The 236293-nt window shown below is 58.6% G+C and overlaps 15 protein-coding genes, 3 long non-coding RNA genes and 3 other non-coding genes across 36 annotated transcripts in view; 13 read left to right on the forward strand and 8 right to left on the reverse strand.

Moving 5' to 3' along the window:
- Positions 1-1535: 1535 nt before the first annotated feature.
- On the reverse strand, positions 1536-7150 carry Surf6 (surfeit 6). Its single transcript, XM_027942361.2, has 5 exons — positions 6730-7150; positions 5292-5495; positions 4740-4828; positions 3700-3909; positions 1536-3552 (listed from the first exon to the last, which is right to left on the reverse strand). The coding sequence occupies exons 1-5, from the start codon at positions 6821-6823 to the stop codon at positions 3073-3075; spliced, it is 1077 nt and encodes a 358-aa protein (XP_027798162.2). The 5' UTR covers positions 6824-7150; the 3' UTR covers positions 1536-3072.
- A 1400-nt stretch (positions 7151-8550) lies between these two features.
- On the reverse strand, positions 8551-15091 carry Med22 (mediator complex subunit 22). 3 transcript variants are annotated; one of them, XM_027942348.3, is made up of 5 exons: positions 14830-15091; positions 14409-14557; positions 12556-12636; positions 11568-11776; positions 8551-9484 (listed from the first exon to the last, which is right to left on the reverse strand). In XM_027942348.3, exons 2-5 carry the CDS (start codon positions 14529-14531, stop codon positions 9295-9297), a joined length of 603 nt encoding a protein of 200 aa, XP_027798149.1. In that variant the 5' UTR covers positions 14532-14557; positions 14830-15091; the 3' UTR covers positions 8551-9294. The 3 variants fall into 3 exon arrangements, with proteins under 3 accessions (XP_027798149.1, XP_027798132.1, XP_027798141.1); XM_027942331.3 differs by lacking the exon at positions 8551-9484 and having other exon boundaries at positions 10399-11776; positions 14830-15089; XM_027942340.2 differs by lacking the exons at positions 8551-9484; positions 12556-12636 and having other exon boundaries at positions 10399-11776.
- Positions 15092-15162: 71 nt separating this feature from the next.
- Positions 15163-18004, forward strand: Rpl7a (ribosomal protein L7a). Its single transcript, XM_027942302.2, has 8 exons — positions 15163-15239; positions 15614-15734; positions 16008-16157; positions 16321-16461; positions 16647-16726; positions 17003-17133; positions 17590-17659; positions 17820-18004. Exons 1-8 carry the CDS (start codon positions 15237-15239, stop codon positions 17922-17924), a joined length of 801 nt encoding a protein of 266 aa, XP_027798103.1. The 5' UTR covers positions 15163-15236; the 3' UTR covers positions 17925-18004.
- Positions 15863-15936, forward strand: LOC114101095 (small nucleolar RNA SNORD24). The gene has a single exon (XR_003584228.1). It is a non-coding gene; the product is annotated as a small nucleolar RNA SNORD24 (small nucleolar RNA).
- LOC114101087 (small nucleolar RNA SNORD36) lies at positions 16506-16578 on the forward strand. The gene has a single exon (XR_003584221.1). It is a non-coding gene; the product is annotated as a small nucleolar RNA SNORD36 (small nucleolar RNA).
- On the forward strand, positions 17445-17511 carry LOC114101094 (small nucleolar RNA SNORD36). Its single transcript, XR_003584223.1, has one exon. It is a non-coding gene; the product is annotated as a small nucleolar RNA SNORD36 (small nucleolar RNA).
- Positions 18005-18161: 157 nt separating the features above from the next.
- On the reverse strand, positions 18162-22525 carry Surf1 (SURF1 cytochrome c oxidase assembly factor). 4 transcript variants are annotated; one of them, XM_027942321.3, is made up of 8 exons: positions 22323-22520; positions 21190-21323; positions 21026-21108; positions 20121-20312; positions 18975-19047; positions 18735-18897; positions 18425-18510; positions 18162-18352 (listed from the first exon to the last, which is right to left on the reverse strand). In XM_027942321.3, exons 1-8 carry the CDS (start codon positions 22495-22497, stop codon positions 18314-18316), a joined length of 945 nt encoding a protein of 314 aa, XP_027798122.2. In that variant the 5' UTR covers positions 22498-22520; the 3' UTR covers positions 18162-18313. The 4 variants fall into 4 exon arrangements, with proteins under 4 accessions (XP_027798122.2, XP_027798112.2, XP_071457226.1 ...); XM_027942311.3 differs by having other exon boundaries at positions 18429-18510; positions 22323-22518; XM_071601125.1 differs by lacking the exon at positions 18735-18897 and having other exon boundaries at positions 22323-22525.
- A 49-nt stretch (positions 22526-22574) lies between these two features.
- Surf2 (surfeit 2) lies at positions 22575-26224 on the forward strand. The gene is made up of 6 exons (XM_027942290.2): positions 22575-22691; positions 22777-22931; positions 23305-23408; positions 25147-25329; positions 25502-25668; positions 26100-26224. The coding sequence occupies exons 1-6, from the start codon at positions 22614-22616 to the stop codon at positions 26181-26183; spliced, it is 771 nt and encodes a 256-aa protein (XP_027798091.1). The 5' UTR covers positions 22575-22613; the 3' UTR covers positions 26184-26224.
- Positions 26225-26472: 248 nt separating this feature from the next.
- Positions 26473-38639, reverse strand: Surf4 (surfeit 4). Of its 2 annotated transcripts, XM_027942271.2 has the most exons (6): positions 38476-38636; positions 31546-31732; positions 30556-30632; positions 29758-29801; positions 29109-29295; positions 26473-28479 (listed from the first exon to the last, which is right to left on the reverse strand). In XM_027942271.2, the coding sequence occupies exons 1-6, from the start codon at positions 38521-38523 to the stop codon at positions 28213-28215; spliced, it is 810 nt and encodes a 269-aa protein (XP_027798072.1). In that variant the 5' UTR covers positions 38524-38636; the 3' UTR covers positions 26473-28212. The 2 variants fall into 2 exon arrangements, with proteins under 2 accessions (XP_027798072.1, XP_027798079.1); XM_027942278.3 differs by lacking the exon at positions 31546-31732 and having other exon boundaries at positions 38476-38639.
- A 527-nt stretch (positions 38640-39166) lies between these two features.
- Stkld1 (serine/threonine kinase like domain containing 1) lies at positions 39167-63599 on the forward strand. 5 transcript variants are annotated; one of them, XM_027935411.2, is made up of 19 exons: positions 39173-39476; positions 40966-41052; positions 42844-42888; positions 44158-44232; positions 45363-45464; positions 47151-47221; positions 47929-48044; positions 49117-49235; positions 50198-50361; positions 50993-51123; positions 51683-51766; positions 53143-53259; positions 54242-54382; positions 55154-55282; positions 55773-55901; positions 55980-56108; positions 57267-57407; positions 57647-57726; positions 57983-58273. In XM_027935411.2, exons 1-19 carry the CDS (start codon positions 39462-39464, stop codon positions 58133-58135), a joined length of 2028 nt encoding a protein of 675 aa, XP_027791212.2. In that variant the 5' UTR covers positions 39173-39461; the 3' UTR covers positions 58136-58273. The 5 variants fall into 5 exon arrangements, with proteins under 5 accessions (XP_071457230.1, XP_027791212.2, XP_071457228.1 ...); XM_071601127.1 differs by lacking the exon at positions 57983-58273 and adding an exon at positions 62962-63599 and having other exon boundaries at positions 39174-39476; XM_071601128.1 differs by lacking the exon at positions 55773-55901 and having other exon boundaries at positions 39174-39476.
- Positions 45616-69983, reverse strand: Rexo4 (REX4 homolog, 3'-5' exonuclease). 3 transcript variants are annotated; one of them, XM_071601130.1, is made up of 8 exons: positions 69311-69983; positions 67402-67751; positions 65957-66094; positions 65515-65708; positions 64156-64244; positions 62021-62095; positions 60754-60828; positions 45616-47678 (listed from the first exon to the last, which is right to left on the reverse strand). In XM_071601130.1, the coding sequence occupies exons 1-8, from the start codon at positions 69533-69535 to the stop codon at positions 47463-47465; spliced, it is 1362 nt and encodes a 453-aa protein (XP_071457231.1). In that variant the 5' UTR covers positions 69536-69983; the 3' UTR covers positions 45616-47462. The 3 variants fall into 3 exon arrangements, with proteins under 3 accessions (XP_071457231.1, XP_027798068.2, XP_071457232.1); XM_027942267.3 differs by lacking the exon at positions 45616-47678 and adding an exon at positions 58352-59413 and having other exon boundaries at positions 69311-69924; XM_071601131.1 differs by lacking the exon at positions 45616-47678 and adding an exon at positions 59359-59441 and having other exon boundaries at positions 69311-69933.
- On the forward strand, positions 69542-102174 carry Adamts13 (ADAM metallopeptidase with thrombospondin type 1 motif 13). Its single transcript, XM_071600416.1, has 30 exons — positions 69542-69716; positions 72762-72892; positions 75362-75497; positions 76190-76386; positions 78329-78412; positions 78702-78826; positions 78942-79088; positions 80592-80732; positions 81285-81447; positions 82432-82536; positions 83223-83374; positions 83463-83526; positions 85956-86133; positions 86641-86789; positions 87115-87235; positions 87732-87812; positions 88713-88894; positions 90081-90216; positions 90295-90424; positions 90963-91148; positions 92068-92257; positions 92858-92978; positions 94535-94664; positions 94745-94924; positions 97712-97916; positions 98657-98909; positions 99351-99497; positions 99807-99983; positions 100963-101147; positions 101744-102174. The coding sequence occupies exons 1-30, from the start codon at positions 69542-69544 to the stop codon at positions 101987-101989; spliced, it is 4617 nt and encodes a 1538-aa protein (XP_071456517.1). The 3' UTR covers positions 101990-102174.
- A 704-nt stretch (positions 102175-102878) lies between these two features.
- Positions 102879-111041, forward strand: Cacfd1 (calcium channel flower domain containing 1). Its single transcript, XM_027942244.3, has 5 exons — positions 102879-102996; positions 105938-106010; positions 107442-107567; positions 109704-109811; positions 110256-111041. Exons 1-5 carry the CDS (start codon positions 102879-102881, stop codon positions 110344-110346), a joined length of 516 nt encoding a protein of 171 aa, XP_027798045.1. The 3' UTR covers positions 110347-111041.
- A 1523-nt stretch (positions 111042-112564) lies between these two features.
- Positions 112565-119185, reverse strand: Slc2a6 (solute carrier family 2 member 6). Of its 2 annotated transcripts, XM_027942227.3 has the most exons (10): positions 119007-119175; positions 118370-118532; positions 117076-117282; positions 116388-116487; positions 115658-115869; positions 115297-115449; positions 114559-114667; positions 114045-114230; positions 113735-113880; positions 112565-113198 (listed from the first exon to the last, which is right to left on the reverse strand). In XM_027942227.3, the coding sequence occupies exons 1-10, from the start codon at positions 119096-119098 to the stop codon at positions 113046-113048; spliced, it is 1521 nt and encodes a 506-aa protein (XP_027798028.2). In that variant the 5' UTR covers positions 119099-119175; the 3' UTR covers positions 112565-113045. The 2 variants fall into 2 exon arrangements, 1 of the variants encoding a protein (XP_027798028.2); XR_011704186.1 differs by lacking the exons at positions 112565-113198; positions 113735-113880; positions 114045-114230; positions 114559-114667 and having other exon boundaries at positions 115356-115444; positions 115658-116487; positions 119007-119185.
- Positions 119186-120460: 1275 nt separating this feature from the next.
- On the forward strand, positions 120461-123937 carry LOC114094344 (uncharacterized). Of its 2 annotated transcripts, none has more exons than XR_003583012.2 (4): positions 120461-120586; positions 122147-122234; positions 122496-122721; positions 123743-123937. It is a non-coding gene; the product is annotated as an uncharacterized lncRNA (long non-coding RNA). The 2 variants fall into 2 exon arrangements; XR_003583014.2 differs by lacking the exon at positions 120461-120586 and adding an exon at positions 121158-121719.
- A 2102-nt stretch (positions 123938-126039) lies between these two features.
- Positions 126040-133897, forward strand: LOC114094519 (uncharacterized). 2 transcript variants are annotated; one of them, XR_011704062.1, is made up of 3 exons: positions 126040-126394; positions 132916-133006; positions 133723-133897. It is a non-coding gene; the product is annotated as an uncharacterized lncRNA (long non-coding RNA). The 2 variants fall into 2 exon arrangements; XR_003583046.2 differs by lacking the exon at positions 126040-126394 and adding an exon at positions 132246-132789.
- Positions 133898-139868: 5971 nt separating this feature from the next.
- Mymk (myomaker, myoblast fusion factor) lies at positions 139869-148139 on the reverse strand. The gene is made up of 5 exons (XM_027935775.3): positions 148005-148139; positions 144227-144341; positions 143284-143432; positions 140926-141042; positions 139869-140428 (listed from the first exon to the last, which is right to left on the reverse strand). The coding sequence occupies exons 1-5, from the start codon at positions 148137-148139 to the stop codon at positions 140279-140281; spliced, it is 666 nt and encodes a 221-aa protein (XP_027791576.2). The 3' UTR covers positions 139869-140278.
- A 7932-nt stretch (positions 148140-156071) lies between these two features.
- On the forward strand, positions 156072-188183 carry Adamtsl2 (ADAMTS like 2). The gene is made up of 19 exons (XM_027942134.2): positions 156072-156172; positions 157796-157886; positions 158410-158537; positions 159325-159400; positions 160515-160617; positions 161285-161430; positions 161539-161662; positions 163872-163952; positions 166201-166376; positions 172408-172753; positions 173580-173952; positions 178448-178545; positions 181060-181186; positions 182188-182401; positions 182481-182636; positions 183303-183473; positions 184130-184306; positions 186720-186864; positions 187428-188183. Exons 2-19 carry the CDS (start codon positions 157797-157799, stop codon positions 187565-187567), a joined length of 2871 nt encoding a protein of 956 aa, XP_027797935.1. The 5' UTR covers positions 156072-156172; position 157796; the 3' UTR covers positions 187568-188183.
- Positions 188184-189086: 903 nt separating this feature from the next.
- Fam163b (family with sequence similarity 163 member B) lies at positions 189087-214465 on the reverse strand. Its single transcript, XM_027942194.3, has 3 exons — positions 214192-214465; positions 191836-191951; positions 189087-191218 (listed from the first exon to the last, which is right to left on the reverse strand). Exons 2-3 carry the CDS (start codon positions 191926-191928, stop codon positions 190811-190813), a joined length of 501 nt encoding a protein of 166 aa, XP_027797995.1. The 5' UTR covers positions 191929-191951; positions 214192-214465; the 3' UTR covers positions 189087-190810.
- Positions 208429-210113, forward strand: LOC139701540 (uncharacterized). The gene is made up of 3 exons (XR_011704063.1): positions 208429-208568; positions 208939-209033; positions 209464-210113. It is a non-coding gene; the product is annotated as an uncharacterized lncRNA (long non-coding RNA).
- A 19927-nt stretch (positions 214466-234392) lies between the features above and the next one.
- The window catches only part of Dbh (dopamine beta-hydroxylase), a 14449-nt gene continuing 12548 nt past the window's right edge, over positions 234393-236293 (forward strand). The window contains exon 1 of the mRNA XM_027942180.2: positions 234393-234724. Coding sequence (XP_027797981.2) covers positions 234467-234724 — 258 coding nt within the window. The 5' untranslated portion in view covers positions 234393-234466. The remainder of the gene's footprint in view (positions 234725-236293) is intronic.

Below are 236293 nucleotides of genomic sequence, written 5' to 3' on the forward strand. Positions count from 1 at the left end.
CAAGAGCAACATGCCTGATTCTAGCTCAAGCTCAGAGGATGAGGTGCCAAAGAACAAGAAGCCAGGCAGCATCCTGTGGCAGTGAAAGCTCAGGCAAAGGCCCCAGCCAAACCAGGCTGGTCAAGAAGACTGGACCTGGAAGCAAGTCATGGGCCAAGTCCCAGGGAAAGCTGCTGCTGTCCTGCACCGAAGAGCTCCAGCAGTGCAGACTGCCCCAGTGAGGAGGAGAGAAAAACCCACAAAGAATGCACCAGGTCCCTGCAGTTCAGTCCCCCGCCTCCTGCACTGCCACTGAAGACGTCCCTGGGAACCCAGCCCCCCAGAAAGCGGAGATGGAGGCAGAGTCTGTGGAAAGCAGTGTGGACAGTAGCGATGGGTCTGAGTCAAGCTCTGAGGAAGAGAAGACACCCGGCTAAGGCAGCCATCCCCAGAGCAAGCACAAGACCAGACAAAGCAAAGGTGGCAGAAGCACTTCAGGGAGCTCCGCCCCGACAGCCCTGAGGATGAAGCTCCAGCCCAGGCAGCACCACCAAGAATTCCACCTCTGAGCCACCCAAGCCCTGAGCAGCCTGCAGGCAGCAGCCAGAAGCCTGGCCAGAAAGGCTGATAGCAGCTCCAGTGAGGAGGACAAGACCAAGAAGACCAGGCCGGGCACCCCGCACTGGCTGCCCAGAATGGTAATGCAGGCAGGGACAGCGAGGACGAGGACGGAGGGCAGATCCAGGCAGGAGCGGCGGTTTCCAAACCGGGGTCAGCAAAGAAACAGAAGCAGATGAGGCGGCCAAGGAGGCAAATTCCTTGAGCAAAGATTAAGCTCCAGACTCCCAACACATTTATAAAAGGGAAGAAAAGAGAGCAAAGGACCTTCCCCATTCTGAAGGCACAGAGAGGAGGAGACTGGGTGCCAAGCAAGGGTCCCCTGGAGAGGGGGAGCGAGCTGGTCAGGTTCTGAAGTTCACCAAAGGCAAGTCCCTCCCATCCAAGAAAACCAGGAAGAAATGGGCAGCTGCAGGGAGGCACTGTCACTGCCCTGGTTAACTTCATCAAGGTTGTCAAAGCAGGGGTGGTGACCGGAAGCCACCGCCTTCTCAGTGGACCAGGACCACCCAGCTCTGTTGGGGAGGGCTTGGCAAAGGCAGAAGTTTAGAGTAGGTCCTAGGACTTGGCAACACGGTGTCCTCTCTTATCCTTTACTGTTTTACTAATTTTGTAGATTTTTGAGTGTTGAGTGTCAGGAACAAGGTAAGAAGAATGCTTTTTAAGATCTGTTTTAGCTGGGCATAGTGGCGCTCGCCTGTAATCCCAGTGGCTCAGGAGGCCGAGACAGGAGGATTGCGAGTTCAAAGCCAGCCTCAGCAATGGTTAAACAACTGAGTGAGACCCTGTCTCTAAATAAAATACAAAATAGAGCTGGGGATGAGGCTCAGTGGTTAAGTGACCTGGGTTCAATCCCTAGCACCAAAAAACAAACAAAAAACTTACTTGGCATTGTACTGGGAGCTGTGTGTCCCTCCAGAAAACAGACAGAGACCAAATTAGGAATGCAAGAGGTTTATTGGATATAGCCTGTGGTGACCAAATGCAGGAAGCAGGATGGGGCAGAGTTATCAGATCAGCACACAGCTGCTGGGGCCTCAGCCAGCCAGCAGGAGTCGTGGGCAGCCACTTGAACAGGAGCCCTGCTAGGAGCAGAACCTCAGGCCCCAGTGCCCCTCACTGGGCTTAACTTTGGTGGAGGCCACCCAGAAGAGCAGGGCCTGAGTGCAGTGACCACGCAGATACCAAGGGCGATGGGGGCTGCCAACCAGCTGAACTCCCCCAGCCCACTCCTTTACAAGAAAATAACCGTATGGGACATTTCAACTGGGCCACAGCAAAGGCCTTAAGAGTACAGAAACCTACCCCATCCAAGGCCTGTTCACTCCTGGACCTTTCCACTGTGTGCATAGGTGTACTCTGCCTGTTTTATTAAATAGTAGCCTTTGGTGTGTGTGTGGGGGGGGGCGCTCATCCCCCCCCCCCAGGGTCTGGTACTATGGATTGAACTAGCTGCTCTGCCACTGAGCTGCAGCCCCAGCTTCTCATTTGTTTCATTTATTCTGAAGCAGGGTCTTGCTAATTGCCTAGGCTGGTCTCTAAGTTTTGATCCTCCAGCTCCTGCCTCAGTTTCCTGAGTGCTGGGATCACCAGTGTGGGCCACCAAATCAACACAAGCAGCTCATTTCTAAAGAGCTGTTCAGGCAGTGGGGGATGCTCCCCCAAGACACTAGGGAAATGCCCAACCGCGCTCCCCCGTCTGCGTCCAGGCTCTCACTTGAGGTCCCTGTCCCCATCTCCTACCCACTCATCTGGTGAAAGCAGGCTTCCCTCAGCCCTGTACCCATAGGGAGTCCTCTGCCCTGACTCCAGGAGGGTGCCGAGGCACGCTGACCACTACACAGCCCTCAAGCCAGCAAATGCCCAGAGGTGACTGCGCAGCCTGAGTCACACCCCATGGGCCTGGGAAGGAGCAGCTCCCTTCCCCTCTTTGGATTTTGAGCTGGGAAAACATTGTCCTAGGACTACTGAGGAACAGGAGAGGATGAGACTACCACAGGGAAGAGCAAGGCATCCCCAGAAGGGCCGTACTTGGCTGGCCCTGGTTCTCCCAGCTATGGGAGCCAGTCAGTCCCCTGGGCTCGCATCCCTTCCTGTTGAGCCCTGGACTAATGGGACAGTTGACCAAGGCCCTTTTCTTCCTGCCCAGGACCCCTGGGAACCCAGGAAAGGCAGGAGGGCCTAGAGGAGGGCTCCCCAGCAACCTGCAGACTTCAGGGAAGCTCTCCCACCCTACAAGGACTCTGGGATTGGGTCTAGTTCTCCACTCCCGTGGGTCTGCAGGCCTTGGCCCTGCTCACCGACAACAGAGACACCCCACTCTCCTCAGCATGTGATCCGAGCCTCAGGCAGCTCTGGGAGAGGAGGATGGCATCTGCTGCCCTCGGGCCCAGTGTCATGTATCACCTGGGAGCTCTGAAGCCTCAGAGACAGCAGCCAGGGTGGGGAGGGTTCGCGGTGGGAGGGTCGGGGTGCTCAGGCGAGGCCCGCCCGCTCCAGGTCCTGGGGCAGCACGCGGCCCTTCCTGCGGGCCTTCTGCAGGCGCCGCTCAGCCTTGGCCGCCTTCTTCCTGCGCAGGTTCTGCCGCCGCCGGTCCTGCCGCTGCTGCATTTTCTCCACGACGTGGGCCGAGCGCTTCTCCCACTGGCGCTGCCGCTGAGCCCGGCGCTTCTCCTTGCGCTTCAGGGCCTCCTGCAGCAGCCGCTCGTTGTCGCGGATCTTGACCCCCTCGGCCTTGTACAGTAGGTTGGTCCACTTCATCTTGGCCTCCAGCTCCCGGGCCTTCCCCGCGTCCTGCTCCCGCAGCTCCTCCAGCCGGCCTTGCCGCGCCTGCAGGCGCTCCAGCAGCTGCCGGTAGTTCTTGCCCGTCAGAGGGGTCAGGTTCCCCTTCACCTTCTGCCGCTTCTCCTTCCGCCGCTGGGCCTTGGTGGCCGACTCCTCCTCACTGACCTCCACCTAGGGACGAGCAGCACGTCGGTGACCACGCAGAATCGGCACCCGCCTCACGAGCACCCAGACCACGCGGCTGCTGCCACCCAAGAGGGAGTTGAGGCCACAGAGCCAATCAGGGGACAGGCCTGGGCCCGGAGCCTGCTGGTTCACCTTATTGAAGATGAGCGCTGGCTCGTGCGGCCCTGCGCAGACCGCCGCAGGGGGAGCCGTCACCGCTGCAGTGCCTCCGGCCTGTGCCGCCGCCGCCTTCTCCTTCTCCTTCTCCTTCGCTAGCAGCTCCCTCCGCTTCCTCTTCTTCCGCTCTCGCTCCTGCTTTCTCCGCTGCCTTTTCTCCAGACTGGCAGCAGAGAGCGTGCCATCCTGGGGAGAGCAGGGTCTGCTCAGAGTCCTCCCAGTCTCAGGGCCCCGCCCTGACACAGGGCGGAGATGGAATTAGGGCTGGAAGGTGCAAGAGGAGCTCCTCAACAGGACTGCTGCCCAAGGCGCCAGTGGCTCCAGGGTGAGGGACAAGAGGGTGGCTTCCAGCTTCAGGCCAACCGCAGTTTCACCCACTGCCACGCCTCACTCCAGTTCTGAGCCGGGCCTGGTTCTCATGAGCAGGCCCGTCCTGTGCACTAGGGCTCTGCACTGCGGCCCCATCCCCCAACGGCCTTTCAGTTCCACAGCCAAGAGTGCCCTGCAGCAGACCTACCCAGCCCTGTGCTGCAGGAATGAGGGCCCAGGACCTTGACGGCCTCTTAGGAACCAGGGAAGGGCCAGTGGTCATGACCCAGGAGGCTGAGAAGCTGAAGCCGTCTGCAGAGCAGAGGCGGGCGGGAGGGGTCCCAGGGAAAGGTGGGTGCCCAGGTCAGAGAGTAAACAGCACTACTGAGCACAAAAATGGAGGCTGGCCAGTCTGTGTGCCAGGCAGTCACCTCATCTCATGGTGACCTTTAGAAGAACAGATGGGCCATGCTAGCCGTTGTGGCGCCAACAAAGGTGGCTTCCCAGAGGAGAAGGCTGGGCTTCTGAGACCCATGGGAGAGAGGAGCAAGCAAAAGGCCAGGGACCCCGGGACTGAGGTTCTCCAGGAAGCAGGGAAAGGCACCTGCTCCCCCAGGGCAGACCCTGCTCCCACCTCGAGCATGGAGCTGGGTGGGGAGGCCACTCCAAAGACATACTGATGAGTGCTCCACAGGTGGCCCACCTACCTGGCCTCGAGCCTGCTGGATCTTCTCATGCAGCCGCTGGCGCAGGACATCCAGGGCAAAGACAGAATCAGGTGCTGTAGCCTGGCCACCTGCAGGGAGGGAGACAGGGCTAAAAGGAGGCCCCTCTTGATGTCCTTCCCCAGGGCCCAATACCTAAGCCTCAGCCTGTACTCACTGCCCTCCTGTCCCCAGTGGCCACTTGCGGATCTGCAGGCCAATCCATTAAATTCCACTCCATCCACCTCTTCAATGTGGATTGGCCCCTACAGCCTCCTGGATTGGATGGTTATATCTGGTCACTGTGGTACAAAAAAAATTCTTCCTACCAGTCTCACTGCTCCAGATGCTGAGAAACTCATAGCCATGTCCTCCATGGTCTTGGTCCACATAGCCCAGATCACCATGCTCTTCCCATAGTCTACTACCCATTGCATTCCTGTGATTTTCACTCTCTGGGAAGCTCTGAATACCCAGTGCCCTCCATGGTGACTTAAGAGCAGAGGAGGCCACATTTGCATCTAAGCCCCACCCCATTGCCCTGGAGCCCCTTACCTGCAGGGGCCCCTGTGGAGATGGAAGGCTCCTCTTTGTGTGCTGTTGGCTTCTTGGTCCCAGGAGCCACTGGAGACTTCTTCTCCCCAAGGGTCTTGGCTTTATGCTCTGAAGCCTTCTGTTCCTGTTCCCGGAATTTTTTTGGTGTTTTCTTTCTTTTCTTTTTTCGGAGTCCAGAAGCTTCTGAGCCTTGAATTTTACTAACTGAGATATAAAGTGTCAAAAAGCTGCTATTCCAATCTCTATGCCCCACACAGCAACAAGAAGGTCTCACAAAGGCTTTGATCCCACAAGGACTTTGATCCCATGAAGGAAATCAGGACAGAGGGGCCAGCAACACTAGGCCACAGTGCTCAGAAACAAAAGCTCCAAAAACAGCAGCCACACACCGAAACCTAGCACACAACCACGTGCAGGACCCAGCACAAAGGGTTCTCCTGCACAAAGCCCAGGATGTGCACCAGCTCAGCACCTGAGCTAGGGAGACTCACACATCCATGTCCAGCAGCAAGTTATGGCACCTCTGCCCAACAAAATCCTGTGTGCTGACTTGAGTGGGAATCAAGCCCCTGTCCATTCCTACTTTTTTTTTTTTTTTTTTTAAGTACTGTGGATTGAACTCAGGGGTACTCAACCACTGAGCCACATCCCCAGCCCTATTTTGTATTTTATTTAGAGAGAGGGTCTCACTGAGTTGCTTAGCACCTGGCCATTGCTGAGGCTGGCTTTGAGCTTGCGATTCTCCTGCCGCATGTCAGGAGCCCTCTTCCTCCCTCCCTCCACCTCTGACTACCATCTCTGCCTGACTGCTCACTGCTCCCTATAGTCTACTCCAGGTGGAGAGCTGGAGATGCACCAGGCCAGCCCCAGCAGTTCCAGGGGAGGAGCGGTCCTCCTTGGCAGGAGGGAGCTTGCTGAAAGCAGGGGTGCTCCCTTCACCCCGGGGCCACGCGTCAGGATAATGCCTAAGAGTAAGGTAGATTACACTTTGTTCGGCATTTCACAGACTCTCTGGTCCACTTGAGGGCTAACTGGGGTCAGATGGCTGCCCCAGCCCCTGCCTGGAGTGGGGCTCCCTGCGAAGCCCCTGGTCCTGACTCCAGCGGACCCTCTCCTGGACTGGATCCAGCCCCTAATCTAGACCCTTAAAACAGAGCTCTTGATCTTCCTCTCGCTGAAGACAGGCCAAGGAAATCAAGACCGACGCGTTCTCCGGCCAAGGACTTCTGCCTCCTGCCTTGGCCCCTGCTCCTAGGGCAGCTTTCGCACCCACGAGCACCCCAGGAGCGGGGCGGGACGCGAGCTCTCCTGCCCTCCTCCGAGCCTCCGCGGAGCTGTGAGACCCCGACAGCACCCCGCCAGGCCCCGGGCCACCTCGATCCCAGCCAGACCTCGACTTCGGACCCGACCCGATCCCGGCCCAGCCCGGCCCGCCTACCCCGCGCGCGCCGCGGTGGCTCGGGGCCGTGCGGGGCGCAGATCTTCCTGGCCAGGTCCTGCAAGTAGGCGTCCTTGGCTTGCAGGGAGGCCATGGCGGTGCACTCGTGGGCCCGGCAAGGCGGCTCGGCGCTCGTCTGGCGGTGCCTGCCTCCGCGCCCGCGCTCGCCTGGTCGGGCCTGGCCGCGCCGGAAGGGGTGTGGCCTGCGCGGTGCCCCCGGCTCAGTGCTGAGCGCCCCCGCGTCCCGGACGAGTGCCCCGGCTCCTGCTCGCGCACGTCCGCGCACGTCCGCGCCCGTGCGTCGGGGCGCTGGCCTGTCCGCTCTGAGGACCAAGGAACCTCCCGCTAATGCAAAACGGAGCCTGGGGTCGCGGGGCCACCGCTCGCCTCAGTTCCGACGGGCGCTCCTCACTCCGCCCAGCCCCTGCCGCGCGGTGGAGCCCGGCGTTGAGCGGGGCTGGTCACGTGGCGGCCACCGACTACCCTAACACGCTTTAGGCGTGTTAGGCGACAACCCCTCCCACACAGGCTCGAGAGACTGCGGGATGTGGAGGCAGAAGAAACCCCTCCGCTTTTGAACGGGAAACGGTGTTGAAGCAGCACATTAAATTCATGATTGGAAAGATGTTTCTAGGTTATTCAAGACCCTCATCGGGGCCAGTTCTTTCCAGTCCCCTTCCCCCAACTCTCAGCTTCCAGGTGTAGGGGACTCCTTTTCTCCTTAGCGGCTCCGTAGTAGAAACTTCCGACAGTTAAAATGCTGGAGACCACCCCACATCTTATCAATAAAAACTCCCTCGGAGCAAGTTTCTGACCCCCCCCCCCCTTTCCCACTTGCCAGCTCCTGAGGTCTGGGGCTCCCTGGTGACAGGCTGCAGTTCCTCAAAGCTGGATCCTGGGCTGCCAATATCAGGAACAGTGATCTTCCTCATGGGAAGGTGAAGCAGGTGGATAGCCACTGGATGCAGCCCTAGTCTTTGGTCTACCACCACTGCAGCCACCTTAGCACTGTAGTCTCTGCATGTCAAAGGTAGGCCTGGTACCAAAAAGGTACTAGGTCTTGAAAGTGACCACAACACTGGGAGAGACCAAGAGATCTTTATTGCAGCAGTGAGAAAGAGAAAAGAGAGAAAGAGCGGGGAAAGACAAGAAGTGGGGGAGCAAAGAGAGAAAAAAGAGCAAGAGGGGGAGCCCAGCAGGAGTTTTTGTAGTCCAAATCTAATGGGGTCTCTTGGTGTGCAAGCTGCCTTGTTGGCTTACAAAATTGGATCACAGTAGTTGCTACAGGTGTCATCTGCCTTCAGGCAGATGCGACAGGGGTCAAATGTGGGTTTCTGTCGCATCAGATGGGTGGGGGGTCGACTTTTGAGCCTTGACACAAACAGGTGATAAAGGACCAGACAGAGCGGAGTTAGAATTCCCCAGGTTATCCTGCAGCTGACATTCAGCCTGCCCTGCACCTAACAGGTCTGGCTCCTAAGAGTTCAAATCCTGTTTGTCACTTCACTTCCCAACTCTGTGGCCATAGGCACAGCTCACCTCTTGCAAGCTTGTGTCCTCTTTCTCTCTGAAATGCAGGTGTAGCAGCACAGACTCAGTGGCATTAAGAAGTACATGACATCCAAGTACTGATTCCCGAACCATGTGATGTGCAACAGCAAGTTTTCCATTCATTCACCAAACATCCAAGACCTAACTGGGAGCACCCAGGAGGCTGGAGCCCAAAGCCATCCAGGCAGAGCAAGGAGTTATGCAGAAGCTGCTAGGAGCCCAAGGGCAGTATTAGACTGACCAGAAGTGAGAAAGAGAGGAACCAACACACAAGGTGGTATTTTTATTTTAAGTTTCATTACAAAAGTAGCAAAACAGACATAACAGAATTCAGGAAGAAGCCCTGGCAGGTGCCTTGTGAGTGGGCCATCTGCTCACACAGCCTTCCGGAGGCAGGCAGTCTACATACAGCAGGTACATCTGTGCTCGGGGAAAGATGCAGTAAGCAGGTCTCTGCACAGGAGCCAAGGCTTAAGGGCTTGGCTACTGCTCTCCACTAAGCATCCCCCTCCCTTTTTTTTCTGTGTGTGTTGGGGGATTACTGAGGATTGAACCCAGGGGTGCTTTACCACTGAGCTAAGCTACATCCCCATTTTTTTGCCAGGCTGGCCTTGAACTCGCAATCCTGCTGCTTCAAGGCTCCTGAGTTGCTGGGGTTACAGATGTGCATACCATACCTAGCTCCCCTCCCAATTTTAAATACATTCACAGGTTGTCTTCCTGGTATCCTGCATCATCACTGCCCCACAGTCCAGGTCCTCAACAAGACCAACTTTCTCTGACCTGGTCAGTCAGGAAGGTAGCAGCTAGACATGGTGGGCCACCCTGAACAACTTTCCCCAACTGTCCTGGGGGTGACCCTGGCCTGGCCAGTTAAAGGAGGCCACAGGGGGTCCTAGAGTACTCAACTGGAAGTGGAGGCTGAGAGAAACAAGGCTGTGGTGAACATCCAGGGCAGAACCCTGGATTTGTTCCTGATGAACTAGGGATCTGGGGAGAGTGGCCCTGAGAAGTTCAGGCATGCTCTGTGGGGCCAGAGCCACCAGTGTGTGAGTGGGCAGGGGCTGCAGCCTGCAGAGGGCCAACACCGGGCTCCGGGGACGCCAGCAGAGGGGCAGAGAGACCATCAGCGGAGTCTGTGTCGAGGTCCAGCCTCCAGTAAGCTTCGCACAGAGGCAGGTCATTAGCTTCGCAAAGACTTGAGCTTTTCCACCACCAGAAACCCCAGGGAGGGACAGGAGCAGGCAAGAGGAAAGCCAGGGGAGGGGAAAGCAAGATAGAAGCAGAGTTAAGAAAACATGAACACCACCCCAACTTGCCTTCCCTTCTATCTGTGGTTGCCCCTCTGCAGCAGGCCTGGCTGAGAGAGGGGCCACAGGGACCACCCTTGCATCCGGAGAGGCTCAGCAGGACCTCCAACTTTCAACTTGCTGAGCAATTCCACATGGGCCTCTCTGAAGGTCCCCTCCCAGCCTGGCTGCCCATCCCCTCCCTGGCTAGGGAGGTCATCAGACTGTAAAGAGCCTTGACAGCAGAGACCCTGCCTACGACTTGACCTAAACGGGATGATTATCGGGAAAACAGGCCCTGCACATCCCCACACTGCTGCTCCGGCCTTAGGACTTGCTGGGTTCTCTGTGGTTTCCCACCTCGCAGGGAATACTTGAGGCAAGGAGTGGCTCATCAGTCCTGGCAGGAACCACTCAGAGCAAGGTCGTGCCCACAGCTGTCTAAAATGCAGCGGCTCTGGCCTCTGCATCTGCCCTCAGCATTCAGGCTCAGAACCACCCGGGCACTGAGTGGCATCCCCAGGAGTGGAAAAGGAAGCAGAGCCAGAAAGAGCAAGCAGTGAGCAGACAGAGTATAGGCAGGAGCAGCCCACGCAGAGGGAGGCCAGAGTGGCCAGCAGGTCACTAGGCACAGAGGAAGGAGAGGGGAGGATGAAACCCCCTGGCCCCGGCATGGCGAAGCCCAGATTGCTGAAGTGAACACCTAAGCAGAGGCCAGAGCTTCACCACAGGGACATGGGAAGGGCAGGCTGGCTGGAGAAGACAGGTTTCCTGTGGGAGAGACATAGACTGGCCGCACGGGCCATTTGACTCCGTAGCAAGGCCTCCGTGGGTCAGAAAGGAACATTTTATTTTTTTATTTATTTTTTCATTGTACTGGGGGGTGGAACCCAGGGATGCTCTACCACTTAACTATAGCCCCAGTCCTTTTTTTTAAATCTTTGGATTTTTTTTCCTTAATATTTTATTAGTTGTTGATGGACATTTATTTATTTATTTGTTGTGCTGAGAATCAAACACAGTGCCTCACACATGCCAAGCAACTGCTTTACCACTGAGCCACAACCCCATCCCCCCAGTTCTTTTTGAGAGAGTCTCACTGAATTGCCAACACAGGCCTTGAACTTCCGGTTCTCCTGACTCAGCCTCCCAAGTTGTGGGGATTACAGAAGTGTACCACTCACTATGCCATTACATTTTAAATTCATGAGCAGGGAGGGAGGAGATTTAGTGGATAGTTTTTGAAACTGCTGGACTGAATCTTGACTTCCAAGCTAGTGGGACAGAGCTGCAAGGCCCCTGTGTCTAGCCTGAGCTTCCCCCCATATACATCACACTGGACTCTGATTTCTGTGGGACCCCTCAGGCTCACAGACTCAGGTGTTAGGATTCTGAGTGGCCCCATGCTGGCTAGGTTGATGGGTCCTGCTACTGCTGAGGCTGGCATGCAGGAGTCTCCAGCTCCATGAATAAGACTGAGCAGACCAGATACCAGGCACCCAAGCATGAGGCCCTGGCTGCTAAGGAAGTCTGCTGGCTCCTTCCTCCTCCCTGCCATGGTTGCCCCACCTCCACACCACGGGATTCAACAGCATACACCTGTAGCTGCATCCTAAGGCAAATAGTGGCATCCTGGACATGGGTGTGGGCCTGTGGGACGCTGAGGGGCCAGCCCAGGCTTGGCTGCCACATCTACATATGGATTCAAGAACCAAGAGCCACTAGGCCCAGCCCCTAGAACACTGTTCTCCAGACTCAACCTCCCCAACACCAGATGTCCTGTGATTCTCATCCCACTGCACTGAGGGAGAGACCAGGGCCCCGGCAGTGGCTGTGAACTGTCTGTTGATTGATCATGCTGGCCAGGGACTCTGCTTTGGAACATGGGCAGCAGAGCCAAGACCAGGCACGTTTGTGAAAAAACAGAGAGACTTTCCAGGCCGGGCCAGGCCCAAGTAGGCAGGCTCCTTCCTGCACGAAGTCCAGCCCTATTTGTACCTGGACGAATAATACTCCTCCTCCAGCTCGTATAGGTCGATGGAGACCTCGTCCCTCAGGGTGATGAGCTTGCGGTCACACTCTTCCTGCAGAGCGCGCAGCTGCTGGTTTCGCTGGTCAATGGCCTCATTCACCGATGGGAAGTCGTTGAGGATCAGGAATTGCTTGAGATCAGACACCAGCTTCATCAGGGATTCTCCAGCCCGTACCTGCAGCATAGAATCAGGGTAGTCACAGGTTGAGGGAATGGGGGTCTTGTGGTTGACCCTGGACCAGTAGTGCCTCCCTGGGAGACTCAGCTTCTTTGTTTGCAAGGTGGGGACGACAGACCCAACCGCACAGGGTCATCTGTGAAGCTGACCCGCCTTGAACAGCACATGAGATAAGCTTTCTCCCCAAACCTTCCCATCAACCTCTGTTTCTACCCCCACAGGACCCATCTCCAATCTGACCAGTCAGGCACAAGCACATCCTGCTTATCCAACTCAACCCCATAGAGAAGCCTATATCCTGTTTTGCCTCCTGCCCTACTCTTCCCTGAGAAGCACAGCTGCCAGTTGGGCAGGATTCCTAGGGGGCCTTTTCCCACACTCATCCATGGGCACACCTGCAGAAACTCTGGCTAGCTGGGTTTCCCCATGACTCCAGGAGGATCACATTGCACAGACAGCTGGTTCACTCGGCAATGTGCCTTTTCAATCTGGACTCAGGCAACTTTCACATCAGCAGCATCTCTATCTTCCTGGCACCCAAAGTCACAGAATGGACTTAGCAGACTACCCGCCTTGCCCCTTCCCAGCAGCTCTCTTGGGGACAATCTCCTGAGAAGTGATTTGCCCCGACCCCATTCTCAAAAGCTGCCAACAGATGAGACCCAGCACCCCTGCATTGTCCTTCTGTTGCAGGTAGAAAGAGGGCAGAAGACCTATACTCCAACCACAAACCCATGACCCTCTGGAGTCCCAGTCGTGCTCTCCACATAACTCACGATGTTGGCAGCCCGCACGTGCATCTCGTAATTGTCCTGTTCACCCTGAGTAGCCCGAGACACCTGCGTCTCATCCTCAATCTGGGGGCAAACAAAAAAGAATCAGCCCAGTTGGCAGTTATGGAGTCCCCACTGCTGGCCTGACTTGGCTTCCCATACCCACATTGCTATAGTGTATCCTGCCTTCTACCACCTGGCGCTGGTGCTCTAATCACGAGATTCAGTGAACTCTGTTCTTTTCTATGGAAGACAACTAGCACTTTCTCCAAGACAAACGGACACTGCCAGATGTAGAGAGGTGTCTTAACTAACTTGGCCAAGACTTTTTCCCCCTCCCCCTGTACTGGGAACTACCACTGAGCTATATCCCCAGCACCCTGCGCCCTTTAACTATTTTAGTTGTCAATGGACCTTTATTTTATTCATTTACATACGGTGCTGAGAAATTAACCCAGTGCCTCACACATGCTAGGCAAGTGCTCCACCATTGAGCCACAATCCCAGCCCTTTTTATTTTATGTTTTGAGACACAGTCCTGCTAAGTTGCTCAGGCTGGCCTCAAACTTGCAATCCTCCTACCTCAGCTTCCCAAGTATCTGGGATTACAGGCATGCACTATTATGCGCAGCCTTGGCCAGAACTTTTTTGGGGGTGTAAAACCCTGTTTGCCAGAGATTAGTGTCACTTGATGGCACTAAGCAAACTGTTGGAACTACAGAATAAAGGATGAAGAATGTTTTAAGTGTCCATTTCCTGAATGTTAGGCCTCACATTAAGCACCACTGGTTGACCATTTTCTCTCACGAAATTTCACAGGAGCTGTGCTGCTGTTCCTGCTTACAGACAGGTTACCTTGATGCTGGGATAGACCTCACTGAGCCCAAGCTGTCTCAGAAATAAACTGAGGAGCCAGGAGGCCAGCTCAGCATTGCTGGCTCTAAAGTCCTGGCTGTCAACCTGGGCATGGCTTCTGACAAGCCTTGTGAGGGACAGGGCAGGGCAAGGGTGTTAGGACACCCTCAACAATAAGAGCCAGACCTCCTGAGACAATCCTGGCTCTGCTATTATTGGCCAAATGATTGGGCAAATTGCTGAGAACTCTGGATGTTAGTTTCCTCCTCTGAATGTGGAAAGGACAAGGGCCCTTGCCTCAAAGTCCTTACAAAGATTGCACAGGACAGCATAGAGCCCTCAGCACAACCTGACATGGTGCTAAATCAACAGGAACTCCCATCATTACTATTACTGACTAAGCCAGCCACGTCTGCAGAGGTCTGGAAAGATCCCGCTCCATGTGGTGTTACTGCAGCAGTCAGTGGACTTACCTGACCCTGGCAAGTCACTGACTGCTTTGCCTGCCTGGAGAGGTGCCCCGCCCCGCTTCTTGCCTGCCCGCCACCTGTTCACACTCATTAGCAACAGCTACAGGGTCTGGGTCACTTGCTCTGTGCCAGGCCCTGTGATAACTACTTTACACAGATAAATTAATCTAATCTCAAGGACCCACACCACAGAGGAAACTGAGGCACAGAGGCATGGGGTCTCCATCAAACCCACATGGCTAGTAAGCACTGGCCTTGGAAGCTCAGCAACTAGGCCAAAATTCCCTATTACTCTACCAAGGCTTTTAAGTATTTGGCTCATTTATTTATCTGTTGACATGTTTGTTACTACAGCATGCCACTCCAGCCCAAAACGTTTTCTCCACGGGGACAAAAACCTGTTTCCCGCAGCATCCCCACCGGTCACAGAGTGCAGCCCCCACAGACACGGGTGCTGGTCAAAAACCATTAAGCAGAGCGGCTCAGTCCCTGCTCTCCCTCGTTCTCTGGAGGCCAGGGCAGCATCCCCACCTTGGCGGTCTTGATGATCTCGGTGAAGTTGTCCATGATGGACTTGACATCATCCTTGAGCCGCTTGTTGTAAGACTGCAGCAGCGTCTCCTTGCTCTGGGGCAGGGCTCTCTGCTGGGCCATGGTCGGCCTCGGACGCGTAGCGGGGCCTGTCACCAGAGAGTACAGGACTGAACTTAGCCACCCTCGCCCAGCAGACACGGATCCATCTCCGCAGGCGGGCGCCGCCGGGGCCGCGGCGCTCCTCGGGTGCACCTCTCTTCGCCCCAGCACCCGAGGCACCCACTGCCTGCCCCGGACCGCGCGGACCACGCCGTTCGGGGCTGGCACATGCGCCCCGCCCGGCGGCGGCCGGGCTCCTTCTCGGGCCCCCACCCGGGTCCCTCTGACCCTGCGCCCCTCTTCCGCTCGCCGCGCTCACCACGGGCGTCAGCCGGCGAAGGCCTGCGTGGCCTGGCCCGCAGCTCTGGTCACGCCGCCCAGCTCGGGCACACACCGCAGACTCGGGCCTGGGCCGCGGGGCGCGGGCCGCGAAGGAGCGGAGTCTCTGTGCGGGAGGGAAGGAAAGTCGGCCCGGCAACACAGGCGCCCACGCCTGCAAGAGCAACTCCGAGCGAGCTCTCAACGGTCGCCCGGCCTCTGGCCGAGAGCGTCACCAGCCGCGCACGCGCCGCGCTAGGCCCTCCCCCCCCAACACACGGTAGGCTTTAAGGAGTCCTGTCGCTTTAAGTTCGAAATCCCGCGAACGCGCCGGCTATCGCGATATCCGAGGCCGCTTACTTATTACCCACAATCCCGTCTTCTTTCTCTCTCCTCCTGCCTACCAAGATGGTGAGTCGTGGTGCAACGTCTGGCCCCGGATCTGGGTCCGGGTTTCATCCGCCGTCATCCGCTTCGGGACACGGCAGCGCGGGTCCGCGGCTCCGCTCGGCGCTAGTGGATCCCTACTGGAGCCCTACTGGGCTTGGCACAGAGGAGTTGGGCCAGCGGGGAGCATAGCGCCGCAGTGCGGGACTTGGGCGGGCCGAGGCTTAGGCGGCTACGGTTGCTGCCTCGGACTCCGCCTCCGAGCCACGCCGCGGAGCAGCCCGACCGTGCGGGTGCCCCGGGCCGATGCGCACGTGGGGGAACGGGGGCGCGAGCAGTGCCGTGTGGGCCTGGGGGCGCGAGAGCGGCGCCGACTAACTGGCTCTTCCCCTGCGCAGCCGAAGGGAAAGAAGGCCAAGGGCAAGAAGGTGGCCCCGGCCCCCGCCGTGGTCAAGAAGCAGGAGGCTAAGAAGGTAGTGAACCCGCTCTTCGAGAAGAGGCCGAAGAACTTCGGCATCGGTGAGCGCAGACGGCCCCGAGGGTGGGGCCCCCGCCGCCCCCAGGGAGCGGGCTGGCCAGCCGTGTGGTGCTGGGGGAGCTCCCGCTGTAGAGGGAAGGGGTGCTGTCTCCGGTCCGAGGCGTGTGCGTGCAGATGATGTGAAAGAATATTTGCTATCTGAGAGATGGTGATGACATTTAGACCACCAAGATCGCTGATGCACAGCACCCAGACCCGAGGCGGAAACCTGACACCAGTCAGCCTTACTGAAAGTGTTGCCCTTTACTTCCCAGGACAGGACATCCAGCCCAAAAGGGACCTTACCCGCTTTGTAAAATGGCCCCGCTACATCCGGCTGCAGCGGCAAAGGGCTATTCTCTATAAGCGGCTGAAAGTGCCTCCTGCGATTAACCAGTTCACCCAGGCCTTGGACCGCCAAACAGGTGGGACTCTGGGATGTACCAGCGTCACTCCCAACAAGGAGCTGGCCTAACTGAAAAGATGTGACATGTGGCTCTAGAGTTTTTTCTACTCGGTTCTTATGTAGTACCATCATTAAGGCATTTATGTTGTGTTACTGAGCCTAACTGAAGAATGCTTTCCCAGCCACCCAGCTGCTTAAGCTTGCCCACAAGTACAGACCTGAGACCAAGCAGGAAAAGAAGCAGAGGCTGTTGGCCCGGGCTGAGAAGAAGGCTGCTGGCAAAGGGGATGTTCCCACAAAGAGACCACCTGTCCTTCGAGCAGGTGAATGGGCCTTTCTGTAGAGGGGGCAAAAAGTGGGGTAGGCTGTGCTATGATGCATCAGTTTCACCCGAAATCACTGTGAGGGTTGAAATCCGAGCTTTTTAACACTGAGTCACAGCTCATTACAATTGTTTTCTGTCACCAGAGCCATGTCTGACTGCTCACAGAGTGTTTGCGTTTTGCAGGGGTCAATACTGTCACCACCTTGGTGGAGAACAAGAAGGCTCAGCTGGTAGTGATCGCACATGATGTGGATCCCATCGAGGTGGGTTGGGCATATTTTTAAACACTGATTACTGAAACCAGGGTGGAACAGACTTAATGATGAGTCTGGCATAATAAGACCAAAGTGGGTGACAAGGATAGTCCCCTTAATTGAGGACAGCACTGACAAGTGATCCAGATCATGCCTGGCTCTTGCAATGAGGCAAGCCTTTTGCTGAATTAGACCTTGAAGTGCATATACTTGAGCAATGGCCAACCTAGATCTCTTGAGGGACTGCTTTGGTCAAAACACTTTCCAGCCAGTGCTTTCTTCCAGCTGGTTGTCTTCCTGCCTGCCCTGTGTCGCAAGATGGGAGTCCCTTACTGCATCATCAAGGGGAAGGCTAGGCTGGGACGTCTGGTTCACAGGAAGACATGCACCACTGTTGCCTTCACACAGGTTAACTCGTAAGTGTGTAGCCCCAATCCCCAGTCCATTTGCTCCCTTAAGACATTTTGAGACCAATGTTTGCCTGGCGAGGTGGCGCACGCCTGTAATCCCAGCAGCTCGCGAGGCTGAGGCAGGAGGATCATGAATTCAAAGTCTGCCTCAGCAATGGTGAGGTGCTAAGTGACTCAAGTGAGACCCTGTCTAAATAAAATACAAAATAGGGCTTAAGGTGTGGCTCAGTGATAGTGTCCCTGAGTTCAATCCCCAGTAACCCTCTTCCATTAAAAAGACCAATGTTCTAGCTTAATGAACATACATATTTCACCTTTTGCCTATGATGGTTAAGAATTTCTTCACCTGAATGAATCGTGTGGTCATGTTATATCTGAGGCAAAAGGGCTTATTTGGAACTAAAAATGGAATTTCCTAAAAGGTAACTAAAACTGAAAGCCCACCTTTTCTCCCCCACCCAGGGAAGACAAAGGAGCTCTGGCTAAGTTGGTGGAAGCTATCAGAACCAACTACAATGACAGATATGATGAGGTAAGAAACTACCCAAGTACTCTTCTTGGGTGAATCGAGCTTTCAAGGGACTGGCTGACTCAACTCTGTGTGCTTGAAATGACCAAGGCAAACCAAAACTCCCAAGTGTTAATCCTTGGGAGATGGCAGGCCAAGCTGACTGCTTCTCTTTTCATTTCAGATCCGTCGCCACTGGGGAGGCAACGTCCTGGGTCCAAAATCTGTGGCTCGCATTGCCAAGCTGGAAAAGGCAAAGGCTAAAGAACTCGCCACTAAACTGGGATAAATGTATGCTGTTGCATTTCTGTACATAAAAATAATAAATTGTCCTTCATCCAGTGTCTTGGACTGAAGGCAATAAATGTGTTTCAGGCAGTAGCAAGGGCATGCCCCGTAACATGAGAGCTTTAGAAACTCTTTGTGTAACTTGCATGAAAAGGCTGTATATAGCAGTAAAATGCTCAGAAACCAAGCCAGGGTTTTGTGATTGACCAGTCACTGTCTTATTTAAGGTAGCAATGAATGTGAGTCTATAAAGCATTTATTTATACTGATAATACATGATCCAGTAAAATCAAGTCTCTTGAAATGCCATCTATGCAGGGACCTTCTGATTATTTAGGGACCATTCTGTACTGACTTCTTCACATGCCAGGTGTCCGGCGCAGGAATTTCTTAAACCACAGGTATGATGTAGCTGCACATAGTCCATACCTTAGGTTGAAAGAAAATTAAGCTGTTAGGCTGTGAAGTGCACTAAAAAGAGGGGACCAGGGGCAGTACAACTGACCAGGTAATGATGTACTGCATGTGTTCATTCCGCAGAGTGACTCTGGTTTGCCCTCCGATGGGTCCTCCAGGGACTGTGCTCTCTGCAAAGACAGTGGGCCCCTGTCCTCACCTCTGCTGCTGCTTCCCAACAGCTAGCTGCCTTGGCACAGCCATCCTCAGGTTGTTACTTGACCCATAACCCATCGCCCTTCAAGTGTTTCTTGGTGTCTTGCCCCACCCCTTAACACATACCCTAGAATACAGCACAGCTGGGCCAAGAAAAGGCAGGGATACTTATTCTGGGGGAGGGCTGGTTTCAACATACGGAAGTCGGCATCAATAAAAATAGGGTCTGCGCCTGTGACCCTAGCCATGGCCTCCAGGTCCCGGTAATGCCAATGGTTCCTTTCTGGATTATTCTCGGGAACAAAGGGCTTCCTGGTTTCTGTAAGCCTCACCATCCCGACTAGGTCCACTTCTCCCTCAACCTAAAAAGGAAGATGAGGTTCCTCTTCACAGAGGCTTGCAACAGGGAAATGACCAAAGACCCATATCCATCCCTTACCTGGCCTTTCTGCCGAGTTTCAGGATTCACTTTCTTCCTTGGGACAAACCCTCGGTTTACCAGAATAGTGACTCTAGGGTAATAAAAAGCACTTTCAAACACAGAAAAGTTTTTGCATAGAATTGTCGCTTGGGCACCTACAGCATAGCTTTAGGACCAAGGAAGAATCCTGCATGTCTTTTGGGGGGTTTTGTAGTACTGGGGATCTGGTTGAGGACTATCCATAGAGTTACACTCCAGCAACCCCTTGTGCCCCTTCCTTGTGGGGTGGGTGATAACCAGGGATTGAACTCTGGCATTTGACCACTGAGCCACATCCCCAGCCCTATTGTGTATTATACAATCCAGAGTCTCAGTGAGGTGCTTAGTGCCTCGCCTTGCTGAGACTGGCTTTGGTCCTGGGATAACAAATCTGGCCCTAGTGCCTTTCTTGATGGGAAAATCTCCCCTCCACCAACCACCACTCTCTAGCCCTATTTGCAGTTTGTGGTGCACAGCCTGCTCTGTTGCTTTCCTTCCTCGTGCTCCACTCCAGCAGTATGCAACTGGTGACCCACATTACCATGGCCAGAGCTCAGGGACCATCTCTCCCGCTGCAGCCCCCTCCTAACCAGGGTGGCCACTGAAGCAGCCCTGGCACACAACCTGCTGGTCACGCAGCTTTTGGGCACCACCCCAGAACTGGAACATGGACTGAACAGGAGCCCCAGGTATCTTAACGTGCACTCCTCTTTTTCTGGAAGTTCGTCCCATTTGCTACCTCGAGTGTTAACCTTCCCCGCCTCAGCTCCCACTAAGCATTTGGGGGATTTTAACTGCCCTTCCTGTTGTGCTATCCTACACCACAGTGTGTTGGCTGCTGTTTGATTCTGCAGAGCTCATCTCGACGACAACCTCCCCTTCCGAGCTTAACATACAGAACCTATTCAGTAATAAAATGAATTGACTAAGGATGTTCGTATTCTGACATGGCTTATTTCACATCAGAATAAGGGATTTCAAACTTAGCAGGGCACTGACACTTTCTGAGCATCTAGGATTTCAAGGTCTTACCAAGAGTGGGGGGCTGGAAGGACATGGTGATGAAAACTGATCTGCTCTGACTGCACCCACCAGGCCAGTCAGCACCCCACATGGCCTACTCACCCCAGGTCGGTGCAGAGGAAGGGGGTGACTACATAGGCCCCACTCTCAGTTGAGGAGGAGATCCGACCAGCTTCCCGGGCCTCCCGGGCAGGATCCACCATGGTCCGGGGCATCATGTACAGCTCTTTGGAGTGATCAAAGCGCCCCCTGACCTTAACTGGTCTATACTCCAGATTTTGCAGTTCTATTGGGCTACAGAAAGGGGAAGAGAGCTGTAGTCAAGGTTTCGCATAAAAATAAATCCTCTTAGAGTGGGTTGCAAACTACCACCCCACCAGGGCCAGACAGTGAAGACTGCCTGGTCTTGCCCTCTACAGGGCCAGGTCCTCAGTTCTAGCCCTTTGGTGCCATGTGAGAATGTGAATCTGTGCCACCAGAGTAAAAGTTTTTACAAGAAGATAAAAGTGTTAATTCCTGTGTGAATATTTTATGTAAAATTAATAAAATATGATGTGGGACCCATGTCATCTGCAAGTCAAATACAGCACACTGTATCCACTTCAAATTCAACTTTGCTGCATATATCCATCTCTCCAGGAGAGTGTTTTAAAATGATGGGGAAAGGGCAGTAGAATCCTTCAGGCACTTTTCAAAATACTATCCTCATGGTGAGGCCTACATTATTCAACTAAGAATCATTGCTAAAGGCGGCTGGCTGTCAGCACTGTGGGGAATCCCTCAAGTCCTAAAAAATAGTGAAACCCAGCATCAAAAATAAGACTTTTCTATGTCTGGTGGCCTCAGATGGCTTCACAGGGATGGTCTATTGTTAACAGCAAGCCAAGCAGTACAGCTGATTTTGAGAACTCCTGTCTGAGGTCAGGGAAGTGATTGATAGCACAGGAAGGAGAAGTCTGAGCCCCACAGCTGATCTCAGTGATCACCCCATGGGCTGTCACACTCACTCTGCTGGCAGAGGGACGGGATCAGCCATAACTCTAGACTCTAATTCTGCAATCAATTTCAGCTTCCATTTCCGACGCTGGACCTACAGAAAGAGGGCATAAGCCAAGCAGATGGCAGCACCGTCAAAGGCTCAGGGCCATTCTAACTAGATGCCAGTCTTTACCTGCCAAGTCCCCAGGCCAAAGGCAGTCACAGGGATGAGAAGCAGAAACCACTGGAGAAAGGAGTCATCTTCCGTTTTTGTGGCAGGTGCTTCTGCCATAGAACTGCCACACCTGCTCGGCCCCCAGGCCACCCCTGGAGGGAGTTTTACAACACTGGCATGGGGTCAAAGCCTTAAAACAAATAGATCTGAGGCAGCCAATTCTTCAAGACTCCCAGTACCACCAGGAGGCGTGGCACAGGAGTAAACAAACTGCTGTAAGAAGCCAACAAGCAGCACCTTGTCCAGTCCAGCTCCTAACCCACAGCACACACTTGAGATGTCTGTTGACCAAATAAACGTGGTCTAGGGATCGATACTGGTTCTGCCACCAATTGTGACCATGTAACCATCCCACGTTTTAAAGGAGGGAACCAAGGAGTGCTCTACCACTAAGCTACATCTCTTGTCCTTTTTATTCATTTATATATTTTTTAGTTAATTATTTACTGGTACTGGGGATTGAACTCAGGGGGCACTCGACCACTGAGCCACATCCCCAGCCCTATTTTGTATTTTAGAGACAGGGTCTCACTGAGTTACTTAGTGCCTCACTTTTGCTGAGGCTGGCTTTGAACTCGCGATCCTCCTACCTCCGCCTCCGGAGCAGCTGGGATTACAGGCGTGAGCCACTGCGCCTGGCTCATTTATACTTTTATTTTGAAGCAGTTTCCTTAAATTGCTGAGGCTGGCCTCGAACTTACAATCTTCGCTGGGATCACACGTGTGCGCCGCTGCACCCAGCTTACCTAGTGCCTTTATATTCAGTATTGTGTTAGGACATATTCTGTGGCACTAACTTGCACTAGTCACATTAGTTCAAAATGTATTTAAAAGGCAGTTAATAAGCAGCTTGGCCAGGCGCTGTTGGCTTTGTGCTACAAAGAGAAACGCGGCATAATCTTAGGACAGTTGTTCACAGTGCGTCCTAGCTGCGTTTCGCCTGCACTGCCCATCATAAATCTAAAGACGGAACTACGTGCACGGAAGGCAAGGTGCTTGAAGGTAAGCCTTCAAGCTGGGAGACCGTGGAAGCCCGAGGTGCTGTCCGCGCCGCCCGCAGCCCCGTTGCAGCCCACCGCGCCCCTGCTCACCCGCGCGCGAGGCGACTGCGACGCGCGTCCAGGCAGCGCGGGCCGGGGCCTGCGGGAATAGCACGCTCGGAACGGCGAGGCTTCGCGCCCACCCCGCGCGGCCCTCCGCGCCCGTGCGACCCGGCCCCACGCACACCGCGCGCAGCCCCAGCCACCGCGCCGCTGCCGCCGCCATCGCTCAAGCCGCCGCGGGCGCTTCCGGATCGGGAGCGTCTGCTTCCGGGGCGGCAGCGATCGCTTCCGGAGCGTCTCCACGTTCTCGCCCAAGTGGTGCCTGCTGCCTTTCCGGCCATGGGCGAGCCGTCTGCAGATGTGCGAGCTTTCCTGCTTCAGCACCCAAGCCTGCGGCTGCTGCCCGGCACAGACAGGGTCCGCGGGGAAGGAGGTACTGGGGGAAGGAGGGAGGGCCGGCGCGAAGGGAGCCCATCTCGCTGATTCCGCAGCCCACCCGCAGGTGCGCTGCGCCCTGACGGGCCACGAGCTGCCCTGCCGCCTGCCCGAGCTGCAGGTCTACACCCGCGGCAAGAAGTACCAGCGTCTGGCGCGCGCTCCCGCGGACTTCGACTACGCCGAGTTCGAGCCGCACGTCGTTCCTAGCAGCAAGCACCCGTAGGTGGCGGCCCAGAGCTCGCGCGCGCGGCCCCCGACGGGGCTGACCCGGCAGCCCTGCCCTTTCCGTGCGGGAAACCTAGATGCTGCTGCACTGTGTGATTGAGACAGTCGTCACGGGAGGGTCCCGCTTTCGCTTCCGCTCCGGGAGCACCTTACCAGGCAGTCTCCAGCTGCACCCCGCGCTGGAGCAGGGGTGCAGCCGGGCCTCTCTCTGCTCTGCGCTGGAGCAGGCTGCTGGGCCTCCCTCTGGTGAAAGAAGAGGTCACAGTCAGTGGGTTAGCGGCAGTTCCTGTATGTGGCCACAGTGGAGCAGCGTGGGTCTCAGTCTTTACTGTGAACTGCCCCCGCAAATTTTTCTTCTTGCCCATAGGCACCAGTTGTTCTGCAAACTCACCCTGCGCCACATCAACAAGTCCCCTGCGCACGTGCTGAGGCATACCCAAGGCCAGAGGTACCAGAGAGCCCTAAGGAGATGTAAGTCACCAGGTGTTTGCAGCACAAGCTCAGTCTTTGGATGCGTGCCTGCCTCCCCTGGGACAGAGTGCTCCTTCTGGGCAGAAGCAGTGCTGTCAGTCACCTTTCAGTGATCCTTAGGTGAGGCTCCTGCCTGGTCCTGGCACAGTGAGGAGAGGGACAGTGGCCCCTGATCTCATGGACTCCCAGGGTAGACCTATGCAAAGCCAGGAGGAGGCTAGGGAAAAAATTCAGAGTATGTGAAGAAAAATACTGAGGCCTGACGGCCCTCTGGGTTACTTTCCCAGCTGAGGCTGGATCAGTGTTCCAGGCACAGCTCCAGAGTTGGCAGAGGCACTGGGAGGCTCTGATGGCCTCAGACCAGTGTGTGAGTAGGTTAGGCCACAGAGTCTTGGTGCCTTGGTCAGTATGGGAAGCTGGCACTAGTACCGGCAGTTGTGTGACCTGCAAAAATAGAGGGGCATGAGGTGACTGTAGCAAGCTGGTGAAGAGGATGGTGGCTTGGAGAAAGAAAAGGTATGGACCAGCCTCCTCTGTTTGGGGGACAGAGCCAGGTTAGGGAAGTGAGGGCACAAGAGGAAATCACAGCATCCTTAAGGCAGGAAATGTCTAAGCACTAGATTTCCCCAGGGGCTGGAGAGCTCCTTTGCCTGTTTTGAATTCAGGGTGGCTTAAGGAAGGAGGGTGCCAGCCCTGGAGCTGGAGGTACTCACCTGGCCAGGGATTGCTGGCTTGAGCACCAGGGAGCCCCAGAGAGGAGGTCAAGGTAAGGGAACAAAAGTAGCCACAGGGTTTGATAGTCTAGAGGATTCTGGCAATCTTGATTAGGGCAGCTGAGGCTTGATGGGGGTAGAGCCAGGCTGGAGTGCTGTAGGGCAGGAGACAGGTGCAGGTGGGCCTCTGAAGCATGGCTGTAGAGCAGCGAGGGGGACGAGGTTTCAGGGGACCACGCCACCTCTTTCATGCTGGGGGTGGAATGGGAAGTTGAGGAAGCAGAGCCCACAAGTTTCTTGGAGCAGGCACTTTATAGAAGCCAGGCCCAGAGAGGCCGCCAGCCAGGTCCTGGACTTTGTCTAGTCAGCTGTGCTAGCTACTGGGATGTGGGGGTTCCTGTGAGAGCAAGTGGTTGAAGGGATGGATGATGGAGCTGAGATGGGACTAGGATACAATGCAGCCACTTCAGGGCAGTCGTTTTGGAACCTGACCTGAGGCACTTGGGAGGAGATGCCACAGGCAGGTGCTCATGGTGATAAGGCCACTGTGGCCACAGGAAATGGTAGCAGAGAGGACGTAGAGAAAGAGCTCTGGAGATGGCAGAAGCAAGCAGTGACGTTGCAGGCAGGGGACAGTGGGTGCTTGGTCCTCTCCATACACAGGATCAGTTGGGGCAATCCCTGAACAGGGTTCATCCACAGGACCTCATCCTATCACCTAAGCTGGCCCAGGGCAGCAAGGGCCAGGTCCTTCAGGCCCCACCAGGGTGGGGCCCATGTGATACCAAGAGGGAGGACTTTAGTGCTGGTAATAGACTAGGTTGCTGCTGTGGCAGCCTCACTGGGGCTCACCTTGGGCCTGCAGGATAAGTGCCAAGGCCTGTTAGACCTGTACAACCTTCTAGTCTTTGGGCCACTCCTCCTCCACACCTGGTCAGGCCTGAGCTGGGGTACACATGGGTTAGCCTTGTGCCCAGAGGACTGGGGCTGGGGAGGGTACCCGAGTAAGCTGGCTTGTGTCCCAGATGAGGACTGTCAGAAGCAAGGTGTGGAATATGTCCCTGCCTGCCTGCTGCACAAGAAGAGGAGGGTGGAAAGCCAGGTGGACCGGAACCAGCCACCGGGCCTGAGAGAAGCCTTCTGGGAGCCTCTTTCCAGTGATGAGAGTGGAGCCCTGAGTGATGACAGCATGACAGACCTGTATCCACGTAAGTGGCACAGCCGTCCTTCACTCTGGCCTTGCAGCTCCATGACTTCCTGGCTCATTCCCCCCACCCCAAGTAGGCATCCTCCATGATCCTGGCCACCGCTCCCACCCTCACCCCCTAGAAGGTAGAGCTCCATTTGCAGTGGGCTCAGCCAAGTGCCTGTCCATCCCAGCGGAGCTCTTCACCAGAAAGGACCCAGGAGGACCTGAGGACCTGGATGGTGCTGATGCCTTTCTGACTGACCAAGAGAATGAGGAGCTGAAATCCCCAAGAATGAAGGGCACAGGGGACAGAAGAGAAGCTAAAGTGGACTTGAAGCAGGTCCATAAGCGCAGAAAGGTAAGCCGTTACTTCTGGCTGCACTGCCAGTTTGTGCCAGAAGCAGCTTTCTCTAGTTGTGGTTTTGGTTTGTTTGAAATCTCAAGCTAATAATGTTATAAATGGGAGCCAGAGCCACTCTGGGGGGCAGGAGGGAGGGCAGCTGGCCCTCAGCCTGAATCTCTGGAAGTTCTGCCCATGTGCTGCAGCACAGAAACCTGGGAGAAGGGGCTCAGCTTTCACGTGCCCCTTCTTCTGCTATGAGGCAAGAGCCACAAGGGTGGAACTGCATGTGCTTCCCTTTCCCTGGCTCCATGCAGTGCTGCCTGACCATCAGTATAGGGCAACCAATGCAGAAAGGCTGGCTGCTCAGGCTAGTGGGGGCCAGGGTGGTACGGAGCCTCCCTGGGGGATCAGAAGCATCCATAACCAAATGCTCTGCTGTACCACAGAAGCACCTGCACTCACTGACGAAGAAGCTCAAGAACCATCACCACAAGCGCAAGAGCTTTGGCTCCTTCAAGCAGTCGGGTTAATAAAGGTTGTGGGGACAGCTTTTGGTGTCCTTGGAACTCTAGGTCTAGTCTCCAGCATCTTCCCTCCATTCATCCTGGTCTCCTGGCTTTGCTACCCCTGAAGCAGGGCTGAGGAACCTGCTCAGCACTGGGTGGGGTCCCATAGCCAGGAGGCAGCAGGGACTCTGAGGGCAACTGCTCCCTGAGTGTGGTCTGCCAGTATCCTTGGCAAAGCCTGGGGTTCCCAGCTCACTGCAGCATCCTGAGGGCCCTGGCCAGCCTGCAGACACCGCCACGGGATCACAGTGCATACCACAAATGCCATTGTTTATTTGATGTGTTTCCAAAATCAAAACGTTTTCAAACACAACTAAGATATAAAATACAGCATAAAAATGAGATTTATACCTATTCCCATATAAAGCAGAAGCATTTTCAGAGACTGTCTTGCTGAAATCCATGGGTAAGCCGTGTTTCCTCTCCTCCCCCATCCTGGCCCAGCTCACTCAGGCAGCAGGGTGGAGGCTGGAGGCCACCCCTGCTGACCATGCACTTGGCTTCCTAGGTCTGCCCTATTCCACAAACCAGTGGCACCACAGGAACTGGTGTGGCCAAGTGTCACCTAATGGGGCTATTACACTGTATTAATCAGGAGGGATGCATGCTGAGGTAGCCCTGCAGCTGAAGCCATCACTGGATCTTCAACACACCGGGGAGCAGGCCCCAGGCAGAGCCTCAGTGGCAGGTGGCACACAGGCCAGGGTGTAGAGAAGGTGTGCCAGGATGCCCTTGTAGTAGGTAGGGGCAGGAGGCTCAGCTGGCCTGCAGCAGCCCCAGGACACTTCAGTCCTGCACTCCCAGGATGGGCTCCAGGAGCTACACCCAGCAGAGTGAGTGGCCATCTTCCCTCCTAATCAGGCACCTTGGTACCTGGGATCTGGCAGGAGTAGGTGTTTTTCTGACTACCCTTCTGGCACTCACTGTCATAGTGTCAGAACCCCACCTCACCAAAAAGAGGAACACGGTATAAGGCAATGTTAGAAAACTTTAAATACAGGATCAAGATCAAATTGGTAAGGCATCACAAATTGTAGAAAGTAATCTTGGCTGCATTGGCATAGCAAATGGACAAAATCTGAGCAAGCGATAACCTTGGGGCCACCCACAGGGCAGGTGCAGTCTGGAACAGGTGCTGCCACGCTGGGATGGAGCACAGCCTAGGGTATCCAGGCCTTGCTCTGTGAAGGTCGAGTTGAGGTAACTGGGTTGAGCCTGTGGGTCTCTGATACTGGGAGCTCCTGACATTGCTGGGCCCCTTGCTGCTGCTCCTCCCCAAGCCATTCAAGGAGGAGGGGGTGGCCATCCTGTGTGCAGCTTCCCCTGGGTCCCTGCCTTGAGCCACTAAAGCTCTGAGAGGGTCTCTATCTCCCAGTGACTGATCCGAGCTGGTGGTGTTGGTGAATTCTCCCTCCAGCCGCAGCCCTGGTCACCCTCCAGTACTGCAGCACTGTGGGGCTGGGGCTCTTCTGAATAGCCTCACTGATTATAAGGTATTACAATGCAGGGGCAGAAACAATGTTGAAGCCACTGATTCGCGTTTCAACCAGGGAGCTTCGGGGTGTGAAGTCTGGCTGCAGCATCCAAAACCATTTAGTAGTTTGAGCTAAGAATGTAAACTTAAAAAACAAGAGGGAGGCTGCTCTGAATGATACAGATGTCTGCTCACAGTACAGCTTGAAGTCCCTCACCCCAAAAAAGACTCGAAAACAGGACTGAGGCCACAACCCACTGAGCTGCTCATGTCAGGGGCTGGCCAGGTGACTGGCCATGCAGCTGGGCAGCACTCAGCGGTCAGATACCAGCCTGTGGTTCCAGAGCAGATTTTGCCCCCAATTTTCAGGTGTCTGCAAGTAAAGTTCTCAAACATCGGTGCCTTTACCAAGGGGGGGGGGAGGGAAGAGGACACGGAACTGCTGGCAGTTTGTTGACTCCACCCTGAACCAGTCCACAAGGGCACAGGTCTTGGCCAGGTAGGGTAGGGATCTGCCTGTTACCACTCTTTCTTCTTTTCATCCATGGAAACACCCCCAGGGCCCAGAGCCACCACCAGGAGCAAGCCTCCAATCACCGACATGGTCTGGAAGAAGTCGTACTTCAGGAAGTCATGCATGGGCTTATAGACTGGAATGGTCCAGAAGGCGTTGAAATACACATTGATAGCAAACAGCCAAACAACAAGAGTCAAAGCCGCCAGCTTGGTTTTAAAGCCAACAGCCACCAAGATCATCAGAGCTGTGCCCACGATGTTCTGGATGATCTGCACAGGGTGAGAGGGACAACATTCAAAGTCAACACCAGGAACAGCTGTTCTGTGTTCTACAAACAAACCAAGCTGCCTGTGTCATTCAAGTACCTGTGCCAGGCTGGCACAGCTACTGAGACAGCAGGAAATTGGAAGTCACTACCAGGGAAACTGGATAAAGCAACGTCATTATAGTGTGAGGCTCAGGGATTTAAAGAAAGCTTCTGGGTAACAGCAGGCTGTGATTTACCATGAGCTCCAGTGCTGGCCAGCTGGATCTCTATCCCCAGGGTACCCCCAACTCACCCAGATATCCAGGCTGGGAACTCCGTCCCCTTCCCATAGTGCCAGCACCCTTCCTTGTACCTGTACCTTCTAGTCAGCTGTGCCCCCGACACCCCACATGCAAACCATACTCAGCAAAATGTGAACTTTGAGAAAGAGAAGTCAGAAGAGCCTGCAGAGAAAGCACTGGTCCACTCCAGCAAGGTCAGGAGACCTGGACTGGATCTTCCAGGCAGTTCCCTGACACACAGGAGATGGATGGGTTCATTTGTCAGAATGGGACCACAAGATCTGTTTCTTGTCTTCCCATACTACACTCACACAACCCGGGCAGGCCCTCCAAGCAGCTGGATACTCACAGAAAAGAAGCTGGCATCAAAGTGAAGGAGGGTCATGAACATCAGGACCAGCAAGACCCTGCCTCCGAGCTGCATGTACTGCTTGGGAGAGCTCTCACGCATGGTGGGGACACCTGCAAACATGCTCTTCCCTTCCGAACGGGACTCTGCTAAGAGCAGCAACAAACCTCCTCCCAGGGCCAGGTTCCTGAGGAACAGAAATGCTGGCTGAAAGCTGACACTCATTGGCATCTGATCTGTTCCCAGACCAGAGGAAGAGAGATCTTGATGTGAGCACAGCAAAGCTCTTCCTTCCCGTCCTTCAGGCAGAGATTGTACAGCAAGGCCAGGCAGGCCTGAGTGCATGGGACCAGCCTCTGGAATGGAACTAACAGCAAGGCTGCCTGGACATGCTGGGAACTCAGGCCTGGGAACCCTGGTCTCATCCTGCAAGGTGTCCTTCAGACCTTCAGTCCACATGCCTGTGAATATGGCAGTGAGTGAGAGGACCTGGTTCTGTTTGCCATGCTGAGGGAAGCTCTGAACAGCTACCACAATATCTGCTTCTAGGAGCACAGGGCAGACCTAGACAAGCTCACCCCCCACCCACAGCACACAGGTGGGAGAAATGAGCAGAGAACACCCAGCTTAGCACCCAGCATGCACCTACCTCATCAAAAACTTCAAGTCCCACAGAATGCTGTAGGCGATCGTCTGTGGGGAACAGGCAGACAGAAACTTCAGTCAGCATTGTAAATATCTATAGATTCAATAATAGCACCCAGCAACTTATCCATCAGAGCGAGAATACAAAAGGCACAAAACTACTTCAGGACACCAAGGGCATAGTCAAGTATAACAGTTTTTTTTTTTTTTTTTTTGGGGGGGGGGGGAGGTCAGTGTTTCTCAAAAACCATGGCCCTTGGGCCTGTTCAGTTTCAGGGCTGTGCCCATGATGTCTGAAACCCCTGGTCTAGACTGAAACACCCCTCTTGATGCATTGCACCCTGGACACCAGGTTTTCCTGCTGAGGAGTCACATCAGTACCAGTTAGCATCTAGCTGCTGCCAATCATGTGCCCTATCCCTGTCACAGCACACTCAGAAAAGTGGCAAAAGACAGCCCAGTGCCCAGAGCTGACACCTAATCCAAGAACCAGCCTCTGAAGCTTGTTGTGGCACTTAGCAGCCAGGTGCTCCTAAGCTGGTCCTTAAGAGGCAATGCCACCACTTCCCCATAGAGAAAAGCAGCTCTGGGCAGCCAGACATGAGGGTTAACAAGGAGGGATGCTGGATCCAACACCAGTTCCACCAGAGCAAGGAAAAGTGAGATCCCGCCACGTACCCCATGTACCTACAGCACTGATTCCCAAGTAAGACCCTGCTATGTGCCCCATGTACCTGTAGTGCTGATTCTAAAGAGCCCAAAGCTGATTCCCAAGTGAGACGCTGTCACATGCCCCATGTACCTGCAGTGCTATGATTCCGAAGAGCCCAAAGCAGGCATACTGCACGAAGTTCCTGCTCAACACCAAGACACAGCCAGCTGGAAAGACAACAGTAAGGTTGGTTTAGGGGGACCTCAGCTGGGTCCTGGGTGAGACACTGTCATGGTACACTGTACCCACCAAACTTTGGATCAGCTGCAGCTCAACTACCTCCCCAAGCCAAAAGCAACTTCTGGGAGAGTTAATGATGACAAGCCAGGCCCAAACTCACGGACATCACTCCCCTAGAATATGGATCCCTTGCTGTACCAGAGAACGTTTTCCAGTATGAATGTCCCATTAAAGACACATCTTTCTTTCTCCTCCTCAGTACTGGGATTGAATCTGGGATGTTACACATGCTAGGTAAGCACTCTACCACTGACCTACATCCCAGCCCTATTTCCTTTATTTTGAGACAGGGCCTTGGTATGTTGCCCAGGCTGCCATGAAACTTGTAATCCTCTTGCCTCAACCTCCTGAGTAGCTGGGAGCACAAGTGTGGCCACCACCCTGCAGAGACAGATCTTGACATCTTTACTGTGGAAGAGCTTCAAACGGGCTAGAAAGCACAAGTCCTTTAATGAGCCCATAATGTGCCAAGGAGTGAGGGCTGACACCAGAAGACAGTCCATCAAGAGCGGAAAGAAGACCTGGGGCCCCACCCCAGCGCCCTCCTGTACTGACCTAGATCCTCCTATCCATCCTAGATGCTTCCTTGACTGCCTCAGCCACCTAGTCTCCTGTGCCTCCTGCTTGAGGCACTTAAAAACAAACAGGGACTGAGTCCAATGCCTTTAGCAAGCCCCAAAGCGGTGAGTCTAGGACTGAGTAGAGAGCATCCACCCCAACACTCACAGAACCAAACCTGGCAGGCCTATGCTGGAGCCCCTGGGTTTACACAACCTCCCAAGTGCCACGACAAGCTTCAGGTGTGCTATCAGTGAGGGAACAGCCTCCAGAGCCACTCACTCAACTGTCCCAGCAAGTTGAGGAACACGAAGGATGAGGCCAGCAGGTAGCCACAGCCCCAGGTAGTGTCGATGTAGTCACGCTGCTCGCTCCACTGGAACCACATGCGGATGCCATCCTCCAGGAAGGTGCTGATCAGGCAGAGGCGGGCCACGTGAGGGAGGTACTGCTTGGTGACTCGCAGGAACTGTGGGCACAGAGGCCTTCAGGTGAAGTGGCTGTAGCCTGGAGCACCAGGCCACCGCCAGGCACTTCCTGAGGCAGGGTGTGTGAACAGAAGGTCAGGGACAGCAGCCAACATGGTACAAGGCAGAGCTCTCAGCCCCTGTACCTCTCAGGGCAGATTGGGGGACTTGGCCACCGCTCCAAGCACGCCTCATAAGTCTAGATCCACGTGACCACAAGCCTTAATCTCAGAGAGAAAAGGCTCCACACCAGGTATGTGGGCAAGAACCCATGGGTCAAGGTCCCCAGCACTCTTCTACTATGACTCTCCTTATCTCTTCCACAGCCACATTCAGGTGGCAACTCTTATTAACAGAGGGATATCCATAAGAAGCATTGCTTCCATGCCCAGTCAAGGGCATTAAAAAGGGAGTCAAAGAACATCTAAAAAGGCCCTGAGGGCTTCCTGGACCCTCAGAGCTGTCCAGGGCACTTCGTGAACTTGAGCAGCACAGAATCCCTGACTTCCCTCTGCTATATGCCATTAGCAGCACCCCTGACTGGTACACTAAAAAGCCCTCTTTACTGCCTGCCTCATGTCCAGCCCCTCATGTTACAGATAAGCAAATTGAAACCCAGAGGGGAAAAGGGTTTCCTAGAGCCGTGTGGACTCACACTGCAATGCTGGGACTTGTGACACTCAGCCAAGTGCTAAGGCCTGGGCTTGCCAGCCTCCCTATTTTTTTTTTTTTAAATGTTTATTTTTTAGTTATTGGCGGACATAACATCTTTGTATGTGGTGCTGAGGATCGAACCCGGGCCGCACGCATGCTAGGCGAGCGAGCTACCGTTTGAGCCACATCCCCAGCCCCCAGCCTCCCTATTGATGCTCAGAGTCCCTTCAGAAAGGACAAGGGTCCACTGAGGAGACAGCCACGGTCCCAGGCCTGGAAGCCACACAATCAGCCAGACCATAGCTCCAATATCTATAGCAAAACCAGCAAGAGGAAGGCCACACAGGGACAGCACTGTGCGTGGTTACAGGGAAGGCTGGCCTTCCCCACCCAAAAAGCTCCCTCCACAGAGTTCAGGACCAGGAGCACGTGGACAACAACTGTGAGCAGGACCAGGGCTGCTGAGGCTGGTGGGGAGCCACTCACTCAACTATCTGAGCTGGAAGTTTTTTTTTAAGCCTGTGTAACCCAAAGCAAACTCAACACAGTCTAAATGAGATTGACAACTGTCTGGACAAAATTGAAATACAAGTGTGTAAGATCACTGGCAAATATCAAAGGAAACACAAAGCTTCCTTCTGTCCCTTGTGAGCAAAGTCACTCATGACGGCTGGAGCCAGAGGCCAGTATGCCCTTTGCAAGCCAGGTGCAAATGTCATGCAGGTATATGCCACGCACTTTTCTCTTACTGCCCTTCAAAGCTGAGGCACAAGATGAAAAGAAATCCAATGATAACATGGCAGGTGTCAGGAGAAAGATCAGGGGACTCACCCATAGGAGTGATGTGTACAAAGAGTCTAAAGGGCAGAGTCTGACCCCTCCAGGGGCAGCTGAGGGAGTGCTGGCTGCACAGGCCCTCTTAGGGCTGACTACGCCTATTGCTGGAATAATGAGGATGCACATAAGAGTGCTCAAGAATTCTCAGCAGTTTTTAAAATAGTTTTCTAGTATAGATGGACACAATACCTTTATTTTATTTATTTATTTTTATGTGGAGCTGAGGACTTAACCTAGTGCTTCACACATGCTAGGCAAGTGCTCTATCACTGAACCACAACCACAGCCCATTTTTTGGCATTTTTAAAGTTGCTCCAAAGCCTAAAATGCCGCTAAAGCTGCCATCTGGACTGTGGAGTACCTGGGTTCTTGGAGCAACCTTCAGCCCAAGAGGGGACACCCTGGCTTGGGGCAGGGGATATGGGGGGTTGTTGGCACAGGTAGCAGTTCTCCCCAGATGGACTGAGCCTGAGCCCGGGATGTGGATCTGAGCTAGCCTGCTCAGCCCATGAAGAGATAGCAGAAATCTCAGTGACAGATACCCAGAGACAGCAGCCAAGCAGGTTTGGGAGATGCAGTACAGGTAGACCCCATTCTCTAATCCTGTCCTGACAAATGACCAGGGCAGATTGGGGGACTCAGCCACTGCTCCAGGCACGCTGGCCAAATTACTTTGGTGGGGGGATGATCTCTACTCCCCTTGCACAAAGTGTGGCTACTAAGATTCTTCCAACTTAGTCTAAAAATCTATACAGAAAAAAGGAGAAGGCCGTGTTTAAAAACAAAACCAAAAATATAGCCAGGCTTGGGCCTGCAATCCCAGCTACTGGGGAGTCTGAGGCAGGAGGATCACTTGACACCAGCCTGAACAACATAGCAAGACCCCATCCCAAAAATAAATAAAAGGAAAAAAAAGATCCCAAATACACCTAGCCAAGTTTTAGGGCCCTCGAAGAATGGCAACACACTATCTCCCACCAGATGTTCAAGACAGCATAAGCCATACACATCCTCCTAGCTTCTGCCCTGTGGCCCTAATGCTCACAAAACACACAGCCACAGTGTGATCACCCACACTCTGTGGAAACGATGGAGACCATCACTGTGGTTCCCAACTTAGCATTGCTGAGGAGTGACCTTTACATTGTGGCACCACTGAATGGCCCTGGAAATGACAGGGGTCTGCACCTCATCTATACCTGGGGAAAAGCAACTACCAGGAAAGAAGCACTTGAAGAGGCAGGGTAGATGTTAACAGGACTGAGGGGGATGTGCAGCCCCAAGACCTGGGAGGCAGACCATAGAGGTGTCTGAACTTGCTTCCAAATGAGTGGCCAGCTGCCCCTAAGCATGATTACCTGGGCCTGCACCCTCCAGAGATGAATAGAACTGCCTGCCCATGGCTGTGGTCAGACCCTCCCCAGGCTCAAGGATCTTCACAGAGCTGCTTATTTGCCACCAGCACTGAGCCTGAGACTGAGGCTGTGCTTAAAACCTCCTGATGTGTCTGCTGCTCTTAATTGAAGTGTCTGGTTCAAGAGGATTAAAGAGCAGAAGAGCGAAAATTGGGGGGGCAGGTCGTGCCTCACCACAGTGCTTTGCTTTGGGGAGAAAGTGCAACGCCCAGGTGGTGCACTGAGCTATGCCTGGCTGCTGATGGGCTCAGGGCAAGCTGGTCTGACTTTTGTTCCCAGGAGGGTGGGCACATCTGAGTATGGAAGAAAGGCTGAGGCAGACCCTACCTTACATGCCTGTGGACCACAGCCATTCAGGCTGGTCCCTGAGCCCCTGTTGTGCTGCTCTAGAAAGCATGGAGTCCACCACCCTTCAGTACAGCAGAGAGGAACCCTGACTCGGGCAGGATGGCACAGCGGGACGAGAGCTGCTGTCACCACGGCATCCCACACACCTGTCAAGGCCCAAGCTGATGAGAGAACTGCAAGCCCACAAAGCCCACGGCTGGAGCCTCAGCACAGAACCAGGGCAGGAGAGCCAACAAGGAACCCTGAGCAGGCAACCTGCAGGAAGAGCAGAGGATGGTCAGCCTACCATGACGGGCAGGCTTCCATGAAAGTCCCTCAGTCAAGCAGGTTGGGGCTCCCAGGTGGCAGCAGCATGCCGAGACTTAAAAAATTAGCTTAGCTGGGCACAGTGGCACAGGCCTCCCCATGCAGAAGACTGAGGAAGGAGGATGGCAAGTTTGATAGCAACTCAGCAAAACCCTGTTTCAAAATAAGTTTTTTTAAATGGCTGGGGATATAGCTCAGTGGTAAGCACCCCTGGGTTCAATCCCCAGTACTACAAAAACAAAAGAAGGAAGCTGAGGTCTGTCTGCAGGGTTACTGTTTGAGAGGACTCGCAGGGGGCTTAGGAATATAATCGTGCTCCATCTGCAACAGGATCTGGGGAACACAGGGATCATGATCACACAGACATCAACCCTACTTCATGTTCAGAACAGAAAGGGACTGAGGATAGCAGCCCCCAGTCCTTATTCATGAGAAATGAGGGAAAGGCAGATCAGATTTTCTTGATCACCATGCATGGGGCCCCTTCCCAGGAACCACAAGCCCATGCATCCCCAGAAACGAGGGCTCATGGCTCAATGACTGTCCCTGCATCAGGCTGAGCCAGCTCTGGCCTGCAAGCGGGTCTGCCCAGTAAATGTCCCAGTGAGTCGTTCTGAAGCTTCCCACTGTATCTCAATGTAGTGCCAAGGGCCCACCTGTTTGCCTTCACTGAAAACCTGTGCTTACCTGTGTGGTAAGAAGTAGCCCCTGCCACCCCCACCCCTCCCTCACCCCCACTACAAACAGCAAGCAGGAAAGTGAGCCAGTTTCCCAGCTTCAGTATAGAGGGAATGATGGAGCACAAGAACAGAAGGGCAATGCTGAGAGAGCCACCACTACCACCAGGACCTACCCACGCCAGATTGCCACAGACACAATGTTATCACAGGCCAACTAATGCTACGTGTGGGGTCCAGGCACCCCTCACTTCAACAAAGGCCCAGGCCACCTCCTAGCTCCCAGGATTAGCTCTTGACACCCTTAAGGAACACCAAAGGCCACAATGGATGGTAGGCCCCCCTGTAACTTTCCTGTCACCCAGGTAACGGCCATCAGGCAGAACCCATTAAGTGCTAATGTTCTGGTGGCTGTTGTACAAGTGCTCAGAAGCAACACTGTCACCTGTCCAGAAGGCAGTGAGGAGTGGCTGCAGTGCACGGACATTATTTTGGATTGCTGAGTTCACGAATTTCTGGTCCCTTCTGACCTGGGCTTTCAAATGCCCAGCTCGCTCACAGAGCCCGTCTCAGCACTTTCTCCAGAGCCTGGCTTCCTGGGAGCAAGGGGACACTGTCCCTGGCTGCCAAGGGCAAGGAGCCTGATGATGCAGCTTTCACAAGTTGCCAGCCCAGATCAAGCAGCGCATTTCTCCCAGACAGGCCTCCACAGACCAGAAGGAAGGAGGCAGTTCCACCAAGCCAGAAGGACGCTGGCCCTGGAGTAATAGGATGACAACAGGGCAGACTCCAGCAAACCTCCTTCTGGGAGGATGGAGGCCAGTTAAAGGCTCAGCATTACCATTATCAAGGTCTCAATCTCAGCAGCCCCAGACTTCCTGGGCAAATCCCATCTCTTCAGTTTTGCTTTTGTTTTCTGAAGACAAGGTTAGACTAGAGAAGTACCTACAATACCTAACAGTGACCTCAGTGAGACTTCCTTACCGTCTACAAATTAGATACTTCTCATTTAGAAGCCTGGGGTCTCAGCACCTTCCTTATTGTCAGCTTTATTTTAACTATTACAGATGAATATTCAAAACACAGCCCCCTTCCTGCACACACCTGCCCTCTGTCAAATTTTGGCGATAGGAAGCCATCTTCATGGCTTTGTACCCCCTTCCCTGCCTGTAGCACAGAGTATCCTGACCCTGGTTCAGGTGGGCAGGAGTACACCAGTACACCGGCTGGTAGCCACACAGGCGCTTCAACATCTCCCATCACGACCCAGAAGACTCCAATGCCAATGGCTGACTGTGGGAGGCTTTCTGCACTTGGGATTCTTCTTAAGCAGCAGGTTTTTTTATTGTGCCAGAAGATAACTCCCGGGCCTGTAAGCATACTGCCTAGGGGCTGGAAACCTGGGTTTTGTTCTTGGGCTGTGATTACTGGCAAGTCCTGGAGCCTGAGCAGGCCTGGCCTTCTCCTTGGCAACTCTGAGACGGACTGTGTGCACCCAACGAGAGCCTTTCCAGTCCCAAGATTCAGCTTCGTTCACTTAAAGCAAAATAAAATGCATAGAGAAAAAAGAGAGAGGACTACAAAAGAAATTTGAGCTTTTCTTTAGTTGGAAATTTGTCATTTGGTAGTTGGCAGCAGCTCGACTGGAGGCTTTTTATCTGGGTTTGGTTATGAAATTCACTTGCAAAACCCAGGGTTTTCCAGCCTAAGAGCGAGTATGGAGCTGTCGTATTTCCTGGGCTAAAGGAGCCATCTTCTTAGAGAGTTGTTACTTAAGGAAGCAAAACTGGGTCACTAAAAAGCATGTCAATGCAGACTGACAAGTGAAAATGCCTACTTCATTCTTGAGAAGTTTGTTTGAATTGGTTTTGTAACGGTCACAATTTTTAACCTGGGTCTCTAAACACAAAACCACGACCAGGGAGAAGGTACTTGGAGTGGCTACACCCACCCCCACCGCGGTTCCAGACCAGCTCCCGGGGAAGCGGCTCCACGGGCCGGGCCGGGGGCGCCGGGGAAGCGCCGCCGTTGGGGACGCGCCAGCTCACGCGCCCGCCGCCGGCACACCCCGGCCCTCGGACACCGGCCCGCGCCCCCGGCCCGCCGCCGACAGCGCCGCGCGGGCTCGCCGGGCTGCCCACGCCGCCGGCCGGACCTAACGGGACGCTCCTCCCGGGACGCGCCCGCCGCGCAGGCCTTGGGCCTCGGACGCCCCCCACTCGCCGCCCGCCCGCCCTCCCGCCCCCGGGCCGGGGCAGAGTCCGCGGCGGCGAGGGCGCTGGCAGCAGCCCGAGGGCACGACGCCGGGCGGGGCGCGGCTCTCCCGGGGTTCGCCCGGCCCATCGCCGGGACGCCCGCCGAGGCGCCGTGGGGGCCGCCTCGCCGCCCGCGCCCCCTCGGGTCGGACCCCGGGCGCTGGGCGGCGGGGAGGCCGGGCCGCGCCGGGCGGGGAGGGAGGCGGCGGAGGGGCCGGGGCCGGGGCCGGGGCCGCGGGTCGGCGGGCCGCACCTGGTCGGCGAAGTCCTCGGCCGTGCCCATCAGGTCGTTCTGGCCCATGGCGGCGGCAGGCTCGGCTGGCTGCAGCTCGGCGCTCGCGCTCGGCCCGCTGCGGCCTCCACAGGAAGTGCCCGGCGGCCGGCCTCGCTGCGCGGCGCGGCTCCAGCGGCTGCCACGTAGGCCAAGCCTTAAAGGGGCCGCGTGCGCGCCGCCGCCCCTCCTCCGCGCCCCGCCCGCCGCGCGCCCTCGCCGTCCGCCCCACCCACCGCGCGCCCTCACGCTCTGGCTCCGCCTCTCGCGCTCCACGTCCCTCCTGGCGCTCCACAGGCACCACCCGCCGCGCGCCACCGCCCCGTCCTTCTCATTCGAGGTCCCGCCCACCATGAACTACTGCCCCGCCCCGCTTTTCGAGGTCGCGCCCTCCGCTAGCCCTCCTACACCCTGAAGACCCCGTCCATCACTCGCTGTCACTCTCTCGTCATTCTCCAGGCCCCGCCCTCCGCCCGCATCTCCCCCCACCGCGCTTGAGGCTTCCCCCATTTAGTGCACCGCCCACTGCCCTTCAGGCCCCAGGCCCCGCCCCCTCTCTCTCGCCTCTCCCGCCTACCACTGCCTCCTCGCCCTCTAAGCTCGAGGCCCCGCCCCTTGTCCCGATCAAGCTCACCGTCCGCAGCCTCTACCCACCTCTCTCTGGATCCGCCCTCATGCTCGAGGCCCCGCCCCGCTCTCTGGGCCTCAGCTCCTTTAAGGCACCGGTAGCCGAGGGCGCGCGGGTGGGGGACGCTCGTTTGTCCAGAGTCAGGCAGACACACCCCGGTTGAGGGTCGCCCCTGGGCGAGGGCACGAGGTGCGGGGGGGGGCGGGGGGGTGATGGGCACCGGAGCCAACACTGCAGAGCACGCTCAGTCCAGGGTCCGGCCGCCCGCTCCGGCTCCAGGCGAGGACATACAGTGGCCTCCGGAGGGAGAGTGAGCCGAAGTTCTTCTGCTCGAGCTACCATGGAAAAATACCAGGTGCCGTGATGTCCCCTTGCGGGGACAGGCTGCCCGAGCCCAAAGTCTGCGCGCCGCGGGGCAACGGTCACAGCCCACCCAGCACCAGGTCCGCCTAGGGAGGCGGAGCCCATGTCCCAGTAGGGTCAGCCTCCAGCTAGAAGGCCACAACCTCTCTGGGTCTCTGTCCCCCTTTAAAATGATGAACAGTAAGGGCTTCCAGCACTGACCTTTTGAGGTTGTGGGTAGCTCCTCCGACCTCCTAGCCATGGGGGCCTCTAGAGGCAAAAGCAAGCCCAGAGCACACGGCAGGAGCCCCGTCTAAGTCTGCTAAAAAACACCCCTCAGCCTAGGTCTGCTAAAATGAACCATACCAGAGCAGTTTCTTTTTTATTTTTTTTATTTTTATATTGGTCATATTTTTTTTTACCAGAGCAGTTTCAAAACAGAGGAAAGCCGTTAATGGACATTTAATTAAATGCTTCTATACTTACCATATCATTTTCATTAAATATTAGATTCAGTATTTGTAAAAATTTCACTAATTTGAAAATCACTTACAATTAGATTTTCCTACTGTTGGGAGATTCTGTTTATGAGGGGGAACTACCCGGGGTAAAGCATAAGCATTTTTAGTGGTCAGAGAATTTTTAAGGTTACTTTTCAGGGGGGAGAAGAAGTCTTAATTGAGATGTGGGTGTATTTTACTGTCTAATGCACTGTATTTTACTGAGAATTCTTGCACCTGACCTCTGGCCCTGTTGATTTATGCTTCTTGGAACATTATTCCCTGAGCAGAGTCCAGGCCACACAGAGGCTGGATTACAGAATCCTGACTTTACACCCCAAAATCTGATTCAGTGTCTCATCCTATATCACCTCTTCTGAGTCCTGCTTTCCATTCCCACTAGGGTGGTTAAGAAGTATCCACATAACCCTGGGATGGCCATGACTGGTAGTAGCAGTCACAGGGACAAGTTGCCTTCTTTAGATGCTCAGTTTGGAGGTAGATGCTGGAAGTTGGGGTCATGGGGGCCTAAAAGAGTGAATAATCTGGGGCTGGGGATGTGGCTCAAACGGTAGTGCGCTCACCTGGCGTGCGTGCGGCCCGGGTTCGATCCTCAGCACCACATACAAAGATGTTGTGTCTGCCGAAAACAAAAAAAATAAATAAATATTAAAAATTCTCTCCCTCCCCCTCTCCCCCCCCCTCACAAACTCAAAAAAAAAAAGAGTGAATAAGCCCCCTGCCCCAGATCAGTTCTTGCTCTTAGACTCCCAAAGGCCCTCCCTATAGGTTGGAGAAGGAGTATGGAGTCATAGAAACTTCAAAATTGGCCTTGGAGAGAGAGAAATAGACTCCCTGGGCCATATCCTCTATTGCAAAATAGGAGGAGATGGTGCCAGCCCCCAGGGGCTGTGGGAAGCACCAGCCAAGGTATGGGAGTTGGGTTTGTACTGGGAAGTGCAAGGTGGTTTCCTCTTCAAAGTTTCTCTCCCTTGCTGCTAGATTTTGTACCAGCTGAGTCCTGGGGCCTTAGGGGTGAACCTGGTGGTGAAGGAACTGGCCACTGAAGCCAAGCTCGTGATAAAGCAGGTAAGAAGCAGAGCCCAATGAACCAGGAAGAGCACATCATCCCTCAGAGGAGGCTTCCAGGACCCCTGTTGGCAGCAGGCAGCAAACCTAGCTGGGGAAGATGTGGGGGGTGGCATGGGGCTCCCCAGACTTGGAGCCTCTGCCCTCTACCTTGACAGGAAAGAAATGCTGATTTTTACTCCACCACCTACATCTACCATTCACTCATCCATACTGGGTGCCAGGCATCAATCCACTGAATATCCCTGATCCTGTCAAACAGGAACCGTGACCCCATTTTACAGAGATTGGCTTGGGGCCATCCCATCCTAATCAGATCACACAGGATCCATGAGGATTTGACTTCTGTGGGCACAATGCTACTCTTTACAGTTTGCCAGTCTTACCAAAAGGGAACCAGACCCAGAGAGCAGGGACTAGCCCAGGGTCACACAAGGCTAAGGACAGGACCTGGAATCTCTTCACCAGGGCTAAGGCAGCAGGGTGGAGGTGCATCCCTTCCTGTGCTCAACAGAAGGTCCAGGGGAAGAGAGCTGCTATAAGAGTGGCTGGCACACCCTTCTCTCTCAAGTGGGGACAGGTACACGGGGGAGCAGGAACTAACCCTGCAGATAAAGGAACCTCATTAGCAGCCGCAGATCCGCCAGGCCTGTGTCTATGCAACCCAGCAAGCAGCCTCATCCCTAGGTAGCTGGTCCTGGAGTCCTTGTCCACCTCCTGTTCTGTTGCTGGCTGGCCCAGGGGTCAGCCCTCTCATCTCACAGATCAATGAGCCAGGAGACCTTTTTAAAAGCCCAGCCAGTGGGCTAGGGATGTGGCTCAGGGGTAGAGCACTTGCCTAGCGTGCATCACGCCTGGGTTCTGCCCCCAGTACTGCAAATCAATCTATAAATAATTAGCAAATAAGGCATTTTTTCCATATATATATATATATATATATATATATATATATATATATATATATATATAAAGAGAGAGAGGGTGGGGGGAATATATGGGAGGGAGTGTGTGTGTTCCTCTAGTCTTTTTCCTAAGCATTTATAAACTTTGTTTTTATAAGAGTGGTATATTGCTGAAGCTGATGGTATCCTTTGTCCACCTAATAGATTGCGGAAACTGCCCCATTTCAGCACCACAGCTTCCTCCTCCCCTGATCTGGTGGCCGTGTGGCCACCTCTCTTGCTTGATGTGCTGTGGTTGACCCAACTGTCAACTCATGTGGGACGAGTGGTCTGCCCATTCTCAGTTCCTCACTGGTATAAATAGGGCTGATGGACATCCTCACAAATGTTTTCTTCTTGAGCATCGTGGTCTCCTCAGGGAGGAGCTCCAGGAGAGGGATTTCTGGGCCTTTTCAAGGCTTTCAGAGTATCCTGGCTGACTATCCTACTCATGATGGCAGTGGTGGCCGTGATGATCACCGTGCATATGGTGGGGTGATGGGGGGGTCACGGCAGTGATGACAGTCATGTGTGGGGGTGGGCTGGGATAGTGGGGTGGTAGTGACGGTGATGACAGTGGTGCTAATGATGGTGGAGGTTTTAGTGATACTGATAGTGGGGGTGGGAGTGGGATGATGGGGGGGTCATGGTGTCCGTGGTGATGGCAGAGGTGGGGGTGGGGTCATGGGGGTGGTGATGATGGGCAGGTCACAGGGTTGGGGATGGGGATGGCAGTGGAGGTGATGGAGGAGGGGTTGATGAGGATGGCAGTAGTGATGAGAGTGAGGCCATAGTGAGGGTGATGGTAGTTGAAGAGGCTCACTGACCCGGTGCCCCTGTGTCCCTCCAGGTGGAATGCCTTGATGAGCATCATACCAATGAGGCCCTGGAGGAGGTGACTCTCTGGACAGTGTTCTCTCTAGAGGAACAGGATGCAGCATACTTATAGAGACTGTTCTGCACCCCCTTGTTGAGTGACAGGATGAAGGAAAGTCATAATTAGTTCTTGGCCAGGTCCTCAAGGGAGTCCATACCCCAAACACCCACTTCTAAATGCAGGAACTGCCCATTTAGAACACACCTTCCCAAAGGAGATGAAGCTTAACTGTTGGCTCAGTCCCTAGGCTAATCCACCAATAACCATCTCTCAAAAAGATGATTTTGTTTAGGGCTGAGGTGCAGTTCAGTCCAGAGTGCTTGACTGGAAAGGCCCTGGGTTCACCCCCAGCACTGTAAAAGAGAAACTTTTTTTTCCTTCAACTATGAAGTATTAGTTACAGTGCAAATTTTGGGAAATGCAGAATTATTTAATAATGAAAATGTAATTCTACCATCTGGAATGGACCAGTGGCAGCAGCCTGATTTACAATATTGGCAATTTATCAAATCGATAAATAGAGGCTGTGAGTAGCTTTTCTTTGCCTTTCTAGAATTTTATATGGGGTGAAATGTATCTTCTCCCTTATGGTCACTGTTTGGTCCTCTTTCTGGAATTGCCCACCCTGTGCCTTGCTGGCTAGGCACCTCTTGGGTCCACAGTGTGACTGAAGCACAGGGTGGGCCTGGGCATGTTCTGATGTGGGGAACACTTACACTGCCGTCAAGCAAGCTGCTCACGCCTGGCCAGCATCTGAGCAGTCCATCAGCCCATTTTCTCCAGGTTAATTGTTCCTGATGCCCACCTTGGTTTGTTTTCAAAGCACTCTGCTGGGTCAAGGGAACTTCAGGTGGGCTCACCTGCCCCAGCCAGCCCCAAAGGTGACATATCCTGCACACCATCACTTGACCTGCATCACCTCCCCGTGAGGCAGGTTCCACGGGAACCACCATTTTAATTTTCAGTTTTATTTTTTGCAGAGCTGGGAAGGGAATTCAGGGCCATGTGCATGCTAAACAAGAACTCTGCCACTGAGCCACACCCCAGCCCACTGCTGTTTTCAGATGAACACATGAGGCTCAGAGATGCTGACGGTCTGTCTCCGTCACACAGCACAGCAGTGCATGCTGGGACTGGCCTCATACCAGACCTTCCGGCAGTTAGCCATAAGGCTCCCCTGCCTTGCCAGAGCCAGCAGCTTGCCTTTCTGTTGGGATATGTGACAGAGGAGCACCAGCTGCACACTGTGCTTCCCTGACCACGGTTTCCTCCCTCTCATCCCCACAGCTCAGGCCTCTGCTAAAGCTTCAGCACGCCCACATCTCCCTGTACCAGGAGCTGTTCATCACGTGGAACAGTGAGGTGGGTCAGGTGGCACCTGCAGCTGGGCTGCAGCACCAAGCCCACTGAGCGTGCCCCGCCCACAAGGCGCTGCCGGGCTGAGTGTGGCAGCCCCCACTCAACAGCTGTGGGGGTGGGAACCACCTGGGGGCTTACTGTGCGCAATTCCAGGTGAGCCCTCAAGGACCTCCTCCTAGGAGGGCTGCCAACGAGTGCCACATTCCTTTAGGCTTCCTGGCTCACATGTGGCATGCAGGGGACCCAGCCTGGTGGCCCCACTCCAGCTCCCCACCTGCAGCCCCAGCCGAGCAAGTCTGCATGGCTGACAGGAGCCTGCATTCCAGGGGGAAGAGGCTGGTCCTAGGGAGCTGCTGCTCTGCCTCCCACTGCCATTTGCCACCCAGTTATCCCGGCCCCCAGGCCCCTCACTCCCACAGGTCCTGCACAGTTTACTAACTGGCTCCATGTCTGCTCACATCCTGGGAGATCCACAGGGCTGGAAGTACTGTCCTCATTTTCCTAATGGGGCTCAGAGAGGTCATGGAGCTCCCCAAAGCCACACAGCTAGTAAAGAGTTGAGTGGGGTTCAAATCCAGGTTTCTTGCCCATGCCCTGGGTCCCTTCAGGTATGACTTCTTATCGCTTCAAGGAGCTGGAGCTTTCCAGAAACTCCAGGCTGGCAGGCCTTGGCCACCTCTCCACATATCCATGTCAGTGTCCCACTGGACCAGGGGGTCCTACCCAGCAGCCAGGCCCGGGGAAGCCAGGGGAAAGGCCCCCCTGCATGCTCCCACACATATTGTGAAGTACCCCCTGACGCTGTCAGGGAAGGGGCAAAAAAGCCAAGAAGACAGGTCACTATGAAGGGAGCAAGACAGGCTCCTCAGAGGAAGTGCATCTCAGCTGACACCCAGGGAAGCTGCCACCTGTGAAGGGTGAGGGTAATCCCAGCAGAGGGGTCCCCACTTCCAGTGGCTGCAGCTGTCGGGAAAGGCCAAGCAACTGGGAGCAGATAGAACCTGGGGTGGCGGTGCCTGGGAATGGGGAGACAAGAGGCAGGGCCTCCAGCCAGCAGTGTGACCAAAGCAGTGACGCCACAGAGTATCTGGGCCTGGCTGGGGCAGCTGGTGAAGGGCCTTGTGTCCCCACAGGTCTCCTCTCTGTCCCTCTGTCTGGTGATGGAGTACAGCCAGGGTAGCCTCCAGATGGTCATTCAGAGTAAGAGGGAAGAGAAGGCAGAGATGGATCCAAAGGTAACACAGACCCAGCCCGGGGCCTGCGGCCCCACGGGGCAGCCTAGGCAGAGGGGAGGGTAGTTGCCCAGCGTGTGAGGGGTGCGTTAAGTCCACCTCAAGTCCACAATTTTTTTTTCTTAGAGAGAGAGAGAATTTTTAATATTTATTTTTTAGTTTTCAGCAGACACAACATCTTTGTTTGTATGTGGTACTGAGGATCGAACCCGGGCTGCACACATGCCACGCGAGTGCGCTACCGCTTGAGCCACATCCCCAGCCCCTCAAGTCCACATCTTGACACTTTACACACACCTGCCTCTAGCCTCCAGAGGAGGCCAGAGCTGTTCCCAAAACCAGAGGTCCACAGCCACCACCTGCCTCCAGAGACTGTCATCATGCAACTCCTGAAGTTCACTCCAAAGGGCTTGGCTGGGGAGCCAACCTTGCTCATCCCTCCTCCTCGGGCCCACCAGATCCCTCTGCGCCCTCCGGTGCTCCTCTGGTCACCTTTGAGGCAGTGATGGGCCTTTGGTGGCTTCTGGCTTGGGCCATTTTAAGTCAGGCTGCTGTGGAGGAGTGGAATTGTCTGAAAAGCTGGTGTGAGCCCTGGGAGGGTGGTGCAGGTGGTTCCCAGGGTGAGGCTGCTCTACTGCACCGCGAGGTTCCAGTCGGCTCGGGGTTGCTGTGGAGGCTGGGAGTGAGTTTCCATTATGGCTGGCCTGCAGAGTGATTGTGGTGAGGACAGTCTGGGCATGGAATCTCTTCAAGTACTTTTGTTCATTTCAACACTTACAGGGTCTTTTTCCTAATGATTTGTAGTTTGTTTATTTTTTAATCTGGACAGGGTATCCAGAGATCTCCTCCCAGTCCATGGCTTGCCAGTTCCCCTTCTTAGCAGTGTCTTGCGGCCAGCAAAGGTCCTCATCATAATGAAGTCTGGTGCATCAGTGTCATCCCTTCTGGCCAGTGTCTCTTGAGCCCTGGCTTAGGCAGCCTTCCTCCCACCTCCTGTTTCCTTCTCGAAGCTTGCTCACTTCTCACTTTCACCTTTGGGTCTGGGCCAGCCTAGATGCATTCTGCTTTTCTCAAAGTATTCCTCTGCTTGGTGCCATCTCTCCACGGGGCTCAGGGGTACCCAGCTCCTCTGGTGACCTGGCCTCTGAGGCACACTCCATGGTGGCTTTGTACATGTGTGCAGTGGGGCCCTTTGGAACATAGATGTTGCCGCTCTTCCAGGGCTAGGAGGAAGCTAGGGCCCTGCAGCCCAGCCCCTGACACCCTGGGGTGGCCTAAGGCACCAGTGTGGAAGCCAGGGGTCCTAGGAACACAGTTTGAAAAATCACTGCCCTGGACACTAGATGCAGCTTGTTTCTTACACAGAATGCTTCTAGAATGTTCTCTTTCAGGGCTCTTTTCACTCTAATGGAACATGAAGGGGCAAGGCCCAAGCAGGCATTGCAGGCTTTAACATGTCAGATACCCACAAGGGCCGCATGCCAAGAGCTCGAGCAGGCGTGGGGCAACGGGCCACAGGTGGCTGCTGGAGGCAGGGCGTAGGGTCAAAGCCCCTGGGCACTGGGGTCTGCAGTGTACCCCTGTCCTGCTGACTGCTGAGCTGGCGCCTGCCTAACAGTAGCTGCATGGAATCCCACTCAGGAAGTTCCAGGCCCCTCCCCTTGCTGGCATCTCTTGCTTTTTCCCCAGTGGATGCAGGAGATCCTGGGTCAGATGTTGGACGCTCTGGAGTACTTGCACCAGCTGAGCATCATCCACAGGTGACAGTCCTCTTCCTAGGGGTGGCCAGCTGCCCGGGTACCAGCACCCTTGGGCAAGATCTGGACCCAGTAGGATGGCACCTTCCCTGGCTGAGGGAGGGGAGCAGGGCCCTTCCCTGCCACCTTGAGTGACTCACCCCACAATGCACAGCTGCATGATATGCTATGGCCTGGGCAGGGTGGCTCTAAAGTGCAACAGAAGAAGCAGATAAGACACCTGGAGGACGGGTGAGGCTGCCTGTCATGGCATAGCCTCTGGATGGCCAGCATGGGCTGCTGCACCATAGGTCCAGCCTTCAAGCTGCCAGTGGTACGGCTTCAGGCTCCAAGGCCCCTGTGGGAGGGGCTGGGGAGAGAAGCACATGGGCTGTGTGTATGAAGTGAACACGAGTGAGGCCTCACTGTGGGTCTTACAGAATGGTGGACAATCAGTTCTCAGACCAGTGGGAGCCAGGACCTGTGGGAAGGGACACCAGGTTAACTGGGGCCTCCATAGCTGGGTGTGCCCACTGTACTAGGGCTCTTCCCCAATTTAAAACAACTGATAAGATCTTATGTGAATGAGAAATAATCATTTGCCAAGCAGGAGGAGAAGGAATTTTCTAGTGGGGGGGGGGGGTGGGACACTTAGGCTCAGGGCAGGTGCTGTCCCAGGGGAAGGTCCCCTGGCAGCCCAGAAGCGCCAGACCCCCATCTCTTGTTCACAGGAATCTCAAGCCTTCTAACATCAGCCTGGTCAGTAAAAACCACTGCAAACTCCAGGACCTGAGCTCCAACGCACTGATGACCCACAGAGCCAAGTGGAATGTCCGTGCGGAGGAAGGTGGTTGGGGTCCTCCCAGGAGGCAGGAGAGGGTGGCTGGAGACAGGCAGGGATGGGCAGCGAGAAAGGCAGGGCTGAGCTCGTTGCTTAGAAGGTCCCCACAGAGCTCCCTTTGGCTGGTTGTGCCTGAGCAAGAGTCCCTCATGGGGAACGGACACAAGGTCAAAAGACAGGGCCATTGGAGAAAACAGCCCCAAGGAAAGAGCAGTCACCTGGGTACCCCTGAAAACGTAAACCTCGTCGAGGAGAAAGCCCCCAAAGGAAGATTAGAATGGGGAGTGGGGAGGGCCTGCTGACTCAAGTGCTGTCCTCAGATGGCCCAGGAGATAGTGGAGGGCTGCAGGGAGCAAGTTCTCTTAATTCAAAAGGGGAACAGTGTGAAGGGAGGCAGGCCTCAAGCCTGTAACAGCACGTGCAGAACCCGAGTCCTGGGTGGCAGTGGTTGGTGGCACTCTGCCCTTGGATTGGGTGGACAGATGATGGACGGATGATGGAGGTGAGCGTGTGGAGGGGTGGACTGGTGGGAGGTGATCCTGGCGTGGGTTTTAGAGTCCAGACCTTTGTTGTGTGGCTGGGAAATGGGGTGCAGAGAAGGAAGGGCTGCTGGAGGCCGACAAACCAGCCTGAGGACCCTGCTCTTTTTGTCTCCTCTGGGGTTCACTGGGACTCTGCCCCAGGGTCCTGACGTGTGGAGGGAAGGATGTTGAAAGAGGTATACATCCTAGTTGCTTGGCATATGCTTGGCAGCTCCTCTACAGCGGTTGTGGGCACAGACATGCCCACAGGTGGGCCAGCCTGCCAGACACCTGTCAGTATGGATGGCTTCCTGTCAGTATGGATGGCTTCCCTGGCTCAAGGTCAAGGTGAAGGTCTAACTGAGCAAGGAGGGACCCCTCACTGCCCACAGCTATACTTCTTGCTTCACCCAAGAAGGGCCACTGAAGGGCTCATATTTCTAGCTGCTTGCAAGTGGAAACCAAAAAGGAGACAGTGTTGGGCAGGGTGGCTCTGCTCTTCTGCCCCTTCAGGGGACATAGGACTCAATGGATCCCTGCCTTGTTCCTGCCAACAGACCCCTTTCAAAAGTCCTGGATGGCCCCTGAAGCCCTGGACTTCACCTTCAGCCAGATGTCTGACGTCTGGTCCCTGGGCTGCATCATGCTCGACATGGCCAGCTGCTCCTTCCTGAATGTAAGCTGCCTTCCAGGGAGAGGCGGGCCCTCGCCCTGCTTCCCGTCAGCACCCACACTCTGCTCCATGCAGGCACAGGGAGCCCTTGAGAGGAGACAGGCAGCAGGGTTTCGTGCTCACTTGGTGGCTGTGGGCCCTCAGCCCTGCCCCTGGCAGCAAGGAAACCCTGGTCCAGGCACCCTAGAGTCGGGGGTGCCTGTGGCTGCAGCTCAGGAGACTGGGCAGGAACACTCGGGGCTGTGTGTCACACAAGCTTGCACGTGTGTGGCGCTTCTCTGTTCTGCAAGTCCTAGCGTGTGGCTCCTGCTCTCATCTGTGCTAGGCCTGCCTGCGGACAGGAAGGAGGGGCAAGGAAGGGCCAGGGCACCTTGTATGGCCCCTTGGCCACCCTGACTTAGGGAGGCTGGGGAGCTGAGCCTTGCCACATCGTATCTACACACTAAAGAGAAGTCCAGTGTCTGCTGCACCCTGAGAACAAGGACATACCACTGGCCACCTAGGTCCATCACCAGTCACAGGGAATCCAGAGAGCACAGGTGGCTGGCTGGGCCTCAGCATCCCCACTATCTCCCAGATGGCCCAGTTCAGCTTGAGAGCACCTTGCTGCTCCCTTCCTACAGGGACTCCAGGGGAGTGAGGGCCCTTCTGCTCCAGGCTGTGTGCTGTGTTGAAGGGTCTGGGCTCCAGTGCTTCCCTGGCACTGGGTGACCTTGGGCCCTTGCTTCTGTTAATGGGCACGAAGAGCGTTTTTGTCAGCTGGGTCCAGATAAGGGCCTCTGGGCAGAAATGGACAAGGCACATGGTCCCCTGCCTGCCTCTCCACTCAATGAGATGGCTCTCTTGCTTCTCTGAACCTCCGTTTCTTCTTCACGGAGGAGCTCTAAGGCTCCTGTGGCCTCTGCCTGTGGTCTTACTCTGGCTTTCACTTAGTTGCAGAAACTCTGTGTCCTCTCTTCTGGTAGGCTACAGAAGCCATGTACCTGCGGAAGTCCCTCCGCCAGAACTCTGGCAGCCTGAAAGCCATCCTGAAGACCATGGAGGAGAAACACATCCCAGATGTAGAAACCTTCTCTTCCCTCCTGCCCTTAATGTTGCAGATCAACCCCTTGGATCGAATAACAATCAAGTGAGCTCAGGGTTGGGTTTTATTTCAACCTAGCAGCCTCGTTCAGCATCTCTCCACCCGACACAGACGTGGCTGCTGGCTCCACCCTATTTCCCCCTGCATAACTGGGTTTTTCCCAGCATTGTGGCTGTCCCAAACCACTTGGCAGCCAGCCACCTGGACTGCACATCTCTGCACACTGGCACAGTGGGCCTGGCTCCAACAGGCACAGGTGGTTCAGCCCCAGGACCCTTGGTATTTCTCAGGCTCCAGGAAAAAAATGTCCATTCTAATTCAAAATCAGAAGGAAAAGGTGAACCCTGCATGGGTTGTATTGACCTCTAAACCAGCATAGTCATCAAATCTGATGCTATGTCTCCGTGAAGGGGCCCAGAAGGCAAAAGCACAAGGATCAGGACTCCTCTGAGGCCCTGAGCCTTAGCAGGGAAGGTCCTTGGAAGTGGGATTGCCAGGGCACTGGCTGGACACATAGCACATCAGAAGAGATTTGGCCAAGCAGATCTGAAAGGGAAGGCCAGTGTCCAGGGCTGGTCCACTGACAAGCAGCCTTCAGCCCAAGGCAGAGGGGCAGTGCATGGGACACCATGGGGGAGGCAGCTGGTGCAGCTGGCTCTCCCTGCTCCTCTGCCAGGGCTGTGGTTCGTATGACCTTTGTGAGTGGCTCATTCAAGTCCTCATGTGTGGCCATGACCCTGCACCAGCAGGTGGTGCCCGAGATCATCACCAACATACTATTAGAAGGCAACGTCACCAGCATCTTAGGTGATGGTGGGGACATGGGGTGTGTTGGGAGCTGTCCTTGGCCTTGGCAGCCCATTGTTTGGCTGGTGCCTCCCCACTACCCAGTCCAGTAGACCCCCTCCTCATTCATGGCCAGGGTGCAGGAACATTCCAAGCTCTCCACCTCCACTCCATCCCAAGACTGCCCTGCTTAAATACCCTCCATAGCCCCCGTCACCTATAGCACAAAGTCCATTTCCTCAGTCTGGCCCCACGTGCCTACCATCATTTGCTACACAAATCCTCTGCAAGGCTACACGGGCTCCTTGCTGCCCACCCCCCTAGAGCCCCTGCCTTTGTGGGTCCACACCCTGGCACACAGTGGTCCCTGAGTGTCCCCACTTAGCCAGTGTGCATCCTGCGAGCCAGGGTGAGGGCAGCACACACTGAGACTCGGGATGGTTCCCAGAGACTTGGCTCGATTCTGGATCAACCACTTGGTCCTAGTGGCCTCATCTGTGAAGTAGGGATAAGAACGCTACCTCATGGCCAGGAGACCTGGGCCCCAGCAGGGTCCCTATGTCCTCCCTATTCCCTACAGAGGCCATGGAGAACTTCCCCAGCCGTCCTGAAGTTCAGATCAAGGCCATGAAGAGGCTTTTGCAGATACCTGAGGACCAGCTAGGTACAGCCCTGCCTCTCCCCTCCCCGGCTGCCAGCAGTGCTGCTTACACCTTGGAGGCCTGTTCACGTTCCCAGGGGGGTCCTGTGCCTTATTATCTGCCTGGACAGGAAGCAGTCTGGAATTCTTCCCATGCCTCTTCTGCCAGGCAGAGAAGGGTGGGGATGGGTGGCCTCACCTGATTTTTAAGGGGTCCATAATAAGGTACCCATCTGTCCAGCCACCCTATGGTGGGCATTGGAGTTTTCTTAGATTCCACTCCATGAACGGCACCCAACAGACCACTGCCTGTGCACATGTGCCCCCAAGAGCTCCTATAGGGTGAGCTCTGGTGTCAGGATGAGTCCTAGTGATGGCCAACCATGGACACACTGACATTCTGCCTGTTGTGTACCAGAGAACACAACACCCCTGTATCCATGATTTTGTAAAACATGCTTTTATAGAATCTCTCTGCCTAACCTATCTCTCCTGCTTGAATATGACACGTCCATGCATCCCCCTTTCATCCAGCCATTCATCCATCTTCCCTCCACCCACCTGTCCATTGTCCATCTGTCCATTCTCCTTCCATCCCCCTCTCCCTCTGTCCACTAACACACCCACCTCTCCATCCATCCACCTTATATCCACTAGACATATACTAAGACTCCTCTGAGGACTGTCCCAGTGGCTGAGGCTTTGGGGATTATGGAGGCAAACTGTGGCCTCCTAGCAAGGCAGTAGGCGACTCATACTGGCCATTGCCCCCAAAGCCGGATCCCACGTGCTGCTAGGCTATAACCAGGATAAAGCTCAGAGGGAGATTTTGCCTTCCTGTAAAATGGAGACAGCTGGGCCCTTTAGCCAAGATTGGGCTCTTCCCACCACCTGGAGCCATGCCTGCCTCAGCGAGCTTCTGGAAGGGTTCACCATGGCTTCGTGTCCTGGGTGCCTCATCTGTCCTTGCACCCTCACCAAAGTCACCTATGCTCTTCTGACAAGGAAAGGGCTGGGAGGGCCTCGTGGTGCCAGAAGTTCAAGATAGCGTGCCCCTGTGGTGCTGGCGCTTGGAGGCTGAGGCAGGAGGATCTATTGAACCCAGGAGTTTGATACCAGCCTGGGTATCATACTGAGACCCCACCTCAAACAAAACAAAACAAAAAAACACTGAGAGGATGAAGCTCCGAGGTGGAGACGGGATACAGCATGCACGCCCTGGGCTTGGTTCCCAGCAGGGTCCCCTGGCAGGCCTTGAGCACTCCATGCACGTGTGGACAGATCATCTTTGCTCTCCTCTTCACCTACCTGGGGCCCCTCTGATGTCTTGTAGAATCCCAGTGGTCTCTTGGTCTCAGGTCTACTCCCACATGCCTCACCTGTGCCTCCTACCTCACCAGGGCTGCTGTGGCCCATGGGGCTGGTGGAGGTGGTGGTCACCGCTATGAAGCTGCATGAGAGGATCCTCGACCTGCAGCTTTGTGCCTGCTCCCTGCTACTGCGCATCCTGAGCCATGGTGGGTGCAGGGCAGGCTGGGGACACTCCTGGTGCTTCCAGCCCACACTAGTTACCCTGGGTGTGTGGCCCTCTCAATAGCTCAAACCCTTGGGCAGCAAGTCAGTGCCGTCCCCTGCTGCCCATGCCACCACCTCTGCTACCCTCTTACAAGCCTCTCCTGGGGGCACAACCCACCCTCCTGGGGCAGCTCAGAGGACCCCATCCTGTCATCTGACCCCTTGCTCATCTGACCCCTTCCTGGGACAACAGGCCTCAGGCCAGGAGTCTGGAGATGTGGGCTACACTTGGACTGTTGTGCCCCTGGGCAAGCACCTGTCCCCCTTGCTGCTTTCCCAGCTATGCAAGAAGGTGTTGGACAGGATGGGGTCCTCTGAGCTGCCCCAGGAGGGTGGGTTGTGCCCCCAGGAGAGGCTTGTAAGAGGGCAGCAGAGGTGGTGGCATGGGCAGCAGGGGACGGCACTGACCTGCTGCCCAAGTAGGAGCAGGGGGAGCTGACTGCTCAGCCTCCCCCCAATTCTCTGGATCATGAATAACAGGTTCAACTGACTTCAGTTCTTACAACTACCTATCTACCTACCTCTCTGGTTTTAATATTGAGGGTTTCACTCCCATGAACCATTCATTCAGACTGTGACCTTTTGTTTGCCTTTGTGGTGCTGGAAGCCAAGCCCTTGCTCATGGTGGCAAGCGTTCTACCCCTGAGCTGAGCCCCAGCCCTGAATTGTGTTGTTTACTCTGCCCCTTCGCCACAGACTCAGCAAGCTCTTGGAAGCCAGCACCAGCCTGAGGTGCCACAGACTGGCAGTGCAAGGGCCTTAGGTTTATGGACACCTGCTCCATGCTGGAGAACAAGGCAGACCTGTTTCCTTAAAAAAAAAAAAGTGCTGTCCCCAAGCCAGGCAGGGAGGATATGTGTGCCTTGCTGTCCCCCCCATCCTCAGTTGTGGGGTTAACCCAGGTTCCTTTTGTGGCCTGTACAGTGCTGGTGCAGGACGCAGAAGCCCAGGTGCCATGGGATATCTCCATCATCTGCTCCCTGCTGAGCATCATGAGGAGCCACTCAGACTCGGAGCAGCTCATCACCCAGGGCTACAGCCTGCTCACCATAATCTCTAGCCAGGGTGGGTGTGCCGGCCCTTCCTGCCTTGCCTCCTGCACACTCTAGGAAGCCGGGCTGCAGAGCACAAGCTGGGGAGGGCCAGCTTGGACACAAGCAGAGGTGGCACAGGGCCTGCTGCTGAGATAGCACGCCACATGGTCGGCAGAGGCTCTGGTCCCATGCTGGTGGTTTTTCTGTGCTCTGGAGGCCAGGCTCCACTTTCACAGGCAGACTACATGCCAGGTTTGGCCACAGGCCTTGCACGTATGCATTTCACATTCACATGCTCTGTGCCCATGGTCAGGGGGGCAGCAGGCAACCAGGCTGTGCCCCAGTGGACGAGAGGTCCTCACCAGGCTCCCCTGGGACCAGGTAACACCCTTTCCTTCCTCCTAGCCCGCTCACAGGTGGGCATTGTCCTCCCAGAGGAAGCCAGGGCTCCTGAGAGCCCAAGGACACCCGTCAGGTTCTATGGTGGGGCAGGGCTGAGACCCAGTATGTGCCCACCACTCCAGACCTGATGACCTGTCATCCTTCACTGATCCACTCTTGTGACGTGAGAGGCCCAGGAATAGGCATCACACAATGACCAGGCAGGCTGTGTGCTGGGAAAGGCCACAGCTGACCTAGGAAGGCAGGCTGGGCTCTGGGCTGAGGAGTTACAGCCGTGGGACTCAGCCTAGTCATAGGTGGGAGGTGCTGAGTGGCGGCCCAGGAAATGCACAGCACCTGGGAACCCAGGGCAGCGGTGCTCTGGGAAGGCCTGCTGGAAGGGCCCCCCTCTCTCCCACAGTGCAGGTCTCTGAGGAACTGCAGAAGGCAGGGCTGTTTGAGCTCATCCTGGAGCACCTGTACAGATTCTCCAAGGACAGGGACATCTGCTTCAGTGCCTTGGGCCTGCTCTGGTCCCTCCTGGTGGATGGTGAGGCCCTCCTTCCCAGGCTCCCACTGCCTGACTCCCAGGAGGGACTCTGCCTTCTGTCTCTTGAACATGTGAGAGTGACCTTGGCCACTAAAGGGAGACTGGCAAGAAGAGTGGGAGGGGAAGGAGCCCAGTGTGTCCTGTCCAGTGGGCAGTCCCTGGCACCAGAGGTCAGCCAGAGAGTTGGATGCCTTATCCTGATTTTCAATGCAGAATAGGGGCCCCTAGGCCTGCACTGCCCCCTCTCCTAGGCCCCACCTTGGTACTCCAGAAAACAGCGCTCCAAGCTCAGGGAAACCTGAGACCCCACTGTCCCCAAGGTGCCAGAGTCCCCTCCAGACTCATCGGCAAGGATGCCCCCACCCTCCATCTGTCCTCTTACGTTTCTGCCCTGCTTGGTGGGTGGGAGCAGCAGGTGGGGCATGTATACAGTAGGCCCTCATGCACACACCCAATGCCTGGGTGTCCTCCATCCCTGTCTTGGATCCAGCTGTCATTGTGAACAAAGACCCTGTGGTGAAGATCCCAGCCCTGGTCATCCAGGTGCTGGACACCCACCCCACAGATGCAGAAATAGCTGAGGCAGGCTGTGCGGTGTTCTGGCTGCTGTCCTTGCTGGGTGAGGAGCTCAGGCCCTTGAGAGTGAGTGGGGAGGGCAGCCCTGGACACAGGGCAACCAGGTCCCTGTCCTCTGCAGGCTGTATGAGTGAGTGGCAATTTGAGAAGGTGGTGGAGCTGCTTTTGCAAAGCATCCGGCTGAGCCAGGAAAGAGTCCTGCTGGTGAATAATGCCTACCGAGGGCTGGCCAGCCTCGCCAAGGTGTCAGGTGAGCCCAGTGTTAGGGTAGAAATCAGCCCTGGTCAGTAATGTCTACAGCTGCCCACAAACCAAAACAGGAGGAACAAAATGACTCAGTCACATCATTGAGGAGGTGCCACCGAGGCTGCACACAACAGGCAGCCTCTGCCTTTTGCTTAATGCTGCCTGTTATCTCCCTTCCCTGTCCACCCCCTGTGGGTCCATGCAGGCTCTCAGCATACAGGTCTGTCTCCAATTCCTAAGCACAAACCCTGGCTCTTATTTAGTGCCTTGCGCCAGGCCCCATGCTGAGACCGGCAGTTATCCCTCACAGAGGGCACTTGGGGTCTGGGGACTGGCCAGTCACCAGAGGCGCATGGTGGGGCTGAGGCCTCTGCTCATGATCTTGACCTCTGTGCTGTGTGGCCTTCCTTAGAGCAGTAACTACGCTCTTGGGGAGGACTTCCGGCTCCTCACCTGGCTCTTCTGGCCATGCCAGTCTACTGGGCTGCCCAAGATGATGGGGTCTCCTAGGGGGAGCGGGGGCTGTCTCCTCCTGTCCTGGAAACCCCATGCTCAGCAACCCATGTGGGAAAGGCTCAGCCCTTCTGAGGTCCCATGCCAACTCTAGCAGGATGGGTGGGCCACCTGGATGGGGAGCAGAGCTGGTCAGACTCCTGTATGCCTCTCAGCTGGGGTCTGGAGGTAAAGTGGCCTTTCCTCCTGGTCAGAGCAATGCTTGGGCCTCAGGTCCCACCAGCAGCCTACCACAGATTAGCTGTCAACTCCTTCTAGGGACAGCTGGGGAGGTCAAGGCCCTGGGGGGAAAAGGGACATGGTCTCCACCAAGGGAGCAGGACCTGAGCCAGGCCGGGTGAGTTGCAGCCCCACCACCTAGCCTGGTGAAACTTGCACCAGCATATGCCTCTGGGCCTGCCTCCCTAGGGAAGGGAGTACATGGGCCAGCAGGAGCAGAGCTTTTGCTGTGGGTGCAAAGCCGCACTGTGGGAAAATGGAGCCAGCAGAGCCCAGAGCTTGGGCCCAATGCTGAGTTTTCCCAGCAACCCATGAAACCAGTATCATCACTACCCATCTCTCAGGGGAACCTTGGGCTGAGGAACTGGCCCAAGACCAAACGCACAGTGCCAGCACTAGATTGGGAACCCTGTTACCTCCTCTTCCCCAGAGCTGGCAGCCTTCCGGGTGGTGATGCCACAGGATGGTGGCAGTGGCCTCACCCTCCTGCAGGAGACCTATCAGCTGTACAAGGATGACCCTGAGGTGGTGGAGAACCTCTGCATGCTGCTGGCCCACCTTTCCTCCTACAGTGAGGACCCCCTTGCCCTACCTGGGAGCAGTGGTCAGGGGGGAAGGAAGGAGCCCCACAGAGATGGCCCCAAACTTTCCACTCACCTGGCACCCCTGCATAGGGCATAGCTACAGCCCAGGACAATGTATGAACTATGGAACCCAGGGTGGCACTCTGCCCATGCCCTAAGTGGCCCTGGGACCCTGCCTTGCCCTCTGGCTGGGCTCTGGGTTTCAGTACCCTTTCTGTTCCACCAGAGGAAATCCTGCCAGAGCTGGAGTCCAGTGGCATCAGGGCTTTGGTCAGAGAGATCCAGGGGCGCTTCACCTCCAGCCTGGTGAGTGACAGGAGGGCCTTCAGCAAACTAGGCCAAGCCCCTACACGTGGGGACATGGGCTGGGCACGTTTACTTGGAGCAGGCTCTGAGTGCTGTGGGCAGACTTCAGCGACACTTCCCTATTACTCCATTTCTGGGACTGGGCCAGTCAATCCTGGGGGGAGGGGTGACCAGAGGGTTTCACAAATTGGTAGATTTCATCAGTTAATGGCTCCGACCCCAGACCCTCCAAGAGGAACCTGCCTATCCCTTCCAGGAGCTGGTCTCTTATGCAGAGAAAGCGTCCCTGAGTCTGGAGGCTGCACTGCACAGCTCCCAGGAAAGGAAGCTGTGTGGAGCTGCTGTCAGGGAGGAAGCAGCTGCTCCTAAGGTCCCCTTTCTCCCGGAAGGCCGCCCCCACCTGCCCTGAAGCACCTGCCTTCCTGTCCTAGGTGTAAGTGGGGACTAGGACGTTAGGGACCAGTATGCACGCCCCGCTATGCCCAGTAACTAATAAAGAGGCCCAAGGCTGGTTCCAGTTATGTCCGAGTCACTGCTGGTGTAGAAGTGGCAGGTCATGGTGGCGCTTGGTGGCACAGTCTGCAGGACTTGAGGGTTCTAGCTGAGGGGAAGGAACTACCCTCCACAAGCTTCATTTGTTTATTGTTACATGGTGCTGGGGCAGGCCTGGCCCACGCAGGGGAGGTGAGTGCCCACCACTGAGCCAACCCAGCCCCACAAGCTCCATGTGAGGTGAGCATCTGTCTCTGTGCCAGGGATGTCCTCTGTGGGTGCACACTGTCCACACAGCTATCAGATGGCCTGATGAAGCCCTGGGCTTGGTGCACTCCACTCCTGATCAGTTCCCAGAGAGATCCTCAGACCCGAGCCTGGCCTGAAGACCGCAGGCTGCCCATAGGTGCTCACAGACTGGCCAGCTTGGCTGCCCAAGGTTGGCAGGGAGCTTCAGGAATAGAAAAGTGTGTCCCGAGTCTCACATGACTGGCTGTGGGGAGAAGCCTCTGCTGGTCTGCTGGATGCTGGCCAACTGAGGTAAACAGGTGAGAAACAGGACCCCACCCCCAGGAAGCCCTTCTCCATGTCCAACGGCCTCAGGCAAGTCCTGGTGGGGCAGCTGCTGTGCTATTCAGCTGCAGTCAGCAGCCACCTGCAGACAGGGTTTGAACTGGGGCCAACAAAGCCTATATCCATCACCCGCAACGATGGAGAGGCAGTGGCCTCCTCAGAGGAAGGAGCTGAGCACCCAGGGCAGTCAGGTCTTCAGGGACAGCCCAGACATCCCATTCTTCCTCTGGAGGTCAGCAGCAGACAGTGGAGCCACTAGGCAACCCCAACCCGCTACCACTTCCTGGCTGTGCCTAGGACACACCCCTGCTCATCCTGCCCTAAACACCCAGATGCAGCAGAGGCCACAGGGAGAAGGAAGCCCCATGGTTCTGGCTTTGAACACAATTCACCCCTGTCCCACTTTGGAGCGACTCCACTGGTCCCAGGATCTGGTCCCCACTGCCACTGGACGGAGGTGCTTGACAGGATGGAGGGTGGGGCAGCGGGAGCAGGCAGCAGGCTAGGAGTTCTCATTGCAGCTGTCTGGGGCAGAGGCCGGGGGGCGCCTGTCTCCTGCAGTGTTCTCCCACTCCCTCTTCACCATGACATAGAGCCTCATTGCTGCCTGGGCATCCTGGATCTGGAAGGAGCACTCATGCCAGTGGTGACTGTGTGACACACAGAGCCACCCACCATCAGTGAACCCCTCACAACAATGGAGAGGCAGTGGCCTCCTCAGAGGAAGGAGCTGAGCACCCAGGCCAGTCAGGTCTTCAGCCCAGATGTCCCATCCTTCCTCTGGAGGTCAGCAGACAGTGGAGCCACCAGGCACCCCCAACCTGCCATCCCCTCCTGGCTGTGCCTAGGACACACCCTGACTTCCTGCCCTTGCACACCCCTGCTCATCCTGAGCCCTTCAGGCCAGCCACTGTGCTGGGGATGTGCAGCCGAGTGAAGCACACACTTGGCAGGAGACCTCTGCAAGATGGGGAAGAAGACGTGGAGTGGTCACCCACCCACCACCCACCCTGCAGTTCTGTGACCTATCTACAGAAAGAAAGGAAACTCAGAGGGATGAAGGGGTGAGCACTGCCCTTTAAGGTTCAGCAGACATCAGGGATACAGAGTAACAAACAGTGGGCTGGGGTCTCTGCCCTGCAGCACAAGGGCCCAGAGAGCTGCATGCCACACTGCAGGCAAGAGACCGTCCTGGTCAGGAGGGCAGGGGGCCTGGGCCACTGACTATGGTTTGGATGTACCTTGCCCCCAAGGTCCTCCATGAGGCAGCATGCAGGTAGCAGACCCGTGAGAGTGGGCCAGTGGGGTCACTAGGGAGAGCTCTTGGGAGGCCTGAAGCAGTTCTTGGGCCTCAGTTAACTGTTGTCAAAGTGTTGCTATAAAAAGATCCCCTCCAGGGCTGGGGCTGTAGCTCAATGGGAAAGCACTTGCCTTGCATGTATGAGACACTGGGTTCAATCCTCAGCACCACATAAAAATAAAGATACTCTATGTTCATCTACAGCTAAAAAAATAAATAAATAAAAGACACCCCCACCCCCCTTTCCTGTACTGGATGTGACTCTCCCATAGGCTCCTGCCATTGCACTACATCTGCCATGAGATGAGGCCTTTGCCAGAGCTGATGCCAGTGCCATGACCTTGAGCTCTAGAACCATGAGTTATTAGCTTTGGGAATTCCATCTCAATAACAGAAAATGGGTCAACACCACCTGATAAGATTGCTGAACTTTTTTCCAAGTGTTTACATTCAGTATTTTTTGAGTGTTAACTGGATATAAACGCTGAAGACTTAACACATCATAAGCATGCTTTGCTGTTTCATTTGTTTTAAATTAACAGCCTCCTAAGGAAGCTGTCCAGGCCCCATCTCTCTCGTGTCTGCTGTCAGGTGACATGTGCTTGAGTTTCAAGATCAGGGACAGCTCCCAAACCCAAGGACTGTCACCTAGGGACACTTACCGAACAGTGCTCTGCCTGCTGGACCCTGATGCCCAGGATTTTCTCAGAAAGTAGTTTCAGAGATGGCCTCCCACTCTGCAAAGGGAAAGGAGAGAGCACAGTGTGCAGGGTGGCTGCCTCTGTTCAGGAGGGTGCCTCCCCAGTAGGGAGGAGATGGCTTCCGAGTCCACCCTTCACTGGGAGTGCCAGAGGCATTGAGGGCAGCAGCCACCAGCCAGGACAGGCTGGTGACCCCACCCCACCCCCCCACCACACACAAGGCAATCTTAAAGGCAATGCCAGGCTGGCTCAGTGGCAGAGCACTTTCCTAGCATGTGAAGGTTCCATGGTTCCATCCCCAGCACTGGGGGAAGAAAGGGGCCAACATCTCTTTCCATCCTCGGCCCCTGATGCTTCCCAGGGGCACCATCTCTCCCTTGGCACCCTATAGGGCAGTGAGCACCTACCCAGGGGCCTGCCTTGGGACGAGTGTGTGGAGGACTCGCCCCCTCACACTTGTTTTCAAGGTTGGCAATGAACAGATTCTACCTTTTCTTTGAGTGCTGGGGAAGGAACACAGGGCCTTGTACTTTAGGCAGGCTCCACCCTGACCACGTCCCCAGCCCCAGCTTGTTCTTTTTTTTGGAGGCTGGTACAGTGGATTGAACCCAGGTGTGCTTAATCACTGAAGTACACCCACAGCCCTTTTAATTTTTTATTTAGAGACAGGGTCTCACTAAGTTAGTTAGGGCCTCACTAAGTTGCTGAGGCTGACCTTGAACTTACTATTTTCCTGCCTCAGCCTCCTGAGCTGCTGGGATTACAGGCGTGTACCTCCATGTCCGGCCCTACTTTTTTTTTTTTTTTTGTAGTTGTAGATGGACAGAATGCCTTTATTTTGTTTATTTTTATGTGGTGCTGAGGATTGAACCAGTACTTCATGCATGCTAGGCAAGCACTCTGCTGCTGAGCTACAGCTCCAGCCCCCTACTTGTTCTTTTTAAGAATCTTTTCAAAGGTTAAAAGTAAAAACAAACCTTAAATCTGTGAAATCATAAGTCTTAAAGGCTAATTTTATTTTTCTTAATACAATTTGTAAATGTTTATCTGTGAACCACCTAAAATCATTAGAGGTATGTACATCTCACTTTGGGGAATATACAATAAAGATATAAAAACAGAAAGAAAAAAAAAAGTAAAAACAAAACAAAAACCATTTTAACCAGTAAGTCAGCTACCAGGGAGCAGAGTGAAAACATCTGACAGAAGCCACACTCATTTTAAGTACCTTTACTTGACTCTTGAAAGGTTTGTATTTCTGGGTGTCCCGGATTTTCTTTTTTGGATGATCAAGAAACAGCACCTAGAAGAAAACAGGGACAAGCAGTTTCAAGGTGTACTAATGGAACCTCTTTTTCCCACCACCTTAACAAAAATCCTGAAATCAAGGAAGCAGAGGAAAGAGAGTCATTAGGAAACAGCATTTTGAGCTGGTTCTACATACCAGGAAACTAAAAAGATTTCAATAGCTCATCCTGTGACTTCAGCCCAGTTCCCCGAATCAGTGGCCCTCCCATCACCTGTGGCAGTCTCTGAAGGTGATTCCACACACAAGTGGGAAAATGACTTTTTTTTGATGCTGGGGATGTTCAAGTACTCAACCACTGAGCTACATCACCAGCCCTTTTATTTATCTATTTATTTGCTTCTTCGTCTTTTTAAAATTTATTATTTTTTTTAGTTGTATATGGACACAATATCTTTGTTTTTACGTGGTGCTGAGGATGGAACCCAGGGCCTCACATGTGCGAGGCAAGGGCTCTACCACTGAGCTACAACTTCAGCCCTATTTATTTGTTTCATGGGAAAAGGCCTCATTAAGTTGCTGGGGCTGGCTTCCAACCTGCAATCCTCCTGCTTCAGCCTCCCAAGTCACTGGGATTACAGGGTGCGCCACTGCACCCAGGTCTTTGGTTAGCTCCCAACAGTTGAACATTTATTTTATTTATTTATTTTTTACCATTTTGGTGCTGGGGATTGAACGCAGTCCTTGTATTGCTAAGCATGTGGTCTGCCACTAATCTCTCTCTGAGCCCCAAACATTTAAGAGGAAACTTTAAACCACCACCAAGGTTCCTGAAAAGCCTGAGGCTGCTAGATATCCATGGGACATTGATCAGCTGCAGCAACACACCCAGGAAGGATAATGTCCATTCTGTCTGCCCACAGGGTTCTAATCTGCAGGACCCTAAGGAACAGAGACCGAGGCCACAAGCCCTAAGGAACCACCCACTCCCACCAAGTTGGCCCCACACTGGCCACCTGGGAAGGAGGTGAATCCAGCTGGAATGACTGCCAGAGGAAGCCCTCATCCCTTCCCCGCCTACAGGGCAGCTGAAGAGGCAGCAGAAAGGGGCAGGGCACCTGGGTCTGCAACAGGTGTCACACCTGGGAATGTTCTCAAGCTCACTGAAGCTCAGCAGCACAAGCCTCCACTGTTCTGTAAAGGGTTAATTGAGACCTCCCCCCCCACCCCACCCCACTCACAGAGTGTAGGGATGGCACAGGAGGCTGCTGCCTGGACCTCAGAACACTACACTGGAAGCCTGTGCTGGTGGCCATGGCAAGAGTCCACAGGCATCTCTCCTGCTGGCAGCCCAGGCTCTTGCTTTCCTTTGGCTTCCGTTTTCTTTTTGGTACTGGGGATTGAATCCAGGGGCGCTTAACCACAAAGCTGTATCCCCAACCCTTTTTATCTTTTGAAACAGGGTCTCGCTAAGTTGTTGAGGCTGGTTTTGAACTTGTGATCCTCCTGCCTGCTTCTCAAGCCCCTGGGAATATAGGCATGTGCCACTGTACCCAGCTCCCTCTGCTTCCTTTGAACCATTCAAGCATTTGCTCACCAACTGAAAGTGACCCATGCCCTATGCCCAGCTGGGCTTTCCCCAGGATGCTGGGGAAAACACAAGGCCAGGCTCCTAGCATCAGAGATGCTCAGTACCCACCACAAAGTCAGATGAGGGCCAAGGGTGTCTGCTGCATAAACAAGTTTCTGTGCAAGGGACCCTGGTCACAGGTGGACAACCAGTCATCAGGCCTTCCCCCAGCTCAGTCAGGTATCCCACGAAAGGTACCCTGTGTGTCCTGTGGCCACAGCCCCTTCTTTTCCTTAGGGCAGGATATCAGCCCCTCAGGCACTGGAGTCCCACTGTAGCTTGTGGTTCTCAAAACAAGTGCTACACACCTCCTGACATCCTGAGAACCAAATAAGCAGCATCCAAGTATTCCCAATGTGGGGTCATGGGACAAATTCAAAAATAACAAGTCCCATAACAATACTTCTAGAGACAGACATGAGAAGGTAAGTGCTGCACACATGAGAGAGAGTGGGCCCTATGTCCCCAGGAGGTCAGAACCCAGCACCTTTAAATCATTGTGAAGCGCGTGCCCCACCAGGATTCTGCCCTTGAGCATTTCTGCCACTTCCCTCTGCACAACCTCAAGCTCTTCTCCTGAAAATCAAAACAGAGAAGTGAGTTTTGGCAACATAAACCACTGCCAGGGGTGCTCCATGCTACCCCTGACCAGACCAAAGCTAACAGGCCAAGTCCCCAATGCCATGCAACTGGAAGCCTCAGAGGTTCTGGTGGACCTGGGCGTGGGGAAGCCATGAAGGACCCACGGGCGTAGTTGTCTTGGGCTCCCTCCCACTACCTGCTCCCATCTCGGCCCACAGGAGAATTCATAAGCACCAAGACTCTCAGAGGCATCTGACAGTGCAGTCAGCTTCCTGCAGTAACCAATTGTCAGGCTCAAGCGCTGTGGTTTTCCAGGTAGAAATAAAAGGAAGACTGTACCATGGACAGCAGAAGCTTTGCTGCCCTAGATCCTGGGCTCGGGAGGCAGCTCCATCTGCTCCCTCGTCGCAGGCACCCTTCAAGGACCACCTTACCCCCACGCCACCCAGGAGAGCCCTCTCCCACCCTTACCCCCAATCCCACCAGAAGTCTCACAGAACCATGCTTGCACCATCTGCCTGCCCAGTCCCGGCCAGAGCTGATCAGACCAGCTTCCCTCCAGGAACTGAAATCAGGAGATGCTGGTCAGTCTAGGGTTCTGAGTAATGGCAGGGCCATCTTGATGGCCATATGCCTAGGAGAAGCAGACAGGCAGTGTGCAGAAAGGCCACATGGCCCAGGACCCTGATGATGACCACTAGGTTTCTTCAGGTGGCAAGTATCAGAACCTCCCAGGTGATGCCCGCTATCACATCACATGCAGACTTGGCCTCTGCTATATCCAGGGTTGGAGTGCTTCTGGTCACCTTACAGTCATCTCCCCTCTGCTCACCACCAGCTGACAACCCTTCCTATTTCTACCCCATTCTGAATGTCACCCATAGGAGGCCTATTAGAATAGAGGCTAGACCAGGCTTCTCACTGCCTTCCCAAGGCTTCCCAAAGGGACCTGTGATCTGTCCCCGAGATCCTATCCCCAAAGCTCCCAATGGCCTCTTTCCTGATCCCCAACACACTCAGTCCCCACTGCACATAGCACAAAGCAATTCTAGAACCACCCTGTTTTTTAATAGGTGTGGGGGACACCAAAGCAAAGGAAGAAAGGGCAGGGAAGCCACGGGAACACACTGTTCCTCCTGGAAGGCAACCACCCCCGGGCACAGCACACAGGATGCCGAGTGACCCTGAACAAACTAGGGCAGCAGGGGCAGAGAAGAGAACATAGGTGCTGCTCCCCAGAGCTCCTGCACTGTGGGTGCCATACCCTGCTTGAGCTTCTCGGGCCGAATCCCACTGACCGCTGTCCTGTAGTCTGTCACGGGCTCGGTGGGCTTCACGTACTTGTCATAAACGCACTTCCCATACTGGTTCACGAGGGACACGCGGGCCACGATGCTCTCCTCCCCCTTGGGGCCCACGCCCACCATCTCACAATCCAGGGCCAAGGCTCTTGTCAGGCTGAGGGAACCAGAGGCTCAAGTGTAACAGGCCCTGCAGCCCAGGATGCAGGCCAGACCCTGAGGGAGCCTGGGTGAGGCCCTGCATCAATGCTGCGCACCCGTGACATGCTGTGCCACACCAGTTCTCAGCAGGGTCCTGGGTTGTGCTTGCTCCATTCAACCAGAGGAAGGGACCCTCTGCCCTGAAGAGCTTACACCCCAGAAGTCTGGAAATCCCCAGCTGCCCCAGCCCCCAGCCACGCATACCCGTGGAAGGCCTGCTCCTTCACCAGGGTGGTGCTGCTCTCCCTCTGGCCCAGCTGCCTCCTTGCTATCCTGGCTGCCTCTGGGCCTATAGCAGCTTCGATATCTGCTGGATCAACATCATCAAACCAGATGTCTTCCCTAAAAGACAAAGACAAAAGCAGCTGACCACCAGAAAGGTCTGGCTGTTGGGGAGAGACTTGGGGTACAGGTGGGCTCAAGTATGGTGGAGACTGCTCCTCCCACAAACATTGGCCTGGCTGTGGCTACTGTTTGAATCATTGTGACACTTTCCTTCCAACTCCTTTCTTTTATCTTTATTTTATTTACTTATATGTGGTGCTGAGGATTGAACTCAGGGGCTCATACATGCTAGGCAAGCACTCTACCACTGAGCCACAACTCCAGCTCCACCTTTCTTTTAATTAGCAAATATGCTCATACTCAAGATCCACAAAGCAAAAAAACCCAAAGAACATCAAACAGAAACAGATAGTTCCCTGTCAGCAGGACGATGGCTGCTGTTTTCTTTCTAATTACACAAGTAACAGGCTCACCATCCAGTGACCAGGATACACAGACGGGCACCAGGGCAGAGTACACACAGACCCCCACCATGGTCTGCCCGTTTGCCTGCCTGCTGCACTCCAGTCCTCAGGCTCTGCTTCAACGCCATCCCTTAGAAAGGTTCCTCCTGACTCCACTGGATGTCCTTCCCTCTTGTTGTGTGCCTATCCCCTTCTCCCTCACTTGGTCCACCCTGAGCATACTCCAGTTACTAAACAGCTTGTGTCCCTTGCTTACTATCAACCTCCAGAGGGAAGGACCTTGACGACAGCTCCACTGCAAGTAGCCTGCCTGGCACAGCACAGGAGGTGCCCACACGCTGCTTCCCTCTGACCTTCAGCACCCAGGCAACACCAAGTCAGCCTCTGGCTCACAAGCATGTCTCCCCTCCAGGTGATCACCACAGTGCTTACTGAGTGGTCACCAGCAATGAGCCAAACATGCTGTACCTAGGTCTCCTTGGACTCCACAGATGGCCACACAGAGGGAAGGGGATGCCAGGAGTCCATCCACACTGTCCTACTGGTGAGAAGCAGAAATGGGCCTTGCATACAGGTCTTCCTGGCTCCACGCTTGCTTACGCTACAGGGCTTTGTTGGTGCTCACTAAGCACAGAGCTCTGTGCTAGACCCTGGAGACATGGTGGCGACCCTGAAACAAGCTCTGCCTTCATCATACCTACACTCTGGGGAAGAGGCAAGAAGCAGGCAAGCAGGAAACAAGCATCAGGCTATGGTGTTGGAGGTACCTGGCCAGTGGCCTCTGTCCCTAGGGAGACAGGCCTCAGCACCTCTGTCCTCAGTGGTGAGGACGGGGCCAGGCGTGGATGCAGAAAGGGGGCAGAAGGCCTGCACCACCACAGCACAGCCACCAGTACTTACTCAGTGGGCAGGGCTGGAGCTGAGGCCACGGCTGCTTCCTTAGCTTTCCGCTTCTTATGCTTGATGTTCCCTTGTTTCAAAGAAACATCACCATTTGTCCTTTTCTTGGCTCCTTTCTTATGCTCTGCTCCCTTGGCCTCTGCGGGAGGTACTGGCACGATCCTTTCCTTCCTAGATCCAGAGGGAACAGAGCCCCCTGTGGCCTCCTGGTCTTTTTTTGTTGGCATCTCCTCTCCCTTGACTTTAGCTGAGGTCTCTTTTCTGTTCTGTTGGTTAAGGTGAGGCTGCTTTTTTGGATCCGTCTGAGAGACAACAGGCTTTTCTGGGGTTTGTGATGTTTGCTTCAGCAGCTAATAGGACCCAAAATAAAATACAAGCCACATTTTAATTTGGAATGACATACCCATGTTGAAAAACATGTATGCACATATGTACAAATGCACGTCCATCACATCTACACATGTTGTGGTCAGCACCACTGATCTGGCTCTGAATAGTTTGGAAAATCCTTTTTCCATTCTTACCTAAGTCACTAGTGGAGAGGTGCCTTTTTTTGCTTCTCTCATATAATGCATAATTTTACACCCACTTTTCTAGTCCTACAAAACTTCAAGCTAACATTCTATACTTTAAAAATCTGTTGAGCAACTAAACTTCACAGAGCACTTTACCAAGTGCCTGGGAAGAGGAGACAGGCAGCTTTTTTCACTTGAATAAATTTGGAATTGATTTTAGGGTTAATTCCCTTGTGACTCAGATCAACATTTCCCTCACACCATCTCTGGGCTTGCTACTGTTCAGGGCCTCAGGAAGACAGAGGGCCATGTTCAATGGAAAGAAAAGCTGCTATCAAATGGGTGGCAGGAGGTGCTCCAAGGTCTTGGAGCCCAATTTCCTCTTTGTGCTCAAATCCCTTCTGGGCTGTTGTCCTCAGTTAAGACATGTGGCAGCCAGTTGACAGCGATGAGGTAGGTTTCTACTTTATTATTTCTATAACAGTTAAAGACCAAACGATTTACTTCCTTGCAGAAATCACAGAAAAACCAGTTTTCCCTATAGTGAACAGCCCTTCTATGCATTTGATTACTTTCCTGTAAGAAAGAGAACAAACCTGTACTTAGGAAATCATACAGAACCCTGGGGTTGCCCATAGGCCTGTAACAGGTTCTTAGTGTCAAAAGAGAAAAATGATTTGGAACATCCACATTAAGATATACAAAGCAGAGTGTCGGGGTTCAAGAAGTTCTTTATCCTCTCCCTCTTTTTCACCAAGGCTCCATGAAATACAAGCCAGAAAACTGTCTGAAGGTTGGTCATAGTGAAGAGCACAAACTCAAGTAAGAATGTTGTAAATCTGGCTCTCAGCTCTGCCATTTACTAGCTGTGTGACCTCAGGCCAAGTCCCTTAAGCTCTGTGTGCCTCAATTTCCCCATGAGCGAAACAGGGACAGTAACAGCAGCTAACTCTAAGTGACTAAGGACTTGAAAGAGGAGCACAGGGCAACCTCTACAGTCCTTCCGGGCTGGCCTGCTGGGTGAGGCCCTGTGCCCAGCAGCAAACCTGGGTCGTTTACTGCAGCTGTAAGGAGACAAGCCTCTCGGGTGTTAGCTGGGTAGGTAGGAACACAGCCCAGATCCTGTGGCAGGTGTCAGTACGTCTCAGGAGCTTAACAGCGGCGGCAGCTGTCATCGACGACCAGCTCCTTCAAAGCCCGCGTTGCGGAATCCTCTATACCTCGTGTCTGCCACCGGCACCGGCTAGCCACAGGGTCTCTCGGTCCCCCCGATGGCCTCTCCTGCCAACGGTTCTCTCTGTAAGGATGCTTTTTTGCGGCCACTCCGTTCTGCGCTCTGCGACGCCCCAACCAAAAGCCTTGGGGTGCCTGCGTTGGCCCCCGCCCCGACTCACCTCCCTCAGCGCCTTCCAGTTTTGAGAAAAGTCTTCGGGTGCCTTGGGAGGCCGCCCCACGGCCACTCTGGGGACGCTTCCCGGCGTGCTGCTTCCTTCTCGCGCTTTGCTCTTCCAGAACCTCTTCTTGCTTCTCTTCCGCGCGAGCTTCCCGACAGCCCCCGGCTGAGCGGCGAGGATGCTCGCGGCGCGCTCGGAGGCCGGCGCCTTCGCCTTCGCCTTCATCCCAGTATGTCCCGCGCGCCGCTGCAGCTGCGCAGCGAGCTCCAGGCCACGGGGTGCGGGCCCCGCCCCGGAAGAGGACGGCGAACGACTCCGAAAGCGGCAGCACACGACCGGCGGGCCTCCGCAGCGCGCTCCAGCGCCTGGAAGTGCTCTTCCCTTAGCGACTCGCTGGAAACCGGGTGTACGCCTTTGGTTCCGCACGGCCGGGAGCGGGGAGGGACCATTCTCTTGCTCGGAAATAGGGCCGGCGCCCTGGCGAGCGGCGCCGGGGATCAGCCACCCAGGGTCGGGTTGGAGCCTGGGGTCCCACTGAGATCCGGGGTGGAGTTGAGAAACGCGAACACCGGAAGGGATGGGAGGGCCCGTCCTCGCGCAGCACCGCGCCGGAGCGGCCGGAAGGGGGCGGGCGAGCGTTGCACAGGACGCGGGGAAGCCCGAGCGGGTCCGCGCTCACGGGTCCCCTGCCCTGGGGCTGCGAGGCGGCCCGCAGGTTCTGATGTTCTTATCAGAGAGCGATGTCACCAGCACGCCAGCTCGGCTCCGGGGTTCGGGGGTGCCCCGCCGAGCTGCAGCCGCCCCCGAGGAGTCGGGCGGGCGCTGCGAGGGTCCGGGCCCTGCCCCGGCGGTGCCGGAAGCCTGCCCTCTCCCCAACCCGAGCCAATCACCAGGACGCGGTTTCGAGGAAGAGGAAAAAGAAGTTATATTGTTTTGCCAGCAAAAGAGAACGGGACTCTTGGCCCAGAGGCTGTGGTTCTGCCCGTCACGGGAAGGGGTTAGAGGTGATTCCCAGGCTGCGTGGCCCGGTTCTCTGTTGGAGTTGGAAGTCACGTGTTCACTTGGGAGCCAGTGGTTTCTGAGAACTCCTGGGCCGTCCCCAGGTCTGAAGGGCTTCGTTCCTGTGGTGGGTTTGTACTCAAGAACTGGAAGTCTGCCTGGAATGGGGAAGAAGGGTGACCCCGCTCCCCCCACGACCCGAGTTTGGGGAGCGGGGAGAAACACGTTCATTTAAAAAATAAGTGGCGGTGGCAGAGAGCAGGGTCTGTATTCAAAGCATAAAGAGGACGGTGCTGTTTCGGGAGGACCCCCCAGAGGGAGGCAGGCCCCATCCCAGGAGTGGTGTCCCCACAGGGAAGTGGACTCCAACTTAGGCCATGCGGGTCCTTGACATTTTTCCAGAAAGGGATTTAAGAACAGGTCAAAGTGAGGCATACATTGATTTTTATCTGGAGAAGGCAAGAAGTACACAGAGATGGTAGAGTGCCGGCATTGAAGAGGAGAGAGCTGACTTCACCTGGGCCAGTGGTGTTTATATACGTAAAGTCCATACAGACACGATCTAGGAGGTTATTTGCAGTCCCCCTTTGTGTGGGTATATTAAGTATTACTGTTATCAGGTGGCTCTAATACCACCCAGAAGGAAAGAGGAGAGGCCATACTGCTTTCTGCTCTAGAAGTATTTGGAGTCAATTTGACAGGAAAATAGGTTTTATTCAGAGCCATCTTTGAAGAAAGATAGAACATTTGAAACTAAGTTTCTTCTATCTCCGAAATCCCTGATATTATAACTTTTAAGGGAGAAGAGACAGGGAAGTGCCAAAAGGCAGCACATGTATGCAGATTAGGTGGCCCTTTCTGCTCCCATCTTTGGCACCTGTCAGGACTGGGGTGGGGATGCACCCTCCACTCTCAGCATGCGGAAGCCATTCTCCATTTCAGATGAGGGCCCTGAATTCAGTTTCATTCTCTACTAGGGATTGTTTTTTGATGTTTTTGATGAAAAATCTGTGCTGATTTCCCTTGGGGGGTGTTCATTGTTCTGCGTTGTGAATTTAAACAGTACTGCGTTGGTGTAACATTGAGAACTACTTGAGAGTATGACGTGTGAATGAAGACATCGGATTCTCGTGGTATAAATCAGAAATATCTATTTGCTGAGCAGTATTCTGGGACCTGTTTTTCTTTCTCCTCCCTTTACTAATTGGCACATTATTATCATACATAATAATAGATTCATTGTGACATACTCATATTTGTATGTAATATAGGATCTGTTTTTCTTTAGGTCCAGGTAAGGAGAGAGGTTACTAAAGGACCTATGGATAAGGATAAGGGTTGCCAATCAATTTATTTTTGTATTTATTTTTTAATATTTTATTAGTTATTGATGGACCTTTATTTATTTGTTTATATGTGGTGCTGAGAATTGAACCCAGTGCCTCACACATGCGAGGCAAGCTCTGTAGCCACAACCCCAGCCCCTGACGATCAATTTAATAGTATTATTTGTGATCAAAGTATGTGGAAGGAGCACTTAAATCTACCTTTTAAAACACCGGCAGAAGACAGGAGTGCATGGTACAGGGAGGGGCAGCTTACCTGGTGGTGACTGAGCAGGAAAGAGAGAGGGGAAGGGACCCCAGGACCCCCATACTCCCTTCAGGGGCACACCTCCAGTGACCTAATTTCTCCCCACTAGACTGTACCTCCTAAGGGTTCCTCCACCTCCCAATATTGCCACAGGCTGGGAACCATACCTTTCATATATCAACCATAATGGGGAGCGGGAGGGGTGGGGAGCACAAAGAGTGTTTTGGAGCATGTTAAAGACCTTCCCAGGAGATGCATTGGGGTTGCTAGGTGGGTTTGCAAGGGTGAGTGTAGAGATGTGGGGCTATGTACCTGCTCTGTGACTCTCCCCATGGGGTATGGGTGCAGACTGGGCAGGTAGTTGTGGGGGCATAAGGGTGTAGATGTCCAAAAAAGAGCAGCACAGGGAGGGCCACAGTCTTCTGGGTGAAGAGGACAGGTGCAAGGGAGGGAGTGTGGGAAATTGGTGTGGGGTGGGGAGGCCAGCTGCCAGGGCAGAGCTCTGATGCCTTTTATGCAGCCTCTGGTCAGCCAGGGTGGAGACCTCCAGGGTACTATCTAAGGCCTGGCATTCCACGCAAGCCTCTGTCTCCAGTGCCCTGGTTCAGAGCTCCCTCTTCTTCAGACTGGAAGAGGCCAGGTGTGCATGGCTGGGGGGCTCTCCTGGTGCAGGTCCAGGTTGGGGTCTGCCCCAGAGCAAGGCCAGGTTGCAGCAGGAGGAGCTGCCGACTGCCCATCCCACTGCCTTGCCTGGGAGGAAGCTCCCTAGAGTCCCGCCCAGCCCGCCCAGCCCACCACAAGAACTTGACATTCCATCCTGACCAGATTCTGTGTCACCAGGGCCCCTCTCCTGCCACAGGGGCTTTCCTGAGGATGAGCCAGCTTCACCCCTGGGTGAGATGCCAGCTTCTGTCCGTGGCTGGCGTCAGGGGAGTCCTTGCTGGTGCCTTCTTTGTCCTGGGCTGCTTGGCACTCTCCGATTTCCAGCAGGTGGGCTCATAGCAGGAGCTAGCTGTTCAGTCTTGGGGGGCGGGGGGCGGGGCTGCCAAACAGCTCTGAGGATGTGTAGACCTGGTCTTTCAGCTGACTGTATCAGCTTCAGGCATACTGGGTGGAGGAACCCGAGTTTGGTGTTTGGGGGGAGAAAGGGGCTCACTGAAGAGGGAATTGGTTTCTCCCTGTGAAGGTGACAGACACGTTTTTCCCAGACTGTGAAAGTCACCCTTCTTTGCCTCTCCCCGCCTAGCCAGCCCCTGCTCTCCCTCTCCCTGCCTCTGACTTCCTCTCCTTGATCTTGCCTCCTGCCCCTTCTTCCTCCTCCTTTCTGTCTTGCAGAACTTTCTTCAGGCCCTGGAGCCCAAGGACCTGGCTTCTTACTTTGGCCCCAATGCTACCTTTGAAGGTACTTGCCCTGGTGTTCTCTTAGCCAGGGGAGTTTTTCAGGACTTGGGTGGGGTACCTCCCCACTGAACCAGTTCCAGGGTTTTTGATGGCTCTGGAGGGAGGAGGTCGGAGAAGTTGTTTCACCCCTGTTAATTAGCTCTGTTACTTCCTGCCAACTTGATAAAGCTGCTCTGGGTATTCTGGCTGGGCTGGGGTTCTGACCCTAGGCTTCTGTTAAACATCCCACAGGAATGGTCATTAATGGGCCAGTCCCTTCCACATGGCCCCTGCTGGGCTGGCGCATTTTCAGGAACTTTGTGGTTTCTGGCCATGGATGTAAATATTTATTTCATTTGTGGGAAACAAGACAGGCGCTGAACCGGCTTCCTCCAGAGCCTGGCTGCCATCTTCTCAGGCTGAGCTCTCTCCCCTGTCTAGCAGGCTCATATCTCGGGGTGCCAGTCCCCTTTCCCAGTAGGACCCTGATGACTTCAATTGAAAGGCTGGTGGGGGCCAGACGTGGTGGGCTAGTGGTCAGGGGGAGCGATTAGGGCCAATCTGCTTGTGCCCTGGCTTCCTTGTGGTTTGCCTGGGGCCTGGCTGGAGGACTGCTGGGGCAAGGGGGCTGCTCCACATCTGCCCCTACCTGGGCCAGGATACTGTTGCCTGGGGTCTGAGTCTTCTGGGCTACCTTGGTGTGAGACAGTGAGGCTGTCCTGGGCTCCTGCTTTTCAGGGAGGCTGGAGGCTCCATGAGGAGTCTCTTCCCTCTCGGTAGGGCTCATGACATTGCTACTGAAACATCTGTTTCAAGGCCAAGTCCATTTTGCTGAGCACGGGTTCAGCCCCAGGCGAGCCCTGGGGAGGAGAGGCAACTTGTCCACCAGTCCTCTAGATGGGGAGGGCAGGACTCACACCCAGGCCCTGCTTCCAGGCCTGTGCACCTACCCACTCTCCTTTGTCAAAGTAGGAGGACTTGGGTGGGCGAGCAGGAATTGGTGAAGTGGCTCCTGTCTCCACAGTGCCCTAGTTCATGGTGGCCCCACTTACCTGCAGCTGTGCGGATGGGCTGGGGGGCTGCACTGCAGGGTTATGTTCTGCTCTCTGAGGGTCCTTCTCCTTCTACCATGAGCTGGGCCTCCTGGCCCCCTCCTTTACCAGTGAGGGGGTGGTAAACACCTCCTTGAGGCTACTGAGGGGGCCCCCCACCACTGCTTCATGAGAGGCTGTGCCCTGGGGCAGCAGGGCACAGTGGCCAGGGTCACATACAGTTCTTCCCACTTGGTGAGTGGGAGCTTGGGACAGCAACAGGGATAGGGTGCTGAGGGTGTGGCTGGTGGGCCCCAGGGTGCAAATTCCCTAAATTCCTTGCCTCAAGGCTGAATGTTCTGACCTGACACTGCATCCCATCTTTGCCTAATATCAAACCCCAGGGAGGGAGATGGAGGCTCAGAAAAACAGGCCACCCATTTAGCTGGTGGCAGAGCCAGATACAAACCCAGCTTTGTGGACCCCAGGTTACTGGGAAAGATGAGAACCTGGGCTCTGAGTGCAGCTGGAAGCCCTGCCACTCCTTACTCCCTGCAGCTGGGCCTCTGCATCTCCACCTGGGTTGTTACAAGGAAAACACTGTGTCCCATGTTACAGCACAACAATCTTTCCACAAACAGAGCTGTTTTGTACTGTTTTGCACCCTGGTCCCTGAGTTGGGAGCCCCAGCCAGAGCCAGGAAAGATGCCATTCAGGCTCAACCTGTTGACATGGGCTCTGCTGGTCCCTTGAGATGCTTCTGTCCTCATGCCTGGGATCCCATGTGGGTTTATTACAGGGCCGTGTGCATGAGCAGAGGTTGAAGTGTGGGCAGGGGCTATTGGCAGCATGTGGTGGGCAGCAAGCCCAGTCCAGGAGGACCTGGCTTCCTGCCTTCCATGAAGATGAGTTTTGGATGTGGACTCAGAGAGGGCTCAGGCAAGGCCTGCCCAGTGCTGATAGCCCAGAGGGCCTCTCCTGCAGGGGATATGGTGATCCTCCAAGGAGAGTGGGTGCTGTGTGCTGGAGGCTGCTTTTTCTTCTGTAGGAAGGTGACATCTTGGTGGGTGCCGGGAGGCTGTATGTCCAGCCAGTGAAGAGGCATCACTGGGAGCTGGTGTCTCACTGGAGCAGTGCCCAGCCGCACCTGATCCACAGGCCCACAGTCCCAGAGTCTGTACAAGGTACAACTGGGAAAGAGAGGGTAGGACACCATAAAGAGCTCAGCAGAGGGACTGACTCTTCCAACACCAAGGAGGCTCTGCAAAATGTCCCGCCATCACAGAGGCATCTTTAGGATGCAGGGGAGTGCCCAGTGTAGGAGATGGTGCCGGGGCTCATGTGGCCAACAGCTGTCTATTTAGTAGACTGCCCACCTTGAGCAGCCCCTCCCTGTTTACAAGGCACATTCCCAGGCATGCACCTTTGTAGTCCCCACCCAGGACTGCAGGACTGAGGTTCCCTTGTTGCAAATGGGGACCTGGTGGTTCAGAGGTGGAATGTGGCTACTTAGGCCCACACAGTGGCCCCAGGACAGCCAGGGTCTGCTACCCACCAGTCCAGGATGGTGTAGTCTGTATCTGGGTGCAAGAAGAGTGGTGTCTTGAGCTTTTTCCATCTTGGGGGTGAACCTTTTTTCTAACCTGTGCCCTGAGTGAGGTACACGAGGCAGAGGAGGGTATTGGGCTTTGGATAGACCCCGAGGGAGTGGGAGGGTGCCTGGATTGGTGACCCAGTGGACAAGACAGCCTTTGGCATTTCCTCCTTGGCCCCACCCTCCTGTGTGTCCCAGAAGGCCTGGTCCCAGTGGGGGTGTGAAATGGGTTTCTGGCTCCTGAGAGCTAGCTTTTCAAGCTGCCAGCCTCTCTTCTTTTAGCTCCCCAGCACCTGCTTTCCAGAAGCTTCACCCTCGGCCTTCCGTCCACTCCAGGCCGTCCCTCCCCTCGCCTCCAGAGACGGAGACGGGCTGCAGGGGGCACCCTGCACCTGGAGCTGCTGGTGGCTGTGGGCCCCGATGTCCACCAGGCTCACCAGGAGGATACAGAACGCTACGTACTCACCAACCTCAACATTGTGAGTCCTGGATGGAGGCGCTGGCCCTTGTGGGATATGGCTTAGGCCTCTGGTGGGGCTCTGTGCTGTCCTTGGGAGCCTCTGGACACAGTGCCCTAGAGCTGGGCTCAGTGGATGGAATACAGATTTGGAGCTCAGGCTGGGGCCAGCTGGGGGCCTGGAGCAGGGAGAGGCCTGGCTGCTGTCTTCTTCCTCCTCCCTCCTCCTCCCCCCCCTCTCCAGCAGCAGAGGTGGAGGAGGTCTGAGAACCTCTCAGCTCCGACAACAGCCTCTTGCCATTAGGACCGTTTGCCTCTGGCTGCCCTCGAGTCTGCTCCTCCCGGGGTCCATCCTCCTAACACTACTCTGGAGGTGCAGGCTGCTCACAAGCCTCTGCTCCCACACTCAGTTCCCGCCTCCTGCTCAGGAACAAGCAGGGCAGATCAACAGTCTGAAGTCTAAACAGACAGTCTGTCAGTGGAGAGGCCCCTTTCCATTTCTTACAGGGATGAGGGAGGGCAGGGGACACCACTCCACAAACCGTCATCTCAGAACAGCCAGTCAGGCAAAGATGATCTCACCCACTTAGTTATCAAGTCTAACCCAACAGACCTGTGGAAGGAAGTGCCAGCCACTAGAGAGCCACATGGAACAGGCATTGAGAACACCCACTCCAGGCTAGGGGCCAGTCCCTGCAAACCTCAGGGTTCAATCTGGCGCATGATGTTTACCCACCAGGGTGCAGTGACAGCATACCACCTGGTAGATTCAGCTACTAAGAACTGGTCTTAGGAATTTGACTAACTGGACTTTAGGAACATCTAGGAAATGAGCTTCAGATGGTGAGTGGAAACTGGTCTCCTTCTGTCCCTGGTCTGCTCCAGAGGTGGGCTAGAGGAGGTTCATCTGGTCCCAGCCTCAGGTTTATCACCTATTTTGGACAAAAGGGGAAGTCCCCCTCTGCATCTAGTCATTTTACCCAAAGCCCATTCCCAAGCCCGCTCTGACCCAGGTGGTATCTGTGCACCCCTCATCCTGCAGGGGGCTTGGGTGCAGCCACCCACACCTGTTGGTCACTCCCTTTATAGGCATGGTCAAATCTAGAACAAGCTGTATAGGCCTAAGCCCTGACAGTGATGTTTTCTCAGTGAAAAGTCTTTCCTATAAATTGTTTGAAACAGTTGCTTTCAGATTTTGATCCCTTTCTCCAGTTCTCATATACTGAAATCCAGTCACCCAGCACAGGCTCCTTCTGGTCCTTTATGTTTCTTGAGGACAGCTAGGTGGTGAGGTGGGACTTGCCCATGCCCAGATGCTGCCCAGGGTGGTAGTGGCTGTTGTCAGCACAGGGCACCCACTTTTGCCAAGTACTTCGTAGCTACCTGTCTCTGAGTCTGCCAACAACCAGGGAAGGCTTTATGTCCATTTTACAGATGCGGAAACTCAGTGGTTAGTGAACAGGATCCTGAACACAAGCCTAGGAAGCAGCAGAGGTTGGATTCAAGCTCAGGACAGTGATAAGCCCATCGCTGTTTTGGGGACTGTGTCCTTTAAAAGACAAGCTGGCATGAACAACAGCAGTGTGTGGACCTCGAGCTGCACCTGACTCAGGGACCCCCAGCAGGAGCAGGAGAGGGAGTGTGGCTGGGGAGGGCTCCGGGGGAGGAGGGGCCTCAAGCAGGAAGGACAGGTATTGCTGGCAGGTGGATGTAGAAAGGGCAGGATGAAGAGTCTGAGAGAAGCTGTGTGTGCGGAACAGTCCAGGCTAAGGGCAGTTTGCTTCCCCCAGCATGTGGGTTTCTTTATGTTGACTGGCCTTCCTAGAAGGGCATCTGCCCAACTGTTACTGGACTGGCTCCTCATGCTGATGGAGCACCCTTGCCTGCCCTCTCTCTACAGGGCCCCTAGAGCAAAGCCTACTCTTCCCACCCCTGTGTTCCCTCTCCTGTTTGTCCTCCAACAGGGATCAGAACTGCTGAGGGACCCGTCCCTGGGGGCTCAGTTCCGTGTGCACCTGGTGAAGCTGATCATTCTCACAGAGACCAAGGTAGGCACCAAGGTGGATTTCTACTGAGTTGAGCCTGACGTGCTTTCAGCACTCCCTATCCTCTTGACCTTCCTGTGGATGCTCTAGACCAGGTGCAGGCTGTCAGCCAGGCAGACCTGCTCCCTTTCTGGATGTCCTGGCTCTCAGGTGTGGTGAGCGGCTGTGCTTCTTGGAACCTCAGCTTCTCACCTGTAATGTGGGGCAATGCCAGGTCGTTAGGAAGACCAAGTGGGAGACATACCCACAGCCTGCACCATCCTTAAAAAGCGGGTTGTGTTATTGATCCCAGGATGCTCCCAACATCACAGCCAACATCACCTCGTCCCTGTTGAACGTTTGTGAGTGGAGCCAGACCATCAACCCTGTGGATGCCACAGACCCTGGGCATGCCGACCTGGTCCTCTACATCACCAGGTAGCTGGGCTCCTCAGGGCCAGGCCTTCTGCCTACCATTGACCTTCCTGCCCTCTTCACATGTGGCCTGGCTGCAGTGAGCACCAGTGCCCACCTGGACTCTTCTCTTGCCAAGGTTCGACTTGGAGTTGCCTGATGGCAACCGACAAGTTCGGGGGGTCACCCAGCTGGGGGGTGTCTGTTCCCCCTCCTGGAGCTGCCTCATCACAGAGGACACTGGCTTCGATTTGGGGGTCACCATTGCCCATGAGATTGGGCACAGGTATGTGCCCCACCAGCTGGCCAGGGAGCTGATTTGGGTCCCTAGGATGGAAGGGTGTGGTCTTGAGGGCAGTGGGCATGGCAGAACCTGCCAATAGGAGCCTGCTCCTCTGACCCACTGGAATAGGAAGGGTAGGAGCGAGATAGGGACATCTGACACTTCTTGATTACTGAATGATTAAAAGAACCCACCAAAAGCAAAACAACTTAGCAATTAAACTAAGTTTTGTAGAAAATTCAGGTTTTAAAAAAGCAGGCTGTAGGGCTGGGGCTGGGGCTCAGTGGTAGAGCACTTGCCTAGCATGTGTGAGGCACTGGGTTTGATTCTTATCACCACATATAAATAAATAAAATAAAGGTCCATTGACAGTTTTAAAATATTTTTAAAAAACAAGCTGTAAAAATTATTACAAGTCCCTCACTTAGAGAGGGACTTAAGCCCAGGGCCTCACACAGGGTAGGCAAAATAATTTGTATTTGCTGCATTGGGATCATGACATACATTGCTTTGTTACCCTGCCTTTCAATTTAAAATACATCTCAAACGTTTCTCCTAGGTTTCTAACATTTTTGTATGCACCACAATTATTTAAGGAATCCCCTCTTGTTGGATATTTAGGATGTTTCCAAATTTTTCCAGTTAGGCACATTATACATTCTTGTAAAAAATTTTTTTTTAGTTGTAGATGGACACAGTACCTTTATTTTATTTTTATGTGGTGCTGAGGATTGAACCCAGTGCCTTCCACATGTGAGGCGAGCCCTCTACCACTAAGCTACAACCCCAGCCCACATTATACATTCTTGTGGGTAGGTCTTTGTTCCTATCTATTAGCGTTTACCTGGGTAGTAAGTTTCTTTTCTTTTTGATTTTTTTTAAAAAAATATATGGAGAGCACTAAAAAAATAAAAAAACTAAAAAAATATATATATATGGAACTGATACCTGATTGTTGTAAAAAGTCCAATAGCACAGAGACATCTAAAGTGCTGTGGTTAGAAGCCAACTGCCTAGAAAGGGAAGGGACAGTCATGTCTTCTTGAACTTTTAGTTCTACTGTATATGCACACTATGCATTTCTACACACTGAACACTCATGCAGCCAGCCCCAAGGAAGGAAGCCTCATTGGCAGCTCCCAAGGCCCCCTAGCCCCCGCCCCCACAATTCCCATCTGCTCCCTGCAGATCTGTAACACCGTGGATCAGCTTGCCTGCATGTGGTGATAGCCTTTTGATATCTATTAGCCAAAAAAGGTGCAAGACACCCTTCTGGGCCAGCATCTCCCCACTGCCCAGGCAGGCAACTGAGGCAGGGCAAGACTCATTCAGCCATGCCCAGCTATCAGGTGGCAGGACCAAAGGTCAACCCAGGTTCAAAAGCTCCCTAGGCTGGGAGGAGAGAGACGGCCTGGGGCTTACCTCAAGCCCCAAGGCCAGAAACTCCCCTGCTGTCCCCAATGCCATGTCAACGCCCCCTATTCCCACCGCCTGCTTGTCCCCCAGCTTTGGCCTTGACCATGATGGTGCACCAGGCAGTGAATGTGAGCCCAGTGGCCATGTGATGGCATCTGATGGTGTGGTGCCAGTGCATGGGGGCCTGGAGTGGTCCACGTGCAGCCGCCGGCAGCTGAAGCACCTGCTTAGGTACAGCCTCCTCACCCCCACACAAACTCCCCACCTCGAGGCTCCACCCTCCACCTGTCAGGGTTGAACTGCCCTGCCTATCAGACAGGCCTCATCCGCACAGTGAGCACCCCTACTTCCTGTCCTGGGACTGCTCCAGCCTTCCTGGCCCCTGCATTCATCCCTTCCTGCACCCACCCCTTCTACTCCTAAGCAGGCCCCACTCCCTCATTCTCTCCTGCTTCTCTGTACCCACTCATCCATCCCACCCCATTCCTGCACCCACTCCTCAGTGTGCCTTCTTCATCTGCCTCCATCTCCTCCCATCCTCCCCTCCCTCCAGCCTCCCCAACAGCCTGTATCTCCCCCTCCATCCACTGTGCTGGTCCATCTGTCACATTGCCCCCTCTTCCATCCTCCAAAGCACCTCCATCTGCTCCACACCCACCTCCACCTGGTGCCTGCCGGCCCAAGCCAACTGGCCACACCCCAGCCAAAGCCCCTGTTCCCACCTTCTCCATCCAGCCCCACCTGGTGTCCACCCTGGGGCTAAGCCAGGGCCTGTTACAGCAGCTTGGGACGGGTGCCCTGCGCATGGGACCCACCACAGTCACCATCTGGATCCAAGGACCACCTGCTGGATGCACAGCCAGGCCTCTACTATGGCGCAGATGAGCAGTGCCAGGTGGCCTTTGGCCCAGGGGCTTTTGCCTGCACCTTCACCAGGGAGGGCCTGGTGAGTCCAACTGGCCAGGGCCGGGCCCCTCCCAGCTCACCTCTGCCTGGTGGCATCACACAGGGACCATTCCACAGTCCCCTTGGTTTAATGCTGTCAGGTGCCTCTTGAAATCCTTAAAATTTTTTGAACAAAAGCCCCTACCCATGTGTTTGGATGGGCCCCCAAATTATGTAGCTGGTCCTGGCATTGCCCCAGACGGCCACCAAGGGCTTTCAACCTGCTGCTAAGCACAGAGGTCTTCTTGGAGGGAGTGGCCTTCTATCAGAAGCCTCTGCACATGTCCCAGACAGGGGGTGGGGAGATGAAGGGGATAGACACCCCCAAAGATGAACATCCTCCCCAGGCTGCCTAGGACACTCAGGGACCCCAGGCCCTTTTGCCCTGGTGAGCCCTTTTCTTCATAAAATAATTAAAAACTGTTTTTTTGTAGTTGTAGATGGACAGCATGCCTTTAGTTTATTTTTATGTGGCACTGAGGATTGAACCCTGTGCCTCACACATGTGAGGCAAGTGCTCTGCCACTGAGCTTCAGCCCCAGCCCTTATTTTTTTTAATATGTATATTTTTAGTGTAGATGGACGAATACCTTTATTTTGTTTGTTTATTTTTGTGTGGTGTTGAGGATTGAACCCAGGGCCTCGCACATACTAGGCAAGTGCTCTATTGCTGGGCCACAACCTCAGCCCCATAAAATAATATTAAAAAATATGTTCTAGTATTTTTATGAAATGCATGAACTTTTGTTATTTTAAGTACAAATATATTAAAATTATTAAACCATTTATTTTTAATCTGATTTTAAAATAAATTAAAACATTTTTGTGGGCCTCAAGAGACATGGTTGGCCCGGCCAGGTTCCCTTGTCCTCCTAGGCCACCCACCAGTAGCCATGGAGCAGTACCGGTTGTGTCAGTGTGCCCTATGGTCTGGGAGGGACGATGACGGGGCAGTCCCTGAGCTGGCCACCTGACTCCCTGTTAGGACATGTGCCAGGCTCTCTCCTGCCACACAGACCCTCGGGACCAAGGTAGCTGCAGCCGCCGCCTCATTCCCCTGCTTGATGGGACAGAATGTGGTACGGAGAAGGTCAGAGCAAGGAGTGAAAGTTCCAGCTCTGTGTGTGTGTGTGTGTGTGTGTGTGTGTGCTCGCAGGGCATCTCCTGGAGTAGGGGTAGGAGCTCATTAAGGGAGGGGGCAGGCAGAGAGCCTGGAGCTATCCCTGGTGGCCACCTTGTCACGTCAGGAGGTATGCCTCATGGGCACCATAGGTGTCACCTGTCTGTGACTCACCCCAGCCTTCTGTGGGCCTGGAAGGTGGGTGGGTTTCTAGGTTTGTGGGGTCAACACCCTAGAGGGAGGTTGCTCTGTGTCTGCTGAGGTGGTGGGATCTATTGAGTCTGGAGCCTTGCCCTGGCCACATCTGTCTGGAATGTGGGGTTTACTGGGTCCCTGATCCCAGGCATCATGCCACAGCCCACCTTCTCCTCCAGCTCTGGGCGTGGGCATCGCGTTTTACTCCACTGGACAGAGAAGGTTTGCCGGCTGATGGTGCAGCCTGCACTTTCTGCCCTGACGCCCTTTTATTGCCATGCCATCTCCCCCAGGGCTCCCCGAGCCACCTCACTGGGTGTCTAGACCCATCCTCTGTCCTTGGGCTGCTGGCCTGACCTGTCACTTTAGCATTTATTCCCAAGTAGTGTGAGGTGTGTGTGTGGTTCCTGGGGTCTGGGGCCCCCATGTAAGGGTGGAGAGGCAGCTGCCCTGTCTTGCAGTGGTGTTCCAAGGGTCACTGCCGCTCATTGGCAGAGCTGACCCCCGTGGCAGCAGTGCATGGACAGTGGTCCAGCTGGGGTCCCCGCAGCCCTTGCTCCCGCTCCTGTGGAGGAGGTGTGGTCACCAGGAGGCGGCGCTGCAGTAACCCCAGGTACTGTGAGGAGGGGTGCTCTTCCCTGCATTCCATTCCCTGCTTGGGGCAGTGGTCACTTCTCACCCTGTCTCTTGGGCACTTTCAGACCTGCCTTTGGAGGGCGTGCGTGTGTCGGGGCTGACCTCCAGGCCGAGATGTGCAACACCCAGGTAGGCCAGCTGGCTGGGGCCAGGAGGGCAGGGTGGGAGACGGCGGGCCTCGGGGAGCCAAAGGGCTGCCCTGGCTGACCTAGGCTCGCACCTCACTCTGGAGAGGGACACTGGGAGCACAGTGCGAGACACAGGACAGTCCTGCTAGTGACCAGCAGGGACTTGAACGGTCGCCCTCCCTCTGCAGAGCACACCCCTGCAGGAGGGCTGCCCCTAAGAATATGCCACCACCAGCATGAGGCCCTTCCATGTCTGTGTGGTGGTGAATTGCATCACACAGTCAGCAGTGCTACGGTGCATGACATGGCGTCCCGCACACTCGTGCCAGGGGCCACTCCCTCTGTCAAGTTCCAAGCATTTCCATCACTCAGAGCTCACTCTGCTCAGTGAGCGGCCTCTGGCCTCCTCCCTGCCTGGCAACCCCTGGTCTACTCTCTGCCTCTGCAGCTCCATCTGTTCTGGGTCCGGGCAGGGGCCACCAAAGCTGTGTGGTCTTTGGTGCCTGGCCTTCTCTGCTGAGCGCTTTTCAGGGCTCACCTGCGTCACAGCGCATGTCAGTGCTTCTTTCCCTTCTGAGGCTGGGTGGCATCCCCTAAGATGGAACACCTTTTGTTCACCGATGCCTACTGAAGGACACTGGGGTTGGTTCCACCTTCTGACTGCTGGGGGTCTTCCCCATATGAGTGAGCTTGCACACGTGCTTGTTGGAGTCTCTGTGGTCTGTTCTCTTGACTATATTTACCTGTCTTAGTCAATGTGTGCTTCTATAACAAATACCCAGACTGGGTAGTTTATGCAGAACAGAAGTTTATTTCTCATGGTCTTGGAGGCTGGGAGTCTTAAGATCAAGGCCCAGCTGTTTGGTGTCTGGTGAGAGCTGCCCTCTACATCTTACAGATGGTGCCTTGTTGCTGCATCCTCCAGAGGGAGTCACTGGGCCCTCACATGGCAGAAGGGAAGGAAGGGGAAAAGGGCCTACATGGTTCACCTGGTCCATTCACAGGGGTGCCACCCCATTCACAAGGCCAAGCCCTATGATCCTATCACCTCTTTAATACTGGTGCTTTGGGGATTCAGTTTCAAGATGAATTTTGGAGGGGGACATGATCACCAAACCATAGCAATACTATCATTTAGTTTTTTTTTTAATTATTATTAACCATTTTACTACTTACATGTATTTCATGACGTCAGGGGATACCCATTAACATTTATTTATTTAATATTTTCAGTTGTATTTGCACACAATACCTTTATTTTATTTATTTATCTTTATATGGTGCTGAGGATCGATCCCAGTGCCTCACACATGCAAGGCAAGTGCTCTACCACTGAGCCACAACCCCAGCCCTGGCTGTCATTTAGTTTTCTATTGCTGTACCAAAACACCCGAGATAGAGGTTTCAGTCCACAGTCACTTGACCTTGTCTTTGGACCAGGGTCAAGGCAGACCATCATGGTGGGGAGCATGCAGCAGAGCAAAGCTGTGGCTTCATGGCACCAGGAAGTAAAGATAGCCAGAGGAAGGGGCTGGGTCTCAATATCTCCTTCTGTGCCGTGCCCCACTGACCTAGGCGCTTCCCACCTCTCCTAGCACCACCTGGGCACCAAGCCTCCAGCCCCTGGCCTTTGGGGGAAACTCAACATTCAGACTAGCAAATACCTAAAAGGGAATCGTTGTGTGACTGTGTGATCTTCTAAAAGTGCCACAGTGCCCAGTCCCTTTTGCATCCTATCACTCAGAGACAGCAGTGTCTCAGTGAGGGCTCCAGTTGCCTCACACCCCCTCCAGCAGCACGTGCTCTGCTCTGTGTGTGTTTGCTCTTTTATTCTCGCCATCCTAGTTGGTGGGAATGGTAGCATGATTCTTTTCACATTGCTTAAAACCTACCTGCTGCTTTGGGTGGCCTGGGTTTGGGTTTGGCCCTGGCTTTGTGGTGACAGCTCCCTCCCCGCCTTCTCAGGCAGACACCCCAGGCCTCCCCAGGCCTCCCCAGGCCTCCCCAGGCTTTGAGAGGAGGGTCTCTGCAGGGCAGCTACCGGGAGGGCAGCACCTCAGTGTCTCTGCCCAGGGGGTCCACTCCAGTCCTTCTCTCTCCAGTGTGGAAGTGGCCAGGTTGCCTGCCTGGGCACTGGGGCTCGGTGCTGGGGCCTCTGTTCCTGAGCATTCAGTTTTTCTGGGACCCGCTCCTGATGCACCTGGTAGGCAAGGAACACCACAAGCCCTGTTTTCTCAGGCTAGGCCTTGGGAGTGGTCCCAAGAGCACTACTGTCCCCTGCCCTCTTCTTGTTGCTGCCCTATATCTCTTACAGATTCTCTAGAATTTTCTCATCAGCAGAGAGGCAGGTGCTCTGGTTGCCCCCACTCTTCAGAGAAGGGAGTCAAGGCACAATGGGGCTGGGTTGCCCCACGTCTTCCCCCCATGCAGGTGGTTGCTGGCTCCTGTGACCAGAGCCTGTCCTCTGCCTCCTCTGACCAGGCCTGCGAGAAGACTCAGCTGGAGTTCATGTCGGAGCAGTGTGCCCAGACAGATGGCCAGCCGCTGTACCTCTCTCCAGGCATACCCTCCTTCTACCACTGGGGTGCCGCAGCACAGTACAGTCAAGGTGGGCTGTGGAGCACAGGGGTGCTAGGCCTGGAGACCCCCTATCAGGTAGCAGAGTTGACCATAATCACACTGCTGGTTGGAGCAGGATCCAGGGTGAGCCTCTGGCATGCTGCAGACCAGGGATTCCATTGTGGCCTAGCCTGGCCTCGCCAGCAGATGAGCAGTGAGGTCTCATCTCCAAGTCTTGGTTATCCTATCTGTAAAATGGAGACCATAGCAGCATCTCCCTCTGTGGACAGATTCAGGGAGGTCATGCAGGGAAATGCCAAGTGTGCTCTGGGTTTATAATTCAGAAACAGCAGTAATCAGATGATGATCATCGTTGCTTCAGAAGACGGGACAGAGACAGGATAGAAACCTGGAGCCCAGATGTGAGGATGTAGCTAGCTAGACAGGGCTGGCAGGTGGGAGCCTGCAGCATGGTCCCCATGGGGCTTCCTGGCCTAGCTCACTGCCCTCCCTCCCACCTCTTTCATCAGGGTTTCTTGTCACTCTGTCCTCCCAGGGGATGCTCTGTGCAGACACATGTGCCGGGCCATTGGCAAGAGCTTCATTGTGAGGCGTGGAGACCGTTTCCTGGATGGGACTCGGTGTGTGCCGAGCGGCCCTCGGGAGGACGGGGCCCTGAGCCTGTGTGTGTCTGGCAGCTGCAGGGTGGGTGTGTGTGGACAGCTCAAGTGCCCTGTGTCCCCTGTGGCCTACGGCCTACCTCTGCCTGTGGGAGGACTCCAGGGGCAGCCTGTGGGTGCTGGCTGCAGTGGAGCTGCCTTGTGGTCTGTAGGGGAGGGGTGCTGGAGATAGGGGGCTTGGGGTCAGCCTGGGCAGGGCCATGCCGGGGCTTTGAGCCAGTTGCTTGACCCTCTAAGCCCTGTTCCTGTGTTGACTTGAGGGTTGTATGAGTCCCCGGTCCTGGAGCCACAGGGCTGTCTGGGAGAACAGCACCTCCCATGACACCCCCCTTCCGCTGGTCCCTTTACAGACATTTGGCTGCGATGGCAGGATGGACTCCCGGCTGGTGTGGGATGCATGTCATGTGTGTGGAGGGGACAATAGCACGTGCAGCCCACAAAAGGGCTCCTTCACGGCTGGTAGAGCTCAAGGTAGGGCCGCCTCAGGGAGGGTTGCTCAGCCCCCAGCCTCCCCAGGTCCCAGCTTGCCTCCCCCACTTTGCCATTCTCCCATGGTGATGATATGGCCACCGGGATTGCTGCGCCTTAGTAACAGTGGCTCATGAGCTGTGATGTGGAGAAATAGGTCATTGTGCAGCCTGTGGTGGGCCAGCCTTTTCCTCCCACTCAGGAAACACCATCAAGGCGAGGGAATAGGAGGGGTGTTAGTGTTGAGTGGTCCCTGGAGGACTTGAGCCCTGCCTCCCCTGGTGTGTCCCCCAGGGCTGGAGGACCTAGGATCCTGCACCCGGCTGGGGCAGCACCAGCCCTCCAGCCTGGTGTTCATGGCCCTGAGGACATGAGGAGGCCTTACTGCCTCTGGAAGCAGCCTGGGGCATTGTTAGAATTTCTCAGTCTGGCTGTGGAGGCTCCTGTAGTAAGGTAGGTGACACGAGGCCCACACAGACCTTGCTCTGCTTCTCTCTAGAGTATGCCACCTTCCTGACGGTCACACCCAACATGACCAACGTGCACATAGTCAACCACAGGCCACTCTTCACGCACCTGGGTGAGTCGAGAGAGGAGGCCCACTGCATTTGAACAATCATCTCAGTCCCAAGGCCCTCACTTCTGACACCAGTCTCAGGTGCAGGGGTTCCCTAAGCCACTGGGGTTTGCTAGTTCACTGGGAGGGCTCCCAGAACTCCCTGAGTTCCCAGCCACAGCTGCTCTCACTCTGGGGAAGGGGCTTCATTTCACAGGTGTGATTGTTCAGTGAATGAGTGACGGCTGTCCTGGATGATGAACCTCCAGGGGACCCAAAGCCCCTCCCTAATCATTTGGCTGCTCTTTCTGCGCAGCCAGCCCTGGCTTATGCCTGCCAGGTGTGTCAGCCCCACCCTGAGCTCTGGCAAGGCCAGCCCATGCCAGAAACAGACATCTTCTCTCCAGGTCAGGGCAAAGGCCAGCTCTGGGCAAGGCCACCTGTGTACTCTTCAGGGCTATGGTGGGCCTTTGTTTTCTGAGTGTGCCTCCTCCTGACCTTTGAGCCCTTGAAAGGGGGTGCTTGTCTTGGGGTCCTTGAGCTCCGAACCATGTGTGTTCTGTTCGTGGGGGCACCTGGTGGGGCAGAGGTTGAGGCCCTAACCAGCTTCTGGGACGAGGTGCAGAGCCAGTGCTGTGGGGCAGCCTTAAGCAGGATGCATGTGCCCATGGCAGAGGGGTGCACACCGAGAGTCTCACCCGACTAGACACCAAGAGGACCAGCTCCTTAGGCGAGGGTGGTGGACAGGGCCATGGAGATTGCGTCCTGTTGGCAGAACGCCCCTCCTGCCCACTTGCCCTGCTGTCACCTCCACCCTTCCCTAGCCCAGATCCCCCACTGTGCAGGGAGGCATCCTCTTGGTGAGCAGCTCCACCTGTGAGGGGCGGCACCTGCTCTGCAGTGCCAACCACCTTCTGTTCACAGCCATGAGGATCCGAGGGCGCTACATTGTGGCTGGGAATGGCAGCATCTCCCCCAGCACCACCTACCCCTCCCTACTGGAGGACAGCCGTGTGGAGTACAGAGTAACCCTCACAGAGGACCAGCTGCCCTACCTGGAGGAAATCCGCATCTGGGGACCAGCCCAGGAGGACATGGAGATTCAGGTCCCCAGGAGGGCTGAGGGAGGCCAGTGGGGCTTCTCTCAGTGGCTCCAGCTGGGTTCATTTCTCCATCTGTTCCCTCTCACTCAGTGGCCCCTCGGGGGCCTACCAGGGGGTGGGCCCTGTGGTGGGCCAAACGAAAGCACAACAGCCCCAGGCTTAGCGTCTCAGACAACTCGAGTTGCCTGTGCCTGGTGCCCAGGGAGGGCCTGGAGCTCTGGGAGTGGTGAGAGGGCTCTGCAGGGAGCATATGAAGTGAAGGGCTAGCTTTCCACTCCTCCTGGGGTGTGGGCAGCGGAGTGGTCCTTGGTGTGGAGGGAGCACAGGGGCATTGCATCCTACTAGTTCTTTGGTGTCGACTGGAGTTAGTGTAGTGGAACCCACCCTGGAGGGTTTCAGAGAGGGGCAGAGTCTCAGCAGCTCCTTCTGGGGAGTCAGCAGGGTTCCCTCAGGGCCCAGGCCAGAGCAGGTCCCCATGACCTTTCCTGCCTCCCCACATGGCTCAGCTTGCCTACCTTCCCTTGCCTAGGAGCACTGACCCCATCATTGGCTACAGGTAGTTCTGCCAGCAGCCTGGGCCCCCCTCCAGGTGCAACAGGTCAGGACTTACTCAGGTGGGCTGTGATAGGCAGCCAAACAGGGCAGATACTGCATGTCACCTCCCACTGTGTGACCTCCTCTGGGCCCTGGATTCCTGCCTGGCCCCTTTCTTGGGCACAGCCACTTCCTGAAGTGCAAACAGCCCAGGAACCCTGCTGAAGCCTTTCCCAGCTCTGAGGGTCAAGCTAGGCCACTGGGCAGCCACAAAGCCCCTGGGACCCTGGCCCTTCCTGCTGGCCATGGGCCTCAGCTCCCACTCTGGAGGCACATGCTGGTCTGGTCTGTGTGACCCTTGCCTGGGCCCTCTGCTGAAGTGCCCCTTGCCTTGCTGTGGCTCCTGAGTAACACTGCAGTCTGCCCCCGTCAACTTGGGACTCCCCGCTCCATGTTCCCGTAACTCCCTGCCCCAGTCCTCCTAGTTCCCTTGGTAAATAACCCCCACCCCCAAAGCTACCTGAAGCTCCTATCTGCTGTGCTGTCCTGCCTGGGGCTGGGGGACTGGAGTGTGGAGAGGCTTTCCCACTCAGGTGACCATGATGGTGACTCCGGAGCCCACTGGACAGTCCCTGGGCTCCCCTCTCTGACACAGGTGTATCGGCGGCACAGCGAGGAGCACGGCAAGCTCACCCTCCCCAACGTCACTTTCACCTACTTCCAGCCTAGGCAGCAGGCAGCCTGGGCGTGGGCCCCCATGCGCGGGCCCTGCTCGGTGAGCTGTGGGGCAGGTGAGGCCCAGGCTGGGGCTCGCCTCTGCCTTGCTGTCCCTACGTGGAGGTGGTCGAGCCCTTGCTCTGCTTTTGCAGGACTGCGCTGGGTGTCCTATGGCTGCCTGGACCAGGCCCGGGGGCAGTGGGTGGAGACTGCCCAGTGCCAAGAAAGCCCCCAGCCTCCCTCATGGCCAGAGTCCTGCAACCCTGCACCGTGCCCCCCATAGTAAGTGCTGTGCTGGGCCATCCCCCTGGCTGCTGGGGCCCAGGTGGCCTGGGCTGGGCAGCTTCTATGCCTGTTCTTGTGTAGTACTGATGTCAGCCCTGTGGGGCAGATTCTGTTGGTGACTCCTATTTGCAGATGGGGACACTGAGACTCGGGACAGATAGGGAGGTAGTGTCAGCCTTGTCTGAGTCTGCTATGAGCTGAGATGCTCATTGTAAGGTGGTGGGGACCTGGGAGAATGGTGGGTGGCTCAGGGGTGCTGGTGGAGCAGTGCTCCTCCTGGCCCAGCAGGAGCATTTGGCTGCAATATACTGTTAGGAATGAGGCCACCATTGCTAGGTGGAGCACTGAGGCAGCTGCCTGCCTGCACCACTGTGCATCTGTCCTCTAGCTTGGTGTGCAGGGCAACCCTGCAGACCTGGCCTCTGGAGGACAGCTCAGGACATCTGGAGTTAGAGGGAGAAGCATGTTGGCCAGGGCCTGCTGCTCTTCCCCGTTGCCCCCTGATCCAGCCTGGACACTTCCTCCTGCTCCTCAGCTGGCTGGCTGGAGACTTCGGCCCATGCAGTGCCTCCTGTGGGGGAGGCCTCCGTGAGCGGCTGGTACGCTGTGTGGAGGCACAGGGGGGCCTCCTGAGGACGTTGTCCCCGGCCCAGTGCAGAGCGGTGGCCCAGCAGCCAGCAGTGGAGGTGGAAACCTGCAACTCCCAGCCCTGCCCAGCCAGGCAAGCATGCAGTGGGAGGGCCCCCACAGGGTTCATCCATGTGTGGAGCCCACCCTCCCAAGTTCCGTCTTCCCGAGGCCTTTGGTTAGGCCCCATCCTGGTAATGCCTGGTGACAGGTGGTGACACCTGGTGCCTAAGCATGCCCCTTCAGAGTTCTCCCGGCCCTGGAGCCCCTGGCCACTAACTTCACTGGCTGAACTTTCAGCCCCTGCTGTGGAGTAGCCGAGGCCCTGCTTGTGGAGGGGCAGTGAGGCGGGTGGACCCTAAGTGAGAAGCCGAGGACATCACCTTTTCCTCACCATTGTCTCGCCCACACAGCCTGCACTGCCTCTTTTCCCACTGGGCAGCCGGGATGAGTCCCCTCCCTCTCTGGACCCCTGTCTCCTCTGTCCAGTGCTGGCCCGCCCACGGCCCTGGCTCTTTCCCCTTGTGCTTGGCAGAGTGTAGTCAGCCACTGCTCTTGCTCAGCCAGCCCTGATCCAGCCTCAGCATCCTTCTGACCACAGCACCTGGGCAGCTCTGCCCAGGCATGCAGCTGAAACCCACTTGTCCCCCAAACCTGGTGCTGTGACCCCATTTGGTACCCATTTTTCAGCCCCTGCAGTGGGGCATGGAGCATCTCACTGTTGGGTAGCTCCTGGAGGGCAGGAGGGGTGGCTCTGTCTCCCCACACCTGGTACCAGGTGGGGTGCCTGGTCACCATGTAGGAGGTCTTCTTCGGGGAAACTCGGAAGTGCCTTGAAGGTCACTTGGTCTGGAGCTGCAGGGAATGACTTCTGAACTTTGCTTCTTTGTGGGGCATATTCTAGGTTCTTGATGTTGTGGGGGGTAGCTTTACTGCTTTCCTGCCCTCAAGCTGGACCATGCCTATAGTGAGGTGGCAGAGCAGGGCCTGATGAGGGTCTCATGCTGTCTCAGGTGGAAGGTATCAGACACTGGCCCCTGCACAGTGGCCTGTGGAACAAGTGTGGCCTTTTGGAATATAACACCTGTGCAGGGGTCAGATGGCCTGCAGGCACCAGCAACTACAGGGCCCTGCTGCACGGATGAGAGGTCACCTGCTCTCAAGCCCTGTACCAGGATGGCGTGTCCTCCAGGCTGGAGTCAGGTAAGTGACCAGGGCAGGAGGTGGCTGAGGCTTCTGGTTCTTACCTGGCTAGGAGAAGAGCAATGAGTGCTGGTCAGCAGTGCTTTGCAGGCCACGGCAAGAGCACCATCCCTCTGCTGGGTGCTGTGAGGGCTACCCTGTCCAGAGGACAGACTCGGAGCGCCCCGGTAGGGGCAAGCCAGGCTCGGAGGATAGAGACCTGTTGGGAGCATCCAAGGAGGGTTGGACTTGGCTGCTGCCCCACCTGGCATCCAGGGGGTCTGGGCTTAGTGGCCTTGCTCTCAGAAACTGACCAGACCAGCCCCTCCCAGCTGGGGGTTGCAGGCCAGGCATGCCTACAGACCCCACTGCTAATCCCCAGCTCATAGCCCCACCCAGTGAACACCTCCACGATGGGACACAAAGGCTGAAGTGGGGTACACAGAGTACTATAGGGGATGAGAGGCAGCAGGAGGAGCAGCAGGGGGAGCCCCATGTGTGCAGCCACTTCCTGCTCTCCCTGATCTCTCCTCAGGAGGTCAGGATGGGGGCCAGGGAGCTGGGCACCCAGGGTGGAGGTGGGAATGCCAGATCCACTCACCAGATGCTCTCGTCCTGCAGCCGGACACCACGTCTCTTGGGGAAGAGGCCCCCTTGCCACTGGGCAGTGCCAGGCTGGAGGCTCAGGCCGCACACACGTGGACTCCCCTGACAGGGCCATGCTCTGTATCCTGTGGGCGAGGTGAGGCCCCAGAGCGTGCCTGAGGACCAGCACTGGTCACAAGCTCTCTTCCCTTCCTGCATTGTAGTGCCAAGGAGCAGGCTCACAGGAGACCTGAGCCAAGTGCCTGCTGCCTGCTCTACCTGTGTTCCCTGAGTGGCTGAAAAACAGGGAGGTTGATAGCACCCAGCAAGGTTGGCACCGAGAGCCTGTCTCTCAGTTCCGCAGAGCTGCGAGAGGTGGGCCCAAAGTGACCAAAGCAGAGAAGCAAAGTTACTCTTAAGAAACACAATGTTGTTTTGTTTTTCCAATTTTTTATTGTAAACTGCTCCCTGTCATAAAACCATTTTGTAGTGTCTGGTTCAGGGCATTAATGAGTGCACACTGCCCTGCGCCAGGGTCACTGTCCTCCTCTAGGGCCTCTCCATCAGTACTGCCCTCCCCGCCCAACACCAGCTCCCCGCTGCTGCCTGCAGTCTCCCAACTGTCTCTGTGGTTTCACTCCTCTGGGGACCCCAGATCTGTGTGGTCCCACAGGGTTCGTCCTTTGTAACTGGCCTCATTGACTTAGCATAATGTCCCCAAGTTTCTTCCATGTGGTAGCAGGTGTCACACTCTCTTCTTTCTTAAGTCTAAAAAGTTTTCTGTGTAGACGTGAGGACGGCCCCTGGCTTGTCTCCAAGTTAGCTTCAGCAAGTGCTGCTGCGCCGAGCGTGGGGTGCTGAGGCTCGGCCTTCGGTATTTCAGTGACACCCAGAGTGGAACTGCTAGGTCACAGGGGCATTCTAGGTTTAATTTTTGGAGGAAGCACTGTACTGTTTTCCACAGCGGAACCCTGCATTCCCACTGACTGAGCACATGGGTTCAGTTTCTCCATATGCTCATCAATATGATCTTCTGGTTTTAAAAGAATTTAATTTCTACCCTAATGGCTGTGGGAAGAAGCCAGTCACAGTGGTGCACATCCGTAATCTTGGTGACTCAGGAGGCTGAGGCAGGAGGATGGAAGCCAGCCTCAGCAACTTACTGAGACCCTGTCTTAAAATAAAAATAAAAAGGGCTATGGATGAGACTCAGTAGTTAAGCGCCCCTGGGTTCAATGCCTGGTGCCAATAAATAAATGGATGGATAGATAGATGACAGATAGATAGATGTGATATGCAGTGTTTCTATACACAAGTCCTAACCACACACTCAGTCCAACATCAGTGTGCTTAGAGCTGAGGCCAGCAAGCAACTGCTTTTGGGGATCCCAAAGAAGTGATGGCCTTGATAGTTCACTGACAGTGAGCACCATGGGAGGTGCCCTGACCTGGCACTAACCCTGCCTCTTGGTGAACAGCAGCCACTCCCACTTAAGTGCACCAGGCACTTCACGGCTGTCCTTCCACATCTTTATAAATGTCTCTGCAAGGTAGATGCCATTATATTATATGAACATGAGGCTCAGAGAGATAAAGTCATTTGTCCAAGTCACACAGATGGTAAGTGGGCCTCATCTACTAGAGCTGCCCTGTGATCCAGGTCCTTGCTGAACCTGCCTCTCAGGGTGAGGGGGACCCTGCTTCCTGCTGCAGGCCTGATGGAGCTGCGTTTCCTGTGCATGGACTCTGCCCTGGGGACACCTGTCCAGGAAGAGCTGTGTGGTGTGGATGACAAGCCTGGGAGCCGGCAGGAAGTCTGTCGGGCTGGCCCGTGCCCCGCTCGGTGAGTTGGGGAGGGGAGCTGCAGGGAAGGCATCTGACTTGGGAGTAGTCTCCTATGGAGTGCCGGCTTTCCTCCTGCAGGTGGGAGGTCCGAGCCTTGGCACCGTGCCCAGTGACCTGTGGAGGGGGTCAGGTGCCCCTGGCTGTGCGCTGCATAAGGTTGGACCACGGCCGCCCTGTCCCTTTGCCCCACTCCAAGTGCTGGCCAGTGCCCCGACCTGGCCCCTTTGAGGACTGCAGCCCAGAACCTTGTCCAGCCAGGTGAGCCTGCCTCTTCCCAGAAGACTGGAAGCTCTTGGTGCCCTCCCAAGGCTGTGGGGGGATCTGAGGCCATCCTGCATGGACAGTGCGTTGCTCAGGACCCAGATGCTGTGGGAGCACTCTGCTTTTCTAGTTAGAACCTGCTCTCTCTTCTCTCTCTTTTTTTTTTTTAAATATTTTTATTTGTGGTGCTGGGGATTGAACCCAGTGTCTCACGTGTGCTAGGCAAGCGCTCTACTACTGAGCCACACCCTAGCCCCGGCTAGCACCTGCTCTTTACTGAGCTCTTACTGTGCCCATGTGCTATTCTGGAGCCAGGGACACAGCAGTGAAAAAGCAGATGAGTTTCCCTGCTCTCCTGGATCTGACATAGGACAAGGAGTGATGGACAGTGAGACCTACAGTCTGATTGGCAGCATTGGGTGTGACACGGCAACATGGAGGGAAGGAAGGTGGCAGGGCTGGTGGGCAGGCTCAGGGTGGATTGGTGCTGGGACATGTGTTAGAGTCGACACCTTTGCCCTGTGGGGACCCCACGTCCTCATGGACACAGCTGTTGTTCACCCTCAGCTTCCCCTTCTGTGAAGAGGGTTGATTTGAATGCTCTGTCCTTGGTGCTGAGCTTTTTGGTGGGGACCTCGGTGCAGAGAACCTTATCCCCAGTAGGGAGAAAATCTCTACAGGTCCTCCCAGCCTCCTGTCTCTAGCCAGTCTGGAGGGATGAGGGGGACACCTTGAGTTCCTGGCCATAGGGAGCTTTGGCTCCCTTATTCAGTGTGTCGCAGGTGGCACCACCAGCTAGTGGCTTGCAGCGTGAGCTTTTTTTTTCGCGTGCAGGATGGGGGTGGGGGTGGGGGGTTATGCAGAGGGTCCATGGGAGATAATGACAAGGAGATACTGCCTGACAGCCAGTGCCAGGGACTGCCTGGCCTAGAGTCTTGAGCCCTGTCTACCCAGGTGAGGGGACAGGACAGACTAGGGCGTGTCTGTTGGGCTTCTGGTGTGTGCAGACACCAGGCAGGCACCCTGGGGATTCCAGGGCAGCACAGTGGCACATGGACAGTCCTGAGGAAACAGGGCTGCCTGGCCGGCTGTGCTGGAGGTGGAGGTGTGGTTCAAGTGCAGAGAGGCAGGTGGTCGTCCTGTGTTCAGCTGTGGGAAGGTCCTGGGGGTGGTGTTTGCAGGACCCTGAGGGTGTGACACCATCCATGGATGGGGAGGCCCAGATGGGACCACAAAGCCACCACTGTAGATGTTTTCCCCACATGGCACATCCCTTAGCCTGAATTCTTATGTGGTAGAGTCTATGTCTGGGCTTTCTACCAGGTTTGGTTTGATTTTTCCTAGCTTTTTCCTAAACCATATCACATTGTTTTATGTTTTGTAGCTTTAAATTCCATTTAGAAGGAGGGTACAGTGGCACATGCCTATAATCTCAGTGACTCAGGAGGCTGAGGCAAGAGAATTGCAAGTCCAAGGCCAGCCTCAGCAACATAGTGAGACCCCATCACAAAATAAAAAAGATGTGGGGTATAACTCAGTGGTGGAATGCTTGCCTAGCATGCACCAGTCCTGGCTTCAATCCCCTACCTGCCAGGGAAAAAAGACAAAACCAGAATCTATGTAGCACCCACGGTGCAAGTGTCTTGCTTTCTTTGCTCATGCTGAAGTCCCGTTTTATTTTTTTACATCACATTTAGAAATGGTATGGGGTTTTGATGGGAATTACGTGCACACACAAGCTCTGGCTTCCGTGGAATGTTGCTGTAGCCAGTCTGGCCTCCTCACTGTTCCAGAGTGTTCCAGGGCTCCTCCTGACTCCTAGCTCTTCTCTGACTCCTAGTTCTTCTCTGGATCTGTGGGGTCCTGGCTGCCCGGGCTCTGCTGACAGCAGGGGTATTCTCCCAGACATATCCAGACGGCTCGCCCAGACACCCACACTGTGCCCTGTTGCTCCTCAGCAACCCACCATCTAGCGCTTGTGCTCTGCTCACAGTTCTGCTCATGGTCTCCCTTCCAGGGCAGGGGCATCTCAGCTGCACAGTTCTGCCCCCCAGGTTATCCTGACAATTTTTGGGATATTTTAGTGGTCACAGTTGGGGAGGGGGATTTGCTACTATCTCTGTGGGCAGAGGGAGGAGCAAAGTTACCTGTTCTGCCATGCACAGGACTGTCCTCCAGACCAGGTCACATAGCCCCAGTGCCAGTGGTGCTAAGGTGAAGATTGTACACCCAAGAGGTGTGTCTCAGTGTGGCTTGTGCCATCACCCTGTGTCTGATCCCACATAAGGCAGAGTGACAGGTCATGAGGGCAGTGGTGTGTAGCATTTAGGACCCCAGGCCCCAGTACAGGCATCCTGGGTTCACGTTCCAGTTCTGAAAAATGCGGCCGTTCTTACTTGTTGAGTGGTTCTAATTAACACAGCAGGATGGTGTGGATCTCTGACACCTCATCTCTCCTCACAGGAGGTGGCACATTGAGATCTGTTTTCCATTATCCTGGGCATCACTTCCTGTGCTGGCACTTGGCCAGCCAGCAGCTCTGTGGGTTTGGGGTATTATGTGATAAAGGGGACAAGAGGGCTCTTTTCTCAGAGCCCTTCAGAACCTTTCCTGCTCCAGGGAGTCCTGCTTCTACTATGCAGAAGACTTAGCAGCTGCACTGCCCTCACTTGGCCCTGGAATCTGTGCAAGAGAATGTCCTAAGACACAGAGGTGGAGCAGAGCCCCTATGGGCAGTGCCATCTTTTCAGGAGCCAGCTCTCTCTGGGTTTTCTCTTCCTGTAGGTGGAAGGTCACATCCCTCGGTCCGTGCTCAGCCAGTTGTGGTCTTGGCACTGCTGTCCGCACAGTGGCCTGCATGCAACTTGAAGGAGGCCAGGACACTGAGGTGGATGAGGTGTCCTGTGCAGCTCTGGTGCGGCCACAAGCCAGTGTCCCCTGCCTCCCCACTGACTGTACCTACCTGTGGCACGTTGGCACCTGGACAGAGGTCAGGGCTGCAGCCCATCAGACTTCCCAGTGGGACTGGGGTGGCATGAGCTGTGAGTCCTCACACACAAGGAGCCCTGCAGGCACTGATTCACTGTGGCCTCCTAAAGGAGGAGGGGGATCTCCTGGGGAAGGGGCTCCTAGAGACAGAAGGCACCACAGGCCCAATCGTGAGGCAGCTGGGCCTTCGGAGGCCAAGAGTGGAGACACTGGGGCACAAGGGCAGATAGTTCAGTCCTACGGAGAGCCACGGCCACCCTGTGCCAAGCACCAGAAAGACAAAGGCAAAGAGGACTCAGAATGCCCAGGAGGGCCTGGTTCAGTGGGGGTACAGGGGTGTACAGGGGTAGAACAGATGAGACGATCCACAGCCCCAGAGGCCTCCTCCAGGGCCACTTCCCACCTTGATCAGCAGGATCCTGGGCATCTGGGCTGGGCAGAGGTGAGGGCCAGAGTTGGGCAGGGTCTGATGGAATGTGGAGGAGGACACCCCAAGGGTGTCCTCATGGACTCATAGACTTTGGGGGGTAAAGGCTGTGAGGGTGATGGGGTGAGATGGGTTTGAATCCTAATTCTTGCTACATACATGACTGACTCCAGGGCCCTCACTGGACCTCAGTCTCCCAGCACATAGCATGGAGATACTTGTCACTCCCAGGTTGTGCGAGGACAATATCAGATACATCTGGCTGTGGCACTGCTGTCCTCATGGCCAGCGTGACTCCTGCCTCCTCTTTGCAGTGCTCTGTCTCCTGTGGGGATGGCATCCAGCGCCGGCATGCCACCTGCCATGGAGCCCAGGCACCTGTGCCAGCCAGCTTCTGCCAGCACTCACCCAAGCCAGCAACAGTGCGCAGCTGCCAAGCTGGGCCCTGTGAGGAGCAGGGGACCTTCCGCTCAGTGCCCCACAAAGAAGCCACTGACCCCAGCCAGACCACAGCTGCTGTTGCTGGTGCTTCTCTGGAGTGGCCCCAGGAAAGCCTGGTGGAGTCCAGTTAGGTTCCTTCCTCCTTTCTCTGTGGGAGGCTGGCTGCAGGGTGGGCAAAGCCACCTCTACCTGGGAAAGCCAAGACAAGCCCTCTGTCCTCTGGACCATATACTACTGGGCTCAGGGTAGACTCCCTTCCTGCTTGGCCAAGGGAAACCACACTTTTATTCATAACTGTCACCATCTAGTGACTTGCTGGGTGCAGCCTAGAGCCCAGGTCCCTGTGGTACAACGCCAGTGCCCTGCACTGCCTCCTTCTCCCTGGAGCAGCTGGAAGCGGCTCTGCCTTAGATCACAATACTCTGATCCATGCAGTCCCATTCCTGACTTGAGATGACTTCTTGCTGGGCCACCCTGTCCTGGCTCCTTGCACAGCAGGGAGAGCTGGGCCCTGTGCTGCTGGGACCCCCAGTGGCTATGCTCACCATGCTCCTCCTCCCTCTGTAGGTGCCTGTGGCAGGCAGCACCTGGAGCCCACAGGAACCATTGACATGCGAGGCCCAGGGCAGGCGGACTGTGTGGTGGCCATCGGGCGGCCCCTGGGTGAGGTGGTAATACTCCAAGTCCTTGAGAGCACCCTCAACTGCAGTGCAGGTACATCTGGGTTGTGTGGGCAGTTGCTGGCAGTTACAGGCCTGCCAGGGGCCGGCATGACTCTAGCGCTCTTGCTGTTGGTGGGGTGCTCCACCTGCATGCCTGCTTTTCATGCTCGGGGTCATCTAATGACCGCGGGGTGAGTACTCATTTTGCAGAGGAGGAGCCTGAGGCTAGGAGAGATTGAATAACATGCCCCACTTGTCACACAGTAAGAAAGTGGTGGCTTGAACTCAACTCAGCCCACCAGGAGCACAGCGGCCAACCTGGAGTAGGAGTGCTGGGCCCTCACTGCCTGCTACTTTCCAGGAGAGAAGTTGCTGCTTTGGGGCCGGTTCATGTGGAAGAAGTTGTGTGGGAAGCTGTCTGGCCTGACTTTCAGCTCCAGGACCAACATTCTGGTGGCTAAGCTGCACCTTGTGTGGCCCGGAAGTGGAGTGCTGCTGGGGTACAGGAGCCAGCCTGCCCCTGGAACTTTCTACAGAGGTATAGCAAGGTGCTACCTCCTCAGAGGGCGACTGGGCCTGTGCTGCTGGCCAGGAATGGGGCTAGTTCCAGTGGGGCAGTGAGCAAGATGGGGAGCCAGCCACGAAGGAACCCGGGTATTCAGTGTTGCTCTGCATGTGCACAGTGTGGGTTCCGGAGGGGGCTGCAGCCCTTTTTCTCTGGGCCATGCAGCTGGACGGGGAGACATGGGACTTGGTCCACATCCTTGCCCAGTTCCTCAGGCCGTTGCCCTTGCCTTTCACTGGACATTCAGCTTCTTCAAGGTCCTTTTGTGAGCTGCTTTCCCTCAGTCCTCTTCTCATACACCTGCTTGTGCAAAAATGCACACTACCACACACCTCTCAGACAGAGGATGGCATCGCAGGGACTCCTGCCTTACCCGTGGTCCTACTGCAATGGTCTGCTAATGACCTTGGTTGCCTCAGGGACTTGCTGTCTTCCAGCAGCCCAAGGTGGCTCCAGAGATTGCTGGTCCCCCCATCGAATGTGAAAGTGTTGTGGGGAGTTCAAGCCCCTCCCTGCCCCTCAGCAGTGAGCTTGCTTGGGTCAAGGTCTCACTGCTCACTTCCTGCCCTCCCCCCTACATAAGCATCTGAGCCTTAGGGAGGCTCCAGAGGGGCAGCAGTTGGGGCACAAGTGGCTGCCATATTGGGCCCTGTTTTGTGCCAGTTTCACTGGTGAGTACTTGTGTAGCATAAGTGCATCAAGCCCTCCTGACAAATGCCTTCCACTGTAAAGGAGGGATGGAAGCTGGGAGCATTGAAAGCATTTGCTAAAGTCGCTCAGCTAGGATTGGTGGAGGGGGTTCCATGGGGGCTTTTCCTGGAAGCCTGACCTTAAGCCAGTGCTGCAAATCCCTCCACTGCTCCCAACTGTGACCTGCCCGACATCAGCAGCCTGTCTGGCTCCTGAGTCCCTGAGACCCACACTTGGTCTACCCACCTGCTCTCCCCTGCAGAATGTGACTTACAGCTCTTTGGACCCCAGGGTGAAATCGTGAGCCCCCTACTGAGTTCAGAGATGATGGGTGTAGGGGGCTGCCGGGTCTTCATCAGTGTGGCTCCACAGGCCCGGATTGCTATCCATGCTCTGGTCACCCACATGGACCCTAGAACTAAGGGAACCAACGCCAGCTATGTCTCAGTGAGTCCATGTGGGAATTTGCTGATTCTGGACAGCTGTCCTTTGGGTTGAGGATGGGGTTGCTGAGCTTAGGGGACCCCTTTCATTTACTTCAGATCAAAACCTCAGAATCATTAGTGAAAGAATGGGAGGAATTTCTTCCATTTATTCACCAAGAAGTGTTTATTGCACTACCTGCAAAAGGGAAGTAGGAAGGATCCCTTCTGTGTAGACAGCCAGTTAACCTGGAGTGGAAGCATGGGTTCCCGTTTCCCAGCCTGATGTAATTTGCCAGGAGAGCACAGGTGGGGGGGAGGCTTTTTGTCTTTGGGAGAACAGTGCTGTGCAAGGCCTCAGCTCCCACAGAGGAGGCAGCCTGGCTTCTGAATCAGGCCTGGTCCCATCCCAGCTCTGGCACTCTGGCTGTGTGTTCTGGGGAATGGTGTAACATCCCTGAGTCTCATTCTCCTGAGTAGAACAGGAGTGGCCACCTGACAGGGCTCTTGTGAGGATTAGATGTGATCCTGTATGTGTGGTAATTTGCATACACAGGCCTGTAGAAACACTGGCTAGTCATCCCTCAGGGCTGTTCCTTTTGCTTGTCCTCTTTCCTGCAGATCCGGGATGCCCACAGCCTGAGGACCACAACATTCCATGGGCAGCAGGCGCTCTACTGGGAGTCGGAGGGCAGTGAGGCTGAGGTGGAGTTTAGCCAGGGCTTCCTGGAGGCACATGCCAGCCTGCAGGGTCAGTACTGGACCCTCAATCCCAGAATGCCAGAAGAGCCCGGAGCACAGCCAGGCCCTGCCCTAGATTTCTCTCCAAGCTTTGGAAGGAAAGAGAACGAACCCAACACCTACTGAACACTAGTAGATGTCTGGGCAACCTGTAGGGTTTAACTCTGGTCTCAGAGTGCCTTCCAACTAGGACTTCCATCAATCTTAGGGATTCTTCTTTGGGGTCTTGGCTTTAGGTGTAGGAGGTGGAGACTCTTTGGGAAAGCAGTTCCCAGCCCTTCAGATGTCAATAAAGGAAATGGGAGGCCTGACCTGATGTTTTCTTCATGTAATCTGTCTAAACCTGGTTTGAAAACCCCCAAGGTGGGGATTCATTCGCCACCTTCAGTTGTCTTCCTCCTACTCAGGGAACAGGAAAGGCCAGGGAGAGTGGAGTCTGGACTGGGTCCTGAGGCTGGCGCACTCCCAACTCTCCGCAAAGACCCACTCCTCCCTCCTAGGTCAGTCCAGGTGGGAGGATTTGGTACGTATAGGTGCAGCTGCCGCCAGGCTCGCCCCCACGTAATGAATACCCAGCCCTTCGTGCGTACCTGCGAGCCCCGCCCTCTATGCTAATGTCCGTCAACTGCCAACCTCTTCTGCGGGACCGCCCCTTATGCTAATATCCATCAATCTCCACTACCCTGTATTGCTGGAAGGCCCCGCCCTCTATGCTAATGTCCGTCAACTGCCAACCTCTTCTGCGGGACCGCCCCTTATGCTAATATCCATCAATCTCCACTACCCTGTATTGCTGGAAGGCCCCGCCCACCTTGTAAAGAGCAACCATCCCTCTCCCCGCCCTCAATGCCAGTGTTCACCTGTCTGGCAGGCTCCGCCCCTATGCTAATATCCACCAACCCTCTACCTCGCCGGCGGGCCCGCCTCCTATGCTAATGACCCTCTCCCACAAGGCAGCGCGCGGGCGGACCGGTCTTTGTGCCGGTCCGGGGCTCCACCGAGGCGCGGCGGCAGCATGAGCGGCTCAGGCGCTGCGGGGGCGTCGGCCAGCCCCGCTCCGCCCGCGCAGGAGGAGGGCATGACTTGGTGGTACCGTTGGCTGTGTCGCCTGTCAGGCGTGCTGGGGGCCATCTGTGAGTACCCGGCCGGGGGAGGAACCCGCGCGGGTCAGGTTTTCGCCAGACGTGGCGAAGCCGCTGGGAGCCGGCGCCCTCGGGGTTGCGGTGGTTCCCGGCCTCGGGCCTGGGCTTGGCCCCGAGACTGAGTTGGCTGTTCTGGGGCCATCAAAAGGGGAGCAGAGTCTCCCTGAAGTCGCCCTGCCCTTTCCCACCTGGGCGAGGTGGGACACCTGTTCCCAACCTTTGAGCAAAGCTTGTTCCTAAGTGGGGCGGGTGCAGATCTGGTCAGACTGTGGCAGGAAGGCACTGGCTGGGAAGTTTGCTGAGGGTCAGGTTGTGCAGGGGACAGGTGTTCCCTGAGGGCGGCTGGACAGTGGGCAGAAGGAGGCAACCTCTCCTTTGGATCCTCACTCTCCATTCTCTCTGCGGTCCACTCTGTTCATGCTGTCCTCCCTGCCTCTCGGTGGCCCTCCTTCTACCCTCCAGACCTGCCAGGCACACACCCCAACCTCAGGTTACCAGGAGAATGGGCTGTCTTAGCACAGGCTCAGAGAAGACAAAAGGAGCGAAGATCCGCCACACAGGTGAAGATCATGTTGCCAGCCTTCCAAAGCAAATAGGAGTCCATTGGCATGTCTGCTATCAACACTGTCACTTCCTGGAGCTTCAGGGCTGGGCTGGTCTTCGGAGTTGCTGGGATTCCAGTGTCTGCTTGGCACAGGGGGCTGGAGGCTTACAGGGGCAAACTCTTTTGCTCTCCTGCCAGAAGGAGCACCTGGGCATCTGCAAGCCCCAGCCTTGTGGTGAGCGAGGTGGAAGTTCTGGCAGGATGAGGCAGGGTTAGGAGCCTGCTGCAGGCAAGGTAGTTCCTATCCAAAGGCATAGCTCCTGTCCATTTGGGAGAGGTTGGTGGGGTGGAGGTCACATTCTCTCAAGGATAGTTAGCTGTTTCCTGGCAGATCAGGTGGGCGTTACTGAGGGTGGCAGTGGTCAGTGGTGGAGAAAGGAAAGGTCCTGATCATGGCTTGCAGGTTGCCATCCTCCCTCCATCTTGGTCACCGTGGCCTACCTGACTCCCAGGTTGACCCTGGAGTCCCATCCAATCCTGTTCTTCTCAAAGTGGGGTTGCCCCAAGAGTACTGGTGCTGTGTTGGGGCCACAAGTAAACTTCAGGAGACCTGTGCCACACCCTGAAGGGTCTGCTGCACCTGTGTATTTTGAGGGGGACATTGTCTTATGAGTACCAAATAGTATACCACAGGGCAGAATGCACACATGTAGGTGTTCTAGAGTGGCAGTGTTGCACACCTGTGCTCCCAGCTACTCAGTGCACTGAGGCAGGAGGATCACAAGTTTGGGACCAACCTCTGCAACGTTGGAGACCCTGTCTTAGAATTAAGAAAGGAATGGGGATGTGGCTTAGTGGTAGAGCACCCCTGGGTTCAATCCCCCCGTTACCCCCATCTCACACACACACCCGAGAGGGAGTGGGGAAGGAGAGATACAACATGGATTGTTTTAGAGATGTAACGGGTTTCCACAAGGGCTGTGCACCTGGCTGGTCACTTTGGGGTAGGGTTGCCCTCCCTGAGTTGAGAGGCCTTGGGGAGTTGGAGGGGCCTTAACCCCGGTCCTAAGGCCATCTGGAGGGATTAGCCAGGAGGAGAGAGGGTTGCGTGGCAACATCCCCTTAACACGGAAGACGTGGGCATTGGCAATCCTGGATGGACACCCATTAACTGCACATTGTCAAGGACTCCTGACTGGAGCCGTCTGTCTGTCTTGGACCTGGTCCTCCCCAAAGCCTGTGTTGTAAGGGCAGTGGGGGCAGCATCAGGCTGCAGGCGGGGATGCTGACTGCAGCAGGCTGCTCAGGTGAGACCAAGCCCAGCTACTCCTGGGCAGAAGCCATGCCATCCTTTGGCTCTCTGAAGGGGCAGTCAGTCCCCTGCATCTGTGACCTAGGGGAACCTTGCTGCTTGAGGCACGTTGATAAGAATGCCAAGGGCCACTTTTGAGTGCGTGGCACAGGAGGCAGTCCCACTCAGTTCCGGTCACTTATCCGGTTTCTTCCTGCATCGCCTACCGTCTGCATAGGGTTACACGGGAAAATGGAAAACGGCAGAATTCCAGGGCCAGGTGGAGGGATCAGGTGCAGAGGAGCTGCTGCAAGTTTAATGAGCTGGTTGCTGATTGCTGTGTCAGAGGGCTAGTGTCCCTTCCTGCCCTTTCCTGACCACCACTTGGGCTTGCTTCCCACCCAGCTCCCAGCTCCCTGGAATGGCCTGGCAGCTCCTGAAGCTCCTACTGCAGCTGGGCCGTGGTAGAGGAGCGAGTGGGTGCAACAGCCTCTGCTCTGAGGTGCAGATGGGAAGAGAGGGGCATCAGGGATCCACATTCGGGGCAGGGGAGGACACGCCATCCCCTCTGGCCCTGTGGTGTTCTCACATCGGGTAGGTCGGCTACATACAGGGAAGGCCACTCAGCTGCTAGAGAGAGCTGAGCCGACTTCTGTCTCTCTGGTCCTGATGGCTGTTACACAGGAGAAGGAGCCTCTTGTCCCAAAGTCCCAGCCAAGGACTCCAAGTCTGAGGACTCCTTATATGGCCAGCCCATGAGTGGAGACAGGTGGCCCTCACTCAGGCTCTGTCCTGAGCCTTTGAGTGACTTTATTCTTTAATCCTAACCACCCGTGAGGTGGCTGGATTCAGAGGACAGGTCCCTCCGGGCCTCAGAATGAAGGTGGGGGACGTTCTCTCGAGTGCCGGGAGCTGGCCAGCTCCGAGGTCCTGGACGAGCTGCTTCACCTCTCCAGCCTCCTGGCTTAGAGGGAGCCTCGAGCTGAGTGGCGGCTGAGCTCTAGCCGAGTTCTCAGGGCCGCCCCGCGCCTCCCAGGCAGCCCTTCCATCAGCTCTGCCACCTCCCTGCTGACTCCTGCTGTGCTGCTTCTTTCAAGCTTGTGCCATCTCCGGACTCTTCAGCTGCATCACTATCTACCCTCTGAAAATTGCCGCTGGCGTGTGGATGATGTGAGTAGCACGTGGCTGTCCTGCCTGGCGGGGATTGGGGCCTGCGGACTTCAGGTACTGCGCGGGCCTTGTCCTCCTTCCCACTCACCCTCGTTCAGGTTTCTTAATGAGGAGTCGGGGGATGCCTGCCTGTGCCTTTCCTGGGTGCAGAATTGAGATGGTAAACAGTCCTTGAGCGTCCGTTGAGTCGGGCTCTTCAGACCCCTCTTCCAGCGTGATGTTCCTGCCCCCTGGGAGCTCCTGGGCTATAGTATGGAAGGGCTGTGGTCAGGGTGGCCAGGAGGGAGCTGGCCTGAGCTGGGAGAGGGCGGCGCTGCTGGGAGGTGGTGAGCAGTGCCAGAGGCGGTCCGGCGGGAGAAGCAGCCCTGTGCTGTGCAGGAGCCGGGGCTGCCACGCCACGGGCGAGCCCCTGCCCACGGACAGGCACAGGCAGGGCGGGGACTGGCGCAGTGCAGCTCTGGCACATGGTGTGGCACTGTGCTGTGTACTTGCTGGTATCCACGAGGGGCTGCAAGGGGCACTCGGGACGAGAGGCAGGCCCTGCCCTCAGACCTCAGGCCTGGGGGAGACTCGGGCAGGTGGGGGGGGACAGAGGCCTGTGCTGGCCTGAAGCAGCAGGGGTGGAGGCTGGTGAGTGGGGCATGGGAGGGTCCACTGGGCACAGAGGCCTGGGCGGATGCGGGGCTGTCTTGGAGGCCAGGGCAGCGACTAAGAGTTAAAAGAAAATTCCTGCCCGGGATTCCGGTCCTGAGGCTGCATCTCTGTAAAAGAGGTATTGATGGCACTTTCCTTTCAGGCTTGGGCAGACAGCCTGGCACACAGGGCTCAGTGCCTGGTAGCCGGCCATTACCCACGGGACAGGGCAGAAGCCCCAGGGGTCAGCTGCTCCCAGTGAGCGTGCTGGGGTAGAAGGCCTTTGAGCACCTTCCTCCCAGTGTGGGCTCCCACGGCCCTGCGTCTGCCTAGCCTACCTGTCCCTGGGCTCAGGACTCCATGGGGTCGGGCACCCATCATCACGCCTGCCTGACTGTGGGTGGCCTGGTGTCTGTCCTCCCTGGGGTGGTGATGTAGGTGATGGTGGCGATAGTGCTGCCAGCTGGTGGAGCTGTGGGTACTCTGCATGGCTGAGCTTGCTATGGGCTCAGTGCCACTTGAGAGGGTCTTGTTCCTCTGTCACAGCCAAGAAGGACGACGGAGCCAGATGGCCAGCCTCTTCCGTCATGAGTGCTCAGTTCAGACAGGGGCGTGGGTGTGCGGGCACAGCTGGGGGTGAAGTGCTTGGAAGAGGCTCCCTGGGGATAGCTGCTCCCTGCCCTGGAGTAGCTGGGCACTTCCTGGGTTGGGTGGGAAGGGTGGTCTTCCTCATGGTGCTGGTTTGCCCCTGGCTGCGGGTTGTCACCCAGCTGTCCCTCTCTCCCGCCCTTGCCCTAGCATGAACGCCTTCGTGCTGTTGCTGTGTGAGGCGCCCTTCTGCTGCCAGTTCGTGGAGTTTGCAAACACAGTGGCTGAGAGGGTGGACCGGCTGCGCTCCTGGCAGAAGGCTCTCTTCTACTGTGGGTGAGGGACTGCTGGGCAGAGCCCCTGACACGGCTCCCCAAAACCCTGCTGGCAACAGGACCAGAAGGGCCGCTGGTGAGGGTGGATGGGGCAGGTGCTGGTGCATGGGCTTCCTCTCTGGAGTGGGACTTGGTGGCCTCGGGTGGAATGACTACATGATGGCTGCTGAAGAGTGTGGCCTAGCAGTCCCACATCTGGGCATCCAGTCTGTGAGGGTCAAAGATGGATGGGATTGAAGTGCCTGCAGCTTTGTGTGCAGTGAGACAGTAGCAGGCTCTGGGGGTTCGGTCCCTTGGTGGGGAGTTAGCAGATGTGGATCTGAAGGGGCCTTGCTGTGTGGCCTTTCACAGCAGCTTGGTTGGCCTAGGCGTCCTGATGAGAGCTGGAAACGCAGGATGGGGCTTGGAAATCATCATGGCCTCTAAATGTGCTTTGCTTCTACTTTCCTGTTTCCCACAAGTTCAGTATGTGGCTCTTCACATCAGAGTCACCAGACAGAACTGCCTGCAAGTAACTCATTAGGCGGGAGCTCTGAGAGCAGGCCCTTTGCACGGGAGGCTGGTTATTGTTCCTGATTATCTTTAAGATAAGTGCAGACTAGTGCTGCCTGGCAGCCTGCCCCTGAGAGCACAAACGCTGGTTTCTGCAGGCCCTCCTGTGTCTGAATGGTGAAGGATGACAGGATCAGAGACCCCACCCCTTTTTTTTTTTTTTTTCTTTTTTTGGTATTAGGGATTGAACCCAGAGGCGGTTAACCACTGAGCCATGTCCCTGGCCTTTTTTTTTTTCTTTTTTTTGAGACAGGGTCTCACTAGGTTATTAACAGCTTTGCTAGGTGGCTGAGGCTGGCCTCGAACCTGCAATCCTCCTGCCTTAGCCTCCTGAGCCATTGGGGTTACATGCGTGCACCACTGTGCCCAGCTGCATTTTCTTATTTGAGGACTTTCTGGTTACTTCACAGCCTGTTAGTGAATCACTTAGCAGGTTATGTGTGTTTCTTTATTAAAGATCCCATACCTCCTTACATTTCCTGCACATATTTTCTGGCCTGTTTGCCTTGAGTTTTATTTTGAAGGTCTCCCCTGGGCTGTCCCTTCCTGTGGTTTCCGTTGCTACTTTATTGCAGAGGTGCCTGGACTTACGATGGGGTCTTGGCCCACACATCCACTGCACGTCAGGTGTGCATGCACTGTTCTGCACCCAGGTGCCACCACTCAGCTCAGTGACGTCATGTGTGTGCAGAGCCTTGCGGCCATCCATGTGAACATTATGAGATGATGCCCTGACATGTGTCCAGAGCCTAGGAAGGATCAAAACCCAGATTCTAAGCACAGTTTCCACTGAGCCTGCAACCCTTTTGCACCATCGTAAAATTAAAAAAAAAAAAAACACCCTAAGTTGAACCATCGCAAGCCAAGGTCAGACAGTCTGTAACTTTAAATGTGCAGCTGCAGTAACATCTAGAATGGAAACTCAGGTGGCATGCAGCTGGTGGAGTCTGATCTCCTCTCAGGAAGGTGGGACAGCTATTTTCCTGGCTGACCCAGGAGTCACTGCTGCTCTGGTGGCCAGGATCAAGAATCAGCTGCTGGGATTTTAAAGCCAGAGCAGACCACAGGCCAGGTGGCACCCAGCTGGGTGGGAACTGGCCTGGGCTGGGCCTTGCCCAGGTCTGCACTGAGGAGCCTGAGGCCAGGGGTCTGAGGTGGGGACCCTACCTGTCAAGCTTTGGCTGGCTTTGCTTGCTCAGTGCCTATGGTTTCCAGGCCCCAGGTCAGCTGAGGCCTGACCTTATGTCACAGCAAAGGACTGAGCCTTAGAACTAAGCAACTTGGTCACAGGGATTTTTGTGAACAGATTCTCTGGGCACAGCCTCTCTCTATGAACAGGGAGGGCTTTGGACTCTTTGTAGGTCACAGACCTTGCTGAGAATCTGATGAGAGCTTTGGCTCCTCACCCCAGTAAGGCACAGGTGTTGGCAGCCTGTTGGGGCTACCCCATGGCTTCAGAAGCCCCACCTGAATGTGTGTCCCTGTTGGTTTCTGAGGATCCTTCTCCCCATCCCCCCACCAGAAGTCTGGAGGGATGGTGGTGGCACAGAGTGGCAGTGCCCCTTGACCTCTGTCTCTCCCCTAGGATGGCCGTCGTCCCCATCATCATGAGCCTGAGCCTGACCACACTGCTGGGCAATGCCATCGCCTTTGCCACAGGGGTGCTGTATGGACTCTCTGCCTTGGGCAAAAAGTGCGTCTGGGTGGGCCTCCTGCCTCCTGCTGTCCAGGGGGGAGGGCTGAGGGTGGACTCTGTTGTTCAGCTGTGGGAGTTGAGGCAAAGGGGTTGCCAGTGGCTCATCAGTTCTCTAGGGAATGCAGGCGAGACCACTGGGTGGCCTTTGGGTGGCCCGTGTCACTCTGCTTGGCCTCTGTCCATCCAGAGTGTATAGACCCCTCATAGCCCGTTGCCACCCTCCCCCTGCTGAGCCCAGACTGAATAGATTTTCTCAACTCAACATCCAGGTAGCCTGTGCCAGTTTCAGAAGTGACCAGCCCTTTGTCCCCTAGCAGTAGCCTCTGTCTGGGGAACCAGAGGCCCAGTAGGCTCTGCCTGCAGTCATGCCTGGATTGGGTGGTAGCCAGGAGGGCTGGGCCTGAGGCTGGGCCCTGCAGGACACCCCCGCTCTCTCCCCAGGGGTGATGCCATCTCCTATGCCCGGATCCAGCAGCAGAGGCAGCAGGCAGACGAAGAGAAGCTGGCAGAGACCCTGGAGGGGGAGCTGTGACGAGTCCACAGTGGGGTCCATGAGCTTCTATGGAGGAGGCAGAGCACCAGCCCTATGGGACAGCCTGGGAGAGGACCCCCCGCTGCCTGACCCTCTTCTGCCAGCCTGTTCTCCAAGCCTGGAGCCTGACTTGGCTGGTGCTCAGGGCCTGGGCTGTATGGCCCATCTCAGTGCAGTGGGGGTGGCCACCTGGCCTGATCCTGCCAGCCTGGCTTAGTGGACTGGGCTTCTGGTGGGTCTGCAGGCCTCACGTGATAGGGTCCACCCCAGGCCTAGGAGCAGCTTCCCCCAGACACACTGGCCCTGGCTGGGAGTTGAGGGGCGTGTCACCTGGGCTCTGGACTCCCCAACCAGGTCCCTGAGGCCTGAGCACTGAAGCATAGGGAAAGTCTCCCAGCTCTCCTGGCAGGTGGAGTTCCAATCCTGCCCAGTTTCCCTGTCCTCAGGGCAGAGGTTGGGGAGAACAATGTCTCCAAGCTGACTGCTGCTGCCCAGGGACATGGCCAGTCCTCTGGGAGGGAGCCCATAGTGCTCCCAAGATGCACCCCTGCCCCCACAGCAGGCCTGGCAGTGGCTGGCTGGTCAGGTGGACCCACTCCCAGTCCCTGGCATGTTGGACAGGCTCCTCCAGGTACCCTAGCTGCTCTGCCTTCTCAGCTGACCCAGGCTGCTGGCTTCTGCCTCTCACTCCACCTCAGGCCCTGGTGCTAAGGGGGTGGGGAGGGGTGCTTATAGGGTCCCACCCGCTCCTCTGCTGTGGTCCTGTTGGTGGTAGCAGCTGCAGCAGCCTGTAGTAGGGACTGAGCTTGGTCCACCTCAGGTATGCTTGCCAGCCTGCCCCTGGGGAGCTTCCTGCCTTTGCAGAGCTGGGCAGAAGCCAGAGCCCATCTCCCCCACAGAGCTGTATCCCCTGTCCCAGTGCCAGGCCACCAGGCACAAGCCCCTATGCAGGCGCATGGGGAAGCCGGGACCCCTCCTGGATGTATCCGTTCATGGCCCTCATCCTCCTGCCACACTGCTGACTCTTCCTCCTGCCCTGTGGCCTTGACCCTGGTTTGATTAGCAGATTGGCTCTTGGCCACTAAGCATATGTCTGACAAGGTCTGGCCACGCCTGGGCAGAATAGGCTGCTGTGGAAAACGCTGCTTCTGGGCCCAGCTCCCTGTCTCCCTCCCTCCCAAACCCCCAGGTGGGCCTGCAGTGGACCCCCAGAACTCAGGGACTGGCTCTTGCTCCCAGGAAAGCAGCCCCAGGTCTGTTTCCCAGGGGGAACATGCAGGCCTGCAGAGTTTGGGGCTGGGAGCAGGGCCTCTGCCCAGCACTGCCCCAGGACACGTCAGTGGGGTCTGGAGTGGGCCTCGGCCCTCCAGGATCCTGGCCAGGCTCAGTCCTAGGTTGGTGGGACACGTGCCTTCAGGGTTCCTTAAGGGCTACCATCCTCAGGCCCATGCTGGGCTCAAAGGGCTATGCGTGTGTGTGCAGTGGTAAGACCCGTCTACCTCCCGGGAGGAGCAGCCCTGTCTGCCCCCCTGCTCACTTGTCTTGGTGTGGGGCTTGAGTCACTCCTGCCAGGCCCCAACCCTTTCAGAGGGACCTTGCTGCAGGTGCAGGGAGAGGAGGTGCTGGCTGTGCTGTTAAGGAAGGTGACATCCACCTCGAGGGGAAACCCAGTGCTGGGCTGGGCAGGCCACAGGGTGGGTCGGAGGCAGGAGGGCCTTGGTCACAGGCCAGAGTGGGGTGTTGCTTGCCAGGAGATTCCCAGGTGGCCTGCAGTCAGCTCTGGAGGCCCGCATCGGGGGCGGGGGACATCACTGGGACTCCAGCCCCACACCTCCTCTGTGCCCGTTCCTGGTGGGCTCCTCCACGCGGCTGCATTTTGAGCAGTAAAGCAGGGCTGCAGTTCCTCCGCTTGCTCTCTGCTGTTACCTTCTGTCTCTGGCGTCTGTCAGCAGTAGGGATACCCGTGTCCATGACGGCGGAGCAGGAGCTGCTGGCCCAGGAGTAACTGAAGGCCCTGTCAGCCTGCTTAGACGGGGAAAGGGGCTCCAAGGTGACACACCATACTGCCCCTCCTGCCTCTCTGCTGCACTGAGCTCAAGTCCAGAGTGACCATGAATTTAGGGCCCTACTGGGCCAGCAGGCTCTGAAGCCGTGGCCGGTGTCTGGTCTGGCCTGCCTGCAGAGGTGGGGAGCCTCCTCCAGCTAAAGACCCCACTCCTTCCTCCATAGGGCTGCAGGCCCAACTTATTTATTTTTGTAAATAGGGTGAACACAGTTTGCAGATGGTTGCCCCTATCCCTGAGGTGGGGCTGATGTGGGGCAAGTGGCTGTCCTGTGCCCTGGCCTCTGGAAGTAGGGCATGTGTTGCTGCATGATGTCCACAGACCCTCCTGTCCACAGCAAGACGCCTGGAGGAGGCTAAGTGACGATGTTCCTGTACTGAGCCAATGCCACCTCCAGTGCTGCTCTGTCCTCCACACGGCCTGGCACACTCCAAGGGCCAGCCTGAGAGCCAGCAGGTCTGTGCCACCTCCTGCAGGCCGCCTGAGCCGGAGCGTGCTGCCTGTCCAGTCAGAAGCAGGTCCTGGTTGGCCCTGTGCTGCGGCTCATAGGAGTGACGGCTGCGCCGCGTCCCGGCTGCAGGGCATGGGTTTGTGGCCACCAAGGAGGCCTGGCCACCTGGCAGGTAGATCCCTGGCCTAGTGCAGGAAGGACCTCCTCCTGCTGAAGAAGGACTCGATCTGCTCCAGGGAGCGGCCCTTGGTCTCAGGCACACAACAGCCCGTGAACACTAGGCTCACCAGGCAGATGGCCGCGAAGAAGAAGAAGGGCACCTGGAGGCTGAAGGCTTTCTGAGGGGGGGAGCAGAAGGTGGGTCACACAGGAGGCCTGTGGGGCCTCTCCCAGGACCTGCCTCCCTGGGGGTCCCCTTGGGGCTGGTCTAGGTGTTCCTGGAGGCTCCGCTCTGCACCCTCTAGCAGCAGTGTGCACCCAGCTCTGTGCTCCGCCCTGGCCCAGGCCGCTCCAGTCAGCTGCTCGTGGGATTTTAGAGCAGGGCTGGTTCTGGTGCCACCAGGGCCTGCTGGCTGCAGCAGGAGGTGGGCTGGTGAGTGGGCAGCGCCTGGGATGGCAAGCCTGAGTGTGGATGTTGCGCTCTCGGCTGCTGGCAGAGCTCCAGGCTGTGTCCTGGCCTGGAGGGGACCTGACTTCTCAGGACAGTTCCCCAACTCATTCTCATATCTTAAAACGCAGGGGCCTTGGTGTGCTGCGCCCTGACCATCCTCAGCCTTCTAGTAAGGGGCACGTGCTCTTCTCCCTTGAACACTGTGGGGTTGGGTCCCTTCGCAGAAGGCCTGGCACCACATAGGGGCCCATGGCAAACACTTACCACCACCAGCAGGAAGGACTTGGTGAGGACGAAGGCGGTGAGCCAGCTGACCAGCACACAGAGCCCTGAGGCTACGCCACGGGCACGCAAGGGCAGGATCTCTGACATGAGCAGCCAAGTGATGGGCCCCCAGCCCATGGCATAGCCTGCCAGGAGAGGGGAGAGTGGCGGGGGGGCACACCGGGTCTGTCCCCACCTCTCCAGCCTCCCCCCTCAGCAGACAAACAGGACAGCAGTACGGCCCCTGCCTCACCCGTGAGACAGCCCCTCACCCAGGCCATCACCCCACCCCCAGGAACCCCAGTCCTACCCATGATGAAGAACATGGTGGCCAGGAGGGGCACCAGAGTGAGGTAGCTGGTGGGTGTGGCCGGGGGCTGCTCTGTGCCCGCCAAGGACAGGGTCTCGAGGCTCACAGTGCTGTTGGGGGCCAGAGGCCTTGGACCAAATTGGACATACAGCCCCAGCGTCAGGTTGGCAGCAAACATGATGGTTGCTGTGGACACAGGTGGCCCTCGGGGGCCAGGACCCTCTGAGCCATGGCTCTCCTGGGGGAGCTGTCATGCTCTGTGGCACCCTGAGCCGGGCAGCATGGCTGGCTTGGGACAGGCCTCCCACAGGGTAGCACACGCACTGCCAGCCCTGGTCTGGGCTCCCCTCACCCCCGGTGCATTGCTCACCCGAGCTCCAGCAGGCTTTTCGGAGCAGCTGGCTGGTGCCAGGTGCTGGGGAGGCCCCAGGTGGCTGTGCCCTAGCTCTGGCACAAGTGGCAATGGGTAGAGACGCTGTGGGTGGGAGGGGAGGAGTGGGGCAGAGAGCCTCACCTGACACGAAGAGCAGGACCTTGCGGCCAGCCAGGTCCATGGTGAAGGCTGCGATCAGCACGGACAGAAGCCTCACGGCTCCCACAATGGCTGCATCATCTTTGGGGGGCTGTGGGGAGGAGACCCCTGAGGCTGAGAGGACTGGCCTGCTGCTCCTGTCCCTGCTTCTCATCCCACCTGATTGCCTAAGGCCCTGCAGGGTGCTCAGACCCAAGGCCACAGTCACAGCTACCCTGGAGTGCCAAGTGCCTGCTGTGTGCCAGGCGCTTCCTCTGCACACCACCCTGGGGTTCCCAGCAGGGCACATCTGCCATGCTCACCACTGAGCCCACTGCCCCAGGAAACCTGCTGTTCTCAAATCCTCTCCACTGCGTCTGGACAGGGGTCTTGGCAACCTTGCTGCTATCTCCCTCCCACAGGGGCAGCTGGCGTCCCAGGAAAGTGGCAGCCTCCCTGAGGAGCCAGCAGGGCTCTGAGCAGAATCCTGGTATGGGGGTGGTGGTGCTGCGTTTCTATTAAATCAGTTTCCTCCATCATCTTGCATAATTTATTTAAAACCATTTAAACTTTACTTAAAAACAAATTCTGAGAGCAGGTGCGTGGCCCAGAGACAGGAAGAACCCTTTGGCCTCCACACATGAGGGTGTGCATGCCCGAACTCTGGCACAGCAGGGCCTGGGGCTGGGGATCGGGGCTGAGCCGGTCCGCCAGCCCACCTGGACTCAGGCAGGCGCTCACCAGCAGCACGGCTGTGCTGTCGAAGATGGGCTGCAGGTAGACCAGTATGGGCGTGATGCCTGTCAGCTGCTGCAGGAAACGCATGAGCAGGGCAATGAGCACCGGACGGTATATGTGGGGGTCCCGGGCCTCCGCCCACGACACTCGGCTGCTCTGGAACACAAGGCCGTTGCTGAGGGAGCTGCACTGGCCACTCTTGGGGCTGGGGAGACCCCGCTGATGGAGACAGCCCCAGCTCTGGGTCAGCTGTAACCACCTTATTCCAAGAAAAGCAACCTGGGAGAGGCCTAGTAACTAGTTCAGGCCACATGGAACCACAGGTGCCTGGGGTGGGTCCACCAGACCCAGCCCCCAAACACACCTGTCTCCGGACATTGTCCTGGATCTGCTCGAACTCCCAGTGGACGTCTGCATCTGCTGGGCGCAGCCAGGTCAGTGCCTGCAGTGCCTCCTCGTCCCTGCCGCGGGAGAGCAGGAACCGCGGCGAGTTGGGCATGAAGCTGAGCAGCAGGACCATGATGAGCACAGGCCCCTCCCCGGCCACGGCCAGCCAACGCCAGGGCAGCAGGAGGCCTGGAGGAGGGGAGCGTGGCAGACACACACAGGCCCTGCACTGCAGCCTCTGGACAGCCTCATCTGCCCTGTGAGCCGAGTCCTTCCCTGAATGCCCTGGTCTGTGATGGAGGCAGGGAGGAGCTGTGGGGAGTGCCTGGCCCCTGGCATGTAGCAAGAGGTCCTGGGAGGGTCTGAAGGGCCAGAGGAGGGGAGGGACAGGGTGGGCAGGCCAGGCCCAGGCCTCCACGCCACCTGCCCAGGCTGCTGCACGAGGCTCTCCCCTACACTGGTCCACCTTAGCTGTTCATGACTGAGGCCTCCTACTGCTCGAAGGTGACCCAGACTGCTGGTCCAGATGCCCTCACTGCCCATCCAGGAACTGGGCCTCATGAATATTGGGACAGGGTGGGGTGGTGGCCCACTGGCGCAGGGGACCAGGTCTCTTTCCTCTAAGCCCTGGGTTCCTTCTGGGCATGTCCTTTCCCTTTCCAAAGTCTGCAGTGCTCCCCTGAGTCTGCAAGGTGCAGGATACTTGCCAAGGGCGTAGAGAGACAGCGATCCGAACACTGCCATGAGCTGCGGCGTGGCCCCCAGGGCCCCACGGACACCAGCAGGGGCGATCTCAGATACGTACACCTGCAAGACACTCATCTGGCCAGGCTCTGGAGAGCACGCTCACAGGGCAAGTGCCCCTGTGAGCCTTGGGAGGTGAGGTTGCTGGGGTGACCCGATACTGCTGCAGACTCTCAAGCCTCAGCTTCCTGACTGCAAGGCAGTGGGATGACTCAGCTCTGAGTGGGGATGGAGGCTGGGCAGTCATGGGTCTGGGGGGCACCCAGACCTAGGGGCTGAGCAGGTGTGTCTTCCTCAGTGACCTTCGTCCCCACCCTGACCTCATCAGGGTGCTGACTGGGTATGGGTAGATGAGATGACGACAAGACGCCAGGGAAGGTATGGGGCAGGGACTTCCCCATTGCTCAATGTGGGTCTTCTCCAGTTGAGAAATGCATCTGACTGCGGTCAAGAAACAGGGTAGGAAGTAGGGGGAGTCCAGGATGGGGACAGTTTCCTGAAATCAGGGACCTTGGTGAGGGGTGGTGAGCAGAGGCTCCCTGGGCAGCCAGAGGGGACAGCAAGCACATTCTCACTGACCATAGGCCTGAGGCCAGAAGACCTAAGCAAGTAGTGGCCATGCCAAGGCAGCGGGACAGGTCCTGGCCTTACCGGGATGCAGGCCGCCGTGAGTCCCCCAGCAAAGCCAGTGAGCGTCCTCCCCAACAGCAGCATCCAGAGACCATGGGCGCCTGCCATGAGCGCGTACCCCGCCGCAGAGGGGATGGCAGAGAACATGATGCTGAGCTTCCGGCCCAGGAGGTCATTGAGGACCATGGCACTGAGGCCCCCAGCAGCAGCTCCCAGGGTGAACACAGACTGTAGAGAAGGGGCGCAGGCATGTGTGTGGGGCCGGGAGCACCCCCACCCCATCAGAGCCAGGGGCAGCTTCTTCCCCAGGCAACCCCAGGAGCGAGCCCCAGACCCAGGCCCACTATGATGGTAAGCCTCCAGTCTCCGCAAGTGTGCAGGCAGCATGCGCACAACCATTTAAATTTTAGGGGTCTTGCCCTAGGGAGGAGGTGGGGCCACATATGTACAGTGGTTCTCAGTCTAATATTTTAACATAGGGGACTCTGACTTGAAGGTCCCAGGATGTTCCTGGATTCCCTGAAGATGGTGGCCAGGACCCAGCCTCAACACCACTACTCATCAGCAGTGGGGCGTGGGCACCAGGTTTAGCTTGTGCCAGCCTGTTTCTCCAGATGTATTATGTTTTTTGTTTGTTTGTTTTGTTTTGTTTTTGTGGTGCTGGGGATTGAACCCAGGGCCTTGTGCATGTGAGGCAAGCACTCTACCAACTGAGCTCTATCCCCAGCCCCTCCAGCTGTATTATGGGAGAACCACAGAACCCACCTCACAGGTCGGCCAAGTGTCCACACAGACCTGGCACAAAGTGCTCAGTAAACACTGGGTCTTTTCCTCTTAGCCACCAAGCTGTGATTGGAATCTGAGGCTATTTAGATTTTAATTCTAGAATCCAGGGTGTCCTCCTCTCCTCTCCGCCCATGGCCTCTGGATGCTGCTGTTGGAGATCTTGATCTTTCCCAGCTGGTGCCTTGTCCCACTGGCACCTGATACCCCTGTCCCCTCCATCCATCCAGAGGGGTGTCTGCTGTGGCAGCCTGACTGTGGGCCTGGGGAACCCTCACCCTCTGGGAGACCTTGGGGGCACCATACCTGTTCTGTCCCAGGTTTTCTCCATTGGCTTTTCACTTCCTGGTTCATTGCTATGATCTGGCCTCCCCCCACCAACCAGCAGCCAGGAGTGTGTGAGGGAGGGGGTGGACTGGGGCCCTGGAGAGGGCCCCAAGGAGGGCTCTTGGGGAATCCCTAGCAGTGGGCAAAGCTCAGAGGGTTCATGCTCCCCTACCCCACTCCTTCCAGCTTCAAGCATGGTCCTTACCCCAAACCAGGATGCCTGAGTTTTGGTCAGATGCAGATCTGGGTCTGAGGAGTGCTCAAGGGCTGGGATGACAGGGGACGTGTAGACCAGGGCATACCCAAAACTGAAATTGCCCAGCACCGCAGCAAAGGTGGCCAAGAACACCCTTTTGTTCTGCAGGGCCCTGGTGGTGGGGGTGGGACAAAAGAATCAGGGTCTGAGTCTCTTTTCCCTGAGCTGCTGACTCTCCTGAGCCCAGTGGCTGCCGGACTGGTCAGATTGACACCTCCCCAGGGCCTGAGTGCTGCCACCTGGAAATTCCCAGGGCGTCAGCCTGTGGCTGTGGTACTTTTTTCCAGGAGAGGAAGCTTGGGTTTTGCCCCCAGCTCTGCTTCTGAAAGCTTTCTGTGTGGCCTTAGGCAAGTCCCTCACCCTCTCCCTGTCTATGACAGCTGGGCTGTCACTCTTTCGGATGGTCCCTTCCCTAAGGAGGTCCAGCTTCTTAAGCAAGGTTAGGTACATGAGGGCAGAAAGGATCCAAACGGTCCTGGTGGCAACTCACCAAAGGTGGGGACCCAGGGTGGAGCCAGCGCCCGCTGGAGCGACCAGAGCCACCTCGCCCAGTCCCCGCCCGTCCCCCACGCCCAGCGACTCTCACCCGACCCGCGCCCTCTCTCCGGGCGACGGGGGCGGCTTCTCGGGGAAGGTGTCATAGTCCAGGCCCTCAGCTCCCAGCAGGGGCTCCTGCATGGCCCGCGCGAGCACGCTCCAGCCAGCGGGACGCGGCCAGGCCAGCGCCGGAGCATCCGCGGGGGCCGCAAAGCGCGGCCGGCGCGCCCAGGCCCCGCCCCTCAGCTGCGATTGGCTATGGGGCGGCCCTGCAGAGCCGCGCCGGCCAATGGGGCAGCCGCACGCCCGCAGATGGTGGGATGCCGATCCGGCGGGGCGCGGCCGCCGCCCGCGCTAGGTCGCCGCTCTGCAGCGGAAAGCCGCACCCGAGCAGGCGAGGGTGGAGTGGTGGGGGTGCCCTGGCGGAGCCGTCCCGGGCCCAACCCAGCGGTGCATCGAGTTCTGCAGAGGAGACGGAAACACAGAGAGGCGTAGCCGCTCGCCAAGGTCACACAGCGAACGCTCGTCTCGCTCTGACTGCTCTCCACTCCACCTGCCATACGCATCGCAGTGTCGCCTCTGTCCCTGGCTTCCTCCCCATTGGGTGACCAAGTGAATCAGGCTGGGCTTCCAGGGCAGCCAGAGGATGCGTGGGGTGAAGGCAGGGGGAAGAGGGACTGGGCGGAGGCAGTTAGGGGAGCGCAGGAAGAGGGGCCTAGCCCGGGGCGGGGAGGGCGCAGCCGTAAGGAGAAGGACCGAGAGCAAGGAAAAGCCATGGAAGAAACAGAAGGAAAATGCGAGTTTCTCTATTTCGAGGAAGAAAGGGAGCCAAGCATAAGTTGGGCTTGTTCCAGATCATCCTAGAAATAATATAAAAGTTAAAAATAAAAACTGAAACGGAAACTTCCTTGGGAGCCTGTTTTCAAAAGATAAAATTGAAAGTAAAGAAAATTGCAATGGTATGTCCAGTTAGTTCCCTTTGGACTTTCTCAGCAGGGGGGCTGAGTCACTTCCCCTCCTGCTGGACGAGTGATCGCGCAGGTTTTAAAACTGATTCTTTGTTGTTGAACAGTTGGGTTCTTTCCAAATTTTAGCTATCAAAATAGTAAAGCTTTTTATTTATCTATTTTTCTTTTTTGAGTTTCAATTCTGGCTGACCCGCACACACCTGTAATCCCCGCAGCTGGGGAGACTGAGGCAGAAGGATCACAAGTTCAAGGCCAGTCTCAGCATGTTAATGAATCCCTAAGGACTTAGCAGGATCTTGTCTCAAAATAATAATTTTTTAAAAAGGTGTGGGGGGTGAGGCACTGGGGATGTGTCTCAGTGGTTAAGCTAACCCAGGTACCTCTGTGCCCCCCCCCCAAAAAAAAAGTTTCAATTCCCTTTTCTTATAATAGAAACACAACTGTAGTGGAACAATAGAGAAAGTAGCCACAGGGAAACCACATCCCTCCCTCCGAGCCCTCCTGCGGGCGGGCACTCTAGGGCACGCTAGTTTCTGCTTCCCAGGTCTCTCCAGTGGCCCTGGGGCTGCACACGGTGGTTATGTCTCCACTTCACAAAAATGGTTTAAGCGTTTTTTCCTCACCTGAAACACAGGCTGTGGCCCAGGCAGCCTAGTGAAGGGTGAGCTCCTGGGGCCTTCTTCAGGGCTACCCCATCTTTCAGAACCAAGAGAGAACAAACCTCAAGGGTGGGCTCAGAGAGGGGGCTGGCAAGTGCCCCTGGTCATCCTAGTCAGGAACGAGATTCCAGTAACCTGGGAGGAAGCCCTAGATCACCCCTACAGGACGTCCTTCCCCCTGCATCATGGGTTAGAGTTCCTGCTCTTGAACCTTGTAGAAATGGAATCATTATTTTTTCCTGGCTCTTTTTAATGTATTTTTAAAAAAATCAACTTTATCGAGGTGGGATTCACAGAGGACAGAATGAACTCCTCTTGTGTACCTGTGATGGACGTGACGGCCTGTCCATCCCGATGGGGGCTTTCCCCTCACCCTGGAGTTCTCTGGGCCTCCTGAGGTCCGCTTGCCCTTCTCCTTCCGCAGGAAGCCAGGAAGCGGCTGCTGTCCCCTGTCTTAGCTTAGGTCCTTCTGCCAGGCTTCCTGGGAGGGAGCCCCAGGCCGTGCTCCTTCCTGACTGGCTCTGGTTGGGTGTCCGGGACCCTTCCCTGTTGTGGTCCCCAGGTTTGCTCCTTCCCCTGCTGTGCAGTGTGATGCGGCATGGGGGGACAGCAGTCTGTCCTTCCTACTTTTGATGGACCACTGTGAGGCTGCTGGGGGGCGGCCCTTGGTGCCCGTGAACCTCTCAAGGCTGTTTCCAGCCTTTCTGTTCACGATGAACACTGAGGTGGCATCCTCGTCCTCAAAGGGTAGTTTCCTTCTTCAAGGGTCATTTTTGGGGGCCTTGAAGGCCTATTGATGCCCTCCCCCTGGTGGGCTTGCCACCTCTTTTATTCTGGGTGCTTGGGGACCTGGCCTCTGGGGGAGGGGTTCCTCCCCCTCTCTGCTCCTGCTCAGGGCCAGACACCCAGCCGCCTGGAAGCCCCTCGCTGACCTGAATTGAGAGCCTTCTGTCCTTCCTGAGCCTCTACTCCCCTGTGTGGGGAGCCCCAGTTTAGAGGCTGGCCTGGGAGAGGGCCCCTTTCTCTGCTTTGTGACCTGGGACATCTGCTGCCCCCCTGCCTTGGACACACCACAGTGAGGTGGAGGTGCAGCTCCTGGCCGGGTCCCCCATTTCCTGCAGCTCAGCCCCAGGAGGTGGGTTCTATCCAGGAAAGAAGGGTGCTGCCTGCCAAGGCATGTCCCTGGGGAGTGTGGCAGTGGGGGGGCCCTCCAGAGCGTGGAACTTCTAGGTTTATGAACATACCTGGGTCAACGGAGGGGCCTGGGGTCCAGCCTGAGGGCCCGGTCCTGGGGCAGAGGCCATCCCTGACCATGACCCAGTCTGAACTCTGTCCCTGTCCAGAGAAGGGTCCTGCCACTTTGGTGGTCTTGGGCTGTCACTATGGCCTCTGCCCACCTCCGGGGCTTCTGAGGGGCCTCCTCTCTGGCCGAGCTATAACCTGGTGGCCACCTGGGGCGCTGTGCTGTCAGAGGGCACTGGTTGCAGGCAGCTCTCTCTCAGGCTCTACAAAGGTCCCCTCATACCAGTCTGACAGCCTCTACGTGCTGGGCACTGGCCCAGCTGCATTCCAGGACCCTGGCGCTGGGGCCACACTCTGGAGGAGGCCATGGGCTGGGCCTGACCTTCTACTCCATTGTCTCTGGGGACGGTAAGGAGGTGGGAGCGAAGTGGGGGGGGGTGTCTCAGCTGGTCCTTGCCATCTCCCTGTGGCCTTCATCCCCACCTTACAGAGCAGAGCAGAGCCTCAGGTCTCACTGTCCTGGGCCACCTGTGGGAACCGTAGGGCCCTTGCTCTGGCCCATGCTCTCCAGCAGGGCTCCCTGAGATAGTGGGACAGGAGGGGAGGCCGAGGCTGGGCCAAGGGGCTCATCCAGAGGAGGACCTGCCTCTCCATCCCTCCTTTCCACAGATGGGTCGCCCAGGACCCCCAGGGGAGAAGGTCTCTGGCACCCAGCTGTCGGGGGCCCCCCAGGCCCCCAGAGACGCCCCTGGTGATGCCATGCCTAGTCCTGAGGACTCTGACCTGGTTCCCTCAGTGACCTTGGCGGCGGCTCTCACCCTGTTGTTCCTCCTGCTGTCAGCCTGGCTGGTATGGGGCAGGCCCTGCCGGACCTCCTGCTAACCCGGGTTCCCAGGTGGGTGGCCGCGCGGCCTGCCTTCCCGTCCCAACCAGAGCCAAACCCCACTCAGCCCCTGTCCACTGGTGTCCCTGGTGGGTGCTGCACTCTGATGTTGCAGGATCTTGGCTCCAGAGTCAATCTTGTGGTGGTCCACGAGCTCAGGCCCCGAGCCCTCTGCCAGATCAGGCTCAACTGGCCTCCTTCCCCAGGTTGCTGTGGGGCCTTGACCACGTCCTTGTCTTTGCAAGGCCATTCTGGGTACTGCGGATAAAACCAAGTGACCCCCAGCCCTTTGTGAAATCAGTCAGTGAACGGGGACATGGAGGTTCCCATTCAGGCTGTGTGCCAGTGGGCAGGTCCCTTCTCCCTCTGGGGCTGGTTTTCCCAGTCTTCAGGTGAGATAGCAATATCCACTTCTGGGCACTAGGGAGGGCCCGGCACTAAGGAGGGCCTTCCTTGGTCTGCTCTGCATCGGGGACTGCCCTACCGCAGAGACCCAGAGAGCCCTTGGAGGAAGCTGGAGGCCAAGGTGGGCAGAGGGAGGATGTGTTGGTCTTGGCCGCCACCTGGTGGCTTAAAGGTAGAATTGCACCATGTGTTTGATGGCCCTTTGGAGTGGCCGGGGTCAGGGAGTGTGTCTGAAGTCATTTTCTCTTTCTTTCTTTCTTTCTTTCCTTCCTTCTTTCTTTTCTTTCTTTCATTCTCTCCCCCCGCTCCTCCTTTTTCTTTTGGTACCAGGGATCAAACTCAGGGGCACTTGACCACTGAGCCACATCCCCAGCCCTGTTTTGTATTTCATTTAGAGACAAAGTCTTGCTGAGTTGTTTAGCGCCTCGCCATTGCTGAGGCTGTCTTTGAACTCACAATCCTCCTCCCTCACCTCCCTAGCTGCTGGGATTACGGGCGCGCACCACTGCACCTGGCCATTTTTATATTTTAATGTGGAAAAATTTGAGGCCGTAGATAAGCACAAGCCCATTGCGTAGCGAGAACTATTTTTTTAAATTTTTTTTTTTTTTTTTTTTTTTTTTTTTAGTTTTCGGCGGACACAACATCTTTGTTTGTATGTGGTGCTGAGGATCGAACCTGGGTCACAGGCATGCCAGGCGAGCGCGCTACCGCTTGAGCCACATCCCCAGCCCTCGAGAACTGTTCTTCACATCTGCTGATGACCTCTTGCCCCGTCTGTGTACCCATAGCTTCCCTAATAAACTTATGGGGAAGAAGCAAAGGGGGACTGCCGGGGTCCTCGCCCAGATGCTGCGTCCCCTACCTGTCAACAAGCCCGTTCTCTGACTGCATCCACCCAGGCATGGGAGACTGTGTGCTGGACCCCAAGGCTCCAAGACTGTCTCTCATGGAGCAAACCCCTCTCAAGAGCCCTACTATGTGCCCAACTGACCCTGCAGGAAACAGGGGGCCCTGACGCTGGAGGAGCTCGGGTCTAACTGGGGAACAAGGTGTGGGCTGGCCACAGTGTGTGGAGGCTGGACAGGTAAGCCAGGGCTGTAGTGGCTGGTGGTCAGAGAGGGGCAGGTGGCTCTAGGTGGAGGGGCATGGGTAGGCCCAGGGGTACCCAGAGAGGCTGGCCCAGGCAGAGGAGCAGACAGTGGGAGCCTGTCCTCCAGCTGCTGGCTTTCTCTTGGGGAGCTGAGGGTCTCTGGAGCCCCCAGGAGCACAGGGAGAGGGGAGCGCCGCAGTGACGCATGGGCTCCAGCTGCCCAGGCTGCCCTTTGCCCATCCCAGGGTCCTGGTGGAGGGGGCTGTTCCCTCCCCTTCCAGTTTTGGAAGCCAAAGCACATACCTGTGTGATGGACTGGGGACTGGGTCCTCTGTCCTGTGTACAGACAGCCTTTAGTTGAGCACCTGGCCCTGCCTGCTCTGGAGGCTGGCAAGTGGGCGGCATTGCAGGAGGTCTCAGAGGCTTGCCCGGAGAAGCGGGGGATACAGGTGGAGCCTCGAGGTTTGGGGAATCCCCTTAAATGGTGGGAAAGGGCACTTCAAGTGGGGACACTGCAGGAGCAAAGGCCCAGGGGCCACCACGGTTTCCTGACAGTTCTCGGTAGGATGAGCCCGAGCTCCTGGCTGCTGTGGAGGAGCTCACTGGAACAGGGTCCTGGGTAACCTGGGGCTGGCCCCATGTGTCCCTGCCTTTGCTGTGGCAGCCCCAGGGATGGGAAGTCACAGAGCCTTGGCTCTGTGTGACCCTGAGTGGCTCAGCCTGGGGTAGGAAGGTGAGTTGGCCCCCACCATCTCTGCCTGCTGCTCCCTTGGAGGAGAGGACACGGGTCTCCCTGCTCCCTGGGCCTTCCCACTCCTGCCCTGCTTGCTGCACCTTGTTAGGTGGTGGCCTTGGTGACGCACAGCATGGTCTGTGAGAGTCTGACAGGTGGGCTGGGGCCCGTGGGGATCTGAGCCCGGTGTCCTCCTTTGCCCCCTCTCAGAGGTGGCCAGAGGCAGAGCTGAACCCTCAGGCTCCTTCCCCTCCAGCTCCGAGACCACGAGTGTGAACTGCAGGTGTGTTGCACTGCTGGGGGTGGTGCTGAGCCTCGGCCCGGGAGCATCAAGACTCGCGGGATGCAGGGAAGCCAGGTGCGCCGGGGAGCAGCGGCCTGCGAGCCAGGCAGGGGAAGAAGCCTCTCTCAACCTGCCACCTCAGGCTGGGCCCTTCCCGCAGGCCAGCGCTGACAAGAGGCACAGGTGGGCAAGGTGACGCGTGCCTCGGCCCGTGTGTGTGCATTTCTGACCGGGGCCTGTGAAAATGCTTGTGGCCAGCTCCTGTGGGACTCGTGTGCCCAGGCCTCTCCACCAGCCTAGGGGAGAGTCCAGGATTCCGTGCCCAGCCTGGCCAGGGGGACTCCCACCTGCAAGGAAAGCACCGTCCTGTTCTGTGAAGGCTGGCTGAGCCGTGGCTTCCTGCCCCCTCCCGACTCTCTGGCCGCCTCTCCAGGGGCTGCCGGGCAGACGCCTGAGTTAGGGAAAGGTGTGCCCTTGGTGGGCTGGAAGTTTCCCGGGCGCGGGATGGGCCTGGGGATGCCTGGAGCTGTTGGCAAGGAGCGCTGGGATCGGCTGCCCTCCAGGACATGTGTGCGAGGGCGCGATCCTGCGTCTGTGTATGTGTGTGGGTGCGTGCGCGTGTGTCTGTGTGAGCGTGTGGGTGAGCATTTAACCCCGTGGCGCCCCAGGAGCTGGCAGGCAGTGACGCTGGCACCCTTTCTGCTGTGGTTGGCAGAGGATGAGGCAAGCTTCCCCTTCAGGGAGGAGGCTGCTGTGTGGTTAGGAGAGTGGCTGGGCAGACTTCTGTCCCCCTCCAGTGGCCACACAGGAGCCGGGTCTCTGACCTCTCGGGTGAGGCTGTGGGGGCTGCTTTCTGGGCTGTGGCCTCACACTTTCCTAGTGGCTGCAGGACGCCCACCTCCTGCTCGCCCAGGGAGGGCGGGGCCTGGAGACTGCAAGGGGCACACGGGGCCTTGGAGCTGGGCACCCTCTAGGGAATCACCCTCAGAGGCCAGCGATCCAGCTGCCACTGCATGGCTGACTCAGAGGAGCACACGGCGGGGAGGCAGGCTGCCGGGGGTGGGAGAACGGCGGGCTCCTTGACCCGGGAAGCCCGAGGTTGGGCACCAGTCTGAGCAAGTGCAGCCTGGAGCCAGCGCCCGTGGGTCCTCACAGCCTCACTCCCTCGCAGGTGAGAATGGAGAACAGCCCTGAGTGTGCAGGTCACAGGGCCATGGGGAGATGGGACTGAGTGAAGCCAGGGGACCCTCCACCACAGGGACAGCAGATGGGCAGGTGCACAGGTGTGTGGAGGGCCATCCTTCTTCACAGGAGCGATGAGGGGAGGAGATGCCTGCAGGTGGCCGCTGGTCCTGGGAGCCTGGCCCTGGGGGGACCCTGTTCTCCTTCCAACCTGGCTGCATGTCCCTGGCAGGATGCTCTATGTGCTTTAGGTGTGTCCTGCTCAGGGCCCCACCCGCTCCACCTCCGTCCCTGCCTCAGTGCAGGGCTGGCCAGGCCTCAGGGAGCTGAGGAGCCTGGTGGACACCTCCCCATCCATCCCCCACAACCCCAGCCAACACTCTCTCCCGGGACGCCCCCAACTATCTGTGGCCAGTGAGTAGCGAACAGCTGCTTTTCTTGGTAAAGTATGACATTACACTTTTCTGGATGGCTGGACACTTCCTGGCTTGAAGTGTGCTGAGTGACAGACAGTCTTGCTCTGTCCGCCGTCCTCCCTTCCCCACGTCCCTGTCTCCCAGCTTCTCTGGCTGGCTGGCGGCGAGGTCAGGCCCAGACCACTTTGGCCCCGTGTTCAGACAGAGCCCAGATGGAGCCCCTCAGACCGCAGGTGGCCTGGGACACTTCCCCTGGGTTATTTTTGGCCCTTTAGCTGGCCTGTGGACTCCTTGCCAAAAGCAATCACTGAATTCTCATCTTGTTTTGCTGAGGATTTGGAGTATGTCAGAAATGTTCTGCTGGGAGACCTGGGGGCACTGCAGGGCCAGGGCAGTGGGAGCTTGGCCAGCTGGGCTGGTGTCCTGGGGTGAGCCTCTGGGGTTACTGGGAGGGGACAGGGTCTGGCAGTAGCCACCACTGAACCCAGCCACGGCTCCCTCACCTCGTCCTGTAATGGCACAGGGGCATTGTCTCCCATTTTACGGGACAGGGACTGAGGCACAGAGATGCCCGTCCCACTCCTGGGGAGGGGCCGAGTGTGCTGCCCCAGGCTCCTGTCTGTGCTGTGGCAGCTCCTTCTGCACGAAGGAGGATTGACCCTGATCTGAGTGGGCAGTCTGGGGCCCGGGGCTGCCTCAGGACCCTCGGGGTCTGTCCCTGGGCCTCTCCTGTCCCCTCTGGGCCTTCCCAGGAGAACCGGGAGGTGCACCCGATCTGGTTGTATCCTTTTCCTGTCTACCCTGCTGGCTTTAAGGCCTCTGCTCGCCTCACTGAAAATGGCCCAGGTGTGGCCAGGTGGGCTTCGGGTGGTGGGGGACGGCAGTCCTGGCTGGCGTGGGGTGTGGGGGCTGCCCTGGGGGCTCCCATCCTGAGCACTTGGTGGGCTGTGCCCCTGATCCCCCTACCCCAGCCCCCTGGAGTCAGGCCCCACCTCAGAGCAGCGAACCTTAACCCCGACATGAGGCTGGTGACTTGTCTGCAGCTCTGTGGGGAGTGGGAAGGGTGGCCCTGGAGTCTGCACCTGGCACCTGGAGCACGAGGGCCTGCGGGGCCTTGGTGGCTTGAGTGTGGCACACTGTGGGTTCTCCTCTTCTTGCCGGGCAGAGGCCTCCTGGTTCCCCTCCTGGGAGGCGGGGCCTTGCGCTGTCCCGCCCTCTCCAAAGCACTGGTTGCTCCCTAGAGCCCACAGACTCTGACCTCTGGGGACACGCTGGCCCCAAGGTGTGGGCACAGTTCCAGTGCTGGGCTCACACTGAGCAGGTGGGGCTCTTCGGAGGGGCTTTAGAAAAGGGACAAAGGATTCTTTCCTCCTGAGCTCCTTCTAGGGTCTGCCTCCCTTACCCCTTGGAAGTGACCACTGGCCACAACAGAGGGCAGCAGGAATGAGGTCAGGCCACAAGCCTGAGCCAACTGTCCTGACGGGAGCAAGTTCCTGATTCTGGTCCAGGAGGGGATGGGGCCAGGGCAGGCTGCTGCTTGCGGTGGAGAAGCATGTAGATGGGACCTCAGTGCCCATCACAGGGACTTTCCAAGGGGGGATGGGGTGGACTCTCAGGGGTTGGAGCTGGGACAAGGGGTGAGCGCCCATGTCTGGACTTTAACTGTCCATACACCCTGGATGGCCCACCCAGGGCGGGGCTGTTGCCCACAGAGCTGGTGCCTGTCACTGACCCCGCCAGCATCTTCGGTGTCTCGGGGGACACCCACTCCAGGGTGCATGGAAGGGTGCATGTGGGTGTGTGGCCCTGCTTCCCTTGCCACCTGACAGGGACAGCCCACACTGTCCACTCATCGGTTGAGTGCTTTTGAGGGCACTATCTTGAGAGGACTCCAGGCGTGGTGGGGAGAGAACCACAGAGCCACGGGCAGGCAGAGCAGGGAAGGCTGGTGCAGGCGGCTGAGGCTCAGGGGAGCTGACGTCAGCCAGGAGTGCGCTGCCAAGCGAGGGGGAGGCGATACCTGAGCCCGGAGCAAAGGCCACTGGGTGACAGGCGTGGCTGCCCCAGACCCCTGCCGGGATGGCAGGTTGGTGCTGGTTGTGGGGAAAGGACTGCAGGTGGCAGGTGAGGCTGGGGGGGCAGGCGGGAGGGCAGGGCGGCCCAGCCTTGGACACTCAGTGCCCCCCGGGGCACGGACACCACATGGAGGTGCCCTGTGGGTGTTTGCTTATGTGCCGCACAGCCAAGGTCTGCCTTCCAATTGGTCCCGTCACCTGGACAGCCATGTGTTTGTGATCACATCGCAGTCCCAGGGGAAGAAGTGGGTGGGGTGCCCGCCCGTCCCCCATCCCCCGGCTTTGAAGACTTTGTTCTGAAGAATGTGGAGCGTCTGTCTGAGGAGCTTGGCCCACATCTACCCTGGGACCCCAGGGCCTGGGGAGACGCTGCGGCTGCCTGTCCTGCAGCCAGCTCCTGTGCCGGGGCCTCCGCGCTGGCGCACCCCCCGCACCCCCGTCAGGAAATCCGCTGGCTCCTCTTTGCAGATAAGGAGCAGGAATTGCATTCTCAGGCCTGGAGGATGGACACTGGGCTTCCGCTGTCCTTAAAGGGACTGGCCGGCAGGCCCGGATGCAGGGAGGACTTGGACATTCCAGGGATGGCGTGGGGAGTCAGGGGTGCCTCCTCTGTCCAGGCAGAGGCCTCACGGTGGTGGGGTCAGAGAGGGCTGCTGGAGGGATGTGGGGTCTGTCCCTGCGCTGGACACTGCCCAGCTGCAGATCACCAGGCCAGCAGCCTCCACCACAGCTGCCGGTCTTCTCCTTCTAGCCCCTGGCCACGGGCTCTTGGGCCCTGCGTGAGTGGTGGCCATGAGAACACACCACCCAGTGGAAGAGACTGGGGCACCATCAGGCAGAGTGGTCTCCTGCTCTTATGGTGGTGGCCTGAGGCCCCTCTGGGCTGTGGGACTCTTGTGAGTCCAGAGAAGTCCTGTGACTGCCACCTCGTCTGCTGGACAGGCCTGGCTGGATGAGGGGCTCCAGAGTGCCGTGGCCAGTGGACAGGCACATGAGTGCTCACGGAAGTCTCTGCACACGTGTGGCTTCCCCAGAGCGCAGGGCTGTGCTCTGAGCACCGGGGCAGGAGGGGGCCAGGCACCTCAGGGTCCAGCTCTCTGCCCCTCCTCCTTTCCCCACAGGAGTCCCGTTTTTCAGAGTAAAAGGTGAGTGTCCAGCGGCCTCTGTGCTGTTGTAGAGACAGGGTCCCACCAGGCCCTTCCTCCTGTTGGACAGGCAGCTGGTGTGCCCAGGCCAGGCATCCAGGAGCCTGGGGTCTGAGTGGAGCCCTGCACTCCTCTCTGGGGGGTCTCTCAACACTTGCAGCTCCCCAGGCAAGGGCCAGCCTCTGTCCCAGGTGGCCTTGTGGAGTGCTGGTGGCACTGTTTCTGCTGCCAGGGTCCCTGGCTCAAGGACCTAGTGCTTTCTCTCCCAGGTCCCTGGAGCTCTGGCGCTCAGGGTGGTGGGATGACAAGCGTGAGCCACCACGCCTGGCCACCACTGAGATCTCCTGTGGTTAGAAACCGCGTGTCTGCAGAAGGCCCAGGACTGTGCTCTCACTGTCAGGGGCCCCACGCTCCCCCGAGCTGGCTGCCTGAAGTGCAGACTGTGACCTGGACCAGCCCTGGCCTCTGGGAGGGAGGCTGCCGCCGACTTGGACTCCCCCACGGGGAGCAGAGCTGCCTGACTCCCGCCAGTCGGGCCGAGCCGCGCCAGGCCTCGGGAAGGCTCCCAGGGCCTGGCTGGCTGACGGGGTGTGCAGCCCCCCCAGGCAGCCCCCTCGGGGAGCTCCTGTCTGAAGAGTGTGAGTGACAAGGACACAGTGAGGCTGCCGGGCAGGTGCTCGTGAGATGTGGCACCACAGAGAGGCAGGGGCTCTGAAGACCCCGTGAGGTCCCCACTGTGCTAACACCCCGGTGCCGGTGTGCATGACGGCGGGGCATCGTGGTCAAGACCTCGGGTGTCCAGCCCTTTCCGGTTGCTCCTGGTGCCCGACTTTCTGCACTGTAGTGGGCGAGGCCCTCCTGCCACCAGGGGTGTCTGCGGGGTTGGACCGTTGCTACGTGGAGTGAATTGGGAACAGCAGCCACACAGAAGTGACCCAGAGACCAGCGTCCGGGGTCCAGGTGATTCTAGTGGTCTTTGTTCATCCGGACGTTTGGATTGTTCTGTGACACGTGTCAGTGACTGGGAACATCCTTGAAAAAGCCAGATGGCTGCTTTGAACCAGCCCAACCTAGACTCGTGGCTGACCTACCCGTTGCTTGTGCAAAATGAAGACGACCTGGAAGCTCCTGACCCACTGCTGACCACAGGGACAAGGAGCAGGGGGGAGACTGAGGCAGTGTGCTGGGTCCTGGCTCCCTGGGGCATCTTCCAGGTGGGAAGATGCCCCCACAGGAGTGATGAGCCGAGGGGGCCCGTGCAGGGAGGGCTGGCGAGGGGCTCTGGAGAGGCCGAGTGTAAGCCCATAAGATCTCAATGGTGGCCAGGTGTGATAGCTCACACCTGTCATCCCAGCGGCCCGGGAGGCTGAGGCAGGAGGATCACGAGTTCAAAGCCAGCCTCAGCAACAGCGAGGCCCTAAGCACCTCAGTGAGACCCTGTCTCTAAATAAAATACAAAATAGGGCTGCGGTGTGGCTCCGTGGTTAAGTGCCCCTGAGTTCAATCCCCAGTACCCCCCCCCAAAAAAAAAAGATCTCAGTGGTGTACACCTGGACACACGCACACGCGTACCCACACATGCACATGTACACGCAGAGGCATAAACTGCAAGTCCGAGTGGGCTTGAGGCAGAATGGAGGCTGCCGGCCAGCAGGGGAGGCCGCCTGTGTGACAGTGCTGGCAGCTGATGCTGTGCGAAATTTTGGAGCAGGAATTACAAGCCGAGGTGAGTGAGGATGCGGCCGTGTCCTGCGGGGGGCAGGCGAGGGAGGCAGCCGGCCTGGAGAAGTCTCAGCTGCCCTGGCGTGTGTGCAGGATCTGGGGACAGCTTGAACCACAGTGTCTCCTGAACAGTCAGTGGGCGCCGTGGCCAGGTTCCTGACACGTCCAGCTACCCACGGCTCTGGGAGACCCAGAACACCAGCCCTGCCATGGCATGGACAGCACCGGCCCAGGAAGGCCTCCGCCAAGCTCACGCTCCCCTGGCTCGGGGCTGGAGGCACCCTCCCACCCGCAGGCCTGGAGGCTGCGGGGGGACTGCTTCGTTGGGCTGGGACGGGGCCAGCCAAGCCCCAGGACACGCCGTCCCCTCGCCTGGCCGGCTGGAGTGGGGCCCTGCTGGGAATGGTGTCTGACCCTGTGTTCCAGGCAGGGCTGGGGCGGTGTCCTCAGGATGCAGCTGTGCCCAGCTGCTCCCTGGACGACAGGCTGAGGAAAGTCCACCCCTCCCTAGCAGCTCTGCTGACCAAGGGCCGCCCCTCACAGGTGTCAGGGTGCTTCGAGGGACCCATGGTCCTCCGGTAAGAGGATGGAGGCCAAGGCCTCTTGGCTTGCAGAGTTTGGGGAAATGCATTCACCTCCCAAAGCCTCCCGGGTACTTAGGGGCTTGGAAGCTTGTCTGCAGCCCGGCTCCATGGGTGTCTCTGCTCAGCCTGCCAAGCCAGGGCCTGTCATCGCCTCTCCATGCCCTCCGGCCTTCCCAGCAGGGAGAAGCCACAGGGACCTTTGCCCTCCCCGAATCCAGAGCTGAGTCCCTGTTGGAGCATTTGCCTTCAAGGAGAGGACGGGAAACAGCCTGTGCTCAAATGTCAGTGGGCCGGCAGACCCCCGGCAGGCAGCAAGCCTTCTCTGTGCCTTGTGTTCCCCTGGGTTAGGGGGCTTGTTTCTGCTGCTACCTCCACAGAGGCGTGGGTTCTGTCTCCAGGGACTCAGCAGAAGGACCCAGCCATGGGAGTCTGAATGGCCAATGTGGGTACCGGTTCCTCTGACCACAGCCCTGGCTGCCACTTCCCTGTGATGCCTCTGCAAAGGAGGCTCTATACACCTCGACAGGCTCACAAATGCCCTCCACCCTCCCCGTGTCCACTCCCACAGGTTTTCCAGTTCCGAGGGAAGATGTCTGTCTTCATCTTTCCCTGCTGCGTCTCCAGGCCTTGAACAGTGTCTGGCACACAGAAGGAGCTCAGTGAGTAGCTGGTGAAGGAACAGATGGATGAAGGGATTCACTCGTTACCATCCTGTGTTGAGAATCATAGAGGTGGGATCATAGACCTTAGAGTCAGCCGCCTGGTGCCAAGGTTTCAATCTGTCATTTACTGGCTAGGAATGAGTTAGGCATTGTCCCTGTCCTCCGTTTCCTCATCTGTAAAATAAGAGCAGATTAGTGTTCCTAAAACACAAGGAAACGAGGCGCTGTGAGTAGAAGCCCCCAGAAATGGGAGGCGGTAGAATCAGGTCAGCCAAAAAATTCAGATACTGGAACTATCAGAACCAGAGAGTAAGAAGAATGTTTTATATATAAAAAAGAGGAATACATCAAACTGTAATAAAACTATTTTGTTTTGTTGTGAAAAACAACAACAACAAAAAAGGAGGAATACATTAATAAAGAATGAACCTGCTTGAAAAGGAACCAAAATACTCCTAGAAATAAAAAGCGTGACCCTAGAAAAACTCCAAAGACATTTTGACAAGTTTAGACACCACTGAAGAAAGAATTAGTGAACTGAAGGATGAGAGAGAAAAAGTTAGGAACAGGGCTTCTCCTAAAAGATCAAGAAGTGGACCAGGGCAAGCAGGAGGGTGCCCAGAAACACGCTGCTAACTGGGGTTCTGGGAAAGGGGGAAGGGGAAGAGGGTTGGGGTCAGGTGTAAAAAGGATTATGGCTGAAACCATTTCAGATCTAATGAAAGACAGCCACCCTCAATCTAAGAAGCCAACGAGTCCGAAGCAAGATGGAGAAGGATTCCACTCTCCTCATATCAGAATAAAATGCAGAACACTGCGGTATTGAAATAGAGCCAAAGGGAAATGCGGATCACCAGAAAAATAAAACAATTCACCTGGAGACCCCCACCGCCTGCCTCCCACCATTCCCCTGTTTTCTTGGGTGTTGGGTTGGAGCCCGGCGTCCCCTGCTTGCTAAGCTCACATGCCCACCAGGGAAGCTTGACTTCTCGGCTGTGGTAGTGGGACCCGGAACGCGCAGAAGCAGTGTCTTCAGAATGCTGAGAGCCGGTGACTCTCAGTTTCAAATTCAACACCCAGCAAAAATGTAATGACCACCCAAGGAGGTGACAACCAAGGACGTCTCCCACAGTCCCGCGACCCCAAGCCTTCGGGGTGACTTGAGGCAGAAGGAAGGGAAGGAAGGTAGGAAGAGTGGGGAGTCTGAAGGAAGGGAAGCAGACACTGAGGGTCAGAACCTCACGGGGCTTCAGGTGAGGACCGAGCAGGAATTCAGGCCTGGGATGGCCGTGAGGTCAGGGCAGGAGCAATTAGGATGCAAAGGTCCTGGTGTCCCCTCTGTGTTCCAGGGGCGAAGTGTGATCTGCAGTCGGGGGGACAGGAGCAGTGCACATGTTCTAGCTCAACGGAGGAAAGCAGAATTCAAAAGCTCCACCGTCCACAAGAAGGCAGGAGAGGGGAGAAAAGAAACAGAGAAGGTGGATGAAGGACGGTGATGGACGGTCCACAGCCAACCCCTGCATGTGCCACCTGATGGCAGAACAGGGCACCGTCAGGGCAACCCATAGACACAAGGCCGGGAAGCTCCGGGTCAGGCATGCCACCGCTCTGCCGAGGCGAGACCCTGGGCACACCCATGCTTCATGGAGCCGCAGCAAGGTGGCTAAGAAGCATGACCCGGAGGACACGGCCTGGTGTGCGGGTCGTCTTCAGGCTGAGTCCCCCTCAGGGTGGTCCCTGGGGTTGGAGGGTGTGGTACCCACAGGCACCAGGAGCAGAGCCCACAGGCCTTGGGTCTGTCTGGCTGAGTCTTTGGTCCCACCGTCCCCTAACTCCTGGATGGGCTGGCTGCCTGGAGACCAGAGGACGCCCCAGTGCCCTCTGGCCAGCCCTACCTGGCTGGCTCGGCAGGGGCCTGGTGGTTGAAGCCACAGCCTTCCGAGCCCCGGGGTGGCGGCAGGCACTCGTCAACTGCTGCTTGGAGACCACTGCCTCTGTCTCTGCCCAGACGTCTTCCCGATGTGACCGTAGCAGCTCTGCAGGTTGGCTTTGGCTGGGCTCTGGGCCAGCGGGCTCCGGTTGGCAGGGCTGTTGGGAAAACAAAGCCCAGTGAGGGCGTGGGAGTCCCAGCTTCCCGGAAGGGAAGGGGAACGATCGGGCAGGACCCGGGCCAGGCCAGGCCCATGTTGGGCTTGGCCTCCTCCCCTGCAGCCTCCTGCCTGGCCCTGAACTCGGGTGCTCTCAGCTGTCCGCTGGTGACTGCCGTGGTGAGCCCAAGCTCCCCGCCGAAGGAGCCTCCATTCCTCGGCCGCCCGCAGTGCCTGTGGGTGGGGGCAGAGTTTGCAGCCCCTCCACCGAGACAAGGTGCAGTGGGCACCGCGCCACCAGCCTGATAGTGAGATTGGGGCCCTCTGCCCACCTTCCTGACCCAGGGCAGGGCAAGACCAGGCAGGCGGGCTCTCCCCTCACCCCTCTGTCCCTTTGGACCCCTAGGGGCATCAGCAGGTGTCAAAGGGCCTTGTGAAGGTCGCGCAGCCCTGGGGGTGGGCAAGAGGGGAGGCGCCCACAGGGCCTGGAAGGGGAGCCCCTGCTCCTGCTGCGGCAGGTCAGACCCTAGGCAGGGACGGAAGCCCTCAGCAGAGCTGGAGACGTGACCTGGGCCTAGAGGGAAGTCACCCGCCATGCTTCCATGTGCCAGGTTGAGGCCCGAGGCTCCTGCCCAGCCTCCTGGCCCTGTTCACATGCCCTCCAGAGAGCAGGAGACGAGCCCAGCAACCCCTTCAGCAGGCACCTCTGGCCGCGGCGACCACGAGCAATGGACAGATCTGAGAGGCCGGTCCAGCAAGGCCAGTGACGGCAGCCGCTGCAGCTATCCTCTCCCCAGGGCAGCGGCAGTTTTCTTGCTGCCCTGGGAAGGGTGTGGGAGGGGGTTGGGGGCCACTGAGGGCACAGGTGCCTGGCCAGACCCAGACCTGTGGAACTGTGAGGCCATCTGTCACGGACGCGGCCCAGGAGCTCTCACAGCTCGGTTCACTCTGCTTTTCCAGTTTCATTCTCAAGCCTGCCCCTTCCAGGCAGCCCTCCTGGCCTGCTCCCTTGACCCAGAGTTCTTGGGCACTGATCCAGAACCTTTTGTTTCCCGGGCACTTGGGTATGTGGTGCCCTGACTGGGGTGATAGCTCTTGTGATAAGGATCCTTCATTAAATTCTAGAACCCCCTTCTCTTGCCCTCGACCAATGATCATGAAAATAGTAGCAATTGCCTTTTAAAAATATCATTTAAAAATAGTGTTTTCTGGGCTTTGTATGAAACGGTCTCATGGAATCTCAACAATGCCCACGTGAGGTGGGCACCATGACAGAAGGGGAAGCCAAGGCTGGAGGCACGTGGGAGCTCGCCTGGGCTGGAGGGGAAGGGGAGCCAGCCTGTGTGGCGACAGGCTGCTCCTGGATGTCACTCACCCGCTGCCTCCGGCCACTGCTCTCTGCATGTGACGTTTCCTAACACTTCTCCAAACCTGTCAGCCTCGGTTGGTCCCCATGGGCCCGAGGGCCTACTGGGCAGGGCTGCGTTCCCCAACAAAGGTGAGGTGGGAAAGGGCTGAGGCCACCAGCCTCCTGGGTGGCACTCCACTCTCCCGCCCCAACCAGCCAACGGCCAGAGAGACGGGCACCTGGGGCCCGCAGCCGCAGGACCTCAGCCGCCTCCTGCTCCTGTCTTCCTCCCGCCCCCAGGTCCTCCCCAGCCAAGTCCCTGCAGCCCAGCGTGACCAGGGTGACTTCCCCTCGGGCCCCCGGCATGGCTGCCCCCAACGGTCCCAGCCGCAGAGCCGGACAGGGATGAGGTCGATGGGGAGCTGTGAAGCCTTTTAAAAGGCGCAATAAAGGTTTTGGGTTTCAGATCTCTTCCTGGAGAGGAGAGGAACAGACAGGAAACTTCAGTAGCAGACGCGACAAAGGCCGCGGCGAGCAGACTGCCTCAGACGGAACACCTCTGGTGCGCTCACAGAGCGCGTCTGGCAGGGGCCCAGCACCCCGTGCCCTGCCAGCCGCCACCAGCTGGGGGTGCGGCCGCTACAATGGCCTGTTGTGTCTACGTGCGCGGAACCGCCTTCCTGCTGCCTTTCTCTGAGCCTGGCTCTGAGGGCGTGCGCCAGGAAGGCCGTGAGTGTGCCCGGCAATGGGCACACTTGTGGTGGGGCCAGGGCCAGGGCCAGGCCAGGGCCAAGGTGCGGCTGACCCCGGGCACTGCTCCTTGGAAGCCATGCCCAGGCCGGGGGGCTGGCTGGGTCTGTGCCCACTCATCTCCTCATGTAGAGATGAGCCAGCGGGCTGGGAGGACATAGCCTCGGCCACCCTGTGCTGGCAGCTGGGCGGCAGCCAGGGCCAGGTGTCGCAGCCCCCCTGCTCTGTCCCTTGGATTAACCAGGGACTTCTCAAACCCATGTGCCCCGGGGTGGGGGTGGGGGGACAGGGTTACTGATGGGGATCACTGCTGGCGGTTCCAGGCAAGTGTCCCCGCTGTTGCTGTCGGATCGTCTCAGGTGCGTGAAGCCGAGACGCAGTCAGGAAGCCTGAACTTCACTGCCGCCCGCGCACACGGGAGGCTCCGTAAGCTCATCGGGTTAGAGCCACCCACCTCTGAAGAGGCGGTTCCTCCCTGGCCCCGCCACACTCGAAATGCTCTGTTGCTGAGGGGGCGCCCGGGGCTGCCATGGGGCGGCGCTGGGCAAGTTCACCAAGACGCCGCTGCTCAGGAGCCTCCGGGGCACCTGAGCACACACCAGAGGGGCCGGCGGGAGAGGGAGTCCTGTGGACAGCCAGCCGGGGATGTAAGTCACGGACAATTAGGAGGCATGCTGCAGCCTCAGCCTCCCCACGGGTCACAGTTCTCAGCTCCCAGGGAGAGGAACCCTGGGCTGGCAGGGCCAGTGGTCTTGGCCTGAAACGGCCACACCAGGTCCCTCTTGAAGGGCCGGTGGCCATTCTTGGTAGCAAGGGAGTAGATGGCCCCTCCCTTCCTGTCCTCTGCTCCCTGGGCACCCCTGGCCCTCGTGAGAGCCCCAAGATGTCAAAGCAGGCCTTGGTGTCAGAGGCCGCTGGAGGAGGACATAGTTAGAGTGACTGGAGTGATCTTGGGCCCTGTCACCTGCTCAGCAGCCTCGGTGCAAAGGTGCCATGTCCCGGGCTTTCAGGGTTTCGTCTGCAAGCTGAGCTGGGGACCTGCCTGGGCCCCGAGAGGTGGCCATGGGGGCCAGCCTGCTTGGGAGGCTGCAGTGGAGCTGGGCGCGCGGGAGGCCGGCGCAGGCCCGTGGGGAGGCTGAGGCTGCAGCATGCCTCCTAATTGTCCGTGACTTACAGACTTGGCCGGCCGCCCAGACGGCCTTCATAAATCAGCTCTGCCACGCTGGAGAGCCTTTCAGTGTGGCCCTCGCGGCTTGGCAGCCCAGCCCCTCCCTGCCCGAGCCTCCGGCCGCTCTGATTCTCCCGTGTGCCAGGGGAGCCCCGAGGCCCTGGGCGCGCTTGTGGGGGGGCAGGGAGGTACGGCCGGGTTGCCCTGCAGACGCCTGCCTCTGGAGGGGCCCTGACTCCCCTCAGGGCTGCCCAGCCCGACTCAGCAGCCTGCCTCGGGCAGGGGGACACGGGTTCCTGACACGCGGCCCCTGGTGGCGGTGGGTGTGTCTTTTGCAGCAGGCGTGTGTGTGATGTGTGCCTGCTGGTGCGTCTCTGTGTGTCACCAGCTGGTCTGGGCACAGCACTTGGTGGGGGAAGCCCCATGTCCCCCTGTACTCTGCCCTACAATGGGGACACACAGGACATTCCGCTGATCCCTTCTAAGCAGGTGGCGTCAGAGCCCAGGTTGTGGACCTCAGCTGCCTCATTTGATGGGTGGGAGTGACACCACTGTCCTGTCCTGTCCTCGGGGCCTGATGAGCCATGAGGCTGGACTTGGGTGTTCTGGGATGTCCTGCAAACGCCATGCTGTTTAAAGGCTCTGGGGCCAGAGAAGGGCTCAGGCTCCTGGTGACTTCTGCCTGCCCCCAGGGCGGAGAGGGGCAGGCCAGGCGCTCCTGAGATGCCTGCAGGTCAGCAGACAGGAGGCCAGGCTGAGGAGTCAGCTGGGCGCTGGGAGGGCTGGAGAGCCACAGAGCCTCGCCCCAGTGCTGGAGAGCTCCCTCCCAGCCTGGGCTTGCAAGAGGTGACTTTAGGACAAATCACTGGCTGTCCCACTGGTGGGAGTGGACGTGGTAACTGCTCCCTCTCAGTGGCCTGTCTGGAAACACACACAGGCCCCAGACAGGTGTAGGTAACTTCCTGCCGACAGATGGGCCTCGGTCTCCAGGGGAGCTGGCGGGCTGGGTGCTGGGGGACTCAGGTTGTGAGGTGATGTCTGGGAGCCACCACCGCCACCATCGGAACCCTAGCAGCTGCAGACAGGACCTCCCACGGCACAGCAGAGGCCCAGCGAGGAGCCCTCGGCGGAGGGCACAGCACCAGCCACCTCCATGCTGGGGGCCCCGGGCAGGGCTGCCAGCCAGCCTGGAGCGTGCCAAGGCCCGAGACGGCCCAGGGCTGCCACCTCTGCATGGGCCAGCTGCAGGCTCTGCTCCCTGCCACCCACTCTGGACCTCAGTAGGCTGTCCGCCCCGAGCCTGGGTGCTCACTGGTAAGGGGAACAAGGCCTGCTCACGCCCTGTTTTAGGAATCAAGATGTACGCGGAGGGTTTGTAGGCAGTAAGGTCGACTGATTGGGAGCTTCTTGTTGATTTTTGTTATTGAGACAGCTTGATCCAGAACCCGGCTGGAGGGGTGGACAGAGGGGCAGGCCTGGCCCAGTGTCCTAAATGGGGCCACTCAGAGCCTGGCCACAGGGATAATAGAGGCGATATCAGTCTCCTTGGTGGGCATGGCCTCCAAGGGTGCTGGCAGCCCCCTTTGTGGAAAGCAGTGGGCCCTAGCCACCACAGGTGAAGAGGGGAGGGACGGGGAGGACAGACACTGGCCTCAGGGTCACCAGGTGCACCCGTCGGTCGGTCATGAGCTTCAGAGGGAAAGTTCCTCTCCTCCCAGCGCAGCGCTGAGCACAGAGTCGGCAGAGTGAACAGGTAGCAGAGCCTGGAGGGTCTCGCCACCCTGCGGGTCTCTCAGGATGTGGGAGAGACTGTTCCTCCTGGACACCCCGGGTGGGAAGGACAGGAGGACCCCAGGAGAGTCTGTGGGACTCTGGTCCCTAAACAGGAGGGCAGGGCTTGGAGCTGGGCAGTGTGATCAGATACAAGTGCAGCAAAGCGTGGAGAAGTCCAGCTTGGCCGGGGGCCCTGCATGTCCAGCCTTCTTGTTGACCTTGGGCAGCAGCAGGAAGAAGGACATGGCCAGGGCACAGTGGTAGCAGCTATGGACATAGGTGTAGTCCCAATCCTGCAGGGGAGGGCGGTCAGTCAGTCTTTGGATCCCCAGAGCCCAGGACCTCCCCCAGGCCCAGCCAGCCCCTCGGGCCTAGGGCCCCTCCTGTGTCCTTGCCTGCTGTGGCCCTGCAGGGAGGCCTCTGTGTCCAGCCATGGTGGCCTTTCTTATCACCAAGCCCTCGCTTCCTGAAGGTGGTGTTGCTCACCAGGCCTCTATCAGAAGACTGGCCTCCTGCCTCCCTCCCGCCATGTCCTCCTCCAGGCTGGGCACCAGCCCCACACCCGTCGTCTCAGCTGCAAGCTCCCTGAGGTCAGGGCCTGTCTCCCGCCTCTTGTGAGCCCCAGGTCCACACAGGCCAGGATGCCATGATGCTGGGGATGGGCATAGCCCTAGCACCCCCCACAGGAGGCACAAGGAGTCAGGCCACGGAGCTTCCTGGTGAGGGCACAGCCGGCCACCCCACTGAGCAGGGCCACGCCCACGAGGGCTCTTCCCCACGGGGACTGTACCTCAAAGAAGAAGCGCAACATCAGGGCCAGCGCTCCAAAGCAGAGGCCAGGGCCTATCTGCTGGGCGTAGACGCTCCTGTCGGGGTACAAGCCCTTCTTCTCCTTCATCTTCTGCAACTGTGGGGACAGAGGAGGGACAGCAGAGCTCTCAGGGCACAGTGTGGGGACAGCCCCTCCCTGTGCCAGTGGCTCCACCTGCACACCCCAGGCCATCCTTGCGTGGCAGAGGAGTCCCTCCCGGCCTGGGCAGCACAGCCACTCCTCTGTACCCAGGCCCTCGACAGGACAGTGGAGGTCCTGGCCTGGGAGCCTCTGGGCCAGGTAGTCACTGGGAGCCCACCTCTGGGGTGTGACAGGCTGCCCTTGAACTTCTGTCTCCCAGGCAGAGGGGAGCCCAAGGGGATCATTTAGAACAAAACATATGTCACACCTGGTGACTACTGGTGCCCTATGGCTCATGGGGCACACATGTGGCATGTGGACACACAGGTTCGCTTTACTGGTTGAAGAAGCACCTTAAATATTATTAACTCTGCAGCCCATTAAACCTGATCCCTCAGGCTTCATGTGACTGCAGCTCCTTGGCCAGGGGTGTCCAGAGCCCAGGCTGTCCTGGCTGACCGGGATGGACCGTCGCCCCTGTGGTGAGGCATGAGCCTGGGGCAGGGGCAGCACCCGAGGCTCCACGTGTCACCATGTGGGGAGCACAGACCCCAGGAACAGGCTTGCACTGGGCAAGGCAGCTCTGGCCACCAAAGGAGCTTTGAAATGGTGCCAAGCTTTTGCTTTTCTGGAACTTGCCATTGCCAACAGGAGTTGAGGACCTTGGGAGGGAGGTGTCGAGGGTCATATGGAATGGCCAGGGAAGAGGCCTGGTCCTGCCCTGGGAGCCCCCCCACAAGCTCTGCTTCTGCTCCCCAGAACTGTTCCCAAGTCTCTCCCCAGAAGTGGTGAACCTCAGGTGGGGGGAATGGGCCCTCGTTCCAGGAAGCTACTGCCCGTGGACATCCAAAAGGAACTACACGTTCAGTGGTCTAGAAAACACAGTGTGAGTCCCAGATGCTGGCTGTCCATCTCTGCTCCTGTGGACAGCCCGTGGCCTGAGGGCAGTGGAAGCCTCCTGGCACTTGGCGGGACATGGGGGAGTGAATTCTATCCTGGCTAATTAAAGCCTGGCCAGAGTCAGATCCGGCCAAGCAACCCGGGCAGGAGCAGGAGGGGTTATCAGACCCGGGCTGTGTTTATGCATTCCAGCATGCTAATTAATGCCGGACCCCAAAACCCCACCCGCAGGGCTTTTCAGGCTCCTGGGTCAGCCCGGGGCCAGCCTGGCGTCCAGTTAGCAGGCTCCTATCTGCTGCCGGAGCGTCCTGTCACACTGCTGCCCTGCTGGGCTGCAAGTTGGGTGCGGGTCTCCTGTACCTAGCTCCTTCCCCCCCGCCCAGCAGGGTAAACCCCAAGGTCCTGGGTCACGAAGGGAGGGGGACAGCTGGCCACCAGAACCTCATCCCTCTGGGCAGCTGGGGTCTGAGTGCCGCTCCTTCGACTGCCCTGAGAACCGGGCTCACTGGGGCCCCCACAGCCCATTTGGCGCTGTACCCAGCGACCCAGCGCAGCTCGCGGCCTGCTGCGGAAGTGTGCCCAGGCTGCGGAAGACCAGTCTCCTCCATCCTGAGGTGGGGACCCAGAGACGTAAGGCAACGCTCCACAGGGCAAAAGCCGGTAGAATGGCGCTAGCTTGGGGTCCGGGCTGGAGCTCCTGGCTTTGTGTCTGCCTCCGGGCTCCCACCCCCACTCTGGGGTGGATCCCAGGGATGCCATGTCTTTACTTTGGCCGGCTGGAGTGGGTTCCCGGCCTCACAACCAGGAGGGCTTTGGTACAATGGAGGGCTAGGAGGCCTGGGGAGCCAGAGCAGAGGGCCTCGTGGACTCTAGGCCACAGGGTGCTCTGACCCTGGCCACAGCACCCGCCGCCACATGTCCTCCTTCCTGGTAGAAGCAAGCCCGAGCGTGCCCCCTGCAGGAGGTGGCCCAGGCAGCCCCAGCTGCTCTCCAAGGCCCGCTGGCTCTTTCTCTACGGACACAGTACCACCCGAGGCGCAGCCCTGCTGTGGGGTGCTCAGTGGGTCACACCTGCAGCTTGGGCCCCCTGGGGTTGCAGATGCAGAGCTGTGGGAGCCAGGCTTTAGGGCGGCTCAGCTGGCCCAGTGCTGGTGCCCACCGACGAGGGCAGTCACTGAACTCCTGGTCTCATCGCCTGCACAGGCAGGAGGTCACAGAGGCTCTGAGGCTGGAGGAGTGGGGGCGGGGTCACAGGCTCCGTGGCGTTCCCTCAGCTGAGGCACATGCAGTACACACCCACTTGGCTGCGATGACCAGGACGGCCATGCCGATGGGGCCCGAGTACACCCCGTAACCCCAGCGGTCGTGGTAGGTCCGCACGGCGATGGTCAGGACGCCAAGCATCACAAACGTTGACCTCTGAGGTTCGTCAAAGTCGGCCAGCGCTGGGGATCAGGAAGAGGACGGGAGTGGTGAGTGGCCTTCCTCGTCCCTTGTGGCTGCACCCCTACCCTTAGGTGCCCACGTGGTCGTCCCCTGACCAACAGGACCCAGAGGCTCACCTGGTCACTGAGAAGTTCGATGGACACCAGTTTCAGAGGAAAGGTAAGAGCGGCCTCCCCAGCTTGGCCAGGGCAGCTTGGGGCAGACACTCAGCACTAAGACTCGAGTGAGTGAGGATGATGGCTCAGCAGGACCACCCGGACACCTGAGACCCGAGGGGCCCCGGGGGGCTCACAGGCTGGTCAAAAGGCAGAGGCCTCAGGCGGCTGGGCCCACACACGTGGACACTGCTCTAAGAGCAAGGTGGAAACCTTCCCTGGTGGTGCCATGGACAGTCACACATATGCCAGGCCAGTCCCCCCACAGAGCCACGCCCACATGAGGCCCTTGAATGGTCCCATCTTCCTAAAACCCTGGGCCAAAAATGACCTTGGTGAGCAATGCTCCTGGAAGCAGACCCGGGAGCCACACCCTGACCTGTGCGTGGCTCTGGGGCAGAGGCTGGTGGGCATGCACGCAGTGCTCTGTGTGCCCTGCTCTTTAAATTTGTCACAGCAAGCATTTGTCAAATGAGTCACTTAAGAGAGATAGGAGAGTGAGAAGGCAGCATTCAAGGAGTGATGCTTTCTCATGGCTGAAGCCCAGACTGAGGGGCAGGGAAGGCGGGGTTCCTGGAGACCAGGTGGTGCGGGTGGTGGGGACCGGCTCTGGCCTGCAGGGCAGGGCGGCCACTCACCCATCAGGGAGACCCACATGCTCAGCGCCGTCCCGTAGATGCTGAAGTACTGCAGGAGATCCTGGCGCAGGAAGCAGAGCACCGACAGGCCGGGCCCCTCACAGGTGTGGTGGAGCTGCCGAGAATCAGGGTCGTCAGGGGCACAGGGTCAGGCTGCTGCCCCCAGGGGCCGGCAGTCCCCAGGTACCACCAGGGAGCCGGCTACTCACGAGCTTGGAGACACTCAAGCACCCTGTGCCTTAGTCTCCCCATCAACAGCAGGGGTGCCACTGGGTGTGGCCCCCGCAGTGTCTCTGCGGACGTCACCCTGGCAGAGACCTCTTACCTCCTCTGGCCTCCTTGGCCTAAGGCTGGGTGGTCATTTAGAGGAAGCCTGCCAAGGTGGGGACCCTGAAATGGGACCTCTGGGTGTCCCCTGCCTCTGGACTTATTGAAGGCACACATAGGGCCTTCACACACCCATCTTTGGCTCCAAGAACAGAGCCATCTGCCCTTCGGAGCCGGGTAGCCTTTCCTTGTGCCAATGTCCCCTGTAATGTCTGGTCTGCATCACAGCAGTGCTCTCAGGTGGGAGTGGGCACAGAGAGACAGGTTGCTGTGGGCAGAGAGCTGGGTTACGGTGGCCCACCCCAGAGTCTTCTCCAGTAGGTCCGGGTGAGGCCAGAGATGTGCACTTTGGCTAGATGCCCAGGGGCTGCCGAGAGGTGCTGGCCGGCAGCTTTCCATCTCCTCAGAGAGGAGGGAGGGTGTGGATCCCTCGAGCAGGACCCAACACAGCACACTTGGTTCCCCTGCCTCTGGCCTGTGCTCGGCTGGACACTTAACAGCGATTCTAAAAACAAAATGCGTATGTGGAGTGTTTTCCAAGCAGTCAACTCACTTCTTAGGAAAGCAGCTCTCTCCCCTTTTGCATTCACATTTCATCGTTTTAACTAATATTTAATTACATGACATAATTGTTTTGACAGGTTCAATGGCATAAACAAGCTCGCCAGCCAGCACAGTGCGCTCTTGGTAATCCCAGAGCAGCGGGAGGCCAGCGTCTGGAGGCAGGGGTGCTGCAGACGGAGGCGCCCTGGGCAGTCTGGAGAGTGGAGCAAGTCGGGTGGACAGAGAGAGCTCCCGCTGCCTGCAGCCCTACGCAGCCCCTCAGAGGCGTTAACAAGAGACACAGTGTCCAGGACTAGGAAGGAGGTGGTCTTGCCTGTCTGCTCTGGTCGTCCCACCCAGACAACTGCCTTGAGCTTTGGACACTACATCTTTCTTGAGGCAATATTGGCAAAGAGGGTAGAGGAGGATGATTATGTGCAGGACATGACGGATCAGGAAAGGGAAGCTTCAGGTGGGGGCTGAGCGAGGTGTTTAAATGTCTGTGGGATACAGAAGGGTCTCCTGGCTCCTTCCAGAACCACATCTCCTACCCCCACCTGCTGTCTCCGTCTCCCCTCGCATCACAGATTGCTGTGTGTGCTTGACTCATCCACTGGAGATTCTGGCAATGTTTATGTGCTGCCCGCCCCCGCCCCCCCCCAGGAGCAGGAGAGTCTGTCTTATCCTGGCAGTGATGCCAGTTGCCAGCCTGGTGCTCACCCAGGTGTGCAAGTGAAGGGAGGAGGGTCCCAAGTGGTCTGGAAATCCAGCCTGCCCACAGGGCAGGAGGGGCCTCCCTTACCTGGTCCAGGGCTCCTCCTGATGACTGCTAGTTCTGTGTGATGGAGGGGCACCACCTGCCCAAGGGGGCCTGGGAGGTGTGGCGGTTGGCACTAGCCTCCGCCTCCAACATGGGGACAGAGTAGCCTAGCTAGTGTGCCAGGCCGGCTGCTGGCCGGGTGGGCAGGGCGCAGACTCTGCAATCAGCACCCGCAGAGAGCTGTTGAGGGAGCTCAGGCAGGAGCTGACCCCTTGGGGCCTTCTCTGTCCAGTGGGATAAGGACATTGCACTGAGGGCTCTCTAGAGGCCCTGGGTAAAGTGCCCAGCACCTGTCCCAACAGGAATGGTCACTGTCACAGAGGCCCTTGTGGGGGCAGAAGCCATGTGGAGGACAGGACTGTGGGAGGTGCAGACTGTGCCTTGAGGACATTTGTCATGGGAGACAGCTGCCTCTGCCACTCTGGGTGGGGCAGGGTGGGGCTGGGTGGGCCTCAGAGGCTGGCCACAAAGGCAGCTGTGGGGTCAGTCCACAGCAGGTGGGCAGGGAGGGGGGGCTCACCGGGCGAGTGCCTGTGATCTGCCGGGCTGGGCCTAACGTGGGCCTTGGGGACAAGGCCCTAGCTTCTCTGCCTGACCCTGAGGCCCTCTACCCACTCAGAAGTCTCCTTCTGGCCTTGGCCCTTGGCTTCTCCACAGCCTCAGTCTCCCCATCAACAGGCCGGGGTCCCCGGAGGAGGCGGTGATGAGCTGGGTTACGGTGGCACCCGTGCCCTAGCCTCCCGAGACTCAGCCTCCTCACCCATCACTGGGAATCCCAATGCTAGCTCCTGGGAGGTGCGGACACCTGGCATGCAGCATACCGGGCACAGTCCCCTCCCTGGACACTGGCTCTTGGCTCCTCCCCATCGGGGTAGAAGTCTCCCACCTGGAGGGAGGACTTTGAGTTCCTCCAAGGAGCTCGCCTGTCCTAGGTCATCGTTGTTCATGTGAGCCCAAGACCTGGGGGAGGTGTGCTGACCCCGCCCCACCCCATAGCCCGAGCACCGGCAGCTCCTTGGTGGAAGGCCCTGTGGTGAGTGCGGCCCCAGGTCTGGTTCTGCCACCAGACACTGAAGCTGTCTGAGGGAAGCTGAGCCAGGAGCACTGGGAGGGAGCTCTGTGGGGTCCCGCAACTGGGAGGGACTCTCGGGGGACCCAGAGGCTAGGGGGGACCACATAGCTGGCTAGACAGATAGACAGGGAGACAGACGACGGCTTAGGCAGGTGATCAGAGGTGGATGATGGACAGATGGCCTATCCCCCAGACAGGTAGGTGGTTAGCTAGAGGGACCCATAGGTAGAACACGTGGATCCGGGGGTGGAGCTGGAGAGGAGGAAGAAGTAAATCCCACGGGGTCTAGCTCCAGAGAGCGAGAGAGGCTGCCACAGGGAGAGGGAGCGAGGAGACGGGCCTGGAGGGAGAGCTAGACAGCCAGCCAGCAGGAGAAGCAAAGGCAGAGAGGCCACAGCAGGAAGTGAGGGGGAGAGCAACCCCAGAAACAGGGGCTTCAAAAGCAGCCAGCCAGTGCCAGGCGCTCCCTTGAAAGCCAGAGAAGATCCCCCCATGACAATTACCTGGAGACCGAGGGGAGCCAGAGAGGGAGCTGGGAACCAGCCAGACATGGAAATGGAAGGAAGGACCCAGGGGCAAGGCAGCCCCAGGGGCAGAGGGCTGTGGAGCACACCCCGCTGGACGGTGGGCAGCGGAATCCTGCAGCTCGACTCACCCAGGCCCAGGTGTCCCCTGAGCCCCGCTAGTCCCTTCCCAGGCCTGCTCACCCCTTCCTCCCTGCTCAGCTGTCCCAGGGCCAGAGCTGTAAGGTGGGGGCGGAGGGGCAGCGTGCAAGGGCCTAGTCCTCCCAGCTGGTGGGCATCACGGTTGGTGTCACAGTGCCACTCGTCCCAGGAAGCTCTGGCACAGATGGGGAAACTGAGGCCCGGAGGGGAAGGGGGTCCTGAGCTTCTCTCTCTGGTCTGCAGACCCCACCCTGGGTCCTTTCTTTCACTCCCAGGTCAAGCCGTCCTGCCCACCACAGCCGGAGCAGTGCCGAGGGCCTCCGGGGTCTTCCTCCCACGCCCCAGACTCACCGCCTCGAAGAACATGGTGAAGAGGTAGACCATGGCCTCCATGTGGAAACGCCTCTTGGCCGCCACACTGACAGTGGGGAGAAAGGCCAGGCTGCTGAGGGTGGGCAGCAGCAGTTTGGCCACAAGTGTCCCCATGGGTAGGAGAGGGCACTGGCTGTGAGCAGGGCTGCGGGCCTCCTGGTCCCCAGGCAGGGCACACAAGGGAGAAGGCCTAGGCCCTCGGCAGGGCTCCGCTGGGGTGGCAGCTGCAGGAGTGCCCACGAGGAGGCCCGAGTGCCCCAGCCTGTGTGAGCCCCACGGCGACAGCTGACGAGCCACGTGACCAGCCTCGCCTTGGGCCTCTTTTTTTTTTCTTTTTCTGAAAGCCCAGAGGAGCTGACTCAGGAGGCCTTGTCTGTTTTCTCTGGGAAAAAACCTTGGGAGAAAGCCCCCGTGCATGTTCTCCCTGGGGTCTGGCCACCTTCCATCCTGGCCTCGCCCAGGGATGGGCAGACTGGTGGGTGCTGCAGCTTTGGCCACGTATCCAGGGTGCTGGAGGTGCGAGGCCCTGGAGCTCAGCCACTTGAGCACCCAAGGCTTTGCTGATACGCCTCAGCCCTCCCCCACCCACGGGTGCTGCCCACTGTCTGCACGGGTTCCTTTGCTGCTTCACATCGTTCCATACCCAAGGTGTCCAGCAGGACCCTCTCCCATGGGCTCCAAGCACAAGCCCGGACTCCAGCCTTCCTCCCCTTCTGTCCACATGGCTCCTTGGCTGGCCTTGAGGAAAGGACCTCTCTTGTTGCAGAAGGTCTTGGGGGATCTGTCTGGCAGGGCACCCTCGTCCCCCAGCCAAAGAATGGTTGGCCTGTGATCCTGCTTCCCAGCAGGCGCTCTCTCTGCATTGATGGGTTCGTGGTCAGCTAAGCCACTGTCACCACCTTTCACCTTGTCACTCTGGCATAATTCACTCTGGACAAAACACAGGTCTCGAACTTGCAGTGGTGAGTTTTGACATCCCCACTGGGTTGAGCCCAGCCCCTGAGACCCTCCCCAGGCCAAGGCGGCGCCGTCCCTACCTCTGTCCAGCTGCCTTTGCTCTGGGTCTTGGAGGTAGACTGGGCAGTGCCTCCTCAAAGCCTGGCTTCTGTCTCTGGGCCTCTGTGATGCCTGTGACCTGGCCCAGACTGCACCAGGGGCTGCGCTGGGGTGGCTTGTGACCATCCTGTGGCCACCCGCACTTTTCTTCCCCTGGGAACTGGCTCAAGGCAGGGGGCAGCAGGTGCCAGTGGCATGATGCTCCCAGAGGCTGTGGCTGCTCCTGTGGCTGCTCCTGCCCTGCCTCCTGGCTGGGAGCGCCCACACACCTTTCCAGAAACCTCTTTCTTGTCTGAAGTTGGCTGGAACCCGTTTCTGCTCTTTGCAAGGAAACGTCCAGGTTGAGACACCTGGTGGTGTCATTCTTCCATGAGGATGCTTTCAAGGTCCCCACCTCCCTCCTGGAGACCACTAGGCCATCCTAACCCAGACCTTTCCCCCAGACCCAGGCCTCCTGGCCCCCTTCCACCATCCTTGCCCTGTCCTCCCTCTCCCTCTGTGGTCTGGAGAAGGCCTTGCTAACTCCCACCTGGGCAGTGTATCTGGGGGCGCTTCCAACCCACAGTACCCCTGCTTCCGTCCCAGCACCTGCCCACTGATGGGTGCCCCTGTCCTGCAGGAGTGCTGGTGGGTGGGTCCTCGTTATCATCCCCCCTGTCCTGGCACACTGTGGATCTCCAGCAAGCACTGACTTAATGAATGACTCTGTTTAAAAAGTGAATGAAATTCCAAGGAGCGCCGCGGCCTGTTCAGCCTGGCCTTCCAGGAGCGCAGATGCCTCTCCAAATGGGAAAACCAGGCCCTGCCGCCTGCGGTGCAGGGGGAGGCACGCAGCCCTAGGGGCCCCTCCTGTCTGAGGCCTGGGTCGACCTTGCTCCTCTCCTCTCTGCCCCAGCTCCTGCCCAGCCCCAGCCCCACCCAGGAGGAGCAGGGGGTGAAGAAGAAGTGATCCGAGGTCGGTGCCTGGGAGGGGTGCGGAGCCGCTCTGGAGCCGTGCAGGAGCAGGACATTCCACAGCTGGCTTGCACAGAGCGTGTGCGTTTTGCAGCTGTGAGCTCCGGGCAGGGCTGCAGGGGGAGGAGAGGTGGGCCTGCACATGTGCTGTGGCCATTAAGGAGGAGGGGGCCGAGGAGGGACCGTCCCAAAGTGGGGAGACAGGTGTCTGGGTGGGGGGCAGCTGGGAGCCCCTGCACAAAGGCTGGACTGTGAGCTGCCTCTGAGGGGTGGCTGAGCGCAGAGTGGAGGTGGGGGTGGCCGTGTGTGGCTCCCCTGGAGCCAGGCTGCCTGGACACAGACCAGCTGGCTCTGGAGAGGGCATTCAGCTCTGAGCAGGACTGAAGTGACCCTCGGTTCTCCCTGAAGAAAGGAAAGCCATTGGCCTCGGGGCCTGGGGCTGGGGAGGTGGCGTGGAGGAGGCAGGAGGCTGTTGTGGGGCCTCGCTGTCCCTGGAGACGTGGGGAGGCTGGGTCCACCTGGGCGGCTCTGAGCCGCCTGAGACCGAGTTGGCCCCCTGGTTCCTCCCGCCCCCAATGCTCTTGCCTGCCAGCGCCCCCAGCCGCAGAGCTCCTGTGCATGCCCTCTTTACTCCAGCCCCGCTGGCCTGCTGCTGGGCTGCTTCCGTCACACTCCAGTCTCAGCCTCTCCCTGGGCCAGGACGTGCCCCGTCGGGGCCTGCACGGCACTGTGTGTGTGCTGGGTGCTGACGGCCCCTCGTGCTCTCCCCGTTTCACAGAGGTCGAAACCGAGGACCAGAAAGAAGCAGCGGCCGTGTCCAGGCCTGCAGGCCGAATCTGACACCCAGGCCCAGTGCCCCCACCCTGGAAGGGCAAAGCGGCCTCCTTCACCCTGGCCCACAGGTCCCTGGTGGCCATTCCCAGCAGGCTCTTAGAATGATTTGGCCTCAGCTCCAGGCCTCTGGTGGGGTGTGAGTGGGTGGTGTCCCTCATCCAGCAGGTGGCGCTGGTCCCAGTGGGACCAGGCCGGGGTCAGTCCCGGGGCCGGCGTGTGGAGCCAAAGCTGACCACCCGCACCCCTTCCCTTGCCCCCTCAGCCTCGGGAGCGGCCAGTTTTATAGAGTTGCTGAGATGCCTGGAATGCCAGGCTCCCGCCTCCGGGACAGCTGTCTGTCTGCCCGGCCCAGGAGGGCCCGGCCAGCCGCCTCTGCGTCGGCGTCCTCCAAAGTTTGAACCCCCAGCCCATAGCGCTGGGTCACCCCAGAGCAGGCAGGCGTGCAATGGTGGCTGAGGCTGAGGCTCCCTGTGCTGGGGAAAGACAGTCTTCCCAGGGGCCCCGAGCCTGGCCAACCTCAGGAGGCTCTGCCCCTGTGCTCACGATGGTGGCCCCGTGTCTCGGCAGCGAGGTGGCCATGAGCTGGCAGTTCGAGACACCTCAGCTTCACATCACCCTGGGTGGGCCGGGCAGAGGCCCCACCCCTTCCTGGCACCCTGTGAGCCTCAGTTTCCTCCTCTGTGTCCGCCCAGGCAGGAGCACAGGGCAGAGCTGGGGCAGGCTCACCCTCACATACGCTCTGTGCAGCCTGTCCCCTAAACCAGGGGCTTCTCGCCCTCTGAGAGGTAAGCGGCTGCCTGCCACACTCAGGTTCTGGGGCGTGGCTGGGAAGAGAGCCTCATGGCTGGACGGCACAGCCCCTGTGCTGCCCCCCACCCCAGCAGAACCGTCCGTAGGATGCTCCTGCGAGCGCCATCTGCTGAGTGGGGTGGAGCGGGGCAGGACACAGTCAGTGGCGGCCGTGACCAGGACAGAGCCGCTGTCTAGAAAGCAGCTCTGGTGAGAGAATCACCAAAGGCTAATGACAGCCGGCAGCAGGCAGAAGCCAGGAGGAGGGGACCCATCAGCTCCCTCCTCCGCCACACACCCCATCCAGGGGCCCTGGCCGCAGTGGAGCTCTCACAACGCCTGGGTCCCTAGAAGACACTGGGCCTTCTAAAAGACACCAGAAGACCCCTGGAGTGCTGGGCAATGCTGAGCTCCCTTCTGGCCACCCAGCCTTCTAACCTGTTTGCGACCCACATTTTGGGACAGAGAACCCCTTTTCTGTGGTGTCTAGGCTGCGGTGTCCTGGTCGTCCACAGGCCCCAGTCCCTTGGAACATCCTGCCTCGGCCTAACAGAGACCACCAGACTCCTGGCTAAGAGGAGAGGAGAAGGAACCTGGAAGTCCACCGTGTGGGCTATCCCAAGTCCTGGGGCCACCCAGGGGTCTTCAGCCCCCTCTTCAGACAGATTCCATAGGCCTGGGGGTGCTGCCCAGAAATATCCAGTCCCCAGCAGCAGGCTGAGCCCCAGTGAGCTTCCTGTTGGGGAAGGGGCCCTCCCAGATGGAAGCTAGAAAGCCTGTGGGCGCCTGGAGGCCTGGGGGAGCTGGAGGAGCTGGCCGCTGGCTGCACCCTTGTCCCTGCCGTGGCCCCCGCTCTTGCCTGCCCTGGCTTGATTCTCCACAGCAGATCTTTCAGATCTCCTCAGGGCTTGGCTCCTGAACCTGCCAGCCCTTTACGGAGACCCTTCGCTGAGGAAGGGGCATTATGAACTCGGGGTTCCGGAGACCCTGGGCTCCAGGCCCAGTGGGCAGGCCTGCCTGTCACCTGGCCCTCTGCTGGACTCACAGCCGAGAGGCCAGGCAGCACTGTGTGGCTGTGAGTCAGCTCCAGCCACACTGTGGCCTCGGTTTCCTTCTCTGTCTGGACGTGACCCTATGGCCTGGTGTGGTTTTGTCAGGGTTGAGGAAAACGGCGTAAGGAGACCCAGGGCCCAGGGTCCAGGAATACGGCTGCCCTGGCCCTGCGGCGGCCTCCTCCGGGATCAGCTCATGAACTCAAGTGCACTCCCCACAGCCCCGCATGGAGACCGCCTCCCGGCCCCATTGTGCAACCGAGGAAGCTAAAGCCCAGAGAGTCTTCCAACGTGCCCAGAGTCACCCAGATGGAAAGACTAAGATGGGATTATAACCCAGGAAGCCTGGCTTCCGGCCAGACCAAGACATAGGTAGGACACCTGGCATGGTCATCACGGCCACCTGAAGACCAGCTGCTCTCCACAGGGCGGGGCCTCCAGGTCCTGCCTCCCAAGGGTGGGCTCCAAGGCCTGGGCTGGCCTGCTGGACCTGTGGGCTCTGTCCTCTGGGGCTCTCTTCTGATGCTTCCCTGTGCAGGACAAGCCTCAGCTCCTAGTGAGGCTGTGTCCACCCCTGGGCGCCTCCCAAGTGGTCATCTGGTGACCTGCTGGCCTCGTTGACCCCAGCCTCTTCAGTCCCCCATCTTGGTCTCTTCACCCTCTTGGCGTCCCCCAGAAACGTGTCTGCCATCTCATTCCCAAGCTCCTCCCCTGATCTCTGGAGAGCTTCCGTCTAAGACAGGTGCCCTCCCCAGTGCCAGGGCCACATGGCCGCGGCCCCTCGTGAGGGATCTGGGCCTGGGGGAGAGTAGAGAGAGGTGCTGCTCCCGCACGCCCTGGGGGACAAGCAGTCCCCGGCATATGCCACCGCTGGACCAACCCCGTAGTGATGGAGGACCGCCGTGGGCCAGCCATCTGGAACTGAGAGGCAACAGCTCCCGCTCATGGGTCCCAGCTGCAGGTCAGGGAGACAGTTCTGCCATACAGAGTGCCAGGCCCCTGAAAGGCCTCCTGAAGAGGTGACCTTGGACAAGCAGCCAGAGTGGGGCTGAGCATGTGGAGATGGTGCTGAGGGGGCTCCAGGGGGAAGGGCAGGGCCAGACGGGTGGCCTGGCACAGTTAGCTCCTTAGTGACTGCAGGCTACCCAAGCCCCAGGCACCAGCACTGTGGAGGAAGGGGCCCAGGAAGCAGGATCCCTGGGCTGGCTCCACGGGGGATGAGTGGAGCTGGAGCAAGATGCAGGGCCCTGTTCAGAGGCAGGGGAAGCGCTCTCCTCACCCCAGCACTCACTCCCATTCACCTCTAAAGTTTGCACGTTAGTGTTGCCTTTCTATGGGCACAGGAGAACTCGAAGGGTGAGTTCCTGCCCTTACAGGTACCGGGGACCCCCCTGGGGACAGAGGACAACAGCTGTTGCTGGACAGAGTGAGCTGGGAGGGCAGCTAAGAACCTGACCTGGGAGGAGGTGGGAGGAAGGGCTTTGGGGGCCCGGATCTGGGGGCTTCTGGAGGTCAGGTGTGGGGAGCTGAGTCCTGGAGGGTCATACACCTGGAGAGGTCACAAAACTAGGGGTTCTGGCTCCAAAGGCTGGTCTCCTAGATGGCCAGGCTGCAGCTTGGGCTGTCCCGCCAAGCCAAGGGAAGATGCTGGGGGTGGTGGTGTTGGTCGACTGTGGGCTCCTCCCAAGGGAAACCGTTAGTCACTCTGGCACTGGTGGGGTGTGGGCACCAGAAGTGCCAGGAGAGCTCATGGTCTGTGCCAGGGCCTACGGGAGTTGGGGGAGGAGAGTGGGGCAGCAGAGGCGTCCATGTCCCTGAAGGGACCAGCATGGGCGTGTCTGCCTTATATACATGGCCCTGTGCCAGCTATGGGTGACAGGTCCCAGCATGTCTGTGCTGTGGCACACTGACCGCAGGGGGCAGCGTGGGTCTAGGCTAGGGTTAGGGTCAAGGTCCGGGTGACTGGGAGCCCACACACATCCCAGCCGCTGCAGCAGGAGATGCTGGAGTCCCCCCCTCCCATGCCCCTGCCCCCGGAGGAGGAGCCAGTGCCTAGAGAACCAACCGACAGGGGTGGGGGGGAGTCCCCGCTCTGCTACTGCTGATAAATATGGCCTCTGGCCTGTCACTCAAAGTCACCAAGCCTCAGCTTCTCATCTGCAAGATGCAGAAAACAGAGATGCCGACCTTGTAGCTCTAGGCTCTTAGAGAGGCTCAGCTCGGGGTGTGAGCCTGGTATAGCATCCTTGTTATACTGGCTGCTGTTTCCTGATCTTTCTAGCTAGTGGTCAGATATAAGGCTGAACTTGCTGAGGATGCGACTCTTAGTCAACCAAGGAAGTAGCTGAAAGAGCTCATTCTCCAGCAGAGCGGACAGAGGTTGAGAGGAGGGAGTGTCTTCCAAGCACCACCTATGTCATCTGTGGCAGAGAGACAGGGGCATGGGTGAAAGGGCTCAGAGGGCCTTCCAAGCATTGTCCTGGTTTCTGTCCCGAGGCTGGAGGTGCCTGTTCTCCAGGAGAGAGCTGGGGAGCCTGGTGTGTGAGGGCAAGTCCCTTGCCCTCAGGGTCTGCCAGGCTTCCTAGTGGGGCTGGCACAGGCTCAGCAGGAGCAGGGGCCTGGAGCCCCAGGCTGCCCTGCCAGGGGCTGCCCAGCTGGCGCTGAACATCTGCAGAGTTCCCTTCTCTGCCCGCCAACCCTGGCTATTCCAGCCGTCTGCTCTGCAGGCCGTGGGCACATCAGTCTATCTCTGGAGCCCGAGGCTGCACCCTGGCTGGGTCTCCCTCAGCCTCTCACCTGCTTAGGTCTCTGCATCTCAGGACAAACTCTCTGGGGCTGGTGGCTGGCTGGGACCTCAGTCTTTCCCTCTGTGAGAGGGGCTGCCAGCGGGGTGCCGCACGCACCCTGCCCCGTCTGCAGGAGTGGCAGGGCTGGGCCCCTGGAGCAGAAGCCAGACTCCCCAGCTTCCCCAGTGACCTCAGGGTCGGGGCAGCTCCGTCTGGACACACGACATGTGCTCCCCGCTCGGGACTGGGCAGGCGGGCCTCCCTGCTTGCTGCTCCCGAGCCGCGGCGGCAGCAGCCAGCAGGCAGCTGGGCCGGCCTGGCCGGGCTCCAGAGGCGCAGAGCGGGTTAAAGTGTGCGCCAGGCCGGCCGGCGGCGGGCGGGGGAGCGGCCTGGTGGGAAGTGTGAGTTCCTCCCCGTCTGCCTCACAGCTATAAAGGCGGCTGCGGCCTGGGAGCCGCCACTGGGCTGAGTCCCCTCCCGGGAACCCCCTCCCTTGGATGCTCTTTGAAGTGGGAGAGGGAGGCGGCCTGGAGGCGGGGCCAGAGGGAGGCCGAGCCCCCGCTCCGCGAGGCCCTCCCCGCACAGCGCACCTGGCTGCCCGGGTCCCTGTCTGCGGCGTCTGCCTGCCAGCTCTCACCCCTTTCTCTGGGAGGACAACCTGCTGACCCCAGGCCAGGTAGGCCACCTTGTCCCCATCTCCCTCATGTCTCAGCCTCCTGGAGGCATGACCTGCAGTCCTTCCAGACCAGTCAACTGCTCAGAGTGGGACTGGGAGCTGGGCGTCCTCCAGCCCCCCTGGGAGCCCCCCTGGGTGGGGGGCAGCCCTGCCCAGCACAACGCAGGTGGTGCCTCAGCCCCAGCTGCAGCCCACGCTGCGGACCCTTTTGCTCTCTGGTTGCTCTTTTGGGACCCCTGGGAGAGACGGATCCCGGGTGAGCTGGGCCTGACCAGAGCCAGCGGCGTCTGGGAGCCTTAATGAAAACCAAGCGTGAGGCCTGCTCGGCACCTGTCTTTAGCGGCTGGCAGGGCTGGGGCACCAGTGAGCCACCAGGACAGCTCTGGGCACCGAGCTGGTGCAGGGCTGGGGCACAGCTGGAGACCGCGGGGAGGGGAGGTCAGTGGGGCTGGGTTGGTGGCTGCGCTGGTAGCATGGGGCCTTGGGGCTCTGGGTCCTGACTCCAGGGTGCATGCCGCAGGCTTCGGGTGGAGGGTGTGTCGACACCTGCAGGTGCTGGACCTGCCAGGGAAGAAGAGTTGGAGCTGCGGGGGTAGGGTAAGGGGCCACTCTGGAGCTAGCTTCTGGGTGGGGGTGATTCGCATACCCTCTCCCCCTGGAATTTGCTGGACATGGGACGAGTCCTACATTTGCTCAGAGGCTGGAGCCAATCGCTTGCCTTGCTGTGTGGTTTTGGACCAGTTGGCTTCTCCCTCTGGACTCTGGGCTTAGTGGTTCCTGAGTCCCCTCCTTGGACTCACTGGCAAGAGACACTCACCTCAGACAAACCCTGGGCAGAGGCCATTAGTCCCTGCTCTTCTCTTTTAGGGCAGGGTGCCTGTTGGGGATAAGGTGGGGTGGGGATAGAGCCCAGGGGCTGGGAGCTCCCCTCGATTTGATTGGATTTGACCCCTTGCAGGTGTTCTGGGCCAGAGGTGTGACTTGTGGGGAGGGGTAGGCTGCTTGGTCCTGGCCACTGGCACAATGGCTCAATCTGCACTTCCTCCAGGCCTCTCCCTGATTCCATCTCAGGCCGGAGGGACACAGATAGCCGGGCTGTGTGCCGAGTGCCAGCTGCCGCTGGATGCCTCTTCCTGAGAATGAGCCAGGGTGGTGAGGCTGTGGCCTCCCCGAGGCCACATGGACAGGGCAAGGGGAGGCAGGGAAGAAAGGGCTGGGCAAAGCCCCCGGCCACCTCCTTGCCCTCTGCAACCCCCTCTGGCCAAGGCGGAGCCCGGGGCCCCTCCCCCTGCCCTGGCCTCCAGCTGCCTGCACCATCCCTGGTTTCCTGACAGCCATTCTCCAGGGAGCACCAGTGTTCAGAGCCCAGCACGGCCGCTTCCTGGGTGCCCTCAGCTCACAGGTGGCCTGGGCCCGGCATGCACACCACCCCTCTGTCCCCAAGCCCGGGCAGGCCTCTAATGGCTCACAGAGTTCCTTCTTGCTGAGTCCAGATGGATGGCTCGGCCTCTCGCTGTGTGGCCTGCCAGGCGGCCACTGCCACCCAATCCCAGGCAGGCTGGCAGCTTGGGGCACTGGGCAACCCTGAAGGGCTTTTCTCCAAAGCAGTGCCTTGCTTCCTAGGATGGACGGTGGACAGTGGCATTCGTACTGGGCCTGGTGCCTGCTGGCCCTGGCAGTTGTGGCTGGGGGTGCAGCGTCCACTGAAGCCTCGGTGAGTAGGCTGTCATTATCAGGCCCCACCCCGAACCTCAGGTGCCGTGGTCACTTCCAAACGGATGGCTTTGGAGGGGCTCTGTGACAGGCGTGGGGTATCTGCCTGGGTCCCAGAGCCCCTGGGGCCTCAGAAACCCATCCGCAGAGCCAGTCAGATCAGCCCCTCAGCTGAGGCTCTGGCCACCGTGTGTCAGGGTGCAGCCAAGGGTGGCCGGGTGCCTCCCCTCCAGCAATGCCCTGGACCGAGGCGTGTACTGGGGGGCTCGTGTCCTGCAGATGCATGGGCAGGCTGTGCAGAAGCAAGTGCAGCTGGTGGGGTGAGGCCCCTGGAGCCCTCCAAGCCCCCAGATGTTCAGATCTTAAGACAGGACATGGCCTGGCACTCAGGGAGTCACTCCAGAACACCTTGCAGACCCGAGCCTGGCACTGTGTGGCCAGCAGGATCCCTCAGGCCCAGGGTCAGGCCTGTCCTGCTGGGCACTTGAGCCCCTCGCTGACCGTCTGTGGGGCCTCTCACCCAGGACAACAGCCTGGAGGGGGGTGCCGATGCCACCACTTACTGGTGGGGGGAGTGGACCAAGTGGACGGCGTGCTCCCGCAGCTGCGGGGGTGGGGTGATGTCCCAGGAGCGGCACTGCCTGCAGCAGAGGTGTGAGCTTGGCGCGGCTGTGGAGGGGGGTGGCGCATGGGGTGGGGCAGCCGGTGGGCAAGGTACCAGGGTGGGCAGCTGGGCCTGGTGGCTCCTATACTGGGGATCTCACGTTTGAGGAAGTCAGGGTCAGTCTCCCACTGGCTGCTGCCAGGGACACAGCTTCTGCTGGGTCCTAAAGTTGTGTTAGAGCTCACCATGCTCCTTGGTCCCAGGGGTGCCTCTCACGGGAGAGGGGGAGGTTTCTAAGGCTCGCCATTGCGGGGTGAGACCCTCGTCTCTTCTGAAGGTCCCAGCTGAGTGGAACAGGCAGGAGCACAGTGCAGGACCATAAGCCCTCACCATCAGGCAGACTTGGATTTGAGTTTTTTCTCTGCTACTTTCTTTCTGGCTGTGTGACCTTGGGCAAGTCACGTCACTTTCTCTTGCACGTTTTCTCGTCTGTAGCATGGGGAACTTGCTGGAGCTCCCTCATGCTTCTGAGTACATACGAGGAGACCCTGTGTTTTCTGCATCAGCACAGCACCAAGTGCGTGGCGAATGCGGTGCCCTTATAGATTCTGTGTAGTATGACCCTGTGCTGTGCTGGGGCTCTAGGAACCAATCGATCATTGTCCTTGCCAGGCCTGGGGTGGGGCAGGAGTCAAGTGGGAGGGAGGAGCCCGACCCCAGCAGGGAGAGCTGGGCGCGGGGCTCTGGAGGGCGGTGGCCCTCCCTGAAGGGGTGTTGGGCCTGCAGCTCCTGTTCCGGCTCTGGCTCAACACCCCGCACCCCGCCTTCCTGCCAGGAGGAAGTCTGTCCCAGGTGCTGGCAACAGGACCTGCACGGGCACATCCAGGCGACACCAGCTCTGCAGAGTGCAGGTGAGGCCGCCCGCCTTCCCCTGCTTTCAGGCAGGTCCCACTTGGCACCCTATGTCTTGTCGCCCTGGCCCCCTGGCGTGCCTCCTGGGCCTGCCCTCCAGGAAGAACCAGGGTGGGGTTGGTGTCCAGGCTCGGACTGAGCTCCCTTGGGGGTCAGACTACTGTGTCATGCCCACTGTCCTCTGGGCATGTGTGGGACGGCTGGACTTGCTGAGGCTCCCGTGACTTCCAGTGGGGCCCGAGGGCTGGGGGCGCTGCCTGCAATCGTGGGCCAGGTGCTCCTGGGCAGACCGCACATGGCTTCCTCGTCCCCGCCTGTAAGGCAGTCCTACTGGGCTGCTCTTTGGGGCTCGTCCAGCTCCTGTGCCCCTGGAGCTCTCTTCTGCTCCCAGGTGCCCCCAGCCTCTGCCTCTTCCTGAGCCTTGTGCCGGGAACCAGGGTGGTGGAGCAGGAGCGCTGCCTCTGGGCGGCCAGTCTTCTCTCAGTGGGGCCAAAGTCAGTCTGAACACGAATGCCTGCAGACCCAAGGGCAGCTGGGACATGGGGTCCTGGAGCTGGCTCCTTCGGGCTGCTGGGCAGGCCTGGGCCAGGCAGGCAGAGTGGCTGGGGTTCCCATGTGTGCACCAGCACCTCTGGGATGGCCTTCTCCGGGTCCACATTCCTCCTGGGACGGTGCTGCCATTTGCGAGCTCCTGATGGAGACACCTCAGCACAGTCCAGACCCAGCATGACTAAGCCGGCCCCTTGGACAGGGTCTCCCTCTGCCTTGGGTCCTCCTCTGTGGAGTCAGGTCCCCCCTCCTGATCTGGTTCCCATGCATGGCCAGCAATGGTGCTAGGATGTTGTAGGTGCCTTGGGGACACCTGCACCCGTGTCTGCCTGAGGAAGGAGAGCAGGGGAGGGCAGTGTGGTCAGGGCCATGGCGCCCATCCCCTCCACTGTGGCTAGGTGGAGGCCAGGTGAGGAGGACCACCTCCCTGTGGTGGTGGGAGAGAGGGAGCCCCAGCGAGGGCATGAGAGGTCGCCATGGGCTGTGGCCCTTAGGGGCTCAGACTGGACAAAGGTGCCCTCTGGGGCCAAGTCCCTCCTGGAGCCCCCACCTCTCCCTTCCCAGGAGTGTCCACCAGACGGGAGGAGCTTCCGAGAGGAGCAGTGCGTCTCCTTCAACTCCCGAGTGTTCGACGGGCGGGCATACCAGTGGAAGCCCCTGTACCCCGGTACTTACAGCCCTGCGGACCTGCCGGGGGGGGTGGCCTTTGTAGTCCCAGGACTATCTGATGGTGGGGGTGAGGCCTGGAACAGGGGTCCGGAGGTTGTGGTGGCAGCTGTGGAGCCTGAGCACAGCCCACGTCTCCTGCTCCAAGGCCTGGAGGTCTCCTGTCCCGACCCGAGGCCTTACCCGGGACAGTTCCTGGGGCTGAGTTTCCTGCAGCCTGGCTTCAGGGTCAGCACACTTCCCGCTCACTGGCTCCTGGCTTGGACAGGAACCAGCCCAGACAATCCCAAGCAGGGACTGGCTACAGGCCCAGGTCCCACAGGGCCTGTGGGTGTAGTGGCCATCTCCCCCTCTTTCTCTCTCTGGGGCTGGGGGCAGGTTGTCCAGGCAACAATGCGAATGAGTTAGCCTGTCCTGCTCCTGGGGAAAGCGCTGGGCCGGGGTCTCAGGCGTGGCCCCCACTAACAGGAGGCAGAAGCCAGAACCAGGAAGCCTGGATTGGGCTGGATAATCTGCATCGTGGTCCATTTCTGCCACTGAGACCCTGGGCAGACCCGTTCTGCCCTCCAGACCTTGGCGGGGAGGGTGCTGTCTCAGCAGGAGGAAGTGGGGAAGACCCTGGAGTCCAGCACCCCCTCCCCACCGAGACCCCCTCCCTCGTCCCCCAGATGACTACGTCCACATCTCCAGCAAGCCGTGCGACCTGCACTGCACCACTGTGGACGGCCAGCGGCAGCTCATGGTCCCCGCCCGGGATGGCACGTCCTGCAAGCTCACCGACCTGCGAGGGGTTTGCGTGTCTGGAAAATGTGAGGTTGTTAAACATTGTAGCAAAGTACGCTGCTCTCACGCGGTCCAGGGCAGCGGCAGCCCCGGCCCCGCCACGGCGCCCTCCCATGGCCATCTCCCTTGCTTCTTGCAGCCCATCGGCTGTGACGGGGTGCTCTTCTCCACCCACACGCTGGATAAGTGTGGCGTCTGCCAGGGTGACGGGAGCAGCTGCACTCACGTGACGGGCAACTACCGCAAGGGCAACGCCCACCTTGGTGAGTGCCAGGCTGGGATGCCGGGTGCCGGGCACAACCTCCCTGCTGGGCACCTTCAGACGAGTTCTTTTGAGTTCTTCCCTCTCGGGCCACCTGAGTGTCCACCAGGTGCCGGGGCTGGCCCCGTACTGAGACCCCTCTGACCGGCACCTGTTGTGTGCCAGAAGGCAGTTGGCATGGGGACCATATCCGAGCTACGAAGCAGCCTGCAGGGAAGTGTTGCTGCCACACGTAAAAGAGAGAAACTGAGGCAGGGCCCCAGCCCCAGAGCGCTGTGAGAGTTGACCCTGAGCATGCCAGCTCCTGGGGCCCACCTCTCAGGGGCTCCTCTCACCTGTGAGTGGACTCCAGTCCAGAGCCTCTGGCCCCTGGGAGTGCCTGAACCTCTTCAAAGGCATGTTTATATCCAGCTCTGGTCTGGCTGGGGGTCTGTGTGTGTGACAGGCCTTTCTACTCTTGGTCAGAGGTCACTTCTATCACTGTGTCAGGTGTCCACTGAAATCCATGTGCCATTGAGCTGGTTTAGCACAGCCTCCTGGTTGGGGAGCTTGAAGCCCACTAGGCAGGTGGGGAAACTGAGGCCCAGAGTGGGCATTACCTGCCCAGGGTCCTCCAGTGAGTCTGGGCTAGAACCAACCCTTTTCAGGGCCACTGAGGGGTCTAGGTGGTGGAGGATGGTTCACCCCTGCACAAGGGGTAATTATGGAGTTAGATTGGCTTCCAGAAGGTCCTGGGGGAGGGTGCTGGAGAGGGTGGGACTTGGACACGCAGCTAGGGCAGGGCATGCTGGACAGGGCTGGGGAAAGGAGGGGTGGTTGGGCAGCGCAGCCAGACCGGGGTGTGAATTATGCATGTTGAGCGCTTGCCAGGCGCGATGGGCAGAGGCCCTTGCCTTGGCGGCCTTGCTGTGGGAGGGGCCGTGTATAGCCGTTGGAGGGTGCCTGTCCCTCTCCTCCTCTCACCAACCTGCTTGCATGGCCTTGGGCTGGACCTGGGGCATAGAGGCGGGGCCTGCGGTCACACAGTGCATCTGCTTCAGGGCACCCGGGACGTGCTGGGGTCATGGGGCTGCAGCCACAGACAGGAGGCATGCCCACGGGAGTCCCCCCCCAGGAAGGAGCAGGAACAGTCCCAGCTAATTCTGGGGGTGCCCCAGGCTGGCAGGGCACTGAATCAGGTCTGGCCCGCGTTAACTCTTCCACGCCTGCTGACGTCGCTCCACGGCAGGCAGAATTGCTGCTCGAAGCTGCCAAGACGGGCAAAGGGGGCGGCATGACCTGGCTGTAGTCCCTTAGTTACAGAGCTGGGCTGGCTCTGACTGAGCCCTCACTCCCTGGACCCCAAAGTGCTCACTGTGAAACATGGGCCAGGCCAGAGCCTTCAGGGACCTGTAGGGTGGGGTGGGGTCTGGGAGGGTAGGCAAGCCCAGCCTGGCCTGCAGGAGCAGCTCGTCTGGGTGACAGAGACTCTGGGTGAGAGAGGCACGTGGACTCTACTGCTGCCCACAGGGAACCCAGGACCGGAGTGCCAACCCCAGCAGGCCCTGCATTCCTGGGCCCCTGGCCCCTGTGGCAGACTTCCCTGTTCAAGGGTTGTTCAATCCCCTGTCCTCACAGGGTGTGCCCCCAGCCCCCAGCCCCTCAAGCCCTGGGTGGTTTGCAGGACTCTATGGCTTCCCTAGGTGGGTAAGAGACTGAGCTGGCTGAGGTGCCCTCAGATGGACTGAGAGGCCTGGTGCTGGGAAGGCTGGGCCCTCAGGGTCCTCGTGGCTTGCCATCAGGGTGACGCTCTAATGAGATGGGATTAACAGTGATGATGTGCCATCCTGGAGAGGATGGTGCTGAGCCTGTGTGCAGACGAGGGGACCGAGGCCTGAGGGCCCAGTGATCATCCCGGCCCCTTGGGTGATGCGTGGCCATGAGACCGAAGCCCACGGGCTCCAGTGTGTTAAGGTCCCTGAGGTACACAGAGTCCCTTCCCAAGGCGGGGCTGGAGCTGGCACCAGTGAGGAAGGGGCTGGCCTGTGGCCTCGGTGGGAACAGGCTGGCCAGGTCAGGGGCTGACAGGAGGCTGAGCCTCGGGGACAGCACAGGGCATTTCAGGGGACCAGGGGAGTGGACCAGCCCCTAGACTGCTCCCCTCACCTGCCGGCAAGGTAGCATTCCTCAGGAGAGGTGACGGCGGCTTACTGACTTCCATCTGCCTCCAGGTTACTCTCTGGTGACGCACATCCCTGCTGGCGCCCGGGATATCCAGATTGTGGAGAGGAAGAAGTCGGCCGACGTGCTGGGTGAGCTGCAGGGTGGTGGGCAGTGTCTAGGGGTGAGGAACCTTCCTTTGGGAGGGGGATGGACAGCAGTGTGGCCCCAGAGCCAGGGTGGCAGTGGCCGTGGGGGATCCTGGGGAAGCCAGCCTCTCCCTCCTGCGCAGAAGGTCTTTGTACTCAGAGCTGCTGGACAGGGACAGGGTTGTGGCCTTGGGTGGTGGATTCCCTGTCACTAGAGAGGCTGACTCAGCCAAAACTGGGGGTGCTGGAGGTGGGGTCCCTGTAGGGTGCAAGGAGTGAGTCTCAGGAGGTGACAGGTCAGGTAAGGCCGAGAGGAGGAAGGTAGCCCGTCCAGGGTCCTGAGTGACAGAGAATCAGAGGTGGGATTGAGCCAGGCTGGGGCCTCGTGTCCCTCTGCCCCACTGTCCCCAGTGGGAAGCAGGGTCTTGGAGGGGAGGCTGCTACCTTGAGGTGTGTTGGAGCTGTTTGCAGAGTGGCCCAGGTGGTGAGGCCCTATCTTGGTGACACATTTTGGATGGGCTCTCTGTGTGGCCAGAAGCTCCACCTGGCAATGTGTCATGTCCACACCCCCAGGCAGTAGGCTGAGTGAATTCCCTGTCACTGCCAAGGCAGGCAGGTGCTGATACCTGTGAGCTGCCCTGCCCTGGGCCCAGGCTGTGTTGGGGGCTGCTCCCCAGCACAGGCCCAGCCTGCTCCTGACCCGTGCTCCCTCCCGCTGCCCCCCTCCCCATGCCTCACAGTGAGAGCCAGGACTCTGGGGATGCTGGAAAGGGGAGGGGCTTCGCTGAAAATCCTCAGCTTGGGACCCAGCCTTGTCCCTGCTGCCCCTGCCCAGATGCCCTGGGTTGGCGCTCTGTGCACCCCCTGGAAGGAGCATCCAGTCACTGCAGGTCTGCAGCTGCTGGCCCCAGGTGTCACCACCCTGGGGGCTGCTCTGGACAGAGCCTAGGAGCTGGGCCCCTTGCCAGGCCAGTTGCTCTGTCGCTTGCTGGATGGGGAGCGGCGAGGCCAGGACAGGCCGTGTTCTCTGGGCTGGCTGCAAAGTCTCATTCTTGAAACAGAATCGTGGAGACGCCAAGGGCAGCCTTGGAGAGCTGGGGAGCCGCAGGAAGGAAGGTCCTCACTGTCAGGAAATAGGCTTTGGACGCGAGCCCCAGCTGAACCCTGGGCGCGTACCTGGAAGCTGAGCCTCGGAGCTGAGCCGAGACAACCAGGCCTTGGCAGAACTTGGACTTTGCGTTATTTTCTGACATTGTTACGTTAAGGGTGCTTTTCATGCAGACACGTCCTGCTTGTTGCGTCTGTCTGATAATAAATTAATTGCCCCGGCTCCTCTGTTCAGATTGCATCAGCGACTTTGGAAGCTGTTCTCCTCTGGCAGGCCGGTTCCTGGAACTGGCTTTAAGGACACCCTTTGGAAGACAGAGTGTCCCTGAGTGCTGAGTCTGCCTCCTCCCTCCTGTCCCTGTTCCTGGAGGATCTGAGGGCCTCAGCTCGCCCTCCAAGCCCAGAGAGGACCAGCTCCAAGCAGGCAGTCCCTTGGCCTTGGAGCACAGGGAGACAGGCTGCTGGGGGGTTCAAGCACATTCCTCTGCCCTGAGCTTCCAGCTGGCTCCAATCAGGCCCTGGGAGTGTCCACCCACACCCACCTCAGGGAGAGGGTGACAGAACGGGCCCAGGCTGCCCTCTGGCCTGGTTGGACCCCAGCAGGCCTCAGCCCAGCCTGGGTGGACAGGCTGGTTGGATGGTCAGAGGGACAGAATTGGTCCCTGGAGAGGGCACAGCTGGTCAGCCTGGTGTGGTCCCCAGGAAGGGCCTGGTAGACCGTGTCTGCACCAGCTAGGTCAGGGCTGTAGTGTCACTGCTTTGGGCACTGGATAAGGCACTGATGTCCCCTTCTTACCACCAGGATAGAAGCTGAAGCCCCTCAGCTCCTCAATGGCAGTTGGGAGAACTGGCCCAGGGTGTCCCTGGCTGGCGATTCTAGCCGTCCCGACGAGTCTGTGGTGTTTATTTAGGCTGATAGGAAAGGGTGTATGCACCTCTTCAGCACTGACTGGCCAGGGACATGTGCTGGCCACAGGTCTGTCTGATCCTCCAGGTGACATTAAGCTTCCTGTCTCTGTGGCATTTAGGGAAGGGGTGGGGGGCTGGCTGTGGCTCCCTGAGGAAGTGGTGCCAGTTCCCTGCCCCTCATTCCTCCCTCTTGCCCATCTGTTGGCCCACGTGACCCGGTGGCTTTGCCTTTCAGCTCTTGCGGATGAAGCTGGCTTCTACTTCTTTAACGGCAACTACAAGGTGGACAGCCCCAAGAACTTCAACATCGCGGGCACCGTGGTCAAGTACCGGCGGCCCATGGATGTCTATGAGACCGGCATCGAGTACATTGTGGCTCAGGGGCCCACCAACCAGGGTCTGAATGTCATGGTGCGTGTACCCCAGGAGGGGGAGACCACAGGGATTGTGGGGCTGCTCCTCAGAGTCACTGGCAAGGGCCTGTGGGCCAGTGGTCCCCATGGTCTTGCCACGTGCACACTCATGGTGCATGGCGGATGCTTGGATTGGGGCTCTTTCCTTCAATCACTGAGATCCTTGCTCACTAGCCCCCCCACCCTGTTTCCTTCCTCATTCATTCACTCAGCCTCCCATCAACTCATCAACCCATTTACCCACGCACTTGCCTCTCAATCACTTGCTCTCACTCAATCTCCTATACATCTATCCGTAACCTATCCACCCACCCATCCATCCCTCCATCCATTCATCCACCTATCCATCCATCAATCTGCCCATTCATCCTTTCACCCATCCATCCACTCATCTATTCATCTATTCACTCATCCACCTACCAACTATTCACACATCTATCCATCCACCATCTAAACAGCATCCATCCATCCCCCGTCCATTCTCCATCCATCTCTTCATCCATCCATCCATCACCCACCCACCCATCCCCCACCCATCCCCCGTCGTTCATTCAGCGCGGCTGCACCTTCCTTGCCGGCTGGCTCTATGGGCAATGCTGTGCTGATCCATTCTCTGGTCATCAGGAGCCTCCCAGGGAGCTAAGGCTTGGTCCATGCCCACTCCACAGTTGAGGGCTTTATGCCCCCATCTAGTTCCATGCTGCCCCATTGTCACTGTGGTGTTTGTGCCAGGTTCCCAAGGCTGGGGGGCCAGAGCAGTTCTTGTAGCCCCTGGCCCTCACCTGACCCTGCCTCCACTGGATGCTCAGGTCTTTGGGGGCTGGCTCAGGGTCCCAGCAGCGGGCAGGGGAGTTTGGCCTGTGCGTGCTGCTTGTCACAGTTTTCCATGGCTGGCATCTGGAGATGCCAGGGTCAGGAGGTTCTGGGGCTATTAAGGCCAGCAAGCATTTGGGAGTGCTGCAGGACTGAAAGCCACCCACCCACTGGTTCTGGCTTTTCATCCCCTGCCATGGCCAGTTCTCATGGCCTCATGTTGTAGGCACAGAAGCTGGGCACAGGGAGGCTGGCGACTTGCCCAGTGATGGACTCATAGCAGCACCCCGGGGTTCAAGCAGCCCTGCCTGGAGTCGAAGCCAGTGTCCCCTGGAGGCATCTCTAATCAGGTGCCCCCCACACTGCCCTCAGGCTGAGGAGATGCCCTACGTGGCCCAGAATCTCGCGGGCTGGTATATTTCTGTGCCTGCGCTCTCCTGGCCTTTCCTGGAGCCTTCCTGAGATAGACTGGCCCCGGCTGGAGGAACAGTGCCAGGGGCTAGGGTCCCCAGAAATAGCTCAAGGCTGGAGGTCTGATGCAGGTGGCTGGGGAGGGTCTTGGAAGCAGTGCCGGGGGAGGGCTGGCTCAGGACTGTGGAGCTGTGGGCTGTGACCCAGGCACAAGTGGCTCTCAGCCCATCCCTCCAGGTCAGCGTGAACTTGAGCGAGGCCTTTGTGTAGTTGCTGGGTGCAGTTGTCCCTAGGGAGGGGTTGGCCTTGGGGAGAGAGCTCCCTCTGGCTGAGCCTGGGGTGGGGCTCAACGTCCACAGCCCCTGCAGGTAGGCCCCTGAGGGTGAGAGCCTGGCGCACCAGGCAGCCACCGCGGCCCACGGACCCTGCTGGGCTCTCTGCTCCTGTGCTCCCTCTGCAGGGAGCTCTCCTCTCCAGCTCCAGTGGGATGAACTGTGGCTGGCCCGGGGGCCACAACCCATGCCCCTTGCTTCCCTCTTCCCTACCTGCTTCAAATCCCCCCGCACATGACTGGCACCTCTGCTAATTTTAGTGACTTTCCTGGTGAGGTGATTCTGGTCTCCATGGCGTTCTCAAATCCAAGGCCGCGGCCCTTGTCCAGACCCCATCAACACTGGGCAGCAGGCCAGGCACAGTGTGCACACTGGTAATCCCAGACACCTGGGAAGCTGAGGCAGGAGGATTGCAAGTTCATCTACCCATCTATCCATCCAGCCTCGGCAACTCAGAGAGACCCTGTTTCTAAATAAAAAAATAAAAAGGGCTGGGGATGTGGCTCAGTGGGAAAGTGTCCCTGGATCCAAAAAAAAAAAAAAAAAAAATGGGGCAACAGGATACCAGGGGAGGCCCAGGAGGATGGGTCAGCAGGCCCAGGGTCATGTGGTGTCCTTCTCTGCTCTCCACAGTTAGGGTCAGTTACCCTGCCAGGATGGCCATTTCTTTCTTTTGGAGACAAGGTGCCCACAGAGACCAGGTGGCTACCATAACTTACAGTTTAAGGAGACAGGGTGAGCGATTTGGTGGCCCCACTCCCATGAGGGTCTCGGCACCCCAGGTCCTGCAGGGCTGGGGAGTGCAAAGCCCCAGGCAGGTGGCCGCCAGGAGTGCCAGCCCTGCTGCTTCTGCCCCCGGTGTCCTCAGCCATGGAGTCCACCTACCGGGACCACGTGCCATGTCACAGATGTAGCCGTGGCAAGGGGCCTGTCACTGTGCCTCCTTTGTGGCCCTTGCTTTGCCATGGAGCAGATCCCCTGCCCATGTCAGTGTCTGCGTCAACCTATCTCGTGTCAAAACCTCTGTGAGCCCCAGGGGAGCCCTGTGAGGGCAGCCAGCTTGCCCCCCAGCAGCTGAGTGGCCAGCTCTGTGCTGGTGCCAGCAGGCCGTGCTCTGGCAGGGGAAGTGGCTGAGTACCCCTGGCCATGCACACCCTTGGCCATGCGTGATTTCCACCCTGTGTAACCAGGAAAGCCATTCTACTCGGTCCTCGCTGCTCAGCAGCTCTTACACGGCAGGGGTGTCCCCGTGTGCTAAGCACTAATGAACGGGTGAGGACCCGCACCCCAGGACAGCCGTGTCCAGGAGTGCACCAGGAAGTCCCCTGGCCTTTGTCCTCTAGGCTGCTGATCAGCCAGCCAAGCTCTCCACATGGCCCATGATGCTGGCCTTCCTGCTCACAGGCCATGCTCCTGGTCAGCCTGTGTCCCTCGGTGGCCAAGTGGTCCTGCCAGGAGGGTTTCCTACACCCCTGAGGGAGAGTTCAGTGAATCGGATCCTCACACTGCGCTGGTTTCTCCACACCAAGTTGAGGCACTTCCTGCCCCCCACTTGGCAGCCAGGGTACCTCCTGCAGCCCCCGAGAGCTCAGAGTTGTGCTGGTGCAGGAGTCTTGGGTCGTGGCTGTCTGGGACATTGGATAGTGGCTGTGGCACAGCTGTCCCATGAGGACTATGGAGTTGAGAGAGCTCACAGCCCAGCTTTGGCTGCCTGGCTGTCCCCATCCTGTGGCCGCAGGGGTCCGGCCCCAAGGCTGGCGGGTGTTTAAATGAGAAGATGGCATGTCTGGCTCCTGAACCCCAGGGTCTATGCTATGATTTTCCCCCTGGGCTTGCCAGAACCGCCACATGACATTGCTTCCCCACACACCTCTGTTCCCCTGGGGTCTGCCAGTTCCTGTGGCCCAAGTGGCCAGCTGTGTGCGTCACAGCCTGGACCTGCCTCAGAGCCCTCTGTACTCAGCACACCACTCAGTGCGCTCTCCTTCTCTCCCTCTCTTTCTCCCTCTCTCCTCTCTCTCCTCCTCTCCCTCTCCCTCTCCCTCTCCCTCTCCCTCTCCCTCTCCCTCAGTACTGGGGATTGAACCCAGGGATGCTTTACCACTGAGCCACATCCTGGGACCTTTTTCTTTTTTATTTTGAGACAGGGTCTCACTAAGTTGCTTAGGGCCTCTCTCAGTGGCTGAGGCTGGCCTGAAACCCGCAGCCTCCTAGGTGACTTGGATTACAGGCTCGTGCCACTGTGCCCGGCGAGCTGGCAGCTATGTCTCCAGTGGGAGGGCTGGACTGATGGTCCTGGATGAGGACGAGACCCTCCCCAGGATTCTTCCTGTGTTCTGGTGACAGACAGGCTGTCTCCTTCTGTAGGAGCAAACCGCAGGACTCTGCACAGGTGGACGGCTCCCAGCCCTGCACCCTTGGGTCCTGAGGCTGGCACTGCCCTGTGGCCTCCCGTAGGCCGTGGCGCTGTCTTGGACGGGGTTGGACAGAGTCTTGTGCTTACCTTCTGCACCATGGCTCTCACCCCACGAGTCAGGGACCCAGTGGGAGGTCCCACCAATGGTGACCCACTGGGGACAGGGGAGCCTGAGGCCTGAACCACACTCCAGTTGTTACCACCATGAGCTTGCACAGTCCAGGAGTGATGGTGCTCCGAGTCCCCAGTTGGTGTCCCTAGTTGGTGATGGCAACTTGGACCCTGGTTCTAGCATGTGGACCCACCTCTGCAGGGAAGTTAACCTGGTAAATGGCTTCGACCTTTGGGGAGGAAGTGGGGTCATCCCCGCACAGCCTTTGGGTTCCTCCTGGGGCCCGGCTGTGCACCCACTTGGAGATTCTGGCTGAGAACTGGCTCAGGGAGCAGGGCAGGAGCCTGGCACTCCTTGGGGCAGTGCCCCCCCCTCCACACCTGAGTTCCTTGGTGGAAAGATTGAACTGGGCCTTTTCTGTCCCCTGGTCTGTCTCTAAGGGGCCCTTTTTCCTGTTAGCCATGCACAAAGGTCTCTGTGGACCAGGCCCCCACCAACTGCCTTGACCATTTCAGGATCCGGTCACTCCATGGCTGCTGGGGATGTAAGAGCATCTCCTGCCACCAGCATCTTCCTGGCCTGGGAGACACAGGAGACACCGCACTGTCCCTCCAAGGGATGCTGGAATCATTTTCCACTGTGTTTCTTTTCACTCCTAGGAATAGAATGTCCTCAGGCCTTCTAGCAGAAGCTGGTCACCTGGTGTGTTGACCAGCCTCTGGGCCATTCTTCCCTGATCTGCCACAGCTGGGGGCACTTGCTCGTCACTGTGGGGGCCACGAGGTAGCATGTCTGCCCTTCTCCCTCATGGGTGCTAGCAGGCACCCCCTGGCTTTGAGAGTCTGTGAGTGACATCCCTTCTCCTGGACTTCCCTAGGGGAGTGGATGGCGATTGACCTCAGCTGTTGGTCTGGTGGTCAGGAGAGGGGAGGCTGGGCCAGTTCCTGGGGGCCCAAGGACGGTGTCATCACTCAGGTTTCACAGGGTGGAACGGGCCTCTCTGGGCCTGAAGATTCAAGGAAGTCCATATTTTCAGGCACTTGGGTCAGCCCCCACACCCACATCCTGCGGTCCTCTCCCGGCCTGACCCTGCCCTAGGTGTAGTGGAAGGCAGGGTGAGAAGGCAGCCTCTGGTCCTCTGGCCTCTTCCACCTTCTCTGCCCTGCAGCTGCAGGAAGTGAGGGCTCCCTCGTGGTGTCCACGCATGGCCCTAGAGGGTGGGATTCGGCTGCCCCAGCCAACTCCCAAAACTTCAAGATGTTGCCCACAGTGTGTCTTCTCCTGTGGGGGCCCTCTCACCAGATACGGCTGCCTCCGTGCCCCCCACCTCGGGCAGGCCTGTGGCCCTGGTGGCCAGATGCTGCTGCTCCTAAACCCATTTCCAAGGACCACTCCTGGGTTTCAGGGAGGAGCCTCTGGACAGAGGCTGTGGAGTCCCTCCTGGGGAGGGGCTGCAGGAGCCCCTGGTGGGGGAGGCGGAGCTGCCTCCAGTCTCCACGGAGGTCTCACCTGCCTGCAGGGAGCTCTGTGTCCTCTGGCCCCCCAAGGCTGTCCCAAATTGGGGAGAGACTGGGTCTTTGCATCCTCCATGGGCCTGCTCCGGGGTCCCGGGGAGAAGGCCCGTGGGAGTATTGCTCCGGATCTCTGTTCCATGGTGACGATAAAGTGCAGGTTGGGCTGTAGTTGGCTTCAATACCTAAAGATTCTAGACATGGACATTGCCCATCACCAAGGTGGACAGCACCCAATGCCCCTGCCTTGGTGTGCCCTGTTCATGGTCCTTGGACAGTGCTGCCCCCGGGCCTTGGGGAAGGCAGCATTCTTGGGTCAACCTCGATTCCCTGGGTGGGACTCAGCCGGGGGCCAGGGCAACTGGGTCCTGAAGGGTGTGTGGCGAAGGGCTGGGGGGGCAGAGAAGGAGCTGGGTCCGCTTCTCCTTTCCCAGGTGTGGAATCAGAACGGCAAGAGCCCCTCCATCACCTTCGAGTACACGCTGCTGCAGCCGCACGCGCACAGCCTGCAGCGGCCCCTCTACTTCACCTTCCCCGAGCCCGCCTCGGCCAGCGCGGAGAGCCAGGAGCTGGGCGCCGGGCTGCTGGGCTTCATGCGACACAACGGCTCACTCTACGGCCAGGCCTCCTCGGAGCGGCTGGGCCTGGACAACCGGCTGTTCAGTGCCACGGGCCCAGAGATGGAGCTGGGCCTGCGCCGGGGCCAGGAGACCAACGAGGTGTGCGAGCCGGCCAGCGGCGGGGCCTGCGAGGGGCCCCCGAGGGGCAAGGGCTTCCAAGGTAACAAGGGAGAATGTGGGTCGGGGTCCCTGGGGACAGTCTCTGGGTCAGGGCCCTTCACCCCTGTGAGGCCTGCTGAGGAGAGCCAGGGTGCTCACATACCCTCTCTGGGCCGGCCCAGTGCCGAAGACTCTCCCCGTCCTGCTCCCAGTCTTTCCTTGGGAGGAACGACTCGGCAGGCTCTCAGATTCCCAGATCCTTTAGTCCTTCACACAGAATCGCGTGGCCTTTGCACAGGGCCTCCGCGTGCACTGGGAGTGCTGTGGGTGCTCTGGACGAGACGGTGCAGGCACCATGTTAGCAGGGGCCACTCTGTGCCAAGAAAGCGTTCATCGTCGTCCGGCACCCACCCACCCTGCAGGAGTTGGGAGTCAGGCTCGGCCAGCCTGCCCCGCGGCTCACGAGGCGAGCTCTGGGCTCCTCTGTGCACATCCCACGGGCTGCAGCCGTGGCTGGCGGGCACTTCTCACCTGGGGCTGCAGCCTTCTCTCCCCTCTGCCTGGGTTTTTACTCGGCCATCTCCTTGGGATCTCTGTGTGGCGAGGGCCCACCCCAAATGACTTCAAAGGGAACCCTTACACCAACAAGGACACTCTTTCCAAGCCAAATCCCATGCTGAGGGTCCAGATGGGCTGGACCTTGAGAGACCCTCTCCAACCCACTGTGGAGGCCTCTCTGTAGAGATGACCTTGGCCTTCTGGGCATGTCCTAGCCCCCTTGGCCCAGGGAGGGGCTCTCTGACATAGATCATCTTATGTGTAGGATTTATAAAGATGGCCTGGCAGTCAAGATTAAAGTCATAGACCGCCTGTCTCTCTCTCTTCAGACCATAATGCCACAGGGACAGCTCTCTTGGGCGACAACGATGACCCAGAGGTGGACACCCATTTTACCCCCCGGGAGTTCCTCTCTGCCAATGCCATCTCCGACCAGCTCCTGGGCACAGGCTCTGACTCTAAGGAGTTTGCCCTCAATGAGACCATGAACAGCATCTTTGCCCAGGGCGGCCCCCGGAGCCCCGCTGCTGACAGCCTCTATGTGGACTATGAGGAGAACGAGGGGGCTGCTCCCTTCCTGGTCAATGGGTCCTACTTGGAGCTGAGCAGTGACAGGCTCTCCAACACCTCCTCGGAGGCCCCGTTCCCCAACGCCAGTGCCAGCCTCCCCGCCATGGCCGGGAACAGGACCCACAAGGCTAGGTAGGATGCATGTCCCCTGCCCTGTCCAGGGCCCTCTGGGGTGGAGTCACCACAGGGGTGCTGACCCAAGGGCTGGTGACGTGGAGGGTAAGTGGGGGAGAGCACCCCTTTCCAAGGTCCTGGAAGGCCACCCTGTGGATCTCAGCATGAGCTCAGAGGCCTGGGCTGTGTGTCCTCCCCTAAAGTTAGGGCCCTGGGTCAGGTGTCCCTGGCAATGGCTGCCCAGGTGTTCCCAGCCTTGACTCCAATCCGTGCCACTGACACTGGGGGAAGGAGGCTGGCAGTCCTGAGCCTGCCCCTGAGCCAGCAAAGGGGCCCAGTGTCCATACACAGGGGAATATGCAGTGGCCACCCCACCCTTAGCCTGAGGCTCCTGGGGCTGGGAGAGGGAAGTGACACCTTCACTCTGGGCGCCTGGGGTCTGGACAGTCACCGAACACAGGCTGTCAGACACGAGCAGGGTTCCAGGCCGCCCCGAACACGGAGCCTCCGCTCAACCTCCACCGCAGCCAGAGAGAAGGTGGGGGGCCCAGGGGCTCCTCAACCAAGGGGCAGACCTGGAATCAGGGATTAGAATGGGCTGGAGCTGCAGCTGCCATGGACCTGGCCCAGAGTCCAGCCATGGCTGGGGACACCTGGGAAGTCAGGGCTGGGGACGCCTGGGCAGCCACAGGTGGGGACAAGTGGGCAGCCATGGCTGGGGATGCTTGAGCAGTCAGGGCTGGGGACTCCTGAGCAGTCAGGGATGGGGACACCTGGACAGTCAGGGCTGGGGACTCCTGGACAGTCAGGGCTGGGGACTCCTGGGCATCAGGGCTGGGCCTGGAGGGCCTTGAGAACGGAGCCTCTCTGTGTCAGAGTTGACGGGAGCAGGTAGCCCAGCTCTGCAGTCAGTGCTAAGGACAGACCCTGGTGACAAGCCTCTGGACCGAAGCGGCCACCCTCCAGGTGCAGGGCTTCCCAGAACCCCCGGTGGGCAGTGGGGCTGGTGTCAGCCTCTGGAGCCAGGCACAGCAGCCCGGGGCAGCAGGGACGGGATGTCGGCTGAGCCGCTGGCTTCTTTTTGTCTTCTGGTGGCCCACCCAAACCCCAACTCCAGAGCCCCGCCCCCAGGTCCTGTGGTGCTGAGGTCAGGGTCCTTGAAACTGGGGAACTGGGTTTGTGGGAGATTTGGGGTCACTTTGGGTGATGGGGTTTGAGCTACTCCTCACCATCTGCAGGGTGGCAGAAGGAGCCTCCCAGGAGCCCTGGGCATGGCTGGTGGACTCTGGGGGGTTCCTTTTTTTTGGTGTGGGGCCTTCTCTTGCCCCTCCTCCCACCCGGCCACACAGGGCTGCCTGCTCACCCTGACCCTGCACCCTCACAGTTCCCGTGACCCTGCACCCTCACAGTTCCCGTGACCCGGGCCTCTGCCCACTCAGCAGGACCTGGTGATCGATAGGGAGGGATAGATTTTGCCTTGGGGGTGCAGGATCTGAGTCCAACCAGAGTCGGAAGGCACCTGCCTGTGTGACCCGGCCAGTCTGTCCGCACTGCCAGCCCTGTCCTGGGCCAGGGCCCCCTCCCCTCCCAGAGCACGCAGTGATTACGGCGCATCTGCGGTGAAGCACAGCAAGGGCTCGGTTCAGAGAGGTTACTGGGAATGAATGGAGCCTCCAAGGTGGAGGGACCTCCGAGATGTGTGGCTCAGGACTGTGAAGGTGGCCAGCTGTCTGGTGCCCAAGCCCTCTGTGCAGGTTTATCAGGATGGCACAGAGACCCTCTCTTTAATTCGGCTTATGCCTCAGGAAATCCCAGGAAATGCAGGCACCGTGTGGCACAGACAGAGGGGCAGAGCAGGCCGCGGGAGCTGGACGCGTCCCTGCCCTGCCCTGGACCGCAGTTTCCCACTGTCTCTGAGGGGCTGGTCAGGGGTCCCTGCTGAGGCAGGCAGTTCTCCCAGGCCGCTCCCAGCCCAGCTTCTGAAGCCTTAACATCTCAGAGATCCTCTGCTGCTGCCTGTGAGTCTCACCAACCCCTCAGCCGCTCGCTCGGGAGGAGTGGATTCCCGGCGCCTGTTGATAAAATAGGTTGTCAGCACTCAGAAGGCCCAGTCAGTGAGATGTGACCGCTCCCCCGACTGGGCTGCCATCAAAGGATGCTACCGGTGGGGACCAAAGATGGTCTGGGGAGATAAAGGGCCAGGGAGGCCACGGGGGAAACTACCAGGCCAAAATAGCCCGTCTAGGCGGGTTGTGCAAACACAGGAAGTGGTGTCTGCTCAGGAGATCAAAGGGCAGCCCAGAAAGGAAGGGCTATTTTCATCTTCTCAGAAATGCCTCAGACAATCAAGGGAGGGCCTGTCACCAGACTCGCCTGGGGAAGAAGCGTCTGTGCCACAGAGGCACACGCCTCCCTCTCTGAAGCCTTGGGGGAGAAAGGAAGAGAGAAACTTCTGGCTTATTTATAGACACACGCAGTCATTTCAGAGTTTCTGCCGCTGGGGTTGTAGGAGCCCGTGTCCTGCCAGGTGGGCTGGCAGGAGCCCCTCTCAGGAGAGGGGCAGCACCCCCTTCGGGACGGAGGGAGGGAGGTGGGCGGCTCAGTGACTTCCGGGGTGCTTGCTTCTTGGTGCTGCTTCCCATAAGGGAACCTGTTAGGTGTCGCCCTGTTGTGCCAACATATGCAGGGTTGGTTCCAGAGCAGCATATGCTCTGGCCCACGCCTGCACGTGCTGGCGAGAGTGGTGTGTGGGCAGCCCTCCACGAGTACCTTTGAGACTTCCAATCCAGAGGGTTATTTTGAACCTGTGGCTGTCTCTTGAGTCAGGTGTGAGTCACACTGTGCGCTGACTGCAGCTCGTGTGATTGGACAGAGATGGCAGGCTCCCCCAGGAGGGGCTGGGGCAGGGACTGCATCTTCTCATCTCCTTTTGTTCTTGGGCAGAGCTGAAAACTGTTGAAAGCAGGGTAGGGGACCCACCAGCGCAGCTCCAAGTGTCCTGAACCCAGCATCAGGGACCGGTTTACCCGGGTTCCCCTCTCCTGGGAGGATCGCCCTGTGCGAGCAGCTCTAAGCAGATCCCGCTGGTCCCTTGTTCTGAGGTTTTGGGGTCTTAGACACCCCCTCCCCTTTTAAAGTTTCCTCTACTTTGTAAGAAGAGGGAGGGGAGAGGCTCCCTTCTTCCTGGAACCTGGGCAAAGCTGAACAGACCGGAGGCTGGAGCCCAGGGAGGCCCTGGCCTCACTGCCTGGCCTGCTCCTCCTGGGGCCCTCTTGGAGCCACGTCATCTGGCTCGCCAGGGAGCTCACCCTGGTAGACCGTTTCCTGGGTTCTCAGTGCCATGCCTGTCCAGGCGATGTTCACCCCACAGCTCCGCTGGAGCCGGGGTCCTCCTGGGGAGCATGAACCAGCCCAAGCAAAGCAGAAGAGCTCCTCACAGCCTCGGCTAGCAGGCTCCGTGCAGCCAAGCCTGTCTCGTCCCAGAATCAACCAGCAAGCCCTCAGAACGCGATGCCCATAACACTCGGCCTGACCACCAAGGTGACCATGGACCCGGAAAGAAGTGGCCCCAGTTTAAGCCTCGTGTAGGGTGTTAGCCAGATCCTCTTTAGCCAGCCCAGCTGGGCCTGAGGGAAGTGGATTGGGCCTGCAGCCATGTGCACGAGGGGAGGTGGGGCCTGGGTGAGCTGCTGTCGGCTGGGCCCACCCTACCTCCCCTGGCCCTGGGGCTGCAGGACTCCTTGGGCTGCCCTCCAGCTTGGGTGGCATGTCTTCCAGCAGACGTCCCGGGCTGAGGGAGCCGCCTCGACCCCCCTCCCCTGCCGAGCCTGCAGAGTGGGGGCCGAGGCCGACGCCAGGCGCACCGACGCTTGGGGAAGCCAACTCCTAACAATAGTTGGCTTCGGCCCCTGAGTTCCGGCCAAGAACTGTAGCTGGTGGCTGGCGGGGACCCAGCGTGCCTCTTCCCGTTAGCAGGTCTGTGCCGCCGTCCCAGACACCCCACCCCCAACACGGGATGCGCCACTCCCCCGGCGCAGCGGACTTCGAATTTTAATAATTGGAGTATTTGATAATTGGAGGCTGAATGGCTGGTGCTCCCCTACACTCAGAATCCCAGCTGAGGGAGCAGTAAGGAGAGAATTCTGGAACGTTCTCAGGACCTAAGGCCCCCCTGGGGTGGGAAGAGGGAATCCGCTGGCTGTCGTGAGCAAGTACAGTGAGGTGCTTGCGCCAGGCGCTGTTTCCGTCCCTCCAGCACTGCTGGAGGACTTCGGGGGTCCTTCAGCCTGCTCAGAAGAGGTACTCAGATGGACAGAGGCCAGCAATGTCCACTCCTGAAGTATCCCCCCCCAGGGGCTTCACCCATTCTGTTCTAGGAAGTGGGGGCCTGGCCCTCACTGGTGGGGATCTCTCCTGGGCCCAGAGCAGGGACGTTGTGAGGGACAATGCACCTCCCAGGAAAAGAGGTGCAGGGCGTCCAGCGTCCTCACGTCCCTGCCTGCCCTCATTTCAGGACCAGGCCCAAGGCGCGCAAGCAAGGCGTGAGTCCGGCTGACATGTACCGCTGGAAGCTCTCCTCCCACGAGCCCTGCAGCGCCACCTGCACCACAGGTACTGGGAGCTATCGGGCCTCGGGAGCTGGGTCCTGGGGTGTCCAGTAGAGCATCCTAGTTCCCATGGGCTGCTGGCCCTGGGCCCCCTCCCCACGGCTGCCAGTACTGTGTCCCTTCTCAGACAATCAGAGGCGGCCTCCGGGCCCAGGGTTTTGCTTTTGCTTATGGCAGATGGGGAAGGGCAAGACAGACCCTGCGGTCTACTACTGAGGGGCGGGTCAGAGTCCAGGACCTCTCAGCGGGGAGGGGCCAGGGCAGAGAGACCCTCCCCCTGGGGTCACCTGGTCTGACACTCCAATTAGAAAGTGTTGAGGGGGATCTGAAGCCACGCCTGTCAGGAGGTGTGGCAGCCACCTCCACACTGAGACGCTGGCCAGAGCTGCCCCTGTGGCCTGCTCCTTCCCTACCCGGGGGGATGCTACGGGTTACAGTGGGACACAGGGCACTGGAGGGAGGGGGAATGTGGTAGAGAGCAAGGGCCATCTGGGGACGACTGTATCTAGGCTTGTGATGTCAAGTCTTGATTTAGAGAACACTCTGTGGCCCCACAGGTGCGTGATGCTCCTGGTTTACCCAGCACCCCCAGCTGGCCAAGGCGTTGGGTGCCCACACTCCCTGGCCAGAGAGGACACCAGGCAGTCTGAGTCTGGCTGTGTCCCTGCTGCCCTGGTAGCATTTCAGGAGACAGCCCTCGAGTAGGAAGTTGTAGTGGACCACACCCTCGGTTCTGCCCACGCTGACCCTGCCTCTCTTGTGCCCCTCCCGCACGCGGGGGCCCCCTGCACCTGGCATTCTGGTGGAGCGTGGCACAGCATTTGAACCCGTTGTTGGCTGACCACATTGCTTCCTCTTCTGTGGCTGGAAATGAGATGTGTGCTTTATTTCACAAGTGGCTGTGGGGACCACTGGGAAATACGGAGCAACCCATCGTGGGCACAGCCAATCCACAGGAGCCCTTGCTGATTGTGGCCATCACTGCCATCTGTCTGACCTGAGGCTGTGGCATCGAGTGAGCCCCACAGCAGTGGGTCCCTTGGTCTCAGCAGTGAGTCACAGGACTGCCCTCCTCAGGGTGACCTGAGGGAGCTGGGCCAGAGGGGGTGTTGCCGCAGCACCCAGAAGCTGGGTGTTCTAGGCTCCTCCTCCTGGCCCCCTGCCTCAGGACTCCAGGGGTGCTGGGGCTGGGGAGATGGTTGGGAAGCATCTGGACACATCACTGTCTGGAGATGTGACATTGTGACATGTCATTAGGACAAGATGGTCTATGTAGCAAGAGTCCTGCTGGACAGTCCTGGATGGACAATGTCCCCAGGGAGAACATGACACCACCATCCCTCAACACCCAAAGAGTGACCAGGGAGGGGGATTGGGCCTGTTCCGGGTAGCTCAAGACGCAAAGCAGGACCCAGGAGACTGTCAGGGCAGGTCTGGCTCTGGGGGAAGGATGAGCTCTGTGTATACCTGTGCATCTGAGGCTATCCAGCAGTGGACAGAGACAGCCAGTTCCCTGTCACTGCGGGAGGCTCCTAACTGGGCCAATGGCACTGGGCAGACTCGACAGAGCTGGGGTGCCCTCTGTGAGTGGCTCCCTGCCTGGGTCTCCCACCCCCTGCGTGCTGCAGGCCCTCCACCCTCCTGTGCTTGCCTCTGATGCTCACAGCTGAGTGTGCTGGAAACCCAGGCCGGGGTGTCAAGGGGTGGGTCAGCCACGCATGGCATAGAGGTCGGCAAGTGTCCCGTGACAGGTCATCGTGCAGAGCAGGCTCCCACCCCAGGCCAAGGTGTGCTGGGGATGGTGGCCCATCCTGTCTGCTCCTGCGCTGGGCTGCTGGCCCACGTTGAGTCTAAGGGCCAGCCTGTGGCAGAGCCTGGAGGAACTTTGCTCCTGGGACTGGTGTCACGAAGAGGTGTCCAGAAAATTCCCCAGGGATGAAGGGGAGGAAGTGGAAGGGGCGCGGGGGCTGGGCTCCTCTGCCTGGGGACTGGCTTCCAGGAGGGCTGCCTCTCTCACCCAGCAGACTCCGCCCCACTCCAGCGTCTCCCTGACTCTCCCTGGCTCCTTGGCAGGGGCTACCCCGTTGAGGGAGCTTGGGCCTTGTGCCACTGTGGGCAGGAAGACGAGAAGGCAGTGGAGGGGGTCTGGGACACCATTAGGTGAAGGTGGCCCTTTCCCTACGTCCCCATGGTGGGACCCAGAGAGATCTACATGAAGAGTGATGATTAAAGACAGCTCGAGAGCACCTTTGCTAAGGACTGGGCGTCTGCTCTCGCCCCGAGGCGCTGGAGAGGACCTGAAGGTCAGGTTCCACGCTGTGGTCTGCCCGCGGGGTTAAAGCAGGAAGGCCAGCTGTGAGGCCAGCTGTGTGGCTGTAAGGGTGATCTGAGTTTGCTCAGAGGCAGGGTTCTCCACAGGTGAGCCGGCACCTGGCTAGAACTCTCCTGGTCCCCAACCCAGGGGGCTCCCAGGCCCTCTGCCCACCACCTGCGCTCAGGCCCTTTCCCTGCCCGACAGGGGTCATGTCGACTTACGCCATGTGTGTCCGCTACGACGGGGTGGAGGTAGATGACAGCTACTGTGACGCCCTGACCCGACCCGAGCCTGTCCACGAGTTCTGCGCGGGGAGGGAGTGCCAGCCCAGGTGCCTGCGCGGGGCCCAGCGCACGTGTGTGCCACGCACTGCAGCCCTACCTGCCTCTGCCCGGAGCAGCAGCGGGACCCTGTGGGGTGGAGGGCAGTGGGCTGGGGCCCCAGGGCCCTGCAGGAGGGGCAGAGCGAGGGCTGCTCTCTGCCAAAGGCTGAGGATGCTCCTCTGTGCTGCTGTTGCCGGGTGTCTTTGCCCCCAGGCCTACTGGGAAGAGCTAGGAGTCTATAAGCCAAAAAGATTATTCCCAAAATAACAACTGGCTGTCTCCGAGATGCGGGCAGAGGCTGTCTTTCCAGCCCCAGGCCTCCTGTCCTGCCTTGTCGATACAGAGACGGAGCCCTAAGCACACCCTCCCCTGGTGACAACCAGTGTGAGAGCCAAGGTGCCGAGCGGTCACCCCTGGGAGGCCACACTCTTCTGGCCTGCTCTGTCCTGGGCATTTGCTCCTTCCTGGGAAGGGTGAAGACCCCGACTGTCCCAGAGTGGGCCTGTCCCCTCAGCCCCACAGGCTTTGAACCTCTTATTCTAATCTTCCCGAGGACCCCAGCTCAGGTGGGAGGAGAGGAGGGGTCTGCTCCGCACACTGGCTGGGCCTCCTTCTGCTCATTTCCACCTTTGCTTGTGGAGAACCAGAGTACCCAGAGGCCACCTATGCCACCCACCTGTGCCACCCAGCAGCGTGGGGTCTTAGGGCTCCAGGTCCCAAGAGGGGTACAGCAGGCGGGGAGGGCGTTGGGAGCAGAGTGGGCAAGGGAACCAGGCTGCAGGCCTGCAGGTGAGGGCAGAGGAGGTGGCTGGGCTCTGCAGGTGGATCCTGCAGCACCCCACAGGCCTCCTGAGGACCCCTTTGCCATGGCCACAGCCACCACTGCCTCACCCCTTCCTGTCTGGCTGGGCTGTGACTGGCCTCAGCCTCCCCGGGGTGGAGCGGGAGGGGAGGGTGGGGCTGCAGGGCAGGGCTGAGGCTGGCCCCTGCCGCTCTCCCTCCGAGCCAGGTGGGAGACCAGCAGCTGGAGCGAGTGCTCGCGCACCTGTGGTGAGGGCTACCAGTTCCGCATCGTGCGCTGCTGGAAGATGCTGTCCCCTGGCTTCGACAGCTCCGTGTACAGCGACCTGTGTGAGGCCGCAGAGGCCGTGCGGCCTGAGGAGCGCAAGACGTGCCGCAACCCGGCCTGCGGGCCGCAGTGGGAGATGTCCGAGTGGTCCGAGGTGAGCGAGAGCCGAGGAACCGCGTGGCAGGGCGAGGCGGCCCGTGTCCCCACCACCCCTCACCCTGGCTTCCCCGCAGTGCACGGCCAAGTGTGGGGAGCGCAGTGTGGTGACCAGGGACATCCGCTGCTCCGAGGACGAGAAGCTGTGTGACCCCAGCACTCGGCCTGTGGGGGAGAAGAACTGCACGGGGCCCCCCTGCGACCGCCAGTGGACTGTCTCGGACTGGGGACCGGTGAGGGAAGGGCCGGGGCAGAGAGGAGTCGGAGGGCACTACCCTGCCACGCCCGAGTTTCCCATTTTCCTGGAGTGAAGATGTCCGTCACAAGGGACCAAAACGCGTGCCATGAGCATGCTCCCTGCTCCCTGTGCCCGTGTCCACCTCCGTCCCTCTCCCTGTCTCCGCCTCCTTCTCCCTTTTCTCTGTTTCTGCCTCCCTCTGCCTCTCCCCGTCTGTGTGTTTCTCTCTGTCTCTGTCTCTCAGCCTGTCTCTGCTTCTCTGCCTGTCTGTGTTCACATGTCCGTTTTCTCTCCCTCAGTCTCTGTGCCCATTTCTCTCCCTCTCTCTGTGTCTCCTCTCTCTCTCTCTCTCTCTCTCTCTCTCTCTCTCCCTCCCTCTCCATCTGTCTTCTCTCTGTCTGGAACAGAGCTGCTCACATGATGGCCAGGGTCACTTCTGGTGGGAGGGGCACACGTGACCTTTTGAGCTGTGCTTTTCTCTGTGTGTTTTGCATTGAACATGTTATTTCTGTAATTAGAACAGAAAATGTTATTTAAAAACTGGTTACCAGGGCAACTGCTTCCCCATGCTGCCCTGGGAGCTGTTCTTCTCCCTTGGACGTGTGGGTGGGGGGCTTGTGGAATACCCCTCTAACTCTGTCCCTGCTGTCCCCTCCCGCAGTGTAGTGGAAGCTGTGGGCAGGGCCGCACAATCAGGCACGTGTACTGTAAGACCAGTGACGGACGGGTGGTCCCCGAATCTCAGTGCCAGATGGAGACCAAGCCCCTGGCCATCCACCCCTGTGGGGACAAGAACTGCCCGGCACACTGGCTGGCCCAGGACTGGGAGCGGGTGAGTGCCCCGGAGCCTGGGAGGCTCCTCGGGAGAGTGTGGGGCCAGAGAGAATTTGCCCAACGGTGGGAAGGATAGATTGGTCCAAATGAGGAATTAATTGCAAATTGTGAAGGTGTGATTCACTAAAGTTAATTATAAACACAATAAGCCAAACAGGCAGGAAAACCCTTAGTGTTCTCCTGAATGCAGTGGGCACATGCTTGGTGGTGTCTGCTCGGGCCCACGTTCCTGGTGGGCAGGGGCGCGTGCTGCGGGCCCTCTGGTTTGACGTCCATCCTCACTGGCAGCCGTCACCCTCACCCTCTCAGACCAGTCACCCTGCATTGCTCTCAACCACTTGCTTCGGCTGCTTACGATTAACCAGATAATCTTGGGCCAAGTTGTTTTCTGCTAAATTGATTTTGGCCACATCCTCCTTGGTCAAATTGCCATTAGCCAATTTGTTTCAAAACAGATGGTTTTGGGCGAAATTGCTTTTGATCAAATCTGTTTGGGGCCAAATGGTTATTGAGCAGCGTTCTGGCCAATTTGCCTATTGATTCAGATATTCTCAGCCAAAGGCTCTTGACCAGACTTCTATCCCCGGAAGTTGCTGGGTGGATTGTCCTGGTGCTACCGGCCCCTGGCCGCTGACCTGTCCCTCTGGCCCTCAGTGCAACACCACCTGTGGGCGTGGTGTGAAGAGGCGGCTGGTCCTCTGCATGGAGCTGGCCAATGGGAAGCCGCAGACGCGTAGCGGCCCCGAGTGCGGGCTGGCCAGGAAGCCCCCCGAGGAGAGCACCTGCTTTGAGAGGCCTTGCTTCAAGTGGTACACCAGCCCCTGGTCAGAGGTGAGCGCCTACGGTCCCCTCCTGCCGCAGAGGTCCCTAAGGGTTCTGTCCTTGGTTAGCCTCTCAGTGTACTAGATCAATGGGTGGAGGGCTGCCCCCTCCAGGAAGCCTGCCCTGATCTTGCCCCTGCTGGCCCTGCAGCGCTTGTCCAGGGCCTCAGGGGCCTGGTTGTTTTCCAGACTCACACTGTGGCCTTTAAGTGGTGACTGCGTCAGCATGTGGGCCTGACTCCCTCGTGAGGCAGACAGACCCCAGGGTGAGACGCAGCGAGGCAGGTTTGTGGGACTTGGGGGTACAGCTAGATGGCAGACACTATGCCCACAGGGCAGGGCAGTGTCTCTCCTGGCCCCAGTGTCAGGCCTGGCCCTTGCATGATTCTGTGGACTCCTTGGTCCCCAGAACTCCCAGCCAGAGGGTGCTGGGCTGGCAGTGCCCTCACCGCGGGGTCCCCAGGGCAGCCTGAGGTCTCCTCCCTCCCAGATCCCCCTGAGGAGGGCTCTTTTCCATTTCTCAGAGGAAGAATTAGGAGTTCGGCGAGCTGTCCAGCTTCCTGAGGGTCCCACAGTTATTGGGGGGCCCTATGGAACATGGGAGCCCTGGGCCCAACCCAGGGGGTGTGGAGAATTTGCAAAGGGAAGGAGTCCCCAAGCCAGCCCATCCCGTCTCCCAGAAGAGGAACCCCCTCGGGTCAAGCACCCTGGTTTAGCTGGGGCAGCAGCTGTCCCTGGTGGGTGAGGCAGGGCAAGTGCACCTCCGCTGTCCCGCATCCTCCTGGGAGGCTGCTGGCAGTGTCCAGAGCCCAGGCCTTGCCAGCGCTCCGAGTCTTTCTTACACCACAGCCAGCCTTGTCCCGACGTCCGCTCTCATTAGCTCACACAGAAGTCTGCGGGCGCTGTGTCCCTAGCGCCTGCAGTGAGGCCACAGGCTCCCAGAGGGGCACACAGGGAGGCCCAGAGCCAGCTTTGAGAATCACTGGGCGGGGTTAGTTTCCACTCGGGCCAACTCTGAGAGCTCAGGGACAGTCAAGAGGTATCTGAGGGGACTTGGAGCTCAGGACCTTTCCTGAGAGTCTCATAGTATGTCCCAGACACCAACACGGAGGCCGCCCTGGCCTGGGCCCCTGGGACCAGTGGGTGGCAGGGGTCTGGAGGTGGGTTCCCATGAGTGCAGCCACTCTTCGGAGGACAGGGCTGGGACCCCCAACTCCACGCAGGCAGGAGGACCTCACACAGACCCTGCCTTGCACGAGTCCTCTGCTTCCCGCACCACATGCCCCTATTGCCCATGAAAGACCCCCAGCAAGAGGGGAGAGACTGAGGCAGGGCTGGGGCTTCCGGGAGGAGGCAGAGGGCTGAGGAGATGTAGGGTCCCAGCCAGGCCCGGGGGGAGGAGGAGGGGAGGGGCAGGGGAGGCCTTTTGGGGCTGGGGTCCCAGGGAGCCATGCAGACAGATGAATTCTGGGAGGACCGTGGGCCTCTAGGGACAGGTGCCTAGCAGGCGTTGCTGGCAGGTGGGCTAGGAGGGAGCAGGGCCCCGGGAGCAGTGTGGAGGAGGAGGGCCTCCCTGTTCCCAAGGCTGGGGCGGGGCGAGGGGGCTGGTGCAGATGGCCGTGGGCGTGTGGCCTGTCGTGTCCCGGCGGCTGCCTGCCCACCATGCCAGGCACCGCTTTAGGGTTTGTTCCTCAGCTGCCCCATCCCACCCTCTCCCCAGGGACAGGGGGCCGGCGCCGGCAGCCCGCCCGTCTCCCGGGGCACGTCCACAGGCTTCCCTGGGTGGCCGCCAAAGCCAGATTGTCCTCTGGCCGTGATGCCAAGCCAGCCGTCTCTCACCTCCAGCTGAGCCACTCCCCAGGCCGGGTGGGCAGCCGGCGGGCAGCCTCCTGCCAAGTCCTCCCTGTCCTCTCTGTGCCTTTGGAAAGAAAATTGGAGGGAGGGCAGGGCAGAGGCGCCCACCCACTGCAGGGAGCCCAGGCCCAGGTCCCAGGCTTGCCTGGGTGGTGTAGGGTCACCCACATCAGGAAGCCTCCGCCTGTAGGAGCATGGCAGGAGGATGGCAGGGTCATCGGGGTCAGCAGATGACCCTGGTGTTCTGGGTAGCTTAGCGTACCCAGGGGACATCTGGACAGGGATCCAGCGTGGGGGCAGTGGCTTCAAGATGCGTTGGATTGGCCATAGTAAGTTGTCTGTGTTAGAGGCCCAGGACAGCAGTCGTCCGCCGAAGGGGGAAGGGCCGACTCAGGGCTACCCACACGGTGCCTGGGGAAATGGCGGAGCTGGGGTGAGAATCAGGGTCTCCTCACCTCCCACTCAGCCCGGCCACAGGGTCTAGGCTCCGGGGAGCTCCCTGTGCCCCGTGTGGGGCAGCAGGTGGGGTCGGAGAGGCTCTGCCACGCCATTGGTCTCTCCCATGTCAGTGCACCAAGACCTGCGGGGTGGGCGTGAGGATGCGGGACGTGAAGTGCTACCAGGGGACCGACATCGTCCGCGGATGTGACCCGCTGGTGAAGCCCGTGGGCAGGCAAGCCTGTGACCTTCAGCCCTGCCCCACAGAGCCCCCAGGTGAGAGGGGCACCCGAGGGCAGGGCTTCCCAGGGGGCTGTGGCCAGAGCCAGGGCCTGTGGGACAAGCAGGTGGGAGGGCACCCGGAGCCCCTGGACCAGGATTTTCCGGTGCTGCCCTGGCTGCAGTGAGGAGGGGCCAGGCAGGACCTCTGGTTGGGTCCTGGCAGGTGGACAAGGGCTCTGGGATGGCAGCGAGCGGCAGAGGCAGGTGGCGATTCTGCTTGAGCATCTCAAGTGGGGAGGGGGCAACTGTGGGCTCCAGGGGATGTTCAGGATGTCCAGGGGACAGTGTCTTCCTCAAATCCTGGCCCTGGAGGTGTCACCTCTCCCAGTGACAGATCAAGCCCCTCGGGGCTCCAGGACTGGCTGGGAGGGTGTGGGGTGGGAAAGAGGTGGCAGAGACCTGCAGGGGACATCCACCATGGCTGAGACCACAGGTTCCTATTGCCCAGAGAGCAAAGCCCTGGCCCTTGAGAAAAGACTGTGGGGGGGCCCTGCATTTTTGCCTCTTGGCCTCCTCCCAACACCCTACACCATCACCCTGCCCCATCACCTCCCCAGATGACAGCTGCCAGGACCAGCCGGGCACCAACTGCGCTCTGGCCATCAGGGTGAACCTCTGCGGCCACTGGTACTACAGCAAGGCCTGCTGCCGCTCCTGCCGGACTCCCACTCCCAGGCCTGGCCCTGCAGCCCCTTGAGACTCGGGTGCCCGCCCTGAGCTTATTTGGCTCTGGGGCCCCTCCCTGGACACTCGTCCTGTAGGCCCCCGGGTGTGAAGGCCTGAGGCAGAGCCTCGGCTGATCCTCAGCAGATTTCCATGGCCTGTGGATCGATGCTCTGCCCAGCCCTGGGACAGCCTCCAGCACCCAGCAACCCCTCCCCAGAGTTGCCCCAGCTGTGGGGGCTGTACCTGGAGCCAGAGGGTCCTGTGTTGGTGGCTGCCACCTCCACCCCCAGCAGCCCCAGAAACATGGGGCCCAGAGTCCAAAGCCCAGCATGGAGGTGAGACCTGCCCTTGGCCCAGGTTCTGCTCTGTAGAGGTGCAGCCATTCCAAGGTGACTTGCCAGGGCAGCCAGGGGACACAGACCATCAGTCCCTGGAGGTACTGAGGCATGCTCCTTCCAGGGGACCCCATCCCACGACCTAGTGTCAGCTCCACCTGCCCTGCAGGAGCTGTGCTCAGAGGGGCATGCACTTTATGCCCCTGAAGAGGCCCTTTCTCATGGTGCACTGGGCATGGACAGCCGGGTGTCCTGTATCCTTGTCAGTACTCATCGGCGTATGTTAATAAAGTGACCGTATTTATGGTGGCATTTCGCGATCTCAGTTGCTTCTGGCAGGAAGGCTGGCGGGCACAGGGGCTGAGAGCCAGGGTGAGCCATGCGGGGATTCTGGCTCAGCAGAGGGTGTGCGGTCAGGCGGCTGCAGTAGTCAGGTGCAGCAAGCAGTCAGGAAGCACAAAGGGAACAGGGGGCCCAGGGAGGGACGTCGGGGCTCAGTGCTGGCTTCAGAACTGGCCAGAACTTCAAGCCTGCTGTCAACTGGCGTGTGTCCCCTCATGGAGCCTGAGCCCCAGCTCAGGATCAGGGCACCACATGCAGGTGTGTTTGGCACCATGTTCTCAGTGCCCAGGTGGCCACGGGCAGTGTCTCCTGGGAGCCCAGGTAGCAGGGAGGCCCACAGTTGCTTGTCAGTCCCCTGCAATTTGGGGATGGACTGTCTCCAGCTGGAACCCAGAGCAGGGGCCACCTCAGTGCCTCGTTTCACCAGAACAGTTTCTGAGGGACTTGGGGCTTTGAGGGAACCGAGGCAGCCATCAGCCCGGGCACTCTTGCCCCTGTGTGTGCCTGCACCCATGGGCTACCATCCAGAGCAGTTGTTGGGCTCCGGCAGGAAAGTTCTAAGGTCCCCATTGCATCGATGCTAAAGCAGGCCCAGAGATGGTCAGCCTGTTGTCCCAGGTAACACAGCCCGTTACCCAGAAACTTTCTAGCAGCTCAGCACTGCAGTGGTGGTTCCATATCTCAGAAGATCACCTCTAGGGAACTAAAAAACACAGCGACTTGTTGAGGCAAGTCCTCCCAGAAAGCCACTCCCAGTCCCAGGCCCCGGACCCCACCTGCCAGATCAGAAAGGTGACTGTCTGACACTGGGCAGCTCCAGGAGGGGGGCTGCACGGCAGGAGCCCAAGCGCACTGAAGACACGGAGCAGCGGCTGCGAGACAAGGTTTATTGGCTTCGCTTTCCCAGGGAGCCCAGGGCTCCGCCAGCAGGCCCCGTCACGGCGGCATGGAGGGGGCTGGGAGGGGTGGTGCTTGTTTCAAGGAGATCTATGAACTACACCAGAGGGAAGAGGCCAGGAAGAAGGGAGGGACGTGGGAGGGCTGGGGAGTGCCCTTCGCCCCACCTCAGCGGATGCCCGGCGACTCCACAGGATGCAGGACAGGGTGGGATGGGATGCAGGCTCTGGGGGTGTGGGGAGCAGACTGCACAGGGCCCGGGGTGAACCCCACCACGGCCGAGGCGGGAGGAAGGAGGAAGAGGAGGGAGACTCGGTGCCCAGGCCGAGGCTCTCCACCAACTGCCCGGTCTCTGGAAACTCACGGGCACTGGAGTAAGAGGGCAAGGTCCTGCTCGGGCCTGGCTCGGGGCGGCCCGGCCCTTGAAGGCTTATCTTTAGGGAGGTGCCTGTGCTGAGCGCCCACCCACCCGTGGCTCCATGGTAGGACCTGGGGAGGGGGAGGCTCCCAGAGGGAAGGGGCTCTTGGGTCCTGCTGCCCAGAAAGAGAAAGTTGCCTTCTCCTGGCAGGACAGCTGTGCTTGGGTGGCAGTGGCGTGGGTGTGGGGCAGTGCCCCTGGCGGCCACTGGGCACCATCTCCTCCAGTGATAGAGAGGGCTAGAGAGGGGGCAAAAGTCCTGGGGAAACCTGGTTGGAGTTGGAGGACATGTGCTCCCACTCAGGAGCAGCGAGCTCTGGCTGGCTGGACCCACGGGGCACCAGCAGGGACTGGGCTTGGGGGGAAGAAGGTGGAAGGGGGTGGCCCAGTCTCCCTGGACCTGGTGGCTCCTGCTGAGAATCAGAGCTCGAAGGACCCTCTGAGGCCAGCCTCCCTCAGGCAGATGGGGAGGCTGAGGCCCATGGATGGGAAGGCCACCCAGGACTCCTGGTGAGTCGGGGGACCTTTGAACCCTGGGCCACGGCTCTGCCCACCTCCCTACCCCCCAGGTGTCTGCTTGCTGGCCTGGCCTAGGCTGGGGACCAGCTGTGCAGTGTCCCCTCTCCCTCTGCCTCCCTCCTCACCAGAAACAGACCAGGGGCCAAGTACACCAAGAACCTTGCTGTCCCTAAACTCTCCCTTCTGTCCATCTGCCAGGCATTTAGGGCAACAGTGTATCAGCCCCAGCAGGTGCCTGTAGGGGGTGGGGGCAGAAGGAGAGGGAGAGAGGGGGGAAGAAGGGGACCCGAGTTCAGGGGGCGTGGAGTCCCTGTTGTCCCCGGGAGGCCTGTGCTGCGGGGCCCCTGGCATCACAGAGGCCATCGCTTCCTGGCACAGGCAGGAAGACCAGGGCCCCGGGAGGGTATGGCATGGCCCAGGCCACACAGCCAGGGAGCTGAGTTGGGGCTGGAACCATGATCACCGTCCCGCACCTCCTGGAGGTAGGAGCCTGGCCCTGTGCCCAAGAGCCAGGCCCTGCCCTGCTCTGCCATCCCCACCTGCCCTGGCATCGGGCCTCTACCTGAAGCGGCCACACTGGGGTTCACTGAGCCTCATCCCTGCAGAGGGCTTGGGGCTCCTCATGCCTGGGGACCCCTGAGGACAGGGATGTGAGGAAGGCTGGGCTGAGCCCGGGCTTGGGCCTGGAGCCCTGGGGACATGCCATGGGTATTCTGTAGTGGCCTGGAGACCTTGTGTGGCAGTGCTGGGCGTGTGACAGCCGTCACACGTCCGTGCTGACACTGCGGCTCCGGGAGAAGGCCTCGCGCATGGCCGACAGGCGGTTGGGGTTGAGCGCCTGCAGGCCCCCGAAGCCCCCCGCGGGCAGCTCCAGGTCCTCCTGGCTGATGCTCTTATAGGCCACGCGCCCCCCGCCGTTGCGCACAGCCTCGTCCTCGTCCTCGGGCTCTTGCAGGAAGAAGGTTGGCGGCTCGTATTGGGAGCAGCTGCGGCAGAGTGTGCGGGCCTGTGGGGACTTCTGGCGGAAGGAGGTGGAGGCGGCCGGGTACAGCGCGGGCCCGTTGGTCAGCACGAGGTTGCGGTTGGAGTGCAGGGGGGGCAGGTGCGAGTGCACGGCGAAGTCCGGCTCCTCCTCGTCCTCTTCGGACTCGTCCTTCTTACAGCAGTAGTACTGTGGGAGAGGGTGACCGTGCTGCACGCCACTGCACGTGTACCTACAGGTTGGCCCACGCCAGAGGGTCCCCAGGGTTCAGGGCAGCCTTGCCGAGAGCCGGCCCGCTCACAACCACCTGCCAGTCTTGCTGGGGCCAGCGCTGCGCTCAGCACCTTGCAGTGGCTCATTCCCTCGTCCAGAAATCCCCATCTTCACTTTGCCAATGGAGACCGAGGATGGGGGCTGCAGAGCTGGGGTCCAAGCCCCATCCAGCCCCAGTGTCCAGTTGTGGACACTGCCCTGGGCCACCTCACCCTGCCCAGAAGGCTCCCCACCTCAGGAGGACACAGGGCCTCCGGAGGCACCAAAGCACGGGCAGGCCGGGGAGCATGCAGGGCGGCCCCTCTCGCCTCTGCCCTCCCCCTGGGCAGCTGTGTGCCCCCCGCTCAGTGCCTTGTCCTCTCTGAGCCTTGGAGAAAGCCCTGGGTGAGTGAGCAGGTGGCCATGGACCCTGAGCCTGGCAGGTGGAGTCCTCGCCAGTGCTGTCTGCTGGGCTCCTCCTCTGAGATCTGGCTGTCCCTTCTTGGAGCCTCTTGGGCCTCCCCTGCCTGGCCCTACCCTGCCCTGGGGGGTACCTGGAGCCGGCAGTAGCACAGAACTGCGATGATGCAGAGCAGAATCACAGTCGCCAAGATGCCCCCGGTGATGACCACAGTCCCGGCTGTCATCCGCCCTCTTCTCCATCAACAGCCTGTGAAAACACCAGCAGCCCCGCGGGGTCACCCAGACCTCTGTGCAGAAGACACCCTTCTATTTCAGAAAGGAAAGAAACTAGCCAAATGGGAGCAGGTACCCGCGGACATGCATATGACAGGTAAGGGCTCAGGTTGGAAACAGGGCAGGTGGGAGGAGACGAAGCCCCCTGAGGTCTCTGCCAGCCCCTTCCCACCCCAGCCTGTTTCTCATCTGCAAAAGGTGGGAGCTGCTAGCACAGTTCTGTCAAGATCTTGCACTCAGCAGTGAGCTGGGCTCCGGGTCCTGTGACCTGTTTCTTGCCTTCTCACCTAACTCAACCATTCTTCTTTTTCTGAATCATTAAATTTCGGGTGCAACGTAATTTCTGATCATAATCCATTGTTTAACGTGACTGATGCTTTTTCATTTAAATATCAATAGTAACAGAATGCTTGGACATCGGACATAAAATCTACTATCTTCAATTTTTGGGGGGGTGCTGGATATTGAATCCAGGGGTGCTCTACCACTGAGCTACACCCCAGCCCATTTATTTATTTAACTTTTGAGACAGGGTCTTGCTAAGTTGCCCAGGCTGACCTCCAACTTGTGATCCTCCTGCCTCAGCCTCCCCAGTCACTGGGATTACAGGTGTGTTCCACTGAGCCTGGCCACTGTTTTTAATTGTACAGTCTAGCACTGTCAAGAAGATTCACTCTTAAGATTTTTTTTTTAATCTTACAAAACTGAAAGCCAATTCCTTTTTGATATCTAGGCTGTTTACACTGAGAAAAAATATTTTTAATGATGTTTAGGGTAGGGGGGCTCCTGGATCACAGAACCTACCTCAATGCTCTCTTCGGGACATATTGTCAGAGGTGGGAATTTGGGCTCAGGGACTTCCTGCCTGGAGCCCTGCCGTGGACATGGCCCAGCACATGAACGCGGGAGGCAGACTGACCCTGGAGCCCATGCCCCCTCCCATGAGCATCTGCTCACTTTTCAAGGTGTGGGCGCGCAAGGTTCAGCAACCCCGTCATGAGTTCTGGTCGTCCCCACGCCCTCTCGCGAGCCAGTGGAGTGGCCGGAGTGGGCGACAGACCCCTTCCCCTATTCCCCAGTCTTTTTTTGGCAGGGGCCGAGTGGCGGGAGTGACTGGAGTTTTGCAAGATCCCAGAGCGAGCCAGTTTACCCACCAACACTGGCGCCAAACTGACAGATGAGGACTTAGCAAAGCACCCAGCCTGCGTGCTCCAGGGGCTCCGGGATGCCTGCTCCCGGCCGGCTTGTGCCTCAGCATGTGCTGGCCTCCAGGCCAGTTCTCACAAGCCCTCCTCCTGTCTCCCTGCGCCACCAGGGAGGAAAGCCACCACCGGCCTGTGCGCTGGGTGCGCGGGGCCTCACCGCCCAGGCGCTTGCTCCTCTGTGGCGCTTGGCTTCTGCCTCACGGTCAGGCGGCCTCTGCTCCTCTCTGGTCCTGCTGTTGCCTTACCCGGGGGTTCAGAGGCTTGGCCCAGCTTTCCCACCAGATGGCTTGGGCAGCCTGAGCCAGTCCAGACAGGCTAGTCCATGGGGACACGCGGAACGGCCACTTCAGATGCGGTCCATTCCCCGGCCGTTCACCCTGGTGCTTCCGAGGGAAGTGCAGAAGAGCCTCCCGTGCGTCCCAGACTGCTGGCCCGGAGCAGCCGTAAGGAAGGGGCCAGTCTCACCTCTAGCCACTTGCAGAACAAGCTGTGACCCTTAGTTCCTGTCTGTTTTCAGCGTCACCGTGACACCACAGACTCGCTGATGAATCTGGATCCTGCAGTCACTCCTTCTGGTGTTCAGTGGCCCCCCTGCCTGGGACTGTGGGTCTGCAGGCCCCTCTGGCGGCTCCTGGGTCGCTCTGGTGGGACCCCAGGGATGGCCCCACAGGGTGGTTCTCAGACAAGGCTGGGCGGGGTGCCCGCAGCTCCTGGGTATTTCCTGCTGGTGCGACTGTAGGGTCGGGTCTGCGCTCGAGGCGCTGAGCCTGGTGGTGTCCGTGGTGGGCAGCTTGTTTTCCACTTAGGTCAGCGTACCTGTCCTCTCCTCTACGTGACCGTCTTCAAAATAACACCACCAGTGGGTTCACTAACAACGCTTCTGAACCGAGTTTGGGTTTCTATCCTTTTTGTGCCGGCCCCTTTAGGTTCGCACAGTCAGGAGACGGTTTCAAACTCACTGGAAAGACCTCAGAGCAGTTCCCCCACCAACTTCACACCTGTGGGCCTTTATTTTTCTCTCTTTTTAAAAATTTTAAATGAATTTAATTTTGCTCATTAATCATAGAAAACATTTGGTCCCAAAGTCCACAGTGTGACACCATGGGCATTCGGTCTGGCTTCTGCCCCTGCCCCTCCCCTGCGTGCCCCCAGAGGTGACAGTCCCACTCAACTCCGGGCTCAGCCTCCCATGGCTTCTCCCCACCCAGACCAGGCGCACTCCTTGCCTTTCACACGCAGGGGCTTTTCCTGCATCGTCTCTGACCTTCCTCTGCGTCTCCTGCTGTCTTTCCCTGGATGGCACGGGGCTGGCCTGGCCTCCTGGCAGCCACCTCGCACCTGGCACATGGAGGAGCCCGCTCCCGGCTGCCCCGTGGGGGCACGAGCACAGGCGCCCACCGCCCCTTTCCCAGGCCCTCGCAGACGCTGGCAGGACAAGCTCCGTGTGCACGTCCCTGGAGGGCTTGGGGGGTCTGCTAGAGCCGCTGGGATTCGGGTTGATCAACCCTCCTCCAAGAATGCACGAGAATAACCGGCAGGCAAGGTCTGGCTGGGGTGGGGGAGGCCTCCGGGTGTCCCCGCCGACTCTGAGCCAGGTTTGCGAAGGTTAACAACAGGCAGGGAGGTGCCCGTGGAGGGGGGACACGGACACATACCGACAGAGGGGCTTGCTGGGACACAGGGGCCTGGAACCCGGCCCCTTGACAGGAAGACAGCAAGAGAGGATCCAGACAGACACACAGGCAACTCCAGATACAGGCAGACAGAGCAAGGTGCAGACAGCCTGCTGCAGACAGACCCAAAACAGCAGAGCCAGGCGGAGACGGACAAACGGCCAGACACACAGGACAGAGACGGAGCCAGGGACCTCACACGCTCCTGGGAGCTCTGCCTGGCAGCTCCAGTCCCACACAATTCCCCAGGTGGCTCAGGCCAGCTGGCCAGCTGGCCCTGCTGGGGACACAGGCTGACAGGCAGGATCCAGGGAGGCACCATCTCTGCAGAGGTGAGCTGAGGCCAAGCAGGCAGGTGCCCTGGCATGGGGCTCAACTGTCCTGCCCTCTGCCCACTTTGGGTCTCACAGGGTCACTGATATGTCCTTGACCTTCCCCTGAGGTTGCAGAAGGGACTCTGGGGAGTCCTCCTCTGTGATCAGGAGGACAGCCTGAGGAGGAGAGGTCAGATGCTGGGACTCTGAGGTCACTGGGGAGGAGACTGAGGCCCAGGATAGGCAGGGGCCTCCCAGGAGTCCAGCCAAGCCCCAGTGTCCCATTAGGCCAAGCTGGACGGCAGGCATCGTCCTGGAGACAGGCCTCTCTTGCAGCTGAGAGCCTCAGCAGTCCTCACTACCTGTGGGGACCACAGGGTCTCGACACAGAGGCCATTCCTGCCCATTGTCCTGTGTGGCACTTTCCAGGGTGGCCTTCCTCTCTGTGGGATGCAAACTGCTGACTGGAGGGATGGCGTGACCTGTCAGGCCCCAGCAGCAGGATGAGGAGGCGGGGTGGGTCAGGGCCAGTGGTCATGACCATCCACCTCAGGGCAGGGCAGTGCCCTCTGCGGCTCCCTCTCCCTACTGTCAAGGCCCACGTCTGCGCGAGTGCCCTGGACCCCATGGCACGCTCATGTGTGGGACCCTGAGCCCTGTCTCTGTGACCCTCCTCTCTGCACCCTGCCCCTGGTGCCCAGTTGTACCCCTACTGCTGCCTGCTGGCCATAGCTCACTGGGGCTGGAGTGGACGTGTGCCCCAGGCTGGCTTCTCTCCTGAGAGATGGAACAGGTCCCTGCTGGTCCCAGGACCTGGGCAGACATAGCGGTCTAGCTGTGGCCAGGGCTGGCATTTTGTGCCATGTGTGTGGACAGCCAGCAGGAACTGGCCCCAGGGGAACAGGACAGATACAGACGTGGAGAAACCTGTCCTCTGCTGGGGTCCTGACCCAGGTGCGAGACCCTCCCCTGGGAAGACACAGCTGAGTGGGCTTCTGATATTTGCCCCAGAGCAGACAGTCATGGCCCTGCTGCCTCCAAGGGGTCTCACTAAACTTGGGGAGGCGAGAGAGAGGACCTGGGTATTGTTAGCTGTCGTGATGGGCTGAATGCAGTCACTGACCACAGCTGGGGCTCTAGGCTGGGGCCAGGTTCCCCAGGGAGCACGTGCCTGGCTGGGCCCCAGGAGATGGGTCGGGGAGTAAGACACAAAGATCAGGACTGTGGTGCTGAGGCCCTTGGGACAGGCAGGCAGGGGCTCCAGAGAGTGCACTCGAGGGACCCTGACCTGCCGGCCCCGCTCGGCCTCCAGTGGGCTACAACAACTGGGCACTGGGGACTCTGCACCAGGGCAGGTGCACTGTCAGACAGTGTCTCTCCCTGGGCCTATGTCCTTCCTTGGGTCACTGTGAGAACTGGCCATGCTCCTAGGCCAGAGATGGTCCCTGGCTCTGCCTGGCCCCTGGGGCCTGAGCTGCGTCTCCTCTGGGCCTGGGTTCTTTCCAGCGGCAGGCAGCCGGGAAGGGTGCCGGCTCAGGCCAGGTGCCCAGGGCTGTCAGCAGCAGCCGCTCCAACACCCGGCCTGTCCAGCTGGAGCGTCTCCGCCTCGCTCCGCAGATACACGCTCAGGGAACAGCAACGCCCGTGCTGGGTGCCAGGTTCCAGGGCCAGGCCCGACACAGACGCACACGCTCCTGGCAGCTCCATTCGTGCCCGGGCCTGACATCATCGCAGTTAACTCCAAACAGTCCCAAGGGTGAAGGTGCCATTGTCCCCTGGCCCTGCCCTTGCCTCCTCTCTGCTCTGGCTGTGCCACTCGCTGGGATGCCCTTCCCTCTGACTCCCACTGAAGCCAGGCACGTGCCATCCTCCTCCAGAAAGCCTTCCTGGACTTCACCGAGCCTCAGAACCTCAAATGCCAGTCCTGGGAGGGACCACGCCCCTCCACGCAGTGGAAGAACATAACCCTGAGCTCCCCCCGCCTCCTGCATCCTGCTGCCCCCTCAATCTTCCAGGCAGGGACTCTGCCCCGCCATGCCCCCCAGGCCCGCGTCTGCTGGGGCGTTCAGCTGGCTGTGGCCTGGGTCAGAAGCCTCCCTCTGGCCCATGCCCTCATCCACACAGGCAGGCAGTTTTAGCCAATGGACTCCTCCCACTCCAGGACCTCGGTGGCTCAGCCACAGGACACCCTTAGAGGGTCATGATGGGAAAGAGTGCCAAGAGGCCGCTGGAGACGGCAGGGGAAGGGACACAGAGCCTCTGCTCATGCTGGCCGGGGACACAGCACCCAGGCACCAGTCCTGAGACCAAGCAAGCTGCTGCCTGGGAGATGAAGGGAGGGTTTGAGGCCCAGGGCTGCAGACGGAGCATTAGATGCTGGGAAGCTTCCTGGAGGAGGTGGCCCCTGACTGGTCCAGGAAGAGGACCGTCTAGACTGTGCTGGGCCTGCCGGGCGGGGAACAGCACAGGCCGCCTCCGAGGCAGCGAAGTGCCAGGCGGCCCCGTGACAGCCTGGCAGGGCGGCCACCGCCTGTTTGCCACCCAGCAGCAATTCTGAAGCCACCTGCTGCCAGCCAGCGATTCCGTGGGGCTCGCTGAACTGTTGCTCTGCCCCCTGGGACCATAAACGGCTTCAAAGCTTTATAAACCCTGCTTCCCACCCCACCCCACCCCAGCTTCCACAAGGGCAGGCTGTGAGATGGGCCCTCTGCTTCCCTCCACCCTGGAGCCTGTGCAGGGGGCCCTGCCCATAGCCCCTGTCTCGTCTGGGCAGCCGAGCGGACAGGCTCTGTTGTCTGCACACCAACCATCAGGCGGTGGCTGGGCGGGGCAGAGGCAGGAAGCACCTGGCGGCAGAGCCAGACCGGCCTCCACCTGCCTCCCTGCCTCCCGGCGGAGTCTCACAGCCTTCTGCTGTGCTGCTGCCCTCGACCACAGGACACACGCTCTCACGTCCTGCCCTTCTCCCAGCTCCATCTTTCTGTGTCCCCTCTTGCCCATCTCGCACTAGCCTCGAAGGCCGCGAGGCTACAGCCTCCGTGGTTTGTTTCATGTGTCCACCCCAGCCCCGCAGCAAAGCTTGATGAAGCTTCTGTCTGCCGGCTCTCCTGAGGTGCCCAGCGCTCCGGTAGGACCGAGAAGCCAAGCCTGGCCAGGCCCGCCGGCCCCTGTAGCCCAGGGCCTTCCAATCCCTGGGACCAGAGCTGGGGGCCTGGTGAACATGGCTTCCAGGCTGCGGCGAGCCCGGGACCTGCTGGCTTAACAAGTGTCCTTCCAACCAAGTGACGTTGGGGCCACTCATCTCCAGATGGAGAAAGCGAGGCTGGGGCAGAGAGGGCTGGCTTTGAGGGGCCAGGACAGGGCCGGGCTGGGAATCCGCGCTTGTGGCCTCTGAGGCTCCCCTCAGTGTGGCGTTCTCTGAGGGCTCTGGGGACTGAGATCCTTGCTCCACAAACGCATCCCATCTGGTTTCAAAGTGCTCCCGCTACCTGGAAGCCCAAGGGCCCGTGGTCCTGGAGCAGAGCAGAGCGGCCCGCAGAGTTCCTGTCTAGACCTCCTCCACATTTGTTCCTAATTTCACGCTCTGCGGGCTCCTGGATTCCTGCGCTGCGCTCGGTAATAAACAGACAGGGAAGTGCAGCAGCGACGGCTGCCCCAGCTGGGCTCCGAGATGTTATCCAGAGCCGGCCAGGGACGGCCTCACAGAGGGGCACCGGGGGCACTGGGAACGCCTGCCCCCAAGTGCAGTCTGCAGCCCAGACCAGCCCCTGGAGCTCAGCAGGCCAGGGCCAGGGAGGGCCCAGCCGGGTTCCCAGGGGCTCTCATTCTGTCGGGAACCAAGAAAATGCCCACAGTTGAGGAATTAGTGCATCCAGGCCCGGGATGGGGGCGGGCTGCTCAGGAAACATGTGGTGCCCTGGCTTGCCAGCTTGCTAGTCTGGGCTCCCTGAGGGGTCCCAGAAAGAGCACAGAGACCCGGACATTCCATCCAACATCTCTGGTGCTTTCTGGATGTGCTAAAATTCTCCCTGGGCCCTAGATGAGGCGCCCTGGGGTCAGCCTGAGCGCAGAGCCTCACCCTCAGTTCCCTGCCCTGCCCTGAGCCGGGCCCACAGTGGGTGCTCCGCGTGAGCCAGTGACAGACGGACCGCCTCTGGTGCCCTTGAGCTCCAGGAGAGGGGAGGGAACACCCCTGCAGACCCTGCAGAGCCGGGGGGCAGCTGGGAGGGAGGCGGGGATGAGGTGGTGGGAAGGGGCTCCCTTCTGGCTCGGGCCTTACTTCAGCAATGGCAGGGCTGGTAAGAACCATGCCCGTGGCCTCCTGAGCCACCTGCCTCATGCGCTGGACGTGTCTGATGCCCAGGTCCCCTCTGGGGCTTCCCCAGGTTAATGGCTTTCCCTGGTGGCAGAGGAAATGCCTGTCACAGATGGGAAGCTGCTGTCTGGGAGGCAGTGGCTCTCAAGCCACTGGACGGAAGGAAACCTTGATCCACATTCTCTGAAAGTACACTGAGGCCAGAAGGGAGCAGTGGCCCAAGGAGACAGGAAACCCGTGTCCTGCTCTGAGCCCAGGGGCCTGTCGGAGCCCAAGCCTGCCAAAATCCATGTCACAAGGCCACCTCAGGACCTGCGCCTCAGGCCAAGAGCTGAAAAGCCAGAGGAGGCCCAGCACTCCAGCCTGGCTGGTGCTGGGAAGGGGACCAGAGTAGGGGGCAGCTGTGGGCTGGAGGAGAGGAGCTGGAGCAGAGGCCATGGTCAGGGGATGCCGGGCCCCAGGGCCATGTCCAGGACCCAGGACCCTGGAGGAGGCCGGTGTCTGTGCAGTTGGCCTGGCAGGGGTCGGAGCCTCTGCACCGGCTAGAGGAAGGAGGCATCTCAGCTGGGGCCCATCCCACACTTCCTGACAGGGGTCCAGGTCCGAGGGCAGCAGCCTCCAACTCGCCAGGGCTCACAGGCCCGGGCACGTGCAACGACCCCAGGCCCACAGTGGGCAGGCCGGTCTGCAGCACAGGTGCAGGGCTGATGGTGGCTGGGGGCAGAGGAGGCCCTGGCTCAGCATGGCCTGGACAGCACTCTGGGCCTCATGAAGATGAGGTCACTACCCACCATCAGCATGGCTGGAACTGGCTGCCTATTTGAGGGGGGCTGTCCCCCTCACCTGGGAGTCAGCCTGTCTCAAATCCTAGTTCCCACCCAGGCTAGCAAACTCTCTGCCCAGGACGGGGGTAGCCTGGGCTGTGCCCACACGCAGGGTGCAGGGACAAGCTCAGCAGTGGAGGGTCTAGCCTCCTCCCTCCTTGTCCAAAGGGGTGGTCGAGGCCCACGGAGAAGGAGCCTTGCCCAGGACACCCACACATCTCCTTAGTGACCCAAGCTGCCTCCAGCCCCCAGGGGATGGGGACCAGAGGGTGGGAGGAGGCCCACAGCAGCATCTGGATGGAGAGCTGCAGCTGTCCTGGAGCCCCCAGGCCTCTCCTGTCCAGCCTCACGTGTGTTCATGAGGACAACGGGGTTCACACCCACCTCGGGCGCCCCAGCCTCTGCCCTGGCTGATTCCAGCACAGTGAGGATGCTCAGGAACGTCCTGGGCCTGACCCTGCCCCCAGGGTCCCCACCCAACTCCTAGTCCCTCTGCTGAACTTCCTGGCTCACTCAGGCTGGCTCCTCACGACGGGAAGCCCACCTGTGGCACAGAGCCTCTGCGCAGGACAGCACGGCACCTCCCACAGTGCCCAACCCTGGGGCAGTCCAGCAGGGTTATGTCAGCCCATTGATAGACAATGAACCCAAAGAAAAGGCACACAGTAGGGGTCAGTGGGCGGGGTGACATGGTGCCTACCCTGGTGTGTTCACACCTTGCTCCCTGCCTGAAGCAGGGAAGGACACAGCACCACAGCCTCCTCCCCCCACGTCCTGCAGAAGAGCCCCTAGAGGACAAGGACCTTCTCCAGTCTACAGTCCTCCGGCCACCAGGGGTCCGCACAGCGAGCGCACACAGTAGGGGCTACCTCTGTGCTGTTTAATGGGGTTGGGCAAGCAGGGCAGGGCTCTGGGTGTGCAGAGGGTTGTTCCAGGTGTGGGAAGGGGTCTTGCCCTGTGGCCTCCACAGTCACCTGCCTGCCCCCTAGAGCCTCCTGGGCAGGTGGGGGTGGGGCCACAGCAGGCTCAGAGCTGCAGGCCAGGCCAGGGGGCGGAGGAGCTGCCACATTCAAGAACCCAGCAGTGTGTCAGGAAACGGGTGGGAGGCCAGAGGAGCCCCAGCTCAGCTGCAGATGGGTTGACTTTTCTCCCCCTTAAAAATAACCATGCACACAAGTTGAGTTTTTAAAACCCCTTCTGCTGCCGGACTTAAGTGGGGGCTCTTTGGTTTTGTTTTGTCTCGTTTTAGTTTTTGAAGTTTCACTTCCTCTTGTAGGAACCGAACGTGACAGGAGGGTGCCGGGCAGGGGCCGCAGCACACCAAGTATCAAGCTCACACCTTCCCAGGCACCTGCGTCGGGGCTGGGAGCATCCTCATGCAAAGGCGGGAAGCCAAGGCAGAGTCGGGGAGCACAGCCAGGACCCGATCCAGGCCTCAGCCCACCGCCTGGCTCAGCAGCTGGAGTTCAACTTCAGTGTCCAGCAAGGCCCTCAGGATACAGGCCCCACGGAGCGGAGTGGCAAGGGCTCGGGGCCTTGGTGGGACTCGCCCTGCGTCCTCAGTGGGTAGGTGCAGGCCAAGCTCCTGGCCCCTCAGCCACAGAGCTGCCCAGGGAACAAAGGCTTGGGGTGCCATGAGGCAGTGGGCCCAGTCGGGCAGGCCGCCCTCCTGGAGGTCCTCTGCAGAGCTGGCCCACCACCCTGGCCTGAGGGGCATGGCAGACATGAGCAGGTTCCACAGTCCATCCTGAGCCGCTTGATCTCTGGTCCTTCCCACCTGGGCACCCAGATGGATCAGCCACACCCACCCTCACTGCAGCACCAACCAGGGCCTGCTGCCTGTCCCGGCCACGGGACGCTCCCTCACCAGACGCCTAGTGGCTACTACGTGCCTGATGCCGGAGGGACCCTGCCCGCTTGTGCGCTGGGTCAAGGGGGCAGGCGGCAGATCGCAGCGGGTGTCGGCCCTCTCTTATCTTCTCCCTGGGCTGGGGTCACCGGGTGGCCCACCTCAGCCTCTCTGCCCACGCCACTGTGCACACAAGGCACCTGGACGGCCACTCGTCCTCCCAACCTCCAGGGCCCAGTGGGTCCTGCACAAGTTTCCTAAACAGCCCAGGGTCCAGACTCGGCCTGCTTCAGCCCATGGCCACTGTCCACAGACACCCTTAGGCCACGGCCATTGTCCATAGACACCCTCAGGGAGCCCCCACCACAGCCCTCCATGTTCCTGCCACCAGAAGGCGGGCTGCAGCGTAGGGCTCCAGGCAGCTGGGTGCCACCTCTCCCCCATCCCCGGTCACCCCTGACACCAAGTCGGCCCAGGTCAGCAACATGTGGGTGGGACCCCAACTCTCCTCCATGGTGTCCGTGTGACCGTGGGCCTCAGTCTCTCCCTCTTTGAGACAAGACATCTATGCCAGCTTCCAGCCAGCCTCCTGCCTCCATTGCTCCATGGAGCCTGGCTGTGTGCCAAGCACTGGGCTGTGCTGGGACAGTGACAAACGGGGACACGGCCCCTGCCTGGTCGGGGGGCCCAGAGAGCAGCAGGCTGGATGCACACCCCTGGCGCAGACCTTGCCTGCTGCCCATGGCCTGGCAGTGCTGGTGCTGATCTGTCCTGTGTGGTGCTCTGGGTAGGTCACACCCACTGCTCCCCCAGCACAGGGTGCCACGAGAGCCATCTGCGATGACAAGTGGCCGTGTGGGAAGGGCTCCAGCCCTGTGGGGCCTGCAGAGCTGGGGGGCATTTCTATATGTGTTTTTTTATTTTATTTTTTAACAAACCCAGACCACCCTGTGGACCATGCTGCTGCGTATTTTCCTGTTATCAGCTCACTGAGAGCCGTTTCCAGAACAGCCCTGAGGTTTCCTCCATCCACCTCCTCCAGGGTGTCCTCCCCCACTGCCTCTACTGATTGAGGGCCTGACCAGTGATGTCAGGAGGGAGGACAGAGAGCGCTCGCCACCTCCACAGACCCCGGGCCTCATCTCCCGACGCCCTCGGCTGCAGCCAGGTGCCCTTCCTCCCGGATCACTCTGTGTTGGTTGTCCGCCTGTCTTGGGCGCTGGGCTGCCTGGGGAACGGGCTGCCGGAGCACACTCTGGGCACACAGGACCAGACCCTCAGCCCCTGTGCATCTCTCTACAACTCCTTGGGGCTGTGCCTCTCCAGACTCCTTGCTGCCTCTCCTCCTGACCCCCAAGCGCCATGGGTCCCTCCCACGGTACTGTCACCCAGCTTCCGACCCAGACCATCTTCCAGAAACAGGCTTCCCCTCTGCAACCCCAGCCTGCCCCTTACTCCCCGGCCCTGCCTGGCCACCTTACTGTGACGTTCTGGAATGGGGGTCGCTGGGGATAGGGGCTCTGGCAGCTCTGCTCCTCTTGTTTTGTCCCAGTGTACACTCTCAGTTGACCGGCAGTGCTGGCTGGAGAGTGGGGTCCTGAGGTCAGAGCTGACTGCGGGGAGGGCACGTGGTGTGGTGATGGGCGCGAGGCCTCAGGTGAGAGGGGCGGTGTGGCTGGAGGAGGGTGCCCTCGCAGGACTCTGGGGGCTGGATGCAGTGAGGGGCAGGGAGTCAGGTGACCTAGGGCTCCTGGCCTTGGCAGCTGTCCAGGGGAGGCACCAGGGGGACACTGCAAGAGGCGCTGCAGCAGGAGCCCAGGAAGGCTCTGCATCTCCCGGGGATTTCTTACCCTCCGTGTCTCAGCCCAGTGACGACAATGAAGAAGTTGCCAGGACCCTCCTCATCACCAGGAGGACCAGCCCTCATTACAGAGAATAGCCACAAACCACAGAGGTCGAAGGACTGTCTGTCCAGGACAAAACTGAAACAATGGCATTCAAAGCACTGGACATCAGATGATGAAGGAAAGTGACTTTCAAGACAGGAGAAGAAACAAAGGGGGCCCTCTGATCATCTAGTGTCCTGCCTGGTCAGTGCCTGGTCAGCTTGCAGAGGAATCGGGGGGAGCTGCATCTCTCTGAGTTGAGGGCAGAGGGCTGGGAGCCCAAGGAGGCCAGAGCAGCCAGAGCTTCAGGACACAGCACTGTAGAGGAGAGCCCGGAGCCGGCAGAGGCCCTGCAGTGGTCAGCTGAGGACAGGTCAGCACACACGAGAGCAGAACGACCTGTGGCCCGAGGGAGAGAACCACTTGAGGGGGCTTTAGGGAGCAGTACCTGAAGCTCAGGCAGGTCCAGAAATAGCTCCCGTCCCGTCGGACAGGAAGGCATCTTAACCCACGTAGCACCAGGAAGGGAAACCGGGAGGGTTTTGACTAAAAACTGCTCTGGTCTTGCCCAACAAGGCTTAAAAAGCCAGACCTGAAAAGATCAAGCATTTCCCAACGACCTAACTGCATCGCAGAACAGAGCTCACACATGCATAAGGGAATAAAGTACCCAGCACCCAACATGGTAAAATTCACAACGTCTGGCGTCCAGTGAAAAGTTCCTCAAATGCAAAGAAGAAGAAGAAAAAGCAAATCCCAGTGACGAGAAAAACCAGTCTCTGAAACTAGCCCAGAGATGGCCCAAGAATGGAATTAGGATACAAGACTGTTAAAAGCTACTGTCTGTAGCACCAGGGGAAGCACCAGGGGGGAACAGAGTGTGAACTGGAAATGTAAATGACATGAAAGTGTCTAACCTCCAAAGATGAAAACTCGGCCCTGGTTAAGGTGTGGAATACATCATGGGGTCCATATCAGGTTGGACATTACCGGAGGCTCGGCCTGCAGACTTGCAATAGAAACCACCCAGGTGAAGCAGAGAGCGAAAGGAGACAGAAGAAACCAAACAGTGAATGGACGGCCTCAGTGAGACGTGGGAGACGTCAAGGGGCCTGAGCCGATGTGTGCAATTACAATCCCCAGGAAAATGATCAGAGGAAACATTGGCTGGAAAATTTCCAGATGGGACAATGACTCTGAAGCCACAAGGCCAAAAGGCTCAAGGAACCACCAACGTGAAGAAAACAACAAGGAACAATATAACCAAAGCCCTCGAAACCACCAATAAAGAGAAAAACGAATGCAGACGCCCTGCAGGGGGAAAGCAAGCGTGACCGCAGACTTCTCACTGGGCAGTGGGAACCGGGAGGCGGTGGGTGACCTCTGAGAGTGCCAAGAAATAAGAGGCACCGCCCACCTGACATTTCCACCTGGAAAAAACGAAGCAGAACAAAACCCTTTCCAACATGAAGTGGAAATAAAGGGTGGCATCAGCACCGCCTCCCCTGCCAGGGCCCAGGGCCCCACAGCTCAGCTCCTTTCCCGCTGTTTGGGACCTGTCGGAGGCAGATTCTTATTTTCTCCTGAGGTTTGGGTCCCTGCTGGCCCAACTTGGGCAGGTGATGGCATCCAGGAACCAGGCTCAGGATTCTTGGGCCTCCAGAGCTCACAAAATCCAGCTGAGTGGCCTGCCTGGGAGCCCCATGGGAAGCACTCTGTTCTGGTGGGGCCGGGTGACGTCTGTCCTGTCCTGGGGAGGCCCAGTGTGAGGGACAGCAGCTCCACAGGGTGTCTTCACACTGGGGACCCCCACCTTGTGAGTGCAGGCCCTCAGAGCAAGTGGGGAGACATGGGGATGGGTACAGGGCAAGCCATGTGCACAGTGACCTCGTTCTGCCACCACACAGGTCACCACAGGAGTGTGAAAGCAAAAGTCCGTGTACTTAACAACCCGGGATGCATGGAGGTCACAGGCAGTCTCCAAGGCTCTGTGTGCTGAGCGAGGGGTGGGGCTCTCCTTGCCCCGGCGCAGGGTCTCCGCGCCCCAGGTGGCCCACGTGAGCATGGCTCAGCTCTGACATGCAAACCGCCACCTTCACAGCACTGAACACGGGCAGGATGCGTAAAGCAGGGGCCATGTGAGCGAGAACCAGCCGTTGTGAGCTGCTCTTCCAGGAGGCCCAAGGAAGCTGCTCACGGTGGTCAGAGGAGCGGGACACCACAGCGGTGAGTTGGCAGCATGGGTGCCGCCCCTGGGAGGGGCAGGCATCCTCTTGAAGCCTGAGTCGTGCCTCTGCTGAGTGAGGATCTGGCCGGTGTAGGAAGCGGGGTTGCTCCTTCCTGCCCACCTGCTGCAGAGGGCACGGGTGTGTGTGTCTCATCGAAGGTGAATGAAGAACAGGACAGGGACAAGGACCAAGCAGCCAGGATCCCACAGAGCCTGGAGGCCTGTCCAGCAACCAAAGGGAGGATGTGGGCTGCTGCTACCTGTCCCTGCTTTGGTACTTTCCTTCAAAGTACAGGTGGGCACTCAGCACATCTGGCCTAACCAGGAGCCCGCCTGTCCCCTGCACCCGGCCCATATCTGATCTCCCCCCTGTGGAGCTTGAGAGGGGGCATGTGGTGGGCACTGCTGGGTGGGTGGGACCAGAGGGCAGGAGGACCATGGGCAGCCAGAGGACGCAGGAGCGTGTGCGGGAGGTCTGAGGGGTGTTGTCACGGATGCCCAGAATCTTCAAGGAAAGTTCTAGAGTCTTAGGAGGTCAGGACATGTGCACAGCAGATGCCCCGAATCTGAGAACCCCAAATCCCTTTCTTTTGGGTATGGAGGGACTTTGGAAGTGACTCAGTTTAATCACAAGTGCGCAAACAACTGCAGAGGCTTCCTCCCCACTGAAGCAAGGACCCGGCGGGCGGCTCACTAGAGCCACCAGAGCTTGTCTACGAAGCGCGTCCAGCTCCTGATGGGGTCCAGACTTCTGCTTCCATCCAGGTCACCCCAAGTGCCCTCTCAAGTGAAAGGCAGGAGATCGCTGAGGAGGGCTTCAGCTGCTACCCTCTTAGCTGGGGCAGCGGAGCCCTGAGCACCCACCACCCCGTGTCCCTCACCCCCCTCACTCCTTCATTAGTCCATTCGTCCCAGGGTGGATGGCCACTGCCTGGACCCAGAGGCTGGAGGTGCTGCTGGCCCTCTCTCAGCCTCTGGGCCTCTCCATGGGGCTGAGCTGGCTACTCTGCTGTAACTTATGTGGACGGTGTGGCCACCTGAGCCAGGCCTGGTGGCCGAGGCCTCCTGGAGCAATTTTGTTCTCACATCAACTTTCTCTTTTAAAGAGTGGGCCCAGCTGCTCTTAAGCCAGCGTGGGTGTGTTGAGTGGAGACCCTGGTCAGCGCTGTCACTGCACAACCGACCTGGGCCGGCCCGGGAGGCCTGCAGCCCTGCAGAACTGCCTTCTGACAGCTGAGGACCCTGCCACGGGGTGGGGGGGGGGGGAGGCGCTGGTGACAGACCCTGCTGGACGCCCTCTGAGCCCCTCCTTCCCAGTGGGTGTTGTGCTGGTTTGGGGTATTTTGAGGGAAGGTCCTGATGGGAACAGATGCCATTTCTGGCTCTAAATATGGGAATCCGTCCAGGGGGGCCACACAGAGGACCCTGCACAACAGGCTGGCCCTCCCAACCACAGGAACGGCCCTGCTGCCCAGCAAGTGTGGACCAAGTGCCCCTGGTGAGCACACACCGTGCAGGTGGTGGACAGGGTCAGCAGTCTCCCCATGGAGAAGACTGACAGGGAGGAACCCCAGAGCCAACTGTTGGTGCCTGGGATGGTGTCACAGGGCCACTGGGAGGTGGCAGGACAGGGGTATGTCCCTGAGAGGCTGATGAAGGAGCAGAGACCTGGCACTGGCCAGGCAAGGTCCTCAGGCAGTGGGTAGCAGGAGGGAGGGCCCTCAGGGAAGAAGGGTCTCGGAGTACAGAAGCCAGTCAGCACACAGGAACACAGCAGGGGAGGCCAGGGGAGTGGGGTCTGTCCCAGTGGGGCTCCCTGGGCCCCTTCAAGGGTCTGGGTACAGCTAGGACTGGGTGGGCTGTAAGTGAGGATCCTCGGCCAAGCCTGACACAGGGCCATTCCGCAGGCCCCACCTGACTGTAGGCAGAGACCCCAGACCCCACCCTCAGGTCCCATTTGTCAAGGGCCTACCCGGTGTCTGGGATCTTCGATGGTGACTGGAGGGGGAAAAGCCCGCAGAGAGGTTTAATAACCTGCCTCAGCTCACCAGCAGGGAAGAGCCGGGTCCTGGCTCCCTGCCCCTCCCCCACGCCTCTGCTCCTCCCCCTCCCCCTCCCCCCATCCCTCCCCCACTCCCTCCCTCTCTCCTGATCAATGAAGAACCAGGCAGGCGGAAAGTGATGGCAGAACAGAGATAAACGACCCCACAAGTGATACCCAGATGCTGTGTTGTAAGACGACCCTGGAGAAGCCTGTTTGGGGACCAGAGCGACTCTCACGAGGGAGGCTCCACGAAGGTAAAATCTAGTTTGAATTTCATAAGTGGGTTCACACGGAGACAGGAGGCCCAGGGGAGCCCCAAGGCGGGCTGACCTCAGCAGGCCACGAGGTGCCCGCGAGGCAGGGAAACTAGGATTTTTAAGCAAACTAGAGTTTTTCCTCCACTGCCTCCCCTCAAGCTGGATTTGGATCATTAGATCCCAGAATCCCCCTCTCAAAGCAGTGGCCGGCTTTGACCTGCTCAGAGCCGGAGGTGGTTGCCGGCCCTGGTGGGCCCTCCTGAAAGTCCTTGGGGTCTGCCTAGCTTCGGAGCTGGGCCGTGAACAGGAGCCTCCAGGGGGCACTTGCCTTTGAAATGGAAAAATGAACATCTTTATTTTGCCTTAGGAAAGTTCCCTAATGCACCACGTGGGCCGGCGTCTGCCAACGCCAAGGAGAGGAATTGGGAAACACGGTGTAAACACGCCATCTCCAGCCGCAAGGTGAGGCCTCGTGGGCAGGGAGCTCCTGGGGCCCTGCAGGCCGCCGCCCCCACCCGCCCCCGGCAGCCTCGTGCCCACTTCAGGCCACTCTTGGCAAAACACTGAGAGCCAGCGCTAGGGGATGCGTGGCAGGCACCACACAGGGCTGGCAGCTGGAGAGCCCAGGGAGCAAGGAGGGCACGGCGGCCTCAGCCCACCCAGGAGGGCAGCGCACTGAGGCCAGGGCAGGAGTGAGGCCTCAGCCCTCGTCCTCTTAAAGGGTCCAAAGCGACAAGATGAAGGGGAAGCAGCTTCCACTAAGGCAGCAGGGAAATTCAGGGGCATCTTTAGCAGGCCACCGTCACCAGATGGTCTCCCCCGCCTCCAGTGACGGCAGGCATGCCCCTGCTCTCTGCCACACCTGCGCCCTCACTCCGTACTCTCCTTGCAGCTAAGTTCTGCCTCCAGGGAGCCTTCCAAGACTGCTCCAGCCCAGGGCTACCTTCCCCAGATCTGGGACACCTGCCTCCTGTACCCAAGTTACAGTCCATGGAGAACTGTCCTGCACCGTGTCTAATCCTACTCCCAGTGCACCCCCAAATCAAGTCTACATAAACCCAAGCTGTGCATGGCCTGCAGGACCATCGCTAATCCATCCAGGGAAGGCCATGAGGAGGGGTGAGCAGTTCAGTCAGGGCACTAGCCGAGCATGCACAGACATGGGGCAGAAAGGAGGGGGCAGAGGACAAGGGGGAGCACCGGTGGATAGGATGGTCCTGTGTGACTCCCATGTGGCCAACACAGCCACCTGCAGAGCTAGTGCAGGTGTGGACCTCAGCCAGGGGCTAGGGCCTTTGACTTTGTAGGCAATGAACCCAAACAAGCAGGATGGCCTCATTTCTCTCTTTGGGCAGGCGGGTATCGCGTTTATTAAAATGGCACGATGTAGATTAAACTGAATGTGTGTTAGATAAACACTAACGTGGCATAAAAGGTGAAGTCACCTGTTAGGTAATTGGACAGCTTTCTGTTGTAGCGGCCTGTGTGTTTTCTAGAACCAGGGGCACATGGAGTCCCCCAGGAGAGTGGAAGGGGCTGGGCGCCTGCACCCTCCACCTTCCCTGGATGCTGATGCCGCTGGTCCTGGTTCTCAGGCCACAGATTTGTGGTTGTAAGTTACATGTAACAAAACAAAAGAGTGGACTCTTCCCCATGGGTCCCAGATGCAGGCCCAGCAGACAGGCAAGGCCAACCCGGGACTGCCCGAGGGGTCGTCTTTGCCTGTGGAAACCTTGGACCTGGCTGGGAAGCACCAAGACGCAGGTGGCAATGGCTCTGCTCATTCACGACCTCACAGCCAGGGAGCCAGTGCCATCTCACGGTGGGCACTGCCTGCTTGTGAGGGGCAGCCCTGTGGCCAGTCTGCCCAAGGCCACCTTCTGGCACCACCATGGCTTCCCCGGGTACACCTGGCCCGGAAGAGGTTTCACTAGTGCTCAGCAGTGAGGGTCCCCCCCATCCCCGGCCCATCGCATGATACATCCTCCCATGTGGATATAACTATTGGCATTTTATGAATAAAGAATCTGGGCCCAGAGAGGTGAAGTAACTTTAACAGGGACTCACAGCTTGGACACAGACAGCTCTGGTCAGGCCTAAAGGCTATGCTCTTACAGCATGGCCTCACTGCCAACTCGGCAGCCAGGGAATGTGACAGATGTGGCTGCAGCCCTGGGAGCCTGGTTTGTGCTGGGACCACTGTCCAGTCCCTGGACAGCCAGCTCCTAGTCCTCCCTACTGGCCCAGCCCCCTGGGAGAGCTGAGCACATGGTCACAGGTGACTGGCTGCCACTACCTGGGACCACCTTCATCGAGGACAGTAGCAACATCCTGCCAGGGCAGGACGTATGGCCTGGTGCTACGCTGGTCCTGAATACAGTCCTCCTCCAGGTGCTCGCATACCCAGGCTCCTCACTGCTTACGTGCAGCCCACCCAGTGTCCAGACCTGGCTCAGTCTCCAGCTTAGCCTCTGCTTAGAGTTTTATGGAAGTGACGCCTGTCCTGTCCTGGCCATCTGCCCACTGCCCCAACATACATCCGGCAGCCCTGAATGTGCCCGGCATCTGACTGCCTCTGGCCACCCTGGTCCAGGCCTCCTCGCTCCCCTGCTGCAGCTTCCTCCCAGGGTCCCCTGCCTCTTGCCACCCCTCCAAGTCACCCTCCATGCTGCAGCCACTGAGTGTCCTCTAAAGACCAGTTCTGACCCTAACCCCAGGCGTGGACTTGATAAAGCCCTCCTCTGAGCAGGGCTTATGGGCCTGGTCTGTCTGACTCCTGTCCCCCTCTAGCCCCAATTACACGACCCCCGGGAAGCGGGGACCCAGGAGCCGTGTGTGGCCCAGGAGCACAGGGCCCAGGACCCCTCAGCCAGGAAGCCGCAAGCTGGGCTCTGACCCAGACCTGGTCTGAGTTCTGGGTTCTTGCCACAGCCCACCTCTCCCCAGGCAGCAGGAGCAGCCCCTCATAGGCCTTCCTGACCCCAGCAAGGGGCCTGGACCAAGGCCTGGAGGTGGAGAGGATTCGACAGCTTGAACCCAATGAGGGGACCTAGTTCCCATGGGACAAAGAGCTCTGACAGCAGACTTCACCCTGCAGCTGGCACCTCCGTGTCCAAGGGGAAGGAGAGGGACTGGCAAGGGTGGGAGGCTCCAGCCTCGTCAAAGCCCTCTGGAGCAATCCCAAGGGGCTGAGAGCAAGAAAGACCAGCACAGACTGCCTGCCGCCTGCTCAGGTGGGCCCCACAGCCTCGCCCAGTTCACAGGTGCCCAGGTGCCCACCCTGTGTGGGTGGGGAGCAGAAGCACCCATCTGCAGATGAGGCCCTAAGTGACTCACCCAGACACGGCCTGGAGCCCACCCTCTCCACCACACACCACAGTGTCCTGACGCACGGGTTGGGGCTTTGCTGCTTTGGAATGGGAGGTGGCAGCAGAGTGGCAGCTAAGAGGAGGACAGGAGGGGCCAGCTGCCAATCTGCTTCCCCTTCTGCCCGGAGAGTTTCGAGCTGGACGCGATTGACTGGGATGTGGTCCATCTCCCCTCCGAGAGCTGTAATTACTCCTCTCTGGATCCCACTGCCCCGGCTCTGTATGTCAGCCCACGTGGTGGGACCCGAGGCACACGGCAGCCAGGGGCCCGGCCACAAAGCCTCACCCTAAACCAGCCCTGGCAACCTAGAGCTGGCCCTGAGTGTGCAAGATGGGGGTGAGAGGGGGTGGGGCTGGCAGGGACTGGGGGCTGGGACTCAGGTTGGCCTGAGATGTCCAAACCGCTCCTCACTCCCTCACCACCAGGACAACAAGAGAATGGGCTGTGGCTCCCCCCGGCCTTGGCCACTCCATCCAGGGCTACGAGGAACAGAGCCGTGGAGGCCTCCAGGGGACAGAGGGTGATCTATCCCCTCCTGGCACAGATGGGGGCTAGGTCTAGAAAGGGAGCGTTACTGGTCCAAGGTCACCCAGAAAGGCGACTCTTCTGCCCGTGCCCACCCTTCCCCGGTACCCTTGCCCATGTTGCCCAACTGCACGGGCACCAGCAGTGGGTGTCTGGGGCTCCCGCCCCACCTGCTGGAGAGGTGGGGCAGGAAGCAGCACTTCCCTCCGCTGTGTTCCTCCCAGCTTACGTGCCCTGGAGACCAGCGAGGTGAGGTTCGCAGAGCTCCCCACTCCCTCCCCAGGCCCTGGGGCACTGAGGCTGGGATGGCCTGTGGGTCCTCCCCAGACCGCAGCCTGCAGGAGCCTTTCCAAGCTTGCCAAGTGAGTCCAGATGAGCCAGCCTCCCAGGAAACCCAGGGGACAGGGCCCAAAACCTGGGCAGAGACTGCTGTTGTGTTTCTCCCCAGCATCACGCAGACGCAACGCGATGCCCGCCAAGGCGGAAAGAGGAAGGGAAGCTCAGGCTGGCTGAGCCTGGCTGCAGCCGTGACGAACTTTCCCCAGCTCCAGCAGAGCTACCGGTACTTCACAGGCGGTGCAGAGTTCAAGCCGCCCACCCCACAGCCCAGAGGGGTCTGGTGGCGAGAGCCTTGGTCACCTGGGCCCTGTTCACAATTCTAGTTCGGGGGGAAGGGGAAGACCGTGTGTGTGCGTTCCGAGCAAGGCTGAACTTCTCAGGAGCTGGAAGTTCCCACTGTCCCTGTAAGCCCCCCAGGAGCCTGGCTGGCATGGCAGAGGGCAGTGCACAGAGAAGCCTGGTGCTGTCCCTCCACTCTCCTGAACTCTGGCTTCCTGGTGTGGGGCACTGGAGGCATGCAGGGGCTCGGGCTTCCAGGACAGTCCCTTTGGCCTGGAGAAAGGTCCATGAGGGTGACTCTGGAGTTCTTTGTCTCAGAGCCACAGATGCACACTGGCAGGACCACACCTGCCCACCGTCCTGGCCTGGATGGGTCATGGCACTGAGCCTGTGGAGGTGAAGGAGCTGGGGGGTGGCGATGAAGCTGCTCTTGGATTTTTTTTTTTTTTTATGTGCTTGGAATTTTTTCATTCCTGACTGAGAAAATGCAAATGTCAGTCTGGTACCCCTGCTTCTGTCCCCACTACTTAAGCTGAGGTTTCACACAGACAAACATGGGCATGAAGTGGTGCCCGAGGCAGGTTTTGAGTTCAGCTCCACCACTCACTGTGTGACCTTGGGCAAGGGACCAAACTTCTCTGGGCCTCAGTTTCTTCATCTGTCAAATGGGACCTATGACCCTATCTCAGGGGTGCCGGGCAGGTCAAGTGCCCAGTGTGGTGCCTGCCTGACAGATGGTAAGTCTCAGGAATGGAAAAGGTCTCAGGTCCTGGCAGCAGAGAACGGGGGCAGGTTTCCAAGCAGCTCTTTGGCAAACTTTCCCTCCCCACCCCCCTACCCCAGGCCACTGTTGGAGGGAAATGAAGCCTCCCTTCCCACAGTGGTCTCCTAGCCTCTCCCTTAGGCCCCCATGCCCAGCGCAGTTCACTTTGAAGGTGGACCATGATGGGACAGGAAGTGCTGGCCCCGTATCTACGTGGGACAGGGGGTCTGGGGGCAAGGTGGCTGGGGCAGACTGCAGTGGGTGAGTTGGGCACTGAGCTGGGGCTTCCCAGCCTGCGACGTCTGCTCCCACACCCGCTGACCCGCGCGCCCGCTCGGCCCTTACCTTGAACCATGGGAACGGCGCTGCCCGGCCGAGGACTTGGGCGCACGTGACGGGGCGGCCGGGCGGGCGTCTGTTCCGGGCAGGGCGCAGCTAGGAGCGGCGACCGGAGCCCAGGCCACGTCTGCGGCTCCTGCTGGGGCCGGGCGGGCGAGGCGGGGGCCGAGAGGCCCCAGAAGGACCCCGGAAGGCGACTGCGTGGCCAGGAGGGAGTCCCTGCCAGCTGCGCGTTGCGGCCGCGGCTCCGGACGCCCGGGCTGGATCCCTGCAAGCGGCACGCGCGGCTCCAACCCAGTCCCGGGCTCGGGGCGCGCGCGGGCGGGGAGGGCGCGCGCACGAGCCGGGCCGGGAGCGCGCGCCGCAGCCCCGCGCACCGTCGGCGGGGGCTGCCGGGAGCGGCCCGGGAGCTGTCCCCGGTGCTGACGGCTAGCCCGCGGTCTTGGGGCTGCGCGATCTCCCGCGGGGCCTGGGCGCCCCGGGCCCGCCCGCGCCCTGCGGGGCCCCCTCTGCTCCTCGCCTGCGGTTTCCCTGGCGCTCGGTTCCCACGGCTCAGGGCTCCCAGTCGGCAGCTGCTGCCTATGGACAGTGCAGCCTGGGTCAAGTTCCTGGTCCTCGGTGCTGGGGCTAACAGTAGGGCCTTTAAGGATGGTCTGATAGTGAAATTCGGAGACATCCAGAGGCACAGCACATCTAAAGTGCTTAGTACACGCTCGCCCTTGTTACTCGTTCAGTTCTCTGGGTGAGCCACACACAGGGATGGAGGCAGAGGCTAGGCCTATCCTGCCCTGTCTGGCTGGTGTTCTGGGTGTGTGGCTGCTTCCCAATCTCCCAGACATCTGTAGGGGAGGGAAGCAGACCTCTGCTACCTACCCCAAAGCACAGCCCTTGGGGTCTTCAGCTGGAAGTTAAAGCAAGACAGGTCTGAGCTGGGTACAAGAGAGAACGTTCTGGCCCTTCCACCTTTTAGGGGCAGGGGCCCTGTCTCTGCAGATGCTCAGGTGGAGGCTGCACTCACAGGGACCCTAAGCTGAAAGAAGCCTGGAATGAAGAAGCCTTTGAGTTAGTACATGTAGTGCCCCAAGACTGGGCCGCGCTCTCGGCAAGCACTGTGTGAATGGGAGGTTTTACTAGTCTTGACCGCGAGTTCTCTGTAAGTGGTTATATGCAAGTAGGAGGAGCCTCACTTGAGCCCCAATCTAGAGATGAGCATGCCAGCGACAGTCTGAAGCCACCTCCCCATTGCAGGCGGGTTGAGCCCCAGTCAAGTACAGGGGCAAGAGTGTGCGTGGGTGCTCACACCCAGACAGACTCCAGAAGCCCGGCCTGCTGCCTCCCCTGCTGGATTCCCTGGCAAGGCCCCCTGCTGAGTTTCTCTGAGCTGGTCAGGTCCCTTTGGCCTCAAGTTTGCTTAGAACAAACAAGGAAAGTCCTCATCTCTCTTAACTAATGGGAAGAGCTGGTCCCTGTCCTGTGAGTGTCTCTGGCCCTTCCAAGCAGGATAATTAAACGTCACCTGCCTCATTTCCCAAGGGGCCAGTGACTGTGTTTGCCTTATCAATCAACTGCACGTGGCGCAGTGCCTGCCTCTGCCGGGCATCTCTGTCACGGTGAGTGGCATTCGTCATGTGCTTCACACGTCCTGAGCTCGGGGCTGAGTGCCTTTGGCGTGCTGTGCCATTCAGTCCTCCTGGTGATCTGGGAGAGGTGCTGCCGTAGTTACCCCGGCCTGCAGGGGCCACCTTCAGGATCGCTGGCAGCAGAACGGAGCTGGTTCTGACTGACACCCAACATGGGCTCCTGGCACCCTGTCCAGCTTTTCCATGTTCTTTCCCAAGACCTCACCTAGAAAAAGGATGGCGAACAGGAATAGAAATTCCTACAGGGGAGGGCGGCGGGAGGAAGGTAGGAAGAGCCAGCCAATCGGGGCCCAGCAGTCGGCACAGGAACCTTCAAGCCAACGTTTTCAGTCACAATTCCCATTGTGGCAATGGTGTTTTTATTTCAGGGTTGCTTAGATCCTGGTGAATGTGTGCCAGGAATTTCAAATCAGCATGACGGCCAACCCTGCCCTCGACAACCAGCCACCCTTTGCTTCTTTCTGTGTCCACTCTTCATTCAAACTCCATGGCATTTTCAGCCGTGGGTCTGAGCAGCAAAACACCCAAGGAAGGGGCCCAGGCGTAGCTCTGGCCTCCAGGACAAGGGCTTCCTTCTCAGGCTGTGCAGAGAGGTGTGTTCTAGACACTTCTGAGGACACAATTGTATTTAAACGGAGGACATTTTATCAAAACCAGGACTGGTTTAGATGACCTGTGACATGTGCAGTAGATGCCCTTTTTACTGTCACTTTACATGTGGCACCAGAGAGGTGCAGTGACTTACCGACACTCACACAGCTGATGAGAGGTGGCTGCCTGAAGACCTCATTGGATCTGGGAGGTCACTGCCAGACTCGTTCTGTGTGTATAAAATCATGTCCTGATTTTAAGCAAAATCCCATTTCCAAAAATAAAAATTAAAGGGGTAAATCTGACTTCACAGAAACAACGTGCCATCAGGTTTCCCTAAACAGCAGGCTCTCTGCGTGCAGGGGCGTCGGCGCTGGCTTCGTTCAAGCTGGCCACCGTCCGGCCTGGCGGGAGGAGCCACTCCACACCCGACCCAGCTCCGTCCACAACACAGACTTCGCAGTTGCATGCTGACTTGGTTGATGGCAGCATCTCCACCCAGAAACGAGCGCCTCTCCACACCCAGCCTGTGTCGCTCAGACCAGCAGATGGCTGAGCCGTCCACTCCCAGCTGGAACACGGCGGGCGGCAAGGGCTCCTCCCTGTTGGGCAGTGGGGCTCGGTCAGATCGGGTCCTTGATATGAACCGAGTGCCCCCACGGTGCCCTGGGGCCAAGCGTGGGTGGCCTCGGGGCCGGAGGACTGAGACCTCCTGATAGGCGGGCACCCGCAGCGGCTCTCTCCAGAACTCTGCCAGTGTCCCAGCTCAGGGTGCGCCCTGACGGGTTGTCCGAGGAAAACATCACTGGTGGGGGACTGTGAACTTCACCCTGCACCCCACGTGCTGTGACTTACACACCAAAAGGCAAGCACTGGCCACTGCCTGTCACCAGAGTGCCATCCTGAAGAGGCAGAGGAGCAGAGCTCTCCAGCAAGGGGTCTGCTGGGACGTGGGCAAGAACAGCCTCTGGGGACCCTCAGGAAGGGTGACCGTGGTCTCCAGATGTGCCGAGTGGAGGCTGTCCCTGGGAACCCTTGTGGTCCTGGAGCCCCTGAGAGTCTGGGGGGCAGCTGCTGGTGCTGGGTTCTTGGGCTCCTGCACCGGCACCAGGCCAGGGGCTGAACTGCCCTTTCCTGCTGGAGGGAACCGCCGTGCCTTCCGACAGTCACCAACTCAGCCGGTGCGGGGTCTCTTGCTGCATGAGTGGCTCTCTGCGGTGGTTGAGGCCCAGCGGCAGATCCATTTGTATCCCTAAATACGTGCCTCCGAGGTCCAGCGTGTCTAGAGAGCGGAGGGATTGGACCAGGGCGCCGAGGGGTGGGCAGGCGTGGCGTCGGATTGCTTGTGATGGTGGAAGGGCAGCATGAGACCTGCCTCTCCGATGAAGGGCTGTTCGACTGAGCGCCCTTCAGATGTGACCAGCACAACTGCGAGACATTGAGTGTGTGAGGGAACGGGGCGGTGGGCGCGTGTGGCCCGTGGCGCGTGGGTTTCTTCACTGCCCTGGTTGGGAACAACAGCCCTGTCTGTTTGCAAAGCGTTTGCTGGCGGTTTTTAATTACTGCCACGTTTAAATGCGTTGTGACAGCAAGCTCGGCGCGTTCCTTCTTCAGGGATCATCAGGATGATGGATGAGGAGGAGGCTTGCTGGTGGGCACTCGGGGTCCGTCCGGAGGACGGAATCACAGATCACCCTGACAGATCCTGCTGCGGGCGGGGCAGGAGGGAGCGGAGTCCTGGAAGATTTACTGTGTCAGGACCTCCCTCCATTTCAGGCTTTCCTTTGCTCCGGAGAAGTGTAGACAGGGACAGCCGCTGAGCCCTCTTCGCCTCCCCAGCTGGCCCCTGGCCACTGCGGTAGCTAGGCACCACACCATGGTGCAGAGGCCGGGCCAGGCAATCTGCCTTCTGGGAGCTCAGAGCTGGGGGAGGTTCCCAGAGGTCAATAGGACAGGGTCCCCTGAGATGCACAGGACGGTGCTGGTGACAGCTGATATCTCTTGTGTGCTGCTTTCCCAGGGAGCTGTGAGATAAGAACTCCTCTTTCATTTCAGCACTTCACAGCAAGGAGCCTGGGGTTTGGAGAAGGTAAACAACCTGCCCAAGGCTGCCCAGTGGCCAGGACCCACCAGACCCAAAGTCCATGATACTAAAAAGAAAAGAAATGAAAACGAGAGGCTGACTCTTTGGAATATGTGAACCCCAGTTGAAGCCTCTCCCGCCACCTTCCTCTTGGCACAGGCTGGCTGAGGGAGAGGCCACTGTGGGCTTTCATAGATGGCTCAACAGAACCCTCTGATTGACCTGCAGGCTTCACGACCTGACAGCCGAAGCCCTTTCATTTCAGCAGGGGCAGAGCGGCCCCTTCCCTCTGGGTGGAGTCCCTGAGTGCCCACGGGCGGCTCTGCCACCCAGGCCACGCCCCACGCAGTGAGCCCCTCTCGGCACAGAGGAGACTCCGACTTGCCCACTGCTCCCCTGTCAGACTCGATCGCGGCCACGGCTCCGATGCCTGGCTGATGTTGGCAGATTCAGATCGGGGATGGGAGGGGGGAGGGCTGCGGGGAGCAAGGGGAGCAGTGGGATTGGATCTGGGGACAGGGAAGGGCAGCCGGCCAGGGCTGGGAGACCAGGGCTAGGGGTGGGGTGCAGGGCGAGTCAGGATTCTGCCCCCCTGCCCGGCACTGCCTCCCTCCCCCACCTGGGTGGTCTGGGGCAGCTGGCTAGAGGTCTCTACAGAGAGAAGGTGGCCCCTGCCACCTGGCCAGCCCACACTTGACAGAGGAGATGGGCTTGGCCCTTTTAGAAGGTCAGAGACGAGTTTCACACCCAGCCCCCCCTCGCCTGGTCTCCTGTCCTGGGGCCTGTTTTCTCCTCCACACCACTGTTCTTTGCCTTTCTGCACTGGAGGGGCTGACCCCTGAGGCCAGGGGGCTAGTCTCTCCTGCTCTCCGCTGTCTCCCCACGCCAGCTCCTGCGGCTGTTTGTTGAATGAATGCAAGATGCTCCCTTGAGAAAGCTCTTGCCTGAGGCTCTGGTCCTAGATTTCAGCCACCCAGACAAGGGGCAGTGGGCAACAGAGCTCCCCTGGGCCTGGGTAGCCCACTCTGAGCCACTGGCCCCTGGGATTCTTCCTGAGGGGCAGGGGACTGTGGGGTATACAGAACTGACAAGCAGCTTGTGGTGACGGCTGCTGGAGCCTCCCAACGGTCCAGCCACCCTGGGGAAGCTTGGGTCCTTGCACAAGCTTTGCAGCAGCCTCCAGCCTCCCTCGCCCACCTGCCCATCCACACACAGCCTCCCCCACAGGGAGGGAATCCCCCAGCTCTTCCCCTTCCTGTCCAGGTCGGAGTCCAGCCCCTCAGCACATGGCCCAAGGTTGGACCCCACCCTTCCCAGCCTAGGACCCAGCCTACCCCGTGGCTGGCCCTCCCCAAATGTAACACCCACGGCCTTTATGCACACTGGCTCCCTCTGCTAGAGACGAATCCTGGGCCCATCTGATGAACTCCTGTGTCCACAAAGCCCGGCTAGAGGTCTGCAGTCTCTAGGAGGCCAGGAGGGCCAAAGGTGTCACTTCGCACTGTGATCAAAACCCCAAAGTGGCCTTTTCTATAATTGTTGGTTTATCTCTATTTGAGCTCAAGTGCCTGAAGGGGCCAAGTCAAACTCACATTTACTGAGCACCTACTGTGTGTGACATGGTGTTGGGTGCTGGGCAGGGTAAGCAGGCAGCCTGGGTCTTGCTCTCCCAGGACAAGGATCGCATGGGTCTGCTGGCACCTTCGCGGGCCCCAGGGCCTGCAGTCTGCAGTCTGAGCAGGTCTGGAGTTCGGACCTGGGGTGTGGCTCCAGTGGCACAGCCAGGACCCTCACTGTTCTGGGCCAGGTGGGGAGACTGGGCTTGAAGGGGACAGAGAGGAGCCCAGGCCTGGACCCTGCTTACCAGGCGGGTGAGCACAGACCCTCACTCTGCCTCTGAGCTCGCTGTGCCCTTCCACGGAGCTGCAAAGATCCTCCTCAGGGTGGTGGTCAGGGTGCCCTCAGGCCTGCCGGCTCTACTGAATGGCCACGTGGATGCTCTGTGGGCCGAGCTGGAGGGGCTGCGGTGGTCATGGCAGGGCCAGCTGTGGGCAGCAACCCCTCTCGTCTGGCTTCTGAACCCTGGTCCTGCAGCTTTGTGCCATCAGTGGTGGGGGGCTGGGGCCGGGTGGCTCTGGAGGAGGGTGGGCTGCTCTAGCTGTGCAGGATGGCCACCCGGGCCCTGCTGGGCCCCACGTCAGGCTTTGTCCCCCCCACCCTCACCCCCGCTGCCCCCCGGCACCAGCCCTGCAAGGCTCTCGCTCTCTGTCTTTCCCTTGGCAACGCTCTCGGCTCCGGAGGAGGCTGGGGGTGGGGAGCAGGGTGCAGAGGCTGCCCTGGAAACATCTGGAGGCATTAGCTGCAGCGATCGATCGGGGGGACGCTGCAGCGGCCGTCACTGCAACTGCTCGCTGCCCAGGCAGTGTCTCTGCCTCAGCAGGTGGCAGGGCGGGAGAGACAGCAGGAAGACCCACCCCTCCACTGCTGGCCAGCGTCACCCTAGAAACAGCCAGCACTTAGAGGGGACAGCCTCATCATGGGGGGAGCGGCTCCCCATCCTGCTTCCCGCCCTCTGGGGCATGAGGCTCCCACAGGGGAAGGGACCCAGGCGGCCCTGTCCTTGTGAGATGGCCTCCCACTCGGCACAGCGCCTTTCCCGCCCCGCCCCCCTCCCTTTGTTTGCTTTTGCTTCATTTTGCTGTGATGAGAATTTAGGGTCACATCCCCGCTAAACAAGCAGCACCAAGGTGGACTCGCCCAGGGCCTTTGGGGACAGGTGGCCCCGCCCACACGGCGCCTTTCTTGGAGGCCGGCTTCGGGGCTCTGTGTGAGGCAGCTCTTCCGCACTGTGACAAAACACCCGAGGAAAACCACCCAAAGAGGCAAAGGCTTGTCTTGGCTCAGGTTTCAGAGACTTCAGTGCCCTCCGCCAGCTCCTTTGCTGCCCACACGTGGCGAGGTGAGCGGGGCAGAGGCCGGCAGAGGAAGGCTGCTCACCTCCTGGAGGCCGGGAAGCAGAGGGGACAAGGACAGGTGGGGGGCAAGAAATGCCCTTCCAGAGCACCCCCAGGACGGCTTCCTCCACTGGGCCCACCCCCCACCGTTCCACCACCTGCCAATAGTGCCACGAGCCTCGAATCCACTCACCCGACCCTCCCACCACGCAGGCCACAGGCCCTTGACACGCTCCTGCTGCCCCCTCCGTGCACACAGCTCCCTGCTCAGCCCGAGGCTTTGCTCTCTCCTGCCTGCAGTGAAGGGGGTCCCGGGCCACCCCACACTGACCGGAGGGGCTCTCTCCCTGTTCTCCAGGAGTCCTCCCGGGCCTCCACGGCGGCTGTCTCCACCTGTCCCTGTGCCTGTGCTGACGCCAGGGGGCCGTGCTGCCTCTCCGCTGGGCCCTACCAGCAGGTAGCCTTTTACCTGCTGTTTATTTGTGTGATTGTGACTTCCCAGTTAGTCTTGAAGCCACCTGGCACTGGGGGGTACAGGGCAAGTTAGAGGGTTAGTCGTCTCAGTTTCATTTGTTTGGACGTGGGAATGGCCAGCCCCTCCCTCCCTGGCGAAGCAGAAATTGTGTTCAGTGGGTCAGTCACGGTCCGCACATGCAGGGGCTGTTTCTGGACCCTGTGCTGTTGGTCTACCTGCCTGTGCCCTCACTGACATGTGACAGAAGCAACCATTTCGGCTCCATCTAGAGGTTCGGCATCCTCAGGTGCAGATTCTTCTATCTTTCCATCAGATCTTCCCCGAGTTCTCAACTGAATGATCTTTATAATCAATTTGTGAGGTTGGTGATTTTGATCCTTTGGAGACTTTAAGATTGAAATTCTAGATCAGTTGGAATGCATCTGTTCCCGTGAGAGGCAGAGCCTGGTGGCAGAAACTCAGATCTGAGTTCAGCTGGGCTCAAATTCCAGCTCTTCCATTCCCTAGCTGTGTGATCTTGGACACGTGGCTTGACTTCTCTGTGCCTCAACTTCTTTACCTGTCAAGTAGGGTAATGGTACACTAATATTTCTTACAGAGTTCATATAATAAATAAAAGAGCTAAAGATATACAAAGCACGTATTAAGTTAGGCATTATCTCTTTTAATAAAAAATCATTACTGTATTTACTACTAAGAAGAGAAGAAAATTTGCCAGGTAAGCCATGATATGCCCTTGACTGCAAAATGTAGCATTTCAGAGGAGCTCAAGTGTGCGGAATGTGTGCATAGAATCAATACAGCACCTTCCCTGTACGGCAACATCTTCCCTGCAAGGAAGGTGATTTTGATTTTGATTTAGGTTTTCTCTTCCTCTCTCAGTCAAACGTTATCTTATCCTTTATATAAATTCTTTAAGACCTTCAATAATTTTTAGAAAGCTGGAGGAGTCCTGAAGCCAAAAAGCTTGGGAATCAGGGATGAGCATTAGCAGATGGGGGAACCTTCCTAGCCACTTAATAGGTGCTGAGAAAGCAGCTAAGCCCAGGCGGCACCCAGGGAAGGCAAGACCAGGAGAGAGACTCAGCACCCTCAGGGCGCCCAGCAGCCTGTGCGGCAGGCCTCCTGCACCAGGCAACACGGGACCTGCTGACGGGAGCAAGCTGAGATGAGCCTCCTCCTGGGACACGGGGGCCAGCAACCCCAGAGAGAGCGGAAGCAAAAGACACGGATATCCAACCCAGGAGACCGGGTGGGGGATGAGCAGACACGGGAAAGTTCCACCCAGTGAATCTGAGTGAACTCAGGGAGATTGATTAGGACACTTATGACTTAGCAAGTTGGCCAGATAGGAAATAAACGTTTTTTAAAATCAATGCTTTTGTACGTATTACCATAACCCAATTACAGATAATGAAAAATTGATTCTATTTGAGAAGTACAAAGAGGCCTTAGCTGAATCTGTGAGAGAGATATATATATGATTTTTTTTGTACTGAGGATCGGACCCAGGGGTGCTTAATCACTGAGCCACATCCCCAGCCCTTTTTATTTTTTATTTTGGGGCAGGGTCTTGCTACGTTGCTTAGGGCCTCACTGAGTTGTGGAGGCTGACCTTGAACTGCCCCATCCTCCTGAGCGGCTGGGTTTATAGGCATGTGCCGCTGTACCCTGCTGGGATATATATTTTTTATAAGGCAAATATAGCAATATAGACACATGTGAGATCTGGTGAACAAGCCAATACTTGTCATATCTCTTTCTGTATTTTTCTTATGTTTTAAATATTTTACAAAACAAAGAAGGCAACTGATTGTGTTCTTGATGGCCACAGATGACCTGGGCTTCACCCTGTTTAACTGGGTATTCAGGTTCCTCTTGCTTTTCGGCCCCGTATTCCTCTCTCTTGAGCTCAGGTCTCCGTTTCCCTGGAACGCACCCTCCAGTAATTCTTTCAGAAAGGAGGGTGCTGCAACCTCCCTGAGCCCCTGTGTGTGGACTGTTTCTCCCTCGTCCTCCAGCCGGAGTGCTGGGTCTGGGACAGCAGAGTCCGTGACATCCTCCAGACGTCTGCTTGGACGCAGAGCAGTCTCCTGTCACCAGAGCTGCCAAGAAGCTGACAGGGTCTAGTGTGCAACCCCACGGGGACCTCTCTGCTGCACTCCACCTGGGCTCTGGGGCCTGCTCTCCTGCTCCCTCTCTGGTTTCAGGCTGGCTGGGCAGGGGCCACCCAGAGTCTTGCTGGACTGCCCTCACTTGCTCAGCACCTGGTGGCTTCAGGGCTCTGAAACCAGTGCTGGTGGTTGGCCTGCGATCCCCACCCCACCCCACCCCGACCGCCCGCCCCTCGGGACGGCCTGTGCTGGGTGGGGGCTGCTGGACCCTCCCCCTCCCCCCTTTGCCCTTTGTGCTGTGCTCTGCTCCTCGGGCAGCACCTGCCTGGTCTCCAGCTCTCTAATTTGCTCCTCAATGTCTCCTTCTGCGTTCAGACGTCTATTTTAAATCTCCATGACCTCTCATTAGTTCTTTGATACAAAAGCCCTTTCTTGCTTCATGAATAAGATAACCGCTTATCTCTCCAAGGATAGCAATTATACTTATTTTAGAGTCCCCTGTTGATGCAGTCAATGCTGATTCCTGCGGCATCTGGGGGCCGCCCCTCCTCTGGGGCTCTCCTGCCTGTGCGTTTGGTTGTGTGGGCAGGGCAGAGTGCCCCACTTTGCACTTGAGTCCCCTGTCCATCTGTCCATCCGTCCACCCATCTATTCACTACTGTGCTGCTTCGACGCCTCTGATGGAGGACTGGGAGGGACAGTCCTTCCCCCTTATTTGAGGTTTCACTTTCTGTGGTTTAGTCACTCGAGGTCAACTATAGCCCAAAAATATTAAATGGAAGTTTCCAGAAGTAGACCGTTCCTCAGTTGACGTCTATGACCGTAGGTTGGTGTAATCCTTCTGTCTTCTCCTTGGTCGTTATCTTTCCTGCCCCTGATTCATATATCAAGCTTCATCATGGTGTATCTGTAGAAGGACACACTCGGGGGTCCACACCACTGCATCTCGGTCAGCGCGGCTGCAGCTGAGGGGCCGGGCATGCAGCCAGGGTCGGGCTGCTCGCCGGGGGGTCAGTAGTTGCTGGGCTGCTGCCTGCCGTGGTGACCACACTCTGCTCAGCTTGGGGTCAGGGGTTCTCTGCTGCGTGTGTGGTGGGGAAGGAGCCCCTGGTCAGTGGTCAGAGTCACCCTGACCTGTCCAGCCCCACATGTCCAGAATCTGCAGTGGTCTGCACATCTTCCAGGACATAGTTTCCTCTGATTTTGCTTCTTTGCATCTTTTGGTGTGATTCATGTGGAAAGAAGTCTGATTCGTTGAAAAGACTCTTTTTCACTTTTAAAAATCAATATCATTATGGATTTTTTTCTTTAGAAACATTTTCTGACGCTGTAGGATTTGGGGAAAGGATGCTCAGTTTGTCCCCTGACGGAAGCCCCCAGATGCTATCCAACACACCCTGAAAGGACACCCCCTGGGGGGGCCAGGAGACTGCCCTGGGGTCCCACGAGACGTGCTCGCCTACAGGACCCTGGAAGGGTGCGAGAGCCCTTAGAGGTGACCCACTGTGGCCTCGGTCGTGCCCCCACGCTGGGACTGCTGACACCGACCCACGCTCCCGGAACAACCGCACAGGCCAGCCCTGAAGACGTCCTGTCCCCTCTTCAGCCCTCAGCTCTTGCTGCCCCCACCCGGGCAGTTGTCCTGTGCTGCTGGTCCTGACTGCCCTTTGCTCAGTGCCTGGGGCGAGCCTCCGCATAACTCGATCAGCAGTGGGGAAATTGGATCAGGCTGTGCAGGTGGCCGTCCCCTCTCCCCGTGAATGTCAGAGGCCCCCGGGCAGGGAGGCCAGCTCGCTCCCACAGTGCGTCTCTGGAAGCAGATGGCGAGCCTCTGTGGGCCTTATTGGATTTGAGTTTATGTATGTGACGCATTTGATTGTCGCTGGAGGGAAGCGGAGGTTAAACCTACTTACCTGTCTGTTCCCTGGAGACAGCTGTGTCTTTGGCTGGTGGCAGGAAGCGGTGACTGGGCATTCTCCTCCAGACTGGGACTGCCTCTGACCCATGGCTCCTCTTCCAGGAATCCATTCCAGAGACACGCAGGGACGGGCATGGGGTGGGTATGCGGGTCACTAACATTGTGACCCCGAGCAAGCTGTCACAGGAGCTCTCGTGGTGAATGGGCGGCCTGCTCAACGGGGGGCTGCAGAGCTGTTGAAGGGAGGCCCCACGTGCACAGGCCTTCGTGGCACCCCAAGCGAAGTACAAAGGGCAGGCACAGCCCGCACAGCGGGCCACGCCAGAAGGAGCCACGGCCCCCAAAGGTCAAGAGCAGCGTGACCACGTGATCCAGCCGCCCAGAACGGAAAGCGGGGATTCACAGAGGTATGTGCACAGCTCCGTCCACAGCAACGCAGATCACGATGGCCAAGGTGCCTGTCCCAGGTGGTGGTCCACCACACTCAGGGTGTCAGCCTCCAACAGGAAGGAGGTCCTGCCACCTGCCACCACAGACATCCCACCCAGGGAACAAGCTGGTCACAAGAGGACGAGTTCCACAGGACCCACCCCTACGAAGTCCCTGAGTTACTGAGATCACAGAGACTGAGGCTGCCAGGGTCTGGGGACAGAGGACGAGTCAGCAAGACAGAAGCTCTCCGTGGGCCGCACCCGGTGAACCTGGGTTTAAAGTTAAGAGGCTGCTTATCGCACTCCGAGCTCAACCTGAGAAACAAAGGAACAGAAAATCTAAAAACTAAACGGAGGGAAGGACCCTGGGAGGCAGCGCCAGCCTGTGTGGCTGTAGCCGTTGCACTCCAGGGTGGGTGTCCCTGCCCTATAAGACCAGGGGACAGGGGAGAGGTGGCAGGGCTCGCCCCTGCCTCTGTCACTCCCACTTCTCGGGGCCGAGGACCATGCCCCCCTGGCCTCCCCTAGAGACGCTGCTCTTCCCCCAGGCCAAGGCTGAGGCTCTGCCCTGCCGTGAGACCTCTGATAGCTCGCTGTCCCCAGGGTGCTGAGGCTGCCGGTGCTGCCCTTCAGTGTCTATGGATCAGGTTTCCAAATCTGGTCAACCCAGAGCCCGTGGGAGGGCCGGTCAGGGGACCTCTCAGACCTGGTCACCAAAGCCTCCTTTCTTAGCTTAAGCAGTGGGCAGGTCAGGGGATCTGGGCTGGGTGGTACTAGGCCTCATGCCCAGGGCCAGGCAGCAGCTCAGCCGACCACATCCTCTTGCTGGGATGGGTCTGGGCCCTCGTTGGAATTGCAGCTTGGGCCAGCAGTTCACATGACCCCTGCCCACTTGCTCCCAGGCTGTGACCAGAGCTAGAAGGTCCTGCAGGGAACTGCCCAGGGGCTCCAGAGGCCTTGCTGCCCCCTTCTCCTCCTCCGCACGCATTGGTGCAGGAACACCTTCCCACTGCCACTCGACGGCGTTCTGGGGTCACGGCCACCATCCGCTCCCCTGCAGGCCCAGCAGGCACTAAGGGTCGCACTGTTCCTGTTTGGGATGTGGTAATGCATGGGGTCTCTGTGGGGACTTGGTTGGTCAGTGCATGAGGACACCCAGAACACACATTGCTGTCCTGGGAAGAGCAGGTGGCCATGCTGGACCTGAGGGGTGGGTGGGGGGCTGGGAGCACTGGCCCCCAGTTAATCCTCCCCACGTGCCTCTCCCGGCCTGCCTCAAGGTCCCCTGCACCCCTGGGCTGGGCTGGGCTGTGCTCCGGGCAGCAGGCTGGCACTGCAGGCCTGCCCCGTGGGAGGCCTGGGCCCCTGCTCCAGGCCAGCGCGTCCCCTCTCCTCTGACCTCTGCTTCCAGCCTCACGTGCCCTCCTCTGACTCCGGCCCACCCACCTCCGTCTTTCAGGGATCCTTTGGTTCACCTGGTTGCTGGGTTAAGCCAGGATCTTGTCCCACGTCCGGTCCTCGGTCAGTCATGTCCTCAAAGCCCCCGTTGTGCTGTGCGTCACCTCTGGGGCATCGCCTGTCTGCCTTGCTGTGCGCTGGGGACCAATCGTAACGTTTCCCAGTGCCCCTGGTGCCCTCCAGCCCCCTGCCCTGTTTGGCAGTGTGACAGTGACAGAAGTGCACTTGGGGAGGACAGGCTCCGTGCTGTCCTGCAGGTCACCTCACAGCTTGCAGCCATGAAGAGGTGGCCTGAGCTGACAGAGGCTGGTGGGGGCTGGGAGTGGCACTGGCAGCACCGGGCCCCCAGCCTGGGCCCCTGTCTGCCTCACCTGGTCAACAGCAGCTGCTGGCAGGATCCCATTTCCTAGACGTCGTGGTCTGGATGGGAGGTGTCCCCCAAGGGCTCAAGTGGAGACAAGGTGAGAGCCTTGACCCCATCGTGCGCCAACCCCCTGGTGGGGACTCCCTGGGAGGTGACTGGGCAGGTGGGCTGTGCTGGAGGAGGCGGGTCCCTGGGGGCGTGCCTGGGGGTGCATGTCTTCCCCTGGCGAGTGGAGCTCCCTCCGCTTCCTGGGCCCACGTCCTGAGCTGCTTTCCCCCACCACACCCTTCCGCCCTGATGTCCGCCTCATCTGGGCCCAGAGCAGTGGAGTCGGCCCACCACGGACTGAACCTCTGGAACCGTGAGCCCAGATAAAGTTTCCCTCCTCTAAAATTGTTCTTGTCTCATCTTCCGGTCACAGTGGTGGAAAACTGACAACTACAGACCAGAGAAGTGGGGCTCACCCCGCGGGGATGCCAGGTGAGGCATGAAGTCCGCAGGGCTCTGCTTGTCCCTCCGCCCCGTGCTCTTGGCTGCACTCTGTGGAGGGTGGCTTGAAGCTCTGGCCAGAGCCCCTCTCCACGTCCTGGCAGTGTGGCTGCTCCGAACAGGCCGTCACGGCCCTCCCGCCAGCCGCCCAAGCCCAGGAGAGGGGCTGCTGACCATCTTGATGGAGAACCACGGGGAGCAGGCCCCGCGGCTCTGCTGCGCCCTCCCCCCGGCCCCGCAGGCCTCTGCGCCAGTGTTCCCGCAGCCGCCTCCCGGCCACCTGTCAGGGGAGCTGTGGGGGCAGCTGTGCAGGTTTCAGGTCCACCTGCCCCGTGGTCCCCCACAGCCCACAAACACAGACAAGGCCAAGCCAGGGGACATGCTGGGCTCCAGCCTCCCACACATGGACAGCAGAGCTGAGGTCTTGCAGGCAGGAGGGCAGCCTGGAGCCCTGACCCCGGGGTCCAGGGGTCCTGGGTCCTGCCGTGGGCTCTGAAACTGCGGAGGCTGGTTCCCATGGAGTGGCCACAACACCAGTCCCTCTGGGTGAGTGTCCCCTTTCCCTCCAGGTGCTACTGGCCACATCCCTGACCCAGGCCCTCCTGCCAAGCCCACTATGCCCAGTGGGTGCCCTGGCCCCTAAGTCTCTGGCGGTGGGACGTTCTGTGTGTCCACACCTCAGGCCACCAGCATTTGTGAGGGGCACCGCCTGATCCTGGGAGCCCCCCTTGGACATGCTTCCTGTCTCCTTCACAGCATGGCCACTGGCCACCATGCGCAGGACAAAGGGACACAGCCAGTCCTGAGGGAGAGGCGCTGCCCTGAGCTCCGGTGTCTCTTTGTCCTGCCGGGGGTCCCTGTGAGTGGGGGATGCCGTCCTGGCTGCTGCTGCTGGGAGCGGGCTGTCGGGCCTGCCTGGCTCGCCTCCCCACCCAGCCCTCCACCGTGGTTCTCGCCGCCCACAGTTGGGAAGGCAGCCGCAGCCGGCCTCACGTGGCACAGTCGGTGGGGATCACAGCGCGCAGGCCGGCAGCATCAGAGGGAACAGCAAGGGCTTATTAAGACGCTGAAATTGGTTCTAAATGAGGTCAGCCGTCGATGCACCACGGAGGGGAGCCCGGCGCTGAGCAGCAGCAAGCAGGGTTTACTCCCTGACGTGGTGACAGTGACACCCTGGGTGCCGCCCCCAGCCCACCCCCAGCCCATCCTGCCCTTGAGGGCAACTTGCTCCTGACAAACTGCAGCAGCTGCTGGACGGCCGCAGGGTGGGGGAGGCAAGGGAGGATGGGCCCCCACCCCCATCGGGGCAGGACCAGGGGCCCCTGGGGCGGGCAGGTGGGGGATGTGGACCGGCGGCAGGAGCTGTTTTCTCCCAGGTCAGGTTGCTCCTTGTCAAGGTCCCTGGAGCAGGAAGGGCAGTGCAGGTGGAGGGTGGCTGCTTTTCCCCGAGGCTGCACTTCTGGCCTCCCTCCTCCTGACTCCAGCAGAATTCTTCTGACCTTGGCGGCCGAAGCGCACAGCCCCCTCCTGCTCAGAGCCACTGCCTTGGGGTCCTGGGTGTGGGCACCAGGACTGCCCTGCCCTGCCCCTGATGGCTGTGTGACCCGGGTGCATAGCTCCCTTTTCTTAGGGTCCACCTCCTTGTGTGTCAGATGGGGACAGTCACAGAACCAGGCTCCTGAGGCCAGCGAGGACGAAGCACAGCCGTGCAGGCCCGGTCCCTGCCTCCTGCTAATTACGGGGACTTGGTAATTGTTCCTTCTGAAATCAGCTGAATCATTTCTGTCAGCCCGGTTCTGAGCTGGAGAAAGAACGCTTTTGAATCTTGTTAAAAATAAACGTGTGCGGGCACTCTGCTGTTTACTAAGAGCCGCGCTGCACGAGACTTCCCTCCCTGAGCTCGGCAACCGTTGATCTGGTATCAGGCCTGTGCTCCGCCTTGCTGGGCTGGAGGGAGCTGGAGGGAGCCGTGATCCTTGATGCTCAACTTCCTCACCTCCAAGTGGGCAGAGGCTCTGGCTAGAAATTCCTCTCCTAGCGTGCCCAGCTGGGGCCCAGGAGGGCCTCCTCGCTGCCCATGAGGTAGATGGCCAAAGGGCCGACCGTGAGCTGGGCTGGAGCTCCCACTTCCTGTGCAGAACGGCACCTGCCTGCCCCAGGAGGCCGTGCCCCACCTCACGGTGCCTGTGCCCTACAGTTCCCCCCAGCGTCCCTAGGGGAAATCTAGAACTTTCTCTAAATTTGACATGCGTTCAAGAACATGAGCTCATGGCACAACTGGATTCACCCTGGGGAATATTTGAGGACTTAAAGTTAAGGGCCACGATATCAATGTGTCCCTAAGGAAGGATTCTTTGCTTCTCCAAAGAGGAGAAACGGGAGGGAAGGAAGTGAGGGAGGGGCGTTCATGGCCCATTGGAGACACCCACCTCCCCAGACCAGTGCAGGGGGCAGGGCGGCAGCTGGTTAAGCGGAACTCGCTAGAGTGACAGCGTGTGCCCATCTACTGTGCTCGAGAGGGATGGGACTGAGCCAGGGCAGTGGGGAGGGTGACACTTGGGGCCTGGGCAGATCTGCACAGGGCTCTGTGGTTGGCATGGGAAAGAGTCCGCTGGCCTGAACAGGGGCAAATTCAGGCCAGGTTTGCTCAGGGCAAGAGGAAGGTGTGGGTTGGAAGGCCCAGAGATGGGGAGCAGATCTGTCCCTCACCCTCCTTTGCTGTCCCCTGCTGTCTGCCCATTCCCCAGGCGTCCCCTCTCCATCTGCCCCAGAGAGGCACCTGGGCTGCCTCCCCAGCACCACACCCCAGGCCAACCTGCCTCCAGGGAGCACCCCGTCCTGAGCAGCCCTGTTGCCAGCTGGAGCCGGTGGGGGAACAAGGAGACAGAAGCGGGGACAGCCGGCCCACAGCGCGCCCAAACACAGACTATTTGGGGATTGTCTTATTTTTAGTTTGAAATCGGCCCACCCCACAGGACTGGAGGAACCTGTATCCCACTGGGCCAGGCCACGGCAGCCAGGGGCTTGTCACTCACAGGTCACCTCTGCCTGCTCATTCAGGGTGGGGATGGGACCAGACAGCCCGCAAGGCGGTCAGCAGTGCCCAGCCAAAGGGTGTCCAAGGCCTATGGCCGCAGGGAGGCTGCTTCCTGGACAGTTCTTCAGAGACGATTCAGAAGAACATCAGCTGGTCAGCTTCGATTCCCACTGATGATGTCCATGTGTCATTAGCGCCAATTAGGGGATTGTGGAGGCAAAGCGTTTGGCCTGGGGCACAGGTTGGTGGGAGGGCCACCAGGACAATTGAATTCCCACCAGACAAATGTGATTACGGGTGCAGCCTGGGCCCACCCCCACAGGGCCAGGGCATAAATGGCCAGGTGGGCTGCAAGCTCTCCCCAGCCATGCAGGCCACCAGCCGTCGGTGTCGCTGGGCCAGCATTCCCGGTCCCAACATGCGCGAGGCTGCCTCCATGTACGGCACAGCGGTGGCCATCTTCCTGGTCATCCTGGTGGCCGCTCTGCAGGGCTCAGTGCCCCCAGAGAGCCCCTTTCCCTACCATATCCCCCTGGACCCCGAGGGGACCCTGGAGCTCTCATGGAACGTCAGCTACGTCCAGGAGGATGTCCACTTCCAGCTCCTGGTGCGGGGGCTCAAGGCCGGGGTCCTGTTTGGGATGTCGGACCGTGGAGAGCTGGAGAACGCTGACCTCGTCGTGCTCTGGACAGATGGGGGCCGCTCCTACTTTGCGGTAGGTCTCCTCCCTCCTGGCGTTCAGACCCCTCCCCTCCCAGTGCCCCCGACCTTCCTCCTGGCTCCCCCTCCTTGGTCCAGCAGAGGAAGGCTCCCCACTGCCTCTGTGCACTTGGGCTCACTCTGATCTGGGCGGGTCTGTGTCCCCAGCTTAGGCGTCGTGGGGACACTGACTTCAGGTAAAATGGGAAAGAGATGCTGTCTATGGTCCTTGGCTGCTCACTCCAAATAATGGGGTGTAGCAATCCCAAGGAGGTAACTGCAGCTGGAGGAGTCACGTGCCACCGCCACCCCACCCGTGAGCACAGCCCCACACCCCACACCACTCCTGAGCACACCCCACACAGGGGCCGGGCCCACGTGGTGGCCTGTGGTAGCACAGCCGGTGGCATGAGCACAGTGCAGGGACCTGAGCCACACATGGGGTGTCAGAACAGGAGCGGACGCCATCCCCACTCCCCAGCAGGGAACCAGCGCAGCCAGCCAAGCTCAGGCTGTTGGGGCGGGTTCGTGGCCCCATCCATTCAAAAGTCACCTCTACTCTTGCTTTCAAGTGTGGCAGAAGGGGACAACCCTCCTTCAAACTGAAGTGGCCATTGGGGCCCCAATAGGCTGCAGAGGTCTCCAGAGGAAGTGGGAGGGGGGCTGCCAGAGGACGGGACTGGCCACCAGGGCCTCTGCAGATAAGCCCAGCTGGCTCCAGGACCTCGGCACAGGGGTCAAGAGCACGGGGGGGGGGGGGGGGGGCTGCCTGGATCTGAGCTGCACAGCCAGCTCCTGCTTGGGACAGGAGCTGGGGGAGGCTCATCCTCCATGGGTGGGTCACAGGAGCTGCTGACCAACACCCCTAGAGCCGGGCTCACCCCGTGCTTTCCTGCAGCCTGGCCTGCCGGCCAGCCGCACACACCGGCCACTTCACAGGTGAGGCCAACTGGAGCCATTCCCTCAGGGTAGAGCTGGGCTGCATGGTGGCCTGGGTCACAGCCCACCCTGAGCCACAAGCCCTCTAGGGGAGCAGCTGAGCCCTGCTGCTTACAGTTTGTCCCGGATCTGGGCACAGGGCTCCTTTCTCGGGGAGCCGCACCTGCCGCGTTTCCCAGCTATGGGGGACCGGGAGCCTCCCGCAGCAACCTGTTCACCTGGTATATTCTACATTTCCAGCCTCTGCCCAGGTCAAGCAGGTCCTCCTGCAGGTGACAGGGCCCCACGCAGGGGCTTCACTCTGCTGCTGTCCTTTAGGAAACACTGCAAAGTCTGTCCTCCTCCCTCCCTCCCTCCCTTCCTTCCCTCTCTCCCTCCATTCATTCATTCATCCCTTCCTTCCTTCCTTCCTTCCTTCCTTCCTCTCAAGGAAATGAAGAAACACGCTGTAGCCCCGGATGCAGGATTAAAAAGAAACACAACCAACTCCTTCTGGCAGGGGCCCGTGGCCTTCTTGAATCCAGAGAGGCCTGCTTGCTGGGGAAGGTTCTCCCCAGGTGCATTGCTGTCCCCTGCTCTGGCCTGGAGCCCATGATGTGTCCCTGAGCCTTGGAGCCCAGGGCCGGGGGAGCAATGGGGGAGGGAGACGGGGCCAGTGATCCAGGTTCCCCTTCTCCCTGGGCCTCAGTTCCCCTCTCCAGGCCAGGCTGGGTGGGCATGGGTGAAGTGAGAGACGCCTCGGGTGCAGTATTTGAGGTGGCACCTGCTCTCCTGCTTGCCTGAGTCGAGGGGCACCTGGAATGAGTGCCACCTTAAATGCTGCACCTGGTCCCCCTCTTCCTCCCCATCTGTCTCTCTCCTCCTGGCCCCATGACCCGCCCCTTCTAGAGCAGTGGGAGGTGGCCTGTGCCCTGGGGGAAGCCTCAGGCACTTTCTTAACAAGGCAGATTCCTCCCCACGCGGAAGTAGACTTAGAAAGTGGTCGTGGGGACCAGGGGTGTGACTGAGTGGTAGAGCACTTGCCCAGCAGGCATGAGGCTCCGGATGTGACCCACAGAATCATTTTTTAAAAAAAGAAAAAGAAAGTGGATGAGGCCCCCACAGGGAGTGAGTGGGGAGCGGGGCCCAGAGGCTCCCCAGCCCTGCTGCAGTGTCCCTCCGATGGGCTCCTTCCCGCTCAGCCTGAGCCTGTTTCCGCAGGACGCTTGGAGTGACCAGAAGGGGCGGGTCCACCTGGACAACCATCAGGACTACCAGCTGCTGCAGGCACAGGGCACCCCGGACGGCCTGGTCCTGCTCTTCAAGAGACCCTTTGCCACCTGTGACCCCAAGGACTACCTCATTGAGGTAGGGAGGCCCTAGCCCAGGAGGGTGTGGGCTGCAGGACCACACCTGCATCCCAGGATCGGGCTGCCAGGTCTCCTCCTGCGAAGTCTGAGGCCTGGGCTGTCATGCTCTGCAGAAAGCCAGCCGGGTGGCCCCAGTCCCCGGGTAGGTCAAGGCCATGTGGGAGGGTCCTGCTCTGCCGGCAGCTCCAGAACCCTCAAAGAAGTAGCTCTTTGGGGATATGTAGCAACATGCTTTCTGGACGGGGGTCTTCCCGCAGAACTCTCGCAGGGACTAGATCATGCACCGGGGCTTTCTCCCTGGCCCATCAATGTCAGTGGGATCTGGGAAAGGGCCAGGAAACCTGGCTTTCCAACCCGCCCTGTTGACAGCGTGCTGTGGACTCAGGCAGGCCCCTTTCTCCACCAGACCTCCATTTGCCCATGTGTGAAAGAGAGGGGGACAGCTTGATCACATAAGACCCGAACGGGGCCAGGAGTCCAGGGCCAGGACACAGATCTCAAACACTGTGTGTTCCTTACGTTGCTCCAAGAGCCCCCGTCAGATAAAGGCAGTCCCCCTTGCCCTGGAAGACAAGACCCTTTGACTTGCTGGTCCACTCTGATGTCCACCATCCTGTGAATCCTTCAGCATGGCGGGGAAGACGGCTGGCAGTTTGTGCCCAGGTCTTGATTTACAGAGGGGCCGCTAGTGCCATTGAGGGAGACTTTCCTGCAGTTCCTGGGGAGGGGGCCAGGTCGGCGTGCTGGCCTGTGGGGAGCATCAGGCCTGGTAAAGGCAGAAGCAGGAGCCAGGAGAGGGCCGGGCAAGGGCAGGCTGGACCTGGCAGCAGCACAGGCTGCTTTAGTCGGCTGTTACACGCTGTGACCAGAAGACCTGATGAGAGACATTAGAGGGGGAGAAGGTTATTTGGGGCTCTTGGTTTTAGAGGTCTCAGTCCATAGGAAGCCAGCTCCTTTCCTTGGGGCTCAAGGTGAGGCAGGACATCATGGCAGAAGGATGTGGCAGGGGAAAGCAGGTAAGGACATGGCCACCAAGAAGCAGAGAGACAGAGGGAGAGAGAGAGACCCTCTCAAAAAGGACAAAACATAAACCCCAAAGGCACAGCCCCAGTGACCACCTCCTCCAGCCACGCTCTGTGGCCTACAGTCACCCCGGTTATCCCCACCAGGGGACTAATGAGCTGGCTGGGTCGAGGCCCCACCGCCTGACCATCCCACCGCCGAGCTTCCTGAATTGTCTCCCACTTGAGCTTTTCGAGGACACCTTATATCTAAACCATAATAGTCCACCCTTGGCCCCCCAAAGCTCACGCTTGTCTCACAATGTAAAGTGCGTTTAGTCCACTTTCAAGAGTCCCCCCAGTCTTCAGAGTTTCAGCATTACCCCAAGTCCACGTCCCCGAGACCCAAGGCAGACTGTCAGCATGAGCCCCTGTAAAAACCCAAGGCAAGTTCCATGAGCCAGTCCTTAAAGGCACCCGGTGAACATTCCCATTCCACAAGGCAGAAACAGGGGCATGGAAAGAGGGACAGCACAAAAGCAAGACCCAAACCAGCTGGCCAAAAG

The sequence above is a fragment of the Marmota flaviventris genome, chromosome 13, assembly GCF_047511675.1.
Source record: "Marmota flaviventris isolate mMarFla1 chromosome 13, mMarFla1.hap1, whole genome shotgun sequence".
Lineage (NCBI taxonomy): Eukaryota > Metazoa > Chordata > Mammalia > Rodentia > Sciuridae > Marmota > Marmota flaviventris.

Bases quoted from the DNA above. Each gene is read 5' to 3' on its own strand.
- Surf6 (XM_027942361.2), bottom strand. From the start codon at position 6,823: ATGGCCTCCCTGCAAGCCAAGGACGCCTACTTGCAGGACCTGGCCAGG. The intron at 5,496-6,729 runs GTAGGCGGGCCG...TTTATATCTCAG, and splicing joins GCCACCGCGGCGCGCGCGGG to TTAGTAAAATTCAAGGCTCA. The intron at 3,910-4,739 runs GTAGGTGGGCCA...TGCTCTCCCCAG, and splicing joins TCCAGCAGGCTCGAGGCCAG to GATGGCACGCTCTCTGCTGC.
- Med22 (XM_027942348.3), bottom strand. From the start codon at position 14,531: ATGGCCCAGCAGAGAGCCCTGCCCCAGAGCAAGGAGACGCTGCTGCAG. The intron at 11,777-12,555 runs GTGAGTTATGTG...TCTATGCTGCAG, and splicing joins ACGTGCGGGCTGCCAACATC to GTACGGGCTGGAGAATCCCT. The intron at 9,485-11,567 runs GTACAAATAGGG...GTGGTGGAAAAG, and splicing joins GAGGAGTATTATTCGTCCAG to CTCAAGTCTTTGCGAAGCTA.
- Rpl7a (XM_027942302.2), top strand. The intron at 16,158-16,320 runs GTGGGACTCTGG...ATGCTTTCCCAG, and splicing joins GGCCTTGGACCGCCAAACAG to CCACCCAGCTGCTTAAGCTT. The intron at 17,134-17,589 runs GTAAGTGTGTAG...TCCCCCACCCAG, and splicing joins GCCTTCACACAGGTTAACTC to GGAAGACAAAGGAGCTCTGG.
- Surf1 (XM_027942311.3), bottom strand. From the start codon at position 22,497: ATGGCGGCGGCAGCGGCGCGGTGGCTGGGGCTGCGCGCGGTGTGCGTG. The intron at 20,313-21,025 runs GTGAGTGTGACA...CCCTTTCTGTAG, and splicing joins CCCGTCCCTCTGCCAGCAGA to CCCAATAGAACTGCAAAATC. The intron at 19,048-20,120 runs GTGAGTAGGCCA...TTATTACCCTAG, and splicing joins TTCCTCTGCACCGACCTGGG to AGTCACTATTCTGGTAAACC.
- Surf2 (XM_027942290.2), top strand. From the start codon at position 22,614: ATGGGCGAGCCGTCTGCAGATGTGCGAGCTTTCCTGCTTCAGCACCCA. The intron at 22,692-22,776 runs GTCCGCGGGGAA...GCCCACCCGCAG, and splicing joins TGCTGCCCGGCACAGACAGG to GTGCGCTGCGCCCTGACGGG. The intron at 25,330-25,501 runs GTAAGTGGCACA...TGTCCATCCCAG, and splicing joins CATGACAGACCTGTATCCAC to CGGAGCTCTTCACCAGAAAG.
- Surf4 (XM_027942271.2), bottom strand. From the start codon at position 38,523: ATGGGCCAGAACGACCTGATGGGCACGGCCGAGGACTTCGCCGACCAG. The intron at 29,296-29,757 runs GTAGGTGCATGC...TCTGTTCCTCAG, and splicing joins GACTTGAAGTTTTTGATGAG to GAACCTGGCCCTGGGAGGAG. The intron at 28,480-29,108 runs GTGAGTATCCAG...CACCCTGTGCAG, and splicing joins TTGATGCCAGCTTCTTTTCT to ATCATCCAGAACATCGTGGG.
- Stkld1 (XM_027935411.2), top strand. The intron at 44,233-45,362 runs GTGGGTCAGGTG...GTGTCCCCACAG, and splicing joins TCATCACGTGGAACAGTGAG to GTCTCCTCTCTGTCCCTCTG. The intron at 57,727-57,982 runs GTGAGTGACAGG...TATCCCTTCCAG, and splicing joins GGCGCTTCACCTCCAGCCTG to GAGCTGGTCTCTTATGCAGA.
- Rexo4 (XM_071601130.1), bottom strand. From the start codon at position 69,535: ATGAAGGCGAAGGCGAAGGCGCCGGCCTCCGAGCGCGCCGCGAGCATC. The intron at 66,095-67,401 runs GTAAGTACTGGT...TTTGTCTTTTAG, and splicing joins GCTCCAGCCCTGCCCACTGA to GGAAGACATCTGGTTTGATG. The intron at 60,829-62,020 runs GTACTTAAAATG...TTCCCTTTGCAG, and splicing joins CTTTCAAGAGTCAAGTAAAG to AGTGGGAGGCCATCTCTGAA.
- Adamts13 (XM_071600416.1), top strand. From the start codon at position 69,542: ATGTCCCGCGCGCCGCTGCAGCTGCGCAGCGAGCTCCAGGCCACGGGG. The intron at 78,827-78,941 runs GTAGCTGGGCTC...TCTCTTGCCAAG, and splicing joins CTGGTCCTCTACATCACCAG to GTTCGACTTGGAGTTGCCTG. The intron at 81,448-82,431 runs GTGAGTCCAACT...ACTCCCTGTTAG, and splicing joins CCTTCACCAGGGAGGGCCTG to GACATGTGCCAGGCTCTCTC.
- Cacfd1 (XM_027942244.3), top strand. From the start codon at position 102,879: ATGAGCGGCTCAGGCGCTGCGGGGGCGTCGGCCAGCCCCGCTCCGCCC. The intron at 102,997-105,937 runs GTGAGTACCCGG...GCTTCTTTCAAG, and splicing joins AGGCGTGCTGGGGGCCATCT to CTTGTGCCATCTCCGGACTC. The intron at 107,568-109,703 runs GTGAGGGACTGC...TCTCTCCCCTAG, and splicing joins AAGGCTCTCTTCTACTGTGG to GATGGCCGTCGTCCCCATCA.
- Slc2a6 (XM_027942227.3), bottom strand. From the start codon at position 119,098: ATGCAGGAGCCCCTGCTGGGAGCTGAGGGCCTGGACTATGACACCTTC. The intron at 118,533-119,006 runs GTGAGAGTCGCT...CCCCACCACCAG, and splicing joins GGAGAGAGGGCGCGGGTCGG to GGCCCTGCAGAACAAAAGGG. The intron at 113,881-114,044 runs GTAGGACTGGGG...CTCTCCTGGCAG, and splicing joins CACCATGTTCTTCATCATGG to GCTATGCCATGGGCTGGGGG.
- Mymk (XM_027935775.3), bottom strand. From the start codon at position 148,139: ATGGGGACACTTGTGGCCAAACTGCTGCTGCCCACCCTCAGCAGCCTG. The intron at 144,342-148,004 runs GTGAGTCTGGGG...GATTCTCGGCAG, and splicing joins TCACCATGTTCTTCGAGGCG to CTCCACCACACCTGTGAGGG. The intron at 140,429-140,925 runs GTACAGTCCCCG...CCTCCCCTGCAG, and splicing joins TGTTGCGCTTCTTCTTTGAG to GATTGGGACTACACCTATGT.
- Adamtsl2 (XM_027942134.2), top strand. From the start codon at position 157,797: ATGGACGGTGGACAGTGGCATTCGTACTGGGCCTGGTGCCTGCTGGCC. The intron at 172,754-173,579 runs GTAACAAGGGAG...CTCTCTCTTCAG, and splicing joins GAGGGGCAAGGGCTTCCAAG to ACCATAATGCCACAGGGACA. The intron at 173,953-178,447 runs GTAGGATGCATG...CCCTCATTTCAG, and splicing joins AACAGGACCCACAAGGCTAG to GACCAGGCCCAAGGCGCGCA.
- Fam163b (XM_027942194.3), bottom strand. From the start codon at position 191,928: ATGACAGCCGGGACTGTGGTCATCACCGGGGGCATCTTGGCGACTGTG. The intron at 191,219-191,835 runs GTACCCCCCAGG...CCTCTCCCACAG, and splicing joins TGTGCTACTGCCGGCTCCAG to TACTACTGCTGTAAGAAGGA.